Consider the following 271,987-nt stretch of genomic DNA (forward strand, 5'->3'; position numbering starts at 1 on the left):
TTTCTTGATTTGCCGTTGTGGCGAGCCACATGAGAAAGCCAGGTCCTTGGTTCTCACGTGAATGTTCCGTATTAATCAACAGCAGCTAACAGACAGCTGCATGTGTGACGGACAAGCACCTACCTCCGGGAAGCAGCCGCATAGCTTCTATGGTGGCTAACTTTGGGGGTTTAAATACTTAGGCTTAAACCTCATTATGCTTTTTTTTTTTTTTTTAAAGCATACCTAGATCCAAAGTGACTTCTGTTTTTTTGTTTGTTTGTTTAAACAAAATCAACTTTCATATTCTATTTTGGTTTTCTTTAGATACATGAGATTTTACCAATGTGGAAAACTGTATCACTGGTGTTAAAGACTCTGTTAATTAATGTTAAATGCAGACTCTGCATGCAAAACACTTGTAATAAGTGCTTGAGTTTCAGTGGTGGCTTGAACTTTTAAAATCACTTACAATTTGTAGGACTATGGTAAAATAGGCAAACTTTCAGATGTTTTGCTTTTGCAGTGTTAGGAATTGCCCCCAAGGCCTTCTGCTAGTGAGCAGTGCACCATTGAGTGCCCTCAGACACCGGTGACCATTGTCCATCAAGTCATTTTCAAACAAAAGGCCATATTGCATTCCTGGCCTTCTTTTCCAGTGTGTCACAGAATACCTACAGCCGCAGTAAAACATTACTAAGTGAATGCCAGAGTGAGGGAATGAGAAAGTGAGCAGCGGAATGTGTTGACTTAGGACCAAGGAGCCATCACTTAGCATTGGTGGGCAGAAGGAATTCTGTACTTCTAAGACTGAGAGCAGGGGTGTGCGGAGCCCACTCCGTTCCTGTCGCTGCTGTGAGGGCGGCGTGCTGTGGGCTGCTGCAGCACACGAAGCCCTCACGAGGCCTGCACTGCACACTCCGAAAGCCTCACTGTATAGGACTGGGGCGGTGATGCACAGGATAGCAAGATCCTCCTGCACTTCGAAAAATAGCCAAAACGTGTATTTTACATGGATTAGTTATCTCCTTTACATCAGTGGAGGTAAATCTTGGGAATTGTCTTTCTCATCTGCTGTTTATGAACAAGATAGTACAGGAATTACTTTTCCTCTTTCAGATATGAAATTCTAAGAAATTCAGACTCCCTTTGATAAAAATATTGAATGTTAGGAGGAGGACAAGACACACCTGTAGTAATAGAGAAATGCATCCTTCTCCCCAGTGCTGTTAGGCTAACTCTGCTCCGGGTTGCAGACAGGCCAGTGTGCACACTGACAGGGTCCTGGGGCTCCTCGCTCTTTGAGCTGGGCTTCTCAAGGGCACGCACTTTTCCCGGGGCACTCACTGTTGTGCGCTGAGAAAAGCACATCTGTAGAGCTGGCGTGCCTGGGTTTTGTGGCAGGCTTTGGGCTGTCTTTAATCTCCTTTGGCTTGTTCATCTTCTTCTAAGGCCATCCCTAAAGATGCCCTGAGTCTCCCTTTCAGCTTTGGTAGGATCTGCATCAGTAGTCATAAAACTGCTCTCACACAAAGACCCTTCCTTTGAAGTACGCGCTCCCGCTTTTCAAAGCAGTCCTGGAAGTCTGTCCTTTTTTCTCTTTTCATTTTTCTTTAAGAAGTTTGAAGTGTGGCTTCTTAAACTACCAACAAGATAAATTTTCTCCCAGCATTATTGAAAGCCATGGCGACTTTCACACAGTCAGACTTTAAAGGATTTAAGGGGACCTTTGGTGCTTTATGGTCGGTCCAGGCTTGAGTAGATCCTAGATCCTGCTCTCTGAGAGAGCAGAGGTCCAGACTGTCGGCATCCATTAGTGAGTGAAGGTTCTTATCAAAAGAATTAACCTGGCGTTTTTCTGAAGACTTGCCCTGTTCTTTCAGTGAGATTGGGAATGCCTTTGGAGTCTGAAATGTGACGCATGTGCAGAATCATCCTGCTGGTTCTGATACCCCCCTACCACCCTGGTTGGAGCTGACAAGTGGCCAGGAGGAGCAGCCCCAGAGCTGACAGGAGGGCTATAACCAGAGCCATTTGCTCTTGGCTTTTCACAGATACAATGGGGCCTTACCTTTCTTCTGTTTGCTCTCACCTGGCTCCTCTAGAGCCCGGGAGGTGATGTAGCCTGTGTATCTAAAGAGAAATGAGAGCTGCCGGTAGCCCACAGAGAACCAGTGTTCTGCCGTCAATGACCTCCCTCTGCCTTTAATTTCATTCTAAGTGATTCCCAGTATGTCCGCTGAGCTCAAGCAGTTTACATTGGTTTGGCTTAAATCCCGTATCATAGAATTATACTGGTAATAGTGAAATTTTAATATTTAAAGCCCTTGGTTTATTGGGACTTATAAAAATCCAACTGGTTTTTATTTTGAACATACTTTTTGATAAGGAGAAAGTGTGAAGAATGCTCTGTCTGTACTTCAGATAAGGAAGCTGGAAATGGCTTTTCTTCTTTTGTGTAGTAGACTTGGGAATCAGAAGCCTTACATGTCTGTTCCTATACACGAGGCAAGTTGAGCACAGTTGGGTTTTTGTTCTGTTGTTATTTCTTACTGTAAATCCAGCTCTCTAAGCAGCAAGTGGCCATGGCTCTCCCTTACGCTTTTAATTTGTTGTGTTACGCGAGCCTGTGTTCTCGGGCCTCCCTGCCACCCCCTCCGTACTTCCTGAACCGTCTAACCTGTTTCCTGGACTAGGAAACACTTTGCCAACAAAGTCCAGCGCTGAGCACGCCTTTATTTAGAGATCAGACCCGAGGAAAGGAGAGCCCCTTTTCTATCCTGGTGATATTTCCTACATGTATCTCCTGACTTCTGTAGTGAAAGCAATATGGTATGTTTGCATTCGGGAAGCTGTATTTTATAAGCAGAGCAGATAGTGAATTGAGTTTGCAAAGGAGAACGTTTATAACTTAACCTCTTTTCTGAGGTTTCCTGCCTTCTGATTTCATAGTTGTAGATTATTCTCAGTTCATCTCTTACATTAAAAAAAGAAAATAGCTGAGCTCAGTTTCCTTTCTCCCTTCACTAAGCTCCTGAGAAAATATTCTTAAATCTAGAAACAAAAAAAAAAGCATTGGCTACCTAAAGATATCTGTCTGGCCCCTCCATGACCCATCTGTCCTTTGTTTATTTTGGCTTATATGCAAATTGCTCTCATTTTTCATTTATTTTCCTTCAAAACTTCACTTTCCACTGAGGAAAGATTATTTAAGTTAAAACACAAATCTCACCACCATTAAAATCATCTGTAATTTATGGAAACAAAAAAGGAACAATCACACTGAAAATGTAGTCCTTAAATCATAATGATTTTAATGGTTGATTTAAAAAAAACATAGCCAATAGATATAATTAGACAGTAATTTCAAGAATAACATAATGCTATTTTTGTGGAATTTAGAATATGACAAGTGGGGGGTTCTGGAGGGGGCCATGAATGATGGCTAACATATTAACTTCTTCAAACATAGAATGTTTGTTTCTAAATCTCATGATTTTTAATACAAAATTAAGTAACTTAGATGGGCTTATATCATTTGTTTCTTTGAAGGTTCCCCCCCCCAAAAAAAAAATTTATGGACTTAAGGAGAAAAAAAATGGTCTCTGAGAGATTCTTTTTTGTTTGGAAAATACCAAGTAGACATTCTAGTAAGTTAGATATGTTCCTCCTATATGTGCCCAACCTGAAATCAGATGAAACCAGCCCCTGGTTCCATTTGTCCCTGGCCCATTAGTCTATTAGCTGAAATCTTGCTTTCCTTCTCTAGGGATATGGGCTAGCCTGGGTCTGGGGCCTAGAGCACACCCAGGGTAACACACAAGTCCTCATGGGATAAAATCTCACTCAGAATTACTGATAGTCACCAAAGCCTTAAGAGAGCCCATGTGACCCAGCTGTGCGTTGTGTGGATACACATGGCATGCCTGTCACATGTCACGACAGACTTGAGTTACTGCTGGCTCCCCAGGAGGCACAAGAATCAAGCTCTTCTCTTAGGAGCAGAGTCCTCTCTCTTGCCTTGTAGGGGGTCCTGTATCTCGTGCCTTCAGTGAAGCCTGTTCCCTTCCTCGGCCACCTGGAAAGCCTGGCATGTGCACATATTTTGCAAGAATGTTGGAAGAGCTCACTGACCTACGTCTTGAAAACTCCCGCTTCCCGGGCTGGATCCGTGTTTTAACAGCAGCACTGGCCGCTGCAGGTGCAGCCGGCTCTGACGGGGTTCCTGACTTGTTAGGGGTCTTTCCTCAGAGTGGCCCACGGCTCTAAAGACAACCAGTGTCCGGGTTCCAGTGGCAGGTTACTCATTTCGAAAGCTGCTCAGAGTGAGCTACTTTCTGGGCCCATTGCCCTTTGGGGTTATACAGTATCAGTTCTCAACTATGCCAGAAAAGCAGCTCACAGCCGAGGGGTTGAAGAATGCCAACAGAATCCCGCTTGCTAGTTGTCTGCAAAGGCTTTGTCTTTACAGACTCTGGAAGTAGAGGCTGAGTTTAGTTTAAATAGGGTACTTCTGGCTAAGTACAGAATCCCCTGTGTCCTTGTGGTACAAATTAAGTCACAACTGAAACCTGTGACTGTGCCCCTTCTTTGAGCTGTGGCCAGTTTGGACTTTTACTCACAGAGCAGGGAGAGTTGCTTCTTCTCTTCCGTTACTATGTTCCCTCTCCTCCACCCTCTTTCCTCCAAACCCTCCAGCACCATCAGGAGAACCACACAGGGGTCCATTATGCCTCGACTGGTTGACAAGAATGTGGGGAGGTACTCTGTGAGAAATTCACATCAGAAAATACTCAGCTCTTAGGTGTTTAGAGAAAGGCTGCTTGGAGATCGGAAACCCCACTTCAGACTGTCTGCTAGGGGTTGCAATAGTCTACTGGAGAAGAGGGGGAGACCTTTCTCTGAAATGTCAATTGAGCCTGAGTTCTTGGTTTTAGTTTTTATTTGCTTCATTGTAATAATTTTTGGACAGAATCTCAAATTATATAGGCTTGGCATAGATCAGCCTTGGGAACAAATTATTTCAACTCTGTCAGTGGTCTTGGGGGGCACTGTAGTGCTGGATAATCACAGAAGGGTTTCTGAAATTCAGAAAACACATAGACTTCAGAATCAAACTCTTAGCAAAGTTTGGATCTAGACCTAAAATAAATTTTAGACAAATTCAAAACTCTGCAGCTTTGGCATCAATCATAATTGACACCAAGTTATTTACTCTTTGTACACTGGGATTGATTTGTCTTTTTTCCCTGCTGAAGGTGAGACCGCCACTCCACGGGCCATCCTCACGGGCCATGACTATGAGATCACCTGTGCTGCCGTCTGCGCTGAGCTGGGTCTGGTGCTGAGTGGTTCTCAAGGTAAAGTTGTGGTTGGTACAAAGTGTTGGCTGCTCTTATGATCTATTAATGTGAACAGAAATGAGATTGGTTGCTGGTCTTTAAAGCTCCAGACTGTTGTAGCCACAGAGGGCTACGTAAACATAAGTTAGCTAAAATTAAATGAATTAAAAGTCACATTCCTGCCGGGCGGTGGTGGCGCACGCCTTTAATCCCAGCACTCGGGAGGCAGAGGCAGGCGGATCTCTGTGAGTTCGAGGCCAGCCTGGGCTACCAAGTGAGTTCCAGGAAAGGCGCAAAGCTACACAGAGAAACCCTGTCTCGAAAAACCAAAAAAAAAAAAAAAGTCACATTCCTTAGTAGCAGTAGTTACGCTTGGGGGTGGGCTAGAGAGGTCCACATACAACCAGAACGTTCTCACAAGGGCCAAAAGCCAGGTTTTAGCTCCCTGGTCTAAAGGATTTAAGCTACTCTATAGACAGCAGCCAATTAGTGTTCTCTCCATGAAGCAGGAACAAGGAGCATCTGTGTGTATGTGTTCATTCCTCTGACCTCCAGTGAGCTGAATGGAAATCTGACCCTGCCTGTATTGTGTGTCTGCCTGCATTCAAGCCGCAGCATGTGTGTAGAGGTCAGATGACATGTGAAGCTGGTTCTTTCCTTCCACCATGTGCTGCCCTGGGCTTGAAATCAGGGCATCAGGTTCAGCTCAAGTCCCTTGACCTGCTAAGCCACCTCAGCAGCCCCTGGCCCTGTGTGACTTCCGGCTCTCAGGACTAGGCAGTCCTGAAATGACGGACACTGGAGTGGAAAGGACCTGGTTTGCTGGACGCTCTGCTGTTAGCACTACCTTGTGTTTGGTTTAGAGAGTCCGAGTGCTCCTTCCAAGAGCACATGCATCACGTTGGGATCCTCCAGCAAAGGAGCTGTCTGCAGTCAGAGCCTCGTCCTCCATTCGTCTGCCCACCTCTCCCCTGCTCTGCTGAAGGCAGAGCACAGAGAATTTCTATCACCTCAGAACACAGATTATTTGAGTCACCATATCTGTGGCTTGAACTGTAGCAGTATAGCTAACAGAGTGAATATTTAGTTGTGCTTTGAAAAGTGGAGTTGGTCAAAGCAGTGAAAAAGTAATGTGATTTCTTGGATTGTATCTAAACCTTAAAATTAATTACTATTACAGATCATCCTTGCTTTGCATAGTAAAATGCCATGCAAACAGAAATCACACAAAATTATCTAAGACAATGTCTCAGTGGGGATTTTTTTTTAAAATCATTCTTCCATGATCTAAACTTTTAGCAAAACATTAAAAAATATTCAGGCATGGCACACACCTTTAATCTCATCACCCAGGAGGCAGAGGCAAGGTAGATCTCTGTAAATTCGAGGCCAGCCTGGCCTATACATTGGGTTCCAGGACAGCCAGGGCTACATAGTAAGACTTCGTCTCTAAAGCAAACAAACTGAAAAATAAAAACAAACTCAGCCATGTAGATCTATGTCTTTGTGAAATAGTTCTCAGGAACAGAGGGACAGTGCACACCCCTTGTCCTGGGGGCCCAAGCATCTTTTCTGTGCCTTGGGGAATTGCCAAGCTTCTTCTTTGTACACCAGCTTCTCACTTCTCTTTTGTTTAGATGTCATGAAATACCCTCTAGAGCTCCCTTAATGGGAGGCTTTTTTAAGTATCATTTCTTCTGGACATCATCAGTTCTGTTAGACTTTGCTGAGTTATGCCAACAACTTTCCTTTGTTCATTTCCTGGCTACATATCTAGTGTCTTGGCAGCATCTGAAGCTGACTCTGCTCTCTCTACATAAAACCCCATTTATATTCACATCTCTATTGAAGTTCATCATTGTTGACCAATACCCTTTTCTGGTCATCTACTTTTTTAGATTTATTTATTTATTATGTATACAGCATGTATGACTGCAGGCCAGAAGAGGGCTCCAGATCTCATTACAGATGGTTGTGAGCCACCATGTGGTTGCTGGGAATCAAACTCAGGACCTCAGGAAGAGCAGCCAGTGCTCTTAACCTCTGAGCCATCTCTCCAGCCTGGTTATCTACTTTTATAAAATGCCATATGGTTATCACTGAAACACGGAGGCACCACAGACGCCATGCTTGCTGTCTGGTGTGAGCTGGACAGCAGATACTGGTTACAGATGTGCCTTGAACACCGATCTGGGGGCTTCCAAGTGTGCTCAGCTGCTATGAACACGAGGGTTCATGGACTGAACTGTGCTCTATACGTATGACTGTGCTCTACACGATTGCTGTGATAACTGAAGTGTGAACTGTGTGGCGGTGGGGCTGGCAAGTTGTAACAAGGTCACGTACGCTGGAACTGTGCAAAAACAAAGACATGGCTGGGATTTATGTTGGAGAACACCAAGAATGTTTAACTCTGGGGTGCCCAACAAAAGCAGTCATCCTTTGCAAAGGCATGCTGCCAGTAGCCATGTGGGGAGCAGGCAATGATTCTGTGTGGCCAAAAGTAAGGCAGGGCACAGACCCCTGTCCTCCCCATCTCTCAACACTTACGCACAGTTTTTGTCTCCTTTCCTTTGCATATGGTGAGTATACAGTGGAAACAGAACAGCCCTGGTGTGTGTTGGGGGTGGTGTTCAGTTCCTGCCCTGGGCTCATCAGCCTAGGGTGCCCCTGGGGAGATGAGAGTACTGGAAGTCACTGCTTGCTTCAGGGGCACGAGGAAGTAAGGTCACTCAGTTCAATAGTGGCCGAGGAACCCAGTGTGGATTTGGAGATTAGAAGATGTTGTTATCAGGGCCTCCATTTCAGAATCAAAGCTGTGAGCAGTGGGTGGAAGCTGCCCTGGTCGGCTGCATCAGCACTGACGCAGTCTGCTCTGGCTGGGCTGTGGGGTGCAGCAGGTGTCCCGTGTGCCTGGGTGCAGCAGCATTTGCATCCCAGCCTCCCATGAAGCTGCTCTGGGATTGGAAACTCTTCCTTTTGGAGTTCTAGCTTCTCCCCATTCGCATCCTAAAGAGTTTTATAAAGTAACTTCCTGGCTCTGAGGGGAGTGAGTATGTGTAACTTGGCTTCTTAACCTCCCAGTGGAAAGCAAGAGCTGGTCACCATAAGGACAGGATTTTGCAAAGCACCCGACACAGGACAGCCTTCTGAGGCCGTGTACAGCTGTCTCGTGGCACTACAGCCCAGCTGATGTCATTCCCTCCGTTCACTGAGACTGGGGATTGAACTGGGGTCTCACACTTACCACTCCTCCCACAGAAGTGCACCGCCCACCATGTCTGTTTTCATTCCATAATTTGCTTCCTGTTCCTCTTCTCAGAAGGGCCATGTCTCATACATTCCATGAATGGAGACTTGTTAAGGACTTTAGAGGGTCCTGAAAACTGCCTGAAACCAAAACTCATCCAAGCGTCACGCGAGGGTCACTGTGTCATCTTCTATGAAAACGGCTGCTTCTGCACCTTCAGTGTGAACGGGAAGCTGCAGGCCACCATGGAGACCGATGACCACATAAGGGTGAGTGCCACGGGCTCCTCCGCGGATTGCCAGTTTGACTGGGAAGCGTGACTGGGAAGAGGACAGAGCTCACTGAAGAAACCTGGTTTTGAACAGCTGGGGCCTCTTTCCCATGCCAAAGGGACACCATTAGATAGCACTTAGAGGACAGGGTCATGGATCGGGTCAGCTGTGGGACATCAGTCAGTGGGTGCTCCCTGGAGATGGCCACAGTGAAGTCAGCAGCCTTTAGTTTGCGAAGCCAGCCTGATGGCTTTTGGTGGTCCTCGCGCAGTCTGTTTCTTTTTCTCTAAGATTACCGTGCACCAAAGCTAACCTAGACTACCTAAAACTGGTTTCCCGTCGCATGTGAAGGGCAGCACTGGAGGGATTGTGCATTCTTGGCTCAGCAGCTGATGGCTGCCCTGGCATGCTGGAGAGCTGGGCATCGGATGACAGGAACCACTTCCCTTTCTGTCTGTACGGACTGTGAAGCTAGTGGACGCCCAGGTCCTGCTTTGCCCCTCAGGCCAGCTTCCAAAGCAGCAGAGGTTGAGGAAGAGAGCCAGGGTGTTCTTTCGGGTTCATTTTTCAAGGTCCTTCCTTCCCATCTCCAGGCTGCTGTGTATGTTATGGGCGTGGGAAAAGCTGGGGTGCCCTGTCATTTTCTAAGATGGGAAAGGAGGTGCATGTGACCATGTCCAAGGAGGACATTGGGGTGGCAGCAATCGGGCACCTCGGAGAGTGCCGCAGACCGCTTCTGCACATTTCCCTCATACCCTCTACCCCTGGGTGGCTTCCATGCAGTTCTCCCAGGCATAACCTGACGACCTTCCTCCCAAGGAAACTCCAAGGTCTAGAAGTGGTGAGCAACTCTGCACACCGGCCTCACTGGTCCAAAATTGAGGGCCCCCGGCTGCTCCGGGACTTCCAGTTTCTTGGTCCAGTGGCCATTTCTCCCCTCTCACTTGCCGGTTGTCCAAGAGTTACCTCCACATCAGACGCATGCGCACAGGCAAACCCACTCTGCTTTTATTTCTCCCTTATTTCCATAATCTGCCATTTAAGCCAAGTGCACATCAGCGGCTTCTCCTCTCCTCCTTTCTTTGCGGTAATAATGTTGATAATCTGTCACTTTGAGCTGCGATTATATTGTCAGCTACGCTAATAAATCTGTAAAAATAATTTGAAGCTGTTCACTGCCTAGAATAGTTTCTGTGGTGTTCCAGTTAGACCAGAGGCTCTGGAAGAGCCTCAAGGCAGCAGCAGCAGGGGGCTCTTGTGGCCTGTTCACACTCACAGGTTCCCCTGTACCCTGAAGCCATCAGTTTTTTCCCCCTGTGAAACTCCCCACTGGATTTTAGACCTAAACAATCCATTGCTTTTCCCCAGCATGCCAGTACTTTATCATTCTAACTTGTAAGTGGCAACCCCGTGATTAAAGTGAGCTAGCTCCAGAGAGTGACATTTTCCCAGCTAACTGCCTTAGGAGGAAAGCAGGGAGACTGCAGGCTGGAACCCCGATATCCAGAAATAAAAAGAATCCGCCACTAGCCCAAACCCAAAACTCCCTTCTTTGACATACCAGGCAGCCTGGCAGCGTGCACACTCCTCAGGGTTTCCCACCTGCCTTTGCTCTGATGTCACATTCTGCTCACTGGCTGCACACTATGCAGTACTGTACTGAAGGGCTTAGACTGGAGCAGGCAGTCCCTCCAGGGCAGCGAGGCTACATCATCAAGTCTAACCACCATCCCCCCACGAGAACTGCCTTTGCTCTTGATCCCGGGCTGGTCTAGGATGTGGGCATCCCCAGCAGACTGCCCTGGCCTGCCAGTGTCCTCAAGCACCAGTGCAGCCACAGCGCCCTCCAAAACCCTTGGGATCCAGGGCTGAGTCCGAGCATTCCTGGGCTCCTGCAGGGCTCTAGAGCTGAAGAGAGGGCCAGAGTAAGAGCGGTGAGCAGACTGCACTGCAGGGAGGGCGTGGCGCAGGAGATATTTGAGGGGTTCACGTGCCACAGGAGGGTCATGGTTCCCTGAAGAGAAGCTAGGGAAAGGGTTCTTACCTTGGGAAGCACCAGGTGGATGAAGATGCTCTGAAGATGCTGTGCATCTGGTCTTCATTTCACTTCGTTCCAGACACAGACAGGCTTAGAGATTCTCACCAGAACAAAGAACTGAGATGGCTGGGTTTGTTTTAATACAGCGCTTACCCAGAAGAGTCTCAGGGAATGCTGCTCTGGTCTCCACTGCAGTTCCCAGACCCCCGAGACTGCTGTTTGTGATGAGTGGGGCAGGATGACTTTTAGTCACGATGAAAACTCTTAATCACATGTATCTAGTTAATGAGACTGGGAACATGTAAGCTGCAACAAAGCTGTCTCCCATACTTTTTTCAGATGTATGTCTGTGTTTCTGACAGAAGCTATGTTCAGTGGACTACTGACAGTTGGCATCCTTGTGAACTGAATACATAGCGAACAGTCCCTTCTTTTCTCTAGGTTTAAAATTGTCACGTAATCAAGACTGAAAGTGTTGACACTAACGTTAGGTGTGCGAAAGCAGGCCAGAGCCTGTTCTTCAGAGGGCGGCAGTCCGTGGGCCATGTCCACTGTGGGCAAGGAAGAAGGGCTGCTCTGCTCTGCCCCCGCTTTGGGAAGGCGAGGAGCAGCAGCGTGACCTGGACCGGGAGCTGCGGCAGGAGAGCTGGCCTTCTGTCGGGTGTGCACCCTTTCTGTCCTGGGCTCTGAGGACTCCATGAACTTTGTTCAGCTCTCATGACAGTGGCCAAGGCAGAGGGGTGTCCGGAGTCCTGACAAAACCTTTGGATGCGCATTTAGACTAAGAACCATAGTACTCACGAAACATGGAATTTTTGTCTCAACAATTAAAAATCTAATAGCGCAGCTGGGATACAGCTCAACTGATAGCGTGCCTGCCAGCTTGTCCAGGGACCCAGGTGTGCGGGTGCTTGCCAGAACTCTCAGAACTCAGGCTGTGGAGATGAGAGGATCAAAGGTTCAAGGTCATCCTCAGCTACATAGGGTTCAGGACCATCCTGAGCTCCATGAGACCACACTTCAAAAAAAAAAAAAATCACATTCGGCCCACAGGCTTTCTTAGGGAGAGGAGGAATATTACAGAATCAAAACAGATTTCAAGCTGAGCTCATCTGTTCAACAAGGTGGGAGACTAGTCATAGCCTAGAGCAGACCATGAGGTAGGTTACAATACCGGCAGCCTGGGGCCTAACTCCCACGGAGTTGTGGCTCTCAGTGGCATCACACACACACACACACACACACACACACACACACACACACACACACAACACACACTGCCTTCAAAACCCAGCAGGCCTAGGGAAGGTGCAGAAGCTGCCTGTGCTCCCCTTGGCTAGGTCAGGGAAGGCGTGGCTTAGCTCATCATACAGGATGGACGTGCTTCCGGGAGCACATCCCCGTGCTGGTCCCATCCACAGCCCGTCCTCACAAGGATCTGTAGAACCGAGTTTGTGGAGCAAGACACACAACACTGTAGTGATGCCTAATCGTGTCCTGACTTCTGAACAATGGCAGGCCTTCCATAATTCTGTGTCCTGAGAACTCCAGATTGCTTCTGCCCCAGCCACCCTCCCTTCCCACAGCCGGGCTGCCGTAGCAGTCAGTTGTCACAGCTAGGCCACTTGCCGAGAGTCCTGTCTACACTGACTGTTGCTGTCTCACAGGCCATGCAGCTGAGCAGAGATGGGCAGTACCTGCTCACAGGAGGAGACAACGGCGTGGTTATAGTGCGGCAGGTGTCGGACCTCAGGCAGCTCTTTGCCTACCCGGGCTGTGATGCTGGAATCCGGGCCATGGCCCTTTCTTTCGACCAGAGGTAGGTGACACCAGAATCCTGATCCATCACAGGAGCACTGAAGACTGGTGGGGATCACTTGAAGTGACCCAGGGCTGGTGGAGTCCTGGAGCCATCTGCACAATCCAGAGAGCTGACAAATCCATGAGTTTCCAAGCACACTTTACAAAGTGTAAGTTTCTGATGGCCCTTAGATAAAACCAGGCTCTCAAAAATAGATAGGGTTTAAGCCACAGAGGCTCAGGGACTGCCATAAAGCTTGCTAGTTCACCTGAGCTAGCTCCTGGCTTGCTCTGGAGATCCCATCTCTGCCTCTTCAGTGCCAAAGGTAAGTGCTGGGGGTCGGAACTCTGGCCCCCGCACTTGCCCACCAAGGAACTTAACTCAGCCAGCCATCTCCTCAGCCCCAGCCTTTTCTCTGTCTTTAACAAGATCTTTAAGGGCTGTCAATGTTTACTATGAATACCTTGATGTCCACCTCTGAAGAGATCTGACTTAATGTTCTGAAACCTCTACGGTTGTAAATTTGAGGAGGATACTGTTTTTCTAGCAATGTACACTTAAAATATAGCCATTTCTGTTAACTGCTGATTTTCGTTATGACAACCTATGCATACAACTTCCCACCTGAACTACTTCTGATTCTGTTTCATGGCCTAAAGTACAGTCAGCATGTTGCAGCTGCCATCACTGTCCCTCTGTAGTCTACAGGATTTTCCATCATTCCAAGTACCCACTCACCTAGTTCCACCTCCCCCACCACCCCCAAATTTATCCCCAGCCCCTGCTCACATCCATCCTACTTTCTCTATGAATCTGCCCTTTCCAGCCGCCTCTGTACATGGAAACTTACAGGATCTTTTTAGAGCTGGCTTGTTTCACTTAGCAAGTTTTCCAGGTTTCGTGTTGTATTATGTCAGAATCCTGATTTTTTTCTTATATTGTTATATGCATATTCCATTTGTCTGCCCATTTGTGTATGGACACCTTGGAGTTTTTTATGTGTATGTGGTCTGGTGTGAACAGTGGTGTACAGATGCCCACTTACATCCCTCCTTACAGTCCCTCCGGGTCTATACCCAGGAGTGGAACTGGGGGGTCATATAGTAATTCTGTCACTAACATCCTGGAGAAGCCCTGAGCTGCTCCACAGTTCTACATTCTGACCAGCACTGCGCATGCTCCTCCTCTCTCTCAGCGGCTGTGACCCGCTCACTGTTTCACCAACAGTCCCTGTTGTCTTTGTGATCATCAGTGCTCTTTAAATGGGGAACTTTTATGAGCTACGTTTTCTGTCTTTGGTTGTCTGTGCTTTCGATATCTCTTAAGAAATCACCACAAATACCAGTCATGAATGTTTTCCTGTTTTCTTCTCGCTTCAGTGTATTGAGGTTTTCGCTCTATTGTGTTAGGTTCACTTATGGTGGGGGACCCATGCGATCTGCATGCACTAACATCCTTTCCTCCTGGACAGTGTGCTCCTTCAGGAGTGTGTGCTGCCTACCTTTGCTGTGTCCATCACTACAACACTGTGGTGTAACAAGTGTTCAGAGAGTCCTCTAAATCCTCCCCCTTTTCTGGATATTTCTTGGCCATTTCGGGTTGAAGTTCCATATCAATTTTAGAGTGAGTTTTGCATTATGAAAGATTTCATTTTGATAGGGATCGCAGCAACTTGCTGATCACTTGGGGATATTAGTATTAACATATCTAACGTATCTTCCAGTCCACATGCACAATTCGTTTGTTTCTTCCAGCACTGTTTTGTGGTCTTCACTATATAAGCTCTCTGTCTCTTTGGTCAAATGTATTCCTAAAGATTTCTTAATTTATTATGTATATGGTGTTCTGGCTGCATGTCTGCCTGCAGGCCAGAAGAGGGCACCAGATCTCATTATGGATGGTTGGAGCCACCATGTGGTTGCTGGGAATTGAACTCGGGACCTCTGGAAGAGCAGCCAGTGCTCTTAACTGCTGAGCCATCTCTCCAGCCCAAGATTTTATTCTTTTTAATACAACTACAAATGTTAATTGTTCTTAAGTTCACTTTTGGATTATTAGTGTATAGAATTGCTGCAGGGCACCATGGTATACCTGTAATCCCAGTACTCTATAGGCTGAGATAGTGAGTTCAAGGCAGCCTGGGCTACACAGCGAGGTCCTGTCTTTAAAGCATAAAACAAAAAGCAACTGATTTTTATATACCCACAACTTCTGAGTTTATTTTTAAGCACTAACAGTTTTGTGTGGAGTCTTGAATTTCTACATGTGAAACCATGTACCTTATGACAGAGATCATTTTATTCGCTTTCCGATTTAAATGCCCTCCCTTTTTGCTTAGCAGCTATGTTGGGACATCCAGCATTATACTGAATAAAAGCGGTGAAAGTGGGCGTCCTTATTTTATTCTGATGGTGTAGAAATCCATCTTTTCACCGTTTAGTGGAATTGTTGGCTCTGGGGTTTTCAGAAATGCTCTCACCTGGTCATTTATTTCTGTTCCCACTTTACTAGTAAAAAAGACACTGGATTTTGTCGAGTGCTTTTCCTGCATCAGTTGACACATGGGTTTTTATTCTATTAATGCCTTTGGATGTATTTTACACCTTGAACTGCCCTTACATTCCAGAGGAAAACCTCATAGGCATTATCTTTAATCCTTATGAGACATTAATGGGTTCAGTTTCCTGGCGATTGGCATTGGTACCCATCCAGAAAATAACACTGTTGTATAATGCTGTTTAGTGTTGGCTTGTTTGGCTTTGGTATCAGGAAAATGGTGATTTCTTCCTACTAAAATTTTTTAGAGGGATTTGAAAAAAAATGTGATAATTTCCTTTCAATTCGTGGTAGACCACTATACCATGTGACCTACAGCTTCTCTTTACTAAGTGCATCTTTACACCTCATCTGAGCTGCTGAATTTGCTGCTGCGCAGCATCATCCTAAGCTCGTGTTCCCTTTAGCTCAAGTTGTATCAATTTTGCAGATCTCTTCAGGAAGCCCATTCTGATTTCCTGCTATTTTCTTAAACTTTCTAGCTGTGGGTTCAGTTTACTCTTTTTCTAGGCCGTTAAGGTCTAAAGTTAGGTCTGTAAGATTGTGTCTTTTCTCATGTGTTTTAGCTACAGCCTTCCTCTTCTCTCTGCCCTTGCTGTCCTGTTAGTGTGGTCTCTGTTTGATCTTAGATGCACCGTTAATGTCCATGCTTATGTGCTTTCCAGTTTTCACTGTTACTGACTTCTAGTCACATTGCATGACTTCACAGTAAATCCGTAACACTTGATACGTGCTGCTTCCCAGAGGTTGCTCCATGTGCACTGCAAAATAAGTGTATTTTGCTCTTGTTGGCTTGGTGTTCAGTCTGTGTGGCTTTTGGTATTTTTGACGTTCTTATCCATCTGTCCGGTTATTCTCTCTGTTTTCCAAAGTAGGGTATTAAAGCCTGTAACCGACTGGAGAACCATCTCTTTCTCCCTTCCTTCTGTGAATATTTGCTGTGCACCGTTCCTGGGGCTTGGATGATCACTGTGCTGTAGTAACATTTAGTGGTGCCGTCTCTCGCACAGTGCTTTTGACTTAAGGCCTCCAGACATCAGGGCCACTTAAGTTCTCGTATACTACTGCTTGCCCATGTGTTCTTCAGCTGAATAGCCGTACAGCACTCCTCCTGGGTTAGTCCTCTTCATCCACTTGGCCAGGTTTAGTCTCTGATGTGGTGACTAGCTGTGGGAGGACTTGCCGCTTGCCCCATTTCCCCAACTTCATAGTGACAGATTCCAGCTTCCAGTTTCAGTAAGAAGAGCAGGAGGTACTGACTGTAACTCCCTAAGAGCCGGCCCTGCCCAGACGCTGCTGGGAAAGGGCTCAAGAGCAGAGCCACCTCTGGCTGGTCTCCATCTGTCCCTGCACCACTTTCTCAGGACAGGGGGCAAGCCGTTCCTGTCTGCAGTGATCACCACATCAGCTCCCCGGGTCACAAGGACCAGGTCTCTAGCCAGAGGTTAGAGTCCCCTCCCCGACCCTAAAAGGGGCAGCATTTGCCCCTTGCCTCAGCTCTGCACTGTCAGCAGGTGCTCACTCTGGCCCTGGACTGTGTGTGCTCCTTCCAGGGGCAGCTGCTCCGTGGGTTCCTCTCCTGACTCTGATGCCTGAAGATGGTTTCCAGCAGGCTCCCTCTGTGGAGATGGTTTTGTTCACAGTTCCCTCTCACAGACCATGGTCCCTGTGGTGTCCAAACCAGTGCCCCATACACCAAGCTTACTTGGGCCTACATGTCAGCCAACAAGAAAAGTGTCCCAGGCAGCGGGAACGCAGCCCTGTAACCCCGTCTCCATCCCGCGCAGGTGCATCATTTCTGGCATGGCTTCGGGGAGCATCGTTCTGTTTTACAACGACTTCAACCGCTGGCATCATGAGTACCAGACCCGATACTGATGGTGGTGAATGCACCTTGGTCCTGTCCCCGGCTGAGCGAGGAAGGACTCCGAGCATCACCCCGTAGAGATGGCTCTCACATCTGAATGTAACCTAAATTTGCCTGAACAAGCAAAATATTTTTAAAAGTTAATTGCTATTTTTGTAGACTTTGCTTGACATTTGGGGGGGTGGGAAACAGCAAAGCAGAGAACCGACTGCTGGTTTCTGTAGTTTAAAAAAATCTATATTTTTAGTCATAATGAAAAGTCTATTTTCACCAATTATGGATACAGACAGTGGAGCCAATAACCCCACTAATTCTAACTATGTTGTGAAAAACCATTTCCCGTTTATCTGGAATCTTGAGAAATCTGATTTTAGCAATAGGGAAATGGACTCTAACACTGGGACAGGGGAATTTTATTCTGTACCGGGTCCTGTATTTTTCTAGACAATTGTGCTTCTTCAGTGCTGGAATTTCTAGGATTTTAATAGTAATGTTTAAATTATGACAAATGTAATTTAAAACATCTCAGTGAATTATTTCTATATTCTTCTTCTTCAAGCATGTGTTAGAACTAGAAAATTATGGTTTGGGGAAGGTGATTTTGTTTTACTGTGTGGTAAACAGCAAAGATCTAAGTTATAGCAATCATAAAATAGTCCCTGCTTTTTCCTGGCCTGGCCTCCTCATGCACAAGGGAGATGATGGAGACGCTCTTGGGCTCACACCCTGTTTTCTTTTATGAGTAAATGTAAGTACCAAAGCCTGCCCAAGGTCACGTGCCCTGCAGTGAGGCAGAGCTGGGGAGCTCCCCCCCACCCCCACGACCTCAACCCCCACCATCCTGGCATGAGATCAGGGCTACCAGGTACTGTGCTGAGCATCACCCACCCACCCACCCTCTATTTGTTATGGAACTCTATCTTCCTTTTGATTAGCAGTTTGTACGAAGAAACAATGTTATTTGGGTGTCATATAATTCTACTTTTTTCTAGTAGATTGCTGTATGGAATTCTGTGAAAATGTTTGAGAAAAGGTCTGTATTACATAAATAAAATCTTTGTATGTTGTGAACTTTTGAGTTGAAACTGACCTTCTGTCTTGGCTTCCTGTGCAGTCCGCCTGAACCTCTTTCCCTACACATTTAGATGTCTAAAGCGAAGATCTAGAATGAAAATTTCAGTTTGATGGAAAAACAGAACAAAATGAAACTTGTACATAAGTTGTTGGAAATGTCTTTTCACCCACACATTTTCAAACATGGATGAGGTAACTATTCACAAAAAAAAAAATGTCACACTGGTTCCGCTCAGTCTGTGAGTGGTAACCAATGAAAGAGACTCTCTTGACAAAAAACAAGAATGCTTTCTCATGACAAATCGCTCTGTGTCTTACTGGGACTTCCACAACCAAACAAGGGGGCCACTAAGACTTACCAACATTCACAAACCACTAAGAAAAATAATAAATAGCAAAACATGGAGCGGGAAATGCTGAGTCCCAGCTAGAGGTTAAAAGGAGTATTTCACTTTGAAATTAGGGGGAATACGGTAGAAGAAAAGCTACTGCATTATGTCCCAGCAGGACACAGGCCTCCTGGAGCCATAAAGACAGTGTCCACCATTGTCTTTACAGCTCAAAACAGTGGGAAGTTACCTGAGCTGGAGTAATACTTCATAAAAGAAAAGTCATTCACACTCTCACATGCCTAGCATGAACCAAGGACTTCTTAGTGGCAGGTCCTGTTTAGCACAATATTTCTTCCATTTGATTCGTATTACTTATGGTACCCAATTTTAACTATTTTCATTAAAACAAACCAAAAAACCCACATCATTTCAAATAAATGAAAACCAATTAGAACAGCAGTCAAGGAGGCCAGGGATGAAGGTGATGAGCTCTGACAGGAGCCGCAGCCACACTTGTGGCTGGCAGGCTCACGTTCTCCATGGTGTGTTTAAGCCTGGCTTTAAGACATGTTTCCTCTAGACATTGAGGGCTTTCCTTCCTTGCTTACTAGTTCTCACTGAATAGGACCCTCAAGTCTTGATGGTTCTGTCACTTAGGAAAGAATAGGTCCCCAGAGAAAGCAAAAGGACAGAGAGTGGAGAAAAAGAGTACCTGGCAGGTATAATGTAAACCTGTGCCCAGGCCATCCTTCCGTGACCATCCAAAACCCAAGGCACACCAAATACCTAGACGTAAATGGTTTTATGAACTGATTCAAAAGAGGACCCACTTTGCTTACCAATGAGACACCATACTTCCATTTCTACTTAGCAAATAATACAGGAAGACTGTTGTGGAATAATCTTTTTGTACACTGTGCAGATGTGTCTTTGCCAAGGCACCTTCTGATTAGTTTAATAAAAGAGCTGACCAGCAGGTAGCTAGGCAGGAGGTATAGGTGGGACAGCAAGACACAGAGGATGCTGGGAAGAAGGGCGGAGTCTCAGTAGTCCTGAGCAGATGCAGTGCGAATCAAGATGAACACATTGTGTTGAAAGAAAGTACTGCCACGTGGCAGAGGGTAGATAAGAAATATGGGTTAGGGCTGGAGAGATAGCTAAGAGCACCGGCTGCTCTTCCAGAGGTCATGAGTTCAATTCCCAGCAACCACATGGTGGCTCACAACCATCTGTAATGGGATCTGGTGCCCTCTTCTGGCCTGCAGGCAGACATGCAGGTGAACACTGTATACATAATAAATAAATCTTTAAAAAAAAAAAAAAGAAATATGGGTTAGTTTAAAATATAAGAGTTAACTAATAACAAGCCTGAGCTATCGGCTGAGCATCTATAATATTAAGTCTCTGAGTGGTTATTTGAAATTGGCTGGTGGGACAGAAAAGTCCACTAACAGAAGATGATACAAGAGACTACCCTGCTTCCATGGGAACCAGGAGAGGCTTCAGGAAATGGGCAACTCAGAGTCAAGGCTAATGGGACTGACCATGTGAACCTGGCGCTACTGTCTTTCTCCTGTGCTGTCAAGAATAGCACGGTGGCAGCGGCCATGCAAGTCAGGTTTACAAGAAATGGCCAAGTATTATTTCCTGCATGCATGCCGGCTCCATGCACTCTTTCCAGGCAAAGGAAGCAATGTTAAAAACAGGAGGTGGCATGGCGGGCTGGTAAGGCGGCTCAGCAGTCAGGGCTGAGACTGCCCTTCCACAGAACCCGAGTTTGCCTCCCCTCACCCACGCCAGACAGCTCACAGCTCCTGTAACATCAGATCCAGTGGATCCAAAATCTCTTCTCAGAGGGCACCTGCACTCCGACCCACAGACACACATAACTAAACGCAGATCTTAAAAACCAGGAGGCAGCGGTTTAACCCGGCTCACAGGCTGGTGGGCTGAGACCTGCACTGTGACCTTCCCTGCACTCGTACCGGATGTGGTTTCAAGAGCTCCTGGCCACACCAATCACAGTTTGGGAAGGTGTATGCATCAGTCCTGCCCTGCTCTCTGGCTGGGTCAGCAGCGAAAGCATGTTTCCTTCCAGCAGACTGTGGGAGGCTGTGGGAGGCTCGCCAGCTCTAGTGAGTTGGGCTGTGGAGCAGCACCCTCTCCACTGCATCATCACGTGACTCGAGTCCCATTAGGCCAGAGAATGTTCAGTCGGAGGTTCAAACTAGAATCTGCATAAACTTACAAATAGCCAAACACACCAGTGCTTCTTCTAACTGGTCACTTCCGCCCTACCTCAGTGAGAGGAAACATTTCCTACTTGAACTGGGACAGCTAGCCGGGGAGGTACTCGCTGCAGAAGGTCTAATCCTGTCGGCTTCACGAATTATTGTTGCCAGAACCACAAGAGCTAAGAGGTTTCGAACCATCCCACTGTGAGAAAGATCATTTAAATGGCAGAGAAAGAGCAAAGCAAACAATGTTGTGAAGTTCTGTTTGACAGACTAGAGAGGAAGAAACATCTTCAGGAGTTATTTTTCAGCTGGACTTGAAGCCAAGCACGGTGATACATTTCTATCACCCCAGGACTTGGGAAGCCAAGGCAGGAGAATATTGTTTGAGGCCAGCCAGAGCTGTACACAGTGAAACTTTGTTTCAGGGGTGGAAAAATATTTAAAAATTGAGTTCATGGCATTTTTCTTGGTTCCTTGTAATCATAAGATCATTATTTAAAAACTCAACACTAGCCATGCAGAGAGGCGCACGCCTTTAATCCCAGTAATCAGGAGGTGGAGGCAGGCAGATCTCTGAGTTTGAGGGCAGCCAGGGCTACACAGAGAAACCTTGTCTCAAAAATAAACAAAGGAATGAAACCCCAAAGCTAAACTTGCATCTAAGACCGGTCTTGCTTTGTTCCCCAGGCTCCTGTCCAGCTCCTGGGCTGAAGCTGGGGCTACAGGTGTGTGCCACCTCACCAGCTTGTTCACCGTGGTGCCCACTCCTGCTCCTGGCTACCAGAAACAGAAATTTCCCCCAAACATAGCACGCCAAGCCCCTCTCTTGAATGGCATGGGGTGTTTCGGCTTTCAGGCAGACACAGCCTCCGAGACTATCTAGCTTCTCAGGTCAGGGAAGATGATGACACCCAGGAAACGCCACTTGGGAGTCTCCATGATTACATACCTGAAACATAAAGTGGATCATTTTCGTCTCAAGGTCGGGATCTTTTTCCCTGCCAAAACTAAGCTTTTTGGGGCAGTTGGGCAGGACCAGTATTTGCAAATACCTGTAGGAAACAGCAGCAGCTCCTCTACAGCCTTGGACTTGGGTCACTTGAAAAACGAAGCTCAGATCCAGTGTCAGCCTCCACACTGACAGGCTGCCAATCAAGCTTGCCAGATCAGTCCATGGAGATGAAGACATCCTGATCCCTGCCCAACAGGAGGCCGCTGGAGCAGCAAAGGCCCAGCCCCACCAGCCATGAAAGGGCTCACGTTTAAGAGCATGGCAGAGGTGAACGTCTCCATACACTTGTTTTTCTTCCCCTTGGATATGCAACACTCAAATAAGGTTGAAAACTTAGTGCACTGTGTACTTGTGTGTCTATTACCTGCCATCTGGGCATTTCCAGGAGTTTGAATCCTTCAGGAAACAGCTGACCCTGCCACTGACCCCGTTAGAATCTCACGTGACTCCATACGTGACACACACACTGGAATCTGACTCACTGTAGATCTCACACATCAACCTCGGCCTCACACCCAGGGAAGACACATGCCCGCTGCCTGCAAAGAACAGGTCTTGTGCCATGAGGGCAGCAAGCCTGGAGTTCTAGAAGGTAGGTTTTTGTTTGTCTGATGTTCCTAGCAACCCTGGGTACCAAAGCCCTCACATGCTCTCACCTGCAGACCTACTCCAAGGTCCCACAGCAGAGCTGTTCTGACAGGGTACCCAGCGAGTGTGCCCAGGTCCTGCACACATTCCTGAGGTGGTGGGTGAACACTACTTTGTAGCAGCAACTGGTTCCTGACAAACCGGTGACAGCTGTTCCCGTGCCTAGCACTTCCACTTGAAGTGCAGATACAGGGTGAGGAGTACACGCCAGTTTCACACCACAGAGCTTTAACCTTCCGCCATGCTTACCATGAACCCGTTTGATTTAAAATGACAGGGGCCCTCTCTCTACCTGTCACACACATCGTCTGAAAACCAAACCAGATTCACCTAGAACTAATGTTAAGAGCCATGGCTTATCTGTGGAGCGGAACTGCAGTGGCATCTGCTAGGACCATGTGGCTTTTAAACACTTAAAATGTTTGGAGTCCAGATTGGGATGTGCTGTGAATGTAAACACACTCCAGATTGCAGACTCACCACACAAGAAGGTAAAATATCCCCCAGCTTTTGTTGATGCTGACTACGTGTTGAAATAATACTTTGGATATGTTTAGATGTTAGGTTAAATAAAATATGCCACAAGATGTACTTTACCTGTTCCTTTTAAGTTTTTAATGTACTATGAAAACATTAATACAAGTGGTAAATATTATAATTCCATGGGATGGTGTACGGCTCTAGCATTTTCTACAAGACATTAATCAGCACTTTTTCTTTCAATATGGTTACTCCATCCCAAACTGTCCCGTTTCCTAAGTCGCACACTCTTAGCCATGATGAGATTCTGGGTGTTTTATCAAATGCATTTAATGAATATGTGTAACACATGTCCATGCCCACCACCTTTTGCAAAGGGAGGCAGAGAGAGGGGGTGGGAGACCCCCCCTCAGCTATGGAGGGCATCAGGTACCCACTTCCCATGGCGTCCACTTGCATTAATCTGCCACCATCCAAGTTTACCCCCCACCCTCCAACACTGCCCCTCTTCGGGAGGAGAATGAGTCTGAACAGGCACATACCACTCTCTCAACAGGATGTGAGCACCCGGAAATAAAGTACCTGTATTTAATTTGGATCGTGAGAACAGAATTTCAGCTTCTAAGTGTTGATGCAGCAGATGGACAGAGGAACTGTGTGTCCTTCCCCAACCCTTCCCCAGCCTTGCTGCTTGGGTGGACACCGGCTCAGTAGTGGGGCACGGCCATAGACACCCTTCCTGTGGCTCCTTGGTCTTGGCCCGGCTGCCTACCGGCTTGTTCCTTCACCTCGTCTGCTCTGGGCTTCCCAGGGATCCTACCCACCAGGGAAGGACTGTCACCAGGGAAGGACTGTGAGGCAGACAGTACGGGCTTCCCTGACTGCCTGCCTCCCCCAGGGACAGGGAGGGCACATGCTGAACAAGGAATCTTCTTCCCTGACACGGGTGGGCCCTGCCCTGACCACGCACTCAGTCTTTAGCTCCCATTAGCGCCACAGCTGACAGGGAGGAGGCTGTGATGAGCAGCAGACACCCTGGCCACCACCTGCCCTTTTTCTTCTTCTGCATTAACTCTTCCCCTCTCTGAAAACAAAACGGCCACAAGGCTGTGAAAAATCTTGTTCTTGGTGCTGGAGAGATGGCTCAGAGGTTAAAAGAACTTACTGTTCTTCCAGAGGACCAGAGTATGATTCCTGCACCCACCCACGCCTGGCAGCTCACACCTGCCTGGAACTCCAGCTTCAGATCTGCTGCCCTCTTCTGGACTCCATGGACAATGCATTTGCATGCACACAGACAGGCACACACATAATTAAGACTCAACCTTTTTTTAACCAGTTACTGAAGAGACACATGCAAAATGTTCTAACCCTGCAGCTCAGTGTTCTTCAACACTTCTTCCTCCCGTGTCTGCTACAGCTCTGGGTGGAACCCAGGACCAGCCGGCCATCCGCTGTCTCCTTCCCTCAGCATCCTGAGCCGAGAGATCTGGAGCCTGGCCAGGGGTTTCCAGCCGGACCGATGTAAAGCTCCGAGAAGGTGACAGAGACAGCTCTGGGTGACCAGAGGCACAGATGAGCAGTGTCCTAAGCAGAAAGCAGGGCCTCACGGGGAAACTTGTAACTTACAAGTCAGAGAAGCGGGGCCCCAGCCGGGATAGGCATGGGAAGCTGCTCCAGCCCACTTTCTCTGAGCCCCAGCTTTTCTATGATTGTCCCTAGCTCCCTCTCTGACCAGCTTGCTCCTTTTGGTGCTTTGGTCCGCGTCTCGGCACCTGTGGTCACATACACTTCAGCCACGGCAAAGATCTGTGTGCTCTCGCAGGAGTGGCCCCAGACACTGGCCCCTGAGGGTCTGGACCAAGGAGAGGTGCTCTGATCACATGCACTGTCCAAATCAACCACACAGAAACCTCTGCCCACCCCATGGCTTTTCCGAAGAGGGAGGAGTTTATTGCAGGTCGGGGATACTTGGAGAAGGCAAAAATCTAACAATGAGAGTGAACTGTAGGCCCACCCGTTCAGAAGACAAGCAGGTAAGACAATACAGTTATATACAATTATTAAAAAGAGTAGGGCGGTGGAAAAAAAGGAAAAACTGCCAGCAGCCTTCCAGAAGGTTGTCACAGGACATTCAAGGAGCACCATGCGCCCCAGTCCCCGCTGGGTCTCAGCAGACCTGCCATGGCTTTGGAGTGCTCTTCACAGACAGCAGAGGGGGAGGAGCCCCTGGTGGGGACACAGTCAAGGTCATCCTGCTCTTCCAAGAGCTGCTGCACAGTCCACTGAAAAGCCCCAGGCCAACTTCATAAGCATTTATTAATACATGTGTAGGGAATGCTAGGGGAAACTGAGGGCATGTCTGACAGGTCTGTGAGCCCTGCACCCCAGCCAGAGGGGAGCTGCTTCCTGGGGCATCAGGATGCATTCCCTCAGTCAGGAATCGGAGGTGATCAGTTCTTCTATCCAGAAGCCAGGAGCCTCAGGCTTCCTATGAAGAGGCGGCGGCCATGTTGCTTCTCACAGGACATTACAAAGGAACAATCACAACTGTGTCCCCGGGGGGAAGGGAGCACTTGGAGTATCCTTCAGTAGGAGAACCCTAGTTCATCCGATGCATTTCTATAAAAAGAATGTAATTCCGGATAAAAGTTGCACATTCTCTGTGTAAAGCCGCCAAGTGTCTACTGAACTAGAAACACGGCTGATGTAAAATGAGTCACTCCAAATATGTCTCCACAACTGACATGGCTTGACATGGCCAGGAACTAGAGAGGGCAGAACCCAGGGTACACGAGGCCATCCTGAACACGGGCTCCAGGATACCCCAGTCCTGTTCCCAGGCCGTGACAGAACATGCCAACAAACTGTCAAAACAGCAGTCAGGACGGAAAGGCTCTTTCAGCAAGGAGATGAGGCCTGGTCAAGAGTCGCCTTCCTGGCAGGCGGCGGCGGAGGCGGCGAGCAGCTTCGGGCCTGTCTACACAGCGTTCAGTCTCGGTGGCGGCGCCAGGTCCCTGCAGGATCACAGCCAGAGGCGGCTGGAGGTCGAGGGGGCTTGGGAGACTCCGCTGGGGGAGGGGCCTCCCGGGCTGGGGGAGGGGCCTCCCGGGCTGGGGGAGGGGCCTCCCGGGCTGGGGGAGGGGCTGGCGAGGTCCGCTCCCTGGCGGGTTTGCTGCTGTCTTGACAGTGCTTGCCGCAGAAAATCTGCCCCTCTTTATCTAGAGCCGTGTTCTGGGGAGAGAGCGGCAGAGACACCACATTATCCAGGCCTGGCTCCATCCCACTCCCAGGACCAGAAAGCAGGACACAGCATGCATGCACAGGACACAGAAACGGAAGAGGAGAAATACACCAGGCCTCCAGCGGAGGGACGTCTAAAGGGAACTGAGCCCCACTCCCCCCAACCCCCACCCCATCCCAGCAGCTGCCCTTTGCCTCTGCCCTCATCACAGCCTGGGCTGGGAGCTGGGGGGGGGGGGGGAGTGGCGGGAAACGCGGCTGGCCCGCACAAGGCGGCCTGAGCGAATCTGGGGTGAGCTGCACCTGAGTTCTGAGTGTCTGGCCCACGCCCACACCCACGAGTGCTGGACGACAGGCAGCCTCTGCCAGCTGCTCTAGTACACTAGTACACTTATCTAAAGAAAGTTCTTGTCACAGATAGGCGGCCCTTACATGTCAGAAAGAAACAATGCCCTTACAGCCGAAGGGCATCTGTGATATGCCCAGGAATCCACTGGGGTGCAGCCACATGGACTCTCCATGGTATCTTTGCCTGCCCCTCTCCCTGTGAGAGAGCCTGCACCTGCTGGACCCCTGCATTATCCATCTACTCAACCCCTCAAGGGCTTCCTTCTCAACCATCCTGGGGGGCCCCAGGCATGGAGTCTCCTCTGCCTCACTGGAGCCCGGGTGCTCTGGGAGCCAGCAACAGCCGCTTCACTGGGTTTCCTAAAGGTGGAGAGACTGTGGGTCTTGGGTACCATCTTCTAAGATGAAGGGACCGGGAGGCATTCTGCAGTCTAACTCCCAAGGCAGGGGAGTGGTCCCATTGATTCGTCCACTACAATCACACAGATTTAAAAATAAAAAAGGGATGGAGAAAGAACAGGTATCGAGGCTTCTCAAGACAGGCAGCGTGGGTCGCGTCCCCCACGGCTCCTGCCAACCTCAAGCTGAGCGCTCGTGGCCTTCAGAGGCCAGCTTCAGTCAACTGGGGTGCGTGGGTGAAGCCTGGCCTGAAACTTAGCTCCCGAGCTGCTGGGACCGGGCCGGCCACTCTGCCCCCCTGACCCCCACGAGACAGGCAGCACGTACTTCTAACAGACTTTCTCCGGGGTAGAAGAAAGCCACACACCCTAACTATTCCCCCTCTTCGCTTCTGGCCCCGAGAACATGAGCGTGCATGGCAGACGGAAGCTGGCGGTGCGGTTAGTACATACCATGGCCTTGGACCTAGTCAGGGGAAGCAAGGCAGCGGCAGAGAGGCAGGAAGGGAGAGAAGCGGGGACAGAAACCGGACTTACTTTCAACAGAAGCAACACGATCCAAACAGTAACCCCGAATCACCACCATCACCCCCTACAAGTCAGCAGAGCGCCCCCTGGGGTGGAAAGAATGTACATCTGGCGACATTCCTCCTCGGCCAGACCAGGGAAGGAGCTGCCTTGTCTTTCCCTTCTCGGCCACAAGATGGCCCCTCCGGTCGCCGAGGCTTTGTGCCTCACTGGGACAAAGAAGCCACCTCCCAAATACACTCTCCTTCATCTGCATGCTGAGGACTGTCAGGGAGAGGCAGAGTGTGACAAAGACCATCGGCCTCTCTGAAACTCTCTCCAATGTGATCACGTCCTTTTCCTAGAGACCGCCTGACACACGTTGTCTTACTGATAAACACAGCAGCTCTTGACAAAGCACAAAAACCTCACAAAGACACTCATCGCCTGCTGTCATTTCCAGAAAGATGCCCTTGACCTATGTAAATGGGAGCAGGGCACAGAACTGTCACCTATGTGGACAGGAACAGGGCACAGGACTGTCACCTATGTGGACAGGAGCAGGGCACAGGACTGTCACCTATGTGGACAGGAGCAGGGCACAGGACTGTCACCTATATAAACAGGAGCAGGGGACAGAACTGTCACCTATGTGGGCAGGAGCAGGGCACAGGACTGTCACCTATGTGGGCAGGAGCAGGGCACAGGACTGTCGTCACCTATATAAACAGGAGCAGGGCACAGGACTGTCACCTATATAAACAGGAACAGGGCACAGGACTGTCACCTATGTGGACAGGAGCAGGGCACAGGACAGCTGGAAGCCCGCTCTGAGCAGGAAAGCAGGCTGACAAGCTGAGAGGTCTAACACGAAGCTCCCCAAAGGTGTGCTGGGCTGGGCTGTGCTGGGCTGGCCAGAAGGAGGTCAGTGGTTCAGAAGACCCATACCAGCAGGAAGCCGAGGGTCAGAAGTCTGAGACAAGCATGCAGTTGGAAGAGGGGCTGAGAATTGGGGGGGGGGCTCCCACAAACACAGTATGTTGAATACCAGGGTCTGCTTCGGGATTTCCCATGTCTCAACTGGGGAAAGAGCGGGACTCTCTGTGTGAGGTGCCTCTCAAACTGTCAAATCAAACTGTCAAATGAAACGCAGACATCAGCATCAGCTTCCCCGTCCCTCACCTTTGTAAATGAGTCCCTATCCTACCACTGCAGCCTGGGTACCTACTTTGGGGACAATGCTGGGGTGGCACAAGGCAAGGCCCCGTCTTTAAGTTATGCACAGAGGTCAGTAGCATTTCAGCTGTAAAACACACCCCACCCTTCTGCTTCTGCGACCATATACTCAGTAATGACCAATTAATGCCAGAGACAGGCATTCTGTGCTTATTTTCAATATAAAAAGAATTTAAAACTGTCCGCAGGAATGGGATGCCTCGATGCACAGTCATAACATGATGGAGGGCCCCAAATGTTACACACGCCCTCCCCTGCAACCACACCTAGGCCCAGCCCTGACTGGGGGACAGACAAGCTAGAAGCCTTCGGCTACTTTTGAGGAATAGGTCAAATCTGGCAGGCTGGCTTTGAACCACTGAGAACAGAGACGGCCAGAAAAGAGTCCCGGGAGTATCTCCCGGAGGTCCTGAATGCAGTGATACCACCGGCAGTTCCTTAGTGCTCACATCTGCAGGCTCATGCAGAGAACCCAGGTGAGCTGGATGTCACCGCCAACATGTGCCAACGGCTCCTGCACATACGTCAACACGCAGTTTTTATTCAGTCCCCTTCTTAAGGGTTGTTCTTTCACAGGAACACCCCATTAAAACAGAGGGTTTGACATCTGACTAACTCCATTAGCAAGGGGGAAATTGCTGTTGGTAAAGTGATGAGAGGTTCTCTGCATTATTACCCAGAACATGGCTTACACTGGCCCCCAGGAGGACTGTCAGTCACTCTAGGACCTCAGCTGAGCTTCAGTGGTCAGGAGGCAGGGCCCAGGCCTATGGCCATGGATTCCAGTGAGCCACTGGGTAAATTCTCCTACAGGGCTGCAAGGTTACACGTCTCAGAAGACTAGAAAGCCAATCACCGTACCATATGAAATCTGATTGCAACAGATTCTCTTGAAGCCTTTACTAGATGTTGCTAGGTCTACACACGTAAGCACGCACACTGCACCCCAGCACAAACGCAGACTCTTCATGGTTTCCTCTTCCTCAGAAGCTGCCCACACCACCATGCATGGCATAGAGGCACACTGCTTCTGCTCATGGGGAAGGTCTCAAAATACCCCTGGGAAGGGGTCTCCCTCCTGCAGTCAGCTCTACAGGGGTGGTTCTTTTCAACTCAGAAGCCGGAACTCTGTGACCTCTCAGACTTTCTCGGGTTTTTGGTAAGACACTGCCATGGTGGAAAGAAAAACCACAACTCCACTCTTCCAGGGTTCGACATGGAGCATCCCAAAGTCCTACGAGACAATGGGAGGGAGCCTACCGAATGAACCCAGCCTCCCTGGAGGAAGGCACAGCATCACAGACCAGCAGGTACCAGGAAGGAGCAGGGCTTCACCAACAGCAGGGCTCACGTCCATAAGGGCCATGTGCAGGCTGTGGCTTCCTGGACGCCCACATTCGCCTGACACAGAACCTTTCCCAGGTGACAAGAGGCTGCTCCAGGAGGGGACAGAGCTGCTGAGTCGGCCCATCGCAGGCCGCTGCCCCTCGGGAGAGGGTGCTTCCGGGGCCGCTGGCCCTGCTGTCTGCTGTGAGTGGGCAGGACCGAGCAGCTGCTGCTGGAGATGCCCTGGCCGAGCAGCAGGTGGGAGATGCTCGGAGCGGCCCCCAGTCCCACTTCACAAGAGCCCCAGCCTGGGCAGGAAATTAATGACCTTGCTTGTGTTTTCTTTTTCTGTCCTATATTTTCTTTTGGTTTTCATTTGATGTGTTTAAATATTTAGATATGTGGCCTTAAGTAGTTTGGAAGAAGTGCAAAAATAGGATCATTGTTACTTTTTTATATAAAATTTTAACCATGAAAAACTATTTTTTAAAAAAAGTATTCTTCTATGGCTTTAAAAATACACCAACTTTTTTTTTTTTTTTTTTTTAAATTAAACACTGTCTTTAAAAGGGGACGTTTGTTAACTTGGCTGTTTCTTATCCCAAGTCCCAAGGAAATCGCATGCCCGAGAATCATGAGCCTGAGGAGGCAGGGCCTTACTGCCTTGGGGGCCCAGCCTGCGGGGCTGCCTGGCAACCTCTCCCTAGATGTAGCAGCGGGTATGAGACGGGCAGCAACCGCCCAGGAAGGCCCAAGCCCAGGCGCTCCCTGCGCCTACCTACCACTATAGCTTCCACATCACCTCCCAGCCTCTAGCCTGCCATGCAGAGTCAGGGGTAGGGCTGGAAGCACCTTCACATGCCAGTCAATCCCCCCAGGAAAACGGGAACATGGAAGACACCGGCTTCCATGCGTGGGACCCTGGCTATCTAGTTCAGAGACAACTCCAGCTCAGCAGGCAGGCCAGACGCCCCCAGTTCTCTGGGGCAGGGCTCTGCACCCCACTCACCATGATAACGGAGACCCCGGTGGCGGTGCTGTTCTGTTTGGGGAGCGCGTTATTAAAGTGCCGTTTGAGTTTACCTGTAACCTCAGCCTGCATATTATTCTCCTGGGATGCGTCATCCTACAGAAAGGAAGAAAAACAAACACAGTTGACCCTGGACCCTTAACACCTCATCGGCTCTCTACAGTTACGGCCCCTCCCCCACCCTCACCCTAAGGACTCCTTCCTGAACAGCTCCTCTCGGCCACAAGAAGAAGTTCAGTTCTTTCGAAGGCCATTGCTGCCTCTGTACAGCGCTGTGGAAGAGCACGGGACTAGCATGCAGTAGACCCTGGACTCCATCCTCAGCGTGGCGGAGACACACAACACTGCAGCGCCGGCCTCCTGCCTTCAGAAAGGCATTGTGCCATCCATTCCCACCTCTGACCCAGGAGAAAGCACGGGTCTCCACGAAAAGGAAGGATGGCAATGTTTGGGTTTCTGAGACCCTTACCCGGGGCACCTATAACACAAGTCTTCCCATGGAAATACAAAAATGAACAGCTTATCGTTTTAATCAAGAAGGTGTGTCTGGTGTGGTGATGCCTTGCTGTAGCTCTGGTTATGGGCAGGCTGAGGAGGGAATGTGGCTTGAGCCTCATGTTTGACCCACTTCTTAAGTTAAAAGAAGAAAGTAGCAGAGAACAAGCCCCCATGCTCAAGCTCGGTCCCCAGTACACAAGTCACTGGGCTGACAGCCTTAATTCTCACAGAGACAGAGACGGGCACCTTCTCCGTTAGTCACTCGGCAGGGAAGCAGTTTGCAGGGTGGAGGAGGTACACAGTGACATGGCCTTGGGGCTAGCTAACCCAGGATTCAGGAGCTGACCTCGAGAGGGAGCATGTGACCAGCACATCTTCTCTGCCACCTCTGGGAGAGATCATCTCTCTTTCCAGTCCACAGGAGGACTGCATGCCACGAGGACACAGAGTCACAGTCTGAAACATGTCCACCTCCGGGGAAACATAAACCCCACAACTAGAAAGAAGCCACGGGAGGGACCCTTAAGGGGCATCCTGGCCAACCCCATCACTTCGCAGATGAGTAAACTGAGATCCAGCAAGGGACAGACTATCCAGGTTACTCACTGAGCAGATGGAGGACTCTGGAGTCAGCCATCTTCTCCCACACTACTTGATCATTAGGACAGACACTGTATCTGCTATAGAATTTGAATGCCCAACTCTCTCTGTGGGAAACACACACAAGGAAGGGAGCATGCTGCTGGCCATACAATATAAATCCCTGGGAATGTGGGTACTTACGGACACCCAGGGGTGACTCAGAATCTCCCCCGCAGTACAGCGAGCTTCAACGTTTACCTGAAGCATTTGACTGATTAATTCCTATAAAGGGGAGAAAGGGGAGGGAAGGGGAGGGAAGGGGAGGGAAGGAAAGGGAAGGGGTAGGAGACCACAGAGGACAAAGAGGGGAATCCCAGCATAAATACAGAAATCAAGAGCCAACCCAGCAGCTCAGCCACCGAGCATGAAGCCAACCACCCACACTTGCAGAGCGGAGACATGGCCCACATCCACGGCCGGGGCAGCAGTGTATGAGAAGTCTCCCCTGACTCTGCAACAACTAAGATTGGCTCTCCTAAGACTTCGGGTCTTTATCTTCACTCCACAGTAGGATACTGCGTTCCCTTTCATCACTTAGTTCATTCATTCATTACTATACTGTGAGGAGCGCCCAACATACACTTGTCTAAGAAAGAAGGGCGTGAACGTTTATCGACATTAGGGGAGCAGTGGAGGAGCGCTGTGGTCCAGATGTCGATCTAATTAGCGACTTCAGAGACTCTACGATAGGGTACACTTACAAAAAGACCACACTTTAAAAGTCAAGCCTCTGAGCCCAAGCTGGGGCTGCTCAGCGCCTCACACAGGCCTCTGCGTGTACACAGGAAGAGCCCCGCACGGTACCTTGGCAGAATCTGTAATGTTGTCCCAGTAGGGGGCTGGAAACTCCAGCTTCCCAGCCAAGATCTGGTCAAAGAGGTCTTCCTGGAGATTGTTCTCACTGGTGACAAGGAAATGGGAAAAATTAGAGTCCCTAGGGGTCTCTGGGCAACGGGTCGGAGTCAAGGCTCAGCTGTGGGTCAGAGCTGCATGGTGATAACAGAATTTTCCTTCTGGACAACGAGCCAAAGGACACTTCCTAGGCCTGGGAGCCAGAGAGACAGAAAATGACCCAAGCAGAGTGTTCCAGTTCTTTAGAAAGATGAAAAAGTTCCAGCAGTGGATGGTATGAATGGCTGTGCACTTAATGCCCCACAAAGGGTGCTTATAAAGGGTTAAAATGAAAGCCGGGTGTTGGGGCGTGTCCCTGTAGTACCAGATACTGGGAGAGCTGAGGCAATATTACTACTTGAGCCCAGAGGTGTGGTGGTATTGTGTTCCCCAAAATATTGTGTACTCTAATAAATTTATCTGGGGTCAGAGAACAGACAGCCACTAGATACAAAGGCTAGAAAATGGTGGCACTCACACCTTTAATCCTAGCATTCCAGAGATAGAAATCCCTCTGGATCTCTGTGAGTTCAAGGCCACATTGGAAATAGCCAAGCATGGTGACACGCCTTTAATCCCAGAAAGCCAGCCTTTAATCCCAGGGAGTGGTGGTAGCAAAAAGATATATAAGGCATGAGGACCAGAAACTAGAAGCTTTTGGCTGGTTAAGCATTTGGCTGGTTAAGTATTCAGGCTTTTGAGCAGTAATTCAGCTGAGACCCATTCGGGATGAGGACTCAGAAGCCTCCAGTCTGAGGAGACAAGACCAGCTGAGGATCCGGCGAGGTGAGATAGCTGTGGCTTGTTCTGTCTCTCTGATCTACCAGCATTGACCCCAATAACTGACCTCGGGTTTGATTTTATTAATAAGAACTTTTAAGATTCCTGCTACACAGAGGTTCAAGACCAACCAAAGAAACAGCCAGAGCCTATCTCAGGGAGAAAAACTAGTGTGTGCGTGCGTGCGTGCGTGCGTGCGTGCGTGCGTGCGTGAGTGTGTGTGTGTGTGTGTGTGTGTGTGTGTGTGGAGAGAGAGAGAAAAAAAAAGAGATCTTATATAATTATATATATATATATATATATATATACATACACACACACACACACACACACACACAGAGCACAACAAAAAACCAGAAATTACAGATAATGGAAACCATGGTGGGGAAGACTGGCATCCCCCGTGGCTCATGCCTCTAACAGCACAAAAGCAGCCTCTACTCAACCTTTCTTTTTCTACATTTTCAACAAAACACCAAGATTATTGAAAATCATACGGAGTTCAGACCTAGATTTAAGGAATCACAACGTTGACTTGCTCCCCACAACTCAACTTTCCTTTGTGCTCAGTCTCAGAGAAAGAACATTCCAAAGATGCCAGCTAGGCTTGCTCAGTCAAGGCAAAGCACCTCAGATGCTCTCAAGGGAATGTCTCCCAAGCCGCGCTGCTTGCCCCTTCCCGAAACACACAACAGTGTCTAACAAATCTGTGGCACTCAACAGTGGATGGAAGTGCCAGTGGGATGTGACCACTGAAGGGAAAGGTGTGGGTGTGGTGAACACGGGACTAGAAACAGGAAACATGTCTAGCTTTCTTGGTCCACCACAGGCCCCAAGAGAAAACTCAGAATAGGCTGTTAGGACCAAAACTAAAATCCAGGAGTACACATCAGGAATTACCTGGGGAGAGTATACATTTCTTAGACTATCTCTGCCAAGCTTTTAGGGGTTTGGTTCCCACCTTCTCAAAGAGCATAAAGCGTGGAGTCCTTAGAAACAGATCACGTAGGGCCGGGTCTAGGTACAGTAACTAGGTCTTTCTAATGACCCGACTGACCGTTACAGTCAAGGGACACACTGGGAGACACCTGCTGGTCCACACAGAAGGACAGAGGTACACCGCGGAGCAAGGGCCGGGTGGGACAACCAGGCAAGAGTCACTATTGCTGGCCTGGAAAGTGAGTGCACACACATTTCTTTGGAAGCACCGCTGTAATCAGTTGAGTGCCCCTTCAAAAAGAGTGAAACTGAAGAAGAACACAGCGGGATTCTACAGAAGCCTTCAGAAGCAAGAGCACACCAGACGATGTTAGAAGAAGACATACATAAAATCTACTTTCAAAACTGTTCCTATCAGGGCTGGAGAGATGGCTCAGGGGTTAAGAGTACTGATTGTTCTTCCAGAGGACCCGAGTTCAATTCCCAGCACCCACATGGCAGCTAACAACTGTCTGTAATTCCAGTGCAGGCAAAACACCAATGCACATGAAATACAATAAATTAAAAAAAAAAAAAATTGTTCCTATCACCCTATTCATCCTCCCTTTATTTTTTTCCTGGAGTTAAAGGTAGCTTATATTGACCTGATCATTTAGCTAATACACAGCTAAAAGCTGGAGTCCATCTGCAACAGCCATGTACAGCAGTCCACAGACTCCAAGCAATATAGTCCAACTCAGCAAAAGAGACCCCAGAGTGCTAACCAGTTAGAATAGGACCCCAAGGATCTACGCTGTCAATCATCAGAGCTGTGCACCCAGTGAAGAGCATCTCCCTGCAGACGGTCCACCGTGCCTGGTAATCAGGTACAAACAGCTACTCCGTTTGAATCCACGCTGGATTCATCATCACATTTATACTACAAGGTCTGGTAGAGCCGCTTTGGGGTGTTTTTTTTTATTCTAAGACAATCTATCCCTTAGATGAAGGGGCTGTGAGTATAAAACAGGCAATTAAGAAGAAAACGGTCTCTCTTTCAGTGACAGATGATGAAAGAGCGAATTCCAAGTAACAACCTCAGTTCAAAAACTTCCAGTTAAAGGCAACTTCGTATAAGACAAAGAAAGCACTTGGAATACTTGCTTAAAGAACTTCAATATACATACACATACATGTATATGCTGTTGTTGCTTTATTTATTTATTTATTTATTTATTTATTTAATTTATTTTTGAGGCAGGGTCTCATATAGCCCAGCATGGCTTCAAACTTGCTACATAGCCAAGGATGGCTTTGAACTTTGTATCTTCCTTGATCCCAAGTCCTGTGTGCTGTCATCCTGGGTTTTATGTAGTGCTGGAGACTGGACCAAGGGCTGCACGTGTCACAAAGCCCTCTAACAACTCAATGAGCTCCCTCCCCAGCCCCAGTATGCCCAAGTTTATGCCATCCAAACTAAACAATAATCATTTAAATCAACACATCCTTAATGTCCCATATATGTTTTTATATAACAGTGGGTTGTAAATCTGCCTAGCATGTCTGTGCGTCAAAGATGCTTCTAGAAGAGATGTTTCATGTCACAGATTATCTCACTAGCAAAGAGGAAAAGCATTTTCTTAAAACGTAAAAGTGAGACAGGTTTTTCTGACACTGGGCAGCCCTTCAGAAGGCAGTGGGCTGTTCTAATGAGCCCCACCCCCCTCTCCATCTCACAAGGCTGCTGCCCTCCAGCAACAGTGACATCCAACTTGAACCCACTTCCATGACAATACAAACACAACGCTCCCTGGCTGCATCAGAAACTATAAACACTAGAGGGAGTTGTGAGTATACATTCCCTAATGCTGATCCCCCAAACCCCTCGTCCTTGATATGAACTTGATATGAAGAGGAACTCCATGTTAACTGGTCCAGATATCACATGTCAGCAAAACACACCATCCTTCTACATTTGACTCGCTCCCCCCAAAAATCATCACCCAAACCATCCCAGTCCCCAAGTGCCTGTAAAAAGACCACATAGGATCCACCCTCTACTTCCTCCTTTCTGCCTTACATCATGGAGTCCATCAGATAACTTCTTCACACTTACGCTATGCTTAGCCACCATGGAGCCAGGCAAGCAAGCACACCCCAGTCAGTTGGTCTGGGTCATTATTCTTGTGCTCCATGTCTCTGTACCAGCAGCTCTTCAAAGCAGACTAACATTTCTGTGGCACTCTGCTCACAGCAATTATCAGTTAAATCACCATAGAACCATGGAAAATGTCAGAATTTAAAGAAAAAAAAATTAAAACTTCCTTTGCTCCAGGAAGTTTTCATAACAAATGTTAGGAAAGAAAAGATAAACTATTTTTCATTTGCTGACCCAATGCAACATTTAAACACCATGGTGTACGCCTCAAAACTCCTTATGGGGAAACCTAATCCTCACTTGGACAGCATTAGGAGGCGGGTTTTCGGGTCACAGCCAGAGTTAGGAGGGCAGAGCCTTCATGAAGACAATTGTAGTGTTCTTGGGAAAGACCCTGGCGAGGATATAGTTCAGCGGTAGAGGCCTTGCCTAGCATGAAGCCTTAAGCTCAAACCACAACACCATTTACAAAAAAAAGCTAGGCAGTAAGAAGATCCTAGAGGTCATCCTTCTTCTGTTGTGAGAATTTGCACAGAGAAGATGGCTGCGCCTTGCCCAGGAGGTAGGTCCATACCAGACACCAAACCTGCTGGTGTGTTGGTCTTGAACCCCTCAGCCTCCAGCATCGTGAGAATAAGTTTCCAGTCTCAATTGGCCACATAGTTTGTGGAGGTTCCTTACAGTGGCTGAGATGGGTCTAAAATCTCAGCTTTGAGGACGGGGCTTGTGCACTCCGGCCATCACTTACCTGGCTCACCACGGGTAGCCACTCACCAACAGAGTGAGGGAGGGGCAGGAAGGCACACACTAGTAGATGCCCTTCTGCTTCCACGTCAGTCACCTGCCCAGAACAGGTGATGAAACAGAGCAAAAGAGCTGTAGCCAACGTGGCTGGCTCAGCCCTGGAACCATAACCGGCCTGAAGCATGCCTGTGTTCGCCTCTGTTCCCACCAGGCCAGCATGGAGCTGCCAAGATTTTCTGTGACTCCACTTCTCAGGTAAGAAATGTCACATGTAGGGCTAAGACTACCATAAAGAGTTGCTGGTTTTACAAGAAATTGAATGTTTTAGAAATTTATATAAAAATCGAGATGTTTACGACACTGCTCTCGAATTAAGGAAAAGTAATACCTACACCAGGGACTTGGAAACGGACACCCAGCTGATCCCGGTTTCCACTCAAGGAGCTTTAACCCGACCCTTCTTTAAAATGAGTGAGAAGCTGCAAAGTCTAGAGTCTGTGTGACACCAAGAAGGAGCTCACAGGTTCCTACACAAAGCAAAGACTTCACATCTGAAGTATGGTCGGCCTAGTCACAGCCCTGAGGCAGAGTATGCAAGCATGACCCAGTGTTCAAGCACAATTTATATCTATATGTACCAAAACACCAAGGAAAAAACAGGAGTTTGCATTCGTAGGCTGTAAATTAAGATAAATAGTGAAAGGTGTATTTATATCATTTTAAACTGGTAATTTTATTCACCAGCTTAGGGTCCTTTCTGCCAGGAGTTAAGTGTCTGAGAATTTGTAATTCAAATAGAGTTACCTCCGGAATGGTGGGAATCCACAGAGAAGGATGTATGTAATCACACCAGCTGCCCAAACATCCACCTTCAGGCCATAACTGGAAAACAGAGTGAGGGAGAGCAGGTAAGTGTTGCTGGAGGGCTTCTCTCCAGGTTCCCCAAGCCCTGCAGTCCCACAATCCACTTATAAAATAATCACTCAGACGCTTATATCACTTATAAACTGTATGGCCGTGGCAGGCTTCTTGCTAACTGTTCTTTTATCTTAAATTAACCCATTTCTATAAATCTATACCTTGTCACGTGGCTGGTGGCTTACCAGAGTCTTTACATGTTGCTTGTCCTGGCAGTGGCTGCAGTGTCTCTCCCCTCAGCCTTCCGCTTCCCAGAATTCTCCTCTCTCCTTGTCTCACCTACTTCCTGCCTGGTCACCTACTTCCTGCCTGGTCACTGGCCATCAGTGTTTTATTTATATAGAACGATATCCACAGCAGGTAAGGGTTGACCTCCTGAGCATGTGCCTCCTTGCTCAAGAACTGCCTTCATTCCTGTCACAGGAGTCATCCTCTGAAAAAGCCATCTGTTTTCTCTCAATCTAACCACCATCAGGGACCACTGTCCCCACCCCAACACTGACCAAAGCATAGAAGTACAGGCCTAGGGCTCTTAGCCAGATAAGAACAAGCTATTCCTTAACGTTAAGGTCGTGGTTTAGGTCACATCTCTCTCAGCTTCCCAGGCTTTCTTCCCAGGATACACTGAGCACAAAGCAGCAGGGACAGCTATGTGCCTTTCTCACCGATGACAAGGCATGACCCAAGACCAGGAGAATCTCACCCTGTTTCTGCAATGATTTCTGGTGCCACGTAGGTCGGGGTACCACAGACGGTGTACAAAGGGCCTTCAACCACTGTAGCCAGCCCGAAGTCTCCCAGCTTCAAAGACTTGGTTCCATCCGGATATTCGCACACCTGAAACAGAAACAAGTCAACAATCACCCCTCTCTCTCTCTCTCTCTCTCCTCCTACAATAACTGTGAGAGGGACATTGGAATTAGACAGGAAAGACCTGAGGAAAGTTCTTTTGGTAAGAGTACCACAGGCTTGCCGGGTGGTGGTGGTGGTGGTGGTGGCGGTGGTGGCGGTGGCGGCGGCCGCCTTTAATCCCAGCACTCGGGAGGCAGAGGCAGGCGGATCTCTGTAAGTTCGAGGCCAGCCTGGTCTACCAAGTGAGTTCCAGGAAAGGCGCAAAGCTACACAGAGAAACCCTGTCTCGAAAAACCAAAAAAAAAAAAAAAAAAAAAAAAAAAAAAGAAAAGAAAAGAAAAGAAAGAAAAAAAAAAGAGTACCACAGTCTTAAAGGGCCAAGATATCTCTTCAGAGATTTTTGTTCAACTGTGAAATTGGAAACATGCTATTTTTCCCCTTTGCAGGAAGCAAGGTCCCAACGCCAGCAGGTCAGGAACCGACCTGTATGTAGTGCTTAATGTGGTTCTTAAGATACTGGAGCACCCCAAGAAGGGGGTTCATCAAACGTAAATGCTAGGCTTCTCTAGCAGGCTTGCTTTCTGGACAGCTGGTGAACTATGAGTATTATGGGCTCTTTTCTAGCTCCATGTGTGGTGCTGAGGGCTGAGCTCAGTGTCTAGTTATGTTAACCAGCTGTCCAACCACTGAAACACCCCTAAACCTAAAATATAAACATTGCATGGAAAAAACTCAGAAGCTTAGAAAGAAAATGCACTTTAGAATCAGACAGCATGAATCTAAACAGGAACTTCGGCCCAATAAATCTATAACTAAGAATCCCTTCGAAAGGAGCAGAAAGACCCAAACGTTATACCCAGCTGTCAATGTCTGTATTTATGATTTTTAAACACAGTTTCAATCAACTGGCTAACAGAGTGATGGCTAAGTAAATTGTGGTACATATAATAAAATGATATGTAGCTGATATTACATTATTTCCAATAAATACTTACCATGAGAGTTACTGAGTATATTATATAGTTTTTCAAAAGTTAAAAGTGTACATGAACTTCGATGTCCCAGTCTTAACAAGGCTCTCTTTGAGCAGCACTGAGTCACTTGAACTTCCTTCTTGAGATTTCTTATACTTATAGACATATCCATGTGCTTACAATGGCCACATAATTGAGTAAGATTTACCTTATATCCAAGCAAACCTTCCTTAAGTGATAAAAGCCTGGAAATAACATTACAAGCAGACAGTTTTGGAAGCCAAGGAGCATGTACACAGCTAACTTGGGACTCGCTGCATAATCCAAAACTGGCCAGTATACACCGGTCGCTTGTGTGTCTATTGGAAAGCACCGAATTTCAGAGAATAGTAACTGCACAGACCAAACCAATATGCAAGTCTCTATTTTTACATGTTACATACTACTTGTTCTTCTTTGTGTTTTACTACTGAACTGAACTTTCATTTCAACCACTACAAACTCGGGAAGGGGAAATATTTAGAGTGCCGTTTTCTCAACATAAGCAGCTAAGAGCATCACCCACTGAGGGGGTGACTTAGGCAGCCATCAGTAGAAAGCACAGACCCTATGGTGTGCCATCCAAGCTTTACAGGCATTTTGAAGGACCACTGATGGCCTGCCTCCCTCTCCTGCTTGTCTTCATCTGTTACAGAACGTTTCTTCCTTTGGGACATGCTGTGTCTTCCATGTAATGGAAGTATATTCCATGTTTGTCCACAGCATGTACACAGCTCATACACATCTTCATGACTTTAGAGAGTCATGGAGTACTGGTGATGGTTTGTATCTCTAAAGTATGTATCGCTCTGTGTGAACCGCACAACACAGCAGAAACATACTCCAATATACAAATGGTCTAGCTGGAAGCCAAGAGTCGAGATTCTTAGTCACGCCACATAGGACAAATCTCCACCCATGGTGTTTAATGTAAACATGAGTGAGAACAATCTCATATAATTAGAGTTAGGATTTATGGTGCATTTACTGAAACCCAAACATTAGAACCAAATTCCCTAAGACACCGTAGTGATAAGGCCATGTATAAGCATGATTTCCCAAATGTCTGTACCATGAGTCAAAGTCTCAGCTACGTCACTGTTATTTTATTTTTACAACTCATTAGGTACTGTTTTTATAAAGCTGTTTATTTTAAACCCTCCATTTAGAAATGTCTAGGGGTGCTGGGAGGTGGTTGTCAGACGGTCTCGGAAGCCATTTTCACATCCCCCACAGAACCCAGCGTCAGACGCCGAAGTACAGACAGAAAAGGACAGAGCAGCCGATAGCTGCTGAGTTGTCGGGACAAGTAGGCCTCCTGGGCTAAACACGAAGAGGAAGTATGCCTTGGACAGAGAAGTGGGGAATCACAGTGATTTATCTGAATCACCTCCTCCCCATGCAGAAGAAAATAGGGAAAATATTAATCATCTTTAAATCTGAACTGGAGATTCTCTTTAAATCGACAGGGAAAATTAAACACCACGGTGTCTCCGCATGGCAAAGAGACACTGTTTTAGGAGACTGACCGTGGAGCTTGGGGTACAGCTCAGAGGTGGGGAGCTGGCCTACCCTGCACGAGGCCTGGAAGGGAAGGAGAGAGGGAGGGAATGAAGAACAGCAGTTCCCCAGGCTTCTTGGCAGTTACCGACAGCCTCGGGAACTTTGCAGATTTACATACTCTCCCAAGCACGCCACTAGACTTAGATGAGGACCACACTGGCCAACCAGAAAAGGAACTGCTACCTGCATTTGGCAGGCAAGGAAACCGGCACACGGAACCGAGCTTCAGCTACCAAGCAGGCTTTGCAGCCAGGAGCCCTCGTCATCTCGACACACTGAACCACCACGCAATGGGTTCTGTAGCTACACAATGCCCAAACCCAGGCAGCCTCAAAGTGTGCAGATTCTGAATGAATTTAAACAACTGTGAAAACCCAGCCCCGCCACGTTCAAATGGCCCACTTCACACTGAGAGATGCTCCATCAAATGGCTGGCAGAATGCAAAACTGAAGAGCGTGAGAAACGCAGGTCCCAGAGCCAAAGCCAATCCCTTATGCTCTCTAAATAAAATGCCAGCGTAATGATTTAGAAGGACATCAACTAGGAGAAACCACACCTCTTCTCTCCTGTCCCCAGAACTCCTGGAAACCCTGAATTTATCACTGCTCTCCCATAGTTAACTATGACAGGGCACCCCTGGGCTGTAACTCACGGCACTAACGGCCACCTCCATGCTCCCTGACACACGGCCCATACATCTGCCTTGGCAGGGCTTTAAGTTATCACACTGCTACCAGGGAACGGGATGCAAATCAGATGTCAGCATGCCCTGCTGCTTAAAAACTGAATTAGTTCTCAGACAGGAAGAGAGCAAGAGTCACGAGGGGCATCGACTTTTAGTGCTTCAATGGCACGTTCTCCTCAGGCCAATGCCGGCCTGCTAACTAATCTAAGATACAAGATGGCCGACACACACGCCACTCTGACATGTGTATGTTACTAAGGCCATTTCCGGAGTCCGACTCCACAGCCTGTCTACATCAACCATTAGTTCTAACCATTTTCCTCCCCTTTGGGACCACCAGGCCCTTAATGCAGATTTAGAAGAGGTGAAAACATACTTAGAGCAGAAGAGGAACTCCAATCAGATTTCCTGATTATTGCCGAGGCAGATGTTTGAGACATCAGTGTTCTGCATTATCTACCCTCCACACAGTCCACCTTGAGGCAGCATTCCAGTTTTGGAGATGACCATTCAGATTAAGAAACTGAGTGGCTATGGTACAGCTCCGTGGTGGAGTGATTCCCAGCATGAGCGAGGCCTCGTGGTAAACCCTTAGCTCCACAAACACACAAAAATGTCTGGAGCCAAGCATGGAGGTACACACATCTATAGCACCAGCCTCTCGAGAAGCTAGGATGATCTCGATGCCAGGATTCAGAATTCAGTACCAGCCTTGAAAACACAGTGAGTCACAAGCTCTTAAAATAAATAAATACTGCTCAGAAGCAATGTCTCAGACTTTAGAATATAGCATAATGAGGTATCTAGGGGATGGGCTCCAATACCAACTACAAAATTCATTTATGGTTTACGTACACTTTAAAAACATAGCTTGAAGATAAATTCATGCAGTATTTTAAATTATTTTGAGTATGAAATGACATTTCATGATATGGAATTTTCCACTTGGTGACATGCTGGCACACAAAAAGTCTCGTTTGTTTTGGAGACAGGATCTCACTTGGCAGCCCAGGCTGGCCTCAAACTCACTATATTACAGATATGTGCCACCACGCCTAGCTCTCAAAGTACATTTTTTTTTGGGGGGGGGGAATGCTTCTGAATTTCAGACTAGGGTTTTATGGGTGCTAAACCTATGTAAATACCTCAAGGCAGAAGACAGAAAGAAAAAGAATTCTGCCTTTCTGTGATACCCAGAGAGGGTTGCACATAGCATTGTTCTTAGTTTCCCTTGTAAAGGGGAAAATGTCCCGAAAATGAAGGGGAACATGTCCTTGAATCCCTTGCAGCAGGAGTGTACGTCAGTGGCAGTAACCCTGATTTCCAGATGCACTGCATGGCTACAGAAGAAGTCAGCGGTATTCTATCAAACTGAAGAGGACTCAGGACAGCTTCTGCAGGCAGTTCAGCCATGGGAAACCCTGTCGCTGTCCGTCATTTCCTCCAGGAAAACCAGCTGGCAGTCTGCGCTGGAGCTTCCGGCTGCCAGCAGAGCTCTTCCGTTGTTAGCTACTTCGTGCCTGGGTCCTTGGCTAACCAGATCCGTCCGGGCAGCCTCCAGGAGCCACGGTCTGGAGCTGACCACCAGCCTCTCTTAGAAGCCTCTTGTGCCGACCTGCCCGCCACGCTTCATGTCATGACATCCATGCCACAGAGACATTGCCGCCCCACACAACAGGAGCTCACTCTGTGGGTCTACTCTGCTGGACATGAGACAGCACAGGGAATCTCGGGCCCCATCTCCCAGGAGCATCTGAGGGAGGGCATGCCTGACCCAAGGCCTGAAGAGCCTGGGAGGGAAGGGAGGCTGCAGAGAAGGCTGTGACAAAGAGGAATGTCGGGGCAAACGGACTGTGCCAACTCCTGACCTCACTGCTGCTCAGCCTGAGGGGGCAGAGCGGTCAGCAGGTGAACAGGCACCCTCTGCACCCGTCTAGACGTCTCCACGGAGGACTGGGGTGCCAGCCAACCACAGAGGACTGTCTGCAGCCCCCACTGCCTGGCCACGGCGTGGGAAGGAACAACCACTGGGCATTCCTAGCTGTTCTGCTGCCGAGACTTAAGCAAAATGGAAAGACAAGTGATGGGAAAGAAACTGTTTTCTATAAAGAGGGAGAGAGAGGGGAGGGGAGGGGAGGGAGGGGAAGGGAGGGGAGAGGAGGGAGGGCGAGAGGAGGGGAGGGGAGGAAGGGGAGGATTACTTAGACATCCAGATGAACAAGATATGAACGAATGACATTTCCAAATGGAAAATGGATACTCTGGGTTCGCAAAAATAAATATTTAAAAATTTTAAAAGGATGAAAAGAAAGTCCTTGGGGCGATCATCACATATTCCTTTTAACCATTATTTGTGTGGTGCCTGAGTTTGGCTATAATGATTTTTATTCAATATCTGGCTAGCTGAGTAACTGAGAACCACCACCAGGTATTACTCCACACATCCACAGTGTACCTGCTTGGCACTGTCCAGGACATTAGGGAGAGAAGAATCAGGACCTCTAGTCTCCGGGACTTACAATCTGAAGGAGGAGACAGATAAGAGTGTATACAATCACAACCTTGTGGCAAGGGCTGCGGAGACCAGAGAGGGCCGTGCGTGAAGTCTGCTCAGAGATTCTGGGGCAGTGTCAAACGTGTTACTTTGCTCAGTGTCTACAAGATGAAGAGGTTAGCCACACTGGGGGAGGACGTTACCAACACAGACTGGGACAGACGGAAGAAATGCAGGTGTGACACTGTTGGAGAAGTCTCGACTGCTGAGGATGGAGAGACCGTCTGGGATTAAGACGACGGAGCAGCACACAGATAAGCCTCTCTAGTAAAGGGTAACTACGATGACACTCAGCTATGAAGGTGACAGAGAGGCCAGCTAGCTACCTTGCATCTGGGAGGGTGTGTACATGCCAAACTCCCCAACCAGCTCCTCCAGCTCCTCCCAGACACTGAGATCTCAAGAACAGAACTCAACAAATAAGCTCTAGCTATCGTGGCTCACCATGAAGGGGAATTGAACATGGATTAGAGGTGAGTGTCATGATGAGCCAGATGGAGGAGACAGGGTTATAACAGGTCAGGAAGCTGGTAAAAACAGAACAGGGCCCATGTACCAAGGTCCCTGAGCCACACAGTAGAAATCATGTCTCATTCCGTAGAATAGAATACATGACACTTTCAAGTAGAAAAAAAAAAAAAAATTAGTGTATCTTAGTTTCAATTTCCATACCCACAAAGCTGAAAGGAACAGACTACCAAAACTTCAGTTTGCACATGAACACATCTGTTCTATCCTCTCACCCACATGCCACTACTTGTCTCCAATTTATTCTTCCACATTCTGTGCCATACAGTTTTGTTCGCCTTCCTTCAGTCAGTATTGCTGCTGTAAGTTTAGATGTTAGAGGTCCCAGACACCCCTGTGTAAGAGGCTTGATGCTCAGCGGGTGTGGAGCCTTTAGCAGGCAGAGCTTTGGGCAAGGTGCCTCCATCATGACACACGCTCAAAGATCCTGGAGTCTCCTTCCTTACTTTGCTTCCTCAAGGAAGCAGAAAGTGGGAAAATGACCCCACCTCATCTCATGCTCTTCACAGACGCCATCGACAATCCCATCAGGGGACTGAGGCAATAGGGCCACCTATACTGGACTGGAACCTCCGAACTTTTCTCTTTACCCATTAATCATGTCATGTATTCCATTACCACATTCCGAAGCTGACTAACATAATCAAAGACAAATGAAAACGTATATTCTAATGCCTAGAAAACAAAATGCACATCAATTCAGGAAACCCTTTAGGATTTTGTGGGTGCATGCAAAACACCTAAGTCAGCTTGAACTTGCTGATTTTCCTTAAGTTTCTCTCCAGCGCTCTACTCATTACTGTGACAGTGGTTTACACTCTAAATGTCATTTTACGTGTGATGGTTTTCACAGTATTACAATCACTTGAAAAGAACAGAAGCATGAGTTGAAAATGAAATAGCAGAGATTCTACACACACCAGAAGATTCTCGGGCTTGATATCTCTGTGTACAATGCTGAGGCCATGCAGATATCTGAGGGCGTTGGCTAGGTTGTACACCATGGCACTCCCATCTCTCTCCGTGTACTTGGTTGAAGAAGTAATTGCATCAAAGAGATCTCCACCCTATAGGATAGAAAAAGAGATGTACGGGAATGTCAACAGCTCAGTCCTGTGAGGTAAGAAGGATGCCACATCAGCTTAGAGCAGATGAAGGAAGGGCCACACACCACACCGATGTGTACCAACAGCGAAAGTGAAGAGGGCGCAGGATGCTTTCCTGACTAGTTGCAAGCCAATTTGAGATCGGACGCCAGCGAAACCTGCCCTCCCTCTTACTTTGACCAGCTCCATCACCAGGAAGAGCTCAGTCGCCGTCTCCATCTCCTCGACCAGCATGATGATGTTGGGGTGCTTCACTCGGCGCAGTATTGACACTTCATTCTCGATCAGATGTTCCTGTCAAAGAAAGGGTGGAGACAGACATCAGACACCACAGAACCTTAGGCTCTGCCCCCACAGCCTGGAGGAGAATAACAGATCACAGTCTTCATTTCTAATGCCAAGGGTGACATGTCTCTTGGCACAGGACAACCACATCTGCTTACTTAGTTCCCCCAGGGATAGGACAGGCCACAAATGGCTATCTCTTTGCCAAGACCCTAAAGAAACTGCCTTCTGAGCATGCCCAGGAGGCTCAGTGTCATACCGTACTGACGTGTATGACTCCACTCTAAGCAATGACACTAAAGACAGTATCCACACAGCACTGTGCCTTCTCTGAGTAAGACGAGAATCACTTTTTAACTTCAGTACTCCATGCAAAAATAACGACTAGGCCTATAAGAAAGTTTGGCACACAAGCTCTAAGGTTAAAGTGTTTTACTGTTGCCAATATAAATTTTAATTTTATGCTAAAATTCACGAAAAATAAGCTTTCTTCTTCTGTGGGTGGGTATGAAGTCATTCACCAGATGGGTGTTCCTTCCACTTCGTATTTCAGAAATCTAGAAGGTGCCATCATACCACACAGCTCACTTTAACTGTGCTCAACTCTGCCCTGAAAACACTACCTCAGTGTTGCTCATGCTCAATGATGTGGACGAGGGCTGCTCTGGAGTAAAATGTTCACTTACAGAATTAAGACATTACCCACAGGTCGTACACAGTGGCCCTTCTGTTCTAAGTGTGGCTCACGTGGATCCTTACTGACTTCAATGACAGATCCATTTAGAAAACGATCTATAACATCTGCAAGCTTCTCTCTTTAAGATTCTAAATGCTGAAATAAGATGATTTTATACAGAAGAGGTATCATTTGTCCTCTAAAGATGTGTGCATGCACACATCTACGTAGGTGTAGGGGTGTGTGTGTATGAGTGCTGCTGAGTTGGCCTTTGACCCTTACTACCATGACTCAGAGCTAAGTCTGGTGTTCTGGCATGGCAGCTCACACCTAGTTTCAGACACCATTTCTGGTTTTCCTATATCTTCCGGTGCAAACATGATTTATGTTTTTAGTCTAATTCAAATTGACAATAGCTGAAGGAATAAATCACAAGAAATGAACAAATTTGGTAATGCGGGGAATACAATCTACTGCAAGTTCCTGCACATGCTGGGTTGAGATTCTTGAGCACTGGATGTACTATCCAAGAAGCCACGGGATGCACGTCAGCAAAGGACAGCAAATGCCCAATCGGAAAATCTGCAGGAAATTGACTCCCTAATTGTCAGGCACAGAGCAAGGCTCTTGTGTAACGTTCTGACATTTTATCTTTTACTTCAGCCCTTGGAGAGGGGGATGTAAGCCTAGCATTCATGCCTCTCAGTCCACATCTCTTGCACTGGACATCACTGCTTTGAAAAGGGAATACCTGAGTGAAATTGAAGTTGGAATTTTTCAAAATGAAAATGACATTGGTGAAGATGCAGATATTATTTTGTTGAAAAGACAGGAATGAACAGCAGCATCACACCCTCACTGGAGGTGACGAGCCACACCAAGCTTTATATAAGGAGGGAAAAAAAAAACTGTACTTCTTTCAAGAAAGGGGACTGGGAAGGCTTTTGGAGTGGTATAGGAATCAATGCTTCCAAATCCCCTTGGAAGGTAGGAAGTCTCAAACCCTAATGTGCATGGCCGGGCAGTCGGGGAAGAGCCTCCTCCTGAGCATTAACACAGGGCACAGCCAGCACCCAGGATGGCATCCAGGGAGGCGGCTGTGCGGGCAGCCAAAGAGGCCACACAAGAAGACACGGCGGCCGCTCCACGCTTACTCTATACCCTCACGCGAAGCTTTCGGGTGTAAAAGCAATAATGTGAATTTGTCTCAACCTGCACTAAGCAAAGACAAGAGCAGTTACCACCGCTACAGTAAAAACGGGCTTCTTTTAAAACTAAATCAGAGCTTCCCCCCCTAACCCTGCCATCCCCTCCTGCCCATTTTCCCCAATGTTAGGAGGGTCTACAAACACGTTGAGGGGTGGTTTGGGATGCCCATTTGTAAACGTAAAGCACTCCATGTCAGCAGTGTCAGGAAGCTGTCTGCATAGTCAAAATACACTGTCTACCGAGGATTGAGACCCCTTCCCAAGTTACCGTTATTCTCAACAGAAGGCACTCAGACAGTCTCGGGGGCCACTGTGGAACCTCTCTCGGCAGTGTGAGAAGGCTGCCCAGCAGTGTCAAGTCCCAACACTGAGCAGGCACTGGGACATCCTCCACAGGAGCCATGTTAACCTAGTGCCCTGTTCTTGACAACAGTCCATCTAAGCAGAGTCAATGCTTCTGTTGGGACGTAGAAGCTGCCTCTCTGTTTCTCCGTCTCTTTCTATTCCTGTCTAATAAAGCAACGGTCCTTCCGACACTAATTATCATGAAATGTTAGGAAAGCACCAATAGAAAGCGATGCAATGCTTCTCCCCAGGTGCAACCCTGTGCAGTCCATAGGAGATTTTACTCTCTGTTCTCCAGAGTCTACTTTTCAAACTCTCTCCGTACAGAATACGAGTGCCATTTGAACCAGGCTGAAGTTACCCATCATCCTGTGAGGGGTGTCCCCTGCCCCATCAAGGCTGAGCTAGGTGACTCTCTCCTGGGCAGCCACCTCCCCTCCCCCACACTTACACCACTCATAGCTCTCCTCCTCCTGTCTCCTGTTTGTGGGCTGGTCTGGGGCACCTAAACTTAAACATCCTAGAGGTGTCTGCCTCACTTTCCAGCCGACAGCATAGTTAGAAATGCACAGTGCGGAGGAACTATGCACACACACACACACACACACACACACACACACATACACACATATCACCCATCACTCATCAGTGGCTTCACAGCTGGCCGTTAAGACTGCGGAGGATAATATACCAAGAAGGAAAGCATGCTCAAATGTTTCTTCTGTCTATCGATATGATAGGCATGTGTGTGCCGATCCAGCAGGTGTGTGCGGATCCAGCACGTGTGTGCATGCCACGGCACTCATGCAGGGCTCAGAGAACAACATCAGGTATCCTCACCTTCACCTTCTTTGAGAAAAGGTCTCTAGCTGTTTTTCTGCTCTGTGTGCTAGGCTAGCTGGCCCAGGAACGTCAGGAGATTCTCTGCTCTCTGCTCCCCTCTCCCTTTAAGAACACGGGGATTACAGATGCATGAGCTCAGGGCCTGCCTTTCCATGGGTGCTGGGCATTAAACTTGGGGCCTCGGGCTGGAGGGGAAGCACTTTTACCCACTAGCCCATCTCCCCATTCTCAAATGCTTTTCACTCCATAGCACCCTGTTCCTCTTCCATAAGCTTTCCCTGAGCCCACATCATACTCAGAAGAATTGGTGTTAATTCTGTGCTGGGTCACCCACTCCCGGCACTGTGTCTTACCTAAAGACCACACACCAAAGTTCAGGTGAGTGAATAATGTACTCTAATGATGTTCATGTGTAGCAGGAATCTTAGAAGGTCTTATTAATAAAGTCAAACCTGAGGCCAGTTATTGGGGTGAATGCTGGCAGATCGGAGAAGCAGAACAAGCCACAGCTACCTCACCTCGCCAGTTCCTCAGCTGATCCTGTTTCCTCAGACTGGAAGCCTCTGTGTCCTCATCCAGAATGAGTTTCAGCTGAACTGCTGCTCAAAAGCCTGAAAGCTTAACCAGCAAATGCTTCTAGTTTCTGGTCTTCATGCCTTGTGTGTCTTTCCGTTTTTGCCATCACTCCCTGGGATTAAAGGCTCACTTCTTGGGATTAAAGGCGTGTGTCACCACGCCTGGCTGTTTCCAATGTGGCCTTGAACTCACAGAGATCCAGAGGGATTTCTACCTCTGGAATGCTAGGATTAAAAGCGCGAGTGCCACCATTTTCTAGCCTTTGTATCAAGTGGTTGTTCTGTCTCTGACCCCATATAAGTTTACTAGGGTGCACAATATTTTGGGAAACACAATATCACACATTCATGTGTATTAGAAGAAGAAACAGAAGACAAGAATGAATATTCCCCTAGGTTCCTATCATATGAAGGAGGAATAAATCGAAACGCAGAGGATCATGGCTGTACCCAAACTCAAGTCAGGACTTGGCCTCTGCGGATCTGCGGGAAGTTGGTTAACCCAAATCTCTGCTTCCTCTGCGGCACAGCTGGTGCAAGCGTTCTGAGTCCGACTGGGCCAAGTCCCTGCATTCCCAGCTGGTGGCCATTGTCAACGCACTGGCTTTCCACAGAAGACCACACAGCAGAGGTGAGCAACGCTCCCCATACAAGTGGCCGCACGATCCCCTAAGATTTTGTAAACAAATTATGTTATTTTTATCTGAACATATAATTTCACCATGGGGGTAAAAATATCCACTTATTTGCAACATCAAGTTTTTAAATTATAATTTTATACAGTATTGATACGGAATTTGTTGGTCAAATATGCAAAATGTAAAAATGCAGAGAAGCGGTAAAATTGTGAACTGTGCAAACAGAACCATATCCGGTAGCAGGGAGACACAAATCCAAACGTTGGGAGGCCTATCCCCATGTGACCAGGCACCCAGTGTATCAGATGAAATTCCTGCATGCGGTCCTAAGAACACAGCCGTTTACGTCTTAACCGTGATCCTTAATATTCTGGGAGGAAACGTCACAGCCACATAGAACGTGGCCGATATCATGACACGCGGTGCTTATACCACCTCACAGGTGGAAAGACTAACAGTTACATGTAGAGAGAAGGTCGTTACATTAGAAAGCTAGTAATATTATTAGAAGCGTGAGCAAAGGGGGCCAGCAAGAGACGATGCAGTGGGTAAGATGCCTGCTGCCCGACCCAAGGCTGAGTTTGATTCCTGGGACACGAATGACGGAAGAAGATTGACTTAGGCAAGTTTTCCTTGGCATGTGTACACACACACACACACACACACAACACATACACACAACACACACACAACACACACACACATAATGTACACATACACATCTCACAACACACACACACATACACATCACAACAACTAAACATTCACACACAGATACAGAAGATGAACACTTACAGTGGTTACAGAAAATGCCAAAGCACGAAAGATCGGACGAAAGCCACCATGCAGAAAAGGGCTGGCTGTCTTGCCACCTTGGCTTTGCTGACAGTTACGAGAGAAAACAATAAATGACAAATTCGCCTCATAGGCAGAAGATTATTCTAAAACTTCCTTAACACTATTTTAAATGTTCTGTTAAAACCACGTGGTTTCATAAATATCCACTGAAAATTGGTTTTGTTTGCTTGTTTTCTTAGCAATTCCACAGTGTAAAGCCAATCCTACCACATCACCCACAATGATAAACTCCCAAGTCCTCTGGCATGCTAACAATGTCGACAGTAATGCATGTCAGTTCTTTCTGCACACACTGGGGCTTTGTACATGTTTCCACTCCCTCATCCCACCAGCCACTGCAGCAGCCTTGTGGCGTACACACTGTCAGTCAGCACCTTTAGGGGAAGAAGAAACGGAGACACCGACGACTCAAGCGTCCCACCGCAGCAGGTTAAGGCAGGAGTGACTCTGTACACTCTGGCCCTAGAGTAAACCTTCCAACAGGATTACAGTGAAGTTCAAACATGCAATTCTAAAGCTTCTTTCTAATAGTCACACTGAGAAATATGACCAACAGAAAAATTAACTGGAAAATGTAACTTAATCCATTCTATCTAAACTACTGCTCCGTGTGGTGACATAGGAAACCATCACTGATGTGCTCGGTGTGTGCTTGAGCCCACGGCTTATTTCAGACTTGTATCACCCAAGCGCTTGGGCCATGTGCGGTCAGCAGCTCCACCTGGTGTTGGACTGCTGCTCCACAGCCTTTTCTGGGTAACAGACCTGCCACCACACAGGAATCAGCACAGGCCTGTGGTCTCTGTCTGTCCAGTTACTGTCCTCCAGCAGCCCGTCATCAGCGGATCCTTTCCACACAGAAAGGTTTGAGAGCAGGACAGACAGAAACGGGTCATTGTGCTGAAGGATTCACTTCATGGTGTCTTTGCACCAGCCACTGCTCCAAATATCCTGCCCCAGAATATCTACACAGCAAACACCCTCAGAACACAGAGGGAGGGACAAGGCCAGATCATTTCCTGGCCCGACAAGGAAACTAATGTTTTCCTTGGCAAATACCTTGGGTGGATTTTCCAGCGGCTGCCTCCTAAGACTCGAGGTGTTCAAGCTTGGGGCTCCTCAGGTCTGATACAAACCCACGAATATAGAGCATCTGACTGGACCCCTGGGCGTCACCTGGGAGCCAGAGGAAGCAGGCTGCCTGTTGTCCGTGAAGTCTTACTTTCTGCCAACTTCCTGAAGCTAGAAGGCCAACCCTTAAAACGGAGGTAGGGAACTACCATCTAATGGTCCTCAGTCCTAGCCTTTTAAATGTTGCTGGATTTGAGACTAGGAATCTCCCAGGAAAGAGAGTTTCATGTTTTTTATCATTAGAACCAAGATCATATAAATTTACGGTCTTAGAGGTAAAAGTCACTAGAAAACAGCGCGGTGAAAATTTTTACTTTCGTTTCTGTTACTGGGAGTTGATCTCCTGCAACAAAGGTCTCAAGCCCCCGCCTGAATACCTCCCGCTCCGAGAACCCACGTAGCAGTTGTACATACTGACCTTTCCACAGCATTTGGCTTTGTCTATAATCTTTAATGCAAACTCCTTTCCAGTAGACCTAGGAATAACCATAGGAAGGCGTTAGCTCTATAAATCAGAATAAACCTTCCTTCCCAGCTCCCTCTACAGCACCCCCGCTTCTGTCCCTTAGACACAGTGTGGAGAGGGGTCAGAGGAGGAAGGAACCCCCAAGAAAAGAAAAAAACAAAGCCAGGCTAACTAAATCTTCTTTTGTGTTAGCAACTCAAATTGAAGTATTCAAATTCTGTTGCAGCAACATAAGACAAGCAGTACTTTCTTTACTCAAATCTCAAGACAGGTCTCTAAGAAGAATCAATATAGAAAAGCAGATCAGATTAACAGGGAAAGTAAACCACCACCTAATTCTACAGTTGAAAACTGCCGAGTCCTGGCACTTTTAGTACCTATTTTTCCTCCAGACCTTCAACAAGCTCTGGTGCTACATCATGTCCACCCTGTAGACCCTGCCTGGTACTAAAGGAATCACTTATTGGATGCAAAGGTCTTAATTCAATACTATTTAATTTTTACTCAATATTAGCATAGTTGAATTTAAACAGGCGGAAAAAAAAAAAAAAAAAAAAACAACTCAAATGAAAACAGTTCGACAGAGACCATCACAGTATTCTTACAAAGTATTCAGAATACATGTGTTCTCTCATCTGCAGGTCTTTCTGCCAAAGCGCACTGGTGCCCAGGGATGAGGAACAGCTTGGAAAGGTAATATATGAATTTCTCCCCTCATGTTATAAACCACATTTCTCACATGTCCTTAGAAGTTACATTTTAGATACCTCATTGTTTTCTCGGGGAGCAATCTGTATGCCAGGGCTCTGTAAAGGCTTCAAGAACAGCTTACACAGCAATATATAATAAAGGGCAGTGAACCCTCACTGGAGATGCCACAGAATGGACAAACTGTAATTATCAGAACATTCTAGAAAATCAGCCGTTCAGTGCAGGTAGGACAGTGTTCTATGAACACACAGACTTTCAAGTGCATCCGCCAGGACTTTCATATTGCTTTAAAAGGTGGAGAACAAGCAGTGGTTGGTTCCTTCTGATCTCACAGTCGTGGCTCGTTTATCCAGAGCTCTGGGTCTAGCTCAGCATTGCTGCAAAGGTCCACGGAAGTAACTCTGTGTGCACTGAGCAGAGCCTGATGGGCTGTTACAGGTTTTCTTGTTCCTTCCTTTTCTCCAGGCTGGTGGATGAGTTCTGATATGTCCTTTAAACCACATGCACACCAAACAATTGTATGTATGTAACTGAAGATCAACTGCTTGTGGCCACGCCAAAGGGCTAGTCCCAAGGACCGATTCTTTTAGGAGAGGGAAAAGAGACACTTTCTAGAAAGGCCTTTCCTTCATGTGGTAGTTTGAATGTATCCGGTCCCCAGTCTCACAGGGAGCGGCAGTAGGAGGAGGCGTGGCCTTGTTGAAGGAAGTGTGTCACTGTGGAGGCGGGCTCTGAGGTCTCCTAGGCTCAGGACACTGCCCAGTGCGTCCGCTGTCTTCCTGTTGGCTCTGAATTAAGATGCAGCACTCTCAGCTCCAGAACCACGTCTGCCTGCATGCTGCCATGTTCTGTGTCACGATGATAAAGGACTGAACCTCTGAAACTGTAACCGAGCCCCTCAAGTCAACATTTGCTTTATAAGAGTTGCCATGGTCATAGTGTCTCTTCACAGCAACCAAAACCCTGACGGGACCATTCGGTAGTGGGAGAACTGTGTGGGGGAACAAACCATCCGCCACTCACCTGTCCACACACTCTTTAACTACCGCAAAGTTGCCATCTCCGATGACCTTCCCGATTCTGTATTTCTCCAGGAGGGTGAATGACTCAGAGCACCTGTTCCCATTTACACCTGCAACCAAGGATAAATGCAAAGTCTGAAGGAAATGTCAGCATTCCGTACTGACTCCGACTTAGTGGGGAAACAATGAAATGCAATGCAATTATTTATAGGTCCATAGCATATTTCCTAAATAGAATGCCTGAATCACCAGTTTCCTTTTGACCTTGTTGGTTGGAGTCAGGAACCCACAAAAATCAATAGACCTAACAAATCCTGAAATGTCAGTTAGGGAGTCTAACCAGACCTCTTCAAAATTCCTGTCTTGGGCAAGAGGAGGATGGGTTCCATCTGAGGAGTGCTCTGGAGAGTTCTCCTTGGTTCTAGTAAAGAAAGTTCTATCAAAGTAAGACACTATGTTGAGGCTAATCCCTGGCTCAAAGCCTTCTCAGAGAAAGTGTACGCTGGGCTGTGAGTTAAGACCAGACCACTGATCACAATGTGTCCTGTTGTCTGTGTTCATCTAACTGAGAGAATGGGAAAAGATCTAGGAATTGTGAGCACAGACAAGACAGGAAGCCCAGGTCGCGGATTTGAAACAGGGATAACGTGGTGTATGGCAGAGACTACACGCCCTCAAGTGACCCCACTCTCAACACCTCACCAAAGCTACCCGGGCTATCAGGGGAATGTGGCACGGGAGAATCCCGATGGCCACCAAGTTCAGATGGATGATTTCCTTTATAAAAGCAATGATCAGACTGAGAAGCACCTTCAGGACTCAGGCAACGGTCAAGTTCAGGTCCACCGTTCACATTGGAAGAAGATCTGCCTGGAGCAGAAATCTGCTAAAAGAAGAAAATAACCATCACGTATTGGGATACATTTACAAATCATTAGCTTCCTAGTCCTTATGTGATAGACAACAGTTATATAATGTCAAATGACTGATACAGGAAATGATACAGAATTTTCTTGTCCTTTTTCCCTTTATACGACGTAACACATTAATAAATTTATTTCACAGATACAGTCTCAATTCAGATTTAACATCACAAAAATTCACAGTGTACTACTTTTTAAAACACATTGTGCTACTTTTGACTTCAATAAAAAATAAAGCATGCATTATGACATCATAGCTAGACAAGTACCGAAATTAGTGCAAATGTCTCAGCACCACAGAGAAGTCTAAGAGTTCTAGACTAAATGTCCAGCCAACTGTTAGTCCAATCATTTTACCTCCAAATAACAGAACATAATTGTGAACAATCCGATTCTCAGTGTTTCATCTTTTTATTTGTCTTGTCCTATTTTATTTATATTCTGGCAATGAAATTGAAAGTCGCCGCTCCAAAACTGGTAGCACCGTACAAGAATACATCTAAAAGCTAGGATGTTTGAGAGCAAATTCTTAGGAGACTAAGAGGAGGCTTACAAAAACAAACAAACAAACAAATGGATTTCATTCCCTACAACTACCATCCGGGTCAGATCACCCTCCAGGTTCACCTGACTTCTAACACTTTCCATGTCTCCCACTCCACAAGATACCGCCAGAGAAATCTGAGGGATCCGAGAACCCCAGTGGGTTTTTGTTCCCAACAAAATAAGCCCAGGTTTTCAGCCCGCGGGCTGTCTCCTCCTCCTAGCCAGGGTATTTCCCACTACTTTTCCTCATGAGTTTCATACTCACATTAGCTCGAACAATTCCCTTTATTTCTTAGTTACTGAAACTCCCCAAGCTTACATCTCGGCTCTCAGAAGTCAAAGCAGCAGCACCCAGCTTGAACCTAGAGACCTGACATTAGCTCACGCCTGGAAAACGGCTAGAGCAAAGTCATCGACTCCGAACATGAATTCAAGCTCAATCAGTGCCTTACCCCAAATGCCTAACACAGAGCTGAAACAATTGTCCAGTACACAAGTTTTTAATTTGTTAAATCATTCACTCCAAGCTGATTCCTCCTCCAATCCAATACAATTCTTCCTAGATTGAAAATTGCCAAAGAGATAAAAGATCCAACTTGAACTAGTGTCGGCCTGGTTCTGTTTGTGGCAAGGCTCTTGCTGTGTAGCCCATGCTCATCTTGAACTCATGAGCCCCTGTGTAAGCTTCCTAAGCGCTGGGATTACAAACATGCCCTGCCAGTTACAACCCCCTGACCCTTAGGGGAATAAACAATGAAAAGAATGAAAATCTTCTGCAAAGTGAAATCTCAAAGATAAATAACAAGAGCCCTGCTGATGACTCCCAGACTGGGGGCTGGGTCATCAAATGCTAACGAATAACAGGGACAGGGACCTGTGCGCCCCACATCTAAACCCCACTGCCCAGAGTGAGGCGGTCTACACCTGCTGGGTCAGGCATGGACACCCTCATCTGTCTCCAGTGCTCAGAACACAAGTCCCCACACTGCTTCCGAGATGTTAGGACTAGCCTTGGTCCTCTGGGTCTACTCCCTTCTCAGCTTTCCTTCAAGCAGGTAACACTCTCCTATGCCCCTTTCTTGTCTGAATGTCCTGACTGACTCCAGGACTCCTCCCTAAGCAGCTCAACGTTTACGGCCGGCCAGGGCTCACTTGCGAGCACTGTGGTGTTTACCCGCTGCGTTCCTGTGGACCTCTGTAACTTCCCCACTGTGGATTTTGAGTCAAGCCCCCTCTCCTTTCCTATCCCAGTTCCTGGTGCGGCCGACCGGATAATTATAAACCTGCTTTGTGCTGTGATTCCAAGGTGACGAGAAGCATGGGGAGAACACAGGAAATAGAACAGGTGGCAGGAGCCCGCTCTCTGACAGACACGGGAAAGCCGTGAGTGTGAAGGCCGGGGCACCCTGTGGAGGGAGAGGGCATGGGGCCAGGGGCCAGCGAGGTTCGTGTGCAGAAACGTCAGTGAATCACTCCAAGTTGTAGCTTTCTTTAAAATCAAATGACAGCTACTATTTTCAACTCTCAATTTGACATTTTTTTTAAGTGCTAAAGCTTTCCAAAAATCTCTGTATTGAGTTAACAGGAGTGATTTATCCAATATATTCCTCTACTTGAAAATAAGGCTTTCATTAAAAAAAAAAAAAGCCATGAAAAAAAATAATACTAAAGGGGATAATTTTACTGTAACACTGATGAACAGGGTCCAAGACATAATGAGAAATAAAATATTATCGAAACTTTTTTCTTTCCTCGCGGTTTGATCGGATCTTCAGCAACCGCCTGTGCTGTTTAAAAGGATGCAAGGTGAAGAGACGTGAGCAAGCGCTGCTAATCCTTTGAGGAGACACGGGACAACAGTCGGAACACTCCTTGAAGCCTGTCCATGCCAGGTCAGGGGCTCCTGGCCTGAAGTAAACGTTGAATGGCTAGGAGAGGGAGTCACACTTTGCTCAGGATCTCCCTAAGCGACACCTTCCAATCACTCAGCTTATGATCAAATTCACTCGACTTCCCCACCACGCAGCCTGGCCCTCCGGGGCCATAAAGGTTGACTCTTCGTTATGCTCCCCAGAAAGGCGGCTGCTGAATAGCAAACACTATGGTTAAACAGAAGGTCTACCAGTCACTGGGGCCCAGAGACACTCAGACACAGAGTGGTGAAAACACAGGAAGCCACAGTGACGATAAAAATTCTATTTCTTTGGCAAATATTTTTTGCATTTCCCTGTCCCTACTAAGAAAATACCCACTTACTCATGGCATCTGAGATATGTAGCTGGTTAATGGTGATAAACAGAACCCACCGGGTACGTAAATAAGACACAAGACAGGGGCTAGCTTGATAACTATGTGCAATCTGCTCACCTGAACCCTTCCATTCCTTAACACCCCCCGCCCCACACACACACATACAATAGACTAAGTCGTCAGCCCAAATCAGCTAGAACTCCATCACATCTGTGAGTGAGCCCTTCAAGTAAGATTCAAGCTTATTGCTTTTGAGCAAGAGACTGGAGGAATCATAAGGCCTCTTGTTAAAAATGTCTCCGTGCTTTTACTGCGAACCTCATAATCTCTAGGATCCAGGGTGTCATGGTTGGTCACTGCAGCAACCTCTGAGTCTCACTCCACCGAGTCACCTCCAATGTTCTAACAGGAAGGTCTTCCAGTCTCCTGCGTTCATGAGCAAGGGGGCATTGAACAGGAACACATTCAAATAAAGTTCCACAGTTGCTCTAACTTGTACACACTGGTTTGCACGGTGACCCTCTCATCGACCCTAATGGGTTACGGCCCAGAAGGCTGAACTATGCCCAAACTCACCCAACTAACTGAGTAACCGCCATGTACAAACAGCATCTGGTATTCAACGCCATGATTTATTTTGCTAGGGCACCAAAGTCTTCAAAACTACTTAATCCGCCCCTTTGTTTCTGTTTCTGTCTAACAAAATCAATTATGTTCAAAGATGAAGTCACCACACAGTGCTTTCTGGGGAAATAAAAAGAGCCTCAGAGTGGCCCGTTCCTGAGTTCTGAAAATTATTAACTTAGTTTTAAACACAGCAGAAAAGCAAAAGCTCCAGGGACAAGGGGAGATGGCTAAGGTCAGCGGCTACTGTGGGTTTACATTTCACAGCTTGGAAAAGAAGGCTCCGAGTTCAGGAGGTCAGAGAGTTACATTTTAGCTCTGCCAATCAGGTTAGATACAGCCGCGCTTTCATCACACCTCACAAATCTGGGGACCTTTCAGCACCAGCAGACCCGAGAGACATCGTCAGATAAAACCTCAGCACATCCGACAGTTTATAATCTCAAGATGCCGGGAATGTTCCACATGTACTTTGTTCCTCCTCCTTTCCACCAACGAGAATGCTCACAGCGGAGACCTCCCAGGCATACACCTCTGCATCAAAAACTCAGGCGTTTCCAAACTGTGTGCCTGACTCTGAAGCCCTACGTTGCCTTAAAAGTCCTCCGTTTGGACAGATGATGAACTAAAGTTCAGGGAAATGTTTTCTTCATCTATCCGGCAGTCGATGACATATTTAGTACTCTTTACTGCCTATCTGCACCCCTGCCCCAAATGCCATGATTTAAGGACAGTATGGAATCCTGCAGAAGCTGCCAGTCATATCCAAGGGACTCTGAGGTGCCCTGCCAAAGAAAAGAGATCACAGACTGAGGTCAAGGACAAAGCCAGGAAGATGGGAGTTAAGAGAAAAAAACCAATGTCAGCAGTAGAGTCCAAGACTTGAAGAGAAAAGACTGGCAGGGAACAGGATGGTTCAGACTGTGGATGAAAAGGTCGGGAAAGAGAACCGAGCTGTACAACTGATGAGGAGAAAGACTGTGGTGACCTTCAAGCAGGAAGACGGACAGGAAGTTCAGGGAGATCAGAGTGGAAAACAAAAGTTCTGGGTGCCTGGGAGATGAAAATGGGATTGTTGCTGGGGCAGCCAGACCCAAAGAGGACCAAGGAGCCTCCCCCCAGGCTGAAATGGCTGGCCTGTGTCCCTCCTAAGACACTGGGAATAGAAGGTCTGGCTCCCAAAGCTGGGTCACAGAGACAAGAGCCGTATGGCATCCTTCTCCTGTCACTTGGTTCCAGGAAAAGCCAGCAGCCACCTTTTGAGGACATAAAGCCAGTCCACGGGAAAATCCCAGTAGGGAGGAACCAGGGCCTTCTGGACCTCCAACAGGTATGAATCTGAGTCCAGAGGTCAGTTCCTCTTGTCTCTACACAATGAATTATACAGAGACGTATAGTCAGTTATAAGAGAGGAGACAGATTATTAAGGGGGAGACACAAGAGCCTGGAGGTGTGCCATATCTTTTCTGTGGCCTGGCACTCAGAGGGCAAGAGAGAAAAGGGGCTGAGAGAGGTCTGCGGTGACCTTTTGTGGGTCATTAGCATAGTGAGCCTGCTCTCTAGGCTCGCAGGAAGTTCAGTAGACTAAAGTTGCCAGTCTTCTTGCGGCTGCCTTTTGCCTTTCCTGTGTTAATCTATGGAACCTCCTCCTCCAGTTTCCTATTCGCCTGCCTCCAACCCACTTGTCAGCGAAGGAAGAAGTCACCTGATAAGTGGATACCCTACTGCCATCAAGCCTCAGGCGACTCTAACCCTGATGTGTACCCTGCCAGCTCGTAATAAGAGAGCCAGCCCAGAACCACCCAATTAACCTGCTCCTGAAATCCACCTCCGAAGAACATGTGAGGAAATCAGTGTTTACTGTTGTTAAGTGTTGGGATCCGTGAAAGGGACATGGGAGAAAAGAAGGGGCGATTTGGGAGGAAAGGTCAGTAGTGGACAGGAGGAAGCAGTGAAATGTGAGACTCCCTGCCCTTCCTGATCCTTCCTTCCCTCAGTTACAGACCTTAGAAGCTGTTACTAATAAACCCTCTGGAGCCTGAACTCCCTTAGAGCATGGCCTGTGATGGGGGCCCTGGAATCTGTATTATCGACATGATTATCCCTCAGGTGATGTGACCTGCAGCTTCCTGGGCTCCAAGAATGTTACTTAGGATTCATAGGATCTGAATACTTTTACTTTCTTGGAGCTAGGAGCTCTTGGTCAGGTGTAGACAAATTTCTAAACACAGAGCCAAATACAGGGGTAATAGCCGAAGAGATCAGAGAAATAGCTAATACCTACAACTAGCCTTAGCTTACCACAATGCCGTAGCTTCCCTAGAGAGAGAGCTTCTTCCTGTCTAACCTGCGCTTTTATTGCCTTCCTGTTCTGCCTTCTCATCGGCTCTAAGCCCAGCCACATCACTTCCTCATCACTGCCTGTCTATACAGACCTCCAGGCCTCTATGGTTGGTACTGGTATTAAAGGCCTGTGTCACCACGCTTGGCTGTGTCCTTGACCACACAGAGACTCTGCCAGCCATGTAATTGGATTAAGGGCGTGGGCTACCACCACCTGACCTCTGTTTATGGCTCACTATGACCCCTGATCTCCAGGCAAACTTTATTAACATACAAATAAAATATCACCACAGTCAGAGTATTTTCAAGCACACAAAACACAGGAATATAAGAGAAAAACTGTCTGACTTCTCTCTGTTGTGCACTTAGGTGTTCCACGTGGGCTTTCCTTCATGTGAAACCTAGAGGCCCACAGCCACAGTAAGACTATCGAAGCTGTCCTGGGTGCACTCTCTGTTGTTTGGTCCAGGGCTTCAGTGCATCCTGTGAACCCTCTTTTTTGTAGAAAAGGGCAACATGGCTTGCCCAAGGTCACACAGCCAGTGAGGGGCCACACCGACACCCAACCCAGCCACTCTGACTGGAGTCCCTGCTTCTAACCACAGCACCCTGTGTCTGCCTCTAAACAAGAGCGAGCGGACAGTTCAAGTGGCCGCAGTCACTGTGCCTGAGGCTGTCCATGCCGCTGCACACCAGGGTCTCCAATTCCACCTCACCCCTCTGAACCAAAGACTTTGTCTGAGTTGCCAAGGCTTAACTAGGATTAAACATTGGCAGAATTCTTTAACAAGTAAAGAAGGATGAAAGAAAAACAAGAACACCCGGAGGCTAAGCGCCATTGTGAACCTTCATGAATTGGCCTCATTGCAAAGTGCTCTTGGTGCCAATGCTGTGGGAGGCAGCCAGACGCCTGCTGTGAAGGAGGCTCCTGTCTGAACTGTGGAAGGGCTAAAGTTAACCCGTAAGCCTCACTTGCCTGAGGACAGGTAACTTCCTGGAATGCTGGGGGCTGTTGTTTACCTAAGATAATAAGCCTCGTGTTTTCACTTCTGTAAACAAGGTCGGTTGCCCCAACTGCACAGGATGTGCGTAGGAGGTACACAGGCAGGAAGTACATCAGGATGTGCGCCTGCCCCCAGTTGGACGAAGGCAGGAAGTACCGCAGCCTTGTGGGTTTTGCCTTCATGAGCTCCTAGCTTACCTAACTCCGCACCAGTATGGGAATCTGGGAACCTCCAGTATGGACCTGTCTCCATCTTCCTTATCAGTGCTGAATAAAGCTTGCTTTGATTGGACAGTCCTGGATTTGGTCTCTCTCCTCAAAATTTTCAGGTTTAACTCCTGCCTCTTCCTTAGGTAACTATCACTGTAAGTGACCCTGCTTTTCAGAAAAGCCACCTTCCCCAAATCCAAACAAAGGGAAGTCAAGTTTTAATATCTAGGGGCTCCATTTTGGAGTAGCCGCCCGATAGGGATCTGCTAGTTAGACTACCTGTTAACAATTCTGTTTATAAATTTTGCTCTAACCTCACTGTTTCTGATCAATCTGTTTAAGACTAGCCTTGATTTTTACCGTGCCCTTGGGTGGTAGTTCTTACAAGCACAGGCTCTGCTTCCAAATCCCAATGACTTCCCATGCTGCCCGTGTGGCTTCTACCACAGGTCCATGTACACCATTATCTCATACTGAGACACTGTGGTTTGAATATAAAATGTACTTCATAGGCTCGTGTGTTTGTTTTCGTTTCTGTTTGTTTGTTTGCTTTTAATGGTGGGTTGTTTTGCGTCAGAGTCCCATGTAGCCCAGGCTGGCCTTGAACTTGATAGTAGCTAAGGAAGACCTTGAACTTCTGATCTTCCTACCCCACCTACTGAATGCTAGAATTACAGGCATGGAGAACCACACCCAGCAGTATACCAGGTATCAGCTCAGGAAGTTGGGCATGCTAGGCAAGCTCTTGCCAGTATCAGGATCATGCGCTTTTACACCCTTGGGTCAGAGCTAGTAGTGCTATTGCGGGTGTTGTGGAACCTTCAGGACTTGAGATCTAACCAACACAAACCGGAGGAAGTAGGTCACTGAGGGACAGGTCCTTGGAAGGGGCATTTTCCCTGACTCCCTTTTTTTCCTTCCTGACCACAGGAAGTTCACTGGTATGAATTATTCCATTTTACCAAACCCTCTCCATCACAATGGACTGACAGCTCTGGAACCTGTAAGTCAGATCTCTCAGATATCCGGTGCCACACAGAAACATCTTCTAGACCCGGGTCACACTGTCTACCTCTAGCCTGTCAACCTCAGCAAACTCAGCCCCTTGGGATTTATCAAGGAAAACCAGTAACTGGGCTATGTGACCGTTACCATCTTACAAAAGCTCTGTGCGGTCAGGAGGATGCCAGGTGTTGACCTTCAGTTCCCCGCAGACACATGTTCCCGGGCACTTCGCCATGGTCTCCTGAGGAAGTCCCAGAGGATCCTCCTTGTCTGCCTAGTTCCTTCACCCTGCCTCTCTCCTCCCAGGGACTCCTCAGTCTTTCCCCGGTCTCCCTCCCTTATGCCCCTTGAATTTAATCTTACCTTCTTTCCTGCAGGGAATTTATCAGAACTCAAGCACTGTACAGCAACTGCATGCACCGCTACCCTCCTAAGAGACTACAGTCACAGCCTAGGACGAACGCATCGTCCCGTGACAGTCAGAGTCACTGTGGTCAGACAAAAGACCATGGAACCCTGAGCCCGTCAGCTCCCAGGACCAAAGCCTGTAAAGTGAGGACTAAGAGGGCAGGCCAGAGTCTAGACTGTCAACTTCTCTCTGGGATTCTCTCCTAAGACTCCAATTTTATTCTAACTTCTCTGGGTTCTCTGATTAAAGAGGCCAGACCTTGGATGTCCTTCCCCATGCCTATAATACTGCAAAGTTCCTTTAGGGGAGATCTGTCTGTCATCACAGCAATCCCTTCCAGTCCCTTTAGCTGGAAATCCTGTCCTTGATGCTTCCTTTTAGTAACCTGCATCCCCTGCCCACACCCTGTTCCTTGATTAGAACTATCCCCACGTGTCTTGTTGGAACTGGGGTTAAAGCCAAGCTCTCCACAATACCAAACCCTACTGAAATGGTCCACTTTTCCTTTTGGTATTCTCCCAGGCTGTTTGACCATCTTCAGTAAGAGGCCAGACTAATTCCTTTTTCCCTTTAAGACTACCTACACAAGACCCTAAAATTCTAACTGGTTGCTGTAGTTTAGATTGTATGCCTACCATAAAGGTACACGTACAGGGGGCTTGTTCCTCGAGAAGGTATTATGGGGCAGTGTGTGTGTGTGCCGGGGGAGGGGGGGCACTTTAGAAGGTGGGGCCCAGTACAAGGTACTTAGGTCACTGGGGTAGTACCCCTGAGGGGCTGAGGGGCTGCGGGACTGGATCCCTTGTCTTTTCTTTACCCCCCTGGTCATGAAGTAGGCATGATGTACTAGGCCACCACAGACCCACTGGGCTGAGCAACCATAAACCTAAAACTCAAGAATAATGGGCTCACATGAACCTTTCCTCTCTCACTGGTCATCTTCAGGTCTTGTTACAATCACAGGAGGCTGACTAGCACAAAACACTTTCCATCGTCCTTACACTGGTCAGTTTGGGGTCTGAAGAATTTGAATTCAGTAGCCACCACTCGATCATCTTAGACTCCGCACTCTTCAGAAATCATTCACAATTTGAAGATTATCTTGCTTCCTCTACATAATCTTTCACGACTGCAATGTGAAGGCAGCGGCTACACTCCGTAGGGAGGCTACCAAAACCAGGAACGGCTTTGTATCTGAAAACATTCAGCCCACTACTACTTTTATTTCATCTAAGTTTTTTCCTTTTCAACAAACTGACAATTAAGAATTCAATCACAGTATAAACAAGCCGTAGCCAATTTAATACTTCAGGAAAAATGCCTTTAAAATTTTAATATATTTATTTAAAGATTTATTAGTTTATTTTTTTAATGTGCAGGAATGTTTCCTGTGTGTGTGCCTACTATCAAGAGAACACAGAAGAGGATATTATATCTCCTGGAACTGGAGTTTCAAAGAGTTTTGAGTGCCAGGTTCTGGGAATCAAATCTGGGTCCTCTATAAGAGCAGCCAATGCTCTGAACTGCTGAGCCATCTCTCAAGCTCCTAAAATAGTTTTAGTTACATCTATTTAGTGTGTGCTTCTGTGTGTGTATGCACATGCATGTGTTTGCATGCAGAAGTCAGAAGACCGTCACACACGTGTCTTCCTTTAAAAAATTACAATATGTCCATGTGTCTATTGATAGATATTCTTCTCTAATTTTTGCCTCTGCCCATTCAGGTAAAAAGATTAAGGATGTAAAGAATCATTGTCTTCATGCTTTTGCTTATATGGGAGTGCCAAAGTACATAAAGACTGATAATGGTCCCGCCTACATCAGTATGGGATTTTCAAAATTCTGCCAAGATTTTTTATTGTTAATAAGACTGGTATTCCTTATAATCCTCAAGGACAGGCTATAGTAGAATGCTGCCATCGTATCTTAAAAACATATTTTGCTAAAGTAAAAAGGGGGGAGCTAGGGGCTCATCTCTCCACATTCTATTCTTTCCCTTGTTTTATATATTTTAAATTTTTTATTGGGGGATTCTGCTGGAATATCTGCTGCAGATAAGCACTGGAGGGCTCCTGTTGCAAATCATCCTCTGGTACGATGGAAGGATCTTTCTACTGGCACTTGGAGGGGACCGGATCTGGTGTTGGTGTGGGCCTGGGGATCTGTTTGAGTCTTTCCACAGGACAATGAGGTTCCTCTTTGGGTTCCTGAGTGCTGTGTGTTCCCTGTGGCTGCTGCTGAATCCCAACATGGCAGAGACCTATTGGGCCTTTGTGAAAAACTCTCCCCTTCTGATGCCAATGGGAATTGAGAGCCCAATATGGCCAGCCTTGGCAAGCATTAATGTAAGCCTAGGAACTGTAGCCATGTGGTTAGATTCTCCAGAAGGTAGTGTATGGTAACTGCTCTTTCAAGTATGTTTGAGAACGTGTCACACAGACACCTTAGAGATTAAGGATAACTCTGAAGGTCACTGACCTTCATTTGTCAACAATAGCATGCCAACTAAGCCTTTTTTCATTTTCAAAATCCTCTTCAAGCTGGTATAGTACCTACTTTTCAGGAGTGGCTCTGTGCAACTTTTATTGGCCTCCTGAAATTTATCTAGCTTTTTTGAAGATACCTTAAAATTTGTGAGCGTGAATGTAGCCATTATGAGACCATTAGTTCTGCTCCTTGTTTGCTATCTGTTTTTTCTTTATGGTTCTTAGTTGTTCTTATGCAGAGCTGACAGCTTAAGTCATACTGGGATCAAGAAAAATGGGCCTTGGTGGTTCGTGTTCCTGGAGCTGCATCCATGCCAGTGGACCGTGGCAGCTAGACACAGATGATGCTCACACGGTCCAGAAGAGAATATGATATCGCTGTTGCCATTGTTGCTGTTATAGCGGTGGTGGCCACTGCTGCTACAGTTTCTGGGATTGCTATTTCATAATTGGTTACTACAGCTAGCACAATGGAGACCCTGGCAACAAAAGTAGCTACCACAATTAGTTAATCTTTCATTCTATTGGGCATGATAAATTTAATTCAACAGTTATACATTTGAATTGGCTTTGATAGTTGTAAATATATAAACTCAAGTTCCACTTGCCTATGGGATACCACCTTATGAGGACTCCAGTTTGCAGTAAGGCTCGTTAAGGAAGGGAATGGCTAAGTTGCCTTTAGCCTCCTGGCTATGGGTGGGTTTGGACTTCTGTTGGTCTTTTCTGTGTCGAACACACAGATTGCAAGCCCAGTGCCACTTTGAGATCTTTGGCAGCAATTAACTCTGCAGCTCACGTGGTTGAGTCTGTATGATAATGAGTGTTCAGAGATGGGTAATGCCTGGGGGGCACTCATCAACCTAAGCCAGAGGGCCTGTGTGGCCTGGGCAGGTGTCTCCATGATGGGTAAGGTGACCTGCTAACGTCCCACACAACCTAAGTCAAAAGCTCATTTTTTAGTAAAAAGGTTTTCATTCCTTATTCACACAGCAGTGGTAAGAAATTTTTGCCATTCATTATAATAATCAAAAAGATTCTTCAACATGCCTAAAGAAAACTTTGTGTTTTTTGAGGTGTTGAAGCAACCATTTTCAGAGAGACTGTATTTATTTATTTATTTATTTATTTAGAGACAGGGTTTCTCTGCGTAGCTTTAGTGCCTGTCCTGGATCTCGCTCTGTAGACCAGGCTGGCCTTGAACTCACAGATATCTGCCTGGCTCTGCCTCCTGAGTGCTGGGATTAAAGGCGTGTGCCACTGCCGCCCGGCCAAGACTATATTTTTGATACTGGTGTATCTGATACAACTTAACACTAAGGAACACATACATACATACATGGCTTTGTATAAACTTTAGTATTTTCAAAGCATTTACCACATAAATAATCTGATTGTATTAATAAAAGAAATTCGATGTTTAACACCAATTATTTCTGCTGTTTTACCAGACATATTTTATAAATTTTAAAGTACTGGGATTTATTAAATCAAATGAAACATCAAAATTTTGCAAATGTCAGCTCTGTGCATTCATAATCTCCCTGTTAGGTAGGTGTTATTAAACCAACCACTAATTTTGCTGCTACTCTCTGTATTTTTTAACATCATAGCTAATGTCTATTTATGTCTAAATTCCTCACCAAAATGTACCTGTTCTTCTTGTGCTATCTTCTGCGGGTGTAAATGGCACGTTGACAGTTCTCCCATGTTGCAGACTTCAATAAAGTCAAATTACCTTAGCCACATTAAAATCATGATTCCAAAGGGCCTTTTAAAATGAATTATGGTGTTTTCCAATGCTTTGCCACTTGCAAATCATCTACACTAGTCAGAATAATAATTTCCTGTACTTCCACCACATTTTGCTCAACCCATCACAACTGTGCAGTCTCACAGGACGTGAACGCACCATGCGAGAGGAGTTAGGGAGGCCAGCTAACGTGACGACAGGATCCAGCTCAGCCTTTTCAAGCTCACAAACAAACCTAACGGTGAAACCACACAAACAACAGACTCACAGAAGCATGCCGGCTCTCTTCTTTCATACCTTCAATCCTCTGAAACTTCCCGGGCTGGTTGGAGATGAACTAGAGGACTTCGTGGACTTAGGAGTGGAGAGCTGGCTGCTGGGAGTTCCGTTCACTGGACCAGGGAACAACGAAGGAGACAGTCATCAAAACTCCAAACAACCAGACTGTGGAAACACTAAGCACATGCACAAAATGGCTCCCATGAAGCTTTGCTTCATTTAAAGCCCAAAGCAGGTGACGAATCAGCAAAAAGCAAAAGCAATGTATCTTACGGCGTTACACACAAAGTCAGACAAGGAGTGAAATTAGAATTATCTGCAATAATTGTGTCCCAACAATGATATAAACAAATACAGAAGACAATCATGGAATTACAGGTGTGAGCGAGAGACCCTGTCGGTACAACCTGCCTTCTAGAAAACACTGACAAATGGCTGTGTTTGTGATGTCTGTGATGAAGGCCATTACAAGCCGCCACTATCCATCTTCATCTTGGTGTATACTAATGTGAGTCACTGAGAAATGTGTATGGCTCTTTTAAATCAATTAGACTGTAATCCAAATACACAAGTAAGTGTGTGTGTGTGTGTGTGTGTGTGTGTGTGTGTGTGTGTGTGTACCTGCCTTCCTCCCATTCCCCTTTTGGTGCTCAGAATTGAGCTAAGCTTTTCATACATGCTGAGCACATGCTCTACCACTGAACTACAACCCTAACCTTTATGTATATTCTTAAGGAAAGTAAAGCAACTATTTCTTATACTATTATTTGATTGAAGGCCATTAAACAATAAACTATTCAAGTACTTTTTAATATAGGCTAGTTATTTCTAACCCTCCCATTTTCTTCAGCTGAATGTCCCCGTTCTTTAGCAAACGCTGGCAGTTTTCTACATACGGCCTTCGCCTTGTGCACCTCCGCACACTTTGGTAGAAAGCTTGGAGTCTGCTGAGCAAAGGATGGCTAATCCTGTTTGTAGGGGGAGCTCAATCACAGATTCTAGCCTGCAGAGTGCTGGCCAACCATCTCAGTGCCCTTTACGCACATTCCCAATCCCATCATCTAGATCTGTTTCTGCAGTGATCTCATGAAGCTCGTAGTTAATAGCTGGGATTAGTTGTTTGTTCTCCTCTTAAAAGTACTTGTAATCCCTCTTACTTCAAAAGTAATCCTCAAGAGCTTTCACCCAAAGCAGATGAAAGCTGCCGTTCATCTTTATGAAAAGCAGAATGAAGCCCCCCCCAACATAAGAGGCAGACGGTATTATTTTAAATCACCTGAATTAAGTGTAGAAAGTCAAATGTGAAGGCAGACATCCCACACAGGTGACTCAAAAGGGAGTGCCAGTTCCCAAGTGGAGGCAGAGACTGCAGACCGAGGAGCAGATACGGTCAGCCAAATCGTTTGTGAACAGGGATGGCTGGGTTTATGAAGTCAATTTTGTCTATTTTATTGTGCTTTTACAATCGGCAGACAGAATCTTTTTCAATATTTTTAATCCCCCAAACTTTCAATTTTCCTAATTTTAAATCACTTGGTTATCTAGTTTTTCCTGTGTGTGTGTGTGTGTGTGTGTGTGTGTGTGTGTGTGTGTGTGTATGTGTGTGTGTGTGTTGACTATATGGTCATAAGTGTGTGCAACAGAGGCCAGAAGAGGGTGTTGGATATCCTCATTCATCACTCTCTAGGCAGACAGTGGTGGGCTCTCTCCCTGGACCTATGGTTTGAGGTTTTCTTTGCTATGTTGGAAGCCAGCAAGCTCCAGTGACCCTGCCTCCACCTCACTATAATCACAACTGGGATTACAGGCATCCACAGGACATCTCGCTGCGATGTTAGTGCTAGGATCTCGTGGCTGGTCTTAACCACTCAGCCACCTCTCCAGCCCCTAAAAGCAGTATTTATAAGACTCAAATAATAGTTAGATTGACTAGATGGTTATCTACTTTACTATCTATGTATTTCAACACACTATTTAGCTATTTACACAGAGTTTTGTTAGAAGATTAAGTAGACTCAGAAATGTCTCTCAAAGCAGCTCTTAGTAGCCAAAGACTGACATGAACAATATTATGTTTATAAAGTTACTGTCTGAAATTCCAGCTAATCCCTGAAGTCTTGGCTGTTGTTATTGCTGCTGCTGCTGCTGCTGCTGCTATTTAAAGACAGGGCCTTGCTGCATTGCCCAGGTTCACTTCAAATCTCCTACCTTAGCCTCCTGAAGAGCTAGACTATAGGTACCAGCACGGCAAAGTCTCTGTACAAGCAAGCACTACTGCTTCTAATTCTGTGGCTTCTTGTAACCCAACACTCTCCGCCCCTTGTCAGAGAATGAGTAGAAGACACTCCTGGTAACACAGCAGCACGTTGTAGAGTCACTGGGGAGCACCAGCACTGGCAGAGACTTCCAGCATTCTACAGTGCTAAACATGCTTCCAAAGGCCTCCTCTGAAGACCCTTTGCCTTTCAAGATGTGGCTTTCAAGTCTCACGACTTTCACTGAGGAGTCTGAGGCTGACACTACCCGAATATGGATTCAGCTGAAGATTTAACATACTGAAATGCTAGTCCTCAATCAGTTATTAAGCATTGCAAATTCAGATTTTTTAAAAAAAAGTCATTTAAGTATTCACTGGGCTTTGTCATAGAACACTAGATGGTCTGAAGACAAATGTGGCCATGAAATATTATTAGTTCAGTAAGTTTCCTCTTCAGACCTCAGGTGACAAAGTTGAATTAATCATACCTGACTCTCTTGGACCGCTCTCTCTACTTTTATTTAATCGTTTTCCTGACATGACAAGCATCTATAAACCTGTCACTTGGAACAAAAGCTAGGCATCATTCAGCCAGAAAAGTATACCCAAACACATGTATGCTCCATTGACATTTCCAGTTTTAAGACACCACAGAGTCAACACGATTTAAAATAAGGTTAATGTCAGAAAGATAGATACCTTTGGTTAAAAAAACCCAGTGTCAACTGCACATATTGGGAAAGTCTGAATGTAAAGCGCTGTATGAAAATAACTGCCTCCCAACTACAAAGATGCAGCGTTGGCTGCCTCCTTCTATGTGCATGCAGCGAACATCTTATCTTAGTCTGGCGCAGGCCATCATAATGCACTTTCAACTAGAAGCTTTTAATGATTCCTAAACCTTTAACACAGGTATGGGCAAAGTGTGAGGTTAGAAATTCCTTCCATATATTTATTGATAACAAATTTGTGTTCTGAGACAGGGTTTCTCTGGGTAGCCCTGGCTGTCCTGAAACTCATCACTCTGTAGACCAGGCTGGCCTCAGACTCACAGAGATCCGCCTGACTCTGCCTCCTGAGTGCTAGGACTAAAGGCCTGTGCTACCACCGCCCGGCTCAGCTAACAAACTTTAGCTTTTCAGTCACGGAGTATTTCCCACAGCTCGATGGAACACAGAAGTCCTAGAGGTGGCTGCCTTCCCTGGACCACCGTGCTCCAACTACACAGAGGGGCATGCCGCAATCTTCCCAGGTTAAGTGGTTCTGTCGTGTGCAGGGAGGCCGCAGCGGTCTGCACACCGTAAGACGCTGCGTATGGCACAGATGTCCACAGGAGAAGGCCAGATACATTCATGGAAATGGAGCAAAGGAAACAGAAATGCAGCCAAAGACAGAAACAAAAACCCAGCAGAGAGACACCGCTGTGAGGCTCCCGGCTCACCTGGGGATTTGGCTGAAGAACAGGCACTGGTGTGGCCAGCCCTCTTTACTGTACACACGCATGCATATGCACAGAGCAGGAGAAGACAGTAAGGACAGAGGTTATTCAGCAGGTCTAAAAGACAGTAACACAGCCTGCCCTAGAGGAAGTGAGCCGAGCGCTGCAGGGGGGGGGGGGGGCGTCTGACCAAGTCTGACGTTTGGAACGGTTGGTCTGGGACCACTCTGCACCTCTAGACGCCTCTCCAGTCAAATCATCATCATTTTATTTCAAAGAAAACCAAGTTTAGTTCACTCCAAGGGGCAGCAGGCTGGGCAGTAATCAGAATACTGCCTGTAAAAACAGATGCTTTTTCTCTAAAATCACTTCCTTAGCAATAAATTGAACGAGCAAAATTATTTGTGATTACTATCAACTCATAAAACCAACTTATTGAGATACAATGTGAGTGTTTTAATGTTAAAAAATGTCAAAGCAGTGTAAATTTTGACAAATTGGTAGGATCTGGATCTGAAATTTATAGAATTTAACTAAGTAATCCTTTCAGAGAATAATCATTATTACTATTAATAGCTGTTTGATGAAGAAAAAGAATGTGGAAATTTTCACGTCAATATAGTTCTGTGTGGAACTTTGTGTGTGTTATACCAGGAAGTAGTAGTTCTAGGAAGATAAAAATCCACAATTATGAAGCACAGAATTCAAAATACCGTGAACAGTGGCCCAAAATGTGAAATACGTTTATGTGCACACCAGTGGAGGCCTAGACAGTGAGGCTATCTGCAGGAAAACGTGGCAGGACCAAGTATAAGAGTTCCTTGGAAGACTCACACCTTCGGAAGAGAGAGCTAAGGCTTTTGTTTTAAAAATCTCATTGTCTCTCATTGCTCTAGAGCACAAGCTGGTAGAGGCTGTTAAGTTCATAAAAATGTGAGAAAACTAAAGAGAACAGCCCCTGTAAGACCATCCACTGCGTTTCTGTTCCTACCTGAGGCTGGTGACTTGCTGCGGCGGGAGGGCCCTGGGCTTTTGGATCCCGAATACTTAGCAGCCGAGGCTCGAGAATAAGATGACTTCAGTACCCGGCATTCTGCAAAGAACACAAGTGCATTTGTAGTTAAAGCAGATTCCAGCACTGACCAAAGGCATGCCCATGCAACTACAATTGGCTGCCTGTGACTAGTGTATGTGTGCACATGTGCAATCACATGAATGCAAGAAGTCAAGCCAGCCGTCTTCCTCAGTCACTCTCCACCAGACTGAGATGAGCTCTGTCACTGAACTCAGAGATTCTGCTAGGCTGGTAGGCCAGTGAGCTCCAGGAATCCTCCAGTTTGGGCCACCCAGCACTGTAGTTACAGACACATGGGCCACCATGCATGGCTTTTTGTAGAGGTGTTGGAGATTTGAACTTGGGTCCTCATACTTACACCTTACCAAGGCAACTCTCCAACCCTATTGCTATTACCCAACAATCTCTTTCCCATCCCATCCTTTATTTTTCCAGGGCTATAAATTGAATGCTGGACTTGGTGAGCTGCCAGTCCCTGAGCTCCATAAATTCAATGTATGCAGCAACGGTTCCAAAAAGTACATGTCATGTTTACATTTCTAGTTAGACTACACATCTGTGACACATCATTGTTGGGACTGAGTTCTTAGTGAGCACAGGAATTCTACTGTCCTAAGTGGATGTACAGTATCATTCACAGATAAACCACACGTTTATCTGTGTGCAGTTTTTTCAGAGGGCAGCACAGACAGCAATTTTACTGTCCTCTCCAAGTCCTTGATCATCTTACTTCAAAAGGACATGAAACTCTAACTTAGGGTCTCTGTACTGTCTAGCTACCCATGTCTTCAAAGCATGGAAGAGCAAAAATGAGAAAAATAGCTTTAAACAATAACATTGACCTTTCCATAAGCCACCAAATAAGACAGCATTTGGAGAACCAGAACAAATTACAGCTGCAATCATCACTTCAGATTTGAGTAATTAAGATCACGGGTTTTGCAGTCAGGCGGGCTTGGGATGAGTCATGGCTCGACATTTGCTAGCTAGAAGGAAGACCTTGCTTATGTTCCAAGCCTCCCTATTTCTCCCTAACATATTAGTGTAAGAATAAAATGTGCTTCATAGGCTTGTTATAAGGGATAAATTAGAAAACATATTGTCTTCCATTTACTTCAGAACACTTCAATTTATGCAAAAAGATTAAAATGTGAGTTAGTTTTAATCTAGCTCCCAAGGGTGGCAAATTAGCAAGTGAAATATACAAATCAGGGAATACTCACCAGGGGAGCCCAGTTAACATCTGAAAGGCTCTAATCAAACCTAATATAAACGGGGCAGTTCCAGTTTCTGCTAAGCAATTAGCATTGTAGATTATGTCCCATTGTGTCTCAAAAGTGTGTTGTGTAGACTGTTAAAACGCTGTGGAGACACTGGCCCTCTAATGAGCAGGATGCCCCCAAACAGACCCCGATAACCCGGAACTTCAGACTATACCCAGGTTTAAGAATCAGGAGAGAAAAAAAAAGAAAAAGAAAAAGAATCAGGAGAGATCTGTGACTTGACCAAGATTAGATTTGCAAAATTCTATGCATTCTGAATGTTTTATTTTAAAGGCAAGGCCTCACTATGTACCTTAGCTGCCTGGAACCTGCTGTGTCTACCATGCTGGTCTCAACTCACTTACGTCTACCTCTCAAGTGCTAGAATTAAAATCATCTACTACCACACCAGGCTTTCTTTCCTTCCTTCCTTTTTTTTTTCTTCTTTTTTTGGGGGGTGGGTTTTCAAACTTATGTTTCCTTTGATTTCTGTCATTGTTTTAATGCATCTTTAATATATGATACCTCGAAGCCTAAGCTGGAGCTCTTAAGTTGACAACACAATTGAACAATGGATGTTTAAAGCACAACAAAGAACCCCTTTGTGCCGCCATAAATGTATTTGCGGTAGAAGTCAATCTGAGATTTGCATCCACTGTAACCCTTCACCATGTAATGATGGTGCTACAATCCTGACAACACAAAAACAGCAAGACCCACAGGGATCCCTAGCTGTAGGTGTGTGTTAACTCACTTAACCTTCACAAAAGCCTACAGAACATCCATTACACTCCCATCTTTAAAGAAGGTTAAATAACTAGGAATTGAGAGAGAGAAAAATCAAGAGTGCTCTTTTTTCCCCTTACCTATAAGAGACTATCAAGGGCCATTATCAACAACAACAAAAACCAAAGATCCAAGTAGCTCTGATAAGCTTACTACACACAGAGCAAGAGCTGTTCTGCCTGTGCACCACTGTTGCTACTGTTAGCCCCGCCTACTTAATGGAGTAGAACTTCATTTGTTGTGGACAGGCAGAAGGATGCAGAGCGGGGCTAAATTATCTTGAGCTACCTTAGCCGCCTAAGAACCATTTACTACAGCAGTATCATTTGAAATCATTGAAATAATAGTTAAAACTACATTAATAGATAAAAATCAATAAATAGGCATTTTTCATCCCAACCATGAGATAGTTCTTTTTACAAATATATAAACAATGTATGTTTTTCAAAGTTGCACACAAAGCTGATGTAAAGAGAAATCTCAGGTAACTACCATGAACAATTTATTCGTTATCCTTCCATATATGTTTTCAGAGAGGTCTCCCTACATTGCCAAGGCTGGCCTAGAGTTCTCCTAGAGCCATGTGATCCTTCTGCCTCCGCCTCCCCAGTAGCTGGAATGACAGATGAGAACCACCCATGCTTGGTCATCTTTCTCCAGTATCCTATGTTCTCAACATGTTTGTCACTGAATTCTGAGCCTTCTTTTCAGGAGCTACAAAGATGGTCAGTGAATTGCCTCACCGCTATGATCCAGGACAAAGTCATCTTGAGCATAACGATATTTTTCAGGTCCACATGCAATAAAAACATCATCATCACCAAAAAAGTCTTGCAGACAAGTAACCTGAAAAAAAAAAATCCAAGAAATTAGAAACATTAGAGTGCCAGAAAAGTCAGCAAAATTAAATGCACTTTCAAGCTTCACCCACATCACTGTGGTAGAACCTGTTTACTATATAGGGTGTGCATTTTCCAGAAATGGTCACACTTTTTCATGTCCCCTGACCTCAGCACAACAGAATGAAGGGCTTCTGCTGACACCTGTTAAATGAGGATGTCCATGTACGGTGTACACTTTTCTCCCAAGACTCCTTGGCACATGGCCCTAATTCCAAAAGTGCTGTCTAAATTATATCTTCTGTTTTCTGGAATTGGAGTTACAGACAGTTGTGAGCTGCCATGTGGTTGCTGGGAATTGAACTCAGGACTCTGGAAGAGCAGCCAATGCTCTTAGCTCTGAGCCATCTCTTCAGCCCCCCTCCATTTGTTGTTGTTGTTTGGTTGGTTGCTGGTTGTTTTGTTTTTTTGTTTTTTTGGTTTTTTTGAGACAGAATTTCTCTGTGTAGCCCTGGCTGTCCTGGAACTCACTCAGTAGAAAAAGCAGGCCTCAAACTCACAGAAATCCCCTTGCCTCTGCCTCCCGAGTGCTAAGATTAAAGGCGTGCGCCACCACCAGTGACATATAAAAGCTCTCCCCTCCATACTAATCAGTTTCGGATCCAGAAAGCCTGGTCCACGAGAGCAAAACATCCATCCCCGGCCCACTGGTCACCATCAGAGCCATCTCCAGCATTTGATACAGGCAAGCCTTACTTTCAGTACCTTGTAGAAGGAGCTGCATAAAAATGTCTCTTATGGAAATTGCTTCATTTCCAAAATAATAAAGTGGGTTTTGTTTTTTTTTTTTAAATTACTTCTTGGAAATTCTCTGCAATCTCAGTAATGCCTTGTACCTCCACGGTCACCATTCAGCTGTATATTGGAATAAATAAGTCTCCACAGAAAATACAGTGAACTAGATACAATGGATGACTTGGGTTAGAGTAGTCAAGTCATACAAATGTTACAACTCTCTGCAACACCAGAAGGCTGGTGCCGCAGAGACAGTCAGTGCAGGCTTGGATACTTGAATACACTTCTTCTAACTATGAAGTAAGACCCAGCTTCTGCATTTAACTTGAACCTGCTCAGACCAGTGTTTCTCCTGCTAACCCTGCCTCTGCTGGCCACCTCAGGTGATAATGGCATGTAGTCTCTTCATCCACACAGTCCTCCTGGGAGTCATGTTCTCAGCTTGGCTCTGCTCCCCAGGCAGGTCCTTCTCACTACTACACGGTTCTCACGCATTTCAACCTCCTCCGTGTGGTTCACATGCACCTTCTCTCCTGCCTGGTCTCTTCCCCTGTCCTGACATGGCTATCTCACCTCCAATCTCCCCACACCCCCCAGCCTCAGCCACTGTTATCGCCAGCCAGGGCAACCACACCACTTCCCACCCTCCTTACAAACGAGTGTCCTTTCAGCTGACCTTTTGACCTCGTCCCCGACATACTCTCTGTCCACTTCTCAGCCACGACACTGTGTTCGTTCCCACCAGCATAGTGATTGTGGTTTGTTTTGGTTTCCCGTTAAGATCTGAGTCACCTCCTGTCTTCATTAGGTTTCTATTGCTGTCAAGAACCACTCTCCAAAACCAACTCCGAGAGAGAAGGATTGTTTCATCTTATAGACAGAGTCTGTATCCACCGTGAAGGGAAGTCTGGGCAGGAACGGAAGCAGAAGCATGGAGGAGCGCTGCTCACTGGCCAGCTCAGCCTGCTGCTGTCTTATACAACCCACGATCACCAGCCCAGGGGCAGCGATGTCCACGGTGGGTTAGGCCACTGCCATACCACTCATTCATCAAGAAGATGCTCCACAGGTCTGCCCACAGGCCAGTCTGACAGAGGCATTTTCTCTCCGGAGGCTCCCTCTTCTCAGATGACCCCAGCTTGTGTCACAGTGGTGAAGTATAACCAGCACATAGACTATACAATCACCCATTCAAGCACACAAGTCGGCACCACTGAATACATCCAGAATTGCACAGCCGTCACCCCAACCAGAAGAGAAATCCTGAGCCCATTAGCAATCACTCCCCATGGCCTCTTCCCCCGTTACCTGGCACCCACATTCTGCCTTATGTCTCTGGTTCTATAGAGGCCAGATACTTTTTAAAATTTTAGTTTATTTTTACTTTATATTATGAGTGTTTTGCCTGCATTGATGTCTGTGTGTCACATGCGTGCCTGGTGTCCACAGAGGCCAGAAGAGGGAGTCAGATCCCCTGGAACAGACAGTTGTGAGCTGCCATATGGGTGCTGGGAATAAGAGCAATAACCATGCTTAACCACCTAGCCATCTCTCCAGCCCCTCAGAGGCTTTTCTGACCAACCTTCAGTGCCATGGTCTGCAAGCGACCAAAGAGGTGTTCTCTCCATTATCCCAGAGGGCTCGTAGAGACTAGGCACTCACTGTTGGATGTTTAATGGGTTTTCTAATTAATTGAAACATGGTGTGAGACTATTCCTACTGGGGATGAGTACCAGACAAGAACGGCTTCTCTGGATGAGCTCAATGTAAAATGTAACCATGTATCAATTAGAAAACAAAAAAAAAGATTGCAAAGCATGGCGAGCTGGAGACGATTGTCAGAGCCAGAGATGAAGACAGTCTATTCAGAGAGGTCAGGAGTGAGGTAGAAAGAAGAGCCTGGACACAGGAAAGGAGAGATGAAAAGTCAAGGCTTCTGACTTGTGGAACAGAAATGATATCACTTCCATTAGCTCTGACTGACAGTAAAAAGTACAAAATGAGTTTGGTGGCAGACAGGATGATCCAAAAATTCAGATCTGGAACGTTAACTGTGAATGCCTATTAAGCAGTCAAGCAGAGGTGCTGAGCAGAGAGTAGGTATCTACAAACCTACACTTCAGGTCAAGGTGCAAGGGTGAACACTGGATTCACCAGTATGGACGGTCCTAACCTCTAAACTCCTGCCACAGTCCAGTAGTCCACGCACATAAGGAAGAGGTCAAGGCTGACCTCCAAAGCTCAGCAATAAGCCAAGATCAGGGAGAAGACCCAAAACCAGGGGAGAAATCAAGATTTTTACAATGTGTGGGAAATCAAGTCAAAAAAGTGTTTCAAGGGCCTTAGTGTCAGTTACTGACAGACCAAATAAGATGAAGATTGAAAACTAACAACTCGGGACTGGAGAGATGACTCAGTGGTTAAACGCACTGGCTGCTCTTCCAGAGGCCCTGGGTTCAATTCCCAGCAACCACATGGCTAACTCCCAAGGCCTCTGGGGGCACCAGGTACACATGAGCTGCACAGACACACACACTGATGAAACACCTATATACATAAACAATAATTAAAGAAAGAAAGAAAAGTGACAGATCGGGTTAGCAACATGAACATCATGGGACCTTACCAAAGGGAACGTTGGTGTATGGTTTAAAGGAGGGTGGGTAGGACAGGCAGTGAGACAACATTTCCCAAGACTTCTGACTTAAACGTGGGTCAAAGTAAGTGTGGAGAAATGAGTCTAGATCAAGGGTCAAGAGATTGTTTGTTCGTTTTTCCAAGATGAGAAAACCAATAGCAAACTACTGGTACACTGTTATAAAGACCCAGGAGCCAGGAAAATCAGGCTACGGGAAAGAAAAGAAAACCACAGAGCTGTTTTGTTTTATGAGAGAGAATGGAATCAGTAGGCAGAGAAAGTGAGGGGCTTTGGATGAGACCATGTCAGCCTTTCACAGAAGGACAACAGGGGACTGGGTAGCTGATAGACATGTAACAGCCTGGTCCATAGTTTTCTTTATTCTTGTTAGTTTGTTTTACATCTGGGGGCAGAGGTTTCCTAAAGCCTTGTTTCTCTCAGTGAGGGAGGAAACAGGTAAGGAGATGAGGCAGGTGTGAGAGGAGAAGACTTAAGCCTGAAATCTGGGCTCCTGGGGGGGGGGGGGAGAGAGAGAGAGAGAGAGAGAGAGAGAGAGAGAGAGAGAGAGAGAGAGAGAGAGAGAGAGAGAGAGAGAGAATGTCTGCAAGGCAACACTAAGTCACACTGGGAAACACAAAGCCGGCACAGGAGAAATTCTCAATTGTGAAACTAATAAGATGCTTTTCAGCCCGCAGGGCATTTTAGAAAAATCAAACCTCTTTTTCCACCTTTTGTGGTAGAATTAGCATTTCAAGGGCTTAGCTCTCCCTAGAAATGGAAGAAAGAATGCTAAGAACGGATGATAAAAACAAAGCAGACACAAGAACGAAACCTCTTCTGGACTGTTTTCCTGCTGGACTTCATAAGGGACTTCAGATACCGAGAGGTGGGAGCTGGACAGGTCTGTTCTACAGCGGGTGGGGGACGGGCTTCCTCCGGAGGTGCAGGAATGCGGGAGCCATGCCACGGGCCAGGCCAGGGAGGCCTGGGAAGGAGCAACAGTTCCTATAAAACCCGAAAGGAAGAAGAACAAACGAGCAGTCACCGGACGGCACTGACATCAAGGAGGAAGGGGTAGGAACTGCTCTCCTACCAGTGTCGCTTTGGACAGGCCTAATACATACATACACACATGCATGTGCACGCGCACGTGTGCATGCACACACACGGACACACACGGACACGGACATGGACACACACAGACATGAGCAATCTGGGCAAGATATTTAACCTCTATGAGTCAATTTCTTCATCTTAAAGATGGGAATAAAGGGGCACAAAGAAGAATTAACTTAGTGAAACAGAAAATCTGGGACTGGGGAGATGGCTCGATGGCTAAGAGAGCTTGTTTTATAAGAAAGAGGACTCGAGTTCAAATCCCACGTATCCATGTAACAGCTGGGCATGGCCAAACATTGTAGACTCTAGCATTCAAAGACAGAGACAAGTAGTTACCAGACACTCACTGGCTAGCCAGCCAGCCTAGCCAGAAACACTGAGTTTTGAGCTCAGTAAAAGAACCTGCCTCAAAAATCAACACAGAAAATGAAAGAGAAAGACACCCAACATTTTCTGACCTCTGCATGCACACACACGAGTGCACACAGCAGCACGCACACACACATATACACACACAGAGAAAAACAGCATGTCATAATGTACCTTTACATACCCTTCATACTCCCATATTTAGTCACTCAAGTACTACTTTCATGTTTTACAACTTATTTCATATACTTGAATTCTGAGGGTTTTTTTCCCTTTTAATTTTCATTAAAAAAAAAAAAAAAACCCTGAGATTTACACATTGAGGTATGACAAATCACAAATCTCTCAGAAAAAAAAAATCAATACTGTGAATAAAAATTGATTTAACAAGAATGGGAGGAAAAATATATCCATCTAGAAGATCTTAGTTTGCTTCTAAATTCTTTCATTTAAGGAATTAATTCCTCCAGGGAGCTCTTTCGGAGCAGTAAATGTGGCTTGTGAGAGAAAGCTTCAGATATGTGGGGGAAGGGGACGTGTGTGATGTTACTACCAAGGTTCAAAACGGAAGTCGTCAGGAGGATCTAGTGGAGACACAGAAAACCAAGAAATACAGCTAGGAGCCTCCCTAAGCACACCAATGGGAGCATTTACACATCACAACAGCCATTCTTCTGTCCTGCAGCAGACAGACTAATTAGATCAAGGTGAACAAGGACCAGCCATAATTCCAATGCTAGTTCCTAAAAGTTTACCAGAGCCTTCCTTTTTCTCCCCCTACTTCATCTGTATTAAAGAGAATGCAAACATGTGGAGGGCTTAGGTCTGATGAAAGTACTATTTGAGAATTCCAAATGTGATAAACTTTTTATCAAAAAAAGACACAGAGGTTTCATGAGGCACTTACATTCTGAACCCAAGGAGGTTATATCGTGTCTCAGTTACCCAACTGCTATAATTTGGATCTTGAATGCCTCCCCAAAGGATCAGGTGTTAAGGCTTACGGAATGATAGAGTAGGATTATTGGGGTGCTATGGAAGTGTTAAGAGGTGGGGCTGTCTAATGAGAAGTCTTCAGGTGGAAGGGAAATGCCCTCAAAGGGGGCTGTGAGATCCACCCCTTCCCCTTGTCGTTCTCCAACCATGAAATGGGCAGTTTTGCTGTCAAGAGCTTCTGCCGTGATGTGCTTCCCCACCACAGGCCCAACCCGCGTGGCTGAAATCTCTAAGACTATGAGCCAATAAAGTCTTTTCTCTTCACCAACTGATTATTTTAGGTATTCTGTTGCAGTAATGCAAAGATGGCCGACCCCCTGACCCACTGGCATTCTGGGACTCTCCTGTTTCTTGGCCTTCTCAGAGTTGAGAGGGGCAGATGGGCAAGCAGGCTGGGTCTCTCTAAGCTCCTTTCTTGCTCCAAAATTCCACAGTCGAATAATTTATCTCCTAAAAAGAGTTTATGTACATTTTAGGAGACTGCTACCAAAACAGCGGACTTTCTGACAGGGAAGAAAACAATATTAAAGTTTACATGTCACGTGTTTTCTGTTCAAGTCTCAGCGTCAGGAGTCTTCTGTGTGTCTTCAGGGGCCTCCAAGTCCACTGCCCCCCTCATGGCTCTGTAATCACCACACACAGGTGCTGTCACCTAGGTGACTGCCTGGCTCGTTTCTGGACCTCCCAGGAGACCGAGGGCCACATAAGCAGGACTATTCTCTTGCTCCGCACAATGCCATCACCTCACACAGCACCTCCAGGGAGACTTTGCTCAACACATTTCCATGGAATGAATCAGGACTGGAATGGCATGGGTTCCCACTCTCTTCTTGCAGCTGTCTCATAATCCTTCTATAATTCCTCTCAACTCATTAGTATGCAGGTTAGCATTAGTTTATGACGCTTGTTTTCTAGACCGAGACACCAGTAGCTCTATATGAAAGGGGCTCAGCAAAAACTGATTGATCAAATTTGGTCCTAGACATCTTAAAATACTTCCTAGATGCTAATCTTGCATCATAGAAGCTCTTTGAAGAATTAAACCTTTCATCATCATCCCAGGATGCTTTGAGAGTCCATTGCTCCAACATGGGATAAAGGGGATATCATGTACAATTCTGCCAGATACTTGATTCACTCAGAAGCTTGGAATTTCAGTAAATGAGGGCCTCCTGAGATACCTCAGAAGCATATCCACAGAAATATTCCAATACCTGGGAAGAATACAAAAGAAACCTCTTTGGGTCTCAGTGAAAGACTAGTTTAAATAGGGTGGAAATCTTCGCACCTTCAAATGCCTTGCTAGTAGAACAAAGACATTTTATAGAAGAAATAACACAATGGTGGATATACATCCGAATTTCTATGGGTCTTCTTCCATTTTAACTGTGTGGAGGGGAGGGAATGGAGGAGATAGCTACTGAAATCAAATGCTTTCAATATCAGAGTTCTGCTATAAGGTCATTTCTATTCAAGAGTACCTTACATTTTTAAAGATAATTATTTTACCTTACTTCTAGAAATGATTTGAAAAATCTCAAAAGGAAGACCAGTAGCAATTTCTATGTGAAACTAAAATCACTGCATGGCCTTTTCCTGTAACTATGCTGACATTCATTCAGTCTTCTTTAAAAATGTTACAAGGACATAAAACAAGGGAGAAGGGCATTTCATTCTGATCCCCCAAACAATACTTTACTACCTGACGTTCCTGCTCTGCAAATATTCAGAAATCCAGCTTTTCTATGTCAAGAAAACTCAGAGAGAGAGAGAGTTCTGACATAAGGAGGTAAGCCTGCTAGCAAAGGAGGCCACTTTCACTAGACTGCCCACCTCAGGATTTGAGAGCCACAAAGCCAGCAGACTGATTCACTGAAACTAACTTTATCTTCACACACACACACACACACACACACACACACACACACACACACACCGTTTTCTGTCAATCAATTCTACTAGAATAGTTCTGCTTAAAATGAACAGGGAAGCCTGGGGTTCAGTGACAGAGGGCTTCCCTGGTGTGTCTGAGACACAAATGTCATCCTCAACACTAGGGGGAAGAAGGAGTGGGGGAGAGACAAGGGAACCAATATGAAATCTGAAGTAAATAAAGACTAAGTCATTTGGTCCTCCAAAATTCAACACACACACACACACACACACACACACACACACACACACACACACACACACACACACCCTCCCTAAGTCAGTAGGCAGAGGATGGGATTCTCCCCCATTCTTTATCCTCAGCATAGAATACAATTAGAATACATTGCCGGCTTTGTTCTCAGTAAATGCTGGCTGCACTTCCCACAGCAAGCCACTTAGAATAGCGATGTTTTTCAGTTTCCTGTAAATCCATTCAGCCAGGCACACAGATCCTAAGGTTGCCATAGGAACAGAATCAAAGCTCAAAGACGACAGCACTTACAGTAAAAGGCTTCTCAATGGCACCTGCAGACATTTCGCTACATCCCTACATTTAGTCCTCGCCTGTTTAAAAAAAAAAAAAAATGGATTTGAGCTTCATTTTCTTACTGCTCCCACCAATCACAACTAATCATGGGGTCCTTTGACCAATTTTTTTTTTCCAGAAAATGTTTCTTTCCACCAACACATTTCAAAGTCACTTAGCAAATCAAATGATACTTCCTAGGAGGAGAGACAATGATCTTCAAAAAGAAGCAACTTCCAGGATAATCTGAGTGCTACCGCTAGAGCTCATCTCCGTAGGCTTAAAGCCTACAGGAAAAGATGTCTGATGTGATGTGCTCTAGGGCTTTCTCCTAAGGAAGGAAGCCACAGCAAAATCCAGAAGAAATCAGACAAGAAGCCAGACATCAGTCCACTGAGTCAGCCATCCTGCTTCTAATGTGATTCTAGAGACATTGGAACCAAAAGTTTCCAAGGAGATGTAACAGCATCTTGACTTTCTAGGACTCAGTCATTTCCAAATAATAAACAAACAAAAAAATGTGTTACAGAAGGGCAACTTGGGACCACAGCACAAGGTGACAATTGTCTAACCAAACACGGTTTATTTGCAACAGATGAGGTAAGGGAACATCCATGGGAAAGAAAGACACATTTATACAAAGAACCTCATTCTCACTTTCCCTTAGCCACCAGGACAATCTTAACAAGGACTGACATTCCCGTTTTATCTAAAAAGAGCTTCACAAGGCTCAAAGAAGTTAAGCAAAATGCTCCAAGTTACAGAGCCAGCCAGGAGGAACACACTTTTCCCTGGACCACATACTGTTTCCCTAAAGAAAGTATTAACTGTGATTTACAACCTCCAAGAAAACATAAAAGAGCTTATGAAATAAGTCAGCAGCTTTTATACTTGTCTGAGATCCAAACGACTGGGCCGTTTTTCTGTCCTTTATGAAATAAGTGAATGACAAGTACGTAATCTTATATCTAGGAATTTTTTTAAAGGATCAACTTCTAAGTAATGTTGTAAGGTCATTACAAGTTCAGGCCAACTTCTTATACTTTAGGAAATAGTGAATAAGTTCTGAAATCGATATCTTCAAACAAATTGGCTAACTCTCTTGAAACAAATTATAAACACAAGTTCAATCATATGGTTTTAAAAGAGGACTCGATTTGTCGCCAGACTGGAAATACTAACTGTATAAATATGTGTTAATGAATATGACCTTTACATATTTTAAATAAATGCAGAACCTGCAGGACTTTTCAGGAATTGATTCTCTGCACACAGAAATCAGATCAGGGGGTTAGAGAGATGGTCAGAGGTTAAGAGCACTGGTGCTCTTCCAGGGGTTCTGAGTTCAATTCCCAGCAACCACATGGTGGCTCACAACCACCTGAAATGAGATCCTGTGCCCTCTTCTGGCCTGCAGGCAGATCACTACATGCAAAATAAAGAAATAAAAGAAAAAAAGAAAGAAATCAGATCAGTTCACACTTTGACGTCAGCCTGGTGTCACCAGTGATCACATTCTAAGGACCACAGAGAAGTGGGATCCTTAGAATCATTAAGATGATATGGGGAAATCTGATCAATTAATCCTAAACCAATTCTGGAAAATAAAATCCTCAACACTATCAACACAGATACTGTTACTATCTTTAATTCTACAAAAACAAAAAAAAAAATCTTTGAAAGGGATCATGTCCACTTCCACTTTTCCCTCTCTTTTAATAAAATTGTTGCCCTCCTTTCTTAAGTTATTCTCTGAACTCACTTACAGCCACAAAAATAACCATAACAAAAACCCATCCCAACTTAACTCTCCCGGCAGGGAAGATCCTCTTCCTTGTTGGGACTGTGGACACTGGCAGACTTCCTGCTCAGGTGGATGGCCTACATCTATGCACTTGTGGGCAGCACTAACTGGACTGAGTGGATCATAAAAACAAAACAAACAAACCATGAAGTTGGGAGGAGAACATGTCAACAGGGACCTAGGGAAATTTGGGGGGGGGGAATATGGTTATATTTCATTGCATACATGTACAGAATTTTTTTTCACATTTTTTTACTTAAGATTTTTTTTTATTCATTTTACATACCAACCACAGATTCCCCTCTCATCCCTACTCCCGCTCCCCTACCCAAGGCTCCCCCTGCCCCATACCCCTCATCCCTTCCTCCAAAAAGGTAAGGCAGCTGTGGAGCCTGCATGGAACCAGACTAGGCCCTCTGCATATGGGAGTCAGTTGTGTGTAGCTTGGTCTGTTTGAGGGGCCCCTGGCAATGGGATCAAGATCTATCCCTGGTGCATGAGCTGGCTTTTTGGAGCCCATTAGCTATGGTGAGATGCCTTGCTCTGCTTGGCCTTGATGCAGGGGGGAGGGGCTTGATCCTGTCTCAGCTGAATGTACCAAAATTTCTTTTCTTTCTTTTTTTTTTTGGTTTTTCAAGACAGGGTTTTTCTGTGTAGTTTTGGTGGCTGTCCTGGATCTCGCTCTGTAGCCCAGGCTGGCCTCGAACTCACAGAGATCTGCCTGCCTCTGCCTCCCGAATGCTGGGATTAAAGGCGTATGCCACCACCGCTCGGCTATCAGAATTCTTAAGAGTAAGTAAATTAATTTTGTAGAAGCACAGGAAAAATGAAAAGAAACGCTTGTACCCTTCCCTTCACACATCAAACTGTGGACTCAACAGGAACAGAGGGAACCGCTGTGCTACAGAAAATACGAGGTTTGGGGTTCTGAGGCTATATCTATTTTCACAGAACCTGCTCCCCCTACCCCCAAGTTTTCATTTTCAAACGAGTATTAATTCTACAAGAAAGCTACAGGAAACCAAGACTTCCCCAGGAGTCTCAGGCTGAGAAAAGGTTGCAGCCCAGTGTCTTCCAGGGAGAGATTTCACCTAGTTCTGAAAATGTTGCAAACCACCCTGCGGAGAGTCTGGAGCTGAGACCACGATGGATCCATGATGGGAGAATCTTGTGTCGACCAGAGCTGCTTGGTTATGCATACCACCAGCCCAATATTTAAACCCAAATCTCAGGTCAGGATCCTGGCAGTGGTCTAGAAGGCCACTGGGTCATTATTTGTCACGCTTCCCAATGTGGCCACTTTGAACACGTCTCTCTTTTCACTCACTTGTCTCCTTAGCTGGTGCACTGAGGACAGGTAGCTGTACCAGCTTGTTAGGACCACCCGGGGCCTTGGCTTTGACCCTAACGATTCTAGCAACGAACTTCCCTTTTGAGTAGCCCCTCTACCCATTTCTGATTAGGTGTAGTTCGTGGTTTTCAAGCTCATTAGGGAGACATTCCAAGCTCTGGAGTGTAAATGGATCTTGAGAGTGACTGAGGGCTGGCCAGATGATCCCATGGTTAAAGGGTCTGTCACAGAGACCGACAACCTCAGAGTCCTCTGACCCAGATTCTAAGACAGAACTGACAACCAAAAAGTGTCGCCTGACCTGCACGGACGCTCCATGGCACATGTACACCCGCACATGTACATACACTCACGTACATAAAAATATACTAAAAAAAAAAAAATTAAAGAAAAATGAGTGAGGGCTGGTGGCTTTGGGAAGCTCTGGCACCCAAATTTCATACGGCCTCGTGACAAACTTCCCTCTGCCATCTTCTGAGTTTTTAGTTATGATCCAACCAGAAGGACAGGTTAGAGCCGAGTCCAAAGCAAGCAGGAAAATACTGTGCTGTAGAAAATACAAGGTTTTGGTTTCCGCAGCTATATTTATTTTCACAGGACAAAATGCCAGAATTTCATGTTCGAACCAGTATAAACCCTATAAGAAAAGCAGTGAGAAAAAATATCCCTGCCGGGCGGTGGTGGCGCACGCCTTTAATCCCAGCACTCGGGAGGCAGAGCCAGGCGGATCTCTGTGAGTTCGAGGCCAGCCTGGGCTACCAAGTGAGTTCCAGGAAAAGGCGCAAAGCTACACAGAGAAACCCTGTCTCGAAAAACCAAAAAAAAAAAAAAATATCCCTGGTACAGTCTTAGTGGATGAAAGCGCCGATCTCAGAAGGAGAGCGCACCACTCACTCAAATTACTCATGGCCACACTTTAGAAAGTGAAGCTGGTGTTGGCCGGGGCAAATACCACAACTAAGTCTTCCCATTCAGAAGGTACCTGCTCTTGGCATGCGGTGAAGGCTTGCTACCCTCACACACGGCAGATACGTAAGTCGTTAGAGCAAAACTGGAAGTGAGACAATCATGTTTCCTTTCTGTTAAAGTTCACTCCAAAATGCAAACACCGCCGAACGAATGCTGTGTCTGTTTACTTATGCACATTACCCTTATTTACACAGAACCTCAAAATGAAGTTAGGAAATAGTTTTTGCTTAATTGATTCAGGGTTAAAATGACAAGAAATAATGTCCCACTCCTCAAAGTAAGATTATTTTTGTCATGTCTGCTTTGGATCCCCCTTTAATAAATGGAAATACATCAAAGTAAAAATGTCTTCTGTTGTCCTCCTCCAGCCTCATACTGCCTCCCCCCCCCCCCCCCCCCCCCCCCCCCGTCCACATCCTCCCCTCATCTCCTCCAGGAAAATGGCATTAAATATTGGCATGTATCCTTCCTTCTAAGTTATGTTTGTAGACCTCCTAGAAAAATCAATGTGTGTCCACAGACTTCTAAAAGTATCGTTGAGCACTTTTTATGGATTCCCTATAAGCTATGCCATGCTGAATGCATCACCCAGCAACTTGCCGGATTCACTGAGCTGATTTTGAAACCTAACCAGGTCTTAGTTTTTCAAATTCCCTTGGTCCATTCCTAAAGTTCGTTTTTTTTTTTTGTTTGTTTGTTTGTTTGTTTTTTACAAGATTGCCATTCTACAATCTACGTGATTAGTTTTAATTTAGAAGACCAATCCTGCACATTCTCTTGATCCTTTCAAAAAATGTCTGTTTTCTCAGAATGTTTCCTTTAGTTTATATATATTTTAATGACCAAGTTCTAATATGCAAGCAAGAATGCAAGCAAAGAAAAAAAAAATCAATCTGTTCTTTGCCCATAGACTTCATCTCCAACTGTCAATTAGGAACATGTAGCAAATGCTTGACATTTAGGCCTAGAGATGTAGACAAAATTGTTATTCCAAAGAGCAAGGTTTCCTGATAGAAAGGAGTATCATTAACTCTGGGGGAATTTTAAATAATTAAATCTGGCATTGTTCTTAAAGAGCTATATCTAAGTTGTTGGGGGGGGGGTGGAGGGGTCTGTGAGAAGACTTAAATAATTCTTTAAAATAGGTCCTTCCAAAAGACAAAGAAAAGGAAGAAAATACAAAATCCTAAGAGATTCATTCTGCACCGTAATACAAGACAGAATCTGAAGGCACAGCAAACTTGTTTCATGAAGAATGCATAAAAGGAATCCCTCCCTGAAGACTTCTGCATGCTGGGAAACACTGATGGATTGTGTGCATACAGACTTTCTTATCTTTTCCTTGCATCCAGAGACATGATATTCTTTCAAAGAAACATCTACTTCATTTTTTGCAAGTCTCCAGGGCTGTCAATTAAACTGGTACTGGGACCAGCAAGTAAGGGAAGTTGTCTGTAAGCATTTATCATCAAGTTATATGCCTTGCCTGAGGGACCAGCTGTCTTAAATAACCATCCCCTCCCTGGGGCCACAAGTCTGGGCAAGAATGCTACTCATGTCAGAAACTCATGTCATAAGATTAGATTTGAATGGGAAGCAAAGGAAATGTAGTCTCTTTTCTCCAGCTGGGATTGATTATTCCTTTCCCAACAAGGAGACTGTTATTTAGCTTGAAAAGAAGAGCCTCCTTCCTTCTTGGATGTTTTCCAATCCGTCTTGGCACCTGAATGACTCAGAACATCATGCCCCAGCACATCCCTAATGCCTCTCAGGCTCTCTCTAGGAAGATGCTTTGCTATGTTATTTCTCTGTCACAATGAAGTTGCCCTTGAATTCTCATGTGACAAGGCAACCCGGGCCCTGAGCAGGAAGATCAGGACAGATCGTATATCAAGGACTGAGGCTTGGACAGGTCAGCATGTCTCACAAAAATACAGGACAGGGTTAGTGTGCAACACATGGAGACAGAGTCTGTCTTTTTGGTATTGAGCCTAGAGCATCTTAGCACAGACTCAGGGCCCATATACAAACAGGATGAGTGAATGAACTACACCTTTGCAGGTGGGCGGCTCTTGGTTCACAGCTCATAGGATTAGACTCAGGGAAAGCAGCTTTCACTACTAAAATGGAATTGGTTGTGAAGAGCCAGCTACTGAAGTAGAAAGCCAGTGTGATGAGATCAGAAAGGAGAGGTGTGGCAGCAGAGTTTGAAGTATCTGAACACTGTCAAGATTCCAGATAAAGTGAGGGTGTGTGTGTGGCGGGGGGAGTGGTGGCAGACACCTTTAATCCCAGCACTCGGGAGGCAGAGCCAGGCAGATCTCTGTGAGTTCAAGGTCAGCCTGGGCTACAGAGCGAGATCCAGGACAGGCACCAATGTTAGGCAAAAAACTGCACCTACTTTTCACCATGGTTCATCTAAAGTAGTGGTTCTCAACCTTCCTAGTGCTCTGTGACCTTTTAATAGTTTCTCACGCTGTGGTGACCCCAGCCATAAAATTATTTCACTGCTACTTCATACTATGAATTTGCTGCTGCTATGAATCAATGTAAATATCTGATATGTAAGATATCTGCTATATGGCGCACACACCCAAAGAGTCTTGACCCATTGGTTGAGAACCACTGATCTAAGGCAACTTAAAGAAAACAGTCTGGCCTAAATGGAACCCCAGCTTAGACCTCAGCGTCAGGAGTTCTGTGGACAGGAAGGAAATGCTAAGAGAGTAGAGACAGGGCAGATGTATCTAGGGAGGGAAAAGGCTTCTTCAGTGAGGAGAGACAACCATTTCCACCCTGCTAAAATATGAAGTGCCAAAATGGGTTACAGAAATCATGTTCTTCATATTGAACACAACCAGTTACTAAAACACACATAGAATGCAACTAAACAAACTCATTACATGCTTAATTTTCAAGACTAAAGATGAAATTCACAAATATGAGGTCTGGGATATAGCCTGTAAATTTTTAACGTCCATCTCCAACAGTTGGTGATAAGCCCCAGCAAAGGACTAAGGATAAACCCCTTCATGGTTTAGTGATGGGCAGCCCAGTCCCCTGTCCCCATTTCTCAAACGTACTACCCCAGACGTGCTGGAGTCCCAGAGTGACACCAGACCAATACTAGTTTCATTCCCCTCCAGCCATGGGAAAAAACCAACCTGGACAATAAGAAATCCATTCTACCTCTACTTTGGAAACAACTGCTGCTGTTGCTCAGTAGAAGGCAGTTTTCTGTCTTCCCAGTTCCTGAATGGCACCAGGAAGGTCAGTGTTTTCATGGATAATGGACTTTGTTTGGATCAAACCTTCCTGTTAAAGACCATTTCATCAGCAGAGGAAGTGGATATACAAAATTTGTAATGTATTTTTTTTTAATGTGCTATCTCCACTATTTCATGGTTTACTCACAAAACGCGGGTTGTAACACATCTCTCTCCCCTCTTTAAGGGAAGACTCAGGTCTCCCACTACTACAAAGCATAACTATATAAGCATAAAAATTAACCCCCAAAGCAGTCCCTGTGTTCCGACAAACATGAACAGCATGTGTGTGCCCAACCAGGCACCAGCGTTAAGAAGAATTAGATAGAGTTATGGTATGCAAAGACAAGCACTGTCCTGGGTTCTTCAAACTTGGAAGACCAATTTGGGGAAGCAAAATGTATAACAACGATTTCCTGCAGCATAGTAGACAGACTCCATGGCTCTGTGAGCATGCACACATGTCAGTGTCTGTCTGGAGTCTGTGAACTTTTATCAGCACAGTGGTGGCTGTGATTCTTGGGGCTTGCTTTGATATGCCCACCTTGTTACCTTCAGTACAGTGAGATTCATAATCATAGCGAACCCATGCACTCTCCACAACAGTTTGGCATTCCTTCCCCCTTAAATCATCAAAACCATCGCCGCGCTGCTGCAGGGTAAACAATTTGAATATCCCTCCCATCCCTGCTGTGACACCTCCCAACTGCTCCTTTTGTCTGAGTTGCCTTGGCTCCCATCCCTCTCCCAACCTCATGCAGCAGCAGCACCCCTATTAAAATTCATGACGTTCTCCTCAGTGCAAGTGTTTGATTTCAGCTGTCCGTTCCCCAGCCCAAGGATTTTCATACTGCCCGGGAGGACAATGCAAGGCGCTCACTCACTCACTGCTAAGGAAGTGGGTCAAACTCAACTTTTCTATTTTAGTTCTGTTGCCAAAAGCAGAGACTTCCTCCTAGAAAAACACATCCTTGTGGGTAGGATCAGCACTTCAAAAGGGGTGCTTTTGAAACATGTTCTGTCCCTCACCAGACGGAGTTGCAATTGCTTGGCCACACAGCTCACTCTAGTCCTCTAGTCACCTTAACTGCATCACTGGGGACATTCCGAAAGAGCAGGTTTTCTTGCTTTCTCTGTTATTACACTTTACAGACACCGAAGGCACCAGATAAACTGGACCACAGTAGACAAGAGCTGAAGACAGGGCATTGTACTCAAAAGGATTCTCACGGTCCCCAAGTGCACAGTCTGAATGTTGCGTTTGCTGTGTTTCATCCTATGCTACCTCTGAAGAAGGAAGGGCAGGAGAGTGGAAACCAAGTCTGTCATACTGTGAAGTCTGGATGGATTCCCCCCCTCCTCATTCCTGTGACAGGAAGTTTGGAAGCATGTAAGAAACCTGACAGAACACCCTGGATGCTGCAAAATTTGTCTTACCAGGCCAAAGAAGGAAAAAGCAAGGTGTCTGTTTTAGTTACTTTTGACCAAAGTACTGAAAGAAAAACTTTAAAAAAGGATAGATTATTTGTCTCACAGGTTCGCTGGGCTCAGCCTAGGATTGCCTGGCCTGGTGTGCTTGGGAAGGACATCACATTAGCAGGAGAATGTATGGCAGAACAGACCACTCAGTTCCTGGCAGGCAGAAAGCAGGTAGAGAAAAAGGAGACAGGAAGGAGACAAGGCAAGATATCACCCCAAGGAAACATTCCTCTAACTAAGCCTTACCTCTGACACTTCCCAATACTGTTGTCATCTTATGAACCCATCAAGGGATTCACTGGTTCAGAGTCCTCAAGACCCAATGACTTTCCCAAAGCTAATAAGCTGGCCACTCAGTCCCCAATACATAAGCCTATAGGACAGCTCAAAATGTTTAACCTATGACATTCTAGCCTGGCCACCAAAGCTCAGGGCCACATCATATTCTGAAATGCATCTAGCCCATCTACAAGAGTCTCCAAAACTCTACAAGTCTTGACTCTACAGAGTCTTGACTCTACAAGAGTCAAGACTGAAACCTACTGGGGCCAACATGAAATCCTGTAAATTCATGTCCAGCAATGTGGCATGTGATGGTATGATGCAAACTTACCATTTGCAACTCACATGACCTCCTTCCTGTCCCCCGAGCTGGTTCCATTTGTTGCCTGGGATTTTCCTCAACAGATAGTCTATATCCCTGGCCTCTCCAACTTCCTGAGGTCTCTACTGTAGCTCACTCTTACAGCTTCACACATCCTTACAGCTTCACACATGGAGGCTGCCTGTAAAGGTCCTGACTTTGACATGCACTGTTTCCTTTGAAATCGTGTGGAAGCCTCCATGACTGTACACCTACCTCTTCCATATGACAAATCCCAAGGTCTACTGACAGCTTATTAATGGCTGGAACCCTTGGCCTCAAACTAAGGGCTTCTTAGTGCATGGGTAGCTGAACCTAGGAAAACACTCTTCTCGGTGGTCCTGTGTAAGCGAGGCCTTCTTAAGCTCTCTTCTATAAGAGTCTTTCAAATCAGTTAACAACCTTTCTACCTCGGGTCTATGATAGATGAGATCCAGATAATTCGTAAAATGACTTAAAGCATCTTTTCTGTTGTCCCGATACAAAGTAACTGGCTTCTGTGTGTGCACACATGCCTGTGTGTGTTCATGTTGTGCAGGTGCTCAGATGCATGCGTGCACATGTGTGTGGAGGCCAGAGATCAATGTAGCGTGTCTTTTGAGACAAGCTCTCTCATGAAATCATCACTAATGGTGGCAACACCTTCCCTCTTCTTTCCAGACTATTATTTCAATCAAGCCAGATCTCCAAGCACACGGAGGGACAGAAAACCGATAGAAGACTCTGCTGAACATCTACTAGTGTACAGGGACAACGCTGAAAGGAATAAATACAAATAAACGGTGGCTTTAAGGGAGAGTGAGGGGACGTGCATGTGAGAAGTGAAGAGGTTGACACTATGGAGCCCCATTCCGGAACATGTCACAAGATGGGCTCATTTATCTGCCAGTTTATCTTCTCCCCAGTCAGGAAGACATGGACTGTGGGCTCCAGAAAGGTGTCTTAGGGAAGAGGTGAAGTGGGTGGGCTAGTTCCGTACAAACGGGACAACTGTAACTGTGGAAGAGCTACGGGCAGGGCCGGGAGGGGCAACAGAAACTGCAATGATTGTTGGCATTTCTAACAACCAATAATTCAGAAAACTTTAGTTTTCTAGAATATTCCATGAGGAAAGCACAATTTTTTTACATGGAAATGGGGTGGTGCTGAATGTCTGCACTAACCACTTTGCACAGCCAAGTTCTTTTCAGATAGCTCCACTTTAGGGAAAGCACTTGGTTTTACATGGATTTAGTCCAAACTTACGGTATAACAAAGTCCTGATAAGACAGGCTTCAGGAATAACAGGTCAAGGGGCCATGATGCTGGTCTCCATTTTGCATCTACAATTTACTGGAAACATGGCCAGGTAACCTAGTCTCCTAAGATCTCAGTTAAACTTTCTCTCTAGGGGAAACAAAGACAGCACACCAAGTGCTCTCCAGAGAGCCTCACTGCAGCATCCTGTTTTCACCATCTCAAGTCGTCATCTATGGACCTGGCCACTGTATTCTCACTCCAATCCTCCCCTTACAGTTCCTAGCCCAATTTTTTTAACTTATCACAAACTGGTTGGAGTTCGACTTCCCTCACGGTGCGAGGACTCAGGAATCATCACGACATGACCATTCTCTCCTCACTCCCCCAACACCCTCCGCTACATTTACAAAGCTCTGTCCTCCTTTTTTCTTGCTTTAGTCTTTCTTGTATTATTTGAGGTTAAATTTAAATTGCAGACAATATACTACTTTGCTTTAGTGTGAATGCCTTATTAAATTAAATTTGGCCTGAGGCTGCCTCTACAGGTGGCATCCTTATTTAATACACTACAACCTAACTTAGTAGGCAAACAAGCAGAAAGCCTGGCTTAGGCATATACTTTTTTAACAGTCACCAAGTCTCAGCCAGGCACAGCAGCTGAGGTCCAACAATGAGCAGTCAACTAATCAGACCATGTCTGAACAAATGCCGAGGTGTAGCCAGTCAGGGTCTTTCTGCACCTCAAGCCCACCATAAATTTAAATGCTACCTGGCCACATTGCCCAAAGAGCTCTCTGCACCTCGTCTAGTTCTGAGAGCTGCAAAGGAGCTCTATTTATTAAAAACTTTTCTTTGAACTGTCCCAAAGGTGAGCGCGCGCACACGCACGCATGCACGCACGTACGCGCACGCGCGTGCGCACACACGCGTGCACACACACACACACACCACCACGAGTCAGTCTTACAGGCGTCAATTAACCCCGTCCTATGCAAAGACTTTTAGAAATTAATCTTTACATGAGAAATACTTTGGTCATTTCCAGAGTGAAAGGCCCTACCTAATTAGAGGACAGTTTTCTCCAAGAGAACTGGCACTTTAAGACATGAATTCCTTCACCTAGAAATGCTGAGAGAAGGTCTGTGTAAGTGAGCACACAGGAGCTAAGAGTCATTGCCTTCAGCCATGAAACAAAGACTGAGGATGTGAGAAATCTGACTGACACAGACACAGTATTTTACAGAAGTGGATCATCTTAGACTCCCAGCGTGTAGTGCTGGCAGAAACAGGAGCATTAAAGGAACGTGTTCGTACTAAATCTAGAATAATGCTATTCAAAATATCCAGTAAACACTGCATCTCCAGGTCAAACCAGCCCTCATCTTTAAGCCGCACGGTCTTGGAGAAACTAAAATAGCTGTGCTTCATAGTCAGTTCAGAGATCAGGATAAACTAAACCCCAAAGCTAACAGGGGAGAGCTGCTGCCGAGGAGCCACTTCTTCAGGACCGACAGGATGGGGCAAGTGCCCAGAGCATGAAGAATCATTGCCGAGCCAACGCAGTTATTACGACGGGAGGAGCCTGCTGCAGTTCTAGGGTCTCAACAGCGGCCACACATGAGGAAGCATGGCTCTCCCCTCCTGTCCTAGACTAATAATCTAACGACAGCACTATGGAGAGTGGGAAACCCAGGAAGGGTAGGCTTTCCCACACAAGTATCAGATTTTGTATCAACAATTAGGTTTAAGTTGGCAAACAACTAGAAAACTGGTGCAATATCAGAAGGCAGATGCAAACTATTTCTCTCTACAATTTTTCAGCAAACCTTCCATGAGTTATCAGATACATAAAACGTCTCTTTAACAGTGACTTGCATACCCATAATGAGAGTTTGTCCTTTATAAGCCAAGGTCACTGCAACAGCCCAAGGAGTTGTGTCTGTAGACGAATGCCCAGCTTTGAAAATGGAGTTTCCTTTCTCTCTTCAGATGGAATACATCATTTTGGGGGGACTGTTTCCCTTGAAATCAGAGCACCTATAATTGTCTTTAACTGATGGTCCGAACACAATTCACCCCCTGACCATGAAAGAGAATTCCCTCAGCCCCACCCCAGTAATATGCCTCCCGCGAGAATAATGTACCCACTGAGCTACTCTTTAATCAGAGGCTATTTTACATGATCACAGTCCTCATTAAGCACTGTCACACCCACCATTTATCACCATGACAAGAAAGGATTCTGAAGGGGGGAAAAAAAGCAAAGCTCTGCTATTCAGAGGGATCTGGAAACAGAAGGACTGCCCCTGAGGATGTCTCCTAATCAGGAAAAAAAAAAAAAAAAAAAAAAAAAGGCAGCACTAGACTGGGCACAGACCCTTTCACAACGGTGCACAAAGACTCGGGGGGCAGAGGCTTTTCATCCCTGTTTTGAGTGTTCCAGTTGCACACTCGGATGAAATATGCATTAACATTTCAGTTTATGTGACCTTTGTCACATAAGGAATTTGGAAAACAGCGCACTCATCACCTGAGGGGGCTTCCAGAATGTCCCCTTTTTTTAAAAAAAAAAAGGCACACCACGCTCTCCACAGGCAACCATACAGGCCAGGGATGAGCAACACTTAGGTGGGATTTTAAAATAAACCGTGTTGGTATTATAATCTAAATTCTCTCCAGAAACTAGAATCCTAGTTCAGACACCTCATATGTCAACTAATTAAAATAAATGCAAATAGTTCTGAAAATGTACCCAAACAGTCATTTCTAAGCAAGAGATCCACAAATCTAACATGCCAAGATTTAACACCTGTGCTGGGTTTTGCTGTTTTCACTGTTTTGTTCGCTTGCTTGTTTAATTTACAGGCCAATTCCTGCTCTCTGAAAATGTGTTTTTCCCCTTTAAGCAATTTTCCCCGTCGCTACTGTGAAACAGTTACTGCGTCCTCAAGCTAATAACGCACAGTGTGCAGCTGCCTAGGACAGCAACGATGGCTGACGACACCGCACATTCAAGATCAATCGCTAGTAATTGGGGCAAGCTCTCCAATCTAATCCCCCCCCCTTTTTTTGTGGGAAGACAAATTCATAAAAGAAAACATCCCTGGCAAGCCAATCAACAGACATTGTATATAAAATCACCACCCAATTCCCAGCAAACATGCATGGCATTTTACAGCTGCTACATCGACAGGACAGAAATAGTGTCGTATATTCAAGACAGACAAAGAGCAAAAGAAACCCCAGAATCAGACATGACCATTTTCACTTAATCACAAACCCAACGCACGGTTGTTATTAAGCGGAGTGTCTTTAAATATGGAAGTTCCTTCTGTGTAAGTAAAGTCCATCATTATAGACAAGGGTAACACTCATGCCTTCAGGGACTCTCCCCTAAAGGTTACAAATTGACTTGTCTCAGGATGGACAAACTCATTTCTTGGCTATAAAATCAAGAGGTTACTCGTGTAAACCCAAATAAGTGTTTTCATAAATCAATGTGATCAAAATCTTTGAAAGGAAATAGGGCACAGTAGGAGGCTTAACAGAGTGACAAAGAGTCAACAGAAATTCTGTTTCCTCTCTGTAATGTTACTGCGCCTTAAAATCAAGCTTTAACATCCAAGGAGACAAGATATGGCTCAGCCTTGGCAAGTTACAACCAGACTTCAAAGAATATATATTTGAGACAAAGTATCAGTATGTAGCCTTGGCTGACCTGGAACATGCTAGATAGACCAGGCTGGTGGTGAACTCATAGAGATCCACCTGCCTCTGTCTCCCAAGTGCTCGGATTAAAGGCATGCGCCATAAAGCCCAACCAAACTTCAAATCTTTAAACAGTATGTAGACTCAACAGATTCTCTTATATTTTAATTAACAGTTATAAAGAGTATCCAGAATTGCAGCAATTTACTGATGAGATATAGGTTTTCATTTGGGGAGTGTGTTGTGACTTTGGGGGAAAAAAGGCATTAAGAGGATATAGGTACTAAAAAGAAGTGTTCCTCAGATAAGCGGTTTCTACCATGGCTACCGAGTTTTGTTTTGTTTTTTAAGTGATGCCACATAACCCTGAACCACGCAAGCTGGTTCAGACATATGGCCAAGCATCTGTATTTCATAAGTGATCAAAATCTCTCCCAGGTGATCCTAGTTTGCAGCTGGGGTTAAGAGAAATAGACATTATACTATAATTGCCAAGGCAACATCGAAGGTTACCTTTATCCTGCTGGCATAAAAATAAAGAAATGTCAGACATGAAACATGTGGCCAAAGGTTGGAAGGTAGCTTGATAATGTTAAATAAAAATTCTAAGGTCACAGTTTTTGGACTGGTCCCCAACAGACCAGAACAAAATTTAAAACGGAGTCCCTTGTGATAAAGTTCCACATCACTTAGCTGGAACTTAGCTATATGAACACCAAGGAAATCAGGTTAGAGAGAGAAAGCAGCCGCCAAATTTCCCCATAGGCTAATTTCAAAAGACTCAAGAATGAAGTTCCTTCTGCCTGCATCCTTTTAAAAAAAGAGTGACCCGACGTTCAGCAATGAGTTATTTTCCAGTTCTCTCTCCCTAGCCTTACCTTACAAGTAAAGTAACCTGGAGATGACCAGTCCACCCATTTTTTTCTTTTGTTGTTGTTTTTCCTTCCCTCAACCTATTTGTATAAACCCAGCCTCCTCTGCTGGGCTCACTGGACACAATTCTGCTCTATGGAGTGAAGTGTTGCCCAAATCTAGAATGAAAGAGAAAACCAAGTATGATCTAAGCTAGATGGTGGAAACTGTGTTATCTGAGTCCCAAATAATTCAAAATTTAATGTGTTATAAACAACAACAAAAAATGGTAATAGAAGATGAAAGCATGTAGGAATTTACACATGTCAAAAATGTTCATGATTCTGTTCAAGCCTGACCCGGCCTGGGAAGGAAGATCACAGGCCCATGAGCATCTGGCAGAAAGATTCAGGGCTGTCACAGGTCCCTGTCGCCTCCCATCCTCTTAAAGATTAGTCAGACACAAGCTTCTTGCAGGTCATATTATCTCCTCGTCATTTAGGTGCTCTGGAATTCAGCTCTAAAATAACAGTTTCACAAATTCCAATCTCTCACCCCCCACTTTCCCATCCCCCTGCAATCTGCCTATGCAGTAAAAATACAAATGGAAGCCCATCTCTAGACGGTGTGCGCATCTGTGCAAACTTATACGTGTATATGATCTGACTTCCTTCCTTTCCTCACAAACTGTTAATATATTTGAAAGCCAAACTGATTCCAGAGAACTTCTGTGAGTTACTGTATTGAATTATAGGGTGTCATGCCATCTTTTATCAGTTTCATGTCTCATAAATTATCTGGTATAATCCAAAGAAGTGGGAACCATGTTAGGCCTCGGGGAACCAAAAAAATTGTCTTTTGTTTCTTTGTAATGCACATCCTAGATATATTACCCCTGAGCAAGCAGCACAGACGCACAGCTAGCTCTTGAGGGAACACCTATCGAGTAACTCCACAGGCTGCAGATTCACCAGAATCCATTTCTTTTTCTAATTTATAGAGACTAGCTGGAACTGCAAATAGAAAGCACATTTATTACTGTTTTACAAGACCCTTCTGAGTTAACAGATAGCCTACATCAATGCAATTCCACGTTGATTTACATCGTAAAAGGGAAGCCTCCTGCTTGTACTTAAACTAAGTTTTCCACACACCAATTGACAGGTTTTTTTATTCTCTATTCACAATCCCAATAAAGTTCAAAGTAATCAGATATTTTAACAAAACTGTCTCCTTCCTCTTTCTTATCTGCATTTACTGAAAATTGTTTGAACTATCTCAGTGATGTACAACACACACACACACACACACACACACACACACACACACGACTGATTTTTTTTTTAAAAGTCATAGTACAGCACAGATTAATGGGGGTGGGGTGGGGGTGGAGTTAGGAGTCTCCACTAAGTCACAGTTGCTGAGACTTAATTATCTCACCAATAAATTGAAAGTAATAGAAGGTATTTTCTGCTTTGTTTTGTTTTGAAAACATGGCTTTGCTGTGTGCCTTGGGCTTTGACTTGCCCGTTCTCTTGCCTCAGCTTTCAGAGTGCTGGGATTCTATGTACCCTCCTCTACGCCTGGCCTAGGCTCGTATTTCTTAAGTTCTCATCACATATGACCAAATAACACAAATGTTCCTGATACCCTGGGGTAAATGAGGCCCTTCTTGCTCCTCCTTCCTGAACAAGGTCTAACAGGAACACAATTTCAGCACAGAGGGGAAGTCTGCCAAACTGTAGTTTTAACAAAACACAGAAATGACACAATTTTTACTGTGAACCAAACGACTCATTTATTAGTTCTTTAATAATCCCTTTCCCTCAGCCACACAACAAATACTCCTGTAGAACCAGAGTGAGTTATTTAACCTCTGCATTTGGGGTAATTAACTGACTAGAGACATCAAGAATCGGATGAAACGGAAGATTACTGGTGTCCCTGGGACCTCTCATGGCCCATTCCATTTACCTCTGTGTGAGCTGGGGAAGGCCCCTCTTCTTCCGTAAAGAATTCCAATGCATCACTGCACACCATGAAAGCTCTGCTCAGGAGAGCCCCTGACACTCCATCTCTTCACAGCTCCCCACACACTGGGGCACACATGGCAGAAGCATGCGCTGCCAGTGGCCATGCCTTCACAGTGACGTGACTGTGACAGGTCCCAAGGTGAGTGGGCAATGGGAATTAAGTATCTTAAGCGTAGGTGACGAGCCAGAGAAGCAACCCTCGGGGACACACAGAAGGAAGAAGTGCTAGAGACAAATGTGCCTTAAGTATGTGAGCGGAGAGGAGGTGCTCGGAGGCGGCTGAGCTGGTGTGGCCCACAGAGCTCTCGGCAGTGCCCCAACCCATCTCTCCCGCAGACAGGCTTCTGCTGGCTAGTGCACAGGATGCAAACAGCACGTCCTTGGAGCGCACACTGCCTCATCCGTGTCACACACCTGCTCACTTTGCTAACTCCTCATGGCTCAAAATGGTACCCAGTGTCTTCAGAGTCCTGCTCCAGTCTCACTCACTCCCCCACCCTGCTGCCCCAGGCTCCACGCGCTGTGTTCCTCATCGCTCTTCTAAACTGCCCGCAGCTCACCGCTTTAGGCCCCGATCTGGGTATTCTTCTGCTGAGACTACTTCTACGCAAGGACATCATCTAACACGTTCTTCAAGACGTCCCCCCTGTGTCACTTTATCTCGCGCAGCTTCTCCTAACCTCCTTTCCACAGAGTTCGTCACTCTAACACGTCAGTCATTCTTTCAACAAACAGCTACTCAACATCTCTGTCTGCTAGGTACCAGACTTTTGTTGTAACTGAGAATCCAAACTCCAAAACATTGTTCCTGCCCGTATAGTGCCAGAAGTGTGAAACTCCATGCATGACTTATGTGACAAGTCAGACAAGATGCAGGTACACTCAAAGCATAACGCACAGAATTTCAAGCTATATATAGTATATATGAAATCAGAGTAGGCTTGTGTCCACTCCCAGAACATCTCATTACGTGTAAACAAATATTCAAAATAGCAAAGAAAATATCTGAAATCTGAAGCACTTCTGGTCTCAAGCATTTTGGACAGAGTATATTCATCCTCTATATCCTAGAAATTATCACAGTGCTCAACATATATTAGGTGTTCAATAAATGGGGGGGGTGTCTTGAAGAATGTGTTAAATGATATCATTGTGTAAAAGTATTCTAAGCAGAAGAATAACCAGATCGGGGCATAAAGTTTTTTTAACATAATTTTTTATTGATTCCTTGGGAATTTCACATCATGCACCCCAATTCCATCTACTTCCCAGTCCCTCTGTTTCCCCCTTGTAGTGTTCCCCCCACAAAGGAAAATTTAAAAATAAAAAATGTAAGTAAAAATATTAAAAAACAGTACCTTTACAAAGTACATGTGACCATGAGGGTGGGTTCTATAGCTAAAAGACCTAGAATCTAGTGTGGTCTCTGACAGATAGCATACAGGTCAGCAGGCCATAAAGTGCATATTAAAAAACAAAACCCTTCATTTTTTCAAGACTTGTTTTGTTTATTTTTATTCTATGTGTGGGTAGTTTGCTGGCAATGTGTGTGTCTGTGTGCCGCACACATGCAATACCCACAGAGGCCATCAGATCCTCTGGAACTGGAATTACAGACAGTTGTGAGTCACTATGTGGGTGCTGGGAGCTGAACAAAGGTCCTCTGGAAGAGCAGTCAGGCCTCTCAACCGCTCAGCCCACTCTCCAGCCCAGCTTTCCTCTTCTTAAACTCATTTTCTGGACTTAGGGATGGACTCTGACAGACAAGCGCAACACTGGGTCACAGAGAAACAATGTAACAGCTAAGGAAGAAACCCTATTGTCTATGGAGGTTTGAGTTTGGATTGATACATCCACGGGAAGAACTTCTCAGACCGCAGTTGCATATGGAAGTCAAGTCTACCGCTGAGTTAACCCTGGAGCCCTCTTTCACATGCTTACAGGCACATGATAGTAAAGTTTGTTTCTTTTTAAAAGAATCAAAACCAGAAAACTAAATACAAACTAGCATTTCACATAAAATTCAAATTGGATCTGACATTGACACTTCTTTGTAAAATGTGTCTAGATCTCAAGAGTCACTGGAGTGTCAGTCACAATCCCACCCTGAGCTGTCTACTTCAAAGGAAGCTCCTAAGAGAACAGACTCCAGCATCCACCTGGCAGCTCACAACCATCGGCAACTCCAGTTCCAGGGGATCTGATCCTCTCTTCTGGCCTCTGAGAGCACCAGGCACACACATGGTTTGCAGACATTCGTGCAGGCCAAACACTCCCACACATAAACTGGGAAAGGGGGTGAGGTGGGGGGAGAGACAGAGACACAGAGACATACACAGAGAGAGAACAGAATCCAAACTGGTTTATCTTTACATCCCTAACAGAAATCAAAACACTTGGTACAAATGGCCATTTGTTCTTCTAAACTGACCAAAGGAATGTTTGCTTTCAAAATGCCCCTAGTCTAGTGGGGAGGCATCGTTAGATTTCCAGTAACTGAGAGACACTTGGATCACTGAACATTGGCCAAAGAAAGAACTTCAGATACATGGCTTGAAAGACCAAAGACAAGGAGACCTTGGACCAGGCAGGCTGGTTTTGTCAAGTCACATTACCCTGAAGCTTCTTACTGCCTTCAGCAAGATCTGCAAAGTCCCTCACCACCTTTGAAGGGAGGGGAGGGAAGGGTCTCTCAATAAAACGAGTCACACATTTGTCCTCACTGGACACTGTTTAATAGCTTAAGGCATTTACCAAGCTCAGTACTCAGTCCTCCCCTCGGTTGTCAGAGGCAGTACTGGCCTTGAATTTGTTACAAAAGCCTATTTATTCCCTTATACACAGCATTTTAAATACTGAAACACACTTTCTCCTTGGGAACCCTTCCTCTCCATTCAGTGCAGAAGGATCTCTGACCAGCCCCAATGGAACACTGAGTTTCCGGTACACAGGTTGATCTGAAGCTGTGTGGCCTGTGTTTATTCTGAGATGACTAGAGAGGTGGAAACCAGGCTGCAGCCGCTGAGAAGCTGCCAGAGGCCACCAGGAGAAACGAAGACCAAGGAAGCACGCTGAGTCCTGCTGATGAATTTCTTAGTAAAACACCATTAAGCCATCTGCAAAAGCAGGGTTTACAGGAATGAGAGAATCTAAGCTACAAGGAAAACCTGAGTGGGAAATGAGGAGCATCAGGAAGTTGACTATGAGAAACAAGCACAAGGCTGGCGGGTGGGCTTTCTAAGGTAGCTGATACAGCTGCACCCAGCAGCAGTCAACAAAGCCTCCATCCTCCAGTCTGCACCACTTTCTGGCTTGTTTGTTTGTGTTCTTACTAGAAGTTGTCCTAAGGAGGCTTAACAGGTGCAGAGGAGTTTGCCAGGGAGAGGATTATGCAGAGGCAGGTGTGAAGGCTAGCAGGCTGGACACCATGGTTATGGAATCAGATCAGGTACTCTGGTGGTTCCCTCCTTGCCTTCGGTGTGGCACAGCAGGTCCCTCACCAGCTAGCTATGGCCACTCAAAAGTGGTTCATCTCCTGATATCAATTCCTGCCTCCCCATCCTCCACACAGACACAGAGAGCACACAGCACTGGGGGCTTCTAAATGACTGCCAAGAGTTCCCGGAAGCCTTTGCCGGACCTCCTCCAGTTCTCAGTTGCTCCTTCTCCAACTGCAGTCTTACTCATCAAAGCCCTGTTTAAAGGGTTCCGCCATGTGAAAGCAGGGAAATGCCTCAATAAAACGAGTCACGCCTTTGTCCCTATACCACTTAGCTGCCTAAAGCAATTCCCAGACTCATGACTCCTTTTCTCTCTGACAGATAGAGTCCTGGCCTTAGGCCTGTTCTATTTAAAGCCCATTTCAAATATCCAAATACAAGCACAAGTGAAAGAGGAAGGTTTTTATGATTACTCTTTGAAGAAATATTTTTAGCAGCACCTTAACTATTAATTGTGTCATCACTAGCCTCACCATTTGGCGTCTGCTATGGCAGGAATTCATGTGCAGGAGCAGTTAGTGATTGGGCTTTCATCACTTTTTTTCTGCACATCACTTTTTAAAAGACACAGTTTACATCCCAAGGAAGCCCTTTTCATTCTATTTTGCTTTTTAACTAAAGGTGGGATCCCAAAGATGCATAGAATGCAAATTTTGTGGTTGCTATTCTCACTATTCCCTATTTCCCTCCTCTTATTCATACGTGCTTGCGTGTGTGTGTGTGTGTGTGTGTGTGTGTGTGTGTGTGTGTGTGTGTGTTTTTCCTGGTTTTTTTTTTTTTTTTTTTTTTGTTATGAACATGGTCTCTCTATGTATTCCTGCTGTCTAAAAACCCTCTACGTAGACAAGACTGGCCTTCAACTCAGAGATCTGCCTACCTCTGTCTCCTGAGTGCTGGGATTAAAAGTGTGAACCAGCACACCTGGCTTTTCTCTTATTCTTGCAAAGTCAAGAAACACTGGTTTTCATCTTAATATTTTCCTAGAGTCTGATGAACAATTTGGTTCATGAATTCAAACTGCTGCAAACGTGTGAGATAAATAAGCTGCTTTACAAAACGTTAGTTTTATGCAGAGCATCTCATGCAAAGCATCTCATCACCTGTCCATATTAACAAGGGCCATATTTGATTCATATTGACAATTACTAGTTAACCAGGCACAGTGGGGCAAGCCTCTGAGCATTGTTGCATGGGATGCTGATGCAGGAAGAGCCTTCATCCCACAAGCTCAATACTAATCTAACAACAACAGAAAGGCAAAGACCATCGGAAAACCTAACCAGAACTCTTCAAGTCTTATCTAGAGACACACTTTGCATTTTAGCCTTCCTGGGGAACTGAAAGCGTTCAACATATGACCTCCTAGATTTCTAAACAAATCCATCTGATGGTTCTTATGTACAAAGAACGCCAGGACCACAAGGAAGGCAGTAGCCCCCAAAGCAGTAAAGAGGTCCACACCTTGGGTCATCCACACACACAACCTGACGCTCTCAGAATAACTTTACCCAGATGCCTCCCCAGGCTATAGTCACTCCGTCCTCTGCCAGTTCTCTATGCCAGTTGCCCTCTGCAGGAAGAAGGTTGTGGAAACGAAGTACATAGTATTTTCCCTCCTCCTACATCATTTGTGTGTTTTGTGAGATCCACAAGGATAAACAACTCCTTTGGGGAGGTGTGTTGTGTTTTCGTGTTATAGAGTCCTGCTGAAAAGAAAGCAAGATAAAAAGCACACAGGAGGTCTGACCACCAGCTGTCTCTGGCATGGCTGATGACAAGCAGGGCAGGAGGGGCTGAGTTTGCCCAGCCGTCCCTGGAAGGCAGGCCCAGCCGCTGGAGCCAGGAAGGCTGGGCAGCAACAATGCTGTGCTGGGAACCGGAGAAGAAGAGAGGCGAGCCTGGCAGCTCGGCCAGGGAGAGTTCCCGGACGGGACTCCACAGAACACAGACACATTCACAGCTCCACCAGCCAGTGGGTCACCAAACCACAAAAGCCAAGACGGAGGCAACTGGCTATTGGTCCGCTAACTGTCATGTCCCTGTACTGTGGAGGTATTTTAAGTTAAGAGATGGAAGGAAATAGCCCTGAACAATGTGTCCAGAAATGCTATTGCCCAGCAAGGGAGCATTAGCCGTGCTTAAATAGAAGTGTCCGGCTCAAGCGGAATGGCCCACAACATTCACCTCCGTGTTTCTGAAATGACAAACGCTGCATTTATCAGGCACAAACATAGTGCTGGATTAATTAAAAGCACTGGAGCAAAATAGCTCACTTAAGAGATGCCCCATGAGGCAAGCCCTATCATTCCCATCCTGTAGATATAAAGGGAAACCACCCTTTTGCACAGAAAACAAGTTCAGAATGACTAAATGCAACACACCAACCTCACCCAAGCTAGGCTTCAAATGCTTCCAATATAGCATATCCTCTTCAACAAGAAAGGAAGGTGTCTGCTGCCTAGCGTTCATAGAGCTGGAAGTTACTCTGTACATTACTGCCAGAGCAACAGAACCAGCAATACCACCCAGCTATAATAGCGACCTTCCTACATGAAATACTGATGCAATAGTGGTACCAATGCTATGAGAGTAACCAACCACTTTTTAAAAATTGGATTTAAGGACCTCTCCACGAAATGGAACCCATACTTGACACTGCTAAAGTGGCCAAGAGTCTGAGACGAGACAGGTCCTGGGCCCTAGGGGAAAATATACCACTATTATTCTGCTAAAGGAACCTAGCAGTAAAATGGCTCCTATTGACATACTGCTATTCCCGTAGATCAGTGCACCACTCAGTCCTCATCAGAGAAGCTTCTTCTCCTTACAGCAGATGGTAATTAACACAGAATCCACAACCAGACAGTGTGCAGAGAATGAGAGACATTGGAGCACATCGCCTTAAATCGGATGTTTTTATCAAACACTCCCCCTCAAGGCTCAGGGATCTATGTGGAAGAGGGGGTAGGAAGATTGTAAGAGCCAGAGGTGGTAGATAACTCCAAAGAAACAGTGTCTTCCAGACACAACAGGGTTGATGCACGTATGAGAACTCACAGACTGTGGCAGCCTGTACAAGACCTGTACTAGTTCAACCAAACAAAATCCCAGTATGAAGAAGGGAAAATAGACACAAATTCTAACCCTAACTAAGAAGCTATTTGCATTTTGATACCTAGTGCCAAAGAGAAAATCAATTTTCCCCAATAGAGTATCATTGGTTATAGCAACCACACTCCAGAGAAGGCCTATGCTCAGAAGTAGTTGAGCCAATACAAAATGGATTACATGTTTCTGTGTGTGCTCTTTTTGCTTTGTTTTAGATTTTTTTTCTTTTGGAGTTTTTATTGTTTGGGTGGATTTATTTTTTGAGAGAAAGAATATGTAGTTGGGTATGTAAGGAAGCAGAGAGGAGTTGAAAGGAAGAAAGAATATGATCAAAATACATTGCATGAAGTTATTTTAAAGCCAATAAATACAAAAAATAAAAGTTTCAATTACTGAGAAGGAAGGAAGAAAGGAAGGGAGGGAGGGAGGGAGGGAGGGAGGGAGGGAGGGAGGAAGGAAGGAAGGAAGGAAGGAAGGAAGGAAGGAAGGAAGGAAGGAAGGAAGGAAGGAAGCTGTGTTGACCTTTCTGCAATGGTGAGACCATGTGCGACAACCTAGATAAAATGTTCTCGGGGCTGGGAACATGGCTCCATGGAAAAAGTACTTGGTGTGCAACTATAAACTTGAGTTTGGATTCCGAGAACCCAAATAATGGCTGAGGGGGATGCCGCTGTCGTCCAAGCACATCTACGGCAAAACGAGGGGCAGAACACAAGAACCGGTTAACCTGGCATAACTCAGTTGTGAACAAGAGACCTCCACACACAGCCATCTCAAGGGGGAAAGCAAAGACAGATACTGAGGTTGCCCTGACTTCCACACATGCACTTCAGTAAGTGCACATCTATATCACAAGTGCGCGTGTGCATGCATACACACACACACACACACACACACACACACACACACCACGATTTAAAAAAAAAACCTTACGAGATGTATTTTAAAATGTAAAGTTTTATTTGGTCCGTAATGGTCTGTCATGTGAATCCTTCAGTTTTAGGGGAGGGTGTCAGACAAATGGTTAGCACTTTGAGTATTTCTGGGGGTCACCTCATTGCCATCTCTAGCCAGCCCACAAGGGCTGGTATAGAATTGGGGTACTAGACACAATTCAAAAACCAAGAGTAAGCGCATTCCCAGTCACAAAGGAAACTGTTCTCCTTGCTCCTTGAGAACAGAGGCCTTGATGTTGTGACATGGCACATATCTGCCAAGTGACTCCAAGTTAGTATTTATAAAACATTTAACTCTACAGACCACAGACTAGAAAGCCGTCACTCAAGCCTGGGGTCTTAAGTCAAATGCCAAAATGACCGCTGCAATAAAAATTTGCCAAGTCCTCTCCACACTGCTGTCCATTCCCTCTGTGAACTCTCTGGCTGAGGGACACACTCCCACCCAGTGTTCACAGACCACCTTCTAACACCTAAACACCGGCATCCACCAGCTCGGTTCAATACATGCCGAGAGACAGGCCCTGTTTCCTCCCCGCGTCTGTTCACACAAGGTATGCTTGCAAAAGTTCTATGGCTAACTACCACATAAATGGAAGAAACACCGAGAATGAAAATAAAGTTTTCCAGTGGAAACTAACTTGAATGACTTTGGGGAAGTCCACAAGCTAAATTATTGGAATCACACACTGTTAAGTTAAACGTTACAAGACCTATCAAACCTGGGAGAAAGGTTCTAGCAAGCAGAACACCGGGTGTGCACTCAACAGCTGAGCCACTGCCCCAGAACAGAAGGTTTAGTTTAGCTTCAGTGTTGAAGGTTCTTGTCCAAGATCAAGTAGCCCCATTGGTTTGGGACTCTGAGGAAGGCAGCACATTGTGAAGGCAGGAACATGTGACAAAGCAAACTGCTGACCACACAACCCAGGAAGCAGAGAGAGGGGAGAGATCGGTTCTTACAGTCCCTCAGGAGGGCACACCCTTGATGGCTTTAGGACTTCCCATTAGGCCCTATCTCTAAAATGTTCCACTACCTCCCACCGGTGCTGTCCTTGAAACTAAGCATTTAAGACATGGACTTTTGCTGGGCCGTGGTGGCGCTCGCCTTTAATCCCAGCACTCGGGAGGCAGAGCCAGGCGGATCTCAGTGAGTTCGAGGCCAGCCTGGTCTACAGAGCGAGATCCAGGACAAGTACCACAACTATACAGAGAAATCCTGTCTTGAAAAAACAAAAACAAACAACAACAACAAAAAAAAGACATGTACTTTTTGGGGACAGTTATGCAAAGCATAAGACCTCACAATGAGGGCTGGGGAGAGGACTCAATGAGTTAAGGGTTTGCTATACAGGTATGAGGACCTGAGTTGAGATCCCTACATCCAGGTAGAAGCTGGGCATACCAGCCAAGCTAGTCTAAATGGCAAGCTCTACCTGGGTTCAGTGGGAGACCCTGAATCTCATAAAACAAGGTGGGGAGCAATAATGGGAGATACTCAAGTCAACCTCTGGCCTCTGAGCACGCACACAGAGATAAGCATGACACACCAAAGTAAAAAGTTTATAGGAACATTCACCCCGGACACTGCCAGTACCAGCGCACTAGGTAAGACAACTTTCCACTAAGTACAGGCATTTTACTCTTATCCCAGTTTCTATAACACAAACTATAAGGAGTTTGCTTCATGTGCAATGGTACCAATTAGGAACATGTCGGCGTCTGGAACTAACAAGCACATGGTGTGGAGAGGATGAAGTCTTGAGTGAATGTATTACTGAAGTCTTCGGTCGATGTGTATTACTGACATGATCACGGCCATGTCCAAGACCCCAGTGATTCAGCCCCATAGGAATGGTAAGTCATTCCCTGGGTCAGGTGCAGAGGAATGGCAAAGCCTCCCCATGTGTCTTAGTTAGGATTACTACTGCACGATAAAACACCATGACCAAAAAGCCAGTTGAGGATGAAAGGGTTGATTTGGCTCACACTTCCACCACTATTCACCATCAAAGGAAGTCAGGACAGGAACTCAAGTAGGGCAGGAACCTGGAGGCAGGAGCTGATGCAGAGGCCTGCTTACTAGCTTGCTCAGCCTGCTTTCTTAAGAACCCAGGACCATCAGCCTAGGATGGTGGCACTCAGAATAGGCTGGACCTTCCCCATCAATCACTAATTAAGACCCTACAAACCTTCATAGGATCCAATCTTACAGAGGCATTTTTTAATTTGAGGTTCCCTGCTCTCCGATGATTTCAGCCTGTGTCAAGCTGACATAAAACTAGCCAGCACACCATGGTCTAAGTTCAGAGACATTGACCAACTTTGACCATTTAGCTAAAACAATGTGTGCAGAAAGCTAGTTACCTTGTCCTAGATGTTGGTAAACTATCAACCTCAGTTTCCTCCTTCCAAGAGAGCTAATGTTGAACCTGAGACTGCATTTCTAAACGTTCTACTAGGCAAGACTGATTGCTGCGGGCCGCAGGAATATCATAAGAACTCAGCTGGTTATGGCAAAGTCACTACCTGGAGGGATCATGGAATTCCTCCAGAGGAAGCCAAATCCCAAGGAGTTTTTGGTGTTACTTGGCTTGTTATATATCAGCTGTATTCTGTTATGAAAATAATGTGTGCCTTCATAGTTTTCCCAATTGATTTTTCCCTAAGAAGGGCTATCAGTATGGACTGATCACTCTCTAGACGTACACATTCCAGGAATTTGGAGAACAGCCTCAGGAAAGGCTTTCTCTGGAACCAGTTATCTCCCTTAGCCACTTTCAAGGACTACAGGAAACACCACCCAGGTGGACACCCAACTGCCAAGGACTAACAATGATAACAGCCCACCTGAAAGTCTCCTGACTTAAATTCCACAAGGAGACATCACCCAGGTGGTCACCCAATTTCCGAGGATTAACAGTGATAGCAACCCACAGGCGAGTCTCCTAACTTAAGGTAAATTCCACAAGAGGACACCGCCTAGGTCAGGTAGACATTAAGTAATAGCTTTACACAATTTAGCTCAGACCCCTCCTTTCTTACAGCCTTACTAACTTTATAGACCTCTAACTACTTACCTAACCACTTCTAGGAATATTTAGATAACCTTCTGTGCTAACAGCTATGCTCAGCCAGAACTCCCAGTTCAAGCCTCCCTGTAATTATCATTATTGGTAGCATCCGGCCAGGTCCATCACCGGATGGAGGAAAGTACCTTATCAGAGATACCTCTGTACTCTCTAAGAACAGACTTAAGCATCCAGGTTACCTGTTTGAGAAGGGCTGGCGGATGTGTCAATTAAGACTATTCTTATCACCCCTCCATTTGACCCTGGAAGCCTGGCTTTGCACTGCTAAGGAAATACTGCTTGTAAGTGTATATATACCAGAACTCCCAGGGCAGGAGAGGACAGAGAAGAGAGAAGAGAATGGAAGAACGAGATGGGTAAGAACTTGAGAGGAACAAACTGAGATGGGGAAGAAGTAGATTGAAAGGCTACAGGAGAGTACTAGAGGAACGAGATGGAAGATGAGGAAGAGCCAGATGAGAGAGAAGGAGACAGGAAAGGAGATGATATGGGAAGGAACAAGATGGATGAGAACCTAGAAGGGACAGAACTATATGAAGGAATTAAGATAGAACATAGAGGGGACAGTAGATAAATATAGAGAAATCAGGCAAGAAAGGAGCTAGACATGAGAACAGAGCTGAAGCTGTGTATAAAGGATGTTATGCCAGAAGAATTAAAGCGAATGGACCAAAGAACTCTGCGTGTGTAGACTGATTTACCGACCCTAAAGAATAGATCCTCAGCTGGTTGATAGAGCCTTCCGCGGACCGTGGGAGGGGACTATCGAGGGGCTGGACCCCCATAGTCCTCGATAACTGATACTGGTCCTTGAACCAGATTTGAGCATTAATGCTGTAAATTGCACTTTTCTCCCATAAATCTTAGCATTTCAAGTGAACAACTACCTTGGCTAGTCAATGTAGTGATTTTATCTCAGAATAAGCTGAGGCTCAAATGTCAAGTATAGACAACAATAACAGGGATTTGTCAATACCTGGCTTTAAGAGGAAACAGTTAAAACAACAGCAGCTAAAACCCCACACCTATTAGGGCAGGAGACAGCCTTGCGGGCTCTTTCTACTATTCTCTTCCCAGGCAAGGACACAGGCACAGGGTTAAACCACTCACCCCTCAACCACAAGCCTCTAACTGCAATTCCAAGGCTGCTTGTCTTAATGTAACCCGCCTGCCGCCTGCCAGTGCACCGTGTGGCAGAGCATGGGACCAACAGGAACCAAGGCACCATGGAGACAGGAACAGCTGCAGAAGCATCCCTGTATCTTTGTTTCTCTGTCTGCAACATTTCCTTCCAAGGCTCCACTCAGGAGAAACTCTACCCGGACTTCAAGTCGTCCTTACCGACACTGCTACTTTATTTTGCCAATTTGAAGTTCACTAAATTTACAAACCACAGCTTAGGGACTTTGACTTCTAGCACCTTGACTCTGTCCATTGTCAAATACTCAGTTAATATATTAGTTCCTCTGGGGTTTGGCTCTTTGTTTTTGTTTATATGGTGCTGGGATTGAACCCAGGGCCTCACACATGCCAGGCAATCACTTTAGCCCTGAGCTATATATCTTCTGACTTAGTCTGGCTACTTAGTAACTCTACTATAGATTCCATAAGCAAAATGCCTGAAGCCAAGGCTGATGAGAACAAAAGGCCAGTGGAAACTGACTTTAATTTAGAACACAAGGAAAACAAACGTAGAAACCTCTGATGCTAACTAAATACTAAGGAAACAAGCAAAAGACCATGGGGGCGGACACTCTGCTGCTTCCTTTTGAATGGGAAGGGCGAAGTGCATTAGAAACCATCGTGCACTATTATCCTTCGGCAAAGGACGAGCTGGGGGTCAATCATGACATCTCCAATTACCCAATCATCATCCCTGTGAGGCAATTCAGACACCACCACTTCACATGCTGCTAACTGTGTGCAGGATGATGACAGATGTGCTCCTTGAGAACTACAGCTCTATGAAGGGAGTCGGAAGGGGCGACGAGAGAGTCATCAAGAACACCTGGCAGTAGAAGAAATCACACAGACACTGCACTGACTGGTTATTCCGCTCACAATGGCAGGCGTAGCAATATTTTTGCTAACAGAAGAAATATTCGGGCATTTCATGGACCTCTATTCAAAAAAAAAAACAACTATTGAAACAGCCTAACTTAATCTAGTATAATTTATTTGACACACAGATCTTTCCTGCAAGAGGTCCGAAGCATTTACAACATCAAACACTAAATCTCAAGCTTCGACCTGAGCCCAATTGGTGTGTTATAATCAAAGTTGTAGGGTTCACCAGGACTGCCGTACTGTGGGGCATGAATTATGCTGCACGAGCAAGGAAAGATTCCTTGTCTTTAAAAACAAAGTCACACACACACACACACACACACACACACACACACACACACACATTCACACACACACCAGCAAAGGATCTTCCAAACTTTTATAAAGTATTTACTGTGGAGTTCCTCATTCCTTCTTTTCCTTTCAGCCAAGAAAACACGGGCACCTCAAGTTTATCACTCTCTAATCCTTAATTGCTAATTCTCAGTACCACAACCTGTTTAGATGCCTCCAAAGCGGACCCCTAACTGTCAGTGGCCATGAGGCACAGTCCAGAGTCACAGCTAGCCCAAGTAGTTCCTTTCGGGGACCGCCAGTAGGGAAAGCTGGAATTCCTGACTCCGTCACGGAAGCGAACTCCAGGATGAGTCAGTATGAAGTTAGAATTTATTAGGAAGAGACTTAGCACAGATTTAAGCAAGAGGAGATGCTCTGTAATAGAAAAAGGGATACCCAGGGAAAGGACAGTACACACACCGAGCCTGTGGGTGGCTCTAAGTATCTCAACTGCAGGTACGCAGCTAGGGTAGGGTTTGGAGGCTCCGGGAATGTGTCGAGATTGCTCAAATAGGCTCTTCACCGTTTATCCCTCTTTTGATAAATGACATCCTAGGGTGGGCAGAAGGGCAGTCTGGGAAGGTGAAGCCATGTCTCACAGGCTTGCTGCACAAGGCGTGTGAGGCCTGTCTTTCCCTGCAAATGGGGTTCTTGCAAGAGTTTTGGAAAGTTACAGATTTTTCAGCTGAGAAAACAGAAAGGCCATACTAATGGACCAAATGAGTGGTTCATTGTTATTTTTAAATCCCACTTGCATTCTATCACTATAGAAGGAATATTCTCTCTATCGGCAGCACCTTCCAAGTAAATGGTGCTAATTATGTTGGAATTCTTGATTCCCAGCTGGCGAGAGACTCTGAAGTGAAGAGTTATTTTCTCTCTCACATCCCTTTAATTTCCCCCATCTTTCCATCTTGACTTACAAAGAAAAGATACAAAAAGGCTTCTATTCTATAACTATCAAAGGATTGGACCTCGGAGCAAGAATTCTGCCAGGCTCAGGATGGTAAGAATCTTACATCCTCAAAAAACCCCATTATTTTGTGTTTCAAATACTGGGACCCTCAGGACCTCATTTTCATTTGCAGGACTTGAATTTAAAATAAAAACTTAAAAACTGTCTCTGTGACATAGAACTGAGGCACCCTGTGGCCCTAAGACAGAATCAATCGGCTATCTCAGTTCAATTCCCCTGTTCTAGCCTTGGCCTCACAGCTCTCCATCATCTGCAATTTTGCCACAGAAGAGGTGGGGAGAACCCACACTCACACCACCCCTGGCCACAATGTGAATGAATCTACTTTCCTTTACCAATTTCTCTTTCCTACTTTCTTTCGAACCTAGGGAAGCTGAGGCAGTGGGTTTATGAACCTACGTGCTTGGTAACATCAGCAGGATCTAAAAAGGACGGTAGATATTCCCAGAATGCCAGCATTGTGAAGAGGATAATAAAACTGAAAGCTCAACACTCACACATTAACAAAGGCCCTGAGTGGCTCCGTCTCCTAAGAGCAGCAACTTTGAAAGCCTGTTCTGTTTCTGCAGTCCCTTTGAACCCCCATCTAGCTTTATAAAATGAAACACCACCGACATGGACCCCTGAGAAAAACAACCTGATCCTGTCAGCATGACCCCTGCTGCAGAGAGGAATGGAGCATTCAGGGAAACAGCCAAGCACCAAGCTCTAAGTGGTCCACCTCTCTCACAAGGCTGCTCAAATGAAGGCTTGGAAAGAAAGCCAGCACACATCATCCTAGGCCTTTCATAGGACACAATTCAGAGAAGTTACCGAAATACTGCCCACTGTTACAAAGCAAGAAATAATAGGCTGAGGGTGCACAGCTCAGTGACAGAGTGGTTACCTAGGGTGATCCATGCACAAGCAAAATACATGCATACACACACACACTCACATATATAATGCATAATACACCCACATATATACATACAATATGTACACACACATATAATACATACATACACATGCATACACATACAATACATACACAATACATACATATGCACACATATACAGACATACCATACATACATATACACATATGCAACACATACACACAAGTATACACATATACACAGATGCAATACATACATATACACACATACAAATACATATAAGATACACATATACACACATATAAGACATATATACATACACAGACAATATATACATACACACAAACAGCATTAAAACTCATCAGCTAAGGAAATACACACAAGTTTCCATTACACTAAAAGCAAGCCACCCAAAGCTGTTAACAAAAAACAAACAAACAAACAAAACCAGCTGAGAAGCTGAATCCACAGTTGACAGGAACAGCTGAGCTAGAATGAAGCGGCGATGTTCTTCCCACTGGCCAGGTTAATTTGTAGACAAATGAGCTAAGAAGATGAATAACAAATAAGTTTTCCTGTTCAAGAGCTTTATAGATTCTGCAAAACCTCTCAAAAGCACTGGGTTCAGAATTATGGTACTGCTAGTCATAATCTAGTACACATTTTACATATATACTATATACATGTAAACATGTATCATTTTGTTATTTTCCTCAAAAATTATTTCAGTCACATTATTGTGTTTCTTGTTTTCATATCTAAAAGGATACACTAATCAAAAACACTTAAAAAATAAAAATAAATAAATAAACCAGCTGCACTCTGGTGGCCCCTGTGAAAAGCAAACAAAAAAAGGACAGGAAAAATGAGTTGACCATATTAAATCTTCATTCAAGCTTGTCATCACATCACCAAGTCTGCTGTGACTAAGTTCCATTCCTACACATAGCATTTATGCGTGAGAACCTCTGCCATGCGGACATTTCAATCATGTAGACACTGCTACGTGACAGTTCACCTGAGTCCTGGAGACCAGAAGGCTGTGTGAAGAGCCTCTGTTCTCAATGGTGGAGGCCTATTCAGTCCCTCCCCAGCCTTCCTCAACCCTCCTTAGCTCTCCTCAGCTCTCCCCAGCCCTCCCCAGCCCTCCCCAGCCCTCCCCAGCCCTCCCCAGCCTTCCCAGCCCTCCCCAGCCCTCCCCAGCCCTCCTCAGCTCTCCCTAGCTAATGAGAACAGGTTAAAGGTTTCTTCTGTAGAAACACAAGTTCTAAGAAATTAGGCATCACTGTGTAACACATAGAGAATACAAGCTAATCATCACAGCCTTTCACAGACTTTCTATTTAGCTGTATCCTTCCTTTTGCATTACTTTATTTAAAATCCTGATATGCATATGGTTTGTATAAAGAGAAAACTACTCTCTAATCCATTCTTGTTGTGGGATTCCTTTATTCTATTACATAATGTTTAATTAGCACTTTTTTTCTGTACCATGATACAGACCAGTACTCACTTACATAGACTATGTTGAATTAGGTGTAACTGGGCAGTAACACTCAAGTGTGATTTACCTGCGACACTTGCCAAAATGTACAAACAAATCATGTCACATGAACAAAAAAAAAAATAGGCAAACAACATCAATTTCACACTAATTTTGAAGTTATTCAATCAAAAGGAGAGGTCGCAAAGACAATATTGACCACGTGCTTTTAGCTTTAAACAGCATTAGCTTGGCAATGCAGCTCAAGGCACGGCACCCTGAAGGAGCCAGCAGCTCTGCCTTCCCTGTGATGGCTAAGACCGCTTCATTAAGGATGCAGGGCACGCTTGCTCTGGAAAGAGAATGCAGCCTGTGCTGACTTGGCTTTCTCATGCGCTCGCTCTCCCGGAAAGAAGAGGCCTTTCAGGAACACTGACACACTGACGCCCAACTGCAGAACTCCCCTTCTCCCCCTGTGGACTCTCATCCGTCTCAAACACTCTGGGAAACAATGCAATGGTGCTCCATGCTGATCAGGACGCAAGCACACGGAGCGGCTAGCGACGGAGCCGCAACCCGACATGCTGTCCTGTGGTCTGGACAGATGCTCCTTCTACACATCCTCTGCACTGCGGCACTCGGCCTGGGCTAGACGCCACAGGTCATTTTGCTTTCCCCAACTAACTTGGTAGCTTCCTGAAGATGAAAGTAGTGTCTTAAGTTCTTTGCTCGGTATACCATTACTGTACACATGGCAGTATATGTTTAATTCATAGGTTGCTTTTTGCAAGATAATTATCACTTAAGTCACTTGTGATTTGAAGAATCCCCAAACACAACTTTTCCACTGGGATAGCTAAATTCACAGAATTACCAAGTATCTTAGACTTGCTTCTGCTATCACTGAGGTCTGAGTGAGCCAAAAACAACAACTTTTAATTTCATTTATTGTTGAAAAATTTTAGCCTTCAATGAACATCTACAATGTGACAGGTACTGTGCTGAGTTTGGAGGTTTGCATACACTACAGTTTACTTTTCCCTCACAGCAGCTTACTGGCTGGGTATGACTCTTGGTTCCTTTGAAGGAACAATGATACAATTACCCACCTTGCCCACCACCCCTGCAGCTAGAATAAGACAAAGCCAGAAATCCCATGTAGGCATTTCGGTTGCAGAGCCCCAAAGCTTACTTCTCACATCCTTAGGGAAATCAGAGCTATTTCTTACTGGTTTACAAGACTCTGTAACCTCAATGCTACTTTCACATACTTTGTCATTACATCTAATCCTAATAACTTAACCTCTACAGAAGGGTAGACATTATTACAGATGAGGGACAGGCAGAGATAAACATTCATACACTTAGCCCTAATGAAAGCATGAGATCAGTACCCAGTCCTTGTATCTTGAAATCCAATGTGCCAGCACTTCCTCTTGGATATACAACTTAATATCTAGGTTGTATCTGTAAAGGGTTATCACTTTGGGGATTCAATAGCTTCATTCATAATTTTGCTGTAAAGTAGAATTTTAAGCAATATGTACAGATGGTCACACCGTATGAGTACTTTAATGTTCCAAAGCTCACTGGAAATTCTATATAAACTTTCTTCTGCGGAGGTAGGTCATAAATGATAATGTTTTAAAATGTTACCCCCTCAAGTAGTAATTAACATATAATATTAATAATCCTTTATTAGGGGCAGTTCCCAACCAATCTTATGAGCCTTCTCCCACTGAATTTGACACAGAGTTGTAGATGTAACCAACCGTCTTATTAAATAAGAAACACAGAACCAATGCAAAGAAGAAAGCCAAGAGGTCAGAGCTAAGAGCTAAAACCTTACCCTTCCTCCTGCGGTGGTCCTACCTCTCCGAAAGAGAGCTACTTCCTGTGTTAAAGTCTTTATACAGACTTTCTGTTCTGCCTTCTCATTGGTTGTAAACCCAACCACATGACCGCCTCGTCACTGCCTGTCTGTATAGACCTCCAGGTCTTCTATGGTTGGTATTGAGATTAAAGGCGGTGTGTCTCCAATACTGGCTGTATCCCTGAACACAGAGACTTTCCTATCTCTGCCTACCAAGTGCTGGGATTACAAGCGTACGCCACCACTGCCCTGCTTTCCTATGGCTTGCTAATAGCTCTGACCCCCCCTCCCCGGAACTTTATTTATTAACATACAAATAACATTTTAATACAAATAAAATATCACCATACAGAGTAGGTACTTCATTGACATTTCTTCCCCTGTGTGGTGGTTCTATTTTCACTAGTAACAGCTTCTGTTTAGGTTTCTGAGATAAACTGGATCCTTCATCACTCCCAACATAAGAGTTTGACTTAATGACCCATTGTGAGTCTGTGGTGGTTTGAATGACAATGTCCCCCACAGGTTCCCAGTTAGTCATGCTGTTGGGGTAGGTTTAGGAGGCATGGTCTTGCCTGAGAAGTATGTCACCAGGGGTGGACTTCGCAAGTTTAAAGAGTTTGCTCCATGCTTGCCATTGTAGATGTGAGCTCTCTGCTCCACCTGCCATCCTTCCCAGACATGGTGGATCCTTATCCTTCTGGAATCAGAGTCCAAATAAACTCTTCCTTTTGTAAGCTGCTTCTGGTCATGGTGTTTTATCACAGTAATAGTAAAGTAAGTAATACGAGTCTAAGCATCAATAGCCACATGGGTGCCCACCTGCAGCACCATAAGTAGAAAGGCAAAGGAGGGGGAAAAAAAACAGCAGAGCAAACCGACAGCCTGACCACAGTTCAAACTTAGACTTGTATTTAACTTCTAGGTAGGACCTCTCAGTCCATGACAGACTGGCTCTTAAGAATGTCAGGTTCACAATGCAGAATGTCAAGAACAAGACTACTCCTTCTAGGACAATATAGTCTGGCTTTTTGTTTGTTTTGAGGGGATCGAGACAGTTTCTCTGTGCAGCCCTGATGTATAGCCCTGGTTGTCCTGGAGCTCACTCTGTAGACCAGGCTGGCCTAGAACTCACAGAGATCCCCCCTGCCTCAACCTCCTGAGTGCTGGGATTAAAGGTGTGTACTACCATCGCACAGCAATATATTCTGAATACTCTTTCCCTTCCCCAGTTCTATCTGCAGGTGCTTCTGCAGTGATGGTTCCCAGGATGTGTGGAGACGCCGATGAGCACGTCTACAACTATCAGCCACAGTCACACACCAAAAGCTGGGCTCTGTGCTAAGTGCTTCAGTATTTATCTTACTGCCTTCATTTTTTTTTTTATAAATAACAAGGAGATTAGCAATCGTTCTGCGGGAGGTCACACCACTAATAATCAGGAGCTCCAGGAATCTTATCCATCTCTCTCCATCTGCAAAGCTCTCCTTCTCAAACCTCTAGGAGCTGCTCCAGAACCAGCAGCTCTCACAGAAGATGGGGGGAGATGCATTTGAACAGGTACATCTGAAAGGTCTCAGCATGAGCTGCAGGCTTGGGTTTCCAGCAACAATCTAGCCATTGGCAGGACCAGGGTACACAGAAGGGATTAAGAAGATGGCATTTATACAGAACGAGCGGTGGGAAGAGGATGTGCTCACAGATGGAGCTCTAGGGGCAATCATCTGGTGAGGAACACAATTTCCACATAATAGATTTTCACAAGTTAAAAAAATAGTAACTTCAGACACTTGGTCCATTATATACGGGCCATGCTACTGGTCTGGGTATCTCTCCAGCTCCTGTACAGCCGGTTCTGTCAAAATTCTTCACCACTGCAGTACGGCCACATCTTGCATTATTTAGCAGAAACCTACTTCTGCAGCCCCCATGGTCAGACCCACTGCCCTCACCCTCCCAGCCACACGACACCTTCGCCCTGACTTTGGACTTAACACCTTTACTACATGTGTTTCTTCTTCCACGATCACTCTTAGCACTGCTTCCTTCTCGGTCCAGTTGTGTCTCCATGGCCCACTCTTTGGGCAGAGAATTCCACGCCCTAACTGGCCTCCGTACAGCTCAGTTCTCGGTCCACCCACCATGCTACTGTTTGCAGCGCTCCTGAGCATCCCAGTTTCCATCCTGTCACTGTAACAAACACCATGACCAAATGTAACCTGAGGAGGAGAGGGTTTATCCCCTCTTCCCGTTTATAGTCCCTTACGAAGGGAAGTGAGGGCAGGAACTGAAGCAGGGGCTGTGGAGGAAGGCTGTTTCCTGGCTTGCTCTCCAGGCTCATAGTTAGCTCCCTTTCTTATGCCTCCCAGAACTACCTGCCCAGTGGTGGTACCACTCATAGAGGGCTGGATCCTTCCATACCAGTCATTAATCCAGAAAATGCCATACAGACTTGCCTACATGTCAATCATTCCAGATGACCCTAGTTGGTGTCAGGCTGAAAAAAAAAAAACTACTGGCACACTGAGTCAACGAGAGAAACTGTACCAAAAAAGAGAAAAAAGAGAGAAAGAAACTGAGGGAGGGAGGGAAGGAAGGAGGGAGGGAGGGAGGGAGGGAGGGAGGGAACACTCTGTATGTGCAGGCACCCCTGCAAGCCCACAGTTCCTCCTAACTGGAATCCTCAAAGCTTCTTCCTTATTCAGCACACGATCCATCGACACAGCAGCCACTGCCAACTTTTCTTCGTAGCTCTTTTCATGGTAGTGCCCACCACTAGTTCTTTTCATATATATAAATGCTAAATTTAAATTTCCTTCTTTTTCCTGCCTTACCCAGCTGGATTTTAAGTGTTAAGGCAGCAGGGAGCCTTGTCTTACACAGCTGTGTCCTCCACTCACAGGAGATGCTCATATTTGCAAAATGCATGAGCGCACCCTTATGTTCCTCGACACACTTTCTCTACTACGTATGAGTAAGTATCTGCCATGGTTTGGATGTTTTTTCCTCCCTTGCCCAAAGTTCCATGGGTTTGGAGCTTGGCCCTCAGTGTAGTAACGTTGGGAGTCAGGGCCTAATAAAAGGTCCTTAGGCCAGATAGGAGCCAGTCCCACAAAAGGAACTAGCTTTCTGTCTGCAGGCATGAAGTCTTCTTCTCACACCTGCTCCCACCACTACCCCACACCGTGAGGTGATGCAGACAGGGTTCGGGGTGTGCTCAGGAGCCTTCACCAATACTGTAAGTAAATAGACCTCTTTTCTTTATAAAGTTAGCCAGCCTCTGTTGTTCATAAAAGAAAACAGGCAAACATAGTGCCTTTTGAAATTCCTTCACAAGTCCATTTATACATTATATTTTATAGCCCTTCAGTGGTCCCTATTTTAAGACAGTGGAAAGTCTCAATAACCAATTAAACTACAATGCCTTGTACTCAGCTGAGTGCCTGGAGCACAGTAGAATACTACTCACTGTATCTGAGTAAATAATATTCAAGTACTTGTTTGCCTTTAGGGCAGCATTTTATGACACACTTCTCCAAAGGAATACTAAGTTCTTGCATTAAAGGGTTCTACGGTTGAATAATCTGAGGAAATGGTGCAACAATTTTACTTTCAAGACTTTTGAAATGTCTCATCATCTAATAATATGTTCTCTGGATGTGCAAAAAAATTAAGCTTTTCCCAAAAAACCTAAGACTGCATATGTGTGTGCATGCGTGCGCATGTGTGCACACACATATTCATGTGTGCACATAACAGATTCATTTTTTGCCACTACTGCAAAAATCAGAAGGAAAAAAACTGAAAAACAATCTTCAATAATTTTCTTCATAAATTGCTCAAATTCATACTAAGAACTTTTCCATTCTAAAATAAATGAAATCATGATATTCCATAATTCATGCACTGATTTAGATTAGGTAAATCAGCAAACAGTTATCTAAAAGGCTCACTACTTCTCAAAAAGTTAACAAGCATCAAAAGAGAAAATGTTCACCAAGTCTCCTGAGAGAAATAGAAGCCTCCATGGAAAAACAACACAGGATTTGAGAGACCCATTGGAAAGAACATTACAAATAGAAGCACAGTCCAACAGTGCCCTGAGCTGAAGAAAAAAAAAAAAAACAGAATTTTTAGAAACGAAAAAACAAAGTCAATTAAAAATAGCTGGTCTTTTGGTTTGATGCTGGGAATTAAAACTGGGCTCTTGTACATGCTAAGCAAGCCCTATACCTTGGAGATAAATTATAACACTCCCCTCAGGCACTTAGGTATCATGCTACCACTATACAGAACTGTGTTAGTGAGTCCAAAATATAGAAAAGTGTAGATAACTAAACACTGATAGAAATGTACTTCATGTGAAAAATAAACCAAGTGACTACAACTTTTATCAAGATACAGTCTTAAGTAACTTGTCTACATAGAGCACTGTCTACAATCTGTTTATTTCACAAACTAGTTCCCATCATAAAATGTTTCAAAATATTTGAAAACCAAAGCTCTCTGAAGAAGATACATAATTCTCATTCCCTTAACTATCAACATTGTATCACAAATACTGGTTGATTTCTGTTCTGTAAAGGGAGTCCTTTAATCAGGGAATAGAAGAAAATGTTTCAAGCTTTCTTTCAAAAGTATGCAGAGAGGTCCCCAAAGGTGCCTCAGTGGGTGAAGACTTGCTGCCCTGCCTAACCACCTGAGTTCAGTGGCCAGCATCCACATGCCAGAAGGAGAGAAGCGACTCCTGCAAGCTGTCCTCTGACTTCCTCAAGCATGCAGTGGTACACGTGCATCCACACACATAAATGAATACATATAATAAGAAAAAAAGCATCAAGTGTGCAGAGCCCCCAAACCCTAGTGCCCTTCTACTATCTGAGCCTGCTCTTTTCATCTCCCCATTTCATTACAACCCTTGTTTCCATGAGATGACTCATGAACTGCATCAAATGTGACTTGTTATTACTTGGACATTTTAACACACTGTAATTAGCTGCCACTTAATGGCTGTTATTAGTACAATCAGTTATCAAACCCACAACACCTTGCTCCCTCTAACTTAGCAAAGGAAAGTATATGCATTTCAGGTTTCCTCTGGAAATGTTGGCACAAAGAAACTTTCTCCGCCCTCTGAGTCAGTCCTCTCAAATTAGAAAAGAGTGCCTTGGTTTATTATATACACAGATGTACACTGTACCCTGCTACAGACCATCCCTTTAATGAGACACGTCGATAGGGATGTAGTTCAACTGGTAGAGGGATTCCCTAGCATGCACAAACCCTAGATTCAATCCTCAACTTGACATAAATCAGGTGTGGTGACATAGCCCCATAGTCCCAGCACCCAAAAGGTAGAGGCAGAAGATCAGAAACTCAAAAACTATCCTTAGCTACATAGCTGGTTTGAGGCCAACCTGGGCTCCCTGGGGCTATATCTTAAAACAAAACAAAACAAAACTCAAGACACAAAACTTCTCTTGCCTCGTGGATAGATGGTATTAGCTCATTACTACACAGTAGTTGATTTGTATTAGTTATTCATGGTTCTGCACCTGCAGACTCATCTACTTGCTAAAAATCTTTTTACTCCTAAGACAACCAGCAGCTCTTCTGTGGTCACTCTCAAAAATACAGTGGGAAAGATGGGGTCACCCAGCATGCACCCAGCTGGGGCTGCTGAACAAAGCAATCTGTTGTTTCTCCTTTGTGTTGTAAACAAGTATCCTTTTCATAGTCACGTGTTTCTACATTTTTCCTTTTGCTGTCAATTTGTCGGTTTAAGATCCTCGGGGGTGGGGGGTGAGCTGGAGAAATGGCTCGGCAGTTAAGAACCACTATTGCTCTCACACAGGACTCAGCTCAGTTCCCAGCACTCACACCAGCAGTTCACACCCACCTCACACCCCAGTTCCAGAGGACACAGGAGGACCTTTGGCCTCCTCAGTCACCAGCACTCATGTCCACATTCAGACAAAGACACCTACACATAATTTTAAAGTGAATCTTTTTTTAAAACTGTCCCCAAGCACAGTGATGAAGTTCTGGATGGTGCTCCTGAGCACAGGAAGACTGTGGGGTGGTCCTGGGGTACTCCTGAGCACAGGAAGGCTGTGGGGTGGTCCTGGGGTGCTCCTGAGCACAGGAAGGCTGTGGGGTGGTCCTGGGGTACTCTTGAGCACAAGAAGGCTGTAGGGTGGCCCTGGGGTGCTCCTGAGCTCCAACAAGAGACTAAAAACACACTGAGGAGGTATCGAGCTACTTCGTCACAGGATACGTTCACAGGTTACATACATGTAGACTCTGCAGAACCGGCTCCTGTTAAAATCTTACTCTTTCATTGTGTTTTCTTGGATCACACCAGGCTAACAGCAAAATAAGGAGCTTTGCTACCTAGGTTGAGTTTACATTTTACTTTGGTAAAAACAATAGTTTTACTTCACCCAAAAATATCTACTCTGCATTAAGCCTCCCACACAGCATTCTCAAATATGTGATTCAATAGAACTGTTATTTCTACTTTATTAGGCCAACATTAAGTAAAGTGGGTAATTTATTCCTAGAAAAAAAAAATGTACTTGGCTTTTTCCAACCTTAAACATGAAAAGCTGAAATGGCCAACTGCAGAAGCATGCTTTTTGGTCCTTGGTATCCCCGCTAGTTCAACCTTTAGTGGGCCCTTAGGAAACCAGAACTTTAAAGAGTTCTCCACTGGGGAATGGGAGGATGGACCTAGAGAGATGGTTCAGTGCTTAAGAACACTGGCTGCTCTTCCGAGGACCTGGATTTGATCTCAGCACCTACATGGTGGCTCACAATTGTCTGTAATCCAGTTCCAAAGGATCCAATGTCTGGGCTCCTCAGACCCTAGCACTCATGGTGCACAAACATAGACACAGGAAAAATACCCACGAACATAAAACAATTTTCTAAAGAGTTCTCTATGGAGACCTGTACCCAGCTCTGTGGTTCAGTATTCCCATAGCAGCAGGCATCAAATCCCCTGTCCTCGGCGAGCTCTGGGGAGAGAGCCTGCCTACCTCTGCACTTGGTCTACATCTTGTCCCACTTCCACCACACCTAGACAAACATGCCTCCCAATTGGTTACTCCAAGGCTCCTCCGTCTCCTGCAGCCTCATGCTAGATGGCAAACTGACTCCCAAAGCAGTTTTCAGTCTATTATTTGTTTGTTTACTTATTGGTTTTTCGAGACAGGGTTTCTCTGTGTAGCCCTGGCTGTCCTGGATCTCTCTGTCTCTGCCTCCCGAGTGCTGGGATTAAAGGCGTGCACCACCACTGTCTGGTTTCATCCTATCATTATTTTATCAACAGCTGATGTCCTTTCTCCACATGAGCAAACTTAGGTTTAAGTTTGAACTTAAGTCCATTTCTGCCTCCAAATTTCTCCCAACTCACTTCCTACCACAACCAACATTATTCTCATTTCCTCTTCACAGTGTCATCTGTTGGCATTCCTGTACCACACATACAATCGTGTGTGTGTGTGTGTGCGTGCGCGCGCACGTGCGTGTGCCTGTGTGCATTCGCGTACATATGTGTAGAACTGTGTTTGTGAGTACATGTTTGGGCAGGCAGGGGTTGTGATGGGTGGGAACAGTCTCCACATCCACCTTCCCAGCTCCAGCTTACTTTGCCTTTCATTGCTCAGTGAACTCTTCCCAGCTCTGGGTCCTAACTCCATCCTTTAAATGGGAAGCGTTAAGCAGCCCTTTGCAATCCTCTCATCATGCCCTGCGTTCAGCACTTCCTCACTGAACTGAGGATGATGGCGGCCGAGAAGCAGTGCCCGCATGCACTGCATCCTGAGTGCACTGGGCAGGGAGAGATGCAGGGGGCCCTTGTCAGGGACCACTGCCCCACAGCATTGCTCTCACACTCCATCATTGTGAGGTCACTCAACAAGAAAACCAGCCTCTAAATAACTTCCATAGAAAAGCACAACACCTAAACTGCTCTAATTATAGTCTGAAGAAGTCACAACTCAGGAAACACTGCATAACACAAACAATACAAATTGTATTTAGTTTGATTCGGTAACACACATCAGCTTACAAACTGCACGTCACTGCATGAGAAGCCAAATCATTAGTGTAGATGAGGCTTTTCTTTCCAAATAAATTTTTATGTCCATAAACGAAGAGGAAAATTTTAATTTCAGGGAGTGACAGTTCTTCAATCAATTACCTTAAATTATTAAATACTGAATATTTAAGTATTATTGAATTATTAATATTATTGTTTGCAATCAATTCTTTAAAATAGGTTAAGCTTTTGATAATGCTTTTTAAATAAACATAGGAGCATTTGACACTTAGGCCAATAAATTTTGTCATGGCCTTGCTCATGAAAACTGGGCCACTCATTTTCCATGCTGCTTATAATTTTAAAAAAAAATTTCTCTTTTTCTACCAAGAACTACATTTATATCAAAGTTCCTTTGTTGTCATAATTTTTATATTTTAAGGCGTTCATAAATAAGAGTCGCTGGGAACAGAAAATTACAGCACATTTATATTATGGTGGCAAAGTTTCGCCAGTAAAGCTCTGCCTTGCTCAGATCTTGAATGACCAGGTCAGAACAGGTTAGTGAGAGGATGGGACAAACGCAAATCCAGAAGCACCAGTGAAAATCACTGTTGGCCTGCACTCCGCCATTGCTTCTGGGCAACAATCGCAATACTGATCTGCCACCAATGTTTCCCACGAAACATTGTGTGTGATGACGAAAAAGCGCAGTGAAAATTAACGTTCTTGTACAGAACTAAAATCCACTGTTTTCAGTCATTACAGAGATTTTGTAAAATCTCCAATCAAGTACTGATTTCTGTCTTAAGAGACTCCACTATCTCAATCCATTAAATTTTTTTCCCCAATTCCCTCAAAGACCAAACCTTTACCCTCTGTAACCACTTCCCTGTCTTCCAGAGCAGCAGCCTCCCACCTGGAATACAGCTGGGGGCTGCTCGGCAGCAGCAGCTGTAAATGAATGACAGCTTGGAAAAAACATCCAACAGCAGCCCTAAGAACGTCAATTGTTTTTATAGCTGGCCGACCATCTTTGTGATTTTGTATCTGACCACCTCATGTTCTCCAAAGTAAACTTTCTGAAATGCAACTTGGATCCTTGTACCAGCCTTCAACCGTCCAGCCCTGGTTCCAAATCTCTTAGGAATGCACTGTCCACAGTGCATCTGCCTGTCCTTGCCTAGCTTTATTTCAGACCCCCACACTTTACCATACACACCACCCTCTTCTGGCCTCCTCAGGCACCAAGGCGCACAAATAGTACACAGACATATACAGGCAGGCAAAACACTCACATACATAAGTTTTTTTTAATTATTTTTTTAAAAAAATATATGAAATCATTACACAATTTTAAGTCTAATTTCAAAATTAAAAGTTAAAACATAAAAAAAAATGTAGCAGCCTAAATGAAAAGATCAAATATACATATTCCACAACCTATACTATTCCTTGCAAACTAAACCCACCTTAAATGCTGTCACTCCACTGTGTGGACTGACCTTAATGAGCACCGCTTCAGGAAGAACTTGCGGTAACTCTAGGAAAGGCTTCCTCTTCTGTACGGCTCACTGCATCCCTGTGGCCAATGACAGACAGAACTCCTTGTCTCACAATTAGCTTTCATGTCTGTCTCTTCTGCCACAAGGGTAGTTCCTCAAAAGCTTATGCCTGCTTTTTCAAGCAATTAGTACAATGCCTAACAGAATAAAAACAAAATATTTATGATTGAATGACTCAATTCTACCATGGCCTAGAATCACGTTATGTCATAAACTTTATAAAAATGCCTTCCTGGAGACAACTGGCCAGTTTCAAATAAAGTTTGAAGCTAAGTTGGACCTTTGTGAGTCCACCCTCACAATATTCAGTTCTGGTGATACTATCCAAAACACTGCATGTCATTTAGCACATAAAGATAATAAGGAAACTTATCAGAGGAAAAGTTGTCCACAATCATATGACTAGGACAAACTGTTTTGATGTTTTAATTATGTATTGCATTTGTTACATATATAACGGGGTTTAGACAGCTATAAATGTAGGGCAGACCTCAATTTTGAATCTGCGTTAACATTTATCAGACACTGGCTCAAGATAATAAGTACGTGTTCAGAATTTTTGTACTCTATGCCACAGTCACTGAATATCCTTCATGGGGCCTGCCTTAGTTATTGCTCTATCGATGTGAGAAGACACTGTGACCAAGGCAACTTATAGCAAGCATTTAACTTGGAGAGTCACAGTTCCAGAGGGATAGAGCCCATGGCCGCCTTGGTGGGGAACATGGCAGCAGGCATACAGGCATGGCCCTGGAGCAGAAGCTGAGAGCTTACATGGTGAGACAACAGCAGACGGAGATCTAACTGGGAATGGCATGGGCTTTTGAATCCTCAAGGCCCACCCCTAGTGACACACCTCCTCCCAAAGCCACACCTCCTAATCCTTCCCAAACAGTTCCATTAACCAGGGACCAAGTATTCAAATATATGAGCCTCTGGGGCTATTTTCATTCAAACCACCACAGGGTCATTCTTCATTTTCTGAGGTCTACTGTAGACTTTGGAAAAATTTAGGAAGTTATCAAAGACAAAGTAAATAAACTGTGCTACATGACAGAGTCTGGAAAACTATTAATTATAAACAAATAATTATGAAGTGTTAAAAAAAAAAAAGTAAGCATCCTTTGAATCTTGGAAACAAGCTTTCAAAGCAAGCATGTTTGGAGCCACACTTTTGTATCAAACATGATGACCTGAAGCCAAAGGTTCTTTGAGGGCTTGGAGAGGTGACTCAGCAGGTAAAGCCCTTGCCACCCAAAAAGGAAGCTGGAGCTTGGATGCCCAGAACCCGCAGGAAAAAGCCAGGTAGATATGGTGGCCTTCCTGCAATCCCAGGAGGCAGAGTCAGGGAGGAAATTCCTGGAGCAAGGTGCCAGCCAAACTAGCCAAAAAGGCAAACTCCAGGTTCAGTAATCTCCCCACCTCACACCTGATGTCAGCCCCAGGCCTCCACACACATGTAAACATAACCATATGCACACCCCATTCACATACATACACCCAAGAATTTTCTCTGAATATTCATTGTAACATTCCTCAGGTAAGAATATGACCATATACCTAATGCAGAATGATCTTGAAAAATAAACATGTGCAAAAAGCCTGGCACTCAAGATCAGTGTCTTATTAACTTTATTATCATTAAAAAATCCCATTTGATGTCATCCTTCATTGCTTAAGTACAAACTCTGTCCGTAAGAGAACTACGTCATAGGAAATGAATATATTAAATCAAATTATATTTGTATTTCCTGGGCTCCACACCATATAATCAGCTCCCTAGGGCACAAATTATACTAACCACACTTCCTGATTTCTAGAAGTTTGCGAAGTTATTACAACATCAATTGATACTACCTAGGAGGAAATGTCCTTCAAGGGAAGATAAACTACTCTCAGGTTCTAAAGCTTTAAAGACATTTATCTTTGGCCAGATATAAAGTATGGACCACTATACTAAGTGAAGAAACATACAAGATGTTAAAATTTGGATCAGGTTACCTAAGTGGGCAAACTTATAAAGTTTTTGTTTATACACGCATCATTGTGAATAAAAAGAAAAGCTTTTTATTCACATTTTCAAAGTTGCTCAGTGGTAAAGCCCTGGATAGCAAGCACACAGCCCTGGAGGCTTGATACCTGGCTCAGTAATAAATTCATTTCCATTTTCAAATGTTCAGCCATTAATACTTTACTACAGGAAATAGGTAAGCGAACAACCACTAGAGATTAGGTGCTCAAGAATCCAAACTCTTCAAAAACACAACTGTGCATATCACAGCAGCATCAGTGAGTACTCATGCACGATACTCATAACTCGTTCTTGAAATGGCTCTTTCGTGGCCTTGCATGTGGACAAACAACAAAAACAACGTTTTTCAAATATAAGCAAGTGTCTTCAAGCTCATACTTAAGAGATGCCACCATAGACCAGTACAAAACAGAAAAATAAATGTAAATGAAACCTTTCAGGTAAGAGCCTGAAATACCGATGAAAATGGGAGCATCCCTTCTGGGTAGGTGCTGGCTGCATCGATATGTACACTCCTTAGGCTCTTAGCAGAAAACCTCCATGGAGGCAAATGCTAACCACAGAGCTCACTGCACTGGCTGAGTCTGGCAGCTGTATCATACTACAATTAACAGTCCTAAAAATACCCAAGGAGAATAATCATGAAAAACAGTGTGCAGTCTGAGCACGGAGCTTTTCTATATTAACATCAACAAATGCATGAGGTCGATTTTTAAATCTGGAAACTTACACAGGGTTCCTGAGAGAGCAAGCCTGAGTTCTCACTGTGTTCCTTCATGAAGCAATTCTTTTTAATTTAGACTCAATTCATTCTTCTTCTATGAGGCGGAACCCCGAGAATGTGGAGGGCATGGCCAAACTTAACCTTTGCTCTCAGAATAACCAACAAGGATGAAAATAAGCACTTCCACCGTGAAAAGGAAGGGATCAAGAAGCCAAAGCGGAAGTTGTGAAACAGAGCAGGGATCTGCAAACTAGCTGGCCATATGCTAATGATCCATGTAATAACTAAGCATTGCAAAAGTGAGCGTGGAAACGTTCGTGACTCTAGAAGGCTCGAATGACAGAGCACACCGACGCTGTCGTGTTCCCTAAAGAGGACATTGCACGTGGGCATCTCGACGCTGGCAGTGGTCCTAAAGTCTGGAAGTGTTTTACCCTAGAAACATCAACTGCAAGCAATTTCTAAGTCTGTTTTGCCTCTGTCCATGACAAGAATCAAATTGTTCCAAAATTCTATAAAATGTTTCTTTTATGTTAAACTCTGCTGTTTCTGGAAATGCTAAAAGCTAGAATTCTTCACATATGTGGACAGAGTTATATTTGGACCTTTCAGTTCTATAAGACAAAAAAAAAAAGGCATTTTTAAAGATCTTTGCCACTGTGGCTTATTTCAAGAAAGGCATTCTAACTTTAAACATGTTTGGAAGGCTTTGTTTTCCTACACAAGTGTTTAAAAGTTCAAGGCTTTGTTTCTTTAAAAAAAAAAAAAAAACTGTATTTGGGTAACTAACCAAAGTTCACTGTGTGTTTAAACAAAATTATGGAATGGCCTGTATTCCTCTTTGTAGATCATTTTTCTTAGTTACCCTATTTATAAATACATGGGTTGTACATTAAGAATTTTCATTTATCTTTCTTCTTTCCCTTTTTTGCAGTTCTGGGGATGGAACCTGGGGCCATGCTCGTGCAAGCAAATGTTTTATTACTGAGCTACACCCAACTTCAAGACGCTACCTTTTTTTGGTTTATTTTTGTTTTTTCAAGACAGGGTTTCTCTGTGTTGCCCTGGCTGCCCTAGAACTCAACTCTGTAGACCAGGCTGGCCTCGAGCTCACAGAGATCCCTCTGCCTCTGCCTCCTGAGTGAAGGTTGTACTTTTTAAAGAAGATTAAAAACATGGATTTTTTTGGGGGGGAGGGGGCGGTTTCTCTCTGTATCAAAATACCTTCAAGAACTTAAAAGGAGTCAAGGTTTACACTGGCTCAAGATTTCAGAGTCTCTGTCCATGATCAGCTGGATTCACTGTACTGGGTCTGAAGCAAGACAGAAAATCAGTGGTTGAAGCAAACAGCAGCGAAGGATGCTCTCCTCAGCCAACAGAAAGTAACACCCGAGAGCTGAGAAGTCAGAACCAGACATGCCCCACGAAGCTCCTTTCAGCTACCGTTCCATCACCTCCCAACAGCCAATCAATCTGGGATCCCATCAACCAATTACTCCAGGCTCAGGCATGCTCCAATCACTTCCAAAACCCCATCAGCTGACAAGCAAGCAGACAGCCTTTGGGTAACATGCTTAATGCAAACCATTACACCACGACACTGCTTCTAAATACTAGAAACTCAAGATTAAATCATGATGCTTCCTAACTTTAAATACCTACAAAAGCATTCACGATATCCTTCCTTAAACATCAGTGAAGATGCACCACCTCGCCATGCACTACCCCCACAAAATGAAGACAGACTGAGATCCGAGCCAGCAGATTTATAAACCACAGCTTCCTAAAGCTTGTGTCCATTAGGCAAAGCTTCCTAAAGCTTGTGTCCATTAGGCAACACCGATGTCCTTGTAGCCTGTCTGTGGAAAATAAAAGTCTAAACTAAAGTTTGGCATGATGTCTACTAACAACGTCAGCACTCACAGAGCATTTCCTCTTGAATAACGTCATTACACTAAGCCAGGACTTTAAAATCCCAGCACTATAAATATGCGGAGCCCAAAGAGCCAAATAACAGCCAACTGTGAACCTTAGGCTCATCAGCAACTACTCTGGCTTCTAACGACCAGTCACCAGAATCCCTGTTTCTAGCTGTGACAATCAAAAACTGAGTCCACACATATCTCTTAGGACAAAAAAAAAAGAAAAAGAAAGAAAGAAAGAAAGAAGGAAGGAAGGAAGGAAGGAAGGAAGGAAGGAAGGAAGGAAGGAAGGAAGGAAGGAAGGAAAGAAAGAAAGAAAGAAAGAAAGAAAGAAAGAAAGAAAGAAAGAAAGAAAGAAAGAAAGAAAGAAAGAAAGAAAGAAAGAAAGAAAGAAAAGTCACTGATGGTTTAGAAACCACGAGTTAACTCTGATGAAATCCTAAAAGATGGTTTAAGTGATTTTATGAAGACTTTAAATATATGAGTTAATCTTACTAACAAATTCAGATCTTAGAAATGGAGTCAATACTAATGTGAGCATTCTGAAGGAGGAAAAGAGTCAAGGCACACTGTAACAAGAATACAAAGGCTGCTGTCACATGAAGCCCCATAATGTTTTCCATCCCAAAGCCTTCAGGCCCATGAAAGAAAGCAAGACCTCTCAGAAGTCCACTCCTTCAGGATGAGATCAGTGACTGCTGATGTGCACTGTCTCTGTGTCAGAGACCCAATTAATTTTAAACGGAAACGGACTTGGGTAGTAAGTAAACTAGGATGAAAAGTGTTTAAGACAATCTAAAATTGTAAACAGAGAGTTCCTTATATGTCTAAGTTCCTTCCTTGTTTCTCTTCGAAGGAAATCTGTCATATAAATACACACACACCCCACACCACACACATACTACACACACCGCACACACTACACACATCGCACTACACCACATACACACATACCACACACACACATACACTACACACCACATACACTACACACCACATACACACATACCACACACACACATACACTACACCACACACACACACACACACTACACCACATACACTACACACACCACACACACATACACTATACCACATACACACACACATCACCCTATACCACATGCACACACATACACACCACACATACCACATTATACCACATACACTGTGCACACACATCCCATACACATACAACACATACCACACACACACACTACACACACCACACTACACCACACACACTACACACACCACACTACACAACCATACTACACACACACTACACACACCAAACTATACCACACATACTACATACACACACCACATATACTACACATACCACACTATACCACACACACACCACACACATACACTACACCATCACACACCTCACACACACACACCACACACACTACACCCCACACACACACCTCACACATACACCTCACACACACACACACTACATACACACACTACACATACACACACATCATACTACATACACACACACACACACACACACACAGCACACTACATACACATTTTAAAGAATGTTTAGAAAGTAGCTAGAGCTAGGCCTGGGCATAGTGTCCCACACCTTTAATTTCAGCACCTGAGAGTCAAAGGCAGGCAGATCTCTGAGTTCAAGGCCAGCCTGGTCTACACAGAGAATTCCAGAACAGCCAGGCCTACATAGAGACCCTATCTCAAAAAAACGAAAACAAAACAAACAAAAAAGCCAACAAAAACAGTAAGTAGTTTAACCAACTTACAGAATAAAGCCATTTTATGGAAAAATAAAAAGAATAAAAATGAACATTGCCTAACTAACATTTTCATTAATCTTAAACATAACACAATCCTTGCTATTTTTTAAAAGAATTATTTAGGTATCTGAGTGCTGTATTTGCATGTACACCTGCAGGCCAGAAAAGGGCATCAGATTCCATTACAGATGAGCCACCACGTGGGTGCTGGGAATTGAACTCAGGACCTCTGGAAGAGCAGCCAGTGCTCTTAACCTTTGAGCCATCTCTCTACCCCTAACTCCTGTTATTTTAAAGCAAGAGATAATGTTCTATTTCTACGTAAACCATACACCAAACAGAAGCAGACTTGAAGTATTGAAATAGCAAGTTAAATCACAACTTTAAATCACACACACACACACACACACAAAAAAAAAAAAAAAAAAAAAAAACAGCTCTTCAAGAATGGCCTGGGTCCCAAGAATATAGTATCCAAAAGTTGCGTGTTCAAAAGTAAAGTCTGTGGATTTTTTTTCAAACAATGTATTATGTCAAAGTTTGAAAACACTACTTTCTTTGCACATGGAAAATATGTAAGTTAGTAAGGCCTAACAGGTGATGTAAATACCTGGGCATGGCAGGACATGGCCTACAATCACAGGACTTGGGAGGCGGAGGCAAGTGGATACATCAATTCCAAGCCAACCTAGGCCACAGAGCAAGAACCTATGTCCAAAGAAAGACCAACTAACCAACCAGTGACAAAAACAATCCCTGGGACAATCTGTAACCATCCCTGTGACAGACACTCTGTAGCCACCCCTGTGACAGACACTCTGTAGCCATCCCTGTGACACTCTGTAGCCACCCCTGTGACACTCTGTAGCCATCCCTGTGACACTCTGTAGCCATCCCTGTGACACTCTGTAGCCATCCCTGTGACACTCTGTAGCCATTCCTGTGACAGACACTCTGTAGCCATCCCTGTGACACTCTGTAGCCATCCCTATGACAGACACTCTGTAGCCATCCCTGTGACAGACACTCTGTAGCCATCCCTGTGACACTCTGTAGCCATCCCTGTGACAGACACTCTGTAGCCATCCCTGTGACAGACACTCTGTAGCCATCCCTGTGACACTCTGTAGCCATCCCTGTGACAGACACTCTGTAGCCATCCCTGTGACACTCTGTAGCCATCTGCCGCCATCTCAAAGGTGAACTTCCAGACTGTGTTTAACATCAGGACAAGGCAGGGGAATCAGAACAGTAAACATTTGGTTTCTGACGGCAATGACAACCTTTATCCCTCTGAACTACTTTCATTCATTTATTTACTTTATTTGTTTATTTTACATCCCGAGCACAGGTCCCCCCCCCACCCTGCCCCTCAACCCACTCCTCTCTGTTTTTGCTGAATTACCACATACAGAGTTCACGCCTTGTTTCTTTCCATTAGCATTTTCTTCAAATCTTAGAAGATCTCTCCAAGCATGCGTGTAAATGGCTAGTGCGAAGGCGCTCCATGGAATACCTACCACTCAAACTATGCTTGCAGTCAGGATTTAACTGTTTTAATCTATCTTCTTAATTCCCTTCTGGGGTTAAAATTCCTATGCACAGTTTGTCTGATGTTTGCTTTCCAGGTTATTCAGGATAAATTTCTAAAATGAATTTATAAGCTCAAACAGTAAGACCTTTGGGAGAGTTACAAAAATTAGCACACTGCTTTTCAAAACTTATAAATTTTATACTTCTACCTCTTTTGACAAGGTCACATCACAGCATACTCAAAAACAGTAGGTATTTCTCTTTATTAAAAAAAAAAATCCATTTTAAGCACCAAAAAGGAAGATTGAAGAACTGTTGGGTAATACCGGGAATAAAGTGTAGCAGGAATCTTAAAGGTTCTTACTTGCTAATTCCTCAGCTGGTCCTGTTTCCTCAGACTGGAAGCTTCTGTGTCCTCATCCCAATGGCTCTCAGCTGAACTGCTGCTCAAAAGCCTGAAGCTTAACCAGGCCAAATGCTTAACCAGCCAAATGCCTCTAGTTTCTGGTCCTCACGCCTTATATATCTTTCTGCTTTCTACCACCACTCTCTGGGATTAAAGGCTGGCTTTCTGGGATTAAAGGCGTGTGTCACCATGCTTGGCTTTTTCCAATGTGGCCTTGAACTCACAGAGATCCAGAGGGATTTCTATCTCTGGAATGCTAGGATTAAAGGTGTGTGCTATCACTGCCTAACTAGTGGCTGTTTCTGTTCTCTGACCCTAGATAAGTTTATTAAGGTACACAATATTTTGGGGAACACAATACCACCACAATAAAGCCCAGGTCTCACTCACACTAGTCAAGTAGTCCACTCTGAGCCACAATCTCAAAACATTTCAATGTTAGTTTACACATTGTTAATGGTTGCTGTATATGTCTGTATTTTCAAACTGTTCACACTCAGATTCACTTTTCCAGTATCCCCTTCATATTAAGTTGCCATAACTTAACATAAAACATAAAACTGCTGTTTGACACCTAGAAATTTAATTTTTATACATTCCAATCAACCTTCCTTTTTTATAAATTTCCCACTACTTTTATTCTTGGAAAATTCTTTTCCATTTCAACATAGCTATTGATACAGTTTCAGTTCTTTTGCTGAAGACATCACACACTTCAGACACAGGACTTGGGGGAACAGAGTTGGAACTGACCTGGAAGCCTCCTCCCCAAGGACTAGCTCTAGTAGTCCCTGAAGATGCTTTGCAAGCTGCCAAGGAAAGGAACGATCACCAGTCCTCCCCAGCTATAAACTTGTGAACCTCAATGATACCTTCCTGGCAAGATACTCCAATGGTGCAATAATGGTATAATGGCACTTTTATCATGGGAATGGCCAACATCTGTCTAATAGAACTTAAGGTCTACTTAATAGGAGAGAACGCATACCTAGTACTATAAACCTAGCCAAATATCTATGGCTAGAGAGGTCCGAAACCATAGAGGAGAACACACAATTGCCATTTTCCAGAATCAACATAATTTCTAACCATATTCTAAATGCTTATCTTTTTTTCAGAGGGGAGGGTATGCCTGCATGCTGGAAGAGGTGAGCTACCATGTAGTTGCTGGGAATTGAACTCAGGACCTCTGGAAAAGCAGCCATCTCTCCAGCCCCCCTAAATGCTTACTCTTATACCCAAAGGTAAGTGTAACTCTTACCCCTCCAAAAAAAAAAAAAAAAAAAAAAAAAAAAAAAAAAAAAAAAAAAAAAACCCACCAACTTCTTTTTGTAGGAGATAGAGACTATTTCAGAGATACACAACTGGTCAAAACGCAGAGAATAAGTAACCATTGGTGCTCAGCCCCAACTAGTTTTCCTACAAATTAACTCCTACTCTTAAGGCTCAGGGAAATCATGGAAGAGGGAGAATAAAGATTTTAAGAGCCAGAAGACTCAGGATACCTGTTGCTAATATCTTCTAGACATGACAGAATAACTGTACCCACGAAATCTCTGACCACAGAGTTACCTAAACAAGACTTGCATAATGACACCACCAGTCGACATGCCAATGTGGATGAGGGGAATTTCACAAGGCCCACCCTGCTGGGAGAATCCCTGCAGAGCTGCAGTGGTTTGACTCCAGAGCATTATTAGCACCCAGCCTTAATCTGCCTTTGTGATGGCTACCTTCTGTCTCCTGGTACCCTCTATGTGAATCTGGTCTGAGAGTTTTCTGAAGGGCCAAAGCCTATGGAAATTTGGCTGAAGAAGAATCCAGAACACCGCAGGTATTCTTCAGCAGACAATATGCATTTAGCATTGTCTCTTTGGGAAGCTTAGATGAGAGGTGTTGGGGTACGAAGATTAACTTGCTAAAAGGTGTGAATTGGAGAATAAAAAGGCCCTTTGCTAAACTACAGTGGACCAGTCCACAGAGATGGATCCCCCTGCAGCTGGGAAAGGCTAGAATCATCCTTGAGGTACATCTGTCTCTTGATTCCATGGACTCTCACAAACACCCACACCCAATATACAACACCACCCCTGATGAAGAGAAGAGTTATAGGCAAGGAACAGCAGCTGTAAAAGGGAGAACCAGTTTTCCCCAGGGACAAGCATCTAGATAGGTTATCCAATTGCAAGCGGTCAACCCTTAACACATGTACAACATGCACATACGAGCAACACTAAATACACTTATGAGGTTGTTTTGTGGGAGAGGGGGATATGTGTGCCACAATAATTATAGAAGTAGTCATGAATTTGAGAGGCAGTGTGGGCAGGGACCACGAGAGGATCTGAAGAGGGGAGGAGAAGAGATGGAAATGATGTAAATATATAGTGCTTGCATAGGAAATTCTCCAAAGTATTTTTTTACTTAAAAAAATTGACATTTCTAATGCAAGATCTTTTTGAAGAGATTCTTTGGGCTAGACTAAAATTTCAGTATTTCCTTCTTCAATTTGATGTTCAATTACTTTGTTTTACTTACATATTCCATGAATGCCATTCATTTGAAGATTTCCAAATCAGAGTTCTCATTGAAATCTTATTTGTAATTACTGTTGTATGACACCCTTCTTTTTCACTCAGTGAGTGAGTGTGTGTGTGTGAATGTGTGTGAATGTGTGAGTGAGTGAGTGAGTGAGTGAGTGAGTGAGTGTGTGTGTGTGTGTGTGTGTGTGTGAGATCCACCTGCCTCAGCTGTCCAGGAGTGGGGATTACAGGCATGTGCCATCACAACCAGCTATGCCTTATTTTTATGGTTTTCTAATTTGACATATTTAGTTTACTTTTTCTTTTGGTTAGCTATGTTAAATATTTGTCTCTTTCCTTCCTGTCTTCCCTGTGCCAACCAGAACCATCTTTCTAATTCACCTTATCTTGTTTTCCTTTCGTGGGATAGTTGTACACTGTGTAAAGGTGTATTGCTATGATTCGTGTAACAAAAAGCTAAACAGCCAACAGTTAGGCAGGAGGTATAGGTGAGATTTCTGGGGGAAGAAAGAGGGGGGGGATCTAGGCATGGGGGAGACACCAGGAAACAGGAGAGAGGAAACAGGAGGTGTAAGATGGAAGAGAGGTAACATCACGTGATAGAATGTAGATTAATATAAATGGGTTAATTTAAGTTTTAAGAGCTAGTGAGGAACAAGCCTAAGCTATAGGCCAAGCTTTCATAATAAGAGGTTGCCATGTTATTACTTGGAGCTGGCTGGTGGCCCAAATAAAAATCCGACCACATTTTCCTGTGGCCTGACTTATTTTCACATACATACAAAATAAATCTTAGGTTGTTGTGTGTTATCCTGTGCTGGATATCAATTCTTTTGTACAAGTGTCTGTTTTCACTCACACTGTGGAACTATCTGATCATTAACTCCAGCGTCCTAACCTATTCTGCTAGAACCTTGGCACCTATTGTTATTTCTTTAGTTTTCTGGGTTATTTTGTTTTGTTATTTTTGTTTTGTTCTGGGTTTTGTTGTTACTGTTGCTGCTGCTGTTCCTCTATTTTTTTGAGACAGGGTCCTGAGTACAAGGATTCAAGGCCATCACGCTTGGCCTTTCTTATCTATTTTTGGTGCTCAGGACTGAACCCTGGGTCTTGAACACAGCAAGCACACACTTTCCTCCTGAGCTAACTCCCAAGCCCTAGAACCTGTACTGAAATTTTTATGAAATACTGTAGCAAGCACCCTAGTCATTAGATCCAGTCTTAGACAACTGGAGGTTTTGTCATGTTTTCCAGAAGATTCTTCTCTGATGGTCTAGACAGTGCTCCTTCTCATTATTACAGGAGCCAAAATTTCAAAATAAGGTATGTTGAGGAAAGAAACAAAATTTAGAAATTTAACATTGAAAACTAAAATTTTAATGTAATACTAATATAAATAATTTAGTTTTGTGCTATTTGGGAAAATACACGTTGGAAGCATGTTTGTCTTTAAGAATAATCAACTTCTGGCAAAACTCGACTTTCACATCACTATTCATGCTTTTTTATACTATGCCCAAGTTTTCAAAGCACATTAGATTCTTTGATACATTGTTCCTGTAATTCTACTTCCATATTTCCAGTCAACTATTCACTTTTCAGAAATGCTGGCTAACTGCCTCTATTGTTCTTGAAGAAATGTATGTGGACATTCCTGTGACAATACTTCCTTTTGAAATGCGTTCTCCATGTTACACATCATGGAGGAAAACATGCTAAATATCTTTAATTTTTATTTCTGTGATAGGTTAAATACATCAACTATCTTTAATTTTTACTTCTGTGATATACCAACCAACAAACACTAATAGATAATTATTCCTGGATAACGTCTCATTTAGTATAGGACACCACCTCAACTCATACTTTTCCCTGGAACTTTACATCTTTCCTCCTATGAACTGAAGATGACACAGATTCTGAGATATCTGGAGAAATGGGAAGCCCTTACATCCTTCTTGCCAAAGGCTAATTCACACACACACACCCCTCGTGGAAACCTGCTAGGATTACTTCCAGGAGACCACTACATTCTGTTGTTGAAGATATAACCGCAGCAGCACAAGGAGTCGGACATGCTGACATCTCTAATCCTAGCACTTGGGAGAACAAGTTCAAGCTTAGCCTGTCCTGTACAGCAAGTTCCAGACCGTCTCTTCAACCCCCAGCAAAGATAATCAGCACGTAAACGAGATGAAGGCAAGGTGGCGAGCCACAGGAAGAGGCACCTTACCTGCTTTCCATCCAGGGTGCACAGCCTCTTGACCACGCCCGAGTCTAGTTTAATGGCTTCGGTGATATCCGTTAGGACCTGCTCAAAGGAATGGGCAGTCTTTTTATTCAGAAGGATCCGCACAGCCTTCCTAGGCTTCACTCCACTTCGAATCACAGTCACTAACTTGGGTTTGATGAAATCCTTGCTTTCTTTCACCTCACTTTTCACAGAGGCCACGGCCAAGGCTCGGGTGGTACCACCCTTGATGTTCACAGACCAGTTCGGATTAACGTTTTTGGTGTAATCAACTTTACGAAATGGTTCATTGGAGGCACACACGTAACTCTCACCTAAAAAGCAAATATTAATCTTATTAGCACAACATCAGATCTCTGAGCATTGGCCACAGTAAGCCTGGATGCATTATGTCTAAACAACAGCTTCTGGAAACCTGTAAGTCAGCTCCTAACCCTGTGGTCACAGGAAGGGGGTGCAGTATAATGCCCTTTTCCTCTACCATCCTCCCACTGCCCCCCTTTCTTCTACATTACCTAGATTGGTTTTCAGAGAATCACAGGTATAATGTGAAAATCACTAGAGTGAGATCTGGGCTTTATTTTACCCAAAGGTGTCACCTTTGATATGTCCTTACTCCACACTTTGATTCTCAGTATCACTAGCTGCAGAATTAAATGGATCAAGTAACTAAATTACAAAGTACTTCCTAATTCCAAAAGCAAACTGACAAATTTATTCTTCATACAACCTCATTCTGGCCAGCCGTGGTGATGTGGTACAATCCTGTAATCCTAGCTACTCAGGAGGTTAAAGTGAAAAGATTGTGAGTTCAAGGCCAGCCTGAGCTACACACTGAGAAGGGAGGCAGATCGCACTGGGTGTGGTAGTCCTAGGAGCAAGAGGCTGAGGTAGGAAGACTGCCACCAAGTGTAAGGAGCCTCTAGGATATGCAAGGAGCTTCGGGCCAGTCTAGGCTACACAGCGAGACCCTGTCTCAAAAATAAACGTACATCAATAGTTCATTCTGATTGAAATAATTGGGTCACAAATATATTCACAAAAAACAACGGAAATCCTTCTCACTGCAGTCCTCCTTCCACAGCCATCACTGCAGCCACACACAGCTGGCCTAAGTACATTCAGTTTTAGTGTCATCCGCCCAATCACAGGAGCGCCGCAAAGTGAAAGCGTCCTGCAGGCCCTGTTTTCCCTGAAGGAATGTAAACTTAAACTATAATGTCAAATGGACAGCCTTTCCTACAGCTTCTTAGATGGGAGCAAATAGTAAGTTAAATGATAGTCGTTTCTCACAAAGCTTAATCAGGCTTTTGTTTAAGAACAGCACAAAAGTTATACTACTTGCCTATTCATTTATCAATATCTAATTTTTTTACATTCCAAAATTTCTAAAATTCCTACTGAAAAGCTGTTATTTTTTCCAAGAAATATATAACTTACTCAATAATTTTAGTATTAACTTTTTGACATGCAAGGTTACATGCTAAGATTTTATCTGAGATATAATTCATAAAGAATATATTATTTCATATATTTAGTACAAACAGATTCACCCTTAATATAGTAACTATATCAGATAAGTCATAAATGTTTTACCAAAACAGGGAAAAGAAAGCCTGAGGATGAGCTGTAATGTCAATATTAACTATTATAAAAGTGTTCTCCAAGTCCTGATTAATAGCAAACCTCGGAGACTCCCAAAGGCACAAGTGAGTAAGATCAGGAGTATGAAAAGGAATGCTCAGGACATGCAATGTCTTCTTTTTAGAGGGAGAGTTGGGGTCCTGCCCGGGAGAAGCAGGGACTGACCCTAAGCTGTAACACCGCTTCTACAGCGGCACCTGAAATCTCTCCCAACCATCACCACCCAGCTGTCATCTCCACAGAATCATCTTCACAGTGTGACCATAAGAAAACTGCACAGAATTTCAAAAACGGTTAAATCAAGTTAATAGAGCTATGCAATGCCCATGTGTGTATTAGCGAGAAAAACATAATGGTGGTATCATTTAATTTTATAGAAAAACTCACAGTCATATCAAAAAAGTCTTGCCATTTTTATGTAGGATGAAAATTTGATAAATGTTCTAACCCAAAACCTAACCTATGTGTAATAGGGGAATATATAAAAAATAACTTTAGTAAGAAAAGATATTTGTTTCCTAAAAGACAGGGAGATAGTGAGTCAGTGGTAATCCCTTATCAAGATAAGAAGAAAAAACAAGAATAAAAGAAAGAGAGCGGATTGACTACATCAATCTCCCTTGATCACCCAGTCCCTGCACAGCTGACATACCGGTCTACAGACCCGCTTTCCCCTTTATGTCTTCATTTTCTTCTGCACACAAGCTCAGAAGAACAGGAGACAGAGCAAGCCCCTTCATCGGCTTGTGCAGTTACAGGTATTTATAACTCCTTTCCTCTCTCACCTTTTCCCTTCACAATGTTTTTACCAGAAACATGCAGACCAATTCTAAAATTTGCAAAGTCAAGATGTCCAGAGAATAGAGCTATGCTTCCATGGCTCGCACACGCGCACACACACACACACACATTTCTGCACACTAAGCTTACAAGCTATTAATTTCTCACAATCATTCTTTAACTGGTTAAGAAAGTTTCTTTAATAGGTGATTTTGTCCTTAAGCAGATACAAGCCTCACCTTCGTTCAACTGAAACAGTCACTAGCAGATGGGATATAAACACAGAAAGGTTTTACCTTCCCTAGTCACTCTGCAAACAAACCCTAGTTACAATGTAGCACACAGATCGGTGGTTCCCGACCTCCCTAATGCTGCGACCCTGTCATACACTTCCTGGTGTTGTGGTGACCCCAACCATAAAGTTATTTTCACTGCTACTTCACAACTGTAATTTTGCCACTGTTAAGATTTATAAGTAAATATCTGTGTTTCCCAATGGTCTTAGACGACCCCTGTGAGAGAGTTGTTCAACCTCCAAAGGGTTGAGAACTGCTGACCTGTTCTTCCAACACCTAACTTTTTACTTTTTTTTTTTTTTTTTTGGTTTTTCGAGACAGGGTTTCTCTGTGTAGCTTTGCGCCTTTCCTGGAGCTCACTTGGTAGCCAGGCTGCTCGAACTCACAGAGATCGCCTGCTCTGCTCCGAGTGCTGGATAAAGGCGTGCGCCACCAACGCCCGGCTCAACTTTTTACTTTTTAAAGATCTGCTCTTGCTGGGCCTCTCGGTGCTAGGCTGGTTGTTTAAGGGTGAGTGTGAGTATCTCCTCCCCCTCATAAACTAAAAGCTTTAAAGTTTTTGACTGCTGAGAACGAAGCTGGCTGTGGGATAACTACATGTGATCTTACCAAATGGGGACTTCATACACCAGCAGTTTTAGACTACTTTTGTGTTAGTCAATACAGTCTCTCACATGTTATAATGTAATTGTCTAATAGCACTAATTAGTTTATTTTAAAAAAATCCTGACATTCAAGTCATATTCACATTGAAGTCTGTGGCATAAAATCTGGACCCTGAGATTGTAGTAGGAGCAGGCAGACAACTTTGTAAGGAAAACAAAACCCAATTAACCTGAAGTGTAGACTCTTCCCGCCTAGAGAAAATGACAGATACACTGACAGACACATATACCACAGTTAAACAAGGCAATGCAGAAGAAAACATTGACAGACATTTAAGGTCTAATACCAGTAAATCTTAGGAATTTCAGTGTCTCCCTAATTTCCAAAACTAAGGAAAGAGTTCCCCCCAAAGAATGTAACCAAGGAAAAGCACATTCAGGTATGTTTGCTCTTCGTGAAGTCTAACGTTTGCGAGATACGGGGTGCATTGTAGTCTAAGGTGCACATCTCCCTCAGAAGATGAGCCCCCCACCCCACCCCCACATAGCTGCTTAAGAAAAATGCAGAGTAGGAAAAAGTAAGGCTGTTTTATTAGTTTACCGTGTCACACAATTTACTTGGGTTTCTAACCAAACTGTACACTGGCCAGAATTCAAAAGAATAGGAGTCAGCAAGGTAACACAAAATCCCCTGCTCCAGTGGGGTGCGCTGTGCACTCTACCCTTGGGTGTTAGGTCTCGCGAGCATCCCTGCCGCCTTCATCTGCTGCAGACACAAAGTGATGTGGGTGGCCTCCGTGACCACATTCTCTCACACATCTGAAAGGCAAGCAGAGTCCTCTCCTGAAGCTGCATCCAACCGTCGGGGTAATGATGCTTTCCACCAAGGAAGGTGCGGAGACGCTACTGTGGACACAGATGTGAAGAAAGAGGTATGTCCATATACTGGGGTTTCTGCACAGAGATCTGGGAGTTTGTCTTAAAACCTAAGAAATGAGCTAAATGTGAGAACAGAAACCCCACTAATGAGACTGAAAATGGATCTCACAGTAAGATAAACTAACAGATCCGTGGTCTGCCTTCAGCTCCTCACAGCTGGTCAAGTGTAAGCCATCCTTAGAGCTCACAGTGGGAATTTTAACCATGTGCCGATTTTCAGGATAAAATGAACTCATCACCCCATTGTGGAACACACATCTAAATAATTACTTCAAAATGAAGCACAGTCACACAGCTCAAAGCTCTAACTCTTTAGGCACAAGGTATATAACTTGGCCAGGGGTTAGTCAGGAAAATAAGATAATACCTAATATAAAGGTATGCTCACAGCAAGTTAAGGGCAGAGGACAGACACTTCCTAGGAACGGCAGCTCGTCAGAGTATACAGCTGGCTCCGTGCACGGCATTCTGAAGCCATCACATCAGTTCCACACACCAACTCATCGTTAGGCACTGAAGCGGTGCCGGGAACAGCAGTTTAGCTGGCACAAACAGCACCTGCCCTTTTATATGGCTAGCCCACAGGTCCTGAGGTTCGCCAGTTCTTTCATGGCCACTGTGTGTGCACAGCACTGGAGGATGAAACCTTTGCATACCCTGTCTTTATAAATATCTTTTAAGTTACAATGTAGTCAACACTGAGCTTCTATAATTCGGATGCTAGATTTTTGTATTGATTGTTTTATTGTCATTGGTGGTGATGCTAGAGCAGTGGTTCCAACCTTCCTAAGGCTGTGACCCTTTAACACAGTTCCTCATGTTGTGCTGACCCCCAACCATACAATTATTTTCATTGCTACTTCCTAACTGTAATTTTGCTACTGTTATGAATTGTGATATAAATGTCTGATATGCAAGATATGTGATATGTGCCCCCTATAAAAGGGTCATGGAGTCACGACCACAGGTTGAGAACCACTGTGCTGGAATCTTGTAAAGTAGCACTCTACCACTGAGCTACACCCACCCGCCATCCTTATCCTTATTTTCAAGGGACACAAACATACTCAGGTTTTTGATATCTGGGGAATATGAGGAACAATGTCTACTGTTCTACACAGTCATAACAATGACTACAGTTAACAACAATTAAGTGAAATGTTTCAAGGTCAACAGCAGAGAGGACTTTAAAAGTTCCTAGCACAAACAAAAAAAAAAAAATGTTTGAGGTAATAGTTACACCAATTCCTTTGAAGATCTAATCATTGAAACTGTGTACATGCATTGAGATATCACACAATACCCCATAACTATAACTCCTGTGTGTCAATTAAAATCAAATATAGCCAGGAGTGATTATGTATGTCTAAAACCCAGCACTTGTGAGGCAGAAGCTGGTGAATCTTAGTTCCAGGCCAGCCAGAACTACATAGTAAGACTCTTGTCCAAAAAAAAAAAAAAAAGGTAAATATTAAAAAACTGTACAAGTGTAAGGATAATATGGGAAGAGTTTCGAACTGAAAGATGATATCTGCAAACATACTGGGGCATCGTGAGTGGAGCATCCCTTTAACTGGCTCATCTAAGCAGTGGTTCCCAGCTGCTGGGGTCCTTTAACCATCCTCTTTCATCCCTAATCTTGCATGAATCTAACAGCAAAGTTTCGTCCTCAGTTTAAGCAAGTAATAACGATTACGACTGAGATTCAATACAAGTAATGAAAGATTCAGAAAACAGGCGTTTGTCCAAAAGAGAAAGACAAATGGACAGACAGACTTTCCAAGAATGAGAAGGTTTGGGGCAAGCGGGAAACATCTGAAGGACAGATAAGAGGCAGGGCAGGCCTGAGACGCAGCTGTGTGTGTCAGAGAGCCTGGGCACCCGGAAGAGAAGGGAATGAGGCGGGGGAGACACAGCCAAAGCTTTACCAATCTCCACATGGTCTGTTCAGAGTTAGAAAACGTGACTTAGACAGGGCACATGCCTTTAATCTCAGCACTTGGAGGTGGGGTGTTGAACATAATTTTGCTGTAAGATTCTGAAGACCGTGTGTCGAGTATCTCTAGAAGCCGGGCTCCTAAGTATTTAAGTTTACTCTAAGATTCGTGTGGAACTTTCCATCTACTTCCTTTGACCACTAAACTAAGAGGACAGATATCCACTGGACTATTTTTCAAATTCTTTCACTCACACTTAATGGACACGCACACAACCAGTAATACATTTCTATGATTTCCTTTCTTCCTCTTGATTCTTCAGGTGAGGCAAAATACTATTAAGAGATGAAGATGATGAGCAAGAAAACGAGGGAAGAGGGGCTGGAGAAGTGGCTCAGTGGTTAAGAGCACTGGCTGCTCTTCCAGAGGACCTGGGTTCAATTCCTACCACCTACATGGCAGCTCAAAACTGTCTGTAACTCCAATCAGTTCCAGGGGATCCAAAACCCTCACACAAACACACATGTAGGCAAAACATCAATGTACATGAAACACAAATAAATAAATTATTTTAGAAAGAGGGAAGAGACTATCACTAACTGTAAGAAAGAATTTTATCACTATTTCAAAACTAATCTTAAATTTGTGAAAGATATTCTAAGGAAGAGCTCAACAACCTAAATTGATCTAAATGTATATTCTGATACGTCTATCAGACTATGGAGATAGCTCAGCCAGTAAGGTGGCTGCTGCACACGCTTTAGGACGCATGCAGGCTAGTCTTCTGTCAACTTGACCGCAAACTAGAGTTACCTGAAAAGACGGAGCCTCCACTGCACTCAGCTGTAGGGCATTTTCTTAATTAGCTATTGATGGGGGAGGGCCCAGCCCACTGAGGGTGGTGCCATCCCTGAGCTGGTGGTCTTGGGTTCTATAAGAAAGCAGGCTGAACAAGCCATGATGCGCAAAGCCAGTAAGCAGCACTCCTCTAAGGCCTCTGCATCAGCTCCTGCCTCAGGTTCCTGCCCTGTTTGAGTTCCTGCCCTGACTTCCCTTCCATGATGAACAGCAGTATGGAAGTGTAAGCCAAATAAACCCTCTCCTGCCCACGCTGCTTTTGGTCACATGTTTCATCAAAGCAACAGAAACCCTAACTAAGACAGAACCCAAGTTTGATCCTCAGAATATATTTTTTAAAAGCCAAGTATGGAGACCCACACCTATAACCTCAAAGACGGGTAGATCCTTTGGGGTTTCCAGACAGCCTAGTGCCACTTGGCCAATGAAAGACCATACAGGTAAAAGTACATGATGTAAGTTATAATCACCTGCAATCAAAATGTAACAAACAAACAAAAGGTAACACAACAGGTCACAATGAGGCTATTTTAGTGTGTTTACTTGAACTGTTAATAAACATTACCCTGTTAAGCAAAAGCATGTAAACTGATCTTACCAAACCAGTGTCCTTCCATTCCTTCTTTCTAGAAAGGCAACAACTTCTGACCAAACTTGCCATGATACTTTGCCCTCTGCTTCCAGAGTACTGGGGGTACAGATGTGTAGCACCATGCCCAGCCTGACCAACATTTTTTGCTCTGAGAAATTTATTTTAAGAGAGAGAAGGTGAAGGAGGGGAGGGGATAGGGGAGAGAACTTGGGTATGTGAGTGCAGTGACCACGGAAGCCAGAGGCACTGGATCCCTTAAAGCTGGAGTTACAGGCAGTTGTTGAGCTGCCCAACATGGGTGCTGGGGACCAGACCTGGATCCTCTGGAGCAGTTAGTGCTCTTAACCACTGAGACATCCCTCCAGCCCCAGCCTGACTGACTCTTAAAGGAGACAAGGGGCTAAAGGGTCCGCATTATTTATCTCTCCCACTACAGATGTTACCTAAGATTATGGAGCTTTAAGATGAAATAGTCATGTTTAAATCATTTCTGCTGCCATGTCAAAAATCCATAACCCAAGTGTATTAGTTATTTTCTCCACTGCATAATAAAAGCAACTTAAGGAAGGGTTTGATCTGGGCTCATACTTTGCAGGTATAGTCCATCAGTCATGTCTGCAGGAATATGAGGCAGCTATATCCACAATCAGGAAGCAGAGGGCGATGAATCCAAGTACTAAGCTGGATTTCTCCAGTTTTTACTCAGTCTAGCATTCCAATGCCACCTACATTTAGAGTGGGTCTTCCAAAGAATCTAGAGACTCCCTTACAGACGTGCCTAGGTGTTTGTTTACTAGCTGATTTTTAGATCCTGTCAAGTCGATAATCAATGTTAACTACCAATCACACTAGGTGACTCATAAAGACAGAAATATATTTCTCACGGCTCTGGAGGCCGAGCATCTAGTGAGGGACAGCTCCTGATCACAAAGGCAGCTCCTGGCCGCAGCTTCCTAGGGCAGAAGCAGACAAGCCCACGTGGACCTCCTTCGTGAAGAGAGCAGTCCATAACCCAGAAGCGCTTGGCCCTCACACCACCCGCCACTTCTCAGTGGATGGTGGAGCAAAGCAGCTTTAGGAATGCAAGTTCATAGCAAAGGAGGTGCAGAGCCCTGCCTGCCCAGCATGCGCTGATCCCCAGAACTGGAGCGGGGAATGTTTAAAAGGCTCAAGTGTCATGCCTACCTCTTACACTAGACAAAAGAGCTTTTCTTTATCTTCTCTGAGCACAGAGGATACAGCAGCCATGTCTCTCACCAGATATTGTAAGTGGTAAGAGGAAATGAACCAAGCACAATGTCTCACTCAATAGTTACAGCTACAACGTTTAGTAAATGATGGTAGTGGTAAGCAGAAACAGCTCTCTCACCCTCAGTGGGAAGATGGGAAGAGGGGAGGCCCTAGCCAGACACCTCTTTGTCTACGAATACTGAAGAAGGAGCTTACCAATCACTGTCAGAGAGATCTAGTCCCCTTTATCACACAAAACAGGGCCATAAAATACCCATGTCCGTGGCTTAAAACCTCATGAAATATTGCCCTTGTCTTATAACTCCCAGGGTACTACTGTACAATACTACAATTTCACGACTGCTCTCCCAAATTCTCATTTTCTTCCCCTAATATTTCACTCAAATTTTAAAATCCAAAATTCTTCTTCTGCAAAGGACTTATTCTGCAGCTGTGTATGGCACATCTGCTTTTCATACTTGAGGAAGAGGGCGGCGAGAGTCACAGAAAGTTATTATATAAGAGTCATTCCTCCCACACTGGGAAGTTTGCAAAGATTTTGTTTCCCCTGACTATGAAATATTACATTAGCTAAAACAGAATCCAATTTTTCAAAATATATATTTTTACAAATATCTTGAACCAACCAACCAATAACCAACATTTATTTGTATAAAACGTCCTAGGACGAAGTATTAGAACTATTTCCAAGTCAATGCCTTTATTGACTAAGACCCCTGCCCTCAGGCTGCCCTGAGTCTACTGTAGAGAACAGACTCAAGAGGGCACTAATTGGACTACGCAGGTGAGGTCCCAACCACCTATAATTCCAGTTCCAGGAACCCTCTGGCCTCTGTGGGTGCTTGCATGCAGCTGGTAAACAAAGCCGCACAGGCACACGCACACGCACACACACAGAGGTAAAAGTAAAAAAATTCCTCAGGGATAACAAGATAGCCTCAGTCTGCTGCCAACCCTGATGACCTACATTTGTTCCCAGAGAAAGCAGAGTGGTGGACAGAGAGACAGACTTCTAAAAGTTTTCCTCTGTCCTCCACATGCTCAAAGTGGCGTGCATGCCCACACACGTACACAGAAACAAATGTAATAAAACAAATTGTAAATAAGATAAATTTCTTCACAATCTACTTTCAGTAAATGTGATATCATTTTATATCCCTACAACGAGGTTAGGTACAACTTGTGTTAGGCAAAAGGGGACAGATGAGCCGGGAAAACGTTACAAGCCCTGATGTGGACACCCCGATGGACCTTTAGAGATACTCCAGCTTGGCAGGCTCAACCTGATCTTCCCACACTCCCTGTCCACTCTGCCCACTCAGCAACATGAATCCAGAAAGCTGGATAAATCAACTAGCTGGCTTAGTCACCGCGCTGGAGGAACACTGTCCTGCACCAGGTCAGCTCTATCCTCCAGAGACGTTCAAGGTCAAGGGCGGGAGAAAAGAAATCTGGGCCATGCCCGTTTCCTTTGTCCGCTGAGTTCATCAGGCTGGCGGCTAGGATGGAGCCTTGCTGTGTCTTGAATCAAGCTCTCTAGTCTTCACTGAAGTCAATGTTAGCTTGTTCTCATCGCTCCTAAAGTATGTTTGCTGGCCTGGGAGAGGCAAAGGACACGAAACGTTTTTTAACAACTGACTCACGGGAAGTGGAGAAGCCTGAAGACACAGTTGTCCCTGTACTCTCCCTGACGTGAGTAACTTCAGAGAGCCGCCTGGCTCAGCGGGACCAATCTGAACACTGGAGCACATGATTGTAACCGAAACCTGAAACTTCCTGTGTGTAGATGCATGTCTGCATACGTGTAGGCACACATGAGGACTTGCATGTGGTAGGCTGAGGCTGGGACTTACCTTCAACCACTCTTTCACCTTAATTAAGGTAAAATTAATTAATTTCACCTTGATTAAACCCAGGGCTTACTGACATGGTCTCAGTAGTCAGCTGGGGATCTCCTGACTGTCTCACAAAGCTAGGATTACAGGCAAGCCTCCACATCTACCAGCATGTATGTGGGTCCTGGGGATCCAAATTCTGGTCCCCACGCTTGCATGACAGACACTCAAAAAAAAAAAAAAAAAAAAAAAAAAAAAAAAGATGGCTCAGTGTTAAAGACAAGTTCTCACTATGTATCCCTGGCTGGCTTGGAACTTACTATTTAGACCAGGCTGGCCTTAAATTTTTGATGATTCTGCAGCAGCCTATACCTCTGGAGTTCTGGGATCACAGGCGTGTGCCACGGTTCCATTATTACAGAAAGATCCACTATTAGACATCTTGCTACTATAACCAAAGAAGTTTAATTTTCCCTTTTACAGTCATTTTATATTATGAAAACTGCTTGAACCAAGTCAACAAAGGCGCAGAAACCATTTGTTGTACCATTATTTACAATGTGGTGCAATTGTTTGAACTGTATGTATAGTCGGTGTTTGCCCAAATCTCCATTCTCCAAATTACCAGGCAGTGAAAAGACTTCAAGGAAATTTCCCAACCACCTACTTGAAGTGACTCAGAAGGCCACCCATCCCCTAGGATTCAATAAGTAACATGTGTTTTCATTAAGCCAGAAAATGCTCTTCACTTTCTGATGACCACAGTCATTTCTGAAGCAGTTTAATTTTACTTAACAATACCTTGTCAAAATAACTTCAGAGAAGGACAGTAAAATTATTAGCCATCTGGAGGTAGAGTAGGTACATCACCTGAGGACCTGTGCATCACAAGTGCCTGCTCAACAGGCAGTGTTGAGTCTCTCCCTGGGCTGCTACTCTGACGGTCAGACAGAAATCTGGTTTCAGAAACAGTTTTCAGAAAACTGGAGACAGGTGGATCTCTATGAGTTCAAGGCCAGCCTCTTCTACATAGCGAGTTCCAGGACAGCCAGAGCTGCATGGTGAGACCTTGTCTCAACAAAGTAATGCGGTCCTCTCAACAATGCTATCTTCATTTAGCTGACACACCTACAGATTTCCTGCCCTCTTCTTTTAGCCTTTAAAACCAGAACTCACCAAGACAATGTATTAGTTAGCCCCCTCCTGCTGATAACTTACACACAAGAAGACAACTTAATTTTTATTGGGTTGTCAGGGAGCCAGAGCAAGAGTACCATTTGATGAAACTAACAGAGAAACTCAGCCACTTTGAGGACTCCTCAGAATGGCCGCCTTTTTTTTTTTTTTTTTTAAGAGGTGAACTGTAAAAGGAAACGCATAAACTGAGGGCTATTAGAAATTAGTAACCCGGGCATGCATGGTGCTTACATTTCCTCATCTGCTAAAGGGAGAAAATGACTTTAGAACATAAGCCCCTGCTGAAATAAGAAAACCGCCTAGTTCAGGGATCAGCTTCTTCCCTCTTGTTGCTATGACTACAGGGAATGCCCTATTTGCACTAAGAAAGATGCCTGAGAGGTAACTCCATGTAAACATTCAGTCCATACACACTGAGGGATCTGCCTGATCTTTCTGAGTGCTGTTCAGAATTAAAAATCAGCTTCTTAACTACCAGCCACCTCTCCCTTCCTGAAAGCATGTAAGTATTGCAGGAACTCAAGAATGGCCCAACATATTGCCAGCAGTCCTTCTGAGTGATGCATGGTTGGTGTGCCAGGATTACTAATTCCTAATAGGCCTCTGCTGCTGGTTCCCCGACCCTAGTTACTGTCTTCAGGGAGAAGGCAGGATAGATTCACCTTGATTCACCTCGTTGCCGACCAAATGTGGAAAATCCTTTAAACACGGCTAGCTGTCCATTTTGGCTACACACTGAAATCATCTGAGGAACTTTCAAAACTCTAAATGCCCAAGTCATACCCTAAAACCAAGCACATCAGAATATCTAAGGGGTGGGGCCAGGCACCTGTATTTCCAAAAGCCCCCAGTATGGTTCAAGATGAAGCCAAGGTTGAGACCTGCTATGTTGGGTCGCCCCTCTTGGTTTCAAGTGACTTCTGCCACAAGTGAAAAGCTAAGCAAGTCAGAACCACAGCTGTGCACAGAAAGTGTGCGGGATCCCAAACACGGGGACAGTACAGGTGCTGCCCTGGGCTCCACCAAGGGTTGCCCGGCGCCTCACTGGAGGGCCATGCTTTCCAACAGTTTGCCCTTCCAGCCAAAATAAGCTGGCTCATTTTAGAGGTACCATTGTCTGTGTTTGTCTCGAATCGTTAGACTTTTCTTCCCTTTTAAAAAAGGCAAATCTCCTGGGAAGGAGAGAGCATGTGTGCACCCCGGGCCCAACACCAACTACAGAGGGGCAGAGGATCCCCGAGGCTGCCTAGAAAGCGCCCGGCAGGCTGCCCGGCACTGGGCGGGGGGAAGCGCGCAGCGGGCCGCAGCCACTGCACCTGCCGCGCCGTGCCCGCCCCTCCTACCTTCCAGCAGCTCGTCCAGGCTGGTGACCTTCCGGCTGCCGTCGATGGTGTAGATTGTGCGGACGCCCTGGGGCAGGTTCACATTGTCTGACAGCGAGCGGGTGAGCTCCATGAGGAGCGCATCGAAGGAACGGAAGCGGTCGCTGGAGATGGCAAAGACCAGGCCTTTGAAGTAGCGGTCCCCATTCCGGTAGAAGCGCGCCTTCTTGGCCTTCTTCTCCGAGCTGAGGGCCTGCAAGGTCCGCGTGCGGTAGAAGCTGCAGTGAGCACTGTGCGCCGGGCTGGGGATGAGCCCGTTGCCCTTGGGGCCGGAGATGCCGCTGCCCCCGGAGGCGCTGGGAGCCCCTCTCCGCGACCCCGGCCGCGGCCTTTTGTCCCGTTCTTCGAAATGCTCCAGCTCAATGCTCCTGGTGCTGGCCATCGCGGCTGCTCGGGAGAGCGCTCCACAAATCAATGAATTAATCAAGGAACGTCCCCGGCGCCCCGGGGCGCGCCGCGATCTGGGCGCTCCGGCCTTACAGCAGCGGGACACCTGGCTCGGCCATTCGGGCCATCATGCCGGCAGGTGGGCCCGCTCGGCCAGCTAAGGGCGGCCGCGGCGCGCAGCTGCCCAGCTCATTGTCCCGCGCGCCCTCTCGATCGCCGCCGCCGCCGCCGCCAGCTGGGGAGCCCCACGCCCCCCAAGCGCCTCCTTCGCCCGGCCACGCCTCACAACTAGCGCGCGGGCAGCGGGCCCGGGAGCCGCCAAGTTGAACGGTCCCCGAGGCTGGCCCCCGGTTCGCGTCCGGCCCGCGCTGGACGGAGGAAGGAAGCGGAGCGGGGGAGGGGAAGGGGAGCGAGCGTGGGCGAGGCGCCTCGGGGCTGGCTCGCGCGGCCTGGGGTCCCGGGGTTCCCCCCACCCCTCGCCGCCGCCGCCGCCGCCGCCACCTCGCGCGCGCCCAAGGCCCAGTCCACGGCCACTGAGCGCCCAGGCTGAGCGGGGATCCTCAGGCCGCGCTGGGGCCTCGGGGAAGAGCGCAGCCGCCTCCCACGCGCGCACGCCTGCGAGCATCCGCGCTCTCGGCCGCCCAGCTGCCTGTCAGGGCCTGGACCCGGGAGGACACCTTCTGTCCCTCCAGGGATACCACAAACCACACGGGGAGGGAGGAGGTGAGGAGGAGGAGGTGGAGGAGGAGGAGGGCGGCGCCGCGCCAGGAGCGGCTCCACCGTCCGAGGCCGCCCCGCCCGCCAGGCTGCCCGAGCTGCGCGCTCCCGGGCGTGGCCGCGCTGCGCGCTCCGCAGCCGCGGGGGCCAGCGTAACCGCGCGCAAGCCAAAAAAACTACAAAGGAAGGAGACTCAAGGGCAGCAAAGACATCCTTAACCCGCCTCCCGGGGAGGAACCGAGGCCAACCTAGGGCCAGAAATACAAAACATAACCCTAGGTTTGGACGCGATGTCCATTTTTTTTTTTTTTAATAAACGACGGATGCATTGTTGTATTTAAAGATCCTTTGGGGGGGGGGAGGATCCCTCACACTTTTTATTGCAGATTCACTAACGCGGTAGTTCCAGTAACTTTGAATGAATAAATGACTAGAAGTTATTGGTTTGGGGAAGGTTGATTTAATCAAATATTTGTGGAAAGCTTGCCAGTTGCCAAACATTAATCCCATCATTGGGGATGTGCAAGCAGAGAATGGAACCCCTGTGCTCTTCCTCACGCTCGCACGTGTTCAATCTGAGGTTCTCATAGAAGGGGACTGACAGACATCCATCATGCAGAAAATCTTTAGCGGTGTCTGACCCACAATAAAAGCGTGTTTCAAAAAAAAAATTTTTTTTTTTTGAAGCATTGGTTATTTTACTTTGGCGATGAAGCTCAAAGACATTTGGCCCTAATCTGACATATGAAATTAATGATTCAGCACCTGGTTCTTCGGCGCCTCTAGACAGCAGCTCCAAACTGTCCTTGAAGGTCCGAGGACAAAGAGGCTTTGCTTATAAAGGGCTGACGTCCTGGAACCGCGTGGAACAGGGATGGGTGGAAACACAATCTTCAGCATCATTGAAGCCAACCACTTTTCATAAGGTATTTAATGAATATCATGCAGATCAAGGCCTAGTTGGCCAAAACTTGAGAGCTGAGGGAGAGGAAAAAAATTGTTCCATGGGCATCCAAGATGACTCAGTAGGTAAGGGTTCTTGCTGCCAAGCCCGATCGCCTGGGCACGATGGTCAGAACCCACGTGATGAAAGGAAAGCATGCGTTCCCGCAACTTGTCCTCTGCGGTGTGCATGCATGCCATGGCATACAACACGACAAGTAAACATAAAAACTTTCCAGAGAAAAAGGAATTGCTCTTGCACTTCAATGCTAATGCAAACAAATTGGGGGCGGGTGGGCTTCAAGGAGACAAGGACTAATGAATCTGGATTGCCTTATGGTTTAAAATGTATAGACCTGTAACAGATTTTCCTGTTTCACGAAACTGCAGACTTTCCTCAGTAAGATGTTTAAAACTGGCGTTTCCCTTGTTGGGATATTCGCCTTCTTCTCAGAAACAGCCTGACCTGCTAGTTGTTCACCTAGACTGGCAGATAGGTCACCTGAAAGCCATCATGGCCTTATCTCGCTCTTGGGTGTGAATTTCCTCCATATTGTTTTGTCACTCCCCTTAACCTAACATTTACTTGAATATAAATCTGGGGGGAAATACTTCAAATACGTTCCATTTCTCAGCTACAGGAAATTAAATCTCACAATATTCCCTCCCTCTTTCACATTAGAAATGACTCCTTTCTGCTCTTAGTACATAATAATTTATAATCACAGACTATCGAGTGGGTGTAAAAATTCCACTGACAATCTGCAATACGAATCTTCTAGAAACTTCTTGCAGAAAAGCTCAACTTGGCAGAAAGCAAAGGACTATTGTTGGTTCTCCACACTTCTCCTTTGGACCACCCAGGCTAGCAATGCAATTTAGAGCCGTCTTTGGCACCCTGTTTAGTGCCTAGGACTCCCAAAGTCCACACTGCCCAGCAAAGCAGAATGCAAATGTTCATGTGGTAGAATCTGTTTAAATAAAACTTCATTAAATACTCCACTAAGTGGCTTGATATTAAAAAACAAAAAAACACTTACCCTGACTATTTCCCAGTTTAACCTCATGTTACTCTATTTCTCAAAGGCCTTGACATGTCTCCATCTTTTTTGGCCCCAGGCTTCCGCTTTGAAAGGCAGTTTTCCAGCTAGCCCATTACTTATTACATAAAAGATGCCTACGGACCTTTTAGGCTGCAAGCACTTTGGAGATCTGCTGTCTCATGTTTTAATTTCTGTTCACTGTGTGCCAAGCACTTTTCCCAAGAGCAGAAGTGATGAAGTAACTGTTTCTTAGTGGAAGGGCCTGGGAACCGTAGCCTTGAGTTTTTGAAACAAAGCACAATTTTTAATTTCGTAACCTTTAATGATTGTAAATCCCAGTGTTTCCCATTAAGCTTTAATGGGAAAGGACATACAGCGTTCAGAAGGACTTTCCTATCCCTGCCCCATAGCCAGTATCCAAATTGGAGCGGGGCTGGGAGAGGCGATTTTCTCGTTTGTTGCTTCCTCAAGGAGGACTAGCTGTCCTTTCACACCTGCTTCTTGCAGCACGTAACATAAATATTTATAGAAATGTGGCTGTTATTTTCCACAATTTGTTGTTAACAATGTCAAAAGTGAAAGTCCATGGAAAAGTACTCCGGTACTCACTTTTGCTTCTAGAGATTCCCATTTCCCAGAGCCAACAGGCAATTTGCTTTGTGGTGAGAAGAGGAGGTGGAAACCGGCTAGGCAGTTTAGGGGCAAGAACTCCAAAAGCAGGACCTCCGAGAGCATCCTTGCTTCTCTGGCCAGGGGAGCTGAGGGAGCACCAGTTCATGACTGCTCTTGAATCACCCTTCCTGTAGGCACCAAGTGGGCCTGAAACTCCAGATCGGACACAGTCCCTCTGAACGGCTTCAGAGGTGGACCCTAGAATTTAGGGGGAAATGAGTTATATCTCCTAAATGAAGAGACGGGAATGTCGCTGCAGCCTTGATCAGGGCTCCGTGGTGACCAAGGGAGAGCTATTTCTCTGCCCTGGGTGGGAATCTAACATTCCAAACTCCCAAAACAGAGTCCTGGCTAAGACACCACACCTCAAAAAGGATGATTCACTTTAAGGCACAATAAAAAAGATGGGGAGATGAATTATTCAGTTAAGGAAATAATTTATATTTCCTTCCAGAATCCCTGCCCCTGTGCAGTCTCTTCACGGAGCCCCAGCTGGGTGCTTGGGCTAAGTCCGCCTGCTTTTCTGAATCATACAGAATGACTAACTTTCCCTTTTTCTTTCTTTAAATTTTATTTTTTCAATCTTATTATTTTTAAAATGTTAAAATTATTATTATTATTATTATTATTTGGATATTCGTCAGTGTCTGGATATGCTTTCCGGGATACTCTGGGCTTTCTCTCTTTTTCTCTGAAGCTACTCCCCCAACCCTTTCCACATCTGTTCTTGACAGCTCCTCCAGACAGCTGCTGAGATTTACGGCTTGCCTGCCCTGGGGGTTTGTTTTTGTTTGTTTATTTGTTTGTTTTTAAAATGCTAATATAGCTTCCTTCTGAGTCCATTCTTAAATTATTTTATTAACAAAACTCAAAACAGACAGAGACTCAAAACTTTCCCCAATAACATGGGACACTCCAAACGAACATTCTTGCATTCCCAGTGACATTTGTAGTTTGGGCTTTATTTAAAATCCAAAATAGAATAACTTGTTTTAAGACCAACTGTGATTTTAGTGTTTTCCTCTTGTCAGGAGCTCATTCAATGTTTTTGCAAATGCTGAAGGTGACAGACTGCTCACGTCACTGTACCTGTTACCCTGAGATGGAATGGGAATAGTTAAAGAATAATGACTTTATGATGATTAATTAGTAGCCATGATTGGGTTAAAGAAACAGATTATAGACAAGGAAATATTAAGCAGCAGAGACTGAATTGCCTCGCTGAGCTACCTCTAAAAAATGTTCATTTCAAGCTTTCAAAGCCTATTAATCACAAGGTGGCCTGTCTTCATTAACTGAGGGTTTAAAATGAATGCTTTTAAATGTAGGTTTCTAATGCAAATTAGCTGATTATTTCAGCTCAAATGTTCTATACTCCCTTCCCATATTTGAAATATCCAAATGTTAAAATAATACATTTATCTTACTTATGGAAACAGCAATATTATTCAGATTTGTTCAGTATTCTTTAATAAACCTACATTCATTTTACTGTGATACATTTAGATTTAAAAACAGTCTCGCATTTCCCACAACCCTATCAGCCTATCTGAAACAACAGATAAGGGTCATGGTTTGCCGCATGTATGAAAGATTTTCCACATACACTTATGTGTGTGTGTGTATATATGCACATGCACATACATATATGAAGATAGCTTAACATTTATGAAAGAGGTTGTTAAGGTCTAGATCTTAAATGTCCACTGCTGTCTCACATCTTAAAGGCCTCATCGCCAGCCTGTGGCATGAGGTCATGCAACCCTCAGGAGCTGGGGCCCAAAGGCAGGAAGCTAGGTCACCGGGTATGTGTCCTTCAAAAGGGTCTTTTGCCTTTCCCCTCTCTCTCTTTGCTTTGTGGCCAGTGGCAGGTGACCAGCTTTTCCCACTTACCTCCTTCTCTCCCTGCTGTTCTGCCTCAACACAGGCCAAAACAATGGTGCCAAGCACCCACAGATGGGAACCTCTAAAAACCAAAGCCAAAATAACCCTCCCTTCTCTTCCATTGTTGACTCTGGCACTTTGTCACAGCCGTGGAAAGCCTGTGCTTGATTGTAGTTATCTCAATGTCACTGATACGTTCACCTCTATAGTTCGGTAACAGTATAAAATTACATTTCTCTGTAACATAATTTCATTTAATAATACTATTCTCCCTAGAATTCCTCTCTCTGGTGCCGTCCATGAACTCCTAGGGTTCATGGTTTAAAAGCTCAGTCCCAGTCAGGCCTAACAGCACAGCCTAATCATGAACCTGAGACAGGAGAGTCACAGATTCAAGGTCTGCCTGGGCTATAGAGTAAGTTCAAAGCCAGCCTGGGCAATTTAGTAAGGCTTTTGTCTCAAACTAAGTAAGAGAACGGGCCAGGTGCGCGCACGCCTTTAATCCCAGCACTCAGGATGCAGAGGCAGGCAGATCTCTGTGAGCTCGAGGCCAGCCTGGTCTACAGAGAGTTCCAGGATGGCCAGGGCCACACATGGAGAAACCCTATCTTAAAAAGAAAACAAGATAGAGAGAGGGAGAGAGGAGGGGAGAGAAGAAGAGAGAGAGAGAGAGAATGGGGAATGGTAGAAAACTTACAAAGCATGCACAAGTCCATAAGCTCAATCACTAGTAGTATAAAAAATTAAAAATAAAAATGCGTAAACCAAATAAGAATAAATAAAAAAGCATAATATAGCATCCTCATTAGGAGAAATCTATGTGTCAACCCTTCAGGTTCCTTAGTCCCAATGGCCATGTTCTCTGCCACATCGTCCCTGGTGTCTAAAATTGGGCTCTGAACATGGCAACCACTTCTGAAGGGATGGTTTTCAGAGGGTAAGGTATCCTTGACCTTGCTATAACATATGAAGTTATGGTAATAATTGTGACATATGTGAACAAAGGTTTGTTCCAAGATGACTTACCGAAACCACTTAGAATGATTGGCTTCAAAACGCTCCAGTTCTAGCTTTTAAAGTATTAAACCATGGTCCTACATGATTAACAGATATGTGGAAAAATGGAGTCTGTTGAAGTCATTACAAGTAACTATCTTTTCCATTTTTGCTTGTTAAGAGCTTGCTTAATTTCCTTAGCCTTCTTAAATTCCTTTGCTGGGACTCCGAGCCAGGTTATGTAAATGATAGGTACTACCACAAGCCATTATTAATAACTCCATTGTTTTTCCATGAACGGCACTGAAATCACCTACTTCCTTCTCTACGTGATTTACCAGCTCTGTAATGTAATTCTGTGGGATTTTTTTTACTACTCTTTTTTTTTATTTATATTTATTCATGTTATTTTATGAGTGCTTTGCCTATATGTATGCATGTGCACTACCTGCATGCTTGGTGCCCAGGAAGGTTAGAAGAGGGCACTGGATCCCTGGAACTGGAGATTGGGAACTTCTATGTGGGTGATGAGAATCATCGTCTATGTGGGATGATAATCCTCTGCAAGAACAACAAATACCCTTAACTACTGAGCCATATCTCTAGCCTAGTAAGAAATTCTTAAACAACTTAGAATGATACAGGAAAGCCCACAGAAAAATGCCTTAATACATTTCTATATACAACCTCCTTATGTTTTAATCTTAGTTCAAGCAGTGTCTTCGACATTAGACCTATTGTTTGGATAGGTAGATAAAGTTAGACATCTTTTCTATTTTTCTAGTATGATCATAGAATCCCCGAAGCACAAACTTTACCCCAACTTGGGTTTGTTAGTAGAATAAAACCATTTGCCAAAGTGGAAGTCCTCCAGGGAAGACACTGGGGTCCATGTACAGATCTCTCAGACTGTGACCCCAAATCTCAAGATTTTCAAATAGATGATGTGGAAAGTTTGGGGGCTATGGACGTAGCTCATGGTACAAGGCTCTGGGTTTAGTCCCCAGTACCACAAGGAAGAAGGAAGGAAGGAAGGAAGGAAGGAAGGAAGGAAGGAAGGAAGGAAGGAAGGAAGGAAGGACAGGGTGGAGGCAGGAGAAAAGGGAGGGAGGAAAGGAGAAATTCATCTATATCTAATATTTTTTTAAAAAAAAGTCCATTATGGCATTTGGAAGAAGGAATTACTGAAAAGGTTGCTGGTGATTTGTTTTTAAGCACAGGTTTATTTGGAGCAAATGATTAAGTAAAACAAAGCCCTTTGGATTAGTTACTCATCTGTTGCTGTGATAAAACACCACAACCAGCCGGCGGCAGGGACACATGCCTTTAATTCCAGCACTCAGGAGGCAGATTTCTATGAGTTCGAGGCCAGCCTGGTCACAGAGCAAGATCCAGGACAGTCACCAAAACTACACAGAGAAACCATGTCTCGGAAAAAAAAAAAAAAAAACAAAACAAAAACAAACAAACAAAAAAAGCAACAACAAAAAAACACCACGACCAAAGCATTTTATACAAGAGCTTATTTTGGCGTTTGGCTCCAGAGGGTTAGAGTCCATGATCCAAAACAGGAAGCAGATGTGGTAGCAGAGGGAAGCTGAGAGCTAACTTCTTGAACTGCATGCCGGAAGCAGAAAGTGAACCGGAAGTAGCAAAGCTTTCTCCTCTCAATGTCCACTCTAGTAATATACTTCCTCCAGCAAAGCCACACCTCCTAAGCCCACCCAGTGCCTCCAGCTGAAGACCGAGCGCTCACATGCCTCAGACTATGGGAAATGTTTCTCATTCAACCCACCACACTCTTGAAATTCAAATTTAATCAGGAACAAATGTTATCAGTCAGCTGTGACTATTTTTCTCCTATCTTAGTTTGGTTTTAATCTTAACCAGCATACTCAAAACTATTTTTATCCTAAGTTTTATTCCTTCTAAAAAAATTTTTTTTTCTAACTGGGTTTGTAGCTCAATTGCTAAGTGCATGCCTACTATGCACAAAGCCCTGGGTTCAACCCCCAACACCATATAAACTGGTAGGGATATGTGTACCTGTAAACTGTAGAGGTAGGGGATCAAAAGTTCCAGGTTGTCCTTGATGCATAGTGGGTTTGAAGCCAGCCTGGTCTGCATGAGACCTTGTCTCAAACAAACAAAAACAAAACAAACAAACGAAAAACCTCTTTTCTAATAAGCTCAAACTGATAGAGAAGGAGCAAAATCAAAATAAAGATTGATTTTTTTTTCGGAATCAATGGAGAATAGGTAGCCAACATAATGTCTCATCATCCTTAAATAATTAACTATGTATTTTCTATAAATAAGAACATTCCCCTACACAGCACAATGTAACTATCAAACCTAGACAAGTACCATTGACAAGAAGCTATTACCATCTATTCTTCAGGACTCATTGGAATCTTACCAGGTGTCCTGCTGATGTCTTCTAAACAAAAGAACCCACTCCAGCAGCTCAGCCGTGTGTAGTGGTCATGTCCCTTTTGTTACCCTTAGGATAGAGCATGTCCATGGTCTTTCTTAGCCTCCCACAACCATGGCACTGTGGAAAGATGACAGAACAATTATTTTCGTAGAATGCCTCAACTTGGGATTTGCCTTTTTTCTGCAGCATTAGGTTTAAAATGTGTGTATTTGACAGGAATTCTGCAGATGCTGCTGCACTCTTCTCGTAATGAGCTTTTGGGGCTCGATTTCCGTTTGTCTCATCACATTTGAAGAGTCACCATTATGCAACTTCGCCGTAGTCAATACCTGCTGTCTTAAAGGGTTTCTGTTGCTGTGATGAAACACCATGACCAAAAGCAACTGGGGGAGGAAAGGGTTCATTTCACTCACAGTTCCAGATAACATTTCACCATCAAAAGCAGTGAGGGCCAGAACCTGGAGGCAGGAGCTGATGCAGAGGCCATGGAAGGAGTGCTGCTTACTGGCTTGCTCATCATGACTTGCTCAGCCAGTTTTCTTATAGAACCCAGGACCACCAGCCCAGGGGTGGCACCACCAACAATGACCTGGGCCCTCCCACATCAATCACTAATTAAGATCTTATGGAAGCATTTTCTCCGTTGAGATTTCCTCCTTTCAGATGACCCTAGATGGTGTCAAGTTGACATAAAACCAGTCAGCACACTTGCTTTGAAGGAAGGCAAGCTGTAACTTACATGAATACCTTCTTCATCCCCCAACTTTCAGCTTACTCATTTACCTTATCAGTTTTGACTCAGACTGTTATGGCTTAAATATAAAATGTCCATTACAGGATTATACTTTGTAGGCTTGGTCCCCAGCCGGTGGCCTGATCTGGGGAGGCTATGGAAACTTTGGGAAGCAGGCCGCTGGGACATGCCTTTGAAAGTTATCCCTAACCACCAGTTTCTGACTTCTGATCCGACAAGAAGTGCAGAACACCTGTGCTAGCACATTCCCTACCATGAGGTTCTGTCCAAACCCATGAGATCAAGAAACCACAGACTGAACCCTCTGAAAGCAAAAGCTGTCTTCGCTGCCCTAAACTCTCTAGCAGGCATCTTGTCACAGGGATGAGAAAAGCAGTGTATACATATCCTATCTTATTTCATTACTATCATTATTTATGCTAATGTTCAAACAATCTCCAGTTTAACTAGCACGTTCATGCTGACCGCCCCCCCCCCAGGTGCTTTTGCTCTGTCGAAGACCCATGCTGAGCGTCCCTCTAACCCAGGAATCTGTTGTTTCTCTCACTTGAAGTGGAGAACGGTGTCTGGGCAATTGGTGTCTCCCCTGCAGTTGGGTTGCAGCTGATCAGGGCTTCGCAGTAGACAGGGTCAGGCACTGACCGCCTCCACCAGAGCGGAAGTCTACCTTGCTGGCCGCAGCTAAGGGTGTTAGCACTCAATTGTCCGGGAAGAGAAAAAGAAAGAAGAAACTAAAGTTTATTTTTCAACTTTGTTTTACTCAATGTGACTTTTAAAATATTCACTTGGCTGGGGGGATATGATGATCAAGAAGGTGGTTTTCCTAGGGTGAGTTTCATTCATTGTACTTGGGATTTGCTGACTCTCACAATTTCCCCAAACACAGAAAATTAAACTGCATAATTTTCTTTAGTGGGGGACTTCACACTCTCTCTCCCTGAAAAAAATATAATGAACAGAATTCCAATGAGCTACTTATTCCTCTTGGCTGCCTCACATCTTTCTCCCGCTTTGGGTGGCATGCCTTGATGTTTACTATAGCGAAAGGTCTTAGGACATACATATTAGGCTACACCAGCTTTACCCAGTGATCCAGGGTGAGCATGTGACTTCATGTTGGACAGATGGTGACATTCTCCTTCCAGTAGTGACTAGCATCACCTTTTTTCCTCTCAGTTTCCAGAAAGTTTCTTGCTCTGAGCTCTGCATGTATTTCACCAACAAGCTGTTACCCTTCAAAATGTACCCCCAAAGGACATACATGAGCCCATACTAATGGCTACTCCAACTTAGAACTCTCTTAGATCTAATAAGCAATTACAGCAAAGTGTCAAGATACACAAGCAACATGCAAACATCAGTAAATACTTTATATGCCGGAAGCAAACACGCCAAGAGAGAAATGAGGAAAACAGCTCCATTTGTAACGGCTTCCTCTGTGAGAGCTGGTAAGGACTCAGAGAGAGGAAAGCACACCCTCTTCCAAAGAGAGAAACTGCTGTGGAATATCGTTCTGTGCGCTGTGAATGTTGTTGCTCTGATTGGGTGATAAATAAAATGCTGAATGGCCAGTAGCCAGGCAGGAAGTATAGGTAGGATGAGCAGACAAGGAGAATTCTGGGAAGAGGAAGGCTGAGTCAGGAGTCACCAGTGTACCTAGAGATTTCCTGCCTTGCCCACAGTCAGGACAAATCTTTATCACCCACCAGTCTCACAACTGCTCAGACCCAACCAAGTAAACACTGAAACTTATATTGCTTACAAACTGTATGGCCGTGGCAGGCTTCTTGCTAATTGTTCTTATAGCTTAAATTAATCCATTTCTATAAATCTATACCTTGCCATGTGGCTCGTGGCATCTTCACATGCAGCTTGTCATGGTGGTGGCTGGCAGTGAGTCTTTCTGCCTTCCTGTTCTTTCTTTTCTCCTCTTTGTTAGTCCTGCCTATACTTCCTGACTAGGCACTGGCCAATCAGTGTTTTTTTATTGACCAATCAGAGCAACACATTTGCCATACAGAACATCCCACAGCACACCAGCCAGACACAGAAGAAGCAAGATGTCAAGGCAGAACCGAGGAAAGGTACCAAGCCACTTGGCTAAACATAAATAAGAATTATGGGTTAATTTAAGTGTAAGAGCTAGTCAGTAATAAGCCTGAGCTAATGGCCATACAGTTCATAATTAATATAAGCCTTTGTGTGTTTATTTGGGTCTGAGTGGCTGTGGGACCCAGGCAGAACTGGAGAAAACTTGCAACTACAATTGGTACACAATAAAGCCCAAACCAGCTTTCTACTTCATGTCTCATGCGGGCCAAGATATAGAGACGCCAAGGTACAGAGACACCGTGGCATGTGGACTTGAGCTACAGTATGGCAGGTTCATGGTGGATTCCCACTGCAGTGCACAGAGGCATCTTCAAGCCATGCAGTATGCTGCATGGTGGATGTAGCTTTTATTTAAAAAAAAAAAAAAAAGAAAGAAAGAAAGAAAGCAAAAAAAAGAAGAAGAAGAAGAAGTTTCTGGGCTACACGCTGCTGGATGGAGGAATGGACCCACTGCCTCCCAGAGTCAGCAGAAAGCATGGTGTCCAGGACTGGCTGTAAATATACCACTGCCATACTGGGAAACTGAAGTGGATGGAGTCAGCAGGCAAGGCTGACACTTTTTGTTCTAGCCACACAGTTTAACAATTTAAAATCTCTCCTGGTTAGAGAAAGATTATAGATTCACAATAAGACTGATTTAGATGAAATAAAACTCTAAAGTGTTTACAATGTATGTAAAAATGTACATAGGCTTGGAAGAAAGAGGAAAAGGAGGATAGACCCTTATATAAAGAAATAGAGGCCGGGCGGTGGTGGCGCACGCCTTTAATCCCAGCACTTGGGAGGCAGAGCCAGGCGGATCTCTGCGAGTTCAAGGCCAGCCTGGGCTACCAAGTGAGTCTCAGGAAAGGTGCAAAGCTACACAGAGAAACCCTGTCTCGAAAAACCAAAAAAAAAAAAAAAAGAAGAAATAGAAACAAACAAACAAACAAAAAAGCTGGGCGGTGGTGGCACACGCCTTTAATCCCAGCACTCAGCAGAGGCAGGCGGATCTCTGTGAGTTCGAGGCCAGTCTGGGTTACAGAGTGAGTTCCAGGAAAGGCTCAAAGCTACACAGAGAACCCTGTCTCAAAAAACAAAAACAAAAACAAAAACAAAAAAACCCAAAAAACAAAACAAAAAAAAAGAAACCCAAATAGGTAGTTTTAAAAAGTAAAGTCTTTGCTGGGCAATGGTGGCACACGCCTTTAATTCTAGCACTCAGTAGGCAGAGCCAAGTGGATCTCTGTGAGTTTGAGGTCTACAGAGTAAGATCCAGGACAAGCACCAAAACTACACAAAGAAACCCTATCTCGAAAAAAACCAATAATAATAATAATAATAATAATAATAATAATAATAATAATAATAAAGTCTTTAAAGAGACAGTAAAAGTAATATAAAAATAAGCCACGTAAAGATGGAAATAACACAGAGTCTGGATTATATTGTCTTTGGGATTTTTAACTGCAGAGAGACAGTTGATTGTAAAAGCTGTTGAATTCAGCCAATATATATATTTTAAAGGTATCTGGACTTCAAAGTTTATACGTTGCTTTGGAAAAGAGGTTCTGCTTTTGTTTCCACAGAAGATGAGAACCTATGGATTGCTTTCAGTCTAATATGGTTTGATCAAGAAAGACCCCCTGAGAGGTCTCCAGATGATCCAACATCCACAACAACTTCAAGACAACTGGCTCAGAGAATACAGTGTCACAGACTACTCCAGTCAGGACTTGACCATAATTCTTAATTTTTTCAGGATCCACATGAGACTACCAGTGCCCCCTATCAGCAGGAAATAGCCTAGAACACTATGCCCACATTCCCAAAAAATAGATTATAGATATTTGTCTTTGTTAGAGATTGGTTACAAATTGTTATTGGTCATATTCAATATCTTTTCAAAAAAGGGGGGATAGAATATAGATATGATAGGATGAAAGGGTAGATTATTGAATCTACTTTTAAAGAGCAACTTGTTTAAAATGTTTTACATTGCTATAGATTTTAGTTTATTGATACAAATTTAAAGTTAATTTTGTTATACTGTATGTATATTTCTACTCTTGTTCAATGTATTATGTTTGTGTAGCTCATTTGAAATTGTAACATATAATTAAGAAATACAGATTAATAATTAGTCCTCTATGATAACCAAACTTGTAGTCATATTGGTATGTTTTCAAGGTCAAGCAGAGATATATTATAGATAGACAGGTCATCTTCAAACACTTCAAAGACCTACAGGATACGCCTTTTAAAATGTTTTAAAAACCTAGACTTTTCTGGACAATGAGACACATCTGCTCCTGGCAGCACCAGTTACTTCAAGGACAATGATGGGCATTAAATAAACTCATTATGAAGTTTGCTTTCTTTGTGGCAAACGTTAGCCACTGGGTAAAAAGTTGCCCTTGCATCGACTGATTGACAGTATGTTATATAAACTGGACATACAGGACCCATAGGAAGGTGACCACTAAACTTTGCAAGGTGAGATGGTCCTTCAGGTTCCTGCTTCACAGAAGAAACTGCCAGACATTCTACAGGACACAGAGAGAAGTGACTGAGAGACTCTAGGCCTGTAGGCTAAAGAATGGATGCCCCAACATAGCAGAAGAACTTTGGGTGACTGTCCAGGCAGCCAGCTGTCTCTGTCATTCTAGATTTTTAGAAGTTGCTTACAATATTCTTCCTGTCTACTTGGATAATATTATATCCTTCTGAGGTCTTTGATATAGTTGAAGACTAGATAATTATCATTATAATTTTCCTTGGTTATGATAAAAGATAAATTAGATATGAAACTTTAGACCTACAAATACAGGATAAATAGAATATTTTCTTTAACTTTGCCAAATATAAATAGACTAGATATTGTAACTGTAATTCTTGCTTGATAACTGTTCTATGTAGTATGAATCTTAAAAGTTCTTATTAATAAAATCAAACCTGAGCCAGGTATTGGGGTGAACTGGAAGATCAGAGAACCAGAACAAGGCACAGCTACCTCACCTCGCCGGATCCTCAGCTGGTCTTATTTCCTCAGACTGGAGGCCTCTGAGTCCTCATCCCAATGGCTTTCAGCTGAATTGCTGCTCAAATGCTTAACCAGCTAAATGCTTAACCAGCTAAATGCTTAACCAGGCCAAATGCTTCTAGTTTCTGGTCCTCATGCCTTATAAACCTTTCTGCTTTCTACCACCACTCTCTGGGATTAAAGGCGTGTGTCACCATGCCTGGTTGTATCCTTGAACATATGGATTTCTGCCTCTGGAATGCTAGGATTAAAGGCGTGTGCTACTACTGCCTAACTTCTATGTTTAATATTGTGGTTCTGACTCTGCCCCCAGATAAGTTTATTAGGGTACACAATATTTTGGGGAATACAATACCACCCCAGTTCTATTATATGTAATTTTACTATGTTAAAGTTAAAACCTTCCTTTTTGATTAGACAAAAAGGGGAGGTGCTGTGATATGTTCTGTATGCTGTGAGTGTGTGTTGCTCCGAGTGGTTGATAAATGAAATGCTGATTGGCCAGTAGCCAGGCAGGAAGTATAGGTGGGGCACACAGAGAGGAGAATTCTGGGAAGAGGAAGGCTGGGTCAGGAGTCACCAGCCAGGCACAGAAGAAGCAAGATGTCAAGGCAAAACTGAGGAAAGGTACCAAGCCACATGGCTAAACATAGATAAGAATTATGGGTTAATTTAAGTGTAAGAGCTAGTCAGTAATAAGCCTGAGCTAATGGCCATACAGTTCATATTAATATAAGCCTCTGTGTGCTTATTTGGGTCTGAGCGGCTGTGGGCCCCAGGCAGAACTGGAGAAAACTTACAACTACAAGAAACAGAAAAAAAACATTTTGAAATCCACAGCAGAAGTAAAAAGATACATCATACAGAAGCTCAATATCTAGAATAATATACAAAGAACTCTAAAAAAGTGAAACAAAAAAAATAGTCTTAAAATTCATTTGGAAACACGAAACACATCAGATAACCAAAGTCTTCCTAAACAAAAAAGAATAACTGTAGCATTATCATCACCATATGTGATTCTTGAGACATACCAAAGAGTCACAGTAACAAAACCAGCATGACACAGGTACAAACACAAACACATGGGTTGACTGGAACAGAATAAAGACGGGACACAAGTCCAGGAAGCTACAGCTACCAGACTTTTGATAAGAATGCCAAAAATATTCATTGGGGGAATAGATGGCCTCTTTAATGAGTAGCACTGAGAAAACTGGATGTTCTCACGTAGAAGAACAAATTAGATCTTCATCTCACACCCTACACAACTGTCAACTCCAGTGGATGAAACATTCCAAAGTGAGACCTGAAACTCAGAAGCTGCTCAGGAAATAAGGCCTCATGAATTAAAATGAGACCTCATGAATTTAAAAAAAAAAAAAAAAAAGCTTCTATACAGCAAAAGAAGACATTAACTGAGTGAAGACACACTGCAGGAGAAAATATTTCCTATTTATACATCTGACAGAGGCTCACTATCTAGAATACAAAAATAACTTTAAAAATTAAATAGCAAAGAAACAACCCAATCAAAAACAAAACAAAACAACAACAACAAAAACAATGAGCTGAGCAGAGTTCTCAGAAGAAGAAATACAAATATTTTTACAAACATCCTTAGGCATCAGGAAATTGCCAAGTGAAGTCACTCTGAGGTCCCACCTTACCTCAGATAGAATAGCTATCAAGAAAATAGGTGACCACAAATGCTGCTGAGGATGTGGGGAAAGACAAAGGAAACTCTTGTAGCCATTATGGAAATCTGTGCAGAGAATTCTCAAAGGACTGAAAACTGTATATGGAGGTTTGAATGAGAATAGCCCCCATAGGCTCATATGTCTGAATACTTGGTTTCCAGTTGGTGGAACTGTTTGGGAAGGATTAGGAGGTGTGTCACTGGGTTTCAGGTTTCAAAAGCCCACACCATTTCCAGTGTAGCTCTCTCTGCCTTGTGGTTTTGTCTCAAGATGTAAACTCTCAGCTATTGCCCCAGGGTCATGTCTGACTGCCTGCTGCCATGTTCCCCACCATGATAGTGATGGTCTCACCCTCTGAAACTGTAGCCTCAATAAACTTTCTGTAAGTTGCCTTGGTTGTGATGCTCTGTCTGAGCAACTGAAAAGTAACTAAGACACAGAGTTACCATATGATTGAACTCTACCACTTGTGGGCATATCCCTAAGGAACTCCGTATCCTAATACAGAGATGGCTCCTTGCTTACCTATGTTATTGCTACCGAACTCACAACAGCAAGAAAATAAAATCATCCTAGATGTCTATCAACAGATGAACAGATAATGAAAATGTGTGACATATACACAATGGAGTTTTATGCAGTCATAATGAAAAATGACATTATGAAATTTATAGTCAAATAGATGGAACTTGAAAATATTATATGAAGTGAGGTAACCCAAGCTCAGAAAGAAAAGCACCACATGTCCTCTCTCACGTGAAGATCTTAGCTTCTATTTTTGATGTGTGTATTTTATATGGGGGTGGGTATGGGTGGAGGCCAGGAAACCAGAAAGGGGCCCATGAGCTGGGGAAAATGGTCTTTAAGGGAAAGAGGAGATAATCGAACACATATGATAGGAGGGTAAAGCGGGGGGACTCCAGGGGATGGAGGGGGTTAAGCAGTGCTAGTGGCAGCAAGATGAGGAGAGAAGACTCAACTAGAAAGTGTCATAAGGGACCTGCTACTTCACGGGCAAGCCAACAGCGACCAGAGCAAAAAAGCTCGGTCGTCATCAAGTTAACACACTGCTTTCTCTTTTCTTTTCTCCTTTTTTAATGATTCTACCATTTGATTCCCTTTTTGTTCGTGGCACTTAAAGATTCCTCTTCTGGAAAAATCAGCTAAAATGTTTGCTTATTTTTTCCCCAGTGTCTTTAAAGGCTGGAATCAGAAGAAAAAGTAGATATGTCTTCAGCCTAAGTAATTCATACCCCAGAAGAAGACAGTTGGATACATGCTGGAATAGCCCGGTGGAGGAAATAATATGGAAATGAGGAAAAATGAATAAATAAGCATGATTGTAGGATCTGGGACAGTCTCAGTGGAGTGTTAGCAGTTGATTTGGGCTTTGGGAGATGGACAGGATTCTGACATAATGAGGGAGAAAGACTGAGTCAGGAAGGTGCAAGTATACCACTCTGTGGAGTGCACGCATTGTTGGAGGTAGTCTTGGGGCATGTGGTTGAAGACACTACATATCCACACAGATTCTTCACAGTGCTCTGTGTGCTAGGTCTTTGCTGGATGAACAGCAAAGAGAATGTCACCAAGGTCAGAAAAAGGCCTGAGTCCACAGAACACTGTATCTCAGTTTCCTCTCATTAAAAAAAAAAAAAAAAAAAAAAAAAAAGGTATGCAATGGGAAGACTCTTGAAAGCCCTTTTGGTTCCAGTATTCTGTTTTTATAATGCACTGCCCATCTTAATAAGTTCTGGTTTAGGCAAAGAAGATGTGGCTTTTTGTTGGGGGCAGTCAATGAGTTTGGTTGTTTATTACTCAGGAAGAAAGCTAAACATAGTCTTAAAACAAAACAAACAAACAAACAAAACCCCACTGTTTAATGTATCAGAAGAACAAAGAGAATGAGAAGCTAACCCAGTCCAGGGCACCATTTTTACAACTTCCTCAAAGTAGCTGCTGCTATCCTGGGCTAGAGAAACATTGCTTAGAGGTTCCCTTTGATACTTTCTGTTTTCAGAGCTTTCTCTAAAGCCTTCAATTTCTAAAAACAGACAAAATAGGAAAACTTTTCCTATTTGGCAAACAAAAACCACAGGAGTCTACAAAGGAAATTCCTTGTCTGATAAAAGACTGAAAAAAATTGACCTTCTTTCTGTTGTTTATTTTTGTTGTTGCTATTTGGTTTGGTTTTTTGAGGCAGGGTTTCGGTTTTTAACAACCCTGGGTGTTCTGGAACTCCCTCTGCAGACCAGGCTGGCCTTAAACTCAGAGATCCGTCTACCTCTGCCTCCTGGATGCTGGGATTAAAGACGTGTGTCACCACCACCCGGTATTATTATTATTATTATTATTATTATTATTATTATTATTATTATTTTAGTGTATTTTACATGTTGAGATTTTTGAGCACTACACCACAACAATAAAATAACAGGAATCAACAAATACTGCTCATTGATTTTCTCAATATCATATGTCTCAATTTCCCAATAAAAATACACAGACTAACAGATTGGATTAAAAAATTGTCTCTCTCCTTCTGCTGCATCCAAGAAACACACTTTAACATTCAGGGTAGACATCACCTCAGGGTAAAAGGAAGGAAAAGATATTCCAAACAAATGGACTTAGAAGCAAGCTGGTGTAGCCATTTTAATATCTGACAAGATTGACTCTAATCAGAACTAATCAGAAGAGATAGGGAAGGACGCTATATTCTCATCAGAGGAAAAATCCATGCAGGAAAAAAAATGCAGGAAGACATTGCAAATCTTAACATTTGTGCACCAAGCACAAGGACACCCAAGCTCATAAAAGAAACACTACTACAGTTTAAATCACTTATTGACCCTCATACACTGATAGTGGGGGACTTCAATACCCCACTCTCATCAACAGACAGGCCATCCAGACAAAAACTGAACAGAGAAATGATAGAGCTATTTGATGTTATAAACCAAAATGGACCTAGGAGATATTTATAGAACATTTCACCCAAACATACACACACACACACACACACACACACACACACACACACACACACACAAATATATATATTTTCAGCACCTCATAAAACTTTCTTGAAAACTCAACACATGTTTAGATACAAAGTAAGTTTCAACAGATACAAGAAAATTGGAATAATACCCTGCATCCTGTCTGACCACCACAGACTAAAGATGGATATCAACAATAACAGAAACAACAGAAAGCTTACAAACTCATAGGCATTGGACAACTAACTACTGAATGAAAAAAATGATCAAGACAGAAATTAAGAAAGAAATTAAAGACTTTCTAGAAAGGAATAAAAATGAATACACAACATACCCAAATTTATGGGACACAATGAAAGTGATTCTAAGAGACAAGTCCACAGCACTAAGTGCCTATATGAAGAAAATTGGGGAGATTTCATACTAGTAATTTAACAGTACACTTGAAAGCTCTAGAACAAAAAGAAGAAATCATACTCAAGGAGTAGATGGCAAGAAATAATCAAACTCAGGACTGAAATCAATAAAGTACAAACAAACAAAACAATGCAAGGAATTAATGAAATGAAAAGTTGGTTCTTTGAGAAAATCAGTAAGATTGAAAAACCCTTAGCCAAACTAACTAAATGGCAGAGAGAGAAGTTCCAAACTAACAAACTTAGAGATGAAAAGGGGACAGAACAACAGACACTGAGGAAATCCAGAGGATCACAAGGATATACTTTAAAAACCTGTATTTCACCAAATACAGGAAATATTGGAAAATCTAAAAGAAATGGACAATTTTCTCAACATACATTATTTACCAAAGTTAAATCAAGATCAGATAAGCAATTTAAACAGGCCTAAAATTCCTGGTAGAACAGAAACAGTAATTAAGTCTCCTGACCAAAGCCAAGCACAGGGCAAGTGGTTTTAGCTCCAATTTATACCAGAAGAATTAATGCCAATACTCTTCAAATTATTCCACGAAGTAGAAACAGAAGGGATATTGCCTAATTCATTTTCTGAGGCCACAGTCACCCTAACACCCAAGCCACATAAAGACCCAACAAAGAAAGAGAATTCTAGACCAATTTCCCTTATGAACAGAGATGAAAAAATTTCAAGAAAACTAACACAGTGAATGATTCCAAGAACACATCAAAAAGATCATCCACCATGATCAAGTAGGCTTTATCCTAGAGATGCAGGGATACTTCAGCATATGCAAACTGATCAATGTAATCTACCATATAAACAAACTAAAAGTCAAAAACCACATGACTATTTCATTGGGTGCAAAAAAAAGGGCATTTGACAAGCTCCAACACCCATTTATGATAAAAGTCACAGAGAGACTAGGGGGGTGCAAGGGACATTCCTCAACATAAAAAAGCAGTTTACAGCAGGCACATAGCCAGCATCAACCTAAACAGAGAGAAACTCAGAACAATTCCACTAACATCAGGAACAAGCCAAGGTTGTCCACTCTCTTCATAGCTATACAATATGGTAATTGAAGTTTTATCTAAATCAATAAGCCAGCTGAAGGAGATCAAAGGGATACACACTGGCGAGGAAGAAGTCAAAGTATATTTGTAGATAACTTATGTAAGTGGTTTTATACATAAGTGACCCTAAAAACTTCACCAGGAAACTCCTATGGCTGGTAAACATTTTCTGCAAAGTAGTGAAGACAAGATTAACTCACAAAAATCAGTACCTTTCCTATATACAAATGACAGATGGAGTGAAAAAGAAATCAGTGAAATAAGACCTTTCACAGTAGCCTCCGGTAATATATCTTTGGTAACTCCAATCAAGCAAGTCAAAGACTTGTATGATTAAAAACTTTAAGACACTGAAGAAAGAAATTGAAAAATATATCAGAAGATGGAAAGCTCTCCCATGCTCATCATTCAGTAGGATTAATATAGCAAAAATGGACATCCTACCAAAAACAATCTACGGATTCAATGCAATCCCCGTCAATATTCCAACACAGTTCTTTACAGAAATTGAAAGGACAACCTTCAGTTTCATATGGAAACACAAAACTCCCAGGATAAATAAAATACTCCTGAATAATAAATGGACTGCAGATAATAAAAGATCTCTGAATCTCAAATTATAATACAGAGCAATAGTAATTTTTAAAAAAGCATGGTATTGGCACAACACAGACACATTGATCAATGGAATTGAATTGAACACCCAGCTATAAATCCACACTCCTATGGACCCCTGAGTTTTTATAAAGGAGCCAGAAATACACACTGGAAAAAAAAAGACAGCATCTTTAACAAATGGTGCTGGTCAAACTGGATGACTGCACATAGAAGAACATAATAGATCCATACTTACCACCCTGCACAAAACTCAACTCAGGATGGATCAAAGACCTCAATATAAAACTACATAAACTGAACCTGATCGAAGAGAATGAGGGGAATAGCCTTGAGCTCACTGGCACAGGCAAAGACTTCCTGAACAGAACACCAATAGCACAGGGACTAAGATCAACAATGAATAAGTGGGACCACATGAAACTGAAAAGCTTCTGTGCAGCTAAGAACATTGTCATTCAGACAAAATATCAGCCTACAGAACAGGGAAAGATTTTTTACCAACTACATATCTGGTAGCAGGCAAATATCAAGATATACAAAGAACTCAAAAAACTAGATATCAAAGAAACAATCCAATTAAAAATGGGGTATGATCTTAACAGATAATTCTCAAAAGAAGGAACACAATGGCTGAGAAACAATGAAATCTTCCACATCCTTTTTTATCAGGAATATGCAAATCAAAACCACTTTGAGGTTTCATCTTGCACCTGTCCAAATGGTTAAGATCAATGGGACACGTGGCAGCCCATGCTGGTGAGGATGTAGAGTAAGGAGGAACTCTCATCCATTGCTGCTGGGAGTGCAAACTTGTACAGCCACTATGAAAATCAGTGTGGTGCTTCCTCAGGAAGCTGGGACTAGATCGACCTCAAGGTCCAGCTCTACCACTCTTGGACATATTCCCAAAGGGCACTTCATACTACCACAGAGCCACTGGCTCACCCATGTTTCTTGCTGCTCTATTCATAATAGCCAGAAATTAGAAACAACTTAGATGTTTCTCAACAGAAGAATGGACAAAGAAAATATTTACACAATGGGATGTTACTCAGCTATTTAAAATAAAATAAAATTCACTGGTAAATAGATGGAACTAGAAAAAAATCACCTTGAGTGAGGTAACCCAGACCTAAAAAGACGAATATGGTATGCATTCCCTTATATGTGTATATTAACTGTTAAGTCAATGATAACCAAGCTACAATCCATAAAACCACAGAGGTTAGGTATAGACTGAGTGACTAGAGGGGGATCACCCTAGGAAAGGTAAATAGAATAGATAGTTATGGATTGATGCGGGAGCAGGATGGAAGTGGGACAATCAAGGGGATGGGAACATCTTCCAGAGGCATCACCATCCTTGACTTCAAGCTACACTATAGAGCTTTAGTAATAAAAACAGTTTTGTATTGTCATAAAAACAGACAGGTGAATCAATGGAATCAAATTAAAGACCCCGAGTAAAAAAAATAGAAATAAAAGGAAGATATGACTGCTCCTGGGGGAGGGTGTTGAGGTTTTTTTTTTTTTTGTTGTTGTTGTTGTTATAGATATAAGGGACAGCACTGGCAAAGGCAGAAGCATCTGGAATGGTCCAGACTGAACATGACCTGCAGACTGAACTGGGCCACGTAAGGAGAGTAGGGGAGAGGAGAAGAGAGAGCCAGTAGCCAGGAGGACAGGAGAGCAAGAATCAAGAGCAACAGCTGAGAACACCAAGAGGCAAAGAGGCTAGCAGATCCAAAATGGCTGGGTTATATGGAAAGGGCAACTAGGGTGGGTCAATGAAGCTCAGAACATGGTGGCCAGCGTTTGCCTTGATATGTTAATGCTCAGCCATTGGTCTGGGTTTCTTTGAGACCTAACAGGGACAAGACAGGGAATATGGGGAGAGACAGCTAAAATTAAGGGCCAGCTGCGGGGGGTGTTGTATGGAAACCTAATACAGTAGAAGTTTTGTAAAAATGTACATGTATGAAGGCTATGTAAATATAATCACCAAGTAACAGAGAAGACAGAGCTCCAACTGGACATCTCCTGTCACCAAAAGAAGCTTCCAATACCAGGACTGAGTTGTTAGCCAAAGAGGTCCCATGGGAATTTCTGAACAACCAAGGCTGTTGCGGAGACTGTAGGCTGCTCTCCACAAACAAGGCCCCATGGCTGAAGACCACACCCACATTGAACATGGAGATGTCGAGCTGGTACCTACACAGAGCCTTCACCCCGTGTGCTGGTGTCTTTGATACATGCTGCCAAAGGAGAAACATAAACCAACCCAGTCACAAACCCTCTGATTCACAATGGTGTCTAGCCTACAAGATATGCTAATGTAATGGCAGCACAAAGCTTGTGGGAGTCACCAACCAACATCTGATCTGACATAAGGCCGCTCCACCAGACCATGGAGCCATACCCATCACCTCATGGATGGCCAACTGTCTGAGACTAGCTGGCCAGGGACTTAGGGTAAAATCAAATACTGTTGTTATAAACAAAACAACAACAACAAAAACAAAACAAAGTAGCAATAAAATGACTTCTATCTCCCAACCAAAAAAAGCCCAGGACCAGATGGTTTCAGTGCAGAATTCTACCAGACTTTCAAAGAAGAACTAATACCAATACTCTTCAAAGTGTTCCACACAATAGAAACAGAAGAAACACTACCAAACTCTTTTTATGAGGCTACAATTACCCTGATACCCAAACCACACAAAGATGCAACAAAGAAAGAACTACAGACCAATCTCCCTCATGAACATTGATGCAAAAATACTCAACAAAATATTGGCAAACCGAATCCAAGAATACATCAAAACAATTATCCATCATGACCAAGTAGGATTCATCCCAGGGATGCAAGGATGATTCAACATACGAAAGTCAGTCAATGTAATACACCATATAAACAAACTGAAAGAAAAAAACCACAAGATCATCTCCTTAGATGCTGAAAAAGCCTTTGACAAAATCCAATACCCCTTCATGATAAAGGTCTTAGAAAGATCAGGAATACAAGGAACATTTCTAAACATAATAAAAAGCAATTTATAGCAAGCCAACAGCAAACATCAAATTAAACGGAGAGAAACTCAAAGCAATACCACTAAATTCAGGAACAAGACAAGGCTGTCCACTCTCCCCATATTTATTCAATATAGTACTAGAAGTTCTAGCTAGAGCAATAAGACAACAAAAGGAGATCAAAGGGATACAAATTGGCAAGGAAGAAGTCAAACTTTCACTATTTGCGAATGATATGATAGTCTACATAAGTGACCCCAAAAACTCTACCAGGGAACTCCTATAGCTGATAAACTCCTTCAGTAAAGTGGCAGGATACAAGATCAACTCAAAAAAATCAGTAGCCTTCCTATACACAAATGATAAAAGGGCTGAGAAAGAAGTCAGAGAAACATCACCCTTTACAATAGCCACAAATAATATAAAATACCTTGGGATAACACTAACTAAACAAGTGAAGGACCTTTTTGATAAGAACTTTAAATCTCTAAAGAAAGAAATTGAAGAAGATATCAGAAAATGGAGGGATCTCCCATGCTCATGGATAGGTAGGATTAACATAGTAAAAATGGCAATCTTACCAAAAGCAATCTACAGATTCAATGCAATCCCCATCAAAATCCCAACACAATTTTTCACAGACTTGGAAAGAATAATACTCAACTTCATATGGAAAAACAAAAGACCCAGGATAGCTAAAAGAATCCTATACGATAAAGCAACCTTTGGAGGTATCACCATCCCTGACCTCAAACTCTACTACAGAGCTATAGTAATAAAAAACAGCTTGGTACTGGTATAAAAACTGACATACGGACCAATGGAATCGAATTGAAGACCCTGACATTAATCCATGCACATATGAACACCTGGTTTTTGACAAAAAAGCCAAAACTATACAATGGAACAAAGAAAGTATCTTCAACAAATGGTGCTGGCATAACTGGATGTCAATATGTAAAAGATTACAAATAGATCCATATCTGTCACCATGCACAAAACTCAAGTCCAAATGGATCAAAGACCTGAACATAAATCCAGTTACACTAAATTTAATAGAAAAGAAAGTAGGAAGCATTCTTGAACGCATTGGCACCGGAGACCATTTCCTAAATAAAACACCAACAGCACAGACCCTGAGCACAACAATTAATAAATGGGACCTCTCAAAACTGAGAAGCTTTTGCAGGGCAAAAGACACAGTCAATAAGACAAAAAGACAGCCAACAGAATGGGAAAAGATCTTCACCAACCCCACATCGGACAGAGGATTGATCTCCACAGTATATAAAGAACGCAAGAAACTAGACAACAAAATACTGAACAGTCCAATTAAAAAATGGACTAAAGAACTAAACAGAGAATTCACAAAACAAGAACTACAAATGGCTGAAAGACATTTAAAGAAATGCTCAACATCCTTAATCATCAGAGAAATGCAAATCAAAATGACTCTGAGATACCACCTTACACCTGTCAGAATGGCTACGATCAAAAACACCAATGAGAGTCAATGTTGGAGAGGATGTGGAGCAAAGGGAACACTCCTCCACTGTTGGTGGGAATGTAAACTTGTACAACCACTGTGGAAATCAGTATGGCGGTTTCTCAGAAAATTAGGAATCGAACTGCCTCAAGACTCAGCCATCCCACTCTTGGGCATATACCCAAGGAATGCTGATTCATACCATAAAGATACATGTCAGCTATGTTCATAGCAGCACTATTTGTAATAGCCAGAACCTGGAAACAACCTAGATGCCCATCAACGGAAGAATGGATGAAAAAAATGTGGTACATATACACAATGGAGTACTACTCAGCAGAGAAAAACAATGAAAGCATGAAATTTGCAGGCAAATGGATGGAACTAGAAAAAATCATCCTGAGTGAGGTAACCCAAACCCAGAAAGACAGTCATGGTATGTACTCACTCATAAGTGGATTCTAGATATAAAATAAAGAACAATCAGACCACAACCCATAGACCATAGAGGCTATATATATAGCATGGAGGTCCCTAGGACGACTGTGGCATATAATAAATTTCAGTTTTACTCAATATTGAAAAAAATAGCCAAATGAATGGAAACACATGAACTATGAACCAAAGGCTGAGGGGCCCCCAGCTGGATCAGGCCCTCTGAACAGGTGAGACAGTTGATTGCTTGATCAGTTTGGGAGGCAACTAGGCTGTGGGACCAAGTCCTGTGCTCATTGCATGAGTTGGCTGTTTGAAACCTGGAGCTTATGCAGGGACACTTGGCTCAGGCTGGGAGGAAGGGACTGGACCTGCCTGGATTGAGTCTACCAGGTTGATCGCAGTCCTCGGGGGAGGATTTGCCTGGAGGAGGTGGGAATGGGGGGTGGGTTGGGAGTAAGGGGAGGGTGTGGGAGGGGGGAGAATAGGGGAACCGTGGCTGATATGTAGAACTGAATGGTATTGTAAAATAAAATTAAAAAAAAAATGACTTCTAATGACATTCTGCTATACTCAGTGTCTTACTCAGCCATTGTCAGAGAAGCTTCCTCCTATTGCAGATAAGATCAAATACAGAGACCCACAGCCAGACATTATACAAAGAATGAGAGACCTTGGAATGCTCAGGCCTAAACAGGATAGCTTCATCAAATTCCTCCTCTCACATACCAGGGAACCTTGTGGAAGTGGAGGCAGAAAGAGGCCTGTAAAAGCCAGCAGGGATGGCAGACACCAAGAAAACAAGGCCCTCCAAATCTACAAGATCAGTGCACGTATGAATCAATCAATCAATGCAGAGAGACTGAGGCAGCATGCACATGGGTCTGTACCAGATGGAGTTCTACAGATGAAAGAAGTGGACACATGCCCCGTCCTAATCAAGAAGCTATCTCCAACTGATAACCACTGGAAACTACAATTTTTCTCCAAGGGAGTCTCCCCGGGGAAACAAACTACTCTCCGGGGTAGGCTGCATGACCATCGGTAGACTGCCAATAGAAAGTCAACTCAATGGTGCTTTTGGACGTTCTTTGTCTCATAATGTCATAATGTCAGGGCTTCTTTTTTTTAACCTTATTTTTTATTTTATTTTATATTTTAAAAAAAGCTCAAGAAAGATAGGGCAGATGGAGTAATCATGGTCAGGATTGGTAGAATTGAGGACAGAGAAGGACAGAAAATAAATATGTCAGAAGTCAGGCAGAAAAACCAGACTATAGAAGTTTGTATTTGAAATGAGTGAACAGAGAGAGGTGGCTGAGTGATTGAGCATTCTTCGTGCTCTTCCAGAGGACCTGAGTTCAGTTTCTTTCTATACCTCCCTGGGCAGCTTACCCTGTAACTCCAGCCCCTCCTCTGATGCCCTCTTCTGGCTTTGAACAACCCACACACATGCACACACACAAACAAACATAAATAAAATGAATTTTTGAAAAAAAAGAAAGGATAGGTCTTGAAAATAAATTTAAAAGGTAAAAAAAAATTCTGTACTTTGAAGATTTGAGATGATGGGAGGAAGGAGAAAACATGAAAGTTTCATGTTCTAGTGAACAATGTAAATGTATTGATGGAGTTGTTCTTTTATCTATTACATTGTTTTGCCTTGTTTAACATTACTAGGGATCGAACCCAAAGCCTTGCACAGGCTAGACATGCATTCAGTCATTTGTCCCCACCCCTTGTCCATCAAACATTTTTTGAGCATCATCTAATACGTGTCAGATTTTGTTCAGGCACCAAGCTGGAGTATGACTTGAACAATAGTTTCTATAGCCATCAGCCAACATGGGAGCCTTCCATTTCCTCTTTGTGGCAGACAGTCTTTACTGGCTGGTTTTATTTATTTTTTTAATTATTTATCTAGATATTTTTCTCTTCTATAGAATTTGGAAAGCTGGAATTTTCATTTCCTAAAATAAATTCCTAGACTTTGCTGTACCTGTATGAAATTTGGGAGGCAAAAGTGGAGACCGTTCTCTTCACTATTGCCTTACTCCATTGCCAAGTCCTTAAATGTGAAGCTTTATTTAAAAAAGGGGGGGGGTGCAGGTTGCTCACATGTAAGCCTGTATACCATGTATGTGCAGTTCTGGAAGAGGCCAGAAGAGGGCATCAGATTTCCCCTAGAGTGGCGTTATAGATGGTTGTGAGTGGCCATGTCAGTACAAGGTGTCGAACCTGGGTCCTCTAGAAGAACAGCCAGTGTACTTTTAATCATTTTGGGCTCTTTCCAGTCCAAAATGTGAAGCTTTTTGGTAGTGACATTACAGTGTCCACCCCCATGGTGGGGTGGGAAGTAAGATGAATTCTGTCTTCAGTTCCTTCATCCCTACTTCCTAATTTCTCCACTCTAGTTACGGTCATGCATTATGGAATACAGTTGCTTGAGTTATGGCTTCCAGGAAACAGCTTCCCAGCAACTTGGTTCAAAGGAAGATTTCTTTCTAGAGATCAAGATCTGCCAGTGATTTCAGTAACCACTATTTCAATGTGTCAAACTTGTTTCTGCTTAAAACATGGCAAACTGTTTGCATCTCCTGTCCTGAACCATCCTGCATAACCCCTCCTATGTTATTTATGGATAATGATACTCCAATTCTCAGGGAGACAGCTTTGGGGGATGGCTTTGTTTTAACTGGTCACTCTACGCTCATCTTATCTCTGCCTCTCCCCTCTTGTGGAGAGGAAGCTGGAAAAGTCAAATCTGAGGTGAACAGACTCTAAGCCTGACTCTCCTGTTTGTATTCACACGCCGTACATAAACAGTCAGCCCTCTTCTGCCCTCCTGGCCTAGGAAAACAGGGAACGTTTCCATTTCCTGCTGAGCACAGTGTTTGTCCATCCCCTAGTGACCACCTGTTATCGGCCAGCCACAAATATTACTCTAGAGAGACAATTTTCATCATCTAAAAGTTTTCCATTGGGGTCCAGAGAGATGTCAAATGCACTTGCTGTTCATGCAGAGGACCTGAGCTCAGTTCCAAGCACCCATGTCAGGTGGCCCACAATCACCCGCAGCTCTAGTTCCAGGAGATTCAACACCCTCTTCTGGCTTCCACAAGCACTGCACGCATGTGGTACACATAAACTTGTGCAGGCTCACATACACACACGTGAATAATACATAAATATAACTTGAAAAAACAAAAGCTTTCTGGCCAGGCATGGCGGTGCCTGCCTTTAGTCCAGCACTCAGGAGGCAGAGGCAGGCAGGTTTCTTGTGAATTTAAGGCCAGGCTGGTCTACATAGTGAGTTCCAGGCCAGCTAGAGCTTGATAGTGAGACTCTACCTTAAAAACAAAACAAAACTAAAAGCTTTCCAGCGTGATGTATGTTAAGTCTCAAACACTGGGACTAATGGCATGTCAAAGGCCATCAGGTTCCCCCAGTATCCCTCACTCCCTACCTGTTTGCTACAGGGCATGGCTGGCATATCCCACCCTCTACCCTGGACTCTCCAGTCCAGAGGCTGGGCTGCCCTTCGCTGTATAATCCATTTTGGTTACCTGCCCCTATTTATCTTTTGCCATCTTGGCAGCTACACCTGGTTCCCCTCTTTTCTCTCTCCCTTCCCCTCCCCCTCTCCTCATATGGCTCAGGGTCATGTCCACTCAGACTCTCCTAGATGTCTCTGCCTCTGGCTATGCTCTCCTTTCATCTATAATAAACTTTCTAATCCACCAGACCCAGGAGCAGTCATGTCCTTTCCTTTTTATTTTTATTTCTTCTTTCAGTGTAGAGTATAGGTTTGGTATATGATGGGCACAGGAGTTCATACTAGCCATGGGATTTTGTCAAATTTTCCGACTTTGCTAAGATTCTGTTTCTTTTCTTTTCTTTTCTTTCTTTCTTTTTTTTTTTTTTTTTTTTTTTTTTTTTTTTAGTTTTTTTCGAGACAGGGTTTCTCCGTGTTATTTTGGTGCCTGTCCTGGATTTCCTGTAGACCAGGCTGGCCTCAAACTCACAGAGATCCACCTGGTTCTGCCTCCCGAGTGCTGAATTAGATGAGTGTTCTGTCTCCGAAATGTCATATTCTGTCTGCATGTGTCCCTGCAGGCCAGAAGAGGGCACCAGATCTCATTACAAGTGGTTGTGAGCCACCATGTGGTTTCTGGGAATTGAACTCAGGACCTCTGGAAGAACAGTCAGTGCTCTTAACCTCTGAGCCATATCTCCAGCCCCAGATTCTGTTTCTTAATGTGCCAAATGGGGAAGCAATAGCAGGTAAAGTTGATACTAAGTCTATGGAGGCAAACCACAGGCTCTCTGCCCGTCTAGCTTTGATACGGAGCCGTCCTTTGGGTGGCATGTGCTTTCTTGATCGTTTCACCAGCACGGCGGCTGAATAGTTGACTCCAAGACCAGGCGATAACAGAGGCCCACGATGCCCACACTGTTGTGGGCATCTGTAATTACTGCATCCCTTCTAATTACGATGCTTCTTACCGAGGTATTCTTGCTCAAAGAAAGTACAGTAACGTTGCTCTACTTAACACTACTTCACTCTGCTTAACACTCTCAGGGTTGCATTGTCTACAGCTGCCCAGCTGTAACCTGGGCTCTGTCACCCAAAGCAGTGACACAGAGCTGACTGGGGTGATTCATTGACAAGACATGGAAATGGCAACCTTAAATTGTTGAGTAATTTTCATGCAACCGTACGATTCTCTAATGAAGAAACATCCTCTGCATCTAGGTGGACGGGATCATCCCCTCCGCCCCGCCCCCTCTCCCTGCCCGCCCCCCCCTCCCCGACAGACACACACACACACACACACACACACACACACACACACACACACACTGCTTAGGGTACTCCGAAGGGTGGGTAGGTGGAGAGCGAACTTGCAGGCGTCAAAATCGTACATAATCTGTATCCCTGAGTCAGAACTAATCCACCGATCTTCTTGGCTAAATTTTCAAAAATAACACAGTAAAGTCATTCCTTATTTTTTTAAACATCTTCCCATATTTTACTGTGTGGAAAAGGGTTGTCAGCATAAAAACTACAGCCTTCACCCTAAAGGGGACGAGAGAGTGTTTCTTCTGGAGCCATGGCTTGGGAACACAGACTTAGGTTCCCTTAGACTCCACGTTTCAGTGTGGAAGCCGTTTCAGGAAGTTCTTGTAGTTTTACAGAACAAAGAAAGTCATACATCAAGGCACATTTAAAATACATGGGTGGGTACACCCGAGAGGAGGGTGCGATGAGATGGGGGGGGTGCTGCTGTTTTCAGGCCCAAGATGCTATCTCATGACAGTCTTAGCTCTTGGGTTGGTGGGAGTTAGTGTTCTTCTGCTAAGTTAATAGCTTCTAAGAGGTTTCTATTTATCAGGAGGTGTTAGTTCAGATCCAGAATGGGCCTGGGCATGGCTGTTCCAGAGGCTAAAAGATAAAGGCCCAAGAGAAAGCCTCTGAACCTACAAAATTCCAGTCTTCCCACAGCACTGAAATTTCAATTGGTCCGTCAGTCTCTGCAGACACAGACTCCTTCCAGAAGCTTTTCCGTTCACACCCAGACACGGCTTCTTTACAGGAGTTTTCATTTACACTGTAGATAGAGCCTTCCTCCCAAAGTCCAAAGCTTGGTTTTGTGTTTTGTTTTTCTCTATACTGGCATCATCCATTCTCCCTATTATTTTGGCCACCTTGAATTGTGTTCCACAGTGCGGGACTGGTTAATTACAGGGAGTGGTAAAAATGCTCAGCGATTGTTTTGTTTTATTGTCTTGAACAAACACAGACGGTGGGAGGATCCGAAGGCGGAGTTCAGAGAGTAGGCCTGTGATGTCTGCCCTGCTGTTTACAATCAGCCTCATCTGCATATGCAGTTCCTTCATTTCCACTATACAGACGATGGTTTAGTTCTAGGGCGTAGCAGTAAGAAAAACCGGCTGTGCGTTCTAGGGACTGGCACATAGGCAGGTACTTTAAGCATAATCAGAGTCACTGTAAGAAAGAGGATTTGTAAATAAGGAAAAGGAGAAGGAGAAACAGGAATGGACTTTATGGGCTGGAGAGATGGCTCAGTCATTAAGAGCACTGGCTGCAGCCAGGTGGTGGCACACACCTTTAATCCCAGCACTTGGGAGGCAGAGGCAGGCGGATCTCTGTGAGTTCAAGGCCAGCCTGGTCTACAGAGTGAGATCCAGGACAGGCACCAAAACTACACAGAGAAACCCTGTCTCAAAGGAAAAAATAAATAAATAAATAAAAGAGCACTGGCTGCTCTTCCAGAGGCCCTGAGTTCAATTTCCAGCAACCACATGGTGGATCACAGCTATCTGTAATGGGATCTGATGCCCTCTTCTGGCCTGCAGGCAGACATGCAAATTGAACACCCAAATACATAAATAAATATTAAAAAAAAGAATGGACTGTGTAATGTTGGATTGGAATCAGAGGTATCAAAATACAGTCAGGGCTTTTAGGAGAAGAGGGAGGGAGAGGATGAAGAAGAGGAAGGAAGAAAGGAAGAAAAGCTGATTGACATAGGAAAAATACAAGACCTGTTTGGAACAACTTCCTGTTCCAGAGTGACCGAGCAAACTGAAGTCCCTGGGAATCTGCAAAAATCTTAAGAGGAGACGTGATCCTTCGGGATAGAGGCTTTGAGTCAACTGCATCTGAACCTCAGAGAATCCGGAAGTGCAGGGAGGCTAAGCCAAAGCGTTCCCAGGACAGTGCTCCTTTACCTAGACCTGATAAGACTGAGACCTTTTGATCTTCGATGCTGGGTCCTGAGGCACCAGCCTTGTTCCCACTCACACCCAGCACCCCACACTGACCTCCCTTAGGGGCCACACACACCTTTTTTTACACTTTTTTAAATCATTTTTAAATGATCCTGCTTTTTCTTGCTAGCCCCATTGGCTTAACCCCACTCTCACCTCCCATTTCTGCTCCCACTCCCTGTACTCAGGTTTATTCCCCGTTCTTCTCTCTCTCTCTCTCTCTCTCTCTCTCTCTCTCTCTCTCTCTCTCTCTCTCTCTCTCTCTCGTTTGTTTTTTGGTTTTGGGTTTTTTGAGACAGAGTTTCTCTGTGTAGCAGTCCTGGCTGTCCTGGATCTCATTCTGTAGACCAGGCTGGCCTCGAACTCACAGAGATCCGCCTGGCTCTGCCTCCCGAGTGCTGGGATTAAAGGTGTGCATCACTATCACCTGGATACGATCTATAGTTTAACATGAACACAAACTGCTGTTAAGCATTAATAGTTAGCTCCAACATACGATCCTAACATGAACTTTGCTGGAGGTTATTTCTATTGCTGCTTAAGATGAAGGTGTAAAAAGAAAACGTGGGGAGAATTCGCTCACTTGTCAATATGAGGAGTAGTTTTTGGTTTTGTTTTGTTTGTTTGTTGTTGCTGTTTTTTACTGAAAAAGGACAAGTCTTTCAACCCTGAAAGAATGTTACATGGAGTTTTTGTGCCATTCAAAATGAAATGACAGCCCAGCACGGTGGCTTACGCCTCCCAGCACGTGGGAGGCAGTGACAGGAGAATCACCCAGCCAGTTTGAGCTAGGTAGGGAATTAGACCTGTGTGTGCTCGCGTTCTCTCTCTGTCTCCATATATGGATATGAATACACACACATATGCACACATATACATGTATATATACATATGTGTGTGGAACGCTTGAAATTTTAACCACAGGGTCTCATAAGCTAATAATGCCAGCACCCTCGGAGCACACATTCACACACAATGTGCACATGCTCATGAGTTTAGTGTGTGCACAATCTGTGTTCAACTTTTCCACTTAGTTGTATTTCCGTCTTCCATTATTGAATTTAATAGTCCACATTGTGATACACTGAAAATTATATTTAAACACGTCTTTCTTGTTGGGGACTTAGATTATTTGGAGTTTTAAACAGTCATGAATGTTAAACACATTTGTAGACCTTTATGCAGGAGTATTTACCAAGACGTATTTTTAGCAGTGAGATTATAGATAAGGGATTTATTTTACTTTCACTCTTCTAATGATTTTGAAAGTTTCAAAAATTAATATGTATTATTGAAGATATATATATAGCTAAATGTGTATATATGTACATATACACATGTATATGTATATATGTATATATACACATATGTGTATATATACATGTATATGTATATAATACATACATATACATTTAGAAATGTTTTTAGCACCCCAGTAGCAAGGGGAATAAACACATGCCCATTCCAGTAGCGGTGCAGACACAGACCGTTGGTGTCAAAGTTGCCATGTGGAGTTGTGATTACAGTGGCATCCGAGAGCTGTTATGGTCTTGGTTCCTGGGAAAGCGACAGTGCATTGACAGTTCCGGGGTGTGAAGAGGGCCTTTCCCACGCTTGCAGAAACAGGAATCTTCAGTTTCGTTGCATCCATAGTCACAGATGAAGTCATCTGCCCAGAGTCTCTTCTGTCAGGCCACGTATGGTTCTGATGTCTTGCTCATTCCAGTGGCTTCAGGCCCCTCCCACATCACAGGATTTACATCAGGGAGCTTCCCTGTGCTCCAGCTATTCACGATCTTGAGCCACTCATTATAAAACAGTCCTTCCCTCAAAACGCACGTAACCTGTTCTGAACCTGCCGAGCTTCTGACCGAGCTGTGCATGGTCCCCTTTCACCCATTCCCGAGGCTTGGCACTATCTCATGGATCTCTCTGCATGTGACTGGGTCTCTCCTTTCCTTATTCTACGAGGCTGAATGTTAAGACTCCAGGCTGTCCTTCACCACCTATTCCTTCATTAAGGTTCTGGGGGAGGTGATCTGGAGAACACACACACACACACACACACACACACACACACACACACACACACACAGTAATCTGCTATTGCTGAATAATTAGTATTAGCTTCATTTTATAGAGAAGCAAATAAAATATAGGCGTAACAAAAACAGCCAATAACTTATAGGTAACTGAGAAAGTGGGAAGGAAATCACCCCTGAACAATTGGACTGGGGGTAGAAAGTGACTCTAGCTGGGTCTGTCATAGATCTTTCTAGAAGAATCCAAAAGTCACTGTGTGCTCCAGAAGGCTTCCTATATAGTCTTCCTCTCATAGCTAGCAAGGTAAATGAGAAAAGAGGAAGGAGAGAGAGAGGGAGACAGAGAGAGGGAGAAGGAGAGAGGGAAGAAGGAAGGGGGAGGAGCAGGCGAGAGAGAGGGAGGGGAGAGGAGTTTTTAGAACTGCTGTGGGGCCCTGACTTCAGGCCCTGTACACTATGATGGGGCTGGAGCAGCGGCAGACAGTGCCTGGAAGTGAAGTATAAAAACTTTCCCAACAGAACTCCGCTAGAAGTAGGGCTCTCATGCGACCTAGTATTTATGAGAACCAAGACGCATCTAGAAGGTCATTTAAAAGGAATCCCCATCTTCTCTCGGGTCCTTGAGAACATTTTTGAAGCACTTTTTTTCATTTGAGTTCTACTTGCTTATGCCTGTTTCGGGGTACTCAAAGCGAACCCCACACTCTAGCATGCATAGATTGTCTCGCTGTTCACACTTAGGCTTCCCCGTCTCTCATTCCTTACAGTTCTCTCGTTATTTTCATTTCTCACCATGGACATCTGGAAACGGGTAATGGGTGTGGAGAACGAACAGAGAATTTTGGAGAGAAAATGGGAAAACTTGACATTTAAAGAACTGTCACATCTACCACAGATTTACAATCAGTTTTCCTATTTATTTATTCATTGCCTAAACTGTTGTGAGCTGGCTCCCAGTTTGGATGGTGACAGGGTTGAGGCAAGAGCTGTCTTGACTTAAGATTCATTATTACGTTTATGCGCCCTGGCTGGGTCTATGCAGACTTCTGTTCCCTATTATGTTTATACGCCCTGGCTGGGCGTATGCAGACTTCTGACAGAAAGTCGGGGGCCAATGTGAGGTTCTCTAAAGCGTATTTGGATTTCTTTGTAGCCCCTGAGCTTTGTGGGGGGCAAGTGTTGTGTTGCTGTTCTACGCTTCCGTTGTATTCTTGTGCCTTGTGATATTGTGAATTTGTGAAAAATTATTGATGCCAATAACTCTTATTAATCACTGAAAGAATATACAAGTTTTCATCCTTAGTCATTTACAAATTGTGTATTAAAAGGGTTCAGGGTGTCTCAGTCAGTAGAGTGCTTGCCTAGCATGCATGAGGCCCTAGATTTGATCCCTTGTACTAAAACAAAAACAAAACAAAACAAAACAACAAAAAAAAGGAAACTGTAATCTAATTTATATGTGTGGCACATCATGACAGAAAAATATAACAGTCAAATATAATTACTGCTGCTACCCAATCGATGTGATGCTTCCTCTCAGGAGAGAATATTAAATTTGTGACATTTTTCATTGCTGGGTCCGCCCCGCCCCCACACCCACCCCTTTGGTTTATATCTCCAGGGAACCTTTCCCAATTAACTGTGATTTCTGTTGAAAGCTGTTTTCTCAAAGGGGGCAATCATTTTATCTTCAAGCTAAGGCTTTTGTGTTACATGTTCACCCCGAAGGGAGGGAAGATAATTCCGTTAATGGGAAACAGCACTGGTCACCGAGCACAGGCCCACAAGATGTGAGATGGAATATGGATTCAGCAAAGGGTTGATGAAACGATCTTTCAAGCCACGTTCTCCACATGCGCTGTCATGAACCTGTGTTTATATTATGATGAACATGAATCATAACCGACCTGGCTGAAAAGCTGCTGAGCGGGCTGCACCATGTGACAATGGTTCCGGGCTCCTGACAAACCTGGGCTTTCTCTTCTAGTCCCGAACGTTTGCTTGACCTTGATAGTCTCTGCCCTGCAGGAGTCCAAAGGACCTGTGGGTGTGGGGTGTGTATTGTTTAATTGAGAGTATTTTTTCGTATACTACATTTTCATCACAGTTTCCCCTCCCTCATCTCCCCTCAGGTCCTCCCCACATCCTCATCTGTCCAACTCCACCCTTCTCTCTCTCTCTCTCTCTCTCTCTCTCTCTTTAGAAAACAAACAGGCAAAAAAAATCAGAATTTAAAAAAAAGAACATGAGAAACATAGATATATTTTTATACACATACACCATAAAAACACAAAATTGGAAGCCATAATATACAAATAAAAGATGGTTAAAAAAAATCCTAAACAAAGCAGTATGAGACAAAAGATCTCCAAGAATACCACTGAGTTAGTTTTGTGTTGGCCGTCTACACTGGACCTGCCCTTATGTGTGGTTACTACACGCAGTAAGGCTCCATTGGAGAAATGCAAGCTCTCCTTTGCAAGTTGTTGTTAATTGAAAATAGCTTCTTGGTTAGGAACGGGGGCTTGTGTTATAACTGGAGAGAGCTTCTTGGTTAGAAATGGAGGCTTGTGTTATAACTGGAGAGAGCTTCTTGGTTAGGAACAGGGGCTTGCATCCACTTACCTCTCAGCACTGGGACCCTCCTCTGGCTTAACCTGTATAGTCCCTGTGCATGCTGCCACAGTCTCTTTGAGTCCATGTGTACATCAGTGCTCTTGTGTCTGAAAGACACTGTTTCCTTGATGGTCTCCATTCCCTCTGGCTCTTAACATCTTTCTGCCTCCTCTTCTGTATAGTTCCCTGAGCCCCGAGGGGAAGGGATTTTATGTTGACATCCCATTTAGGACTGAGTGTTCCAAGGTCTTCCACTCTCTACACATTGTCCAGTTGTGGGTCTTTGTTCCCTCCATTGTAGGAGGCAGTTTCTCGGATGATGGCTGGGTGGGACACGCATCTATGGGTCTAGCAGAATGTTGTTAGGGGTCATTTTATATGTTCCTTTAGCAGAATAATAGTATTTGCTTTTACCCTAGGTCCCATCTAGTCTCAGGTTCTTGGACACCCAACCAGTGTCAGGCATGGGTTTCCTCTTGTGGAGTGGACTTCATATCCACTCAGATATTGGTTGTTTGTGTCTGCAACTTTTTGTGCCACTATCACACTAAGATAGCATGCAGGTAGGTCACATTGTATGCTGCAGGGCTTGTAGCTGGGTTGGTAGTTACATTTCTCCTCTGGTAGTGTGCAGAGTAACTTACAGTGCCGTGAACACTAGTCAGTAGTGGTGCAGGCTCTAGGTAGGCACCAGCCCGACTTCTCCATGTTCAGTGAGATATGCAAGTGCTGTCTTCAGCAATAGGGCCTGCCTCACCATCGGTTGGTAGAGAGCAACCTATAGCCTTGATAATAGCCTGGGTTGTTTGGGGGTTTCCTTGAGGTCCCTTTGGCCAATAACTCAATTGAATGTAACCTAGTCCCGGCACCAGAGGTTTCACTTGGTGTCAAGAGATATCCAGTTGAGGCTTTGTCTCCTCTGTTATTTGGTGACTCCATTTAGATTTTTTTGTGTATGTATATATTTTTAGAAGCTTCTACTGTAGTAGTAGGTTTCCATATGACCTTCAAATGTCTCTGTTTTCTGTCCCTCCCTGTGTTCTCCCTCTTAAGGTCTGCTGCCCTGTCCCTCTCCATTTAATTCTCCCATTTTAGTCTCCCCTTGTCTCTCTATATATTCTATTACCTCTTCCTTGGGATAGCCTCCCTTCTGCCTAGTCCTTTACTCTCTACCTAACTTCTGTGGTTGAAGGATTATACTGTCTATTGAAGGCCTGAAAGCCATCATCTATACAACATGAGAATTCAGACCATAGTTGTCTTTTGGCATCTGGGTTACCTAATTCAGAATGAGTTTTTTCTAGCTCCATCTTTTTAACCTGTGAATTTTATGATTTTTTTTTAACAACTGAGTAATACCCATTGTGTAAATGTACCAAATTATCCATTTATCTGTTGAGGACATCTTGGCTGTTCCAATTTCAGGATATTATGAATACAGAAGCAATGAACATGGATGAGCAAGTTATCTCTGTGGTAAGATGAAGAGTCTTTTGGGTAAATGCTCAGGAGTGGTAGAGCTGGATCTTGAAGTAGATCTAGTCCCAGCTTCCTGAGGAACCTCCATACTGATTTCTATAGTGATTGTACAAGCTTGCACACCCACCAGCAATGGATGAGGGTTCCCCTTACCCCATATCTTCAAATGGGCATGAGCTCTCATTTGTTTGTTTGATCTTAGCCATTCTGACGGTGTAAGATGGAATCTCAAACTTGTTTTGACCTGGACTTCCTTGAATACTAAGGATGTTGAACACTCAATGTTTCTCATTCATTTGTGTTTCTTCTTTTGCAAACTGTTCATTTAGTTCTGTATCCATTTTTTTAAAAGATTTATTTATTTATTATGTATACAAGAAAAGGGCACCAGATCTCATTACAGATGGTTGTGAGCCACCATGTGGGTGCTGGGAATTGAACTCAGGACCTCTGGAAGACCAGTCAGTGCTCTTAACTGCTAAGCCATCTCTCCAGCCCCCGTATACCATTTTTTAAAAAGGGTTATTTGTTTTCTTGATGTCCAGCTTTTTAGTTATTTATGTATTTTGGATATTGCCCTCTATCAGGTGTGTAGTTGGTAAAAATCTTTTCCCGTTCTGTAGCCTTCTGCTTTGTCCAAATGATATTGTCCTTTGCCATGCAGAAGCTTCTCAGTTTCCTGAGGCCCCACTTATTAATTGTTGATCTTAGTGCCTGTGCTATCAGTGTTCTGTTTAGAAAGTCTTTTCTTGCCCAGACAGGTTCAAGGCTATTCCTCACTTTCAGGTTCAGTTTGACTGGTTTTTATATTGAGGTCTTTGATCCATTTGGAGTTGAGTTTTATACAAGGTGGTAAGTATGTGTCTATTGCATCTCTTTACATACAGATATTCAGTTTGACCAGCACCATTTGTTAAAGATGCATTCTTTTTTTTTTTCCAGTATGTATTTCTGGCTCCTTTATCAAAAATCAGGTCTCTATAGGTGTGTAAGCTTTTGTCTGGGTCTGCAATTTGATTTAGTAGATACATCTGTTTTATGCCAATATCATGCTGTTTGTATTACTATACCTCTGTAGCACGATTTGAGAACCAGAGATAGTGAGGCCTCCAGCAGTCATTTTATTGTTCAGGATTGTTTTAGCTATCCATTTGTGTGTGTGTGTGTGTGTGTGTGTGTGTGTGTGTGTGTGTGTGTGTGTGTGTTTACATATGAAGCTAAATCTGTCCCTTCAATTTCTGTGAAGAACTGTGTTGGAATTTTGATGGAGATTGCATTGACTCTGGACATTGCTTTTTGTAGGGTGGCCATTTTTACTATACTAATCCTTCTGATCCATAAACACAGGAGTCCTTTCTGTCGTCTGATAGCTTGTTCAGTTTCTTTCTTCGTTGTCTTTAAGTGTTTTTTTAATGATTTATTTATTTTTATTTTATGTGCATTTGTGGTTTTCCTGCATGTCTGTCTGTGTGAGGGTGTTGAATTCCCTGGAACTGGAGTTATAGACAGTTATGAGCCACCACAGGGTTCTTCTAGAAGAACAGCCAGTTCTCTTAACCACTGAGCCATATCTCCAGCCCCCAGTTTAAAGACCGTTTATTATACAAGTCTTTCACTTGCTTGGTTAGAGTTACCTCACGATTTATTATTTATTTATTTGTTTGTTTGTTTGTATATTTATAGGCTATTGTGAAAGGTATTGCTTCCCTGATCTCTCTCTCAGTATAGAGGAAGACTACTGATTTCTGTGCATTAATTTTGTGCCTGCTATTTTGCTGAAAGTGTTTATCAAATGTAGGCATTTCCTGGTGTTGTTTTTAGGATCACTTATGTATTCTATCATATAATTTGCAAATAATGATAGTGTTATTTCTTCTTTTCCTGTTTGTATCCCCTTAATCTCCTTCAGTTATCTTATTGCTTTGTCTATCTAAGACTTCATGAACTACTTTAATGAATAGGTACGGAGAGAATGGACAACCTTGTCTTATTCCTGATTTAAGTAGAAATGCTTTGAGTTTATCTCTTTAGGTTAATGTTGGCTGTGGTCTTGCTATAAATTGCCATTATTATGTTTAAGATGGTCCTTTGTATCTTTAGTCTCTCCCTGACTTTTATCATGAAGGGATGTTGGAATTTGTCAAATGCCTTAACTGCATGTGATGAAGTGATGATGTGGCCTTTTTCTTTCCATCTGTTTATGTGGTGGATTACATTTATTGATTTACATATGCTGAACCATTCCTGCACTTCAGGGATGAAGCCCATTTGATCATGATGGGTCATTTTTTTTATGTGTTCTAGCATTTGATTTGCAAGTATTTTGTATCTTATTGAAAAATTTTGCATCTATGTTTGTGGTGGTTTGAAAGAAAATGACCCTCAAAGAGAGTGGCACTATTAGGAGGTGTGGCCTGGTTAGAGGAAGTGTGTCACTGTGGGGGCAGGGTTTGAGGTTTCTTATGCTCAGGATACCGCCCACTAACTCAGTCCACTTCTTGTTATCTGCAAGATGTAGGACTCTCTCAGCTACTCCTCCACCACATGTCTACCTGCATACTGCCATATTCCTGTCATGATGACAATGTACTGAACCTGTAAAATTGTAAGCGAGCCCCTCAATTAAACGGTTTGTTGTTTTTGTTTTCCGAGACAGGGTTTCTCTGTGTAGTTTTGTGCTTTTCCTGGAACTCACTCTGTAGTCCAGGCTGGCCTCAAACTCACAGCGATCCGCCTGCCTCTGCCTCCTGAGTGCTGGGATTAAAGGTGTGTGCCACCACCGCCCAGCTAAATGTTTTTTAAATGAGTTCCATGGTTATGGTGTCCCTTCACAGCAATAGTAACCTTAACTAAGACAATGTTCATAAAGGAAATTGGCTTAATTCTCTTTCCTTGTTGGGCCTTTGTGTGGTTTAGGTATCAGGGTAATTGTGGTCTCATAAACATTAGGTAATGTTCCTTCAGTGTCTATTTTGTGAAATAATTTGAGGAATATTGGCATTATTTCTTTGAAAATCTGGTAGAATTCTACATCTTGCTCTGGGTTTTTTAGCTAGGAGACTTTTCATTTCTCTAGAGATTATAAGTCTTTTTAAATTGCTTGTCTGATCTTGACTTAACTTTTGTAAGTGGTATGTGTTGAGAAAATTATGCATTTCTTTTAGATTTTCCAATTTTGTGGATTGTAGGTTTTTAAAGTGTGTCCTTATGGTTCTTTGGATTTTCCTTGGTGTCTGTTGTGATGCCCCCTTTTTTATCTCTAATTTTATTAGTTTGGATCTTCTCTATCTGTTTTTTTAGTCAATTTGGCTAATGGTTTGACAATGTTACTGATTTTATCAAAGAACCAGCTCTTTGCTTCATGGATTCTTTGTTTCTCTTTCATTGACTTCACCCTGAGTTTGATTGTTTCTGGCCATCTCCTCCTCTTGGCTTCATTTCTTCTTTTTGTTCTCCAGCTGTGCTGTGAGGTTACTAGGATGAGATCTCTCCAATTTCCCCATCTAGGCACTTGGTGCTATGAACTTGCCTCTTAGTATCACCTTCATTGTGTCCCATAAGTTCGGGTATGTTGTCTATTCACTTTCACTCAATTCTAAAAAATTTGAAATTTCTGTCTTGACCTATTTTTCATTCAGTAATGAGTTGTCCGGTTTCCATGAGTTGGTAAGCTTTTTGTTGTTGCTGAGATCCAGCTTTCATCTGTGGTGTGGTTTTATATGCAGATAGGATGCAGAGTGTTATTTCAATTTTCCTATATTGATTGAGACTTTCTTTGTATCCAATATGTGGTCAATTTCAGAGAAAGTTCCACAAAGTACTGAGGAGGTGGTGTATTCTTTTGTGTGGGGGTGAAATGTTCTGTAGATACCTGTTACGTTCATTTGGCTTATGATATCATTTAACTCCAGCATTTTTCTGTTCAGTTTTTGTCAGGATGACCTGTGTATTGGCAAGAGGCAGGTACTGAAGTCACTCTCTATCATCGTGTGAATGTCAGTATATGATTTTAGGTGCAGTACTGTTTCTTTTATGAACTTAGGTCCTTGTGTTTGGTGTATAAATGTTTGCAATGTCCTCTTGGTGGATTTTTCCTTTGATGAGTAGGTAGTGTCTTTCCCTTTCTTTTCTGGTTAGTTTTGGTTTGAAGTCTAGCCAGATAATGACTACAACAGCTTGCTTCTTGGATCCATTTACTAGGAATAACTTTTTCCATCCTTTTATCCTGAGGTGATGCCTATCCTTGATGGAAAGGGGTGTTTCTTGGATGCAGCAGAAAGATATATCCTGTCTTCTAGCCTGGTCTGTTAGCTGTTTCTTTTATTGGGTAATTGTGACCATTAACATTGAGAGTGAGCAGTGTTAATTGGTTGCTGTTATTTTGTTGTTATGGTTTGGATTTTTCTCCTCTCTTTTGATTTACTATTCTAGGATTATTTATTTCTTGTGTTCTTAGTGTGGTTAACCTCTTCTGATTGAAGTTTTTTCTTCTATTATCTTCTGTAAAGCTGAATTGATAACTAGATACTGCTTAAATTTTGTTTTATTGTGGGATATTTTTCTTTCTCTGTCTATTGTAATTGATAGTTTTGCTGTGTGTAGTAGTCTGGGCTGGTACCTGTGGTCTCTCAGAGTTTGCAGGACCTTCTGACTTTTAGAGTCTCCATGAAAAATCGGATGTTAGTCTAACAGGTCTGCCTTTATATGTTACTTGGTCTTTTCCCTTGTGGCTTTTAACATGCTTTCTTCAGTATGTTTAGTGTTTTGATTATTACGTGTCATGGGGGACTTTCTTTTCTGGTCCATTCTATTTGGTGTTCTGTACACTTCTTTCATCCGGATAGGTCCTTCTTTCTTTAGCATCAGGAAAATGTCCTCTGTGATTTTTGTTGAAAATATTTTCTGTGCCATTGGCCTGGGTTTCCTCTCCTTTTTCTTCTGTTCCTATTATTTATAGATTTGATCTTTTCATGGTGTCCCAGATTTCCTGTATGGTATTTGGTGGAGATTTTGGGGTTTAACATTTTCTCTGACCTTCTCCTCTACCTTGTCTTCAACCTCTGAGGTTCCTCTTCCATGTCTTGTAGTTGGTAAGATTTACGACTGAAGTTTCGTCTGACTTCTTTATCTCAGTTTGGGTTTTCTTTATAATTCTATTTTTCTACTTTCATCTCTTGAACGGTTTTTATTATTTCGCTCCACTGTTTGTTTTTATCTCCGTAGATTTTCTTAGGATGAGAATAAATTACTAGAATAAAGTGTGATGGCTGCGGGTTGCCTGATAGAACACAACTATGGTAGCCTGTAGGTGGGTGGGAGGCAGAGAGAAATAGAGGTGGGCCAGGAGGAAAGCCTGAGAGGGGCTCAGGAAAGAGCTAAGAGGATCTTATTCACACCTGGGTGCGGTCCCCAGGGAGTTGGGGGTGTGGTAGGAAGAGGAGACATTGCAAGTAGTTTGCAGTAAGACAATGGGTTGTCTGGAGAGTCAGGGATGAAAGGGCTAGGGGAAGCTTGGGTTTGAACCAAGAGCAGGAGTCTCCACTGAATGGAGCTGAGGTGGGAGAAGGGGCAAGAAGACTGTTCTGGGCTGAGCGTGAGAATAGAGAGACAATAACTAATGGAGGACAGGAAGGACAGTGTGAGTCACCTACCTGAATCCCTTCTAGGTGTGGCCACGGGGAGTCCAGGTAGATAGGGTTTCTGGGTATGCAGGGCTGACAGGAAGGACTGGGGGTGGGAAGAAGGGGAGGGTGGTGGAGAGGGTTCACATTAAGGTTTGGTGGAGTCCGGGAATGGCGGTAGGGTGGGAGGAGAGTCCCCTGCAAGCCGTGTGCTGCAGGGCTGGGAATGGGACTGGAGATGTCGTGTGGAGGACAGGAAGGAGAGGGAGTATCACCAACCTGAGTCCAGGCCTGCTGTGGTGACTGGGGACCTGTTTCTAATCCCAGGGACTCAGCCTTCTTCCTGCTGGCTTCCAGCTTTGGATCTCAGGTTCAGAAGAAGGTGGACATAATCTTTTCTTCTGGAGAGATTTCAAAGTAGGTAGGGATGTCAGTGTGGAGCAGAGAGATCCACGTTCAAAACTTACCTCTGGTGCTTCCTTGCTTTGCGACCTTCAGCAAGTTAGTCCTTCTGATTCAAAATTACCTCAACTATAAAATAATAACAATGCCACCTTTGCAGGTTTACCATAAAGCGAGGCAGCTATGCTAGAGACATGGTACCGTGCAGACCTGTGGGATTTCTGCTTCCTGTTCGGTCTCCTTCACTCGGGTTCATAGCTGTGTGAATGACAGCCTGAGTTCACTAAGATTTCCCTCTGCAGAAAGCCTTTCCTCTAGCTCCTGAGAAGTAACTGGAGAGGCTGCGGGGGTTTATCTCTCCTGTGTCCAGGGGAGGAGTTGGAGCCTAGTCCCATGAGCTTGCATGAGAACTGCAGCTGCCTGGCTCACCCGGGTCCTCTAAGTCAAGGTCTCCTGACCTTTTCCCACACTTGACCCCTTTTTACCCGGGTAACTTTCCACATGACCCTGACTGTACAAATATAGAAAACAGGTATACAAAACAAACGCTTCCTGGGATGAAATCATAATGAAATTTATTTTAAAGCAATTCTTTGGTATATATGTAACTACTCTATCATCTATTAAGGAGCAACGTAGATCTGAATGCTAACGGGATGGATATACTTGCTTAATTATCTTGGCTGAATCCCAGATACTGCAGGATAGAGATCTTTACTGTTTATTAGAGACAGTCAATATTTTCATCATATAATTATCAATGCCAAAACGCTGTTCCACATCAATATATAATGGCATTGTCATAGTCAGTGTTCTAGTGCTGTGAAGAGATGCCATGACCATGGTAACTCTTATAAAAAAAGAAAGCATTTAACTGGGGCTTGCTCAGAATCTCAGAGGTTTAGCTCATTATCATCGTGGCAGGAAACGTGACGACAAAGAGGCAGTGTACTGGAGAGGGAGCTGAGAGTTCTACATCTGGATCAGCAGGCAGCAGGAAGAGAGAGAGACACTGGGCCTGGCTTGAGCATTTGAAACCTCAAAGCCCCCCCCCCCCCAGACACATTTCCTCCAACAAGGCCACACCTACTTCAACAAAACCATACCGCCTAATCCCTGTCAAGTAGAACCACTCCATAATGACCAAGCACTCAAATCTAGGAGGCTATGGAAGCCATTCTTATTCAAACCACCACAGACAGAAATGTGTTTAGGGCCACTTTGGAAATTGTTGAAATTCTGCCCCAATTTCAAGTCAGAACTCACTTAATGTTATTTTTTTAAAAAATGAAACTCAAGTCATCAACTTGAACAGCAATTTTAACATTAAACATTCTAAAACAATATTGTCCTGAGATATACTAAGTTAATACTCACATGCTGAGGAATGAGTATAGGTAAATGTTAACTGAACATCTGTGTGTTCTGTAATTAAACCGTTATGTTTCTGTGAGAGCAGGACACTTTGCAGAGTTTACAACATACTGTACTCTCGAATCTGAACTGTTTCCTTGAGTCATAATAACTGGGAAATACTCTGCGCAGTGCAGCTGGAACAAGGCTATCCACCTGGAAGTGGTCCACCCACACACGAGAACTCAAGACCGGCTGGTGAAATATCCAAGCAACGGAAGAACTTGTGGCTACAGAGGTCCCTCCAGATGTGGTGGCTCTTATTAACCACGCTGCTTACACCCTGAACTTGAGACCCACGTCAGGCACTATACTTTGTTCCTTTCCAACATCAAAGCCTTGATGCATGGATGAGTCACCCCAAACTAAAAACTAAAAACCATGACTAATTTTAAACTATGTGTAAAAAAATCTGAGTGAGAGAGAATTCTATTCACAGGTCCGAGATCTTGACAAATGCAGATGGAAATTCTTTGTGGATGAGGAACGCCAAGGGTGACCTCCGGCTGCACCCCAGGAAACAAACAGCGTGTGCTGTGCTGTGGCGCTGCTTTTGAAGGTCACCATCCACTGCCTTGCTCCGCCCCTTGTTGTCCTTGGCCATTTCTGGTTCTGCCTCTTGGACCCTAATAATACCCGAATGTACTCGGTACTAATTACACGATTTGCTCCACTGATATCTTGATCAGGAGATAAAACTCTGGCATTGTCACTCTCAAATTAATGTTCCAGCAACTCAACCAGACCATAGGATTAGACTAATTGCACAGACTCTAGAAGGTCTATGGTACCTAATAGCTACCTCTGGCTTTACAGCCTTTATTAAGCTTTTTCAGGCCCTTGCATTTTATATGAAAAAGGATTCTCATTTGATATTTGGCCTCCCTGATTCAACTTACCCTGCTCCAGCCTCTGTTAGGAGGAGAACTAACCAGATATACCATCCTTACTAAACAGAGCAAGTGCAATGATTTGAAAGAAAACGGCCCCCAAAAGGAATGGTCACCATTAGGAAGTGTGGCCTTGTTTGAGGAAGTGTGTCACCGTGGGAGTGAGCTTTGAGGTCTTTCTCTCAAGTTTCACTCAGTGTGAGTCAGTTGATTTCCTGTTGCCTGCAAGAGCAATACTCTGTCCGGCACGCTGAGCTCCAGCACCAGGTCCTCCTGCATGCTGACATGCTCCTCCTCCCCTTCATGATCATAATGGACTGAACCTCTGAAACTGTAAGCTGCCACCCCAATTAAATGTTTTCATTTATAAGAGTTGCCGTGGTCATGGTGTCTCTTCACAGCAATAGAAACCCCAACTAAGACAGCAAGCTTTCCAAAACTCACAAATGAACTTGGATCATACAAGCTCATATTGGGCGTAGATTTTACTTCGGCTCTGGAAGTCAAAAATGAGACTAGACCTTAAGACTTAATGGAAATATATACCTGATCACTCTCCTAACGCTTTGCATCTCCTTAATTGTGGTCTGTCCTCACTCTTTATATTTCCTTAATTGTAATCCTTCTAGCCTTTCTTTTGAATTGACTCTATAGCAAACACTATGAACATCTCCATCCTGGTGCCACATGCCTACTGGGACACCACCCAGAGACCTGAAGCTGACCAACCAACCCTGTCTATCCTGATGATACATACAGGGCCCTGCTGTGTATCTACTGTATATAGGTGTGTATACTACCACTGTTGTTACTGCAGCCACCTGGACTTGGCCCGCTACATGTTTTCCCCCAAAACTCCCCAATCTTGTAGAAGGACGGAATGGACTTAATATAACCACCCTACCTGAAAATACCAATGCAATGGTCATTGGAATGCTATAGAATGGGCACATAAAGTCTGTTGGCCCACACAGGAGGAGCATAAATGCAAATGAGTATGCAAAATACCAAGCATATAACCAATGGGTTAAAATGGGTTACCATCCTAGACAAATAACAATAATTCTACTAAAGCCTCCACCGATCCTAATTGTAGCTAAGCTATGGAAGTCAGCCTTATACCTGAATGGTGCCAGTTCTGGTACCAACCCAGGATAGAAGCAAGCAAGGACTATGAGTTAGAAACTGAGGGATTCAACAATAAAGACGACACAGCAACAATAACAAGCAAACCACCCCCTTGTTGGACATTACTTTAATCCATCTAATGACAGTATATGCCCCCATTTGGAATAGAGGAACACACACACACACACACACTACATACATAATACATACATACATATAACGTCGTAGGCTTCTCTAACCTTCCATACTTTGAGCAATTCTACCTACCCACTCAAATGGTGTAGAATTGTTCACAAGTTCCATCTTGGTACTGGTTGATCTCTAATATCTCTCAATCAGACACCCCATCATTATGGAATGCTAATGCTTTGGGAATGTATTGGGACACATAGCAATACCCACTTTTCTTCACTGAACCCGGACATCAACCCTTAGGATACTCTCCAGCAAGCTCACAACAAAGAAGTTTAAAACAAATCCAGGTACTTACCCTTCTAAAATCCTGCCCCATGATTACACAGTATCGCACACCAGCCTTTGGGGGAACATATCAATTTAATTCCACCACGGTCCCAAACTGTACCTTTCTATATTGACTAACTTTGAATTGACTTGGGTATGTTTAGAAGTAAGATAAAACTCTTGACACTTGTGGGTCCAGTTTAACAATATTTGAGGCAGTCAACCTGTAGGAAACTGGTTAGCTTCTGCAGAAAACTCCAACTCTAAAATCACTGTACAACATAGATGAAATGTATCTGGAGTAGGTGCATCCCCTAGTGGTACGGAGTGGTACTACAATGATATGAGCAGATTGGCTCAACTCGCTCACCTGTCTGATGGACATAATATCACAATAATCAAGATTCTATCATAAGCATCTAGCGTGATGAATCAGGTATGGAAAATATACAGTGATTCAGCAATTGTCAACAGTCAGGAACTCACAGAATAAGACGTCACATACACAACCCACTTGTCTTGACAGACACCAAATACATTTGGACTTAGGATACATTCTGGACAGCTATAGTCACAAGAATGTGCCAATCAGTATGGGATTATATACCTATTATAACTACCTCAAAAGTATCCCCATTGTAAGGTCACATATTAAATGGACTTGTGATGACTCTTTCATCATGCAAAATAAAAATGACATACCCCCTGGTAGAGGTAGAGAGCCTTGACCAATAATAGTCTACACACCAGGCATGTGGCTCTGTGGATTTCACCGTCTAAACCTGGGATTCTCAGGTTCAATGCCTCCAGGTACTGGATGATATGGTCAAGGCCAACAAACTAACATCAAACATCTTAGACTACACTTACACAGAGTGACATCCTGGGAACTACTTCAAGTTACCACACAGGACTGGATTTGCCTTACATCACTCTGCAGTCGACTCTTATAAACAAAGACCTCACATGCCTAATAAAAAGAAAATGTCTTGGTGGAAATCCTTTGAACGGGAATTTAACTATAATAATTTAATTACTAAAATAATAACTGCATCTTGCTGTGTTGGTAGATTGGATTCTAGGAGATAACAATATATTAATCTATAATATATTGTAAATACTTTTTTTGCCTAGAACTACTATATACCAAAAATGTGTTATAGATACTGGTTGCCAGGTCACTGTCATTAAAACAGATTATAAAGATAAGGAAATAAAAAGAATAGAAGGCATTAGTCTAGACTGACAATGAATGTAAGCTGCCTATATACATATCAAATTGTGGGATAGAGAACCCATTGCCATTGAGGATTACTCTCGAATGATATCCGGTAATTAATAACAGGAACAGGCTTAATACTATTGATTTAGGACCTATGACTCCCAATCAAAAAAGATTAAAAAATGACAATGTTTTACAAGGCACTCTCATGACAGCATTAAAAAATAGAAAGCTGTGGATTGCATAGTGCTCCTCCTGGCTTTACCAAGCAATAACCCTATAAAAGGAGCCCTTGAGGAAATAACTGAAAAGTGAATGAATTACTAATGGAAATCATAAGATTGTCCATCTCAGATAATTATAACACCAATTTGGCCAATTATGAGACCATGAGGAGACTACAGGTTTACCATAGACTTTAGAAAAATTAACAAAATCTCTTCCACGATACCTGGAGCATCACCTGACTCTGAGGAATACGTAAATAAATATCAGGTGCAAATGTGTAGTGAGTAGCCATTCCAGCTTTGGTCTGGAAGTTCCAACCCCCATTGAGGCTTCGGTAACTATCATGCCTACAAGGCAGGGCCAAGAGAGGGCCCTGAAGACCCAAGATTGGGATGTGCCGCACTTTCTTGTTTCCTGGACCCTGGACACTAGAGGTAGACTGAGGAGAGTTCTCCAGAGAACACCGCCAGACTTCGCTGCGTCTTTCCCAGAACCCGTAATCTACCTATCCCTTCATTTGTAAGTTACACCACTAAATAAATCTCCCTTTTAACTATGTGGAGTGGCCTTAATAATTTCCTCAATACAAATGCCTAATATTTTCTAACTATAGATATTGACATGTTCCCATTAAGATGATCTGTAAACTCTAAGATGTCTGTGCAAGCCTCAAAATGGGTTTTCAAAATGACAATTTAAAAATACTCTTGCGTAGGCCCGGCTAAAATAAGGATCTGGAAAAACCTGTTTGTTTACTTATTCTTGTTTGCTTCTTTTAAAGAGGTAGTAGTGGTTTTAAAACAATCCTTAAAATGTTAGTATTTATAAACCAGGCAGTGGTGGTACATGCCTTTAATTCCAGCACTCGGAGGCAGAGGCAGGCAGATCTCTGCAAGTTCGAGATCAGCATGTTCTACAGAATGAGTTCCAGGACAGCCAAGACTACACAGAGAAACTCGGTCTCCAAAAACCAAGGGAACAAACAAAAATGTGTGTATGTGTGTGTGTGTGTGTGTGTGTGTGTGTGTTAAGGCAGGGTTTCTCTGTGTAGTCTGGCTGTCCTGGAACTCTCTCTGCAGACTAGGCTGGCTTCAAATTCACAGAGATCTGCCTGCCTCTGCCTCATGGGTGCTGGGATTAAAGGCGTGTGCCACCATTGCCCAGCCTAATTTTATTTTTTTAAAAAGTACCATATATTTTTATAGTGGCTAATATATATGGGGCAATTTAAAATTTATATTCTATTCTTTTTTCCCCTTTTATTGAAAATAGATTTTTTTCTCACATAATATATACTGATTATGGTTCCCCTCCATATATTCAATCCCAGCACTTGGGAAGCAGAGCCAGGAGGATCTCTGTGAGTTCGAGGCCAGCCTGGACTACCAAGTGAGTTCCAGGAAAGGCACAAAGCTACACAGAGAAACCCTGTCTCGAAAAACAAAAATAAATAAATAAATAAACAGAAAGAAAAGAGCACAGGAGAAGGCACAAGATTCAGAGACCTGCTCATTTGCACACTCAGGAATCCTATAAAAACACTAAGCTGTAGCTATACACAAAGGACCTGATGCAGACCCATGAAGGCTCTGTGCATGCTACCTCAGTCTCTGAGTTTATTTGTGCCTTGATAATGCTGTTTAAAAGGACATGGTTTTCTTATTGTCCTCCATCCTCTCTGGCTCTTGCACTCTTTCCAGGGTTCCCTGAGTCCTGAGAGGAGGGACTTGATGTGGATGTCACATTAGGTCTGAATGTCCCAAGGTCTCTCATTCTCTGAATAATGTCTGGCTGTAGGGCTCTGTATTTGTTTCCATCTACTGCAGGAGGAAGCTTCTCTGGCGATGGCTGAGCAGGCACTGATCTGTGAGTGCAGCAGAATGTCATTACAAGCCATTGTATTGCCCCTCCCCTTTAAAGAAATAGTATTTGGTTTCACCCTAGGTCCCTGGCTATCTAGTCTCAGGTTCTTGATCACTCAAGGAGTGTCAGGTTTGGGTTCCATCTTGTGGCGTCGACCTTAAGTCAAATCAGGTATTAGTTGGTTACCACCTCAAGCTTTGTGTTACCATCGCACCAGCATATCTTACTGACAGGTCACCATTGTGATTTCATTTTTTCTAACAGTTGAGTAATATTTCATTGTATAAATGTGCTACGTTTATTTAAACCAGTCATCCATTGACAGATATGTATCTAGTCTGCTTCCAATTTCAGGCTATTATTAATAGAGCAGCAATAAAAATGGTTGAGCAAGCGTCTCTGCAGTAGGATGAAGCATCCTTTGGGTATATGCCCAAAAGTGGTATAGATGGGACTTGAGGTAGATCTAGTCTCAGCTTCCTGAGGAACCTCTACACTGATTTGTATAAGTTTGCACCCTCACCAACAATGGATGAGTGTTCTCCTTACCCCATATCCTCACAAGCAAGAAATGTCATTTGCTTTATTGATACTGGCCATTCTGACTGGTGTAAGATGAAATCTCAAAGTAGTATTGACTTGCATTTTCCTGATGACTAAGGATGTTGAACATTTCTTTAAGTGTTTCTCAGCCTTTGCGTTTCATCTTTTGTCAACCCTCTCTGTTTAGATATGTACCCCATTTTTAATTGGATTGTTTTCTTGATATCTAGGTTTTTTTTTAGTTCTTTATATATTTTAGATATTAATTAGCCCTCTGTCAGATGTGTAGTTGATAAAAATCTTTTTCTATTCTGTGGCCTGCTGCTTTGTTCAAATGATGGCATCTTTTGTCACACAGAAGTTTCTCAGTTTCTTGAGGTCCCACTTGTTAATTGTTGATCTTAGTGCCTGATCTATCGGTGTTCTTTTCAGAATGTTGTCTCCTGTGCCAATAAATTCAAGCTCTTCTCCACCTTCTCTTCTATCAGGCTCATTGTATCTGGCCCTATGTTGAGGATCCATTTGGAGTTGAGTTTTGCGAAAGATGATAAGTATGGATATATTTGCATTCTTCTACATAAAGATATCCAGTTTGAACAGAACCATTTGTTGAATATACTCTTTTTTTCCAGTGTGTATTTCTGGATTTTTAAAATAAAAAATCAGGTGTCCATAGATGTGTGGACTTATTATGCCTGGGTCATCAAATTGATTCTATAGATTAATATGTCTGTTTTATGCCAAAACTATGCTGTTTTTAATTAGTATAGCTCTGTAGTACAATTTGAAATCCAGGGATGGTGAGAACTCCAGCAGTTCTTTTATTATTCAGGAGTGTTTTAGCTCTCCTGGGTATTTGTGTTTCCATATAAAGCTGAAGACAGTCCTGTCAATTTCTGTGAAGGACTGTGTTGGATTTTTGATGGGGAGTGCATTGAATCTGTACACTGTTTTTGGAAGGATGGCCATTTCCACTATGTTAATCAACTGTTCTATGAGCATGGGAGATCTTTCCATCTTCTGATGTCTTCTTCAATTTCTTTCTTCAAAGTCTTAAAGTTTTTGTCATACAAGTCTTTCATTTTCTTGGTTGGAGTTACCAAAGATATTTTATATTTTTTGAGGCTGTTGTGAAAGGTGTTGCTTCCCTGATTTCTTTCTCAGTCTATTTGTCATTTGTATATAGAAAGGCTATTGATGTATGTACTTTGCTGAAAGTGTTTATCAATTGTAGAATATTTTCTTCACTTTCTTCAATGTATTAAAGTTTTTATTATACAAGTCTTTTGCTTACTTGGTTAGTGTCATACACACACACACACACACACACACACACACACACACACACACACACACACACACACATGAGGCTATTGCAAAAGGTATTGTTTTCTTGGTTTCTTTTTCAGTCCATTTGCATGTAGAGGGGTTCTCCTATAGTGTGTGGTAATTTTGTATCCAGTTAGTTTGCTGAAAGTGTTTTTCAGCTATAGGATTTTGCTGGTGGAGTTTTTAGGGTCAGTTATGTACACTATCATATCATCTGTAAATAAAGATACATTGACTTCTTCCTTTCCAATTTGTATCTCCTTCAGTTATCTTATTGTTCTAGGTAATACTTCAAGTACTATATTGAATAGGTATGGAGAGAGTGGACAGCTTTGTCTTGTTCCTTATTTTAGTGGAAACACTTTGGGTTTCTCTATGTTTAGGATTATGTTAGCTGTAGGCTGTAAATCACCTTTATGCTGAGGTATGTCCTTTGTATCCCTAATCTCTCCATGACTTTTATCATGAAGGAGTGTTGCATTTTGTCAAAGGGCTTTCCTACATTTAATAGGATGATGACGTGATTTTTGTCTTAGTCTGTTTATATGGTGGAATATGTTTATCAATTTATATATGTTGAACCATCCCTGCATTTCTGGGCAATGAAGCCCAGTTGATCAAGATGGATGATCTTTTTGATGTGTTTTTGGATTTGGTTTGCAAGTATTTTACTAAGAATTTTTGTATATGCATTCATAATGGAAAAGAGTCTATATTTCCTTGGGTCTTTGTGTGATTTAGGTATCAGGGTAACTGTGGTTTCTAGAAGGAATTTGACAGTATACTTTCTGTGTCTGTTTTGTAGAATAATTTGAGGGGTATTGGCTTAAATTCTTCTTTGAAAGTATGGTAGAATTCTATGGTGAACGCATCTAGTCCTGGGCCTTTTGGCTAGGAGACTTTTAATTACTGCTTCTATTTGAGTAGTGGTTATAGTTCCCTTTCAATTACTTATCTGATATTTATTTAACTTTGGTAAGTGGCATATATTAAGAAAATTATCCATTTCTTTTAGATTTTCCAATTTGGTGGAGTGCAGGTTTTTAAAGTAATCCTTATGATTCTCTGGATTTCCTCAGTGTCTGTTATTATATCCCCCTTTTCAATTCTAATTTTAGTAATTTGAATCTTCTCTCTCCACAATTTAGTTAATTTGGATAAGGGCTTGCCAATTTATTGATTTTCTCAAAGAACCAACTCTTTCTATTATTGATTCTTTGTATTGTTTGCTTTTATTGATTTCAGTCTTGAGTTTAATTATTTCTTGCCATCTACACCCTTTGGGTAGGATTTCTTCCTTTTGTTCTCGAGCTTCCAGCTGTGCTGTGAAGTTCCTAGGATGAGATCTCTCCAGGTTTTTCCATGTAGGCACTTAGTGCTATGAACTTGTCTCTAAGTATCTATCGCCTTTCTTGTGTTTCATAAGTTTAGATATGCTGTGTATAAAAAGGTTTTTAAGTTCCTTCTTAATTCTGTCTTCATTTTTCATTCAGTAGTGAGTTGTCTATTTTCCATGAATCTGTAAGCTTTTTGTGTCGCTGATATTCAGCTATAGTCTGTGGTGGGTTAGATAGGATTCAGGGTGTTAGTTCAGTTTTCTTATATCAGTTGAGTCTTGCTTTGTATCCAAGTTTGTGGTCAAATTTGGAGAAAGTTCCATGAGGTATTGAGAAGAAGGTCTATTCTTTTGTGTTTGAGAGAAATGTTCTATAAAGATCTTGTTAAGTTCATTTGGTTTATAACGCTTGTTAGCTCCAGCATCTCTGTTTAGTTTTTGTCTGGATGACCTATCCTTTGGCAAGAGGAAGGTATTGAAGTCTCCTACTATCAGTGTATGAGGGTTAATATGTGATTGAAGTTGTAGTAGTGTTTCTTTTATGAACTTAGGTGTCCTTGTGTTTGGGGCATAGATGTTAAGAATTGCAATGTCCTTTTGGTGGGTTTTGCCTTGGATGAGTATTTAGTGTCCTTCCCTATCTCTTCTGATTAGTTTTGGTTTGAAGTCCATTTTGTCAGATATTAAAATAGCCATACTAGCTTGCTTCTTAGGTCCACTTGCTTGGAATATTTCCTTCAACCTTTTACCCTGAGGTGGTGTCTATCCTTGATGTTAATATATATTCCTTGTATGTAGCAGAAAGATTAATCCTGTTTTTGAATCCAATCTGTTAGTCTGTGTCTTTTTATTGGGGAATTGAGACCATTGGTGTTGAGAGTTATCAATGAGCAGCAGTATTTGTTGATTCCCATTATTTTATTGCTATGGTATGGGCCCGTCTCCCCGCCCCCACCTCTCTCCCTCCCGCTCTTTTAATTTACTGTTCTGGGATTCATTCCTTGTGTTTTCTAGACTATGGTTGACCTCTTTCAACTGAAGTTTTCCTTCTAGTGCCTTCTGTCAAGCTGGGTTTGCAGATACACATAGCTTAAATATGTTTTTATCATGGAATGCTTTTCTTTCTTCATCTACTGTGATTGAAAGTTTTGCTCTGTAGAGTGTTCTAGGCTGGCATCTCTGGTCTCTTAGAGTTTGTAGAGCATACATTCAGGCCCTTCTGGCTTTTAAGGTCTCCATTGAGAAGTAGAGTGTTATTCTAATATGTCTGCCTTAATATGCTGCTTGGTCTTTTCCCCTTGCGGCTTTTAGCATTCTTTCTTCATTCTGTATGTTTAGTGTTTTGATTATTATGTGTCGTGGGGACTTTCTTTTCTGGTCCAGTCTTTTTGGTGTTCTGTATGCTTCTTTCATCTGGATAAGCCCTTCTTTCCTTAGGATAAGGTAATAGTCCTCTGTGACTTTGTTGGAAATATTTTCTGTGCCTTTGGCTAGGGTTTCTTCTCCTTCTTATGTTCCTATTATTAGCAATTTAGTCTTTTTAAAGTGTCCTGGATTTCCTGAAATTTTTTTGCCTTAGTTTTTAGATTTAACTTTTTTTTGACTGAGGTATCCATTTCCTCTATCTTGTCTTCAGTGCCTGAGATTCTCTTTTTCATCTCTCATATTCTGTTGGTGAAGCTTGCCTCTGAGGTTCCAGTTCTTTAGTGATTGCTTTCTACTTTCACGTCTTGAACTTTTCTTCATTTCATGCCACAGTTTGTTTGTGTTTTCACAGATTTCCATAAGGTATCTGAAAAGTTTTTGCATCCAGATAAGCTTCTCTGCTGATGCAGCAATCCAAATCAGACCAAATCAGACTGAATTAGAAAAAGCCCCAGTTTAATGAATAAAGTGTTCCCTAGTGATTCTCCCATCCTGCAGAGAGGAGACAGGGATAAAAGACTGAAAAACAACCTGTCTGTTTTCTGAGGTGGGGGAGCAGTTTAAATGCCCTGTGGGAGTGGTCTTGAGCATCTCTGGGGGAGAAGCTGTGTTTGACAGGACTTTCTGGGGGGCAGGGTCTGGTCAGAGAAATGGGGCTTCCACCAGAACAGTATTCATTCATATCTTCTTTAAGGTTTGTGGTAATTTGAATAGGAATGGCCTCCATAGGGTCATCTATATGAATACTTAGTTATCATGGAGTAGTACTACTTGGAAGGATTAGATTTTGGGGATAAGTGTTGCCTTGTGGGAAGAAGTATGTCACTGGGGGTGGGCTTTGAGGTTTCAGATTCCCAAGCCAAGCCCAGTGTCTCTTCCTGTTGCCTGTGGTTCTACATGTAGAACTGTTAGCTCCTTCTCCAGCACCAAGTCTGCCTACTTCCTTCCATGTTGATAATTGACTAAACCTTGGAAACTGTAAGAAGCCCCAACTAAATGTTTTCCTTATAAGATCTGCTGTGGTCATGGCGTCTCTTCACAGTAGTAGAACACTGACTAAGACAAGGTCTTGAATATATTCATAATTGCTATTTTGAAGTCCTAGTCTTATGCTTCAGCTATATTGCATTTCTTGGGGCCTATTATAGTAGGTTTTCTGGTCTGTAGTGGAGACATACTGTCCTGGTTGTTATTGATTGTGTTTTTATGCTGGTGTCTATGCATGTGGGTTTGGGATGATTATAATGCTAGTTGTTAATATCTGGTCTTGTTTTTGTTGGATGGGTTTTCCATTCCTTGGTTTCTGTTACCCTCCCTGGATCTTAGTCTTCTAAAAATAATAAGTGGTGGGTGTGGGTTGCCTGGTAGGGAATACTTCTGAGTCCTTGTTAGGTGTGGCTACTGGGAATCCTTTGTAGAATATATTTCTAGGTATTGGGAATTGGCATGAAGTAATGTGGGTGGGCTAGAAGGGTGGGGGGCAGAGAGGGTTCACAGGAGGGAAGAAAGCTAGGTCTATTCAGAGGATCTGTGGAGTCCCCAGAAGAAAGGGTTGACAGGCCCCTGTATGTGGTCTGCTCCACGACTGGCTAGCGAGGAATCTAGGGAATTTGCAATGGAGGACAAGAAGGAGAGTGAGGATCATTTACCTGATTCTCAGGATGGCATGGCTAGGATTTCTAGGAAGAAAGTGCCTCTGATGCTGGAGGCTGAGACAAAGGGATGGTGTGAGGGAGGGAGGCTGTGGAAGAAGATCTGTGCAGTCCCTTGAGAATGGGACCAAAAACTTTGTGGGTTTTGTGACAGGATCTCACTATGTAGATCTAGCTGGCTTAGAAATTACTATGTAGACCAGGCTGGACTTGAACTAACAGAGCTTCACCTGCCTCTGCAGGGATAAAAGTGAGCACCACCTCTCAGAAAAAAAAAAAAAAAAAAAAAAAAAAACAAAAAAAAAAACAAAACAATAATGTGCACCACCATATCTAGCCATGCCTGGGCTTTTAAAAAGTGTTCTGGGAATCAAACTCAGGTTGCAAGTACTTTATCAACTGAGCTATTGCTCTTTATATGGGTTTTAAAGGTTTAACATGTTTCTCTCATTAATATTAGGACATTTTATAGAATACCATCAAAATATATTATAATGTCTCAAATGGCCCCCCAACAATGGGTGGAAATGTTACAGACCCACTGAAGTGATTAACAATCTGGCCTTCTAGAATGTTCTGCCATTTGAACTTCTCATGGCCCACAAGTTCCAGAGCAGGTAGGACCACTCAATGAATAGATATGAGCAAGGTGTATGTGGCTGAATCAGTTTTGGGGAAAAATATTCAGGAAGATACAGTAACAATCATCCTCAAAACTCCAGAATAACAAGTCTTGGGATCTTATGTTGTTCCAGGGATGTAATGAAACCCCCTTGAGTAAAGCTGAACAGCGTCAGAGTCTGTGCTCCATTGTGAAAGAGGTTACCACTGGAACTCCTATAGAGCCACATGTCTGAGGTAGTGTGGTGCTAAAATCATGTACTGGACAGCAAGAAACTCCAGTACATGTGCCTTCATTATCTCTATTTTCCTTTACAATAGAAAACTAAAAAACAAAAAAGAAAAAAAACTTACAATGTTCATTAATACTGAAAAAAAAACCTGTTTTCTATTATTACATTAACTGAAACTTGGGAATATGTTTATAAATAATACTTACACATTTATGGGAACATATTATCTTCCTTTTTGGCCTAAGAAGAAATAACATAAAAATGAAATAATTTCATTAGTTTATAAATATTTTATAAGGCAAATTTATTCTTCACCTTGTAAAATATACAGAATAACCTTGGTACTTACAACATTTAAAGTAAACAATTAGCACACAATTTAATTATGATGCCGAGGGGTATGTTCAGAAAGTTATTCATGGAAAGCTTCAACTTCTTACGCATAGATTTTCTAACTACCCTCTTGTGTACACTTTATTCAGAAGGGATGGGAAACTGCAGGGGCTAACATCCTCCCTCAGCTCCTAAGGGGCTGACTCAAGCCCCTGCTGGTGATGGCCTCCTGCTTTGGACTGACCATGCTCAAAACTTTCAGGTTTACGCATGCGTGGTTTGATTCTATAAGCCTTGCCTTTCTCCTGACACACAATATATCTCAGTAAGGCAGTTTAGCCATTGAAGCTGACCCCAGAAAGAGACTGGCATTTTTTAGGTTTTCACTGGATATACAATCAGGATAAAAAGAGGTGTGTTTTAAATTTAGAAAATATATGTATTTCTTTTATGTTGTATATGGTGTTTTGCCTGGGTGTGTGTCTGTGCACCATGTGTGTGCAAGAAGTCTACACAGGTCTGAAGAGGCATCAGAGACCCCAAAACTAGAGTTACAGACAGTTGTAACTGTGCCTTTTATTTATTTATTTATTTTTTTTTTTTTTTTTTTTTGCTTTTAAAGGCACATGTGGTTCTGGGAATTGAGCCCAACTTCTCTAAAAGAACAGTCAGTGCTCTTAACCACTCAGCCATCTTTTGGAAAGAAAAAAAGTTGGAGTTTTTGTCCTGATCAACCCCTAACTTATCTGTTGAATTTCTTTATGAAAATGCTGACCCAGCTGAGTGTGTGGTGGCGTACGCCTTTATTCCCAGCATTTGAGAGGCAGAGGCAGGTAGATCTCTGTGAGTTCGAGGTCAACCTGGTCTACAGAGTGAGTTCCAGGACAGCCAGGGCTACACAGAGAAAACCTATCTCAAAAAAACAAAACAAAACAAAAAAAGCAAAAAGCAAAAAAACAAAAACAAAAACAAAAAAAAGCATATAAACAAAAAATGCTGGCCCCTCTTGTACAAAAGGTCTACATGAAAAATAAAAACAAACAAACAAAACCCACAAAATACTGAAAAATTCAAATTATAACTATTAACAGGAACACCAAATTTATTACGACACAGAGAAAACAAAAGCCAGGGCCTATGGAGGGTAGAGGAACGGTGAGGGCATCGGACTTTAAAATTTTCCTTACTGTTCTCCTCTGGAGGGGAAAGCCTCCAGCCCTGAAAGCGGCTGTGACCACTTGAAACTCAATCTGGTCGCTGTGCCTCTCTCCAGCCTGGCGGAGTAGAAGACCCTTTCCAGCCTGGCAGAGTAGGAGACAGTGGGAACACACACACACACACACACACACACACACACACACACACACACACACACACACGTTCTTCTGACTTTCCCACAAAACACTTTCAAATGTTGTCCACAGTCTAGACACACATTGAAGCCAAAGATAACAAAACCTTTAAAATGACTGCTTGAGACAGTCCCTCTGAAACTAGGGACTCAGCTAAATTATTTGGGGTGAAATGGAACAAAGAAAAGAGTGAAAGGCTCCATAATGAGCGGCCGCACTGGGACGGCAGTGACTTTACCACGGGACAACAGATGTCCTGAGTAGAGGTGCCCGAACAACGAGACTCCTGGTTTGCAGCATGCTAAACTGCGCTCTATGGGACTGTATTTTGTGTGCGTGCACTCTCCAATGACAGCAGCTTAACCCTAGAGTGATCAGAAGTGCTATGTGAAACTAAGGCCAGACTTTAAAGGTTAACTCGCACTGAAACACTTGAAAGGCTAGGAGAGGAATCCAGAGAAAAGACCAGTCGGTGCAAGACAGCATGACACTGTCTCCAAAAACAAACAGGAATGACAAAAACATTAATACAAAAACTTAGTAGCGGGTCAGGTGTGGTGACAGTCACCTTCAATCCCAGCAAAGAGGCAGAGGGAGGCAGAGCCCTGTAAATTCAGGCCAGCCGTCTACCCAGTGAGTTCCAGGATAGCCAGGGATTCACAGTGAGATCAAAACAAAAAGCGAAACCAAACAAACGTGGGAATGAAGTCACATGACTTTTAACAGGCTGAGTCCAAGACTCTTAAAAGGCACAACTTGGTCTCACCCTGTTACAGAGGATTTCTCTGATAGTTTAGGATAATACACAGCAGCCAAGAATCAAGCAGATTGAGTTAAAAAGGGAACGAATGTGGCAGACGCTTGTAAACTGGCCTTTGCCCAGCCCTGGGGAGCTGCACCAATAAACTATTCCTTCCACAGACAAACAACCTTCCAGACAGATAAGGCCGGCTCCCCGTGGCAACATTGTATAAGTAATAAGACGGATGCCACTTAACCTACTTTCTTCTGGGAACCTAAACACATGCCATAAAAAGGCAGTTGCACTAACAGCTTTCCCAGACAATCGCGGGTCTGACGGCGCGATCTCACTAATGGGCCTCTGTATACAGCTCTTCTGAGAAGGATACAGCAGGGTGCTTTAACCACTCATTTCAAAAGATTTTAAGATCATTTTAGACTTAAAGAAGCGTTACATAAATAGCAGAATTCATGTATACCCTTTCACTGCTTCTACTTATGATAACAACAGAGTATCATCTACATAAAATCTGTCTTTGTAAAGGTTGTTTTGTTTTTGTTTTTAATTAAAGAGCCCAGGAAAAAGGAACCAAAATCTTTTTCAAATAATTTTTCATTTTGGGGGACTATAACATAATTACATCATTTCTCCTTCCCTTCCCCCCTCCATGCCCTCCTCTTGCTCTTTTGAATTCGTAGCCTCTTTCCTTTACTTGCTACTCTGTGTGTGTGTGTGTGTGTGTGTGTGTGTGTGTGTGTGTGTTCCCAAATACATAAATACAACCTACTCAGTCTGTATAATGTTACTCGTATGTATGGTTTCAGGGCTGAGCATTTGGTGTTGGATCACCAGTTGGTGCGCTCTTCCCTGGGGAAGGCTATTTCTCCTGCTCTAGGCATTCCTTAGTTGCCTGTGGTTCTTTGTCTTGTGAGATTTCCATCACTAAAATGTTTTTTTAGAAAATCAAACACTTAGAAATGTGCTCACCTTCTACTGATAGCGCCCAGAAGTTACCCTGGTTGATACTGCTCCATATCCCTTTCCTCACTACTGTGAGCTAAAATCGGTCCATTTTTCATGATGCAACACTGAGCTTTCTCTGGGTCAAAAAAAGACTTCTCTTACAGGGAGATTTTCATCTTCTTCTTCCAGCTCTCCTTGCTCCTACCAGAAAGGAGGCTGAGTTAGTATTTGGGAGTAAATCAGATTCCCAATATGCTCCTTAGTTTTATTCCACAGATATCACAAATCTACCAATTTTCGGTGCCTATAAGGAGCTTATTATTCACTTAGGGTACACAGAGACTAAGCAAAGGAGTTATACAGTGAGACAGGAATCAAGGATGACGCCAAAGATTTGCCGAGGATTCAAAAATTCGCTTCAGTAATAACAAGAAGCCGAGGGAAAAAACAGATATGATGGGGCTAAGGATGTTATTTTTAACACATCAGATATGAGGTGTGTGTTAGATCAGCATTCAAGGGCTGAGTTAATAGGAGATAGACTCTAAATGATGCAGCAAGACTCTTCATGGGACCCTGAACCCAGAAACAGAGATGGGCACTAGGCTATCTACACATGAGGTCTAACACCACCTTTCTGGGATGAGAATCGACTACCTGTAGGTTTATTTCTTGTTCTTTTTCCTTTGAGAAGCACGTTTGGCCTGAGCAACGGGAGTCTCCCACATGACATCAGAAGAGAAAACAGACATCAACAGTTTGGTTTATTGAAGGGAATGATGATGAAACCTATAAAGAGAAATGTTATGTGTTTTTACGAAGTATCACATACTGCAATATTCAGTGGCACATGAAGATTAATTATACTAATATCCAACAGCTGCTGTCTGGAATACTTTTACTTTTAAAAGATCATCAGCTCACTACAAAATGGCTCCCACTGTTTTTAAGTTGCCCTTCTAGATACGAATGTCTGTTTCATCTTTACTGTCTCACAAATTTTTCTCTCTAGAGGCCCAATCTACTAAGAAAGTCCAGACTGTTATATATATATATATATATATATATATATTATATATATACTGTTTTTATATGTATTCTTTATTCCTCCGCTTCTTACACCCCACAACATGTTTCTCTTCCCCCTCATAAGAATGAAGGCTAAAGAAGGCAATCTTAGAAAGGGAGACCATGCTACTGAAAACAGACACATTTAAAACTGAAGAGACCCCAAACTTCTCCAGCTCATGGCCTTCCGTGCCTGCCCCCCCCTGCCCCATTTCTCCTTGTAACCCTGCTATATCAGTTACATGCACTCTCTCTTTGGCCTACACTTTCTTTCTCTTCTTCCTTCCTCTCTCACTCTACTGCTCCTGTGTGGAATTTCTAAATGGTCTTATTAAATAAAAACACGAAGCCAGAAATTTGGGTTAAAGCCTTAGGGAGATCAAGGAAATATGGAAAGCCACCAGCTAACCTTATCTCATCAACTCTGCCGCTTCCAAGGAGAGCGAGCGACTTCCTGTCTGCCCAGGCTTATATGCCTTGCTTTTCTGCCCTCTCATTGGCTCTTAGGCCAGCTACCTCACTTCCTTGTCACTGCCTGTCTGTACAGACCTCCAGGTCTCTATGGTTGGTACTGGGATTAAAAGCGTGTGTTACCACGCTTGGCTGTTCCCTAGTGTGTCCTTGAACACACAGAGATCCTGCCTGCTAAGGGATTAAGAGCGTGTGCTGCCTGACTTCTTGTTTACTTAAAACAGCTGGCCTTTTCCCCTGATCTCCAGGCAAGCTTTATTTATTAACGCACAAATAAAATACCACCACACTCTTGCTCTCTCCTGGCCACTTCCAGTCTGCTATTTTCTCTTTCTGCTCTGGACTCTTTCAGATGCCTCTGGCTGTTCCCTCCCTCCTTTCTACAACAAAAATCTTCTGCTTAACTATACCTTGGAGCAGTCAGGTCTTCAGTTTATACATCTGGTGCTGAAACTCTCAGTTTACACACTTCCAAGTTTGCCTCTATTGTGACCCTGTGCCAATGACAACAGCGACAATACCTTCTCATTTTGCATTTGTGTGATATTGTCTTTCTGTTCCCTTCACATACGTCAACAATATTAATGTGATTTCAATATCATTTCATTTCAAATATTATTTCTTAAAGTATTAAATATTGACAATCACCAAGCTTTCATTATGTGCCAGATATTGCTTTGAGCTCTATGCATATCAAGTAATTTAACCTCAAAATAATCTTCACAAGTTGGCTGTGTAGTAATTATCTTTGTTTTACAGATAACAGAACTGGAGCACAGAATGGTAAGTAACTTGTTCTCTCCTTCTATCTATCCATCTAACCAGAAGGAACTTGAAGGGCTTCTAGAGGTATTGTGTTAGTGAGACATGGCGACTCACAATATTTCTTGAATAAATGACCAATTTTAGACATTTATTCCCTCAATTACATTAAAGATACAGGTGGGGAGGCTGGAGAGATGGCTCAGAGGTTAAGAGCACTGACTGATCTTCCAGAGGTCCTGAGTTCAATTCCCAGCAACCACATGGTGGCTCACAACCATCTGTAATGAGATCTGGTGCCCTCTTCTGGCCTGCAGGCATACATGCTGTATACATAATAAATAAATAAATCTTAAAAAAAAAAATGGTGCCAGCAAAACTCCCAGGAATCCACAAGGATGACCCCAGCAATAGTGGAGAGGGTGCCTGAAAAGGCCCTCTCCTATAGCCAGATTGGTGACTACACTAATTGTCACCAAAGAACCTTCATCCAATAACTGATGGGAGCAGATGCAGAGATTCACAGCCAAGCACAGGGCCAAGCTCTAGGAGTCCAGTTGAAGAGAGGGAGGAGGGATTATATAAGCGGGGTGGGGGGGTTGGGGGGGTTGTCAAGATCATGATGGGGAAACCCACAGAGACAGCTGACCTGGGATTTTTGGGAGCCATAGACTCTAGACCAACAGCTGGGGAGCCTGCATGAGCCTGACCTAGGCCCTCTGAATGTGGGTGGCAGCTGTGTAGCTTGGTGTATTTGTGGTCCCTAGCAGTGGGACCAGGATCTGTCCCTGGTGCATAATCTGGCTTTTTGGAACCTATTCTCTATGGTGGGACACCTTGCTCAGCCTTGATATGGGGGGAAGAGGGCCGTGGGAGGGGGGTTTGGTTCTGCCTCAACTTGATACACCATGCTTTGTCCCATGGGGGGCCTTGCCCTTTCTGAGGAGTGGATGGTGAGGGTAGAAAGGAGATGGGGAGAGGGAACAGGAGGAGAGGAGGAAGGGGAAACTGTGGTTTTTTGTTTTTTTGCTCAGAGTAGAAATTCTACTGAAACATCTTGCCTTGGCTTCATTTCCATGGCTGCGATAACACGAGTGATAACGTTTCCTAACGAAAGTGAAAGCATTGCTCTCCGCTTCCGCTTAAGGATGTGGTATGACCAGCTCCAGGTTACCGTTGCTGTGGCTTCTCTGATGTCATGAACTAAGCCTGGACCTTCAAGCCAAGGATATCCTGCACTGTAATTGAGACTAAGTGCAATATTACCTCTAACTCAGAGTGAGTACCAAATGAACAGTTCAACAAAGACATTGAGACTGTTTCTGAAGCGTAATTTTCAAAATGAGCACGGGAGATCTACAATACATCCTTTATAAACCATCAAATGTGTAGGCAAGCTAAAAGAGGAAAAAATTTAAACATACCAACATGTAGTTGCTTGAAGCTCTTTTTTTTTTCTTGGAGCTCAAAGGCCAAAAGGGAGCAAATACAGGAGATGATGCTTAAATTTATCCTTTATATAACAGGAAAATGCACTAATAAAATAGCATTTTGGCCGTAAATGCTATACCACGAACACACCCTGATAAGTGTTTCCAGTATTACTCTAGCAATAAAAGTCTAGTATCATATTGAAAGCCCCGAGAAAGAGAATGACATTTGAACTAATAGGTTTACCTAATAAGGCTTCTTATACTACTTAAGTCTTTCTGAGATCATACCCCTTTTCACCAGAGCAGCACCAGTTTAAATATGAAATTAATATCAAACATTGACGAAAGCTATTATCTCTCCATGAGTAACTGGCTCAGTCTGCAGACACAGCAAGCCTTCCAGGTATTTGTCAAGATAACATGTCAACATATTTTGGTAAACTCTGTCGAGAATTTGGTAAACTTATTAAGAGAGTTTGTATTTGTGAAGTGCTTAAAGTAGTGTCTAGTGATAATTAGCAGTCTATAAGCTTTTTAATGTCAATTTCATATTGTTCCCGAATCAGAGACACCGTTTACTCCATCTGTTTCTTTTTAACGAAACGTGTAGCTTGGTTTTAGTTTTAGAATTTAGCTTTTTTGCTCCCCAGTGGAGTCTTGCTACGTTGCCCGTGCCGTCCACAACTCTTGGTGTCACGCAATCCTCCTGCCTCAGTCCCCCGCCCCCCATGTAGCTGTTACTATAGAAACTCCTGGCTTAGACTTTGACATTTTTGTCTCTGAAAAACTGAACAAGGTGGTCAAGATGAAGGTTATTTGCTCACATTGCTTTGTACCTTTCACATTTGCTTTCTGAGACCTCGGAATTAAGGGGGTAAAAAGAGCAACCGTGTCTCATTAGTATGAATCTTAATATCTCTAATGCTAAACACTGAATGAACTACGGGTGATCAACCCTTTCAAGGAGCTGTTTTTGGAGGCATTGTGGCATATATATTCCCATTCATTATCACTTGTGCATATATTTAACTTTAATAAACAAGGTATGTTATTTCTCTCCTGTTCCTCTGTTCAGATTTTCAGTAAGTTAGGACCACTAAGACCAATAAATGCAGAAGTTATTTAAGAGAAAATCTATGTATTTCCTTCTCGTGAGTAAATATGCACATAAAAGAATCTTGTTTGGGCCAGATATGTTTGTTCACCATGATAGAAGCCACAGTTTCACACCTAACAGCTTGATCCAAACAGTTCTCCTCCTTGGCAGGGCTCATCTGTCCAAGTGAAGACATTCGTATTAAGGCTGACAGCATCTGGTCCATGTGGACAAGTGGAAAAAATACAGTGGTTTGTTGTACCATCATTTAAAAGCAAAACAAAATACACACTTCCTCCAGGGTGCTCCAAGGGTAATCAGTAAATATATAAGATTTGTAAAAATTTAGAAACATGGACTCTTAAGATTTATTTTATTTCAAATTATGCGTATGTGTGGAGTTGGGTGGTGGTGGTGTCTGCATGCGCACTTGCGTGCTAATGATCTGGAAGCAGGAGAGCCTGGGATCCCCTGGAGCTGGAGCTACAGTGTGAGCAGCCTGAGATGGGAGATAGGCACTGAACTCCACTCTTCTGCAGTACCAGTTTGTGCTCACTGAGCCGTCTCTCCAGCCCCTCTAAATCTACCGTCATCATCTTTCAAAAAAAAATATTTATTACAGTAAGAAAAATAAAAATTATAAAGGAAGACTTTTTATAATTGTTTATTAAATCTAGATCTGAATGAAAAAATAACTAGTTTAAATTTAAACAGTAACTCTTCTACTTTCTAGTCACTTGTCCCTAGGAATAAAATCATGTGAGCTTGTTTTCTGGGAACATTATCATTATTTTTTAAATTTTTTTTTTTTTTTTTTTTTTTTTTTTTTTTTTTTTTGGTGTTTTGAGACAGGGTTTCTCTGTGTAGCTTTGCGCCTTTCCTGGAACTCACTTGGTAGCCCAGGCTGGCCTTAAACTCACAGAGATCCACCTGGCTCTGCCTCGTAAGTGTTGGGATTAAAGGTGTGCGCCACCACTGCCCGGCTTATTTTTTAAATATTATTTATTCATTTTACTTTTTTTTTGAGGCAGAGTATCTCTGTGTAGCTCTGGCTGGCCTGGAACCTGTGCTGTAGACCAGGATGACCTTGAACTCACAGAAATCCACTTGCCTCTGTCTCCTGAATGCTGAGATTAAAGGTGTGTACCACCATCACCCTGCTAAAGCAAGGGGCTATTTTATTTTTTTAATTTTTCCCTGGGAACATTAAAAACAGAAAACTTAACACAATAAATTGGTGCTATATTAAGTGATAGGATGAAATTGCAAAAACAAAACAAAACCACTTTGCCTCCCATAATTTTCCAAATGGGTAGTTCAAAAAATTCCATGAGGTCCTCTATTTGCTTTTTATTAAAGAAGAGAAAAGAAAGAAAGACCACTATATTTCAACATGTTAGTAGGGAGGTGCTGGCATTACACTGAGATTTTAAAAGAAGATGGTTTGTCCATAAATGAAATGAAGATCAATAGCTTAATTAGTTTATATCTATTTAGAGCTAAAGCTTTAGAAAATTTACATATAGTTTTAAGATAATTTTGAAAAATATCAACAGCAATTTGAGGATATAATTTGTTTGTTTGTTTTTGTTTTTTGAGACCAGGTTTCTCTGTGCAACAGCTCTGGATGTTCTGGAACTCACTTTGTAGACCAGGCTGACCTAAAACTCATAGAGCTCCTCCTGCCTCTGCCTTCCAGTTACTGGGATTAAAGGAGTGCATCATCACTGCCTGGCAGCATAATAATTTTAAAATGTTGATTCACAAATAAATTATGGCTCCTCTGAATTTGAAGACTGTAGACAGAAGCTTTTCTGTCCCACCCCACCCCACAGGGGTTTCCAAATAATCACTCAGAGGCTTATATTAATTACAAATGCTCAGCCTGTAGCTCAGGCTTATTAACAATTAGCTCTTACACTTAAATTAACCCATAATTCTTATCTATGTTTAGCCATGTGGCTTGGTACCTTTCCTCAGTAAGGCATTCTCATCTTGCTTCTCCTGCATCTGGCTAGCGACTCCTGACTTCACTCTTCCTCTTCCCAGAATCCTTAGTTTGGTTTCCCCACCTATACTTCCTGCCTGGCTACTGGTGAATCAGCATTTTATTAAACCAATTCAAGTGACAAATCTTTACAGTGTACAAGAGGATTATTCCACAGCAGAAGGCAAACGTGCCACTTTGCTTTATTTAAAAGATACCACTTTGTTGCATGATTATGAGAGATTAAATATCAAATGTATATTTCCATGAGCATTATAAAAACTTGTAAGAAAAAAATAACTGTAGTCAATGGACTAAAGTCTAAATTTCAGCTATCATAGAATATTAGGAAACAGTATATCAAACTATAGGTTAGCTCCCCTCTGTTCCTCAGCAAGTCTGTAGCTGTCTGCTCCCTCACATCAATAATGTCCACGTATTGATTTAATGCTCCTTCAGCCACTTCCGAGTGCTGGGATTACAGGCATGTGCCACCATGCCCAGATTTAACACGGAATTTTGTAATTTTTGTAATATTTACCTGAACTAAACAAGTTAGAAAAGTGTGTTCCAAAAACTTAATTGCTAAATCAAATGAACTGTCAATTTTTGAAATATTTTAAAATAAAATGTATGCTCAGCCAGGCGGTGGTGGCGCACGCCTTTAATCCCAGCACCCAGGAAGCAGAGCCAGGCGGATCTCTGTGAGTTCAAGGCCAGCCTGGACTACAGAGGGAGATCCAGGACAGGCACCAAAACTACACAGAGAAACCCTGTCTCGAAAAACTAAATAAAAAAATAAATAAATAAATAAAGTGTATACTGCATATTACATTAATATCATATAATTTCTTTTATATCACAAATAAATGTTAATCCCACTGAATGAGAGTAAAGACCATTACTCAAATTCTTTGGTCAAATTATTGAAGTTTTATTTTCTGTCAGACAGGGCTATCTCCTATATGCAGAGTTTAAGAAAATAGCATTGAACATAGGAGACAGTGGGGTTCATGTAGTCTAAAAAAAAAAATCTGCAAGACTGTGGGGTTTTCAAGGATTGGGGGATTGTCAGAATTTTGGTTATGTAGGAACTTGGCTGAACATCTCAAAATTATTCGGCAGAATATCTTATTTCATCAGGGTGGAGGTCAGGGTACAGGGTGTGGAACATGTCAAATTCTAGAAAATGAGTCAAGACCTGGTCAAACCCACGTTTTACAGAAAACAGGAATGAACTTATTTTGACCTTGTAATAAGATGGCTTCTAATTTTAAGATGGAGTCAGGCTAGTCCATCAATAACTTGTAATTTTTTAATTTTTAGGAACCCAGAACCTTTGTTATGCTATAATCTCAAAAAATCTTTTAATAAAGAAAGTATTGGATCTGGCCTTAATATCCTTAATATTTCAGCAAATTTTAGACTACAGGAGCATTGCCATGCATATATATGAATTTTTAAAAGGTCATATAGCATATGGTTGTTTCTTTCCCATGTTCCTTCTCTTCTCTTCTTTGTGGGGTTTTTGCTTGTTTGTTTTTCCATATGAGGAGAAACCTAAAATATCTAGAAAGGGCTTCATTTTGAAGAATGGAAGATTTAGTATCACAGGAACAAATTCTTAGCACATTATATTTTTATAAAACTGTCGTATACATGGTTTTGAATGCAGTGAGTTAGTATTTAACAGTTAAATTTGCAGTTGCTCTTGGATTTCTATTACCTCAAGCCACTGCTCTTTTCCTCTATTTTCATATGTGCTAACTGGCATGTGCTGCATGAATCCTAAATGGTCTTACAGTAAAAAACCGGGAGCCAGATATCAGGGTGAAAGTTGAAAGATCAGAGAAGCAGAGCAAGCCACAGCCACCACATCCTACCTCACCAACTCCTCAGCCTGACAGAGCCTCTGCAGGAGAACATATTCCTGTCTCCTCTTGCCTTATATTCCTTTCTCTGCCCAGCCATATCACTTCCTGTCTCAACCTTCCTAGTGCTGGGATTGTAGAAGGTGTTGAGAATAGTTATTAGATTATCAGATAGATAGATAAGTAATTAAGATAAAATAGATAAAATAAAAAGAATAAATAAGATAGATAAAAAAAAAAAAAAAAAAAAATAGATAGATAGATAGATAGATAGATAGATAGATAGATAGATAGATAGATAGATAGATAGATAGATATTTTTTCCCCAAGTGCTGGAATTAAAGGTGTGTGCCACCACTGCCAGGCTCTGCCTCTACCTCCCGAGGGCTAGGATTGAAGGTGTGTGCCACCACATCCTGACCTCTGTGGCTAACTCTTGTAGCTGGCTCTGTCCTTTGATCTTCAGGCAAGTTTTATTTCTTAGGTTACAAATATATCACCACAGGCAGTCCTTAAGACCGAGCTTCTAACAAGGTGTCCTGGTAACACCACAAAGTTGTTCAAGGGAAAACAGGTGTCTGGGAGAAACCTATCTGGGAGTTCATCTATCACAGGCTGTAAAATGAACAAAGAGAAGGGGAAAGCGACGACCTAGAAACTTTCTGTCTGGAAGGGTATGTACGTGTGTCTGGAGGGTGAGTGGGACAAAGAGCACCCTCTCTGTATCACCAGTAAACATCAGCAAGGCTGTTAGCCAAAGTACAGAAAACAGAGACATTGCAACATAACCTACCCAAAGACAGGCACTGTTTGTGGAGTTCTGTAGGATTTTTTTTAAGTGCTTTTGAACAAAACACATGAAAAATCAAACAGAAAAATTGACTCTTAACACATTTCAGATTTTAAATTATTTTCCTTTTAACTTTCCTAATAAAACACTTCAGAATTGTTTTTCCAGTGACAGTCAGATCTAAGTACAGGAAAGAAAAATAGCTACTTAAGTTGATATTTAATATTTTCTTAAGATTTACCTTCCTTTCTGTGATATGATGCCAAATACAAATCAACATTTCGTTGACCTGAAGGGTCCAGGAAGACAGGAAGACAGGAATAGAGAAGTAAGATAGCAATGTAGGAATAAGATATGAATATAGGAATAGAAAGCTATAAGCTTAAGAGATGGAAGCTGACAACTCTCAGCTTCGCCAGCAAATAGGGATTAACCTTTCTTTGTTTTATGATGGGCAGCTCTGTCTGCAACCCAAATGTTAGCTTTTTTCCATTGCTCTCTGCAGCCCTGGGGTCAGCTATTCTTGATAACCCTCCACCACTCACAACCGAAAGCAAAGTTAACTTTTAATGAGATCTACGTGACAACCTGCTTTGCATTATTTCAGAGTCTTCCTGCTATGGGAACCCAGCCATGTCAGGAAAAGTTGCAGGTTTGGAGCAAACATCAGTTAGCTGTGTGAGGAAAGACTGCAGGGGTGTACAAGTATCAGTTAGCTGGAACCCTCTAAAGCCTTGTTAATGGAAAATTGTAAATCCTAAAAAGCAATTTGTCTCTAAAAGTTTAACGTCGAAATTGTAAAAATTCTTTTGTCGATACCTAATGCTTTCCCCTTATTATAAAAAGGGACTCAGAACCTCCCTCCAATTGCCACAGTCTCAGAATCCCAAACTCTGGCTGTGGTCTCAGCTAGCTGATAAGCTTTTTGTGCCCCATGGTGATTTTTTTTAGAATAAAGTTTTGCTTCTGGTTTTAGACTGTGGTTTGCACCCCATCATTTTGCCTGTTCCCCTGGACCCAACAGACTATTCTATTACAAGTAGAAACAAATAAACAAAAACAAATTAAAGTTTAGCTGTGAAGTTTTTAATAAATATTTAATAAAGCATTGAAATAAATAATAGTCTACATAGTTAAAGAAATGTCCTACTTACTCACCAATCATGTCAGACCAACAACACACTCACACTGCCTCTAAAAATCCACTGAAAACAACTGCTTCGCAGACACTAACTCAAGCAAAGAATTGTGTGTTACTTATCACAGAAAAGATCAGTTTTCTTTGTTGCTACCTTTTTTTTTTTTTTTCCATCCTTGACTTTCAGTTTCAGTTACAGCATGGCCAATTTGAGACAAACCCTAGCCCTGGGGCCAGTCTGAGGCTAGCTCTAGCCCTGGGACTGAGTCAGAGGTGAAGGCTAGCCCTCGGGCCAATATGAGGCTAACCCTAGGCTTCCCTCTGCCTCTCCTTCCCTCTCTTTTTCCCCCTTTCATTTTGTTGTCACCAATAAATGATGCTGAAGCAAATGATGCTCACCATAAAATCCAGTTAACTTGGACCAGCAAAAGAATTCGTTAGGTACAGGAACTTCCCACTACGCTTAATTAGAGTTTGACCTCTGGGACCCACGCGGTAGAAGGAGTGAACCTACTCCTGCAGGTTATCTTTTGACCTCTGCAAGGGTTCTGTAGGGCACATACGCATGAAAATTTAATTCAAGAAGTTCAAAACAACAAACAGGGAAGGCCACTGTGTGGTATGAAAGAAAATGCCCCCCTTCCCTAGGGAGTGGGCATTATTAGGTGTGGCCTTGTTGGAGTAAGGGTGTCACTACGTGGGGGGGGGTGAGTTTTGAGGTCTCCTTTGCTGGAGCTACATGCAGTGAGACAGTTGACTTCCTGTTGCCTTCGGATCAAGATGTGGAACTCTCAGCTCCTTCTCCAGCACCATGTCTGTGTGCATGCCCCCATGTCCCACCATGATGCTAATGGACTGAACCTCTGAATTATAAGCCACCCAATGAAATGTTTTCCTCTGTAAGAGTTGCTGTGGTCATGGTGTCTCTTCACAGCAATAAAACCCTGACTAAGACAGCCTCTCAGTGTTTAAAAACTACTTCACTTATATACCTATACCAAATTGACTTAATAATTGCATATAGAACTACATGTAAGAGCTAACCCTTAAAAATCTTTAGGAAAATATGTTCGTAAACCTGATAGGCGTGACATCAAAAGCATGACTTTAATAAAAATTAAAATACTTTGCTCTTCCAAAGCCACTGTTCAAAGGATGAAAAATACATATTCTAGGGAAATTGGAGCTGACAGCCACTATGGACAAAGGTTAACTTTTAACAATAGCTCCCTGCCTTACAGCTGACAGCTACTGAGGACAAAGGTTGACATTTACTGTTGCCTCTGTGTGACCCTCTGCCTTGCATTGTCTTGTATTCTTTTTTTAATTTAATTTTTTTTTCATTTTACATACCGACCACAGTTCTCCCTCCCTCTTCTTTCCCCACTCTCTCACACCTTCCCCCCCCCCCATCCACTCCTTGGAGATGGTAAGGCCTCCCTTGGGGAGTCAGGAAAGTCTGGAGTACCAAGTTGAGGCAGGACCAAGCTCCTCCCCCCTGCACCAAGGCTGAGCAAGGTGTTCCACCACAGGGAAAGGGCTCCAAAAAGCCAGTTCACGCACCAGGGAAATCTTGGTCCCACTGTCAGGGGTCCCCACAGACAGATCAAGTCACCCACCCGGCATCCACATTCAGAGGGCCTAGTTTGATCCCTTACACATTCCCCAGCTGTCAGTCCAGAGTCTGTGAGCTCCCACTAGCTTGGGTCAGCTGTCTCTGTGGTTTTCCCATCATGATCTTGACCCCCCCTCCCCTTGCTCTTTAATCCCTCCTCCCTCTCTTTAACTGGATTCCAGGAGCTTGGCCCAGTGTTTAGTTATGGATCTCTGCATCTGCTTCTATCAGTTACTGGATGAAGTTTCTATGATGACAATTAGGGTAATTACCAATCTGATTACAGGGGAAGGTCAGTTCAGACATCCTCTCTGCTACTACTAGGAGTCTTAGCTGGGGTCATCCTTGTGGATTCCTGGGAATTTCCCTAGCTCCAGGTTTCTCCCTAACTCCATAATGGCCCCCTCGATCAAGAAATCTCTTCCATTGCTCTTCCTCTCCATGCCTCCCCCAACTCAGCCTTCCAGACCCCTCATATTCCCATCCCGGATCCCTTCCCCTCTACCCCCTCTACCAATTTTACCCAGGAGATCTTATCTATTTCCCCTTCTTAGAGTGATCCATGTGTGTCCCTCTTAGGGTCCTCCTTGTTACCTAGCTTCTCTTGGGTTGTAGACTGTAGCTTGCTTTGCTAATATCTATTTACGAGTGAATACATACTGTTTGTCTTTCTAGGTCTGGGTTACATTGCTCAGGATGATTTTTTCTAGATCCATTCATTTGCCTGCAAATTTCATGATGTCATTGTAATAATACTCCATTGTGTAAATGTATCACATTTTCTTTATTCATTCTTTGGTTGAGGGGCATTTAGGTTGTTTACAGGTTCTGGCTATTATGAATAATGCTGCTATGAACATAGTTGAGCAAGTGTCCTTGTGGTATGATTGAGCATCCTTTGGGTATATGCCCAAAAGTGGTATTGCTGGGTCTGGAGGTAGATTGATTTTCAATTTTCTCAGAAGCTGCCATACTGATTTCCAAAGTGGCTGTACAAGTTTGCACTTCCACCAGCAGTGGAAGAGTATTTCCCTTACTCCTCATCCTCTCCAACATAAGCTGTCATCAGTGTTTTTGATCTTAGCCATTCTGACAGGTATAAGATAGTATCTCAGAGTTGCTTTGATTTTCATTTCCCTGATGGCTAAGAATGTTGAGCAATTCCTTAAATGTCTCTTTTGGCCATTTGATACTCGTCTGTTGAGAATTCTCTATTTAGATCTGTACCCCATTTTTTTTTTTTTTTTTTTTTTTTTCGAGACAGGTTTCTGTGTACTTTGCGCTTTCTGGACTCACTTGTAGCCAGCTGCTCGACTCACAGAGATCCACCTGCTCTGCTCCGATGCTGATAAAGCGCCCACCCCCCCTGTACCCCATTTTTTAATTGGATTATCTGGTATTTTGATATCTAGTTTCTTGAGTTCTTTTATATATTTTGGAGATTAGCCCTCTGTCAGATGTGGGGTTGGTGAAGATCTTTTCCCATTCTGTAGGCTGTCATTTTGTCTTATTGACTGTGTCCTTTACCTTACAGAAGCTTTTCAGTTTCAGGAGGTCCCATTTATTAATTGTTGCTCTCAGTGTCGGTGATTCTGGTGTTATATTCAGGAAGTGATCTCCTGTACCAATGCATTCAAGGCTATTTCCCACTTTCTCTTCTATCAAGGTCAGTGTAACTGGATTTTTGTTGAGGTCTTTGATCCATTTGGACTTGAGTTTTGTGCATGGTGGTAGATATAGATCTATTTGCATTCTTCTATATGTTGGCATCCAGTTATGCCAGCACCACTTGTTGAAGATTATTCCTTTTTTACATTGTACAGTTTTGGCTTCTTTGTCAAAAATCAGGTGTTCATAGGTGTGAATTAATGTCCAGGTCTTCAGTTCGATTCCATGGATCCACATGTCTGTTTTTATGCCAATGCCAAGCTGTTTTTATTACTATATTTATTATTTATTACTATAGATCTATAGTAGAGCTTGAAGTCAGGGATGGTAATACCTCTGGAAGTTCCTTTATTGTACAGGGTTGTTTTGGCTATTCACATGTGCTTTTTTTTTTTTTTTTCATATGAAGTTGAGCATTGTTCTTTTGAGGTCTGTAAAGAATTGTTTTGGTATTTCATGGGGATTGCACTGAATCTGTAGATTGCTTTTAGTAAGATTGCCATTTTGACTATGTTGATCCTACCCATTCAAGAGCATAAGAGATCTTTCCATTCACTGATATCTTCTCCAATTTCTTTCTTCAAAGATTTAAAGTTCTTGTCATACATGTCTTTCACTTGTTTGGTTAGAATTACCCCAAATATTTTATGTTATATGTTGCTATTGTAAAGGGTGATGTTTCTCTGATTTCTTTCTTGGCTGGTTTATCATTTGTGTTTAGGAGGGCTAATGATTTTTTTTTTTTTAGTTAATCTGATATCCTGCCACATTACTGAAGGTGTTTATCAGCTGTTGGAGTTTCCTGGTAGAATTTTTGGGGTCACTTATGTATACTATCATATCATCTGCAAATAGTGAAAGTTTGACTTCTTCCTTTCCAATTTCTATACCTTTGATCTCCTTTTGTTGTCTTATTGCTCTAGCTAGAACTTCTAGTACCATGTTGAATAGATATGGGGAGAGTGGACAGCATTGTCTTGTTCTTGACCAGTGGAATCGCTTTGAGTTTCTCTTCATTTAGTTTGATGTTGGCTGTTGGCTTGCTGTATATTGCCTTTATTGTGTTTAGGTATATCCCTTGTATCTCTGATCTCTCCAAGACCTTTATCATGAAGGGCTGTTGAAATTTGTCAAAGGCTTTTTCAGCATCTAATGAGATGATCATGTGATTTTCTTTTCTTTCAGTTTGTTTATATGGTGGATTACATTGACAGATTTAGGTATATTGAACCATCCCTACAACTTTGGGATGAAGGCTACTTGATCATGATGGATGATTTTTTTTGATGTGTTCTTAGATTCAGTTTGCCAGCATTTTATTGAGTATTTTTGCATCAATGTTTATGAGGAGATTGGTCTGTAATTTTCTTAATTGCATCTTTGTGTGGTTTGGGTATCAGGGTAACTGTAGACTCATAAAAAGAGTTTGACAATGTTCCTTCTGTTTCTATTGTGTGGAACAATTTGAGAAGTATTGGTATTAGCTCTTCTTTGAAATTCTGGTAGAATTCTGTACTGAAACCATCTGGCTCTGGGCTTTTTTTGTTTGGGAGACTTTTAATGACTGCTTCTATTTCTTTAGGGGTTATAGGTCTATTTAAATTGTTTATCTGGCTTGATTTAATTTTGGTATGGTTAGCTATCCAGGAAATTGTCCATTTCTTCTCAATTTTCCAGTCTTGTGGAGTACAGGTTTTTGATGTATGATCTAATGATTCTCTGGATTTCCTCAGTGTCTGTTGTTATGTCTCCCTTTTCATTTCTGATTTTAATTTGGATATTCTCTTTCTGACTTTTGATTAGTTTGGATAAGAGCTTATCTATCTTGTTGATTTTCTCAAAGAACCAACTCTTTGCCTCATTGATTCTTTGTATTGTTCTCTTGGTTTCTACTTTGTTGATTTCAGCCCTGAGTTTGATTATTTCCTGTTGTCTACTCCTCCTGGGTGAGTTTTCTTCTTTCTGTTCTAGAACTTTCAGGTGTGCTGTTAAGTCGCTAGTGTGACATTTCTCCACTTTCTTTACGTAGGCACTTAGTGCTATGAACTTTCCTCTTAGCACTGCTTTCATAGTGTGTCCCATAAGTTTGGGTATGTTGTGCATTCATTTTCATTGAATTCTAGGAAGTGTTTAATTTCTTTATTTCTTCCTTGACCCAGTGGTGATTCAGTTGAGCATTGTTCAGTTTTCATGAGTTTGTAGACTTCCTGTAATTTGTGTTGTTGTTGAATTCTAACTTTAAGCCATGTGATTCAATAAGATACAGGGGGTTATTTCATTTTTTTTGTATCTGTTGAGGTTTGCTTTGTTACCAAGTATGTGGTAACAATTTTAGAGAAGGTTCCACAGGGTTCTGAGAAGAAGGTTCTTGTGTGTCCGGGTGAAATGTTCTACAGATGTCTGTTAAGTTCATTTGAGTCGTAATATCTATTAGTTCCCTTATTTCTCTGTTTAAGTTTTGGTCTGGCAGACCTGTCCAGTGGTGAGAGTGGGGTGTTGAAGTCTCCCACTATTAGTGTGTGGGGTTTGATGTATCATTTAAAATTTAGTAATGTTTCTTTTACAAATGTGGGTGCCCTTGTATTTGAGGCATAGATGTTCAGAATTGAGACTTCATCTTGATGGATGGATTTTTTTTCCTGTGATGAATATGAAATATCCTTCTCCATCTCTTTGATTAATTTTAGTTTGAAATCTATTTTGTTAGATATTAGGATAGCTACACCAGCTTGCTGCTTAAGTCCATTTAATTAGAAAGTCTTTTCACAGCCTTTTATTCTAAGGTAATGTCTGTCCTTGAGGTTGAGGTGTGTTTTTTGTATGCAACAGAAGGATGAATGTAGTTAGAGTTTTCCTGCCTGGCCCACAGTCAGGACAAATTTCTCTCACCTGCCAGTCCCACAGCCGCTCAGACCCAACCAAGAAAACACAGAGACTTATATTGCTTACAAACTGTATGGCCGTGGCAGGCTTTTTGCTAACTGTTCTTATAGCTTAAATTAATCCATTTCCACAAATCTATACCTTGCCACACGGCTCGTGGCTTACTGGTATCTTCACGTGCAGCTTGTCAGGGTGGCAGCTGGCAGTGACTCCTTCTGTCTTCCTGTTCTTTCTTTTCTCCTCTCTGTTAGTCCTGCCTATACTTCCTGCCTAGCCACTGGCCAATTAGTATTTTATTTATTGACCAATCAGAGCAACACATTTGCCATACAGACCATCCCACAGCAGATGAATCCTGTTTTTGTATCCATTCTTTTAGCCTGTGTCTTTTTATAGGCGAATTGAGTCCATTTAAGAGATATTAATGACCAGTGATTGTTAATTCCTATTATTTTTGTTTTTGGTAGTGATGGTGGTAGTGTGTGTGTATTTCCCTTCTTTGAGATTTCCTGGTGTAAGGTTATCTATTGCCTGTGTTTTTGTGGGTGCAGTTAACTTCCTTGGATTGGAGTTTTCCTTTTAGTACTTTCTGTAGGGCTGGATTTGTGAATAGGTATTGTTTAAATCTGGTTTTGTCATGGAATATCTTATTTTCTCCATCTATGGTGATTGAAAGCTTTGCTGGGTATAGTAGTCTGGGCTGGCATCTGTGATCTCGTAGTGTCTGCAAAACATCTGATTGATAGACTTTGGTGGTCTGTCCCCCATTATTTGCACATCCCAGGACCCAACAAAAAAGACAAGCTAAAAACTTGTAGAAAGTGTTTGTGAATCACTTCCCTGATAAAGAACATGTGTTGTGCAAATCTAAGATTCAAATATTCACATTGCAATGTTTGAGTTGGAGTGAGTGTCAGTAGAGACCAAGCAGCAATAAAGGACCACGAGAAATGACAGGGGGCAGGGGTGACAGAAGTCAGGAATGCTAAGGGAAATGTTTGAAGGGGTCTGAGGTAGGTGAAGAGAAGAAAGGTGGGAAGTAGATCGGCTAAAACCAAACATGCCAAAAAAGAACTTATTCTAATTTTCTTTCTGTTGCTGTAAGAAACTGCTCTGACCAAATGCAATTTAGGGAAGGAAGGAGTTTATTTCTCCATTAATGTTACCGTTCATCATTGAGTGAGGACCGCAAGCAGCGTCTTGAAGCAGAAACCATGGGGGAGGCAAACCACTGGCTTGCCCAGTCTTAGACTTAGCTGGCTTTCTTATGCAGCCCAGGAGCACCTACTTAGAAATCTGTACCTCCTAATGTCAGCTGACCCCCCTACATCAATGAACAATCAAGGCCATCCCCCATAGATATTCCCACAGGCCGTTCCCCTGTGGAGAAACCCTTCTGAGATGACGTGACGGCTAATGCTGGCGGTCAACGTGACTACATCAAGCAGCTGGGCACACCGGAGATTTCTTGATTGGGTCATTTGAGGTAGGAAGACCCACTCTAAACAGGGGCCATATCCGCTTGCCGTCACTCTCACTGGCAAACTCATCCATCCTGTTTCTGAGACGTTCTTGTGCTCATATTAGAAACTGCTTTTAGGAAATCAAAGGCCAACGGCTCTCTAGGAATCCTCCAGGACTCCAGAACCAGATTGGAACTGCTGAGATATCCACTCTCAAGGACTGAACGACTACCAGATTCTTGAGCTTTCTCTCAGGTGACGGCCATTGTTGGCCTACCCAGACCACAGCTTGTAAACGACTCTAGTAAAGCCCCCTTTAATATTCATTCTATCAGTTCTATTCCTTTAAAGAACCCTGACTAATACAATGACTCTGGGCTAGGTCAAGCTGACGATTAACGCTAACCAGGACAGCCCCTGGGAACATATTTTATAACCTAACGGAAGAGGAGCTTGAATAGCTCTTCCCTAAATGGGTAGGTAATGTGGCTTCCAGGAGTCATAGGTTATTAATCTAAAGTCTCAGCACCCGTTGTAGGGTATCTCCCAGTGAGTTGTTAGCTATGGAGCCCCAGCCCCAAAACAACACAGGACATTGCCACTTCTCCTTGCTTCCTACCGGAAGTAGGCAGTAACCCTACTGCTGAACACAACACACACTTTGGATACAGGACACAGAAAGCCAGGTGGAACTGCGCTGGTGTCTTCTGCCCTGAGTGTGCATAGTCTAGAATGTGCCACGACAACCACTGGGGGAGTGAGTGTCTAATACCTCAATACGGACATGCTAAACAAAATGGGCACACAGGTAGAATAATGCCATCACTGTTCTAGGAATAACAAGTTGCATCCTGGTTTGATCTCTGTCAATCCATGACAGAGACTGTAAACCTGTTAAGAACTGGTGGCTAGTGAGGTCATAAACCCTATGAAAGAAGTTGCTGCTGATGTTTGCTAAAGGAACGATGTGACTCCGTAGCCTTCAGAATTCTTACGTTATACGTATAGACGAATGCAGCTCTCAGGCTTAGTCAGAAAAACCTCATGGCAGGGAGTGATGATCAAAGCAGGGAGTCATAACCAAGTACTGAGAATAATGGACCACAGAGTGCTCGGCCTTAAATAAGGCATCTATACCATCCACTCTGAGGCTGGGGGGACATGGCAATAGAGGGGCAGACAGGCTGAGAGACTGGGGAAGCACACAGAATAGTGCTGTTCTTTGAGTATCCCATGGTTGTGGCAGTGAAGAACACAGACGTGGAGGCAGGAGTTGAGTACCAGGGAGAAAGAGGGCGTCAGTAACCTTCAGTACTCAGGCCAGGTCAACAGATGAGAAACAACGGATCAGACCAACTCTCTGCTAGTTCAGCTTTCCCTCCTTCTCTCCACAGTGGTTCAACCTCGGCTTTTAAATCCTCCTGTGGCCTGAACCTCCTGCTCGGTCCACATGTTTTCCTAAGGCAGAATAGAAGGAAACCTTAGGGAACATGGAAAGAGAGAGCAGTCCTTTACTCTGGGATCTAGTTTGCGCTTCTTGATAGTTGACAAGTCAAGAAACAGAGTAACTGATAAAGCCAAAATCACCGGCAGAGATGGTGCCTATTTCTCTAAAGACATCTCAAGCAACAGTATTCAAAACAAACGTGTGTACTTGCTTGGGGCCATAATGCTTGGAAGCTCGAGTTTTTCTGTAACATTCCTCTCTCATCCCTAAGTCTTAATAATGCACCTCAAAAAACACCTTTACAATTTCATTTAGGAGAAACACAAACCAGCTCATACTGTTTTAAACTTCTGACTGTTTTTAACTCGCATACAGTGTATTATGATTACATTCCCCCTCTCCTCATTTCTTTTGAATCCCAACCCCATTGCTGCTGAGCTTTGGAGATTCATAGATTCATGCAGGCAACCCAGTAGGTGTCTGTATTGATAGAGCCCAGTAGAAAACAAATCCCATGAGTTAAACAATAATAAGTAAATACATATTGGCAATAGGAAACTCCACATGAATCCCCATTGCTAAAGGAGAAAATTCAAAGAAGAACAACTTGGAAGGATGAACTCTCCCCTAAGCCTGGGCTGAAGGCTTCATCTGGAGAAGCTACTGGTAGGTTCCTGGAGTTGTAGAGAAGTTTACCGATTTGTCATAGTCAGAGCTGGATGCAGCCAACAGATGACCTGAGAGCAACCCTGCAGGCCTCAGGCAGTGACATCAGGATGACTTCAGTAGAAACCTGCAGACAGTAGCTCAGGGTATACACAGCAGTGCCAAGATCTAACGCTTCTGGTGCTGGCTTTCACCCTAAGAGGGCCATGAAAGGCCAATTGCCGTATGGCACTTTACCGTATTGGACTTTACCGTATTATACCGTATTGACTTTACCATTCAGGACACCAGGGACCTGGGAAGAGTTAACAAAGAAAATGTCAAGAGTCCTCAGGAAAACTAAAGTATGCAGACCGTCTGGAGTCATGTGAAGCGGCACTCTGGAGGGCGGTCTGGAGGGTGCTCGGAGGGCGGCCCGGGAGCCTCTGCTCCACCTTCCAGGATCAAACTGTGAAAAGGCACTTTCCTCCTGCTGCACCTCTTCAGGGCGACACAGTGAAAATCACCTAACACTGGGATGACTTTAAAGGATTTCCTTGTGCTAGCAGAGTTCTTAACACTGGACAGACTATTCACAAACTAGATTCATATGCTGAAGTTCACAGAAAAAAAAAAAAAAAACAACCCTGTACCTATGTTAAAAATTCTATAAGGCTGGTTGACTAATTAAAACCTTCTGTGATTGTGGAGAGATGGACTGCCACAAGCTGGGAGCCAAGTTCTCTTTAGGTCCATTAGTAACAAGTTATTACCTACCTCTGCGTGTGAACTACCATCATTTAGACTATTGGGTAAACTGGTTTGGAATATATAAATATATCCCTACTTTCCACCAAACCTAAGCTAAAAAATGACATCCTACAACATCTGAGGTCTGAAAAGCAGACTTCCCCGCTTCATAGTCAGTAACCCACCTACTTAATGTTTTATTGGTACATGTTTAAGGCACATGCTGCCCTTTCTGTAGACTGCACTGTTTTAGAATCTATAAGGAGATACAATGGTTTGTCTGTCTTTTTGATAGATAAGACCTTTCAGACTATCATCATCCAAACTGAAAATGTGACAAATCATGTCAGTCATATTTTCATCACTGTGAGAAAAAAAAAATCTCTGGAAAAAGTAGCTTAGAGATGGGAGGTTTGATTCATGGTTTCACAGGGTTTGGGGGTAACTTTGGCCCTGTCATGTTTGCTGTTGAGAGGCGAGGGGCATGCCGTGGGCAAAGCTGCTAACACCATGGCAACCAGGAAGCAAAGAGGGAGCAGAGAGCAAGGGCTCTGTCGTCTCCCTACAAACACCAATTGAGGGTGCCACCCTGGAAGAAATAGTGAAAGTTCCCTCTCTATGCATCTACTCCCCAGGGATCAGGTTTGAGACCAGAAACATCGGCATTTCAACTGCCGCTAAAACACACGGCATTGTCAGTGATTAGAAGTCCTGTGGTAAACTGGATGTTACAGATTTGTAAAATAAGGTTTAAGACAGAATAATGACAAATTGCCAAGTAGTTTATTTATTCCGGTTTATTTCCAAGTGCTGGGCTTCCATAGCTAAATTGAATGTAAAGCAGCGATAAACCTTTCAGGAAGTGATAAATCTCCACAAGCCACTTGTAACTTATTTTCAGATTACAGACACACCCATGTTAGGGGTTTTAAATAGCTTCAAAGACAATGAAGCTGGATGGGAGATAGACAACAATTACTGAAGCTTCCTTTCCTTTCTTCTTGTCTCATACACAGCCTGAGTTCTAGAACACCCTGAGAAGTCCTTAGTATAATACAAAATAAACCAAATAACGGTAAATATTTCTTCCCTGATAGTCCAAAAGAGAAACAATTTGCTCTTGTTTTCAAGGCTCTTGTCCCCCAGAGAGGTCAGCGATTTTAAGCTCCTTCAGTAAAAATTACAAGGCACAAATGCCCAGATCAGAGAACTGGTGTGTCTACTCTGGCTTTCATGGTGTTTGCTTTTCCTGATGCTCTTGAAGACATAACCCCTCTTCCCATTTCCCACCTCCTGGCAGCTGCCCAGATCCCCAGCTTGCCTGCTCTGTTTTCTCTCTCAGACTACCAAAAAAAAAAGTCCTTGAGTTCCCTTCTAAGTCAATGAATTATGGTACTGCAAAAGGGATGTTGTGCCCCTCTATCACAGTATGAACCCATTATACCCACTTCCTTCTCCTGGGCCTCACCTGCTAATGTAACTACTACTTCCTGAGAGCGCCATGGGCTGAGAACCAAACTGTCAATACATGGGGTCTTGCTGGATGCAAATTATAGCAATGTTTTAGGGAAATATCTTAAGGGGAGTGAGGTGTTTTTTTTTTTTTTTAACAAAATAGGTATTTTTTTTTTTTTTTTTTTTTTTTTTTTTTTTTTTTTTTTTTTTTTTTTTTTTTTTTTTTTTTTTTAATTCAATACAGATGCTCTCTCCCTCTATTAACTGCGCCCAACCCTGTGACTTCTTTTTAAATACAGTTGCTCCAAGTAGAACGTCAAGAGACCTCCTAATTTTATTTGAAAGAGAATACACCCTTCAGTCATAAATGCATATTTACAATAGAGACTATGTCCTAAAATTGTCACTGTGGCATTTAGGACAAACTTTTTTTAAAAAGAGCCATAGAGTGGGAGCCCTTGGGTTATCATTAGATCCACATTCAGCAGGCATAGATCTAAGATATCAAACAGTGCCAATATTTGCAAATGTTTGAGTTTATTTTTTAAAATCTGTATGTCACCCCCACCCCCAAATCCATATTTCTAGCTTTCTTGAAAACTGGAGAGTACAGCCATGTCGGAGTTGGACATTTGCCAACAAACCCTGAAGCATCCATTTGGGCAGGATGCGTACTTCCCGGTTCAGTGCAAATCCCATAAAACACTGCCCACAGCCTGCTCTCGGCAGGTAGGTGCATTTGCAATCGTGTTTGTTCCAAACCACCTGGGCTTATACACTCGCGAGACAACGAAAAATAAATTAACTTCTTTGAAATAAATGTTGAAAGGGTGTGCTGGTAGCTCTTCACTTCTTCAAGGTTTTTTTCCCCTTTCATCTTCAGTTCCTGAGCAGATGAGGACCAACGTCTTAGAAGCTGGAAGGTCTGAGTCTCAGGAGAGACAGGTGTCAGGAAGAGCTACAGGATGTCTTGATAGGAGCTGTGACAAAAGAGAGGCCATGAGGAAAGGAAAGGAGGGAACAAAGGAGGGATGTGGAGGAAAGGCGCACACGGAAGGGGAGACTTACCGGCGCTTCCTGACATAGCAGAACGCAAGACTGGACAGAATTATCACTACTATCACAGCCACGACCCCGCTGATAACACCCACAGACGACTGTCTGTCACCTGCTTTGGAGGAATACAAGGTATCCCTAAACAAAGAACCCATCCCATTTCAAGTTCCCTACTCTAAGCACATTATTTCTTCCTTCATTTAAACTCTGTCCTTTTATTCCTCATGAGTTTAGACTGGCCCTCTTCTGACAGGATGGCTGCGTGTGATCCGGACAGATGTGAATCTGTCTACCTCCAGCTCTTCAGCTTCCTGTGTGACTCTGGGTGGTTACCTTATCTTAGCAACGACTTGTTCATCTATAGTCTGAATAGCAGTACTTAACTTCAAAGCTCAGTGATGAAACGAAGGACACACCAGCGGCAGAGTGGTCCATGCTCCCACAGGAGGAGGCTCTCAATACACTGCAGCTATGCTTTGGGCCCTGGTCCTCTATCCTGGGGAATGGGTCTTCCTGCACTGCTTGGCCATTTGCCTCCGGATCTTCTGGGTTTCTGGGTCTCCTTTCTTCATATATATAGAACATCTTACCTCCAATTTCTTGGGATTTCTTTCTGTATCTAGAATTCCCTCCTTCTATTTTTTCTATAATAGTTAGGGGTTTCTGTGGCTAGGTTTGTTCAACTCTCATTCCATGCTTGAAGGGTACCTCTCTCTACTCACTCTCAACACAGTATACAGCTTCTTTCTTACCCCAGTCGAGGATCATGACCTGCCCTCCTAGACTGCTGTGTTTCACCCAGCAGGCCAGGCCAGCCTCCTCTCCAGCCTCCACGTCCAGGCTTGCTCGGAGATACCAGGTTCCATCAGCATTGGGCAGGATGTCACCTCTCTGAGTCCTGTTTTGCTCTTGCTCACCCTTCATCCACATCACCCACACAGGCTTTGGGTGGAATCCAGAGACATGGCACTGCAGCTGAACATGGCCAGGTTTAGGACTGACGCCCTTGGACAACCAGGCCCCGGGCTTCTCTGCATCCAGCAAGAGGAGAAAAAAAAAAAAATCTTAAGGCAAGAACACTTATATTAGAGGCTCCAGGCCTCCTATCAAGTCCATGCTTAAATTCATTTGTATCACTGTGACTAGGGAAACAAACCATCCTTGATACTTCTACCCCTCCCCTGATCCAAGCGTCCTGTGAACAGCCCTTCCCTGTACTCTAGAACACCCTGAGTGCAGCTGAGATAGCATGTCTCAAATACCACCTGGCTCAGTTCTGATACTCAGTGTTTAACTCAATTCATAGAATCCACGAGTGACTGTCAGTGAAAAGAACAAACCCCACATGCCTTATTCACCTCCTCCTAGGCCTTGCCCTTTCTCTAAAGCTTACAGTGATGGGAAAACACAGAAACAATCCACGTGGGGTGAGGATACCAGGCTGACCTTGCTTCTCTAGTTCCGGCTTCCCTGCCTCTAGGAGACCACGGACAAGCTGGGGGCAGGTGTCATTCAGAAGCTGCTGAATCGTTTCCCTTGTCCCTTGATCACCGTTGAGCACCCTAATGACCAACTCCATCCAAGGTGGGGCCTCTGGGGCCTTCTGAAAGGAAGTTCCCTGAAAACTCAGCACACATTCTCCTTGAAACGCTACATGGAAAAAGTTCTCCGAAGCGTTCCCAGAGTACACTTCACACCCAGCAGACAACTGGACTTCAATGGGATCTGTAAAGAGGAATGGGTAGAGATCAAAGAATGATTAAGAAGTTTGGCAGAGAGGAGAAGAAACTGGCATGAAGCTAATAGTTAGGTCTCAGTGGAGGGAAATGACGGCGGGTGTCCTGGAGCAGAAACAGGGACTAATTTTTCAGAAGAGACAAGAATCTCTCTAGTCAGAAGTGAAAATCATAAGGGCAGAGAAAGCAGAGACTCTCATCAGATAACCCCACAGTTATCCAGTTGGGGTTTGGGAGCCTGTCTCACCCATCGGGTACCTGTTCAGGGCTCCATCCCTCCACTTACAGTGTACGATAGACACCATTTTGACTAATTCCTGTATGTCCCTGGTAAAGCTGGTTCGATACACTTGAAACACACGCTGCAACTTCTCCCACTGTTGGTGACTGAATTTGCCCTGGGACCACGGCTTCACGAAGCTGATGGTGTCTGAGTCATTACTCCAACGGTGCGTTTGCACATCCCCCAGCCAGGCCAAGCCATCTGTGCGGGAGCAGCTACTGTTGGCGAAGGAAGAGATCTGCAGGCAGCGGAAGGGGAAATTCTCTCGCTGTGCTGGAAACAAGAAAACCAAATGAGCATAGCAAGTGAGTGACCAAGTCGGCAGACGACTCTTAGGGAAAAGAACAGCCTTAGCCGGGCTTGGGAAAGAGAGGCATGGGGTAGGGTTCTGAACTGCGTTGGGCTCTGAGCCTGAACCGCACAGCGTTCCGCCCACTTGTGCGCTCCAAACCCGCCAGGGTCCCACCCTCCACCCCCACCCCTCCGCCCACAACCTCCTAGCGCTGCTACTAGTCAGGCACTCTCTTCCTCCTTTTCCAGTCCCTTCTGTGTGCACGTCTACTCACCCTCAGATTGTCCCCAGACCCGCGCGAACACCCAAAGCAACAGGCACGGTAGGTACCGCATGGCGCGAGAGGTCTGCACAGCCCTAGGCTCCGACTTCAGCGTCTTACTCTTCACCTGAGCACAAAGGCTCTGGGGCTTTTGGCGCAGTGCTCGCCAAATCCGGAAGCACCGGACTGGCAAATTAATTACTTTTTTACAAACTCGCCCCCCCTCGTGGTTGAGTGTTAGAGCGCAGCTTTAACCAGTACCGCTACACAACCAACTTTTCTCGACTGTCTTTCCCTTACACTAAAGAAAAAGGTTTATGTAATGGATAGCTGTTCCAGCTTCGACATGGAAGTATTGCCCCAATGAGGTTTCGCTAACTGTCTCGCTTATAAGGCTGAGCGGAGAGATGGTCCTGAGAGGTCCAGATCTGCCGGATTGGCCGGATCGGCTGGATTGGCCGGATCGGGGCCAGATAGGCTGGATCGGCTGGCTCTGTTGGTTTCTGGATCCTGGACACTGGAGGCAGACTAAGCAGAGTTCTCCAGAGAACACCTCTGGACTGCGCTTGACCTTTCCCAGACCCTGTAACCTATTGTTACCACCACTTGTAAGTTACCCTACAAAATAAACCTCCCTTTTAACTATGTGGAGTTGCCTTAATATTTAAACCAACAGGTTGAGGTTTTTTTTTTCCATCTCAATGTTAAAAGCAAGACAGAAGGTCGTATTTGTGTTACAATTCCGATGGTATTAAAAACGCAAAGAGAGAAAAGTTTCGGCCAAGCGAGCAGTGGCGGTTTGCAGGCGCGAAGTCGTTTTACACTTTGGACTCCTCCCAGATCTCCACATGTTTATTAAAAAAAAAAAAAAAAAAAAAAGAATGGGCGTGGTTCTCGAAACCGTACACTGAGAGGATAGGGTGGGCTACATCACTTCACAGCATCCATATCCCCACGGTCTCCTGAGTCCGTATTCCCCAGATTCTTTCCTCTTAACCTGGGGTCTTTTCTCCCTGCCTTGTCTCTCCTGTGTCTTCCCTAGCTCCAGTCTGGGAGAGTATAAGCGTGTTCGTTTATTATTTATTTATTTATTTATTTATTTATTTATTTATTTTTGCAGTATATCAGGATTTGTGCAAATTGAAGACTTGCGGCAATCTGATGTGAAGAAAAGCTAAAAGTAACAAGCTGTGCACACTCAAAGGGATATAGCACAGGGGAACATGTGCTGTATACCTGCATACAGGAATCTTTCCTTTAGCCCAGCACCCTTCCCTCGAGCTTGGCCTTGCCTACTAGCTTCTTCCTCTGCCTTCCACTCTCAAAAACAAACCTCATGGTTTTGAGAACAGAGGTAGGATTATGGTGTGTGCCTGTGAGTTTGAGTGGTCCTGTCCTATTTCTCACACTGAAAACAGGCATCTGAGAAACAGTTACTCAGAACTTTGAGTAACCCCGAGAAAGAAGTCATCATTGGTAAAGCAGACTCCCAATACCATCTTCTCCCTTCCTTTTATTCACTCCATTGTCAGCTTTGCTCTATCTTTCTGTCTTGTCTCTTAAGTGGGTCCTCTTCTCTACATCACCCTAACCTTATGCTTCACCTGTATGAAACAGCTTTCTTTCTTTCTTTTTTTTTTTTTTTTTTTTTTTTTTTTTTTTTTTTTTTTTTTTTTTGGTTTTTCGAGACAGGGTTTCTCTGTGTAGCTTTGTGCCTTTCCTGGATCTCGCTCTGTAGACCAGGCTGGCCTCGAACTCACAGAGATCCACCTGGCTCTGCCTCCCGAGTGCTGGGATTAAAGGCGTGTGCCACCACCGCCCGGCTTGAAACAGCTTTCTTGAGAAGAAGAAAAAAGCATCATCAGTTTGGCCTATAGGGTCATCTTGGCCCTGCTCTGGTTTGCCTTTGAGCACCAAATGAGACCCTATTCTCAGGCTCACGGGCTTCAGTTCCTCACAGCTTCCTCCTGCCTAAGATTGCTGCACAGACAGGGACCTTGGGGAACTCTGGGCTCCAAGCCCATCCTAGTGGTTTCCACTCAGACTTCAAACTCCAATGCCATTTTCTCAGGAGAGCCTTCTGAAGCTTCCCAGGCAGTGTGAGTGAAGGCAGGAGAGCTAGCCAGCCTCATCTCCACGGCCTGTACAGCTGACTTTGAAGGCTTTTCTTCCTAATACATAGTCCTCGTGATTATGGAAAAGGTGGTTTGTCTGCTTCCTTGTTCTCTCTATAATCAGCTGGAGGGATGTCAGAACATAAGGGTCGCCTCTCCCGACTGCCATTCCTCCCATTCTGCCTTCATTAGCTTTGCTCCTGCTATTCTCACTGTTCGAAGAGTCCTAGAGGACAGGCTTTTCCCTCTAGGCTGGGCTCTTGGGGGTAGCTCTAACCAACCAGAGCTTATTTTACTGGATGTTGCTCCAAAAACAGTTTACAATGACTCTGAAAAGTTTTGTTAAAAAAAAACACCTGTTATCAAAGTGTGGTGGTGCTTGCCTTTAATCCCAGCACTTAGGAGGTAGAGGCAGACAGATCTCTGAGTTTGAGGACAGCTTGGTCTACAGAGTGAGTTCTATGACAACCAGGGCCACACAGAGAAACCCTGTCTTGAAAAACCAAAAAGAATATATATGAATATACATATATATGGCTAAATATATATATATGGTTAAAATAATTATTTTTATTTAATTCAAAATATTTTATTATTTTTATTACAACATAATTACATTATTTCCCTCCATACCTTTCCTTCCTCCAGTTCTTCCCATGTCACTTCTCTCCCCACACTCACTATCAATTTACTGGCCTCTTGTTTTTTTTAATTATTCTCACACACACACACACACACACAAATTAACTACTACATATGCGGGGGGGGGGGGGGCACGGGCGTTGGCTGTCCTCTGAGATTCGTGACATCACTAGCCCTGTGTAGTCTGCTAGGTTTCCAGTACCAGGCATGATTTCCCTTTTGTTGAGTGGGCCTTATGTCCAATTAGAAAGCTGTTGGTTACCACCAAGACGTGAGTAACACTACGGTGTCATTAGAGATATCATGTCTGGCTGGTCAGTGTTGTGGTTCATAGACTTCACGTCTAGGAATGACCGTTTTGCTTACATCCCTCCCTTGGCAGCTTGAATAGCACCTTCCGAAACTATGAATGCTAAGTCCCCAGGGAGGAGGCTTTCAGGGCAGAGCCAGCTTGAATCTTTTGAGTCCTGTGTCTGAAGTGCATGGTGTTTTCAGCAATAAGGACTTCCCTTCCACCTCTGGCAGGCAACCACCAACAGCAGTAATAGCCTGTATTGTCTGGGAGTCTCTTGCACTCCCCTTAGCAACAACTCCTATGGAGATTCCTCATGCCTCTACACTTAGGTGTGTTGTATATAATTTTAGGTAAATACAAAATAACGCAATTGCTTAAGGCTTTTCCAAGCATCCTTAGTGTTATTTGTCCAGCCTCCCTCTCTCCTTCGGTACTGACCTCCCCCTTCTCCAGCAGACCCCCCTTCCCTGTTCTTCCCGTTTCTCTTTTCCTCTCACACGGATTCAGCATTCCTCTTTCGAGCACCCACTTGGCTGCTGGATGGTGTCTTGTCAACTTGACACGAGATAGATTCGTTTTGGAAGAGCGAGCCTCTGGTGAGAAAATACCCCCACCAGACTGGCTTGTGGGCGAGCCTGTGGTGGGTTTTCTTGATTGGTGATTGATGTGGGAGGGCCCAGCTCTCTAGGAGCAGTGCCACCCCTGGGCTGGTAGTCCTGGGTCCTGTAAGAAAACAGACTGGGCAACCTATGAGGAGCAAGCCAGAAAGCAGAATCTTTTTATCCTCTGCTGCAGCTCCTGCTTCCTCAGTGATGTGAATTTACACAAACTCTTTCCTCTCCAAGCTGCTTTGGCCACGGTGCTTTAATCACAGTAGTTGGAAACTCCAAGACACCCTCTCACGGTCCCTTTTCACTGTCCTAGTTTCTGTGGTTACTCTGTGTTATATGCTCATATCTGAAGTTTGGGAGCTGTGAAACAGGAGCAAGAACATGCAATGCTTGTCTTTTGGGGCCTGGTTTACCTCATTCAATAAAATATTTTCTAGGTCCATCCATTTACCTGCCAATTCCATGATCTCATTTTTTAATAGTTGAATAGCATTCCACAGTGTTTATGCACCACATCTCCATTATCCGTTTGTCAGAGGAAAACCATTTCGGTGGTTTCCATTTCGTACTATTATGAATAGCAACAAACATGGCCCAGGAAAGTGTCAGTGGAGTAGGATGTCAGGGCCTTGGAGCATGTGCCAAGCTGTGGCATAGCTGAGTCATAGGCTGGATTTATTTTTAGCTTTTTGAGAATTCTCCAGACTGTTTTCTAGAGTGGATGCACCAGTTTACAATCCCACCAGGAGTGAATGAGGGTTCCCTTTCGCCACATTTTCCCAGCTTTGTGGCCAGCTGTTTTGTTGATCTTTGCCATTTTGACTGAGGTAGGATCAAATCTCAAAGTTGTTTCTATTTGCATTTCTCTAATTGCTAAGGGTGATGAACATTTTCCAAAATATTTCTTAGCCAATTTTATTTCTTTGTCTGTGAACTCCTCTCTCGAGTCTGAACTTTTGAGTGCTTTGTATTCTCTGACTGTTAATCCACTGTCAAATGTGTAGCTGGAAAGATTCTCCCCACTCTGCTGGACTCCTTTTCACTCAATTGTTTCCCTAGTTGGGCAGTTTTTTGGTTTTGTGAGGGTCCCACTTGTCAATGTTGGCCTCAATTCCTGGGCATTGGAGCTCTAGTCAGAAAGCCCTTCCTACACCTCTATCCTGTAGTGTATTGCCTGTGTATTCTTCCAGTAGTTTCAGTGTTTGGGTTTCACATTGAGGTCTTGAATGCATTTCGAGTTAGCTTTTGTGCAAGATAATAGATAAGAGTCTTATTCTTCTACAGGCAGACATTCAGTTTTTCCAGAATCATTTGTTGAAGATGCTGTCTTTCTTCCAGTGTGTGTTTCTGGCTTCTTTGTCAAATATCAGATGGCTGTAGTTTGTGTGTACTTATGTCTGGGTCTTCTATTTTGTTTCATTGATCTATATGTCTATTTTTGTGCCAGTACCACACTGTTTTCATTACTATAGCTCTGTAATATGTCTTGAACTCTAGAATGGTAATTGCTCCAGCCTTTTTGTTGTTGTTGTTGTTGTTGTTGTCATTGTTTTGTTTTGTTTTGTTTTGCCAAGGATTACTTTGGCTATAAGGGTTTTTTTGTGGTTCCATATGAATTTCAATTTCTTTGGAAGAATGAGATGGAAATATTTATGCATATGGCAATGAGCTTTTAAAAGATTTTGGTAGAATGATTATTTTCACAGTGTTAAATTCTATGGATCCATGAGCATGAGATGTCCTGCTCCAATGTCTAGGCCAATGGTTTTCTTAATCTCTTTCTTCAGAGTTTCCATTGTAGACACCTTTTATCTCCTTATTTAGGTTTATTCCTAGATATTTCATTTTCTTTGACACTATTGTGAATGGGAATATGTCTATGATACCTTTCTCAGCATGTTAATTGTTGGCACATAAAAAAGCTATTGATTTTTATAAGTTTATTTTGTATTTTGTCACCTTGCTGAAATGGTTAATCATTTCTAGAAAATCTTTTGGTGGAATTTTTGGAATATCATATCATCTGCAAATAAGGATAGTTTTACTTCTTTCCTATTTATACCCCTTTAATTTCCTTCTCTTGCCTGATTGCTCCAGCTTGTGCTTCAGATACTATACTGAAGAGGAGTGGGGATCGAGGACAGCCTTGTCTCATTCCTGATTTGAATGGTATTACTTTGAGTTTTTCTCCATTTAGGATGTTGACTGTGGTTTGTCATATATAGCCTTTATGGTATTAAGGTCATTCCTTCCCACTACTTTTAGCACTTTATCAGGAAGGCATGTTGAATTTTGTTTTCTGCAGCTATTAAAATAATCATGTGATTTTTGTCATTAAGCTTATTTGTGTGACCTATTGTATCTATAGTGATTTTCAAGTGTTGACCATCCCTGAATGTCTGTGATAAATCCAACTTGGTCTTGATAGATAATATCTCTTATATTTGCCTTTATTCAGTTTGCAATTATTTTATTGAGGATATTTAATTTTATGTTCATTGTCTTATTGGTCTGTAGTTTTTTTTGTTGTTGTTTTGGTTTGGTTTTGTGCGTGTATGTGTATGTGCGTGTGCGTGTGCGTGTGCGTGTGCGTGTGCGTGTGTGTGTGTGTGTGTGTGTGTGTATTATCTTTACTTTGTTTGGATATTAGAGTGATACTAGCTTCATAGAAAGTGTTTGGAAGTGTTCCTACTGCTTCTATTCTTTAAAATAATTTTAGCTGGGCATGGTGGTCCACACCTTTAATCCCATCATTATGGAAGCAGAGGCAGGCAGATCTCTGTGAGTTTGATGCCAGCCTGGTCTACAAAGTGAATTTGAGGACAGTCAAGGCTGTTACACAGAGAAATGCTAGCTTGTAGCTTTTAATACTATTTCTTTGTTCTATATAGTTAGTGTTTTAACTAGTATGCTATAAGAAATTTCTATTCTGTCTTGTCTAGTTGGGGCTCTGTGTGCATCTTGCATCTGTATGGCTGTGTCTTTCTTTAGTTTGATTGTGTTAAAGGTCTGGTCTGTGCATTGTCTTCCCCCTTATCTATGACTCTAATTTGAAGAGTTGGTCTTTTCCTAGTGTCTCCATTTTCTGTTTCTTCCTTTCCTGTGTCTTTTAAATTGTTTTCAGATTCTTTCATTGTGTGGCCTAACTCCTCTACTTTATCTTCAGGTCCTGATATTCTGTCTTCTCTTTGAGTCATTATACTGGTAAGGCTTTCCTGTGAGTTTTCTAGTTGGGTGATTGGGTTCTTCGATTTAACCTTCATGTTAGCTTGAGTTTTCTTCACTGTTTCTCTTTATTGAGTTTGGTTCTCAAATCCTGAATTATCTTTGTTATTACACCCAGCCATGTGTTTGTGTTTTCTTGAACATCACTCGGGCATTTATTCTCTTTGAATTCATTCTCTATGTTCATTGATCTGTTTGTGTCTTTATACTCTTGAAGTCTTTGATGATACTTATGATTTTTTTTAAAATTCTGTGTTCTGGAGTTCATCTGGGCAATTCTCACTGGAGAACATTCCTGTAGGACTGGTGGGTATTGAGGGAGACATTACCGCCTTGACCTTTTGTATTGTTTTATGCTGAGACTTAGATATATCTGCTTCTTGTGTTGGTTGTGAGTCTGAGGTGGACAGAGCAGGCTGAGCTGGTGCACAGGATGTGCTGTCTGGCCTGACCCTGAACCTCAGGAAAGATGCAGACAGACAGGACTGATCAGGCTGGGCCAGGCACTGTTTGTCAAACCTGGTGCAGGTCTGGGAGTTGGGGAGGATTCAGGAGCATCTTCCCCCAAACAGACTCATTAGGCTGAGCCAAAGCACAAGATGTGTGGACCTGGCTGAGCCTGGAGTGTGGACCTGGCCCTAGCCTGGAGTGTGGACCTGGCTGAGCCTGGAGTGTGGACCCTACACACGCAGCCGAAGGGTGCCTGGAGTTTGGTGGAGCTCTGACAGGATGTGTGGATAGGTCATCTACACCTCTGCACCCCATGGGCTGGCTAGAGGATTGCGGGTAGGATGGGGTACAGGGTCTGGTGAATTCCAAAGGGAGAGCGAGGATCCAAGAGAAAGTCATGACCCTTGGCAAGCAGCCAAGGGCAGACTGGAGTTAGGTCACCTTTAATTCTTGGAATGTGAATTTTCATACCTTATCTTCCTACTTTTTCCAGTGTAACTTGTCCTTTCTATCATGGCTTCATCTTCACAAAAAGCTTGTTAAAGTCTTCCCCATGTAAATGCCCTACCTGACCTAAGTTGCGAAAAAACAATCTGTATAAGAACCCAAGACTACAAAGCTCAGGGACCTAGGGGAAAACAAAACTCTACTGTTCTGCTTAAGTCACATAGCAAGAAGAAGACACATAATGACATTCTGCTCTGCTCATAGGTCAGTGCCTTGCTCAGCCATCATCAGAGTCTGCAGTAGATGGGAACAAACACAGAGACCCACAACTGGACAATGTGCAGAGAGTGAGAGACATTGGAACACTCAGTCTTAAATGAGATGTCTCCATCAAATCCCTCCACACAGGGCTCAGGGAAACCCGTAGAAGAGGAGGTAGAAAGATTCTAAAAGCCAGAGGAGATGGAGAACACCAAGGCTTAAATACAGCAGGACCGACCGATGCACATGTGAACTCACAGAGCCTGAGACACAGTAGATTTTCACCATAATTTCTGTCCTCCACTCTGTCGCTCCAGACTCACTTAGTCCTGTAGCCCTCTGTCTGCAGGAGTCCTGCTCTCAGCCCCACTTCCATTCCCTGGAGACTCCATTTCTTGGTGCAGACCCGGGATCCTCATAGCTCTTTACTGTGGTCCTCTCAGCCTTCTCTTCTAGCCCATTTCCATTCTTTATGTCGCTGGCTGATACGCAGAAACATTCTCTACCAAGGATCCCTTGTGCTTAGGATACAGAGTGGGCAACAGCAACCAAAGGAGAGAATCCACACCAAAAAGAGACAATATCTAATCCGTAAACCACAGAAGTTAGATACAGAGAAAGGAACTGGGAAGAAGGGAGGATCTCAAGGAAGGGGAAATAGCATATACAGTTATGGAGAGACAGGGAGAAGACTGGAATGGGAGGATTTAATGGGGAAGAGGAGGGAAGTAAGGAGGGAAGTAAGGAGGGAAGTAAGGAGGGAATACAAGAGGAACAACAAACACCAAGGGTCATTGGGGGGCATCATATAGAAACCTGCTACTGCAAAAGCTTCTTAAACATATATGCATATATGAATGAAATCTAAATGGAGTCACCAACTAACAGGGGAGAGAATGCCCCAACTAGACATCTTTCACCACCAAGTGAAACATCCATTGCCAGGAATGGATTATATCTAATTGAGTCATTGGCCAAAGGAGCCTGTGATGGTTTGAAAGAAAATGACCCCCAAAAGGAGTGGCACTGTTAGAAGGTGTGGCCTTGTTGAAGTAGATGTGGTCTTGTTGGAGGGAGTGTGTCACTGTGGAGGTGGGCTTTGAGGTCTCATATGCTCAAGATGCCATCCAGTGTCTCAGACCACTTCCTATTGCCTTCAAGATGTAGGACTCTCAGCTCCTTCTCCAGCACCATGTCTGCCTGCATGCCATCATGTCCCACCATGATGTTAATGGGCTGAACCTCTAAACTGTAAGTGAGCTACCCCATTAAATGTTTTCCTTTTTTAGAGTTGCCATGGCCATGGGTGTCTCTTCACAGCAACAGAAACCCTAACTAAGACATGGCCCAATAGGAACAACCAAACAACTCAAGGCTATTGCCAAGGATTTTGGTTACCCTCTACAAACTGATGGTAATGCCCTATTGCTGATAACAGCATTTGCATATCTCATTAAACACAGAGAAGTAGAGCTTGTGCCTACCTAAACCCTTCACTCCTACTGACTAGTGTTAATGGCATTGAAAGGTACTCTGCATATTACCAGAGGAGAAAGGTAACCAACCCAGATACAAACACTGCAATATACAACGGTGACCTGCCTGCATGATATCTTAGTACAATAGCGGCACAAAAGCTTTGGAAGTAACCAACAAATATCTGCTTGGAGTTAAAGCCCACTCTACTGGATAGAACTCATGACTGATACTCCTTGGGTGGTGGCCTGAGATTAGATAGGCCATAGGTCTAGGGAAAAATGAAATACTATTGTTTTGCTAAAGGAACATAGCAATAAAATGACTCCTAATTAAATCCCGCTATACCCATAGATCAGTGCTACACTCAGCCATCATCAGAAGAGCTTCCTATTCAGTAGATGGGAACTAGCACAGAGACCCACAACTGGACAATGTGCAGAGAGTGAAAGACTTTGGAGCACTCAGTCCTAAATGGGAAGTCTTCACCAAAATCCTCTCCTCAGGGCTCAGTGAGATATGTGGAAGAGGAAAAAGATTGGGAAAGGAGATGGATGTATGCTGCCAAGGAAACAGTATCTTCTAGACACACCAGGACCGACGCACAAATCAACCCACAGAAACTGTGGCAGTATGCATGGGCCTGCACAGATTCAAGCCAGATGGGGTTCAGTGCTGAGAGAGGAAAGTGGACAATAGTCCCATCCATAACCACAAAGCTATCTGCAATTGATGCCCACTTGCAAAGGAGAAATAGGTTTTGTTTTGTCTTGTTTTTATTTACTTACTTATTTACTTATTTTTGCCAATGGAGTCTCACTTAAAGGGTAGGCCCCATTACCAGGAGTCAATAGTCAACAGAAAATAAGCTCTATGATGTTTTGTAGACTTTTTGTCTCACATTACGTTGTTTGGCATTTTTTTTTCTTACTGGCCTTTTGTTTGTATATTATAGTTTCTGATTTTTTTGTTTTTGTGGGTATTGTTTGTGTGTGTGCCTGTGTATGTGTGTTTCTTATGCCTTATCTTTTGTTGTTGTTGATTTTTTTTTAAGTTCTGGTTTGTTTGCTTTTTGTTTTCTAAAGAAGTAGAGAAAGAAGATATGGAATTGGGTGGAAGGGAAATTGGGAAGGATCTGGGAGAGGTTGGTGAAGGGGAAACTGTAATCAGAATACATTGTATTAAAGTGTGGTCAGATGTTTCTCTCCCACCCGCCAGTTCCCAAATAACCACTCAGAGGCTTATTATGATTTATAAATGATCAGCTGATAGCTCAGGCTTGTTACTAGCTTACTCTTACACTTAAACTAACCCATATTTCTTATCTATGCTTGACTGTGTGGCTTATGGCTTGTTACCCTCCCCACTACCCAAGACAGAGGAGGCTGCTGCCAGCAGGGCTGAGTGTACGGACAGCACCGTGTTAGCCCCTGCCTGCCCTGCATCTCCAGAAGTGACTGTCAGTCCTGCTGTGGCCACCACAGCACCAAGCAAGGCAGGCCTCCCACAGCCACCACAGCTGTCTCTCCCTCAGTGGCCACTGCAGTCCCCCCAGGGCCGATCATGGCAGTACACACAGCAGCCCCAGCCATAGCTGCCACCCTGGGGACAGTGACAATGGACAGGAAGACAGATGCCCTGCTAGAAGGAGCTGCCTTAAACGGTCCTGTGTAACTGCTGCCACCCAGCTGTGGCCCTCCCTAGTCAGGCTGCTTCCTGTATCAAGAAAACTACCTGGTGATGCAATTTTTTTTTTTAATTTAACTTTAAAATAAATGCTGCATTTGGTAAAGCTGGCAGTTGGAACCAGTTGGATGACCGAACTCACTTCTCTCCTGCTTGCCCTTGGTCCCATTGGAAGACACGATACACCTGGCCACCTCTGGGGCCAGGCCTAGGTATGGCAATGAAGTCCCTGGCATGCAGCCTCCACCTGCAGGAGTTGGGGAGGAACAAGATCCTGAAGTGCCAGCATCAACAGATGGGCAGGAAGGGTGTGGATCTCCAGGCTCTGGTTTCACCTGTATTTTTTAACATCCTGCTTCCTTGGCAGCTGGCTGACATTTCCTCTGACTCCACTCTTTTTCACCTCAGTATCCTCACTTTGATTGTCCCACCTAACTTGATCCTGATTATAGGCCAATCAACTTCTTTATTAACCAATGAAAGTAATACATATTCATGGTATACAGAAGGATTATTCCAAAAATAAATAAATGATAAAAAAGAAATAAATGATAAAAAAGACACAGATAGAAGAACCTGATATGTTGAAGTGAAGGTACAAAAAATAGTTCAGCCAAAGAAACTATTAAATCTAAAAAATCGAGGCACAAAACATCCAGGAAATCTGAGATACTATGAAAAGACCCAAACCTACAAATGATAGTTATGGGGGAAAGAGAAACTCAGGTCAAAGGCACAGAAAAAAAAAAATCATTGTTATATTTTTTCTTATTTAATACAATTTTAAAATTTAAATATATTTTGAATAGAAAATATTCTTAACAAAATCAAAGAAGAAAATGTTCCAATCTAAAGGAAGAATTGCATAGCAAGGCACAAAAAGCATATAGAACATAAAATAGGACCAGAAAAGAAACTACACCCCACACATAATCAGTAAAATAATAAATACACTGAACAAAAAAGGACATCAAAAGCTACATGGGTGGGGGGCATCAAATACAAACGTAGGTACATTAGAATAACACCTGACTTCTCAATGAGACTCTTACAGCCAGAAGGGCCTGGATGAATGTTCTAAAAACTCTTAGAGACCACAGGTGCCAGCTGAGACCATTAGATCCAGCAAAACTCTCAATTACAATTGATGGGGAAAGAAAAACATTCCATGATAAAACCAAATTTAAGCAGTTTATCTCTACCAATTCCACTCTATAGAAGGGACTAGAAGGAAAAACTGAATCTGAAGAGAATAACTAAACATTCACAACACAGCATCAAAAAAAGGAGCAAATAAATACTTCTAATTAAGAAATATCAATGTTATCTTTCTTAATTCCCCAATAAAAAAGATGCAGATAATGGACTGGATTTAAAAAACATGATCCATTTGTCTGCTACATCCAAGAAACACACATCAACATCAAGGATGGGTAAAAGGATGGAAAAAGATATTCCAAGCAAATGGATCCTAGATGCAAACAGGTATAGCTATCTTTTTTTTTTTAAAGATTTATTCATTTATTATGTATACAGTATTCTGCCTACATGTGTCCCTGCAGGCCAGAGGAGGGCACCAGATCTCATTACAAGTGGTTGTGAGCCACCATGTGGTTGTTGGGAATTGAACTCAGGAACTCTGGAAGAGAAGTCAGTGCTCTTAACCACTGAGCCATCTCTCCAGCCCAGGAATAGCTATCTTAATAGCTGACAAAACAGACTCCAAACCAAAATCAATCAGAAGAGCTAGCATAGGACAGACACTACATACTCAAAGAAAAATCCACCAAGAAGATATTGCAATTATAAACATCTATAAAGCAAACACAAGACACATAAGTGCATAAAAGAAACACTTACTACAGCTAAAATAACATACTGACCCTCACATAGTGATAGTGGGAGACTTTAACAGCACATTCTCACCAGTAGACAGGCCATCCAGACAAAAACTAAGCAAAGAAATCCTAGAGTTAAATAATACCATAAGTCAAATGGAACTAGCCGGTATCTACCGACATTTCACCCAAGCACAAAAGAATATACCTTCTTCTTAGCAGCTCATGGAACATTCTCCAAAATTGACACATATTTGGAGATAGAGCAGGTTTCCATCAATAAGAAAACTGGAATAAAACCTTACATATACCTGACCACCATGGATTAAAGTTGGATACCAATAACAACAGAAAGTTCACAAACTTGTGGAAAATGAACAGCTTACTTCTGAATGAAAAAATGGGCCAAGAACGAACTCCAGAAGGAACGTAAAACCTTTTTAGAATTGAATGAAAATGAAAATTCGACCCACCCAGCCCCACAGGCTGCAGTGAAGATGGTTCCACGATGCACTAAGTGCCTGCATTAAAAACGACAGCAACTGGAGATCTTACGTGAAAAACTTAGTGACACTCCTGAAAGCTCAGCAACAACAAGAAGAAATGAGAAAGAGCACCCCAAAAGAGCAGACGGCAAGAAATAATCCAACTCAGAACTGAAGTCAATGAAACAAAGAAAAGAAAGAAACAAGACAAAACTAAGACCAATTCAAAGAACCACTGAGACAAAGAGTTGGTTCTTTGAGAAGATCAATAAGGTTGAGAAATCCTTAGCAAAATTAACTGAAAGATACAGAGAGATGTCTAAATTAATACAATAGAGATGAAAAGGGGACCTTACAATAGACATGAGGAAATCCAGAAAATCGTAAGGACGTATTTTAAAAATCTCTACTCTCTCTCAACAAAAATCTGCTCAGGTCAGATAGATTCAGCTTGGAATTTTATCAGACTTTAGAAAAAGAATTAACTCTAATATTCCTCAAATTATTCCATAAAGTAGAAAATGAAGAAACATTTCCTAATTCTTTTTATCAAGCCACTATTACCCTGCTATCAAAAAAAAACATAAGAACCAACAAAAAGAAAATTATAGATCATTATCTATTGTGGATGCAAATTTTCTCAATAAAGTATTTACAAACTGAATTCCAGAATACATCAAAAAGATTATCCAGGGCTGGAGAGATGGCTCAGAGGTTAAGAGCACCAACTGCTCTTCCAGAGGTCCTGAGTTCAATTCCCAGCACCCACATGGTGGCTCACAACCATCTGTAATGAGATCTGGCACCCTCTTCTGTGTGCATAATAAATAAATAAATCTTAAAAACAACAAAAAAAAAACTTAAAAAAAAAAAGACTCTCCACCATGATCAGGTTGGCTTCATGACAAAGATGCAAGGTTGCTTCAACATACACAAATCCACCACATTAAAGAATGAAAAATAAAAACCACATGATCATCTCATTGGATGCAGAAAAGGCCTTTGACAAAATCCAACATCTCTTTATGATAAAAGTCCTGAAAACACTAGAGCTACAAGGAACAGACATTAATTTAATAAAGACAGTTTACAGCAGACCAATAGCCATCATCTATTTAAACAGAGGGAAAAATCAAAGCATCCCCTCTAATGAGCAAGACAAGGATGTCTGCTTGCTCCATGCCTATTCAATATAGTACCTGAAGTTCTTAGCTAGAGCAATAAGACCACAGAAGGATGTCAAGGGGATACAAGAAGTCAAAGTATCTTTATATGCAGACGATATGATTTTATGCATAAAAGCTATAAGAACTCCACTAGGAATCCTCTCCAACTGATAAACACTTTCAGCAAAGTAGCAGGATACAAAATTAACACACAAAAAAAATTTCATAGCCTTCTTATTATGTAAAAATGACAAGCAGGGTGAGAAGGAAATTGTGGAAATAGTACCTTTCACAACAGCCTCAAAATACCTTTGGATAACTCTAGCCAATCAAGTGATAGACTTGAATAATAAAAACTTTAAGACATTGAATGTAGAAACTGAAGAAGGATGCGATTCAGATGGGTGAAAGACACCCATTGGGCAGCCTGAGTCCCAGTGGGTCCGGCCTGACTAAAGCATCCACAGGCCCACCCAGTTCCTTGTAGCGCTGTTTGGATGGGTGCCATCATGATGAGCAAGTATATGGTGGAGAAATGGGAAAGAGAGAGAGGCAGAATGGTTGGTATGCTGTGGTATGAGGCAGTTCTGAAGATGCTAGCATGGTGAGGAATGGGCTGACGTTGGCGGTCTGTTTGCTACCTGGGACCAGGGTGTTATCTGGGCCTGGCCTGCTGCCTGGGGTATTGTCTACATGCATGGCCCTGCAACAGCCAGGGTCTGTGTTGATGTCTGTGGCTTCAGTAACCACTGAAGGCCGTGTGGATGACCAGGTCCTGGTCAGACACCTGAGTCCATGTTGGTGTCCAAGGGCCATGCTGCCACCATGGCCATGCTAATCTGGATGGCCTGTGCTGCCACTCGGGGTCATGGTGACATCTGTGTAGTGGGTAGCCATTCCAGCTTTGATCTGGAAGTTCCAACCCCCATTGAGGCTTCGGTAACTGTCACACCTATAAGGCAGGGCCGAGAGAAGAGCCTGAAGACCCAAGATCCAGATGTGCCCAGCTCTCTTGGTTCCTGGATCCTGGATGCTGGAGGTAGACCGGGCAGAGTTCTCCAGAGAACACCGCCGGACTGCGCTACACCTTTCCCATACCCTGTAACCTATCCCTTCACTTGTGAGTTACCCCACAAAATAAACCTCCCTGGCCTTAATAATTTCACCAATACATCTGAGTCTGGACTGTAGCAGAGGGCCATGTCTGGGTCCATGGTCCTATCGCAGCCAGGGTCTGGGTTGATATCTGTGGTCTCGATACCACCAAATACCATGCAAATACTTAGGGTCTCGGCTGTTACCTGAGGCCAGGTGGGGATCTGAGGGTCACACTAAAGCCAGGGCATATAGACCTGAGTGGCCTGTGCTGCCACAAGCTGCCATGGTGATGTCCAGGCCTGACCTGCAGCTAGGGGCCATGTCTGGGTCCATAGTCCTTCCATACCCAGGGTCTGTGTTAATGTCTGTGGCTTCTGATAACATTGAAGGCCATGCTGATGCCAGGGGTGTGGGCAACCACCTGGGGCCATGCTGGTGTCCAAGAGCCACTCTGTTGCGGGGGGCCACATCAATCTGAGTGGCTTGTGCTCCCACCTGGGGCCATGGTGACATCTGAGCCTAGGTGGCTTCCTAGAACAATGTCTGGATCCACGACCCTACCACAGTCAGGGTCTGTGATGTCTGTGGCCCATGGTGCCAGCAAAGGCCACACATTTTACTGGGGTCTAGGCCACATCCCGTGGCCATGTTGGTGTCCAAGAGCATGCTGCCACTGGGGCCGTGCCAATCTGAGTGGCCTGCATTGCCACATGGGGCCAAGTTGCTGCCATAAGCCACATCTGGGTCCATGAACCAGGAGCAGACAGAGTCTGGTTGATGTTCATGGCTCCTGTTGCCACTGGGGATTGAGCAGATCCCCAGGGGCCAGACAGCCACCTGATACCATATTGGTGTCCAAGGGCCTTGCTGCCATCAGGGCCATACAGATCTGGGTGGCCTGTACTATTGCCAGGGACACAGTGACATCCAGACCCAAGCTTTTGCAAAGGGAACATATGGACCTGTGTTCCGGCTGCAGCTGGAGTCTGTGATGACGTCCACAGCCAGTGTTACCACAGGGGTAATAGGAACCATGGGTGTTGAAATCCAATGGCTGTGCTGAGCTGGCTCTGCCTCTCACTGACCCTGGGTTAGCTGGTCCTGCTCCTTGCTGAACATTGAAGCGGGAGAACTGACCCTGCCCCACCCCACACCCCATTAGAGGCTGGGGATGAGCTGGCCCCAGTGGCATGGGCCTAGGAGAGCTGGCTCTGCCCCTCACCTGAGGGAGCTGTCCCAGTGGCCCTGATCTACCAGCTCAGTTACCACCCAGACCCATATCCTGGGCCTTGTGTTGTCCCATCCTAACATCTACCACATCTTCTATGATCTGTTAGAGTACTTGAAGGGACTGGTCCCACAGAACAATAATTGCAGGATCTCCGTGACTCAGGACAATAGCAGGATATCCAAGAGGAATTTCAGTGAGGGCCCAGTGATGATGGTGTACCAGAGTCCTTGAGCCAGAACAATGACTCATTGGAATGAACATCTTGTGGACACAATGGTCTACTGCATGACATACCACAGCTCCCGATGCCACTAGGATGAATGAAGAGGTGCTGGAAGGAGGAGCGAGGTGGGTTGTTTTGTTGTTGTTGTTTTCTTTTTTAATTAATTTGGGGGGGGGTACTGCAGGGGTCAGAGGCAGATATGGAGGGGCTGGGAGGTGAGTGGGATTAGGGTGTATGATTTGAAATTACCAAAGAACCAATAAAGAATTATGCTTAAAAAAAAAGAAAAAATTGAAGAAGACATCAGAAGATGGGAAGATCTTCCATACTCATGGATTGGTAGAATTAATATTGTAAAAATGGTCATACTAGCAAAAACAATCTTGAGATTCAATGCAATAACTGTCAAGAGCACAGTACAATTCTTCACAGTAATTGAAAAACAAAACAAAACAGCTTCATATGCAAACACAAAACAATCAGGATAGCCAAAACATTTCTGTATAATAAGAGAACTGCTGAAGATATCACCATCCCTGATTTCAAGTTGTACTACAGAGCTGTAGTAATAAACATAGCATGGTGTTGACATAAAAACAGACAAATTGATCGATGAAATTGAACTGAAGATCTAGACATAAGTCCACACACCCATGGACAACTGGATTTTGACAAAGTTGAAAATACAGACTGGGAAAGACATCTTCAACCAATAGTACTTGTCAAACTGGATAGCTGCATGTAGAAGAATGCAAACATATCCATATTAGTCATGCTACATAAAACCCAACTCCAAATGAATCAAGGATCTCAACACAAGGCCAGATATCTTGAAACTGATTGAAGAAAAAGTAGGGAATAGTCTTGAACTCATTGGCACAGGAAAGACTTTATGTACAGCACACCAATAGCACAGGTACCAAGAACAACAATTAATAAAGGGGACTTCTTGAAACTGAAAATCTTCTGTATGGCAAGGGACACCATCTTTTGGACAAAGTGGCAGCCTGCAAAATGGGACAAGATTTTTTTGTTTGTTTGTTTGTTTTTGTTTTTTTTTTTCGAGACAGGGTTTCTTTGTGTAGCTTTGTGCTTTTCCTGGAACTCACTTGGTAGCCCAGGCTGGCCTCGAACTCACAGAGATCCGCCTGGCTCTGCCTCCCGAGGGCTGGGATTAAAGGCATGCGCCACCAGGGACAAGATTTTTAATACTGAAATTTTTTATGCCACCAAGTAAAACTTCCAGTGCCATTAGTGGGGTACATTTTGTTGAGTCATTGGCCAAAGGGATCCCATGGAATCTCCCAAGCAGGTTATTGCCAAGGGTATTGTTTTCTCCATGATGGTGGTAAGTCCCTGTTGCTGAAGATAATAATAACTTTCTTATGTCCTGTAACATGGAGAAGTTGAGCTGTTGGATAACTAGAGACTTCACCCTTACTCACTAGAATTCATGGTCCTGGATGGTAATCAATATTAACCAGCTACAAACCCTGCTAGCTACCATGGTTACCTACCTGTAAGATACACTGGTGTAATAGTCTCACAAATGTTGTGGGAGTAACCACCATTTTCTGACTGGGTTTAAGGCTCACTTCACAAACTAGAACTTATACTTGACACCACTCTAATGGCCAAGAACCTGAAACTAGATAGGCCATGGACCTGGGAGGGAACCTAGTACTATTATTATGCTAAAAGAACATAGCAACACAATGACTCCTGATGACATAGAGCCATACATCAGTGTCTTGCTCAGCCATCATCACAGAAGCTTCTTGCAGTAGAAGAAAGAGAATTACCACAGTAACTCACAAGTGGACACATGTGAAGAGAGTGTGAGATATTGGAGCATTCAGTCCTAATGTGATGTCATCATCAACCCCCTCCCCTCAGGCCTCAGAAACCTATGCAGAAGAGGAGGAGTAAAGATGGTAAGAGCCAGAGGTAGTGAATGACTGCAAGGTAACGTTCTTTCTCAGACCCAACAGGACTGATGCACATGTGAACTCACAGAGACTGTGGCAGCACACAGAAGCTCTACAGGGGTGCAATACAGACAGAGTCCCAGCACTGAGAAGGGGAAGAGGACACAGGCTCTCAACCTATCAAAGAAGACATCTGCAATGGATACCCACTGGCAATGGGAAAATTGGTTTTCTCCAGTGGAGTCTCACTGGGCATATCAACCATAGTCCAAGGCTGGCTTCATGCCCAAGAGTAGATGGCCAACATAAAACAATCTTAGTGGTATCTTTGTGGATTTTTTAAAATTGTTTTTTCTTTGGGATTTTTTTTTTGTCTTATTGATCTTTTGCCTGTTTTGACTTTTCTGTTTGTTTGTTTGTTTTTGTTTTGTGGAAGGTGTCGTTTCTTCATTTAGTTTGTTTCTTTTTGTGGGGGGTTCTTTTTTTGAGAGAGAGAAAACATAAATTTGGGTGGTAGGGAAATAGGATCATCTGTGAGGAGTTGGTAGATGGGGAAAAATGATCAAGATATTATATTATATCATATATGATATGTATTCATATTATATATCATATGAAAACATTTAATTAAAAATTATGTATTGTAATGCTTGATTGACACAGAATATTTGTAATTCAGCATAGAGAAAAGTCTCAAGTCATCAAAGTGAGGTAAACTTTGCAGTATTGTGGGATTTCAGATGTCTAGCCAGTGTTTGAAGATCTGTAACAAAGGCATGGGAAATGATTGCATTGACTAATGGCATTAGAATTAGTGTAAAAGCTATCAGAAGACATTTGTATCTCTGTTGGCGTTGTCCAGTTAAGGATGAGTGGATTTTTATGAACTCCTGCTAATAGGAATGTCTATATTGGGGCTTGTGGTGGTTTGAAAGAAAATGGCCTATGGTGATATTTTATTTGTACTGAAATATGATTTTTTTTATTGGTTTGTTCATTTATTTATTGTTTGCACAATTTGTGTCAGCCTGTTTACTACATTTCATGAGCATCCCAAGCGTGCCTGCCCTCATGTTTGAAATATATCACAGAAAATGAGGTATGCTATTTTTTTGAGTAAATGACCCTTAAGTAAATCAGTAATAAAAGTGGATCAAGGAGAAGATTCTCCTTTACATCTCTCAATATTTACCTAGCTTCAAGAAAATATGGATAAGAGAAACATATACATTACAATGAGGGTTTTTGTTTGTTTGTTTATTTGTTTTGTTTTGTTTTTCTGGTGAACCAGAGAGTTTATTGGGTTGACTTGCAGAGGCATAAGTGACTCAAAGACAGTTGTGTGACTGAAAGCCCACCTATATGAGTCACAAAACTCAGAAGGTAAGGCCAGCCTGAACTGCACAGCATGATCCTCCCTGTCCCTAATTATCCCAAACTGCCTGCTCAAATGTGATTTTATTTGTATGTTAATAAATAAAGTTGCCTGGGGGTCAGAGCTAATAGCAAGCCACAGCAGAAACTGGGCAGTGGTGGCACACGCCTTTAATCCCAGCACTTGGGAGGCAGAACTAGGCGGATCTCTGTGTGTTCGAGGATACAGCCAGAATGGAGACACATGCCTTTAATCTCAATACCAACCATAGAAGACCTGGAGGTCTGTACAGACGGGCAGTGAAGAGGAGGTCATGTGGTTGGGTTTACAACCAATAAGAAGGTAGAACAGAAAGTCAATAATAAGACAAATACACAGGAAGTAGGTCTCTTTCTTAGGGGAAGGACAGCAGCGACAGTGAAGGGTAAGAAAGGGTTTTTAGCTCTTTTTTTTTTTTTTGAAGGTTTTGTTTATTTTTCTTTTTCTTTTTTTTAAATTTAATTTTATTTTACAATACCATTCAGTTCTATATAACAGCCACAGATTCTCTTGTTCTCCCCCTTCCTGCCCCCTTCCCTTCCCCCCAGGGTTTTTAGCTCTTAACTACTACTCTGACTTCTTGGGCTTTTACCTCTGAATTTGGCTCTGTGTTTCTTATTTTGTAAGACTGTTCATCTACAATGGCCCCCAAAGGGAATGGCACTATTAGGAGGTGTGGCCTTGTTGGAGGAAGTGTGTCACTGTGGGGGCAGGCTTTGAGGTCTCTTTTGCTCAAGCTTCCCTCAGTGTGACCGTCAGTTGACTTCCTGTTGCCTGCAAGATGTAGGACTCTCAGCTATTCCTCCAGCACCACCTCTACCTGCACAGTGCCATGCTCCCCACCATGATGATAATGGACTGAACTTCTAAAACTGTAAGTGAGTCTCCTCAATTAAATGTTTTCCTTATAAGAGTTGCCATGGTCATAGTGTCTTTTCACAGCAATAAAAACCCTCTCTAAGACAGGCTTGCATATCTGTATTGGGCTTGCATGACTGTATGTCAAATGTGTTGCTGAAGAAATGATCACACAGAGCTACATTCTTGGGGTTATTATTGCTGTGGTGAAATACCAGGAGCAAAAGCAACCTGGGGACGGAAAGGTGTATTTTGCTTACATTTTCATATCATAGTTCATCACTGGAGGCTGTCAGGGTAGGAACACAAACTGAGCAGGAATCTGGTGACAGAGGCTAATTCAAGGGCCATGAAAGCAATGGAGGAGTGCCTGCTGGCTTGCTCCTCATGTCTTGCTCATCTTGTGTTCTTGTAGAACCTAAAAAACGCCAGCCCAGGGGTGGAACCACCCGCAATGCACTAGGCCTTCCCACATCAATCACTGATTAAGAAAATGCCTCACAGGCTCCACAAAGCCCAATCTTATGGAGGCATTTTCTCAGTTGAGGTTCCTTCTTCCCAAATGCCTTGATATAAAACTAGCAAGCACAGTGGAAGCTTCCAATTCTTAGATACTTTGATTGTGTAATAAAATTCTAATCCCATGGGCTCACCTTTCACATTCTACAGTTTAAGGAGTCCAGAAGTCTAGGTGGATGCTTTATCAGAATCTCCAACTTCAAAAGAGTTTGTAATGTTCTCTTCCAGCTACAATTTATAATGCAAATGTCTTTAAAGCATAAACAGCATGCAATAGTCAATGAGCTGCATATGCTGGAGTCTTAACCCGCAGGTCATCTTATCTCTTGGTCTTGTTTCATTATTTCCATCATGTTTTCTTCCCCTTTCTCATTCCACCCACTCTACTCCACACCACTTACCTTCTCCCTTTCAAACTGCCCTACATCTATATCCACCTCCAACAAGGTCACTCCACTGCTCTTTCCCTTCCCACATCGCTTTCCTCCTTTTCCTTACCTGTTTTTTTTTTATCCTTCATTTCATTCTAGCTGCTGACTATGGTATCATCCATATGCCAAATGGAAAGATGTCTGTGTTGTTATAGGGGCCCAGATCACTGTACAGTAGTGCAGAAATTCGGTTTTACCCGGCTTCTCTTAAGGAACCCTGTACTGATGCCCTTTGATTAGTTTCTGTTTTATACAGAAATGATAATTATAATGTAGATTTCAGAGGAAATGAGAAGTTCAGAGAAAGAAGTGAAACTTGAGTTTAGGGAAGTGAACTTGCCCCTACTTAGTACAATTCTTTACTAATATTTCATGAAGAGTTTCTATGTAGCCATACTATATTAAGTGCTTTGCACTAATTTTTCTTCAAAAATTTAGTAAGTACTGTTACTAACCACATTTTCCAGATAAGAAAACCAAGTCTTAGAAATACAAAGTAAAGTCCACAAGATTACACAATTTGAGGGTACCAGAAACATGACTGGGTTCTTAACTACTAGATTCAGAGAGGGCAAAGTAGGGATCTCAGTCCCTTCTCTTTCCCAGCTTCCTCTGAATTAGGAATGGTTGGAAATATCAAATAAGCTCATACATTCATGTAAACAAGAATGCCAGAATTTTATTTTTCATGATGGAAATAAGGATTCTTAAACGAAACAAACAACAAAAGAATTTGAACAACCTGGGAACAGTTGTGTAGGGGTCGACAGAAAATGATTCAGGTTCTGATCATTGTAAGCACAGTAGAAGCCTGTCCCCATTTGTCTGCCATTTTGTTATTACTGTATTCCAAACTGTAGATAGCCAATGGAGAAAGGCCTGGTAGAGCTCAGCAGAACACCCAGAAATTGCTTTTCTCAATGTCAAAGCAAACTTAGACTGGATATGTCTAGGACAAGACTCTGAAGTTTCCTCAATAATTTCTCATCAAGAAAGTGGAAATAATTAACTTCTCTTTGTACCATTTTGGTGTCTGGATTGATTGTGGTAGAACATATATTTGATACCATATCATGTAATGGATAAATTTACTCAACAGGTCCACTCAGGAGCTGAAATCCTCACATACTCTCTAGTCTACCCTAAGTAAGTTTTCTCATCTTAACTACTAGCACACACACACACACACACACACACACACACACACACACACAACTATTCTTTACTACTTTCTCCATTCTACCCCAAGCCGTCGGGAAATTCATCAACTCTCTCTTTAAACTCTAAGCAACACCCCACATTATCCACCCCCCAACACACACACCACAGCTACTTTGACTCTAAGCAACACCCCACATTATATATATACACAGACACATACACACATACACACCACTGTTACTTTGGCTCATACTGTTTTCTTCCCAACTAGAGAATCTCAATAGCCTCTCTGGTCTCTCTACCTTATTTTTTCATCCTACAGTAATTAATCTTTAAATCCAAAGAAAGCTGTGTATATTTCATTATGTCACATTGTCACCTGGTCAAAACCTTCCAATTATCATAGCTCACTCAGCTCTTACTGAGGCTGTGGGGTCAGGCATGCCCCCCTAACCCAGTATGCTGACACATGCTTCTCCACTCATCTGGTAACCATCACAAATAGGGCCTTTTCTATTACTCAAACTGCCCACTAAACTACCACCTCAGGATCTTAGTATTGCCATTGTTTACACCTGGAGTACCAGTCTCTGTTATCAGCATTGTGTATGTTCCCATCTCCTTCAGAAGCCTTGTTGAGCATCATCTCTGCAAGCTTTCCCACACCACCTTGCTTGGACCACCTCTTGCTTGTTCATACTATGCTCCAAACTGCTTTTCTTCATAGTATTTGAAATTGCCTACAATTATCCTTAATATTACATGCCCATTGTTCTCTGTCATTCCCCATAGGGAACGATCATGGCTGAGATTAAGGATGTTGTTGCAGTTACTGATGTCCATCCAACATCTAGACCATCCCAAAGCAGCACCTGGGAAATCAGTAATTAGCATTCAGATTCATTTATTGGACAAAATCTGAGATTTTAATTCTTAACAAAGTATAAAGAGATTAAATATTTAAAATAATTTTTTCACCTTAGGAAACTACATAGCTACTTAAATGATATAAACATGTATGACATACTATATATCTGTCCATAGCAATGCTGTGCCAAGGCAGAGTTAATGTTTGACAGCATAATGAATCTGCTCAGTGTGGCCTAGGTATTGGTCAGCATGAAAAATGCCAAGATGAATTATTGCAATCATTTTCAGTTTGGTATATTTTGTGTAAGGTTCAATGAGGGTATATTTTTTCAAATTTGATATAAACAGGTCAATATTCTCAATTAATTTTATCATTAACTATTTTTTTGACAAAACCACAATAAACTAACCACAAAACACAAAGTTTAATTTTATGGTGTGTCCATTTCCTCCTTTGTAAACTGGAAGTATTAGTATCTATTTTATAGGGAGTTAGTAAATGATTTAAGAGACGATGTATATAAAGTGCTTAGTGTAGTGTTGGGTACAAACCAAGTACCAATAAATGTTAACTGGTTTTGTCTGATGAAGTGTGGCCTTAGAAAGGCTTGTCCCTGTCCTGTCAGAGTTTCCAAAGTACCTGGGAATTTTCTGACTGGCAAAGATGTAGTAAAATGATGTAAAAGACTTTCATGAATGACTCTTAGTGGACTCCTAGATAGACTTAGAGTGGGAGTGAGTCACTCTAAAGATGAACCCCTGATTAGAAGATTGGGAATTTTTAACTCTCTCATACTGTGA

General features: G+C 43.6%; 3 protein-coding genes and 1 non-coding gene across 13 annotated transcripts in view; 2 read left to right on the top strand and 2 right to left on the bottom strand.

Annotated features, from left to right (window-relative positions):
- The window catches only part of LOC114685821 (lipopolysaccharide-responsive and beige-like anchor protein), a 39,424-nt gene extending 21,248 nt beyond the window's left edge, over nt 1-18,176 (top strand). The window contains exons 5-8 of the mRNA XM_037207301.1: nt 5,238-5,339; nt 8,644-8,840; nt 12,549-12,700; nt 17,026-18,176. Of these exons, the coding sequence (XP_037063196.1) occupies nt 5,238-5,339; nt 8,644-8,840; nt 12,549-12,700; nt 17,026-17,116 (542 nt within the window). The 3' untranslated portion in view covers nt 17,117-18,176. The remainder of the gene's footprint in view (nt 1-5,237; nt 5,340-8,643; nt 8,841-12,548; nt 12,701-17,025) is intronic.
- A 6,626-nt stretch (nt 18,177-24,802) lies between these two features.
- On the bottom strand, nt 24,803-158,317 carry Dclk2 (doublecortin like kinase 2). 9 transcript variants are annotated; one of them, XM_028860469.2, is made up of 18 exons: nt 157,128-157,754; nt 143,833-144,164; nt 76,978-77,080; nt 74,103-74,204; nt 73,115-73,162; nt 69,435-69,529; nt 56,396-56,471; nt 55,587-55,695; nt 53,805-53,862; nt 47,002-47,121; nt 46,642-46,788; nt 39,229-39,362; nt 38,412-38,489; nt 32,921-33,017; nt 32,258-32,338; nt 30,956-31,072; nt 27,331-27,343; nt 26,014-26,122 (listed from the first exon to the last, which is right to left on the bottom strand). In XM_028860469.2, the coding sequence occupies exons 1-18, from the start codon at nt 157,546-157,548 to the stop codon at nt 26,106-26,108; spliced, it is 2,148 nt and encodes a 715-aa protein (XP_028716302.1). In that variant the 5' UTR covers nt 157,549-157,754; the 3' UTR covers nt 26,014-26,105. The 9 variants fall into 9 exon arrangements, 8 of the variants coding, with proteins under 8 accessions (XP_028716299.1, XP_028716298.1, XP_028716301.1 ...); XR_003733503.2 differs by lacking the exon at nt 27,331-27,343 and adding an exon at nt 27,415-27,491 and having other exon boundaries at nt 26,039-26,122; XM_028860466.2 differs by lacking the exon at nt 27,331-27,343 and having other exon boundaries at nt 24,803-26,122; nt 56,396-56,468; nt 157,128-158,317.
- A 9,458-nt stretch (nt 158,318-167,775) lies between these two features.
- Nucleotides 167,776-167,937, top strand: LOC114685828. The gene has a single exon (XR_003733504.1). It is a non-coding gene; the product is annotated as a U1 spliceosomal RNA (small nuclear RNA).
- Nucleotides 167,938-243,449: 75,512 nt separating this feature from the next.
- Nucleotides 243,450-247,158, bottom strand: Cd1d (CD1d molecule). Of its 2 annotated transcripts, none has more exons than XM_028860480.2 (6): nt 246,770-247,158; nt 246,207-246,476; nt 245,631-245,909; nt 244,937-245,215; nt 244,197-244,299; nt 243,450-244,108 (listed from the first exon to the last, which is right to left on the bottom strand). In XM_028860480.2, exons 1-6 carry the CDS (start codon nt 246,828-246,830, stop codon nt 244,087-244,089), a joined length of 1,014 nt encoding a protein of 337 aa, XP_028716313.1. In that variant the 5' UTR covers nt 246,831-247,158; the 3' UTR covers nt 243,450-244,086. The 2 variants fall into 2 exon arrangements, with proteins under 2 accessions (XP_028716313.1, XP_028716314.1); XM_028860481.2 differs by having other exon boundaries at nt 244,197-244,296; nt 246,770-247,157.
- Nucleotides 247,159-271,987: the final 24,829 nt, after the last annotated feature.

The sequence above is a fragment of the Peromyscus leucopus genome, chromosome 6, assembly GCF_004664715.2.
Source record: "Peromyscus leucopus breed LL Stock chromosome 6, UCI_PerLeu_2.1, whole genome shotgun sequence".
In the NCBI taxonomy this organism is placed as follows: Eukaryota; Metazoa; Chordata; class Mammalia; order Rodentia; family Cricetidae; genus Peromyscus; species Peromyscus leucopus.

Coding starts and splice junctions, on each gene's coding strand:
- Dclk2 (XM_028860465.2), bottom strand. CDS start 157,548: ATGGCCAGCACCAGGAGCATTGAGCTGGAGCATTTCGAAGAACGGGAC. Junction 53,863..55,586: donor GTTAAAGAGTGTGTGGACAG/GTGAGTGGCGGA, acceptor GGTTATTCCTAG/GTCTACTGGAAAGGAGTTTG. Junction 38,490..39,228: donor GAAATCATTGCAGAAACAGG/GTGAGATTCTCC, acceptor TCTGTTTTCCAG/TTATGGCCTGAAGGTGGATG.
- Cd1d (XM_028860480.2), bottom strand. CDS start 246,830: ATGCGGTACCTACCGTGCCTGTTGCTTTGGGTGTTCGCGCGGGTCTGG. Junction 245,910..246,206: donor AATGGTGTCTATCGTACACT/GTAAGTGGAGGG, acceptor TCCTCTTTACAG/ATCCCATTGAAGTCCAGTTG. Junction 244,300..244,936: donor GGTCATGATCCTCGACTGGG/GTAAGAAAGAAG, acceptor ATTCCTCCAAAG/CAGGTGACAGACAGTCGTCT.